The 288,358-nt window shown below is 45.1% G+C and overlaps 2 protein-coding genes across 3 annotated transcripts; one reads left to right on the forward strand and one right to left on the reverse strand.

Moving 5' to 3' along the window:
* The first annotated feature begins 52,084 nt into the window (after window positions 1-52,084).
* Window positions 52,085-167,711, forward strand: PIGG (phosphatidylinositol glycan anchor biosynthesis class G (EMM blood group)). Of its 2 annotated transcripts, XM_008172663.4 has the most exons (13): window positions 52,086-52,441; window positions 56,083-56,288; window positions 69,248-69,457; window positions 71,943-72,131; window positions 76,581-76,722; window positions 84,186-84,398; window positions 99,397-99,614; window positions 104,760-105,041; window positions 115,459-115,913; window positions 119,979-120,170; window positions 132,310-132,619; window positions 136,940-137,103; window positions 166,212-167,711. In XM_008172663.4, exons 1-13 carry the CDS (start codon window positions 52,282-52,284, stop codon window positions 166,435-166,437), a joined length of 2,967 nt encoding a protein of 988 aa, XP_008170885.2. In that variant the 5' UTR covers window positions 52,086-52,281; the 3' UTR covers window positions 166,438-167,711. The 2 variants fall into 2 exon arrangements, with proteins under 2 accessions (XP_065405876.1, XP_008170885.2); XM_065549804.1 differs by lacking the exon at window positions 136,940-137,103 and having other exon boundaries at window positions 52,085-52,441.
* Window positions 167,712-227,586: 59,875 nt separating this feature from the next.
* Window positions 227,587-233,128, reverse strand: TMEM271 (transmembrane protein 271). Its single transcript, XM_065549805.1, has one exon. It carries the CDS (start codon window positions 232,841-232,843, stop codon window positions 231,851-231,853), a length of 993 nt encoding a protein of 330 aa, XP_065405877.1. The 5' UTR covers window positions 232,844-233,128; the 3' UTR covers window positions 227,587-231,850.
* Between the last annotated feature and the right edge of the window lie 55,230 nt (window positions 233,129-288,358).

Genomic DNA, 288,358 nt, shown 5'->3' on the forward strand with positions numbered 1-288,358 from the left:
AAGGCGGGTGAGGTAATATTTTACTGGCCCAGCTTCTCTTGGTGAAAGAGACAAGCTGAAGAAGAATAGCTCTGTGGAACTTGACAGCTCGTCTCTTTCACCAAGAGAAGTTGGTCCTGTAAAAGATATGACCTCACCCACTTGTTCCTCTAATATCCTGGGACCAGCACAGTTTCAACAACACTGCAAACATGAGGTACCAAGCCAAATATCTTACAGAGGTCTAAAAATACTATATCAGGTCATCTACTAAACTTGTAATCTCGTCAAAATGCCATATCAAATTTGTCTGACAAGATGTATTTTCCAGAAAACAACATTGATTGGAATTAATTATACTACATCTATGAATTCTTTACCAATTGCATTCCGTATCCATCTTTCTGTGATTTTTGTCCAGGATCGATGTCATGCTAATCGCCTTTAGCTACCCAGGTTATCCTGTTTGCCCTTTTAAAATATGGTCATGACATTAGTTTATCCCCCAATGTCTGGAATTTCCCCAGTGTTCCAAGATTTGTTAAAAATCAACATTAATGGTTCAGATTGCTTCCTGGCTAATTCTTTTAGTACTCTTGAGTGCAAGTTATCCAGCCTTGCTGATTTAAAAAAAAATAACTTTAATAACTGCTGTTTAATGATCTCCTCGTTACTGATGGAATGGAAAGTGTTTCTTTATCAGTAAAAGATAAATCATCCTGTTTCTTTCCAAATACAGAACAGATCCATTTATGGATTACTTTTGCCTTTTCTGCATAGTGAAGTCTGTGAGAATTCTTGACTACAGGTGGTTAAAATAGGTTCCTTCTCCTCTCCAAGAAATTTTTGATGTAAACAAAACTAATTAGCCTAAATTTTCCAAAGAAAATTTTGATTTGTGCCAAAAATCCCAAACACAAAATATTTCAATTCAGAAATGCTACTGTGGTGCCTCATGGGAATTATACATCTGATGCCTCAAGCTTCTATTCCCACCTATAGGCTGGACTCCCTGGTCAAAGTACAGTCTCTCATGATGCACCATGGTCTCCCCTCTTGGACAAGGGAACAGTTGCCTAATGGGAGATAGTCCAGCCAGAGAGCACAGACCACAGAAAATGGGGCCATAAGGCAAATAAACTACATTTCCCATGAAGCACTGTGACTAAAATATTTTAGTCCATCAAAAACTCAAATCTCCATCAAATAGTTTTGGTGGACATTTTTCAACCAGCCCTGTTTTTGACATGTGTACAGTCGCCCCCCCCCAACTAACTCACTCATTTCAATTAATAGAGTTGTACCATGCAAATTAACTGGAGAAGAATAAAGGTGATTGACTGAGTTACCTTGGTCCCAATGACTATTTACCATCTGAGCTGTTGATCTGGTCCTGTCTATATTGGTGATATATATATATACACCTATCTCAGAGAGCTGGAAGGAACCCTGAAAGGTCATTGAGTCCAGCCCCCTGCCTTCACTAGCAGGACCAAGTGCTGATTTCTGCCCCAGATCCCTAAGTGGTCCCCTCAAAGATTGAGCTTACAACCCTGGGTTTAGCAGGCCAATGCTCAAACCACTGAGCTATCCCTCCCCCTGGTGCTACCACTTCCACTTCTGCTTAAGGGTGCCTGACACTTTACATTATAAGACTCAGTTCCTTACAATTTTGCCAAACTAACTGTTCAGGGTGACACTTCCCATGCTAGATGTCTGCCTCTGGCTGAATTTTTGTGTGTGGAAAATTTCAGATAAAATGGTTAAGCCTTCTGAGAACATGATTAGGGAGAAATACGTTTTGCCCATGTTTTTAAAAAAAAAATATGGTGACCTCTTCTTTGAGAAGCTTCAGGACCTCCATGCTCTGCAGCAGGGACTTGACATTTGGCCAAGAGTGGCCTTTATATCAGGGACAGTCCCTTTGCCGTCCTAGTAATAATCCACCCAAATCTGGCTAGGTTGTCACCCTTAGGAAAGAATCTGTTCGCACATGCTGTGTGGAGATTTAGAGCTTTGCAGCTAACTTCCTCTGATGATCCTGTCTGCACTAAGCATGCGCTAACCCAGGGCTGCAGGGGCTGTCCCGTTTTTTCACAGTTGCTATCTGGTCACCCTACTTCCAGTGCTCCTTCCTATTAGCACCCAGGCAACAGGAAGAAAGGGGTAAGAAGGATGGTTTGCTGGTGCTTGAGGGAGCCTGGCTTGGCGTGCTCTCTGTTGTTGGAAGTGCTTCTGCCTTGGGGGTAGTAAGACACAGAGGCCATTTACCAGGTTCAGGGCATGGTATAACTGAATCATGATTAGGGTTTTTGCCAACGTTGTGTGTTGGCAGGGGGAGGAGGCAGGGAGCGGAACCCACACCCCGGTAAGATAAAGCTATGCCAGCCAAAGTCCTCGTGGAGATGCAGTTACACTGGCAAAAAGGGCGTCTGCTCACATAGCTTCCTTTGCGTATTGAACTGTGTAGACCTGCCCTCAGCTATATCTGAATGGAATTGCATGGGAGGAGGAAAAAAGACACTTCTGTAGCCTGAGGTGTGTCCCTTTGCTGAATAGCAAAGGCCTGCCGCAAAGAGCGGGCGTGTTAAGAAAAGATCACAAGAATCCTTTCTAGTGGCAAGTGTTAGGCATTGTCACTGCCAGATCCCCCTCTAGTACGTCCAATATAACTAGCACATCCAGCTGTATTTCATTCTCTCAGCTCCTGAGGATGCGTCTATGGAAGGGCTCAGCACAGCTTTTAATTTATTAAATTGCTGCAGCTTTAGACTGGCATCCTTCACTGCCCAGTAATTGCCTCTCTAGAGTTCAGACCATTGAACGCCTGTACTTTTTGTGTAGTTCTCATTCCCACCGTGTCGTTGGTTGTCCTAAAGGGCTGGCATTTACTTGGATCAGTAATCGACATTACTGATTACCAGAGGCTTGATGTGATGTGAATTCTATTCCTTATACTTCCGTCTATGAGGTTGCATTTGGTTTATTACTTAAATTCAAACCTAGTAACATGTGCATTATGGTTCAAAAGCATCCTCAGTGCTATAGATGTGCTTGCACAGAATGAGGAAAGTAGCAAAACAATGGAAACTTTAGGGGGAGACTCAAGCAATTGTTGTATCCTAGAGAAACTAAAGCAGTGAGTTTCCACAGTGGGGGTCAGGGGAGGGTAGCCGCAAAGCAGTTACATGGTTCAGAAGAGGCTAGGGAGTACAGATTCTCTCTCTCTTTGCCTCATCCCTCAGGAAACAGACTGACTTGAGCTTTGCTTGCCATATCAAAACCTGGGATTACCTGAAACTCTCCTCTAGCTCATCCCCAATTCAGAGACAACCAGTCTGTCTCTTTCAAAGAGATCTACACGTTGTCCTCGTGCCAGGCAGACCAACCTGAAAATCAACCCCCCATTTATATTTTCACCCTTGCTGTTTATTGAACGATGAAATTAGACGCCATGAGAATGACAGATTTCAGGCCCAAGTGGAAAGGTCTGTATTGTGAACATTGTCTGTTAATGTATCAGAATCATTCTTTGGTGTCTTTATTTGAATCGAAATGATCAAGCTATGTGGAATGTTCAAATGAGGGGCAGCTGCACATTCTCATTAGCTCCCTAGCTGTATATTTCCTATGCTTCAGGGAACAGGTTGCTCAAGATCATGCAGAGAGTATGGTACAAATTATTATGCAACCCGCCTCTTTCAAATAGTTTCATTGACTTTAGTAGCACGACTTGCATGAGAAAGCATTGCTAGGTTCAGACCACAGCTGAGGAAAACAGTTTAGCTTTTAAAGCGTTAAATTTTTTCAGTATTTTAGTTTAAAAAAAAAAGAAGAGGAGGAAATCCATTGTTTTCCACTGGAAAAAAAATAAATCCTAAATCCTAATAATTAGGCTTCACATGGTAGTGAGAGGGGAGTGTTCTTATGTTAACAGACCTTGCACATTGAAGAACACAATGTAACTTTATTTTATTTTCTTGTGACTTACTCTGATGGCCTCTTAATGGGTGTATGCACCTGGGGGAAATTTGGACCAGTAATTCTCCACTTCTGGAAGCTGCAGCAGTGTCGTTATGGCTGCAGAGTGTTTTTTATCACTGACAGGTGAGAGGACAATAGTAAAAGTACCTGGGCCCTGTCTAAACTCCAGCTTCTATCAGTGCCATTGAAGAGGTGGAGAAGGTGGAGAAGGTACACATGAAAATAAATGTAAATGGTATTGCATGCTAACTGGTGCCATTCCATAGCAGTCCCCATGCAAAACTCCCACTGGGAGGCACTTTGAAGTGTTCTGTACAAGCACAGGAAAACAATGCTCTGGAGGGCTTTGTAACACACTACAGTTTAGCTTGGTATAACTTATGTTGCTTAGGGGTGTAAATAAGCCACCCCCCTGAGCGACTAAGTTACACCGGCCAAAGCTCACGTGTGGACAGTGTCGGCAGGAGAGCTTCTCCCGCTGTCATAGCTACCGCTGCTCACAGGGGCTGGAATAATTAAGTCAACAGGAGAGCTCTCTCCCGTCGGCTCAGAGCGTCTGCACTAGCAGCGCTACGGTGGTGGCACTGCAACGGTGTCGCTGTGCAGCTGTAAGCTCTGTAGTGTAGCTGTAGCCTTGTGAAGTCACTCCCTTTAGTGCTGAAGTTCCCTGTGTTCTGTACAAATATGGTGTCCCCCTGCCTTTTATTGTTGACAATTATTTCCACCAGAAGCAAAATAGAATCGCTGCTGACAGTAAGGAACATCAGCTGTGGTTAGATGCATGTTGCTTTCTTTCGGAGCCGTTTTGATTGTTAATTCAGAGCCAGATACCGCAACCTGTGTTCATGCTGATTAGTACCTTGCTCCAATAAGAACACTCACAGAATAAGGTTCTATTCAGTGTGAGTAAGAGCGGCAAAATCTGTCTGAGTTTTATTGCTCCTTTTCTGATGCCATTGTGACAGCCTTACAAGGTTTTTCTTGTGTGTTGTCTTTTTTCTTGCAACAGTGTATGGTCATTGAAGATATGCTGTATTATTCATTTGAAGATGCAGTTCTTCTTGAGGGAGCTGTTTCAAACAATAAGTGTTGGCTCACTGCGCCAAGAATTGACAAATTAGAAACATAAAGGCAGAGTTGCTTCTTGGGAACCAGGTGTAGGCATTTGGGCTGAGTTTTCTGGAAGAGGGGATTGGCTGTGTGTCATTTCTGACCATCTCTGTCCAAGGACTGATGTATATAGTGCAACTAGTTTATTTGTACAAAGATACCCACATTCTGCATCGCTTATTTCACCTGCAATGAGAAACTGACCTGCGCGGCAGGGCCCTGAATTCTGTAACTATTCAGCAGAAAGCATTTAGTGGTATTTGAATGGGTGAACTCAGATTTCACTGCTGGTTCTGTTTAATGCTATGTTAAACAAATATTGTTTTGCTTGGAACTCTGCTGCATCTATATGTCTCCCCAGTACCAGAATTCCGTGGGGCTTGAGGACACCTGTCCTGTTTCTTAATAAGACTATCCACACGTTAGTAAAGCCACTGATGAAACTGAAAGTGAGCTGTTGAAAGCAATTCCCATTTTTAACAATACACTGACTAGACGCTTCAGGTCAAAGAGAGACCTAGATTTTCCCTGCTTTGGCTCATTATTTTGAAACTGATTCTCTGCAGGAAGACAGCATAATAGCTTGATGCTTAAAGACCTAATGCAAAACCCCTTGAAGTCAATGGGAGTCTTCCCACTGATATTACTGCCTTTGGACCAGGTCCCAAGGGCACACTTCTGAAGCACTGTGTGGTATTTAGGCTGAGTAGATCCCATTAGAGTGCAAACCTCATGTGGTTCCTTAAAAACATTACGGAATTCTACACGAGTCACCAAAAATACAGTATTCATTCTGTTGCAAGTTACATTGTTTTGGACCATTACTGTTCAGTATACAGAAAATAGTACTCTAAGTAACATACTTCAAAATTCTAACCCACGATCGCTTAGCAAGACTCGGACTAGTGAAATTACTTAACCCACCGCTCTCTTGTAAAATCCCAGGATGTTGATGCTAGCATTGCTTTAACCTATGACGTTCTTTGCTTGAATGCCGTAAGACCAGCTTGGAATGTGATCTGCTAAATCAGTTAAAATAGCAGAGGTAGGTATTTTAAAGGGACTGACCTAATGAACAATGTAGTTGGGCAATCTAGCTTTTTACGCTGTGGTCGCTTTTCTCAATCTTTGACATGTTGCGGAACAGTGCGCATCAAGTGCTTGCCAACCTCCAGGGAAGGTTTTAGAGCTTGTATATGGGGCCCAAGAAACCTAGAATTCATATGCCCTTCCTTCTAAAAATAAGTTTTGCAAATGGTAAAGCTGATAAAATAGCTTAACTGGAACCCTTCAGTCCTTGTGATATTGTTAGACATATCGGTGTATTTAATGCTTGTGGAATGGGAAGACGAATCAGCAGCCTTGGAGAGGAGTGATGTGGAGAAGACCTCCTGATGCTTCTATGTCCATGTGTGTTTTGTGCATGGATATCTGCAGTGGCAGGGGTGAATCTAACTGTGGCCAGGTTGATAAATGCCTATCAGGCACCCCACCGGTTTACACAGGAATTTTTGTTCAAGTTCCACTGAAATCGGTGAGAGCCTAGGCTTTGGAATTGGCCCAGAGTGCTGCAACCCTTTGATGTACGCCGGGTAGCCCAGCTCAGCTGAGTTTTCTCTAGCTGCACTGTACTGGGGTCCTCCTTCCCCTCCTTTTTCCCTGCAGGTCCGCTCTCCGCTGGCTTGCTCATGCACTCTGCATTTGAATGAGTGCTTGCTTTTTGTTCAGGGTTAACCTTACAAATGTTTTAACATCTAGGGCTGTTCATATCAGAGAAAGAGGTGCCATTTAAATTACATTGCATAAATTATATGCTAAATAAGCAAGTTTGAATCACATGTAGATGTAAGCAGAGTCAGGATGAGCTCTACCCTGACATCTGGTGGTGAATTGTGGTGAGTTGTGGAAAAGAACTTCAGGGGCTGATCTTGTTTGCATAGGCACACCCACCCCGCCTAGCCTGAGCCCACGGCAGCCCAAATGGTCACTTTGACTGCTGTGGGATCCCCAGTTTCTCTTTTATTGGGGCAGGAAGAATAAAGTGTTGTCACCCTGATTATGTGAATCAAGGGCAGTAGAACTGTACTTGGCATTTTATGATGGAGGGACTCGCCATCAACTAAGTAGCACTTGCTAGACAAGGGACATGGGTTCCAAAACCCAGAGAATTGAGAGAGGCTGATAAGAGGTATTTGTATCTGATGGCATGGGCCCCTTTTGAGGGCCTGAGACACCAATTACACCTCCTTTTCTTTCTCTCTCTTTTCCTTTTCCTTCCCCCCCCCCACCCCCACTGTAGAATATCAGAGCTAATCTTGATTCTATTAGAAGTCTAGTTACAGGCTGCTGAGCTGAATTCATTTTAGGCCAGTGGTGCACTAGCACTGGGGCTCCCCCTACTACACGCTGAATTCACTGAGTGCTGTGTTAAGTAGTGGGGGGGCCTGAAGATATATGGCTGAGCAGCTGGCGGAGCGGTGCAGTTGGCGGGACAGCTGGTGGGGCAGAGCAGCTGGTGGATTGGCGCAGTTGGTGGGATGGCTGGAGCAGCTTATGGGACGACTGGTGGAGCGGAGCGGCTCACAGTGAAGGCGACAGCAGAACCCCACGGAGAGGTGGGGCAGTCGGCCTTGGATCACGTAAGGTGCCCCTTAACACCCCTGGGGGGGGGCATTTCCACCCAGGCTGGGAGGTAAAATTCTGCAGATAAACTTTTGAACTCTGGGGCTGCACCGACCAGGGACAGAGACTTTTGGGGTGTTGGACTTTTGGGACTTTGGGGTGATCTTTTGGGTTGTTGGACTTAAGACCCTGAGGGGAAAAGGACACTGCCAGACTTACTTGGGGGTGGGTCTTTTGCTCATGATTTGTGTTATGAATCCTGTTTGTGGTGTTTCCCCAACATAATGCTGCATTGTTTCCCTCCTTTATTAAAAGGATTTTGCTACACTCAGACTCCATGCTTGCGAGAGGGGAAGTATTGCCTCTTAGAGGCGCCCGGGGGGGTGGTGTGTAAATATCCTAGGTCACTAGGTGGGGGCTCGAGCCGGTTTTGCATTGTGTTATTGAAACGGAACCCCTAGACACTGAACCTGGCCCTTGTTGTTGCCAACTCAGACAGGCAGAAGGGTTACATAATAAAGCTCCTGATTCACAATCTATAACTGGCATCAACACTAATTTAGAAGGGTCTCAATAGGGAGCCTTAGGAGGTATTAATATAAAAGAAATTAACCGATTTAAAAAAATCCACAACAGACTAAACATGCTTCTGCTTGGTGTCCAAGAAAGTCAGTTTAATCGTACATAGTGAGAAGTTGCTGAAATATTAACACACTCAGTGATATCAGTGTGCGATGGTTCTCGAGGGACCCAGGACTGAGAGTCACCTGGTTACCCCCTGCTTCCAGTGTGAGGGAGACTTGGATGTGCTTCACTGGGTGTCAGCTCGTTAGCCACCCACGCGCTCTCCTCTGTGCTGTGCCAGCCCTTACTTTGCTTTGCAATAACAATAGGTGCACCCCGGGTCTTTTGGAGCTTCCAATCCCTTAGCCACAGAACAGTCACATAAATACCAGGTCTGCTGTCCCCAAGGGGACAGGGCACACATCAGCTCTGGATCAGCACCTTGCTCAGGGTCACAGCACTGAGATATATTTATAGTGAAAACGAGGATACATTTTTATTACCAAAGATTAAAGAGAGAATGAGTAAGGATAATGGAAATAAAAGATTACATATAAAACAAAACTGTAGCAAGCTTTCTAGAGACTAAACTCAACTAAGAAGTTACTCTTGTCTAAAGAAATTTATCTTGCCCCAAAAGTCCTCTGAAGTATCTCAACCAAGGCTGGTTGTGATCCCGTTTTCATGAATGTCAACACATTGCCCGTTTACTTCCTAGGTGCAGGATGATGGGATGTCATCTTTGTTCCCCGAATATAGCCCAGCAAACCTTTGAAGTGTTTCTCCAGATAAGAAGCAACAGAGGGTCCTGTGGCACCTTTAAGACTAACAGAAGTATTGGAGCATAAGCTTTCGTGGGTGAATGCCCACTTCATCAGACGCAAGACTTGCGTCTGATGAAGTGGGCATTCACCCATGAAAGCTTATGCTCCAATACTTCTGTTAGTCTTAAAGGTGCCACGGGACCCTCTGTTGCTTTTTACAGATTCAGACTAACATGGCTACCCCTCTGTTACTTGTCTCCAGATAAGGTTCCTTTTCTGAAATTCTTACAATCCTTCACCGGCATTCAGCTTAAACAGATGATGGGACACTCACTGTGAATGAGACAATACTTAATGTACACTTCAACAGAAAGACAGGTGAATAAACATCTCTTGGACAGAAATCCCGTTTGTCAACTCTGACATGATACAGACTTTAAGACATGTTTTCAGTGTATACACATAACTCCCTTAAATAGTATCTGTACATTCATTTCACAATGACATTAATGACCATTGTGCCTGGCTTCCATGTGAGAACTCACATGACACACTTTTTGGTGAACCGGACAGCACACACCAGAATCAGGACATTCCGATAACCCCCTGGCCAGTTGTCCTTAAAAGGTTCTCGGGTCATGTAGTGTAAACATCCTTAGAAATTTATGGAGAAATATTGAAAGAACATTGCTCTTCTGTAGCCCCCTCCCTTTCCCTTCTGTGCATGTCCCGGCACAAATTATTTAGGGAGGTTGTGGAATCCCTGTCATTGGAGGTTTTTAAGAACAGGTTGGACAAACACCTGTCAGGGATGTTCTAGATAATACTCAGTGCTGCCTCAGTGCAGGGGGCTGGACTAGATGACCTATCAAGGTCCCTTCCAGTCCTACATTTCTATGATTCTGTGCCCATGCTCCCACGAGCTTCCCTCCCTGTCAGTCCATTTTCCCCTACACACTCCCTCACCTCCCACATCACTATCTTTCCCTTTTGATTCCACTGCCCTTCATGTTCACCTACACCTCACAGTTCCTCCAGACTGTTTACGGTGCTGCCATTTTTCCAGGGGTGGACAGGCTGCCTTCATTCTTTGGGACAATGGGAGATGATGGCCATCTTTGTTAACTGTAGCCTGTAACTTCTTCCTAGATGTGCTGTAAGGGAATGGCAGCTATCTTAACTGATGGTGGTTTGTGGCCTCAGCTCCAGTGAGAACAATAGGAGATAGCAGCAGTTTTTAAGAAGGGCAATGTGTGAGTTCTTCCGTAAGGAAATTTTTGTGTGCCAGCCTCTGCTGAAGGTTGAGCTTTCATTATGAAGCATGATGGCAAAACAGATTGAATCCTAAATCTATTAAACAGCTAGTGCACCCGCTTTTCTCAAGACTCACTCCCTCTGCTAAAACTGGTGTAGCTGTCCACAGTTTTAAAGACACACATTGACAAGGAAACAGGTGAAATCCCGACAAGTTTCAGCCAGAGACTAATTTCAAACAATTCATATTAAAAATCTATTGAAAGAAACCAAATCAAAATATATAGAACGTTCAAAGGACATAAAAACGAACATTGAAGGCTCAAACTTGTAAGTCGCCTACACACAGTATTAAAACAGGAATTTATGCTCCATTTTAAGCCCATTTCGGAATGGAACAGCAACTCTGGTGTCACAGCCAGCACCTTCATACCAGTCTCAGATAATATCAGTGTCTTTTGTGACAGTTCTAACACCATAGTTTCCTGGTACCGGTATATCAGAAATGTGATTGTTTGACATTTAGAGATATAATATCACTATTCTTTTGCTAATATTCCTGAATTTGGATTATTTATCAGACATCTTACTCTCTTCCACGTGAATGTGTTTTTACATATCCACTGACTATTCTTCTTACTATTAGAATATATTGCTATATAAATTGAATATCAGATTAAAAGATTTGGTATTGCCAAAATGCCAGCCTATTACGGTTTAACAGAAAACAATTATATATCCAACAAAACTATTCTTGCTGATTAAATGATTAACAATAATTGAACACTTCATCAGTTCCGAAAGCGAAGTATTCTAGCCTTGAAGTTTGTTTTCTGCACATTTTCAACAACATAGTTCTGAATATCTCAACAATGTCCATTCCATTGCAAAATACTTAGATTAGTGGCACACTGAATGGAGAATGAGTGTGGAGCAGAAGACTGGGTAAGACAGAGAGTGGAGGGGCAGCAAAGCACAAAAAGGCTTATTTTTTGCATTTAAGGTTGAATTTTGAACCTCAAGTGAGTGCAAACTGTTTCTACCTAAAAGCTCAAAAATCCCAAAGTGGACAAACGTGATTTTTTTTTTAAATACCACAATTTTAGAGCTACTCTCATGATTCAGGAAAACTGATTCATCGCTTCTGATATACAGGTGTTTAATGAATATCACAAGAGTATTACTTCTTACTTGGACAACAAACGGAATGTTAGTGCAATTCCTAGCTTGCGCTACAGAAAAAGTAGGGGGAAAGAAGCTTTCCTGTCAGTCTCCTTTAAACAAAGCATTATGGGAAAGGGGCAGAGCTTAGAAACCCTATATAATGGAGGTGGTTCGGCCATAATCTGTATTTCTGAGAGTAGCATCGAGGCAGTAAGTGCTGTCTGAATGACTTTGAAAGACGAGCGTTCTGAGAATAAATAGGTAAAGGCTTGAAGGTCCTTATTGATGAGCAAATTAATGCTGTGATTGCCAAGTCTTTGGCTCATTAAGCATCTTAAGGAACTGGAATATAGGTAAATTACTGTCTTTTCTTGCAATGAACATTTTTGTTTTTATCCACCCCGTGTATGTTTTCCTTTCCTGAAGCAGGGCAGTAATGAGTAGGACTGCAGTTCCCAAACTTTTTGCCTGCATGACCCCATTCTGAAACATATTGAGTCCCACGACCCTATATGGGCCTTCGCAGACCCCCACCAGAAATATGTGGTCTACAAAATGGTGTCCTCCATCCAGCATGACCTTGCCCGTATACTAGAGGACCTATAGTTTGGGAACCACTGGAGTACGACCTCCTGACTCACTGCTGCAATCATTGACAAACTGCAGGAAAGAGTCTTATAGGTGTATTTCTTTTCCCTAAGTGGTGATGTGGTTATTATATGTAAAATATGATTCCCAAAGTGCATACTTTAGTTAAGAATCCTGTAAACAAGTTGCATATTTAATGTGTACTAGCCTCATTCCAATTTTCAATCTGAATACCTAAAAATAGACCAAATAAGAGAGTGTGTGTTAAGATGAATAAACTTCTTATGCTAGAAATCGTACTGTGTTTATACACAGTGAAAAAGGAGCTGAGAAAAAAACCTGTATGCTAAAAATCAATACGTTTCCTGCATTCATATCTTAGAAATACTACATGATTATGGTGTCACAGAAATCAACAGCTTCTAAGACAAGATAAGTGTCTTAATATTTTTAAGCTAGAGTTAGCCGTTTAAAGTCAGGGCTTTAAGTCAATCAAGATCAGGGTTATTGAGTACTTGGCTGTTCTTGTATCTCCTTGTGAATTTCAAAAGAAACTAGAAGTCTTAAATGAATAGTTGAGGTAAGAGAAAGGTGCACGTGTGATGGGGAAAACACTTGTCTGTGCGTTATTACCCGGGACTATAATTCTGATGAATTTCTATTTCAGTAATTCATTTATTTAAATTTCTAACTACAGCATCTTAATTGAGTTTATTATAGTAGTGCACAGGGCTCCGGGGTGTCAGGTGCTGTACAGACAGCCCCTGCCATGTAGAGCTTGCAACTGAAACAGGCAAGACAGAAAAAGGGCCGGGGAAAGGGATATAACATACCAGAAGAGTAATCGCCGAGATAGGGGCAAATATTGCCACGATTTTATTGCAGTGTGGGTGTTAGTCAGGAGGTGATTAACTAAACAGAAGAACAAAGGACGGGGGAGGGGTAACAGGTAAGGAGGACAGCAGGGGAGGGGAGGAAGCTAAGGGACAGCTGTGGACTGAGGCTTAAGCTAAGAGACTGGGGAAGGAGTAGGAAGGGGTTTGGGGCAAACCGCCAGTAGTCAGCCCAAGGCAGAGCAGGACCATGCCAACACTGTAGGAGAGGTTATCCGTGGCTATCTGTTTACTCATGTTGCCCCTGCAGCAGCTCAGCTGGCCCTCAGACTCTGGGTGGCTCTTCCCTGCAGTTTCCGTCCTAAAGGCTACATGACTGGAATAATGTTAGTAATGGATAGGAGAGCTGCTGGGTGCTCCGCACTCTTCAAAATCAGGTCACTTATTAAAGGGCTAGATGTGGATTCGGTGAATAACCTTAGGCACCCATGTTTTTAACCTGTTGTCCTAAGGGCTTTATTTGAAGTTCATTAGAGCCAATGAAAAGACTGACATTGACCTCATCTGACCTGAAACGCACTTGCTAAGATCAGGTAGAGTACAAGCATATAGATGATTCTTTCCGTTCTGCCAACGTATCTCCATGTGAACCTGCTGTACCACTGCTATTCTAACAGACAGGGACCCTCGTAAGCACAGACTGATAGTCACACCTCAGTACAATTCAGCGCGTACAAATAGGGACCAAGATGATGCTACCAAGCGACCTTTCCCTTGTCATTTTGACTCCTGTGGCAACTGATGAGTTTACCTGCCGCACCATGTAGTTCTTTCAATTTGTTTAATCTACAGGTTTGCTTTCCTTTCTTTTTAAAAAAAAAATCATTCTAAAAGCAAGCTCAGGAGCTATGTCTTTTCACCCATTAGTCTTTAGCCTGCAGGACACAAACCAAATGGCTCTCACTTCCTGCCGGTGGTTGTTAGAGGCTCTCACAGCCTTTGATTGCCTCTGAAGCACTCAATTCCAAATCCTATTACGCTTATGTGGGGCCACTCGCCTTAGTATCTGAAACTGAACGTGGGGCGTGAGGGGAACTCACCCTTTGTTTGTGGGTAAAGCTACTGTATAATTCTGCTGCCTCCTTCACTTATGGGATTAAAATGTCCCCTTTGTAGTGGGGTTTAAAATGACAAGCCATGCGCCTCGTCTTTCACCTCAATCACTACAAAGCCTTTGAGACTTCCACTGCAGTACCATGAAGTAGAGATTCGCACTTCAGTGGACTGCCTTAGATAACCCTTTTGATGCTCTGGTTCTGTTTAAACCAGCAGAGACTTGACATACATACTAAGGTACTAAAGAATGGAAAGATGGTAAAAGTTACCTTATGTCCTTTTGGATTTTCTGATGAAACAGTAATTCTTGGGGATTGTATTGTAACGGCTAAATACTGCCAAGAGTATTATTTCATAAATGTGTCTCTCAACTGATACAGTATATGCCCTGTGTATAAAAGGAGGATGGATCTCCTGTTCATACTTGATTTTATTCAGAGGCTTGTGCACAGAGCAAGTGGTCTCCTCCCTCCACCCCTATCGCCTCTCCAAGTACATTGTCTAATTTCCTAGTGACAACTTTGCAAGTAGCACTTTGGTTAGAGAGAGAGGATGTTTGTTCTACCAGCAGCATAGGAGACGTCAACTTTTCTGTTGGGACTGAAGACAGAGAATTCCTGTGGGAGTGAAATGCTATAGAGCAGATCCTCGGGTGTTCAAAGAGCAAGATGGTTTAGAGTAGATCCTGACAAGTTATTAACTCAACAGCCGGTGTAAAGATCTGAGAGGAAAACTAAACAGGAGTTTCCAAAGAGACTATGCTCTGGAAGGGAAATGCAGAGCAAGAAATTGACAAAAAGGAGAGACATCAGCAAAGCATAATATTAGGCAAGGGCATGTGAGACTAGAAGGGGAGGGCTTGTCTACATGAGGGGTTTAATTCACAGCATGAAGTGCACAGTTAATGCACAATATGTAAACCACACTAATAGTGTGCACACGGGACGGCTGTGCCCTCTTTCAGTTCACATCATTGGGTACACACAGTGGGGGCTTACTGTGTACTATGCATGGGGCATTCTTGGAGGGTATCCCATGGTCCTTTGCTTTGCTGCTGAGCTATGTGCATTTCTGTTTCTTCCCCTTCAGATTAGCCAGCCGCTCAGCCATTGGTAAAAGCCCTGTCCGGACATTGCAGGTGCCGTGGCTGTGGGACCAGGACAAAACTACAAGCGGTTATTGTTCACATTCCAGAGAGGCTACAATAGAATTTTTTTAAACAAGCATTTATGACTTCCTATCCCTGATATTCTTCCCAGCTGTGATGGGATGTACAAACCCAACACTGGACAATAAGGGGTTAAGGAATTGCTCTGGGCCCTGCCAGCCCCACCCCACTGTAGCAAATGCACAACTGGAGGAGGAGTTAAAAGGCAGGGGAGCAGGTCATTTGATGTCTGCTCAGGGAAGAGAGCAGACCTGCAACCTGCAACTCCAGAAGCGAAGAGCTGAGGAAAGGCAGAATCCCTCCCTAAACAACTGCCTAGTGGTCCCTCCCTGAGGTGAAGGGAGGACCTGCTGCAGAGACAGCCTGAGAGGGAAGCATTCTCCTCTCACTTTCATACGAACTCTGGACGTGGTTAATCCCCCTTTATTTTTGTTCAAACTACCCCAGCAGGGGAAAGCCCTTGGCCTACGCTGGCCCAGGAGGCTGGGCCATACCGCCAGAGGAGGCAGTTACTGCCCGAGAGGGGGCCTTTTGGTGAGCAGACATCCCTCACTCACACCACCTAAACCCAGACAGGTTTCAGAGTAGCAGCCGTGTTAGTCTGTATCCACAAAAAGAACAGGAATCCTTGTGGCACCTTAGAGACTAACAAATTTACTTGAGCATAAGCTTTCGTGGGCTCACCTTAAGAGATCACTCTCATTATAGTGTGTATGGTAACACCCATTGTTTCATGTTCTCTGTGTGTGTATATCTATATCTATAGCTATATCTATATCTATATCTTCCTACTGTATTTTCCACTACATGCATCCAATGAAGTGGGCTTTAGCCCACGAAAGCTTATGCTCAAATCAATTTGTTAGTCTTTAAGGTGCCACAAGTACTCCTGTTCTTTTTGCTAAACCCAGACAGTGATTTTGGGACAATCATGGGGGGTGGGGGATGTGCTAGAAAGTGGCTCAGAGTGGGCCACCTTGGGCAATCCCGGTTGTCAGAGCATTGACAGCTCTCAAAGGGCCCTGGGTCGGAGCCTGGTGGAGTGGGAGGGCCCAGGCTACCCTCCCCACAACCTCCTTGTACGTCACAGGCCGTTGTGCCTTGGAGGCTGTGGGGGTTGGGAATTATGTTCCCAGTTTGGTTTTGCTGTGCCTTGGAGATGCTTATGTGATACAGGATAGGTTAGTGGGGGGCATCTGGGGATGAACTGGATAGTAATCCCCTCTTCATTGCTTCAAGCTGCCCTGGCACTCCATGGTGTTACACGGAGGTGGGTGCCTAGGAGGCAGCCAGTGGCCTTATTCAAAAAGGCAAAGGGCAGACCAGCGAGACTTGGTGAATAACTTCACAGCCTGATGGTTCCCCCGGAAGTGCAGCAGGAGTGGAAGGGAATTGCGAGCCCTACCGAGGACAATGACCTCACAGCATCAGACCTAAATTGAGCAATTTCTCCATCTTAGATGCTGCTTTATCTCCACTGCAGATATACTGAAACTGCAGGGAGAATCATAGAATCATAGAATATCAGGGTTGGAAGGGACCTCAGGAGGTCATCTAGTCCAACCCCCTGCTCAAAGCAGGACCAATTCCCAACTAAATCATCCCAGCCAGGGTTTTGTCACGCCTGACCTTAAAAACCTCTAAGGAAGGAGATTCCACCACCTCTCTAGGTAACCCATTCCAGTGCTTCACCACCCTCCTAGTGAAATAGTTTCCTAATATCCAACCTAGACCTCCCCCACTGCAACTTGAGACCATTACTCCTTGTTCTGTCATCTGCCAACACTGAGAACAGCCGAGCTCCATCCTCTTTGGAACCCCCCCTCAGGTAGTTGAAAGCAGCTATTAAATCCCCCTCATTCTTCTCTTCTGGAGACTAAACAATCCCAGTTCCCTCAGCCTCTCCTCATAAGTCATGTGCTCCAGACCCCTAATCATTTTTGTTGCCCTCCGCTGGACTCTTTCCAATTTTTCCACATCCTTCTTGTAGTGTGGGGCCCAAAACTGGACACAGTACTCCAGATGAGGCCTCACCAATGTCGAATAGAGGGGAATGATCACGTTCCTCGATCTGCTGGCAATGCCCCTACTTATACAGCCCAAAATGCCGTTAGCCTTCTTGGCAACAAGGGCACACTGTTGACTCATATCCAGCTTCTCGTCCACTGTGACCCCTAGGTCCTTTTCTGCAGAACTGCTACCTAGCCATTCGGTCCCTAGTCTGTAACAGTGCATGGGATTCTTCCGTCCTAAGTGCAGGACTCTGCACTTGTCCTTGTTGAACCTCATCAGGTTTTTTTTGGCCCAATCCTCTAATTTGGCTAGGTCCCTCTGTATCCGATCCCTACCCTCTAGTGTATCTACCACGCCTCCCAGTTTAGTGTCATCTGCAAACTTGCTGAGAGTGCAGTCCACACCATCCTCCAGATCATTAATAAAGACATTAAACAAAACCGACCCCTGGGGCACTCCACTCGAAACCGGCTGCCAACTAGACATGGAGCCATTGATCACTACCCATTGAGCCCGACAATCTAGCCAGCTTTCTATCCACCTTACAGTCCCTTCATCCAGCCCATACTTCTTTAATTTGGCGGCAAGATTGGTTTCTGCACTGACAGTTTGATGCATGAACTGCTCCTATTCTGTCGCTATGTAAGCCTGCAAATAGCTATTCAGAGTTGTTCAGCTTGGCTATCCCTAAGGTTTTCCTGTATGAATGCCTATTACAGGCCATTTATGCCTCAAATGGCAGCTGTATGACATGCAGTGCCCATACCTACGTCCTATAAACTAAGAACACTAACCAAACTTCTTTTCCTAGAACCACTGTCTCAAACTGCTGAATTTTGCACAATTGAATGTTTTCATTATTCAAATATGCTGAGGAAGGGGAGGGGTAGTGGGGTACAAGTTGCAGCTGCTCTATACTGCTGACAGTTATTTTAAGCAGGTGAATGGGGTTTGGGGATGTTCACCAGGCTGGAGAGATGCAGGGAGAAGAAAGGAATTAGGTAGATTGGTATATGCCCTCCATGGCGTGGGCTTGAAAAGAGTCAAGAGTCAGGGCTTTAGCATGAGTCAGAAGTCAACTGCCTGGCCAGGACAGACGCCATTCTGAAAACGTGTATGGGGTGAGCATTCTGGGGGTATAGTGCATGGGCGGACTGCCAGAGAGAGGTGGGGGCTGAGGACTCAGAAAAGCTCCTAGCTTGTATGGAGCATGTGGCACCCAGAACAGAAGTTAGCACAGCAGCACAGTATAATAAATTGTAAAGATAAATACTTAATATACAGACATTCTCTCCACCCAATCTGCCTGGGTTTTGGCTGGAGATTGGACTTGCTTCCTACATGGCTACCTTCAGAGAGAGCTCTTCGCTGTCTTCCTTGTGTTCCTCCTCCTGTGCCTCTTGCTACTCATCCTCAGGGGGTTGGAAGGTAGTGAGGGGGCAACAAGGTCCATAACGCTTGGTGGCAGTGTAATTGTTCAAAATCCTGTCCATCTCCTCAAAAATAAATAAATTAATGGAGATATCCTATCTCCTAGAACTGGAAGGGACCTTGAAAGGTCATCAAGTCCAGCCCCCTGTCTTCACTAGCAGGACCAAGTACTGATTTTGCCCCAGATCCCCCCTCAAGGATTGAACTCAGAACCCTGGGTTTAACAAGCCAATGCTTAAGGGAGAGATTACACTTTCACTTCCACACCATTCCCTGGTTTTAACATAAATCCTCCTGAGTTCTTTGCTCTTTATCCAGCACTGGACAGTGTCCCAGTTGTGACCCCTGGCAGACATCTCCTTAACAATGGTCACCAAAAAGATCTTTATTCTACAGGGCTGTCCACAAGATCTTGTTGCACCCAGGGCCGGCTTTAGGCCAATTCAACCAATTCCCCTGAATTGGGCCCCGGGCCCAAGCCCCGGTACGGTGTACTGGCAAGAGCCGGTGTGCAGTACCAGGGTGGCCCGGCTTCCCCAGGGGGCAATTTAAAGGACCTAGGGCTCCCAGCAGGGGCCAGAGCCCCAGGCCCTTTAAATTGCTACCAGACCCCCACTGCTGGAGCCCTGGGGTAGGGCTGCGGGGCTCTGGGGGCTATTTAAAAAGTCCGGGGCTCCCGCTGCCTCTACCGCCCCGGCCCTTTAAATAGCCACTGGAGCCCCCCCGCTTCCCCAGGGCTCCCGCGGCTATTTAAAGGGCCGGGGCGGTAGAAGCAGGGGAGCCCTGGGCCCTTTAAATACCCCCAGAGCCCTGGGATAGCGGGGGACTCGGGGGCTATTTAAAGGGCCGGGGCTCCAGCTGCCTCTGCTGCACCCCGTCCCCGCACCCCCTGCCCGCAGCCAGCCCCGTCTCCAGCCAGCCCTGCACCCCCTGTCCGCAGCCAGCCCCTGCTGCACCCCTGCCCTACCTCCAGCCCCGCCCCCCTGTTCTGCCCGCACCAGCCCCGCACCCCCTGCCCTGCCTGCAGCCAGCCCTGCACCCCCTGCCCACAGCCAGGCTCTGCCGCACCCCCTGCCCTGTCTCCAGGCAACCCCTGCCGCACCCCCTGCGGCCCTGCCCAAAGCCAGCCAGCCCCACACACCCCTGTCTCCAGCCAGCCCCGCACCCCTTGCCCTGCCTGCAGCCAGACCCTACCTCCAGTGAGTCCCTGCCCTGCCTCCAGCCAGCCCCATGTCCACTGGTGCCCTGCAGTTCCCAGGGCAGTAACCCTGCACACCTGCTTCAATGAGGGGGGCAGGGAGCAGCTGGAACCCACACATGTGCACACCACTAGCGTGACCAGACAGCAAGTGTGAAAAATCGGGACAGGGGGTGGGGGATAAATAGGATCCTATAAGAAAAAGACCCAAAAATCGGGACTGTCCCTATAAAATCAGGACATCTGGTCACCCTAGCACACCCTCAGGGAGTGGCGGGGACCCACTCACGTGAAACGGAGCTCATTAATAACCGATCAACAGCATATATGATGCAATGTACATAATATATAATTTTATTATTTATATAGTTATGGAAAGTAAATAATACATGAAAGAAATGAAAGGCTTTTTTTTACATTATTTTTTTTGTTAGTCATCCCTGCCGGGGCCCCGCCAAAAATGTTCGAATTGGGCCCCGCCCTTCCTAAAGCCGGCCCTGCTGGAGAGAACAGGAGGATTCAGTCAGCAGGGGCTGCCGATCCGTCCCATTCACCAGGGCTGCCATCCTGCGGCTTCAGCATTAGTGGCTGGGGTGACTTGGGGAAAGGCCTCAACCTCCCCACATCCCACTTCACTGCTGCCAGAATCCCTCCTGCCCCCCAACCGCTACAGTCCCCTCCCTACCCAACCTGGGTGGGGCTGGAGAAGAGGGGTCTGAGAACTTGAGCTGTGGATTGGAGGTGGAACAGCTGTCAGGGGCACTGAGGGGGAGGTGGCAGGAGCTCCCTGTACAAGGAGGGGGGTTGCCACTGGAGGTCACTAGGAAGGACAACAAGACTCCATCCTGGGGGTCAGCAGGGGGAATCCATCCCTCAGAGGTGGGCAGGGGCTGGGTGGAAATGCTGCTGGTTCCAGGGGCCGTTAATCCCCCCTGATTCCTCGGAGGCGTCTGAGTCTCAGACAGGTTCTCGTTCCCTTGCAGCAGGAGGACGTCACGGCCAATGTGATGCGCCAGCTCCGTATCATGCGGCACTTGCGCCAGGTGCCCGAGGCGCTGCAGGGCCTGTGCCTCTGAGGCCACCAGCAACTCCTGCTCCCTGCTGCAGGTACTGCTCTGGCTCTCTGTAAATGGGGAGCTAGTGGAAGGAGAAATGGAGCCCCCTGGCACTCACAGAAAGCTGATTACAGAATGAGCCCGAACTGAGAGGCACCATATCCGCCCCCCTAAAGAGCCAGACTTCAGTGGTGATACACCCCAGCTGGGGTAGCAACAGGATTGAGAACGAGGTAGGAAGTTCAGAGCAGCAAGGAAAGCCTGGAGGGGAACTTGAGAAGAGAGGTTGGAAAAGTGCAGCAAAGAGAAAGGTGCAGACCTAGCTGTTGGGTCCAGGGCCCTGAGCTGCTATCAATGTCAGGGTGGGACTGGGTTCCCCTACCGGCCCCAGAGGAGGCGGCGTACACGCACCTGGAGAGGGTTCCCAAGCCCAGCAAGGGGGCTAGAGGCTGAGCAAGTGCCCCAGCGATGGCAGAAGGACTTCTGTCTGTGGAAAGACCTCTTTGGACTTTTAGTGTGAGGCAAGCTGGGCCCCAGAAGGGTGGACTAAAGGTGGTGACCTGGCCGGAGTTACCAGGCAGAGAAACTGCCGTGGTGCTGGAGCGACCATGGATGGGGGACGCTAGCCCAGCGAGAGGGCTGTGATGCCATGCCTGGCCGCCGGGGGGCACCTAACGATGAGTAGATTCATTTATGATTGGCATAGTTGGCAGGATTGAGTTCCCCCTGTGATCCGTGAGGGAAGTCTTGGTTGCTGAAGGAATCATAGAATATCAGGGTTGGAAGGGACCTCCGGAGGTCATCTAGTCCAACCCCCTGCTGAAAGCAGGACCAATCCCCAGACAGTTTTTTGCCCTGATCCCTAAATGGCCCCCTCAAGGATTGAGCTCACAACCCTGGGTTTAGCAGGCCAATGCTCAAACCACTGAGCTATCCCTCCCCCCAGCAGGTGTATCAAGGGACCAAGCTGGTCGCTGGATTTCCCACTTCAGTTCCAGGGACTGGCTAAGCAGCCAAAGCAGATCTAGGGGTTTCTCCAGCAGCTTCTAGAAAACCAACAGACGCAGAAGGTGGAGCTACAGACGCAGCAGCAGCAATACCTGTGAGAGATCCTGCAAAGGGAAATCAACCCAGGGTCTGCTACGCCCATGGACAAAAAGAGCAGAGAAGGATAGCATGCCTGGGCTGTGCTGAGAAGGTTAGCCCAGGGAGAAGGGCATGAGAAAGTGTACAAGCGTGGCCTAATGCCAAGATGGGAGCAAGAGTTCTTTGTTTTGGGGGCAGAGAAGCAGGCCATATCAAAAGACACGGCCTGCTTAGGAAATTGCTGAGTGGCTGAACGAGGGGCCAGGGCCCTAAGAAGTTAGAAAGAAAGGAGAAGGTGTCCTCTGACACAAACCCCCATGAGGCAGGCAAGGTGGAGGTGGCTGGGGTGGCCATGGACCTTGCAGACCCTCCACCAACACACCCTGTCGGGTGCTGCAGGGAGATGAAGGACGAAATGATTGGCCCAGAGATGAAGCAGACTGGAGGAGGGACAAACACAAGGGTGGAGCAGTCCATGGTGGGTTCTCAGACCCTGACCGAAAAGGTTTTGGCATATGCAGCGGCAGTAGCAAAAAGGCAACAGAAGACGCTAAAGGCTTCAGAACAGGCTCTGCAAGCAGCTGTTCGTGAGACTGAGGGGCTGCAGGAAGAGCGTCGGGATACTGCAGAAGAGAAGGTTTGCCCCGAGCGAGCTGGCAGTGGAGCTGCAGACACTGCGCACAGGCTGTACAAGCGCGCAGCCGGTGACAGCGATGAGATGACGAGGGATGAAGCTTGGAGAAGAATAGAACTTGCCCCCGCGTGGGCCAGGTTCTAAGGAGGAGGGTATATAACGGGGGGCTTGGCCTGTGGGCTATAAAGCCTGGAGCTAGGCCAAATGGATTACAGAGTGAGCTCCAGCTGAGGGGAAACCAGGGGAAACCGCAACAAAGGTACAGGAGCAGGCCTAGCTGTTCGGTACAGGGCCTTGGGGCAGAACCTAGAATCCAGGGTAGGACTGGTTCTCCCACGGTCTCTAAGGAAGGGGATGTACAGGGCCATAGAAAGGGCTACCAAGGCCAGCAAGGGCAGGCCGAGCCAAAGTCAGGCTGAGGAAAAGCCCCCAAGGGACAGAGGATCTTGTTTCAGTTAAAGACATTTTTTGACTTTTCGTTTGGGATGAGCGCGACCCAGGAAGGAGTGGACTAAAAGATGGTCGCCTGGCCGAAGGGCTGAGTTCCCAGCCAAAAACCTGCTGGCGGGCGTGCTAGCCCAAGAAATCTGTGACCTCAGGCCTTGAAGGAAGGGGCACCTATCGGTGAGTGAACTCTGTTACAAGCCTGCTTCCATTGTGGAAACAGCCTGGTATTGGAGAGTGGTGGGGATGGCCTGTGGGCGAGGATGGCTGGAGGGGTCATACAGGAGGGGCAGCAGCGTCCAGTGAGGAGGTCAGGGAACGGGTTGTTTGCAGTCCTGCCACTGAGCGGTAACGTGATCCTGGCCAGGTCACTCTCCCACCTGGTGCCTCACTTTCTCTATCTTTGAAATGGGGATCATCCCGACCCACATTAAGAAAGGGTTTGATCCTCTGCTCTTGCTTCCCAAATCCCTGCCCTCCTTGCCCCACACAGGCCTCTGCCCTGTTGCTCAAACTCCCATGCACATGTTAGTGCCTGTGTCACCCCCGCAACTGCAAGGTCTCATGTACAGTCTCCTGCCAGCAAACTGAAGCTGCCACTAGATCCAGAATAGGAATCGCAGTTCCTGTGCGCTGCCCTGAATGGAGTCTAGACCCTGGGCATGGGGAAGGCCAACGCTCACATCCAGGTAGATCATCAACCTACTCCTCTGTCCCAGGAGCAGGAAGGCCTCTGGTTCGTGCTCCCTTCGGTAGCTGGAGCTGCTGAGTTGGGAGTGTGGTGGGCAGAGATGGGAACAGGCCATAGGATGAATCAAGTGTCAGGGGGAGACTCCCAGTGTGTGGGAGATGATGTTGCCCCTCTATGGGGAATCCCTTCCTTGCAGATGCTGGGCTTTGGGTGCTGGACTCTGCCAGGAAGCCCAGCTCCCATCCCTAGCTGCTTGGCTGTTCCCTACACTGCTGTGCACCAGGCCCTCTGCAGAGAGCTGCTTTGGGCAAGGACTACAGGGCCTGCTGTCATCCTGGCAGGTGTCACAACAGGTTCCATAATCCTGACCCCTGGTCTCCCTCCGCTGGCAGGCTCTGAGCAAGGCCTGCCCAGAGAACATGGATGACGAGCTCTCGATCCTGCTGACAGCACCCCCCAGCACAGACAAACTCCAGCACATCTTGGAGGTGAGCAGAATGGGGAGGGGCCGCAGGGGTTTTACCTTAGCCCTGGGGACTCCTAGAAAGAAGAGACTGGAAAATCCATGTTTCTATTGGATCCTTCCGAGTATGCATTCGTGATATAAACTCACAGGGTGACCTTGGGGTAACTCACTTCCCCCTTACGGCATCAGTCTTCTCCACTATCAAATCTACACTGGGGAAGAAGGACAGAAGCCCCAACAATCACCTTCACCTCTGGGTGTCTGGTCCTGGGAGCCGAAACCAACTGGACTATCTGCCCCATCTCCTAAACTGACCTGTCTTTCCCTCCTAGGGCCTTGTCCTTAGTGCTCAGCCTGGCCCCTTCCCAGCTTGTCCCTGACCTTTAAAGGACTCTCCAAGCCCCTCCCATGCCTGCTTCCCTTGGGGTCTCTCTCCTGGCTGAGCACAGGCTGCCCTTCTATCTCTCAGCAGGCCTGGGTCCTAGTCACAGGCTGCGTCTTGTCACGTGACCCCCACACTTATTCCCATCCCCCTAGGGAGCTGCATCACCTGGGCCAGGTGCAGTTGAGCTCCAACCCCTTTCCTGGCCATCTCACCCTGGGACAGGTTGAAACTGGAAACCTGTGGGTAACAGTAACTGGTTGCTCGCAAAGGTGCTGAAGACACAATGGAAGAGGAAATCCTTTGGCCTGGATTGAAATTATTCCGACTGAAAGTGAATGAGAGAAAATAGGTCCAGAGTTCTCTTCCTAGCAGCAGAAAATGTAGCGATTGATAGAGGTTCAGGTCAGAAAGGACCATTATGTGCATCTAGTCGCCCCTCCTGTATAACTCAGGGCCTAGAATGTCACCAAGTGGTTCCTTCAGCCAACCATAGCATGGGACTGAGCCAGAGCACGTCTTTTGGAACGACGTCCACATGCAGGAGAGCCAGCTGGCTACCAGAAAATCTCTCTTCTGCAGTGACGTGGGGTTAAGGGACATGGCGGAAAAGACATGGAGGCTGTGACTAAACTTAGAGCAGGGTGGGAAACCGAGACACAGTTGGGACCTGTCTACACTACAGGTCTGTCGTGCATTTGTAAGCTGCTGACCCCCACATGTTGTTCAGAGCCTATGGACAACACAGCTCCTAAAGTGTGTTTGTTCTGTGCTTATCCGGTATGTACCAGCAGGGCTGGACAGCCTTTTTCACTGTGCTGTGGGGAGCAGGTCCTGGGTACTAAGGGTCTGAAGAAGCTCTCAAGGACGAATTTTTTAAAATAATTGTTATCAATGAATTGGGAGAAAACATACAATCACTGCGGATAAGATTGGGGGGTGACAAAATACAGGCAGAGTGGTAATTCCTGATGGCGAGAGGGCAGTGATATACAGCGATCTGGCTCATTCGGCCAGCTGGACCCATTCAAAGAAAACAAGTTTGAGCAGAGCCCAATGCAAGGTCCTATACGTAGCCACAAGGCACGCCGGCCACACCTCCAGAATGGGGACGTGTATCCAGGAAAGCAGTGACTCTGAAATGGATTTAAGGGCCATAGTGGAGAAGCCACTCAACATGAGCTCCCAGTGTGATGCTGTGGTGAACAGGGCTAAAGCCATCATTAGACGAAGGAGCAGAGCCGTGAGTAGGATAGGGAGGTGACACAGCAGCAGTGAGACTGCTATTGGAATACTGCCTCCAGTGTTGGTGTCCTCCTTTGAAAAAGATGGTCCTAGAAATTGGAGCTGGGCAGCAAAGAGCCACCAAATGTTCTGAGGGCTGGAGAAAAATGCCTTCTAGTGAGCTATTGAAAGAGCTCAACCTGTTTAGCTTATCAAAAGAAGATTGAAAGGTGACTTCACTGAAGTGTTGAAATGCCTTAATGGAGAGAAAATATTGGGTATTAAAGGGCTCTTTAATCGAGCAGAGAAAGGCAGAACAAGACCCAATGGCTGGAAAGTGAAAAGAGACAAATTCCTATGACAAATAAGGCACAAATATTCAACAGCGAGGATGATTGACCACAGGAAGAAGCTACCATGGAAAGTGGTGGATTCTCCATCTCTTGATGTCATTTAATAAAGACTAGATGCCTTTCCGGAATGTGTTTGCCCCAAAAGTAGCTATTGTGGTAGACAGGAGGCCTGTGATATGCAGGGGGTCAGATTAGATGCTCTAACGGTCTCTGCTGACCATAAAGTCTACTCATTTCTGAGAAACCGAGTGTAGCATTGGGAGCAGCCTCTGCTTATTAAACAATCAGTTTGTCAGCACCTGCAGGACAATTTGGTTCTTAGGACTAGTGAGCATGGACTTGTCAAGAACAAATCATTCCAGACCAATCCTAGCTCCTTCTTTGGCAGGGTTAGGGGCCTAGTGGAGGTGCGTAAACAGTAGATGTGATCTATCTTGGTGTTAATAAGGCTTTTGACACAGTCCCATAGGACATTCTCACAAGCAAACAGATGCTGCTTAGCACTGTCAGAGCAGCTTTTGCTGGGGGATTCTCCCAGCACTTTCCAATAGTGGGAAAGTATGAAATCCCCATTTGACTGCTGGGGACAGAGCCTAGAGGGGGCAGCAACTTACCCGAAGTCCCACAGGTCAATAGGAAACCAGCAATGGAACCCAGGAGTCCTGACTCCCAGTTCCCTGCTCCACTCCAGTGGAGCACACTCCCTCTCAAAGCAGGGGGACCGGACATGAGGGCCTGGTTGTAATTGCCAGCTGTGGGAGGGAGTGTGCAGCAGTGGTTAGTGAAAGGGTCTGGAAATAAGGATGAGGTGTCCTATCATGTTTACTCAGATCAGATTAGGACATAATAGAATGGCTGAAATAGTTTATTTTATTTGTATTGTATTATTTTGCAATTGTTAAGAGCAGCAACTACTTAGCTCAGACTGAAGCATCTTATCTAATTTTTGAGATCTAAGTGTCTCCTCTTTGAGTGCGATGAGACAATTTAACACATTGTGACAAAGAATTTTCATTGCCACTTGTTATGATTTCAAGAAACAAACTGGTTTAGTTTGAATAGGATTTTCGGTCAGAAACGGTTTCAATGAAATTTACCCACCATCTTGATTCCTGGGCTCTATCTCTGCCTTTCGGGGGGGGGGGGCGGGTTGCTGTCTGTTAGAACAGGAGTCTGATTTGGATAGGGATAGAGACCTCTTCAATGTTTTTAATGAAGTAAATACTAATGGGAATTGTGTGATCATGGGAGACTTTAACAGATATAGACTGGAGGACAAGTCCTATTAATATAATAGGGCTCAGATTTTCCTAGATGTGATAGCTGATGGATTCCTTCACCAAGTAGTTGCTGAACCAACAAGAGGGGATGTCATTTTAGATTTGGTTTTGGTGAGTAGTGAGGATCTCTTAGAAGAAATGGTTGTAGGGGACAGCCTTGGTTTGAGCGATCATGAGCTAGTTCAGTTTAAACTAAATGGAAGGGTAAACAAAAATAGATCTGTGACTAGGGTTTTTTTTTTCAAAAGGGCTAACTTAAAAAAATTAAGGAAATTAGTTAGGGAAGTGGATTGGACTGAAGGACTTGTGGAACAGATGGATCAGACTGAACAGGTTCCAAACCTCTCGGAGGCTCTTACCTTCTAAACAGGGACGTCTGTTTTCTAGTAAAATCAGGAAAAAGAAAGGAGAAAACTCAAAAGAGGTTCCTCCTGGCGCTCACGTACGTGAACCCTAATACTCTCTCAGTCCTCAAAGAGAGACCTCGAGAAGGAGACTTGCTGAAGCAAAGCTACAGGGGACTCAGAGGTTTCCCTGGCCCTGCGCCCCTGTCCTGCCTGGCTGATGTCAGCATCTCTCTGTGAGGTCACCACCTCCCCAGCACCTTTGACCAATAGGCTGAGGTCCTGCAAAAGGCCTTTGTGATGTCACTGTCACACCCACCCCTCCCCTGCAGTGCTAATGTCCTGCCGCAGGCCAGACCCTTTGGAGGTTTGAGCTACTCCCTGTGGATCACCCCACTCAATGAGTGTTCATTCTAGGAAGCAAGCCGGCTAGACAGTAAAACAGCAGAGGCTGCTCCCAATGCTACAGTCGGTTTCTCAGAAATGAGTAGACTTTATGGGCAGAAGAGACAGTTAGAGCATCTAATCTGACCCCCTGCATATCACAGGCCTTTCTGCACCATATGGGGAGCTCTGCCTGGGCGCAGGGGGAATGGGATGGGGGTAGATCAAGGAAAGGGGGGAGGGGAATGGGTGTGAGGGAAAGAGCTCCTGTCCCAGATGAAGGAATTTGGGGGCAGAGGAAAGGACTCTGCTCCACAGAGAGGGGAGAGGGTTTCTGTGAGTGCCAGGGGGCTCCATTTCCCCTTCCACTAGCTCCCCATTTACAGAGAGCCAGAGCAGTACCTGCAGCAGAGAGCGGGAGTTGCTGGTGGCCTCAGAGGCGCAGGCCCTGCAGCGCCTCGGGCACCTGGCGCAAGTGCTGCATGACACGGAGCTGGCGCATCACATTGGCCGTGACGTCCTCCTGCTGCAAGGGAACGAGAACCTGTCTGAGACTCAGATGCCTCCGAGGAATCAGGGGGGATTAACGGCCCCTGGAACCAGCAGCATTTCCACCCAGCCCCTGCCCACCTCTGAGGGATGGATTTCCCCTCCTGACCCCCAGGATGGAATCTTGTTGTCCTTCCTAGTGACCTCCAGTGGCAACCCCCCTCCTTGTACGGGGAGCTCCTGCCACGTCCCCCTCAGTGCCCCTGACAGCTGTTCCACCTCCAATCCACAGCTCAAGTTCTCAGACCCCTCTCCTCCACCCCCACCCAGGTTGGGTAGGGAGGGGACTGTAGCAGGGGGGGGCAGGAGGGATTCTGGCAGCAGTGAAGTGGGATGTGGGGAGGTTGAGACCTTTCCCCAAGTCACCCCAGCCACTAATGCTGAAGCCGCAGGATGGCAGCCCTGGTGAATGGGATGGATCGGCAGCCCCTGCTGACTAGGGTTACCATACGTCCGGTTTTTCCCGGACATGTCCTGCTTTTCGGCAATCAAACCCCCGTCCGGGGGGAATTGCCGAAAAGCCAAACATGTCCGGGAAAATGCTGGCCGGGCACTTCCCCTCCCGCGGCTGCTCTGCTCCACTCCTCCCCTCTCAGACTTTAAGAGCCGAGCTGCCCGAGCCAGCGCTACTGGCTTCGGGCAGCCCCCCCCCTGCCTCCGGACCCCCAGCCGCCAGCCAGGCACTTCCCTTCCCGGGCTCCAGCTGAGCTGCTCCGCTCCTCCCCTCTCAGACTTTAAGAGCTGAGCTGCCCGAGCCAGCGCTACCGGCTTCGGGCAGCCCCCCCCTGCCTCCGGACCCCGAGCCACGGGCCAGGCACTTCCATTCCCGGTTCCAGCTGCTCTGCTCCGGCGGCTCGGGGGAAGCACCGGCCGGGGGCGCAGGGTCTGGGGGCTGCCCGGCAAACCATGAAGCCGGTAGCGCTGGGGCAGCCCTTTCCCCATAGCTGGGAGTGGGGAGGAGGGGGCGGAGTTAGGGCGGGGGAAGGGGTGGAGTTGGGCGGGGCTAGGGGAGGGGAAATGGGCGGGGCCAGGGCCCGTGGAGGGTCCTCTTTTTTTATTTATTAGACATGGTAACCCTACTGCTGACTGAATCCTCCTGTTCTCTCCAGATCGGGTCCAGCCTTGCCAGCAGCAGGACAAGCGTCCCCTTCCCATGTGCCTCAGCCCTGCCTGGTCAGACGCCATCACCCGTCAGTCCTTGGCCTCCCAGGCTGCCAGTGATGGGAGCAACTCTGGGTGGTGGCTCGGGTGACACAGACACCAGACCACTAGGAATTGGGTGCGGCCCTGTGGGACAGGAGAGTCTCGCAGAGGGCACTTGGGGGACTCTCCTGCCCTTCCCAAGAGCAATAGCACCCTGTCCTGAGAACATAAGTCTGGGGTGAGGCAAAGCTTGTCATTAATTAGCCTGGCTAAAGAGCTGGGTGGAGCTGCTCCAGGGACAAGCTGGCTTGCTCCTGCTGCTGGCAGGTGAATTCATCTCCCTTCCCAGGAGCACCTGCTCTCCCTTTCATTCCCCACCAGGCTCCTTGTGCCAGGCCAGCGAATGGCCACAGGATGGGAATGAGGCCTGGGCCCCGCCCCAATCTCCTGAGTCTAATGCAGCTGCTCACCTTGTCCCCCATCAGCTGCTGGGTTTCCCCCAGGAGGGAGTAGGTGAGAGGGAGAGAGACACACACACATTTGTCCTTCTGGTTGCAGGGCTTGTGTCCTTCCAATCCCATTGGTGGCTGCACAGTGGGCAGAGTCCTCGCTGCGTGCCCGGCCCAACAGAATTGCAGGGCGTGGTGTGGAACACAGAAAGAGATGGAGAGACTCATCCTCCAGCCGGGGTCAGTCTGAGAGAAATTGGCTGGGGTCCCAGTCTCACTCTTCTAGCGGGTGCCATTTCCCAGCTGGGTTCCTTACCCCTCTGGTGCAGCAGCAGCTGGTAGAGCCGGTAAACCCCCTCCCTGGCCTGCCGGCTGATGTCCTTGGCTGGGTCACTGACGGACAGAGCTACTGTGCCATGTGGTGACCCATCCTGGGGAATTCCGCTGAGTTCTAATGGACGGGAGAGGGAGAGGGGACTCCATCAGCATTTTCCTGTCAGCTCCCAGTCCCCGCTGGGCCAGGACTCTCCTTCCCCTCAGCCCCTCTGCAGGAGATGCTAGAGCCAGACCCTTAATTTCCTCTGCCCCCAAGGAAGCCTGGAGCACAGGGCTGTGGGCAGGGCCCTCCATGAGGACTTGCTTCCCCAGCTGCTCCAGGATGACAGGGAGGCATGAACCTGGAGCACAGTCCCCTTAAAAGCCCAGAGTCACCACTTAACTAGGACAAGAAGAACTTGACTCAAGCCAGACTCACTCTCTGCTCTGACTCTGCCTCCCCAAGAGGAACACTCCTAACCCACAGCCCCTGCAGCAGCAGATCCTACAGCCCGTCGGAGCCAGATCACCTACACCTGGAGTCAGGAAGCTGGGGTCAGAGGTCACTTATGTCAAACTCAGGGAGGGTGATGGTGAATCTGAGCAGGGCCGTGCTGCTCTTAACGGCCCTGGCTCTCTCTCGCGGCACCCTGGACACGATCCAGTAGTTAATGTGCTGTGGGGAAAGGAGGCAGATCAGGATCAATGGGCAGGTGCACGTATTGTGGAAATGAGACACAGACACACACCCATCCCCAGGGGGCTGAGACATTGTGCGCAGGGTGGAATATCTGATTCATTGATTGCAGAGCTTTGGAAGGGGATTGTTGCCCGCAGGACGATTCTTGAATCCTGCAGGTCACAACTTGTCATTGTCTCTCTAGACTGGAACAATGTTCAGTGTCGGGGCTGGTCCCATCCTCCCTGCACTCCTGATTCCTGAACAATCCCCTCAGAAATCTCAGGGCCCGTCGGAGAGACGGGCTGATTCTCTGGGGCCCTCCTGTTTCTCTAGGAAGGAGCCTGTGACTCTTCTCTGAGGACCCTCTTCTGGATCTCCCAGGAGGGGTTCAGACTCTCACTCCCCAAGCCAGCCAGGGGCCCTGTGGTTAGTGCTCAACACAACCAGGCAGAGCTCTGGCTTGAAGTCCCAGCTCCTTCCTCTGTCCTTTAAGGAGGAAGGGCCTGACACTGCATTGCACTGACTGCCCTGACCAAGGATGCCCACTGGGGGCTCAGCTAGGAGGACAGACTGGAAAATGGATCTAAGAGTGAAGGTAAAATTGCCCCCACCCCTCTCATCGGGCTCACCTCCAAGATGTACTGGAGCCTGTCGGTGTCTGGGGACTCTGCCAGCAGGTTCCCCAGCATGGCGTCCAGGAGGTCTGGCAAGACCCTAGGCAGATCCTGAAAGCAAGGGAGAGCCATGGGTCAGAGTTAGGGAAACTGGGGCTACACCTGCCACAGGATGGGAAATGGGGTCTCTGGGAAGCACTGGTGAGACCCCCAAACACATATCCTGGCCTCTCTCATTCACATCCCACTGTAGGCAATTAGCAAGGATTCATGGCAGGATGACAGCTGGCTCTTCAATCCATGACTTTAGCTGATCTACCTGCACTTGGGTGGTGTCCTTCTCCATGCCCAGGGTGAAGACGGCGTGCAGGGCAGCTCGGAGGAGGTGGGTCTCCAGCTCTGGCTCCAGGGCAGGTGTCATGGTGCTGGCAAGAGAGAGGAGCCGGCATTAGACTGTGCAGTGCGGGGATGGGACTGGCACCAACATGCAGGTGAAACTGCAGGGAAATAGGCACAGGCTGGCGAGAATGGAAACTGAGGCACCGAGCCAGGGAATGACAAGGCCAAGGTTTCTCAGACAGACAGTGGCAGGGCAGGAATAGCACCTGTTCCCTGGACCCTGCTGCCCCTCCTGTATCTGATCCTGGGTGTGAGCCTCTCCCCAAAGCCATTGCAATGTTACTGGAGTGAAAAGAACAGCCCAGCCAGGAGAGAGTGAACCTTCCCCCCACCTCTGCCAGAGGAGCCACCCTTGGGCGGTGACCTGGGAGTGGGAGGGGCAGTGACTCCCAGCCCTGGGCCTGAGCAGCACTGGGGTTAGGGGAACCGGGCCGGAGGGTCTCGGTACCTGAGGTTGCCCACAGCAATCAGGGAGTTAGCAAGGACGGCGCCGGGTGGAGAGTTATCAGGCAGCTCCTCAATGAGCTCCTGTGAGACCCAAAGGAGACAAAGGAGCGTGTGAGATTCAGGCCACACTGACACTTCTCAGTGAGGAGATTACACAGCCAGGGCACCACACAGCCAGCAGGATCCCCCTACCTGCCCCCCGCTCCTCCGATTCCTGCCCAATAGTGACCACTCTCCGAATTTCTCCCGTCTCTTCTCCCCAGTCTTCAGCCCCAGCAATCCCTGCCCTCTGCTGCCCCTCCAGCACCAACAATCCCCCATCCATTGGCCTGGGGAGACCCCTGCCCCTCCCATGTCTCTGTCTTTCCTCCAGCTGCTGGGCACCGTGTCTCGCTCACCACAATCCTCTCCGCCACAGCCGCCTTGCAGCAGTGCGGCTCCAGTGTGTCCTGCCCTCTCTGCTGTGCAGCGAGACGCGGGGTGGATGGCGTGCAGGAACACGAGCTGCTGGGCCTCCTCCTGCACCCACCAGGAGTGGGGTTAGGGGAGAGAGAGCCAGTTAGCCAGGGACCTCCCTGCCCCCACACACAGCAGCTGCAGGACTCAGGCCTGAATGGGGGATAGTGGGGACCCGCCCATTGTCCAAATCACCCACCACTCCACCACAAGCAGGGTCAGGAACTGGGACAGTGCCTGTGGGGGGAGGAGACCCGGCTGGTGTGTGACAGACACCCCCACCTCTGGGGTCCCAGATCATGGAGGAGAAAGGTCCCCATTAGGGCTGGTGGATCATCAGGGACAAGACCCTCTGCAGGGGGTCAGGTGCTGGGAAGGGGCAGGACAGTCTCGGTTCCAGCACAGCTGGGGTACGTTTGTACCTTTTCTCCGCCTTGGAGCTGCTCTCGGCTGTTATTGAGAGTTGCCTCTTCTGTGGCCACGTCCACCCATTCCTCCTCCTCGTCTCCTGAGTCCCTGGCGGTCCCTGCACCAGGGAGAGAAGGGGACAGGGTGACGCCTGCTGCCACTTGGGGGAAGGACAGGGGCACGGTGGGGCAATGTGTCCCCTTCCCACCTCCGGGACCCAGGGCAGATCGGGCCCCACACTCCCCCCTCTGAGTGATGCCTTCAGCCCCCAACTCCTTCAGGAGCCCATAGCAAAGAGACCCCCCCACGCTGTCCTGGATACCCTGGGAGGTGCCTCCCCCCAACTGGAGCACCAAGGACCAAAGTGGCAGCATCTAGTGTCAGTGGGGTTCATGTGGCTCAAGCCAGACCCCTGGGCTGGGGACCCGCCCCCATAGCAATGATCGAGGGCCTGGGCCCAGGGTGTTCACAGCCCCGCCCTCACCTCTCCCTGAGCCCAGCCTGACTCCTCACCTAGAACAAAGCAGCGGCGCCCATCGGCCTCGCTGCTGCCCGAGTCCCAGGCACTGCTGCTGTCCCATGGGGAGCGGGCCGAGCTGCTGGTGGTGGGACAGGGATCCTCCACCTCCTGCCCTGGGGAGGCTGGAAGGTCCTCAGTGACCGGGCAGGGCGATGCCTCCTGCTGGGAATCAGGGCTGGGCTCCTGGGGCTGCTGCTGCCCACACAACATGCCCCAGAGTCACCCTGCCCGGCTCCCCTCCTGCGCTGGGTCCTGCCTGCCCAGCCGCATCCTGGCCCAGCTCCATTTCGGCCTGGCCTCTCCCACCTTGGTGCCTGCGCTGGGAGCGGGTTTTCTCCGCCAGAAGGCTGGGCACTCCCACCTCCTGGCCTGGCCGGGAGCTCCTTCCCCGCCAGTGGGGACGGAGGAGCCGCTCTGCTCCGGGGGAAGATGGCAGCTGCTTCCCTCAGGCTCTGGGGCCACCTGCAGAGCCTTCTTCCTGAACTTCCTCAGGAGCCTGGCCATCCTGGAACCGAGCGGGGAGCGGGCGTGAGTCTGGGGTCAAGGCAGCCTCTCACTAACCAGCCTGTTTGGTCCCTCCCCGTCCCTGCCCCAGCCAGAGCAGCTCTTCCTCCCCCCACAGCAGTGCACGTAATGCAATCTACACGCACTGGCAGGAGTTCATTGCATGATCTGCTTCCTGCTGTTTGGTTCTGGGCTGTTGGCTTGCAAGCATCTGTGCACACATATTATACTAATTGCATCTAGACCACATCTCCCTAGTTTGTTTGTGAGAATGTCCTTATTAACACCAAGATGGATCACATCTACTGTTTACCCACCTCCACTAGGCCCGTAACCCTGCCAAAGAAGGAGCTAGGATTGGTTTGGAATGATTTGTTCTTGACAAGTCCATGCTCACTAGTCCTAAGAACCAAATTGTCCTGTAGGTGCTGACAAACTGATTGTTTAATAAGGAGTTCCAGTATCTTTCCAGGTATGTTAATGGATGGGAAGACGTTCTTTTTCAGGGATCTCTGACGAGAACTGGGGCACAGCACTTAGTTTGTTGAGGCCATAAAATGGAGACAGGCACCTCTTCTCTCCTCCCAGCACCCCAGATACCTAAAAAGGTGGGACTCACATCCCTCAATGGGCTTTAAAAAAGACAATGGTTACAATGTGGCCCCGACCATTTCTGGTTTCTGCAGACTAGATGTTTTAGCAAAGTTTAGAATTCCTTAGTGCTCAACACCGTGAAACTCCCCTTTCTCCTTCACAAAGGGCTTTAACGCCCCTTATCTCACCCAGGCTCTCGACTGCCCAAAGTTGGAGAATTGTCCCTGTTCCCATTGCAGAGCACCCCCCACGACACACACACAGAGTCCTCCTGGTGGTGGGAGGGGAACAGAGGAAAGGACAGAAGATGTAAGAGATGAAGAGAAAGGAGGGAGGGATGGAGGAAAAGGTAAAACAAAAAGGACAAACCCTAATGTCCCCAGTGATTCTAAGGGACAAAATCCCAGGTGGGGAATAAAATTCGACCACCTTAAGCTAGTGTTTTCCATGCCTAGAATTCAGCTGGCGCCAGATGCATCAGACTGAACAGGTTCCAAACCTCTCGGAGGCTCTTACCTTCTAAACAGGGACGTCTGTTTTCTAGTAAAATCAGGAAAAACAAAAGAGAAAACTCAAAAGAGGTTCCTCCTGGCGCTCATATACGTGAACCTAAATACTCTCTCAGTCCTCAAAGAGAGAGACCTCGAGAAGGAGACTTGCTGAAGCAAAGCTACAGGGGACTCTGAGGTTTCCATGGTCCTGCGCCCCTGTCCTGCCTGGCTGATGTCAGCATCTCTCTGTGAGGTCACCACCTCCCCAGCACCTTTGACCAATAGGCTGAAGTCCTGCAAAAGGCCTTTGTGATGTCACTGCCACACCCACCCCTCCCCTGCAGTGCTAATGTTCTGCCGCAGGCCAGACACTTTGGAGGTTTGAGCTACTCCCTGTGGATCACCCCGCTCAATGAGTGTTCATTCTAGGAAGCAAGCCGGCTAGACAGTAAAACATCACAAGCTGCTCCCAATACTACACTCGGTTTCTCAGAAATGAGTAGACTTTATGGGCAGAAGAGACAGTTAGAGCATCTAATCTGACCCCCTGCATATCACAGGCCTCCTGTCTACCACAATAGCTACTGTTGGGGTAAACACATTCCAGAAAGGCATCTAGTCTTTATTAAATGACATCAAGAGACGGAGAATCCACCACTTTCCTTGGTAGCTTCTTCCTGTGTTCAATCATCCTCGCTGTTGAATATTTGTGCCTTATTTGTCATAGGAATTTGTCTCTTTTCACCTTCCAGCCATTCCCAAACCTCAGCCAGTATTTGTAGGTGACAAATCTCATGAATTGTCACAGATTGCGGTGTTACTAGAGGAGGTTTTGGAATTAACTGATAAGTCACTGGGACCAGATGGCATTCACCCAAGAGTTCTGAAAGAACTCAGATGTGAGATTGCGGAACTACTAATTATGGTTTGTAACTTGTCCTTTAAATCAGCTTCTGTATCCATGACTGGAAGATAGCTAATGTAACGCCAATATTTAAAAAGGGCACTATTGGTGATCCCGGCAATTACGGACCAGTAAGTCTAATGTCAGTACCGGGCAAATTAGTTGAAACAATTGTAAAGAATAAAATTGTCAGACACATAGAAGAACATAAATTGTTGGGCAAAAGTCAACATAGTTTAGGTAAAGGGAAATCGTGTCTTACTAATCTATTAGAGTTCTTTGAAGGGGTCAACAAACATGTGGACAAGGGGGATCCAGTGGACATAGTGTACTTAGATTTCCAGAAAGCATTTGACAAGGTCCCTCACCAAAGGGTCTTATGTAAATTAAGTTGTCATGGGATAAGAGGGAAGATCCTTTCATGGATTGAGAACTGGTTAAAAGACAGGGAACAAAGGGTAGGAATAAATGGTAAATTTTCAAAATGGAGAGGGGTAACTAGTGGTGTTCCCCAAGGGTCAGTCCTAGGACCAATGCTATTCAACTTATTCATAAATGATCTGGAGAAAGGGGTAAAAAGTGAGGTGGCAAATTTTGCAGATGATACTAAACTGCTCAAGATAGTTAAGACCAAAGCAGACTGTGAAGAACTTCAAAAAGATCTCACAAAACTAAGTGATTGGGCAACAAAATGGCAAATGAAATTTAATGTGGACAACGTAAAGTAATGCACATTGGGAAAAATAACCCCAACTATACATACAATATGATGGGGGCTAATTTAGCTACAACGAATCAGGAAAAAGATCTTGGAGTCATCGTGGATAGTTCTCTGAAGACTTCTACGCAGTGTGCAGCGGCAGTCAAAAAAGCAAACAGGATGTTAGGAATCATTAAAAAGGGGATAGAGAATGAGACGGAGAATATCTTATTGCCCTTATATAAATCCATGGTACACCCACATCTTGAATACTGTGTACAGATGTGGTCTCCTCATCTCAAAAAAGATATACTGGCATTAGAAAAGGTTCAGAGAAGGGCAATTAAAATGATTAGAGGTTTGGAAGGGGTCCCATATGAGGAGAGATTAAAGAGGCTAGGACTTTTCAGCTTGGAAAAGAGGAGACTAGGGGGGATATGATAGAGGTATATGAAATCATGAGTGATGTGGAGAAAGTGAATAAGGAAAAGTTATTTACTTGTTCCCATAATATAAGAACTCCACTAGTAACCTCCCTCCAGCCTGACAGTTCACCTTTCAGTACGACCCGTTGTAGTCTCCCCTTTAACCAGTTCCTTATCCACCTTTCAATTTTCATATTGATCCTCATCTTTTCCAATTTAGCTAATAATTCCCCATGTGGAACCGTATCAAAGAGAAAGAGTCCAGCGGAGGGCAACAAAAATGATTAGGGGTCTGGAGCACATGACTTACGAGGAGAGGCTGAGAGAACTAGGATTGTTTAGTCTCCAGAAGAGAAGAATGAGGGGGGATTTGATAGCAGCCTTCAACTACCTGAAGGGGGGTTCCAAAGAGGATGGAGCTCGGCTGTTCTCAGTGGTGGCAGATGACAGAACAAGGAGCAATGGTCTCAAGTTGCGGTGGGGGAGGTCCAGGTTGGATATCAGGAAAAACTATTTCACTAGGAGGGTGGTGAAACACTGGAATGCGTTACCTAGGGAGGTGGTGGAGTCTCCTTCCTTGGAGGTTTTTAAGGCCCGGCTTGACAAAGCCCTGGCTGGGATGATTTAGCTGGGAATTGGTCCTGCTTTGAGCAGGGGGTTGGACTAGATGACCTCTTGAGGTCCCTTCCAACTCTGATATTCTATGATTCTATGATTCTATGATTCTATGAAATGCCTTACTGAAATCGAGGTAAATTAGATCCACTGCGTTTCCTTTGTCTAAAAAATCTGTTACCTTCTCAAAGAAGGAGATCAGGTTGGTTTGGCACGATCTACCTTTTGTAAAGCCATGTTGTATTTTGTCCCAATTACCATTGACCTCAATGTCCTTAACTACTTTCTCCTTCAAAACATTTTCTGAGACCTTGCATACTACAGATGTCAAACTAACAGGCCTGTAGTTACCCGGATCACGTTTTTTCCCTTTCTTAAAGCTAGGAACTATGTTAGCAATTCTCCAGTCATACGGTACAACCCCTGAGTTTACAGATTCATTAAAAATTCTTGCTAATGGGTTTGCAATTTCATGTGCCAGTTCTTTTAATATTCTTGGATGAAGATTATCTGGGCCCCCCGATTTAGTCCCATTAAGCTGTTCGAGTTTGGCTTCTAACTCAGATGTGGTAATATCTACCTCCATATCCTCATTCCCATTTGTCATCCTACCATTATCCCTAAGCTCCTCTTTAGCCTCTGAAAGACTGAGGCAAAGTATTTGTTTAGACATTGGGCCATGCCTAGATTATCCTTAACCTCCACTCCATCCTCAGTGTTTAGTGGTCCCACTTCTTCTTTCTTTATTTTCTTCTGATTTATATGGCTATAAAACCTTTTACTATTGGTTTGAATTCCCTTTGCAAGGTCCAACTCTGCATGGCTTTCGGCCTTTCTCACTTTATCCCTACATGTTCTGACCTCAGTAAGGTAGCTTTCCTTGCTGATCACTCCCATCTTCCACTCCTTGTAGGCTTTCTGCTTTTTCTTAATCATCTCTCTGAAATGCTTGCTCATCCAACTTGGTCTACAACTCCTGCCTATGAATTTTCCCCCTTTCTTGGGATGCAGGCTTCTGATAGTTTCTGCAACTTTGACTTGAAGTAATTCCAGGCCTTCTCCGCCTTTAGATCCACAAGTCCTTCAGTCCAATCCACTTCCCTATCTAATTTCCTTAATTTTTTAAGGTTAGCCCTTTTGAAATCAAAAACCCTAGTCACAGATCTATTTTTGTTTACCCTTCCATTTAGTTTAAACTGAATTAGCTCATGATCGCTCAAACCAAGGCTGTCCCCTACAACAGGTCTCTATCCCTATCCAAATCAGACTCCTGTTCTAACAGACAGCAACCCCCCCCCCCGCCCCCCGAAAGGCAGAGATAGAGCCCAGGAATCGAGATGGTGGGGAAATTTCATTGAAACCGTTTCTGTCCGAAAATCCCATTCAAACTAAACCAGTTTCTTTCTTGAAATCATATCAAGTGGCATGAAAATTCTTTGCAAAAATATTTTGTTGCAAAACAAAAGCATCTTCTGTGTCACAAAAAGAACAGGAGTACGTGTTTGTCTCGTCGCACACAAAGAGGAGACACTTAGATCTCAAAAATTAGATAAGATGTTTCAGTCTGAGCTAAGTAGTTGCTGCTCTTAACAATTGCAACATAATAAAATACAAATAAAATAGACTATTTCAGCCATTCTATTATGTCATAATCTGATCTGAGTAAACATGATAGGACACCTCATCTTATGCACTGCTCCTAGTGACACTCTCCAATAGATCCCCATCCTCCACCTGTCGGGAGGTAGGTAGGAGCGGATTGTTATCCCTACTTGAAAGAGGGAGAAGCTAAGGCTGAGAAAGGAGAATTGACTTGTCTTAGGTCACACAGCCAGTCCGTGGCAGAGTTGGGAATAGGACCCAAGAGCCCTGATTTTCAAACTAACCATCGGATCTTGAATTTCAGACATTGAATGACCTGAATAAAGTGCTCTCAAGTGAGTTCCAGACCAGCAAGGGTTCATAGTAATTATTCAGCAAGTATTTTAGGAGAACTGGAATGGTAGAGAAAATAATGAACTGCAGAGAAGCAGCAAAATTTGTCGAACATATGACTGGTTATGACTATTTACTTGGTCTTAAAAGAAAACAACAGGGACCTGAGTCTCCTCCCTGTCAATAACGCCCTGCTCAGCCAATCAGGGTAGAGACCGAGGGGCGGGAGGATGAGGGTTCTCACCAGAGAGCCCAAAGGATGGCCCAGGTCACCGCTGGGGATCACTGTCTGAGCACTATTTCAGCCCCACATTTTTCGGTGGACCTCCCACAATGGGAGTTGTAGAGCAACCCCCACGACACACACACACCCCTCCTGGTGGTGGGAGGGGAACAGGGGAACAGACAAAAGAAGTAAGAGATGAAGAGAAAGGAGGGAGGGATGGAGGAAAAGGTAAAAGAAAAAGGACAAACCTTAATGTCCCCAGAGATTCTAAGGGACAAAATCCCAGGTGGGGAATAAAATTTGGCCCCCTTAAGCTAGTGTTTTCCATGCCTAAAATTCAGATGGTGCCAGATGCATCAGACTGAACAGGTTCCAAACCTCTCAGAGGCTCTTACCTTCTAAACAGGGACGTCAGTTTTCTAGTGAAATCAGGAAAAAGAAAGGAGAAAACTCAAAAGAGGTTCCTCCTGGTGCTCCCGTACGTGACCCCTAATACTCTCTCAGACCTCAAAGAGAGACCTCGAGAAGGAGACTTGCTGAAGCAAAGCCACAGGGGTCTCTGAGGTTTCCCTGGCCCTGCGCCCCTGTCCTGCCTGGCTGATGTCAGCATCTCTCTGTGAGGTCACCACCTCCCCTACACCTTTGGCCAATAGGCTGAGGTCCTGCAAAAGGCCTTTGTGATGTCACTGCCACACCCACCCCTCCCCTGCAGTGCTAATGTCCTGCCACAGGGCAGACACTTTGGAGGTTTGAGCTACTCCCTGTGGATCACCCCGCTCAATGAGTGTTCATTCTAGTAAGCAAGCCGGCTAGACAGTAAAACATCACAAACTGCTCCCAATGCTACACTCGGTTTCTCAGAAATGAGTAGACTTTATGGGCAGAAGAGACAGTTAGAGCATCTAATCTGACCCCCTGCATATCACAGGCCTCCTGTCTACCACAATAGCTACTTTTGGGGCAAACACATTCCAGAAAGGCATCTAGTCTTTATTAATGACATCAAGAGATGGAGAATCCACCACTTTCCTTGGTAGCTTCTTCCTGTGTTCAATCATCCTCGCTGTTGAATATCTGTGCCTTATTTGTCATAGGAATTTGTCTCTTTTCACCTTCCAGCCATTGGGTCTTGTTCTGCCTTTCTCTGCTCGATTAAAGAGCCCTTTAATACCCAATATTTTCTCTCCATTAAGGCACTTCAACACTTCAGTGAAGTCACCTTTCAATCTTCTTTTGATAAGCTAAACAGGTTGAGCTCTTTCAAAAGCTCACTAGAAGGCATTTTTCTCCAGCCCTCAGAACATTTGGTGGCTCTTTGCTGCCCAGCTCCAATTTCTAGGACCATCTTTTTCAAAGGAGGACACCAAGACTGGAGGCAGTATTCCAATAGCAGTCTCACTGCTGCTGTGTCACCTCCCTATCCTACTCACGGCTCTGCTCCTACATCTAATGATGGCTTTAGCCCTGTTCACCACAGCATCACACTGGGAGCTCATGTTGAGTGGCTTTTCCACTCTGGCCCCTAAATCCATTTCAGAGTCACTGCTTTCCTGGATACACGTCCCCATTCTGGAGGTGTGGCCGGCGTGCCTTGTTGCCACACATAGGACCTTGCATTGGGCTCTGCTCAAACTTGTTTTCTTTGAATGGGTCCAGCTGGCTGAATGAGCCAGATCGCTCTGTATCACTGCCCTCTCCCCATCAGTAATTACCACTCTGCCTGTATTTTGTCACCCCCCAATCTTATCCGCAGTGATTGTATGTTTTCTCCCAATTCATTGATAACAATTATTTTAAAAAATTCGTCCTTGAGAGCTTCTTCAGACCCTTAGTACCCAGGACCTGCTCCCCACATCACAGTGAGAAATGCTGTCGAGCCCTGCTGGTACATAGGGGATAAGCACAGAACAAACGTACCTTTAGGAGCTGTGTTGTCCATAGGCTATGAACAACATGTGGGGGTCAGCAGATTACAAACGCACGACAGACCTGTAGTGTAGACAGGTCCCAACTGTGTCTCGGTTTCCCACCCTGTAAAATGGGGAGAACAAACAAAACCTTGATTAGCTCCATTTGATAGCTGGGGAAACCGAGGCACCCAGCGGTGCAGAGACTCGTTCATGGTCCCAAAGCCAGGAATAGAAAACAGCAGATCTGATAGCCAGGCCTGGGACCTAACCCTGGTTTTCCTGGCCTTGCTGCTCTAAGTTTAGTCATAGCCTCCATGTCTTTTCCCCCGTGTCCCTTAATCCCACGTCACTGCAGAAGAGAGATTTTCTGGTAGCCAGCTGGCTCTCCTGCATGTGGACGTCGTTCCAAAAGACATGCTCTGGCTCAGTCCCATGCTATGGTTGGCTGAAGGAACCACTTGGTCACATTCTAGGCCCTGAGTTATACAGGAGGGGCGACTAGATGCACATAATGGTCCTTTCTGACCTGAACCTCTATCAATCGCTACATTTTCTGCTGCTAGGAAGAGAACTCTGGACCTATTTTCTCTCATTCACTTTCAGTCGGAATAATTTCAATCCAGGCCAAAGGATTTCCTCTTCCATTGTGTCTTCAGCACCTTTGCGAGCAACCAGTTACTGTTACCCACAGGTTTCCAGTTTCAACCTGTCCCAGGGTGAGATGGCCAGGAAAGGGGTTGGAGCTCAACTGCACCTGGCCCAGGTGATGCAGCTCCCTAGGGGGATGGGAATAAGTGTGGGGGTCACGTGACAAGACGCAGCCTGTGACTAGGACCCAGGCCTGCTGAGAGATAGAAGGGCAGCCTGTGCTCAGCCAGGAGAGAGACCCCAAGGGAAGCAGGCATGGGAGGGGCTTGGAGAGTCCTTTAAAGGTCAGGGACAAGCTGGGAAGGGGCCAGGCTGAGCACTAAGGACAAGGCCCTAGGAGGGAAAGACAGGGCAGTTTAGGAGATGGGGCAGATAGTCCAGTTGGTTTCGGCTCCCAGGACCAGACACCCAGAGGTGAAGGTGATTGTTGGGGCTTCTGTCCTTCTTCCCCAGTGTAGATTTGATAGTGGAGAAGACTGATGCCGTAAGGGGGAAGTGAGTTACCCCAAGGTCACCCAGTGAGTTTATATCACAAATGCATACTCGGAAGTATCCAATAGAAACATGGATTTTCCAGTCTCTTCTTTCTAGGAGTCCCCAGGGCTAAGGTAAAACCCCTGCTGCCCCTCCCCATTCTGCTCACCTCCAAGATGTGCTGGAGTTTGTCTGTGCTGGGGGGTGCTGTCAGCAGGATCGAGAGCTCGTCATCTATGTTCTCTGGGCAGGCCTTGCTCAGAGCCTGCCAGCGGAGGGAGACCAGGGGTCAGGAGCCTGCATTAGCACCGGTGTGCCATTGACCAGGAGCCGGCTGAGGTAAGCGCCGCCTGGCCGGAGCTCGCACCCAGAAACCCTGCCCCAGGTCGGAACCCCCTCCCACACCCAAATTCCCTCCCAGACCTCACACCCGGCACCCCAACCCCCTGCCCCAGGTCGGAACCCCCTCCTGTACCCTAATCCCTCCCAGACCCCATACCCCCCAATCCCCTACCCCAGCCCTGAGCCCCCTCCCGCACCCAAACTCCCTCCTAGAGTCCGCACCCCAACCCTCTGCCCCAGCCCGGATCCCCCTCTGGCACCCCAAACCCCTAATCTCCAGCCCAATCGCAGAGCCCACATCCCCACCGGAGCCCTCACCCCTCCCTGCACTCGAACCCCCAGCCCCAGCCCAGTGAAAGTGAGTGAGGGTGTGAGAGCGAGCGACTGAGGGAGCTGGGCTGGGCTGGAGTGAGTGGGGGTGGGGCCTTGGGGAAGGGCATGAAAGGGGTTGGGTCAAGGGCGTTTGGTTTTGTGCAAGTAGAAAGTTGACAACCCTACTTAAGGACCTTTGAAAAGCAGCCTCCTTAGCACCGCTCCTGATACCAGGGGCCAAGGCGCCCCCGGACATGAGAACCACAATAGGCCAGAGCAAAATGCTGTGTTAGAAATCGGAGTTCAAGCTGCCAAGCGAACGATAGCTGACAGACAGGAGATGCAGGAATTAAGGTTGTGCCTTCAGCCAGCAACTGGTGTTCATCCGTTTGCACCACACACACACCTGTAGGCAGGGCCACTATTTCCTTGTCTGTCTGCCTGTTTAGTGTCTCTCGGTCCTTACTGTGCCCATCACCGTGGTGTCTGAGTGGCAAACCAAGGGCTTGACGTGTGCATATGAAACTGCCTGACTGGAAGGACGTGGTTTGGTGTGGATCAGTGACTGCTGGGGCGATTGGTGGCAGAAGGCTCTGAGGGCCTGGCTCATTCCGACCTGGCTCATTCCAATGGCTTCTACAGCTGAGAGCAGCCCAGTCTCCTGCCTGGGTCTGACGCAAACCAGGAAGTACAGGACCACGGTTAATAAGAGCAGCTCAAAAGATCATTTTCGCTGAGCCCAGACCTGCACAGATTTCCAGCTTAGGTTTGCATTTTCAGCAAAGGTTCTTCTTGATTATTTTCTCCCAACCCCTTTGTGCCTCCATAATAGCCAGCATCCTGGGGCGCTTCAGGGACAGCGTGTGTGCGTGTATGTGTACGTCTGTATATATATGTATGTGTACATGTGTGTATGTATGTGTGTACGTGTATGTGCATATGAGTGTGTGCACATGTGAGTATGCGTGTGTATGTGTGTACATGTACCCCAGTCAGAGGTATACATCTGGATTTCCTTTGAAAGAATTTTCAAATTGAGCTGATCAAGTGCAATGGCAAAGCACCCAATTCCTCTGCCCCCCAACTGCCTTCGCTCCTTTAACGTTCAACCTGCTCCGCTGACACCTCTGACTCCTGAAAGCCCTAACGCTCCAGGGGAGCAGGCCGTGCCCTGCCCTGCCCTGGCTGCCCCGGGTGTTACCTCGGAGGGAATCGTTCCAGATTCCAATGAGTGGCAGGTCCAGGGAAGAGCCTTATCTGGGGGAGGCTGTACCAGACCCGCCCGACCCAGGCAGGCTCCCAGGTACTCTCTGCTCGGGGCTGATAAGGCTCCTTAGCAGTTTCTCTCCAAACAAATTCCAGTTCAAGACACCTGAGAGCTCCACAGCAGGGCAGCATCCCCAGAGCGCAGCAGGGCGGGGGTTAGGGGGAGCAGTCGGTAGCAGCACCTGCCCCTCGTACGGCAGGAGCGAGAAGTGCCAGCCACGTGCTGCCTCCATCCCCAGAGGCCAGGTGAGAGTGAATTCCCACGTCCCCGCACGATTGGTTCCGTCACTCTTCTACACTTACATGGATTTCCAGTGTCAATGTTTCTAACATCAGCTTTGCCAGCTCTCCTTACACCTTTGTCTGCTAGAGCAAAAACCTGAAATGCAGCTACCTCCTCCTGCTGGGTGACTATAGACCTTAATGACAGACCTCGGAACTGCTTAGTCAAGCTGACTAGCTGCAGCCCCTCGGGTTGCCTGCTTGAAGGTGTGCTGGCCAGGCCACAAGTCATTTCTGTGCCTCTTCCCTGCTCCTTCTCAGCATTTGAACATCATTCGACTAGTGTGAACAAGAGTCTATACTGGGGAGAGCCCAGGGTGAGAGTCACTAGACACTGGTTATACAGTGCTCTGTCACGGCTCTGAGGTGCAGTTAACTTCACTTGCTGCACAAGGAACCAGTCCCAGAATCTGAACCAATTGTCCATCAGCGAGTATTTGACTCCCTCTGTCCGGGATGGATGAATTGGGATTCTTGGCCCCTGCATTTGTGTTTCAAGCTTCACTCCGGCTCATCCCTTTTCAGCTGCCCCGTGCGCTCATCTCCTGCTCCTCACCCAGGAGCGCCGCCAGCTTTTTTGCCGCCCTAGGCGGCGGAAGGTCCCGCCCCCTAAATGCCACCCCCGACAGAGGCGGCGGAAAGTCTCGCCCCCGAAATACTGCCGACGACCGGGGCGGCCTGTAACGATGCTGGTTCTGGTGGGACCCAACTGAGAGTGCCAATTCAGGACAAATTGCTCAAACAGGGCAGTTACAGCCCAAGGCTGGGGGTTTTCCACCTCTAAGGCAAACCAAACCAGCCAGACAGTGAAGTCTTGGGTCTCACCCCACTGGCTAACCACAAGTCACACAAGCAATTCCCTTAGACACTCCAGTTTCCCAGTATCACCACCAGTGCCACTCGATATGGGGACAAATGGTTATGAAAACCAATACCCCAGTAAAAGGGAAAAGAAGGTTCTTTCGATCCCGAAGGACCAAGCCCCAGACCCAGGTCAATATACAAATTAGATCTTACCCACAAATCAAGCTGTTGCCAATCCTTTAGAATCTAAAGGTTTATTCATAAAAGGAAAAAGATATAGATGAGAGTTAGAATTGGTTAAATGGAATCAATTACATACAGTAATGGCAAAGTTCTTGGTTCAGGCTTGCAGCAGCGATAGAATAAACTGCATGTTCAAATCTGGTCTCTGGAATATCCCCAGCTGGGGTGGGTCATCAGTCCTTTGTTCAGAGCTTCAGTTTGTAGCAAAGTCCCTCCAGAGGTAAGAAGCAGGATTGAAGACAAAATGGAGATGAGGCATCGGCCCTTTTATAGTCTTTTCCAGGTGTAAGAACACCTCTTTGTTCTTACTGTGGAAAATTACAGCAAAATGGAGTCTGGAGTCACATGGGCATGTTCCTGCATACTTTGCTGAGTTACAAGGCGTAACTGCCTTCTCTCCATGGGTCAGTTGTATAGCTGATGGTCCTTAATGGGCCATCAAGCAGGCCAGGCAGAGCTAACACCAACTTGTCTGGGATGTTTCCCAGAAGCATAGCGTAAGTTTGAAATACAGACAGTACAGAGCCAATATTCATAACTTCAACTACAAAATTGATACACATGTTAGGTAAAAAAGCAAGTCCTCACTCACCTCTCCAGCACCCGAGTTCGTGCGGAGTTGGTATGGGGCTCAGAATCTGTCAGAGACCAGACACGAATTCGTTGATCAACGGGCTCACACTATCCTTAGCTTGAAAGGCTTCAGAGTAAGTGTGGCAAGTTTATTAGGGGTGAGCATCAATATTTATACACAGAAGTAAACAAAGTGATTAACAGATCATAATGGTCATGCATAATCAATCAAGATTCTACAGGATAAAACAGGTTAAAATGTAAATTCAGAAAGAGAAAAGGGGAGATGGCTACTTAAGGGGAGGGGGGTGTCATGAGTAGTTCGCAGGTCAGAGCTTTGGTTAAAAGTTCAGACAGAGACATCAAGTCTGGGTTAAGTTTAAGCTCATCAAAAGTTCAGACTCAACACACACATATAGACAACATAATCATAACTAATAAACCATAACCTTGTCATAGACACCTCATTTGACCACCTTTATAGAAGATTTGGTGTCACTACCGGACCTTGGTTGCAACCATGTTCTATATGGTCCCAGATTATATAAAAAACATCACACGGCCGAAGATCCGGCTGCCGCAGTCGCCGCCCCCCAAATGTTAGCGCCCTAGGCGACCAACTAGGTTGCCTAATGGGTTGCACCGGCCCTGTCCTCACCTGCCTGCTGGCCCTGACAGCCCCACTTCTCACCACAGACACACGAAACCCGCCCATCTGAACGGGATTCATCCATGCAATCAGGAACTTCCACCCAAAGAAACTGAAGACAGGTGTGTCGTGTATCTGCTCCTTTATCCCTCACCCCCGTCCCTGGAGCGCCCCAGGATGCGACTGACGGGGTGGCTGGCTATTATGGAGGCACAAAGGGGTTGGGAGAAAATAATCAACAAGAACTTTTGCTGAAAATGCAAACCTAAGCTGGAAATCTGTGCAGGGCTGGGCTCAGCGAAAATGATCTTTTGAGCTGCTCTTATTAACCGTGGTCCTGTATTTCCTGGTTTGTATCAGACCCAGAAGCAGCAGTAGCATGAGGCTTTCTCCCAGGATTTCCATTAAGGCCAAACCCCAGATACATCCGTAATTGGTGAGAAGGGCTGACTTTACAAGGGGAGAGGGATAGCTCAGTGGTTTGAACATTGGCCTGCTAAACCCAGGGTTGTGAGTTGAATCCTTGAGGGAGCCATTTAGGGATCTGGGGCAAAAATCTGTCTGGGGATTGGCCCTGCTTTGAGCAGGGGGTGGGACTAGATGACCTCCTGAGGTCCCTTCCAATCCTGATATTCTATGATAAGATTTCCAGACCACCCACATCCTACTTATCTTGAGACAAGTACCAACAGTTTGGACGCCTGTCCCAGCTGAACCTCTGCACTATGGAAATTCAGCACCGGTAGGGCTCCCAGCTTCCCTCCCCCTGAAAAAATCCCTCTTTCCAAACCTGCCCCCCAAACTCCCCCCTACGCACGCTCTCCATGCAGGCTCTGTCAGGAAGGCCAATTGGACAGGGCCTTGTGTCCTGGGGATGCACTGAAGGGCCATGGTCAGGAGGGGAATGGAAAGATGCAGTTTTGGGGGGGGCAACGCCCCTTCACATTCCCCCGCATCTTCACCCCTGCCAGTGGACCAGCCAGGACTACATCTTGGGAGGAGCATAGAGAGCTTTTGGGCCAGGTGCTGGCTAAAGAGGCTTGGAGCTGAGAGCAGGGAGGCTAATCCCTACTGTTGGTTCCTGCTGTGTTTGGAGAAGCAGGACTATGTATGTTCCTTGTAAATAAACAAGACATCAAAAAATTACCAGACTCCATTGCCAATTTCTGCTCCCCACTGGAACATCCCCAGGGCCCCAAACTTTGACTAGCCCCTTGGGTTGAAGAGGGACACCAATATCTTTATTGTGTGGTTTCGTTGCACGTCTATCTAATCTCAGTGGTTTATCAGCAATTAATTACTGTTGCAATGTTTTCTCATGTAATAACCATATTTATTAAAAACACAGAGGCCGGGTTTTTGAACCCAAACTCACCACTGCTAATACATGCAGGATTCAGATGTAAAGTCCTGGCTTTGAGTCATCCCCCATTTAAATGCTCAATTTCAGTTGCTAGAAATCCAGTGTCATGATTCATTGATCACTAATGCCAAGGGGCAGTGGCAGGGCTGGGAGAAGCAGAGGTAAATGTGGGTCTAAAGTTGTAGTGAGTGACATGGCTTCCAGCGAGGCAGAGTGGAAGCGGGGCTCCAGTTATACACACCAATCACACTCTTCGTGTCATTCGAACGCACCGGCGGGGTCAGCTCTCAGCATTTATTCCAGGGGATTTACCATGCAGAAGCCAACAGGAAGGGAGTGAGCAGAGTGGAGGCATTGCAGGGACTGCACTGATTAGGTGGGGGATGGCGCTCCGTGTCTGATCTAATATTGTCTCCCCTTCTCAGCGGCGCGGGCTCCCAAGGAGGATGGGCTCCTCCTGCCGGACCCAGCACACGTCTGTTGGCTTAACCAGGATGAGGGAAGACTTGCAATCCCCACTCTTACAGAACCCTGCCCAGTAGATGTAGCCTTTCCCATTGAGCAGGACGTTCTGACACTTGTCGTACCACTAGCCTCCATAGCTACTTGCGCAATTCCCACTGGTCTGGTCCTGATCCTTGTCAGTCGTGCTGAACTTCATGTTGTCGTGTATGCCCCCCAGGCCGGAGTGGTAGGTGGTGAGATAGTCCTCGCCGTCCCCAGAGTACCTGCCCAGCCTCAGCGGGTACCCGCTCGGCTCATCCTCGACACTGAAGATCAGGGCCGGCTTTAGGCCATTCAGCTGATTCGGCTGAATTGGGCCCCGCGCCAAGAGGGCCCCGCGCTGGAGCTGTCCGCCCCGCCCCCAGCTCACTTCCCCCTCCTCCCCTCCCCTGCACGCCCCGCCCCCTCCCCTGCTTCCCGCGAATCAGAGATTCGCGGGAAGTCTGAGACGAAGCAGGGGCGGGCCGGCAGCACGAGGTAAGCTGGGGTGGGGGCGGGAGAAGGGCTCCGGGGAGGCGTGGCCCGTTACTGCAGGCCCCAGCGGCTCTGGCCCGGCTTGGCTCCAGCCCGGGGCCCGGCTCCGGCCCGGTCCCAGCGGCTCGGATCCCCCCCCCCGGCGCAGCCCCCGCGGCGCGGCTCGGGTCCCCCCGTCCCCACCGCGGCGCAGCGCGGCTCGGGTCCCCCCGTCCCCATCCCCCCCGCGGCGCGGCGGGGCTCGGGTCCCCCATCCCCCCCCGTCCCCGTGGCACGGCGGGGCTCGGGTCCCCCCCCGTCCCCGCGGCTCGGCTCCCCCCCCCCCGTCCCCGCGGCGCGGCTCGGCTCCCCCCCGTCCCCGTCCCCCCCGCGGCGCGGCGGGGCTCGGGTCCCCCCCCCGTCCCTGTCCCCCCCGCGGCGCGGCTCGGGTCCCCCGTCCTGTCCCCCGGCGCGGCGCGGCTCGGGTCCCACCCCGCGGCGCGGCTCCCACCCCGCGGCGCGGCTCGGGTCCCCGTCCCCCCCCGCGGCTCGGGTCCCCCCGTCCCCGTTCCCCCCCGCGGCGCGGCTCGGGTCCTGGGGGCGGCGCGGGTCCCCCCGCCCCCCCCCCGCGGCACGGGTCCCCCCGTCCCACCCCTGCGGCGCGGCTCGGGTCCCCCCCCCCCGCGGTGCGGCTCGGGTCCCCCCGTCCCGTCCCGTCCCCCCCCGCGGCGCGGCTCGGGTCATCCCCCCCCCACCGCGGCGCGGCTCGGGTCCTGGGGGCGGGGCTTGCAGCAAGCCCCGCCCCCAGGAATCGGGCCCCGCTCTTGCTAAAGCCGGCCCTGGTTGCACCCCCACTCCTCCTCAGGTGGCAACGAGATCCAGGATCTCAGCATGACTGCAAGCAACTGCTTGATGCCTGGTGTAGGACTTTTGGAGTAATATCACAGCAATGGAGATCTAGCTAAATCCAGGAGCAAATGGGCAAATTCTGGCCTCGTGTCAGTTTTTAAATGAGCGGGGGAATATCTGGTCGACTTGATGCCAGAGCAGCAGATTCGGACAGGTCATTAACATGTGGCAGCTGGAGGACTGCTAAAGCAGTGCATGGCAGCATTGCGTGCACATGAACAATACACAAAACTAATTCAGTTCGCAGTGAGCAAAATCCCCTTTGAAAGAAGATTCCAGGGTGGTGGGCTGACACTGCTGGCTATGTCCTCTAGCCTCTTCTTTCCCAATCCCGTTCCCCGCAGGCCGGGTAGTGTCCAGGGAACTGGGTGCTGCTTGGTTCCTTTAAGGCTGGAGCGCAGCTGGGCTGTCACTTGACCAGACTCAGCTTTGCCCAGATTTCTGCCCTGGCCCCTTGCTGCTGCGGGCCCAGCACAACCCTCTCCCTCGCTTGCCCCTGTTCACTAACACATGCTGGGCACGTGCCAGGACCTACTGCCAGGCCCCGGAAGGCACGTGCGTGTAGCTGGCTGGCCCTAGCCCCAGGCTGTGCCGGCCTTAGCCTTGACACTCACACGCATGGCCAGTGCCTTTGGCCACGCAGCGCTCACTGCCCCCGGCCCCGGCGGGAGGCAAATGTCAGCCGCTGCTGCGGGGCTGCAAGGACCAGGAGGCAACATCAGTGACTCCTCCCAGCCCCTACAAGACGGCTGGGCAAGGTTGGGGGGAAGGGGCAACGCGGATTGATCCCTGCACCGCTCCATAGAGCAGGGGACGGTGGAAGGGGCTGCTGGGAGCTGTAGTTTTCTGAGGGGCTCTTCCGGGCTCGGGCCGGTTGAGCGCTGAGGTTCGGTTTGTTTTGCAGACGGAGGCTGCCGGTTGGTTAGTCGCGAGCCAATCGCAGGGCTGGCTGAGCCGAGCCGAGCCGGGGCCGCCCCGCCCCCTTCACCTGAGCCGGACGGGCCGGGAGCGCGGCTGTGCCGGGGCCGCCCCAGCGCCGAGGATGCGGCTGCGCTCGGGGGTCTTCGCCGCCGGCTGCCTCCTGCTGCAGGCGCTCGGGGTGGGGCTGTTCCTCCGGGGCTTCTTCCCGCTGCCCGCGCGATCCCTGCCCCGGAGAGAGGCCCGCGGGGCCCCGCCCGCTGAGCCGCCCCCGCCCGGCCCAGGTAACCCCGTCCCCCGCCGTCCTCTCCTTCCCCCGCCCGGCCCAGGTAACTAGCCCCGGCCCCCGCCCGGCCCGGATAACCAGTCTCGTCCCCCGCCCGGCCCAGGTAACCCCAGCCCCGTCCCCCGCCCGGCCCGGGTAACCTGTCCCTTACCCCGCCGTCCTCTCCTTCCCCCGCCCGGCCCGGGTAACCAGCCCCATCCCCCGCCGTCCTCTCCTTCCCCCGCCCGGCCCAGGTAACCAGCCCCGGCACCCGCCCGGCCCGGGTAACCAGCCCCGGCCCCGGCCCCCGCCCGGATAACCAGCCCCTTCCCCCGCCCGGCCCAGGTAACTAGCCCCGGCCCCCGCCCGGCCCGGATAACCAGCCCCGGCAACCTGCCCCTTCCCCGCCCGGCCCGGATAACCAGTCCCGTCCCCCGCCCGGCCTCTCCTTTCCCCGCCCCTTTCCTCGCCCAGGTAACCAGCCCCTTTCCTCGCCCAGGTAACCAGCCCCTTTCCTGGCCCGGGTAACCAGCCCCTTCCCTGGCCCGGGTAACCTGCCCCGTCCCCCGCCCGGCCCGGGTAACCTGCCCCCGCCGTCCTCTCCTGGCCCAGGTAATCCTCCCAGCCCACGTAATCAGCCCCCATCGTCCTCTTCTTCCCCCGCCTGGCCCAGGTAACCACCTGGCCCAGGTAACCCACTCCCGCCGTCCTCTCCTTCCCTAGCCTGGGTAATCCACCAGGCCCAGGTAACCACCCCCCACCGTTCTCTCCTTCCCCTGTCTGGGTCAGGTAATTGGCCCGCCTATCTCCCACCTGGCCCGGTTATCCAGCACGCCCCTTCCCCCGGCTGGCCTAAGTAACCAAGATCTCCCGCCCCTCCCCTATCGCCCACTTGGCCGGGGCAACCCTCGGTCCCTCCTTCTGCTGCCTGGCTCAGGTAATCGCCCCACTTAGGTATAATCATCTCTCCTGCTACCGTCCTCCCTGTTCACTCCTTCCACTGCCCTGTCTAGGTAAGCAGCCTGTCTCCCCTCCTTTCCCTGGTCTGGTCCGGTCCAAGTGACCAATTCCCCTCAACGCTTCTTTTTCCTCCTGGCCTTGCCTAGGTAGTCAGCTCCTCTTCCACTTCCCCTACCCCAGCTTGGCCCAGGTAACCAGCCCCTCTCCTGCTTCCAATCCCCTGCTTGGCCCAGGTAACCAGCCCCTCTCCTGCTTCCAATCCCCTGCTTGGCCCAGGTAACCAGCCCCTCTCCTGCTTCCAATCCCCTGCTTGGCCCAGGTAACCAGCCCCTCTCCTGCTTCCAATCCCCTGCTCGGCCCAGGTAACCTGCGTAGGTAATCGTGCCCCCATCCCCTGCCTTCCAGGGCCCTTGCTCACTGTTCCTTCTTAACCAACCTTGTCAGATCTAATTATTGAAAATCCTTGGGTACATCTTTAGCATGTGCACATGGAGAGTCTGCCCTCGCTCCTTGCACTATTTTTGTACATGGATCACACTCATCCATGTTCATTTGAGACATTAATTCCTTTCCATCACAGGTCACCTATGTTTGCCATAGTCCCCATACCTTTTATTATAACAGCTTCATTCATATTGTTCTAATTAACAGCTTGACAGCAATTCCATTATTAATCCCTTTTACAGGTGGTTAGTGTGGATTGCCACGGGCACGCAGGGGCGAAAGAAAATGCAGGCCTGTTATTTACCAGGCTGCACGTGGCAATAGACTATATTGGTAAGGGATGCAAGGAGAGTATGGGTCACGATGCAAACTGCAGACACACACAAACAACTAAAATTAATCAATTTAAAGTTTTATTGGGGATAATTACAAGGGGTAAGGGAGCAGCGTTTGATTAGCTAATAGAGTTAATGAAACAAAACACACAATGACTAAAATATCTACTAACAATATTTATAAACAAAGATGCAGCATTTAGTAATAACTGATACTTACGAATACAAACCAACGTATAACGACCGGCAAACGTAGACACTCTGTTTGAAACACGTGAGCTGAGAGAGAGGCTTCGAGGTGACCAGGCTCGGTTACGGGTGTACACAGGATACACAGGATTCGTTTTTCTTTCTCCTCTCCCTGCCTGCACATGGCAGGCAGGCCCATAAAGTACCAACTATGACATCATAGAAGTGTCCTAGGGGACGGGGCCCTAAACCTGTTTGTGTTTGTTTCTGATTGGCACAAGCAAAGTTTACACCAAGTAGGGGTGTAAGTCTCCTCACCAAGTCTGGCTTCGCCCCCAAAAGGTGAGGAAATGCATATTGTTTAGAATGCGTGCAACACTGAATGACAAAAGAAGAGGCCAGGGCAATACGGGTATGGGCAAGTTTTACAGGATGCAGACAGGAACTCATCTCAACAGTTAGAATTTGGCTTTAAAAGTTTGCTTTGGGCTGGAAGCAGGAAAACAAGATCCAGGAGCCCAAGTGTTTGGGTTTTTTTTGGTTTATGTGGTTTTATGATTCATGAGAGAGAATAAACCCAGCAGGAGCTGAGGCATTGGCAGAGGAAAGAAAATAAAGTTTAATTTGACTGGTCCTTTGTCTTCCTATCAGCTGGACAAGGAGCAGCAGTGGTAGCCTGGGCCAGAGCTGAGCATGGAGCAAACTGGGCTCTAATGTCTGCTCTGGGCCAGCTATCAGTGAGACCTCCCCACACACACCTTAGCCCATCAACCCTCCTATTCCCCAGGGGATAGGACTAGCTCACCTCCTCCCTGTGCCTCTCTGGAATGGGACTGGACCACTAGCTCCCCACAAGGAGGTGGAAGTGGGGCTGTTGCCATAGCTTTTTGCTTCTGTGAAACTTGACTGCTCTTGTTACATTGCCCCTGTCTGTGAAGTGTAAGACCATATGATTAGTACTTGTTTCAGTTGAATCCCTATCTGTTTTGTTCTTTACATAACCATATATAAAAGCACAGGCACAATAGGATTCCAGATAACCATATTTTCTAAATATACACAACATACAAGGAAGTTGTATATAAAAACTGCAAGCTGGCTTCTAAAACATGAAATGCAGTGGCAGCCACTAGAGGGCTCGCAAGGCGTTTTATCCAATTTCTACTTACTACATCTAGCACTTCCCCTCAACGATGGGCACCACTGCTGGTCAGTGCATTATTGGGACCTAAGTCAGACTAAAGACCACGTGGACTGAATCTTTTGATTTCATGAAGCCAAGGTGGATATGGATAGACATAGATTCCAGCTGCAGGTGAACTAAAAACAGTACAGTCCTGTCTTGTTTACAGTGAAAACCAGAACATGCACAGTCAAATACTGGTACACCTCTACCTCGGTATAACGCTGTCCTCGGGAGCCAAAAAATCTTACCGTGTTATAGGTGAAACCGCGTTATATTGAACTTGCTTTGGTCCCCCGGAGTGCGCAGCCCCGCCCCCCTGGAGCACTGCTTTACCGCGTTATATCTGAATCCGTGTTAAATCGAGGTAGCGGTGTACTAGACTGGAATTTCGAATCTTGAAAACGTGGGCTGACTTTCTAACTTTAAATTGCAGTCACTGGCAATTACAACTATTGCAGAAGTCTTATGTGAAGTGCTGATCATTTTTGTTGTGGACCCTTAACTTGCATTGATGCTCTACACATTTTATGTTTACATTTATTTTAGGAGTGACTTCTAATTGGACCAAGATTCCATCACCCCTTTTCAAAAAAGCGGTCATTGTGTTGATAGATGCTTTGAGAGATGATTTTGTGTTTGGATCAAAGGGTAAACAGTTCATGCCCTACACTACACAACTTGTTGAAAAAGGAACATGCCACAGTTTCATTGCTGAAGCGAAGCCACCCACTGTCACCATGCCTCGAATTAAGGTAAGCAGTCCCATTTTGGTTATCTTAATGTGTTGTAATTTCTTAGTCATTGATCCTGGTTGCTCCCAAGTATCATTGTGTCCTACCCAGCCAGGGATGCAAGTTAGCATTACCCCCAATCAACCTCAGCAGGAGAGACCTTTTGCTGCTGCTTTGACACGCCACTTCATCTAGCTTGTCAGTCCAAATCTTTCTTTGCAGGTAACAATCAACAAACTCCAATTCACAAGTTCCCCAGAGACAACTCTCTGCAGTGTCCAGTCCCTCTCACTGGCCACTGTTAGAAGTTAAGTTCACTGCCTCCAAAGAGAGAGCGCGCACAGCAGCTTACTAGTTTAGTTGAAGACTCAAAATTCACTGTAATGTACGACAGAGATTTTTTTATAATAAAACCCGTATAAGCTTATTTACAAAGAACAGAGATTTAAGTGATAAATAAGAATAAAAGAAACAAGTGTGGTTACAAGTAAAACAAAATAAGTTTTCTGGTGACTAAAACTTAATTTCAGCAAGTTACTATCTTTGTTTAAACAGATTTCTGGCCTATATTACTTGGTCTGCTTCAGACTCCCAGGATTCGATATGGATAGAGACCTTTTTAATATTTTTAATGAAATAAATACTTCTGGGAATTGTGTGATTATGGAAGATGTTAATTTCTCAGATATAGATTGGAGGACAAGTGCTACTAATAATGGTAGGGCCCAGATATTCCTGGATGTGGTAGCTGACAGATTCTTCACCAAATAGTCACCAAGCCAAGAAGAGGTAATTTTGTTTTGGTAAGTAGCATGGACCTCACAGAAGAACTTGTAGAGGACAACCTTGATTGGAGTGATCATGAGTTAGTTTAGTTTCAGCTAAATGGAAGGATAAACAAAGTAGGTCAGTAACTGGGGTCCTTGATTTCAAAAGGGCAATTTAAAAAAATTAAGGGTATTACTTAGGGAAGTGGACTGAACTGAAGAACTCGAAGATCTGAATGTGGAGCAGGCTTGGAATTACTTTAAGTCATAGCTGCAGAAACTATCTGGAGCCTACATCCCAAGCTAGGGGAAAAAAATTGTAGGGAAGGGTTGCAGATCAAAGTGGATGAACAAGCATGTCAGACAAGTTACTAAGGCTAGGTCTACACTGGGGGGGAGGAATCGATTTAAGATATGCAAATTCAGCTATGTGAATAGCATAGCTGAATTCGACGTATCCTATTCGACTCACCCCGCTGTGAGGACGGTGGCAAATCGACCGCCGCGGCTCCCCCGTCGACAGCGCTTACTCATCCTGACGAGGTGGGAGTATGCGCGTCGATTCCGGGATCGATTATCCGGCTAGATGAGATGCGATAAATTGATCCCCGAGAGCTTGATTTCTACTCACCGATCCGGGCGGGTAGTGTAGACTAGCCTTAAGAGAGAGCAAAAATCTTACAAGGATTTAAAGGGATGGTTCAGCATGGAATGCTCCCTCCTGGAGGTCAGAAAGTCCTCTTGTATGATCTTGAAAACTGGAGTAATAGAAATGGGATGAAATTTAATAGTGCAAAGTCATGCATTTAGGGACCAACAAGAATTTTTGCTATAAGCTGGGGAGATATCAGTTGGAAACAACGGAGGAGAAAGACCTGGGTGTATTGGTCGATCACAGGATAACTCTGAGCTGCCAATGTGATGCGGCTGTGAAAAAGGCTAATGTAATCCTCGGATGCATCAGTAGAGATAAGGAAGCGTTATTACCAATATACAAGACGCTGGTGAGACCTCCTGTGGAATTATGGGTGCAGTTCTGGTCTCCCATGTTTAAGAAAGACGAATTCAAACTGGAATAGGTGCAGAGAGGGGCTACTAGGATGATCAGAGGAATGGAGAACCTCTGTGCAGGAGACTTAAGGAGCTTGGCTTGTTTAGTCTAACAAAATGAAGGTTGAGGGGGAGATACGGTTGGTGTCGATTAAATAAAGAGGGATAAATACCAGGGAAGGAGAGCAATTATTTAAGTTAAGGGCCAATGTTGGCACTGGTACAAATAGCTATAAACTGGCCATCAACAAGTTTAGGCTTTAAATTAGATGAAGCTTTCTAGCCAGCAGAGGAGTGAAATTCTGGAACAGTCTTCCAAGGGTGGTAGTGGCAAAAAAATCTAACTTGTTTCAAGACTGAGCTTGATAAGTTTATGGAGGGGATGGTATGATCAAGTGCCTACAATGACCTATGGCCCATCCATGATGACTATTAGAAAATATCTCCAACCCTTGGTGATGGGACACTGGATGGGGAGGGCTCTGACTTGCATCTGAAAATTCTTTCCCAGGTGTCTGGCCCAGATGCTTGGTGTCTAACTGATCGCCATATTTGGAGTCAGATTCTCCCCCAGGTCAGATTGGCAGAAACTCTGGGTTTTTTTGCCTTCCTCTGCAACATGGGACATGGGTCACTTGCTGATTTGAACTAGAATAAATGGTGGATTCTCTGTAACTTGAAGTTTTTTTAAATCAAGATTTTAGGACTTCAGTAACTCAGCCAGAGGTTAAGGGTTTATGACTGGAGTGGGTGGGTGAGGTTCTGGGGCCTGAGATGTGCAAGATGCCAGACTAGATGATCATGATGGTCCCTTCTCACTTTAAAGTCTGGGTCAGTTTCCTGCTATTCTTTTCTTCCAGGCCAAGAGGATTCAGCTTTCATAGGCTCACAGGGCACTGAACCCTGAGTCCCTTCAATGATGGATAACTAAAACATCTCTGTTCCCACTTATATTAGTTAATTGTCTCTGTTTAAAGAGCCATGAAGATTTCCTGGGGTGCAGATTGGGTCCCATGGTGTGATTGTTAAGCGGTCTTCTCCCCTGCTTGTTTAGCTTGATGGCTTTGTTTACCTTTATATATAAAGGTGAATGCATTGTCCTCTGCCTGTGATTACACTGATTAGATAAGTGCACATTCCTTGGTCTAGGGCAGGCTGGGCTTATGTGCTTCGTGCGAAACATATATTAGGAACCTATTTCCAGTGCACGTCTCAAACTCTTTCTGTACACTTTGTACCTACACCACATAGTGATTTTTGGAACCAGCATGTTACCAGGTTGCATATGATCCTTCACGTGACACCTTTTAAATACAGATTACGACAACCGTGTGTTGGGGCAATGTGTGTCAGGCCTGATGTGAGTTATAGTATGGTGTGCCATCTGCCAGTTGTTATCTAGGGGTGCCCAGGCTCACTGTCATACTCACTGTAATTAAACTCCCAAAGTCTCAAACAGCAATTGTGAGTACTTCATGACAAATGTAATCAATTGTTTAAATATATTGTCCGAACAGTAGCTGTTAAAAGATGCAGAAATCAAGATGCTGAAATCTTTAAGTCAGAGTTCAAGCATTTCTTTGTATTAGATAAAAATGTTTGTGAGTTGTGTAAGCTTTATGTACTTAACTATTCATTTTTTTGCTTTTAGTGCTTAGATTATGTAAATAATTTGGTAAGAAACTCTATAGTCACTTAGCAACCATAACTGTCTTTTGAAACCAAGATTATTATTATTTTTTTTAATAATATGACTTTAAAATGTCTCTCCAATACTTTGGTTGCATGATTGGAATGTATGCTGTATAGAAGCTTTGTTTCAAAGAACAAAAGTTAAAATTAAACAGAATAAATATTACACGAGGAGGGAACTAACTTCTCAAGTTTCTTTTCCAGCTGGGTTGTTGAAATTACTTGTCCTCAAAATTCCATGGCAATTGTGGAATTAGGGTCTTTATTCTTCTGCAGAATCAAATGTTTGTTTAAAAAATGAAAAAGCTTGCATCCCTTCTAGTTGCATAGCTAGGTAGGTAGTTCTCATGCTGTCTATGCAGCATAGACGCCACAGAATGCATTACAGGCCTCCATTATGTTCTGTCCTGAACCAAACCTGGTGAATTACAAGGTAGAATGCTAGGGACAGGTGTCTGATGCTGTCCAACCATCATATTTTAGGTCTTCTGGGGATGCCCGTGTGTGTCTTTTCCATCCTGCTTTCATTGGATTCAAGTCAAAGATGATTCTCACAGGGAAGATTGGTAGGCATTCAGAGAAAATGACCATACTACCTTAGAGAGCATTGAGCGACTGTTTGAGAGAGCGGGACCTAATTAGTTAGAAGATGGCTCTCTTCATCTGACTTGAATTTGAACCATTTTATGTTTTCAGTCCTCAGAGATGCTTCATTTGAGTGGCGTCCAAGTGTCTCTTCAATCTAACCAGTGAGGGGCCATGTTTCAGTCCCATAGGTCAGAATTCAGGCCATCGAAGCATTGTATATCCTCGTCCCCATCTTGTCTCTACTGATCAAGATGTTTGGTTTGCAAGACGTTCTTGATGAAGCGCCCCATTACTGACAACACTTTTGCAGTGTAAGCTTCAAGTTCTTTTGCTGCCCATGTTATCCAAAACAGAGCCTAGATAGGTGAAATTGCTGACAATCTGTACTGGGTGGTCATCCACTAAATGCTAGCGCCTACAGCCTGTTCAAAGTTGCCAACTAGAATAATTTTGGTTTTGCCCCAATTAATTTTCAGGCCGACTTTTGCAAGTGAACTTTCCAGGGGTTTAGGTACTGCAGTCAGCTTGTCCATTGATTCAAGGACTAGTGCTGTGTTGCTGGCAAAATCAGCGTCAGTGAGGTTCTTTGTATTTTAGGCTGTTACGAACTGCCCTTCCCCCAGAGCAATTCATTCAAGTTCGAGAGAGACCAGGTGGCTTTAACAATTTGTTGAAGACTACAGTGAGACCTAAATACATGATCATAGGCTACAATTATAGTGAGTAAGTAAAATCTCACTTCCTGCTGGGTGGCCTGGTGAGGCATACTGGCTGCAGTCAGATGAATCTGTTTCTCTGTCTAGAGTCTGTCACCACTTCACCACACCCCACAGAGAAGTTTTTAACACACTTTATATGCTATAGGCAACACATGCGCCCTATGACAGGCATGCCCTAATCATGGCTCCCCCTATTGCTGGAAAACCTGAAACACATACTAAAAAGATAACATTAAAAACAAGAAAGGGTAAAGGTCCTCACCGCAGGGAAAAAGGAGTGTCTCAGGGTGTGGCCTGTTTCGGGGCTATTCCAGTCTCCTAACAATGCGTATGCCTGAATGACAGTTACTTAATGTGTGGTCAAGCTCATGGTCTATGATGGCATTGAAGAGTTCTGGGGCAGCGAGACATCCTTGTTGAGCATCTGACCTAATTTGCAAGAAGGCGATTCTTTTCCTGTTTACAAGAACACAGCCTGAGGAGTTGTCATTTAAGAGCTGGAATGTTCTACAATACTTGTCAGAGAGGCCTGCGAGTTTCAAGGTCAGCCAGAGTGATTCCCTGTCAGAGTCAAACTCTGCCTTGATATCCACAAATACAATGTGAATGGGGTGCTTGAATTCTCTTGTTTTCTCAACAAGCTGTCGTGCTGTGAAATTTGTTCCGTCATGGAACAGCCAAGAGTAAAGCCAGCTTGTTGTGGTCTTCTCTTGCTCCTTAATATATCAGCAGCTTGGGCCAACAAGACCAAAGTAAAAACTTTCCCAGCGACGGCTAGAAGAGTTAATGCCACAATAGTTAAAACAATCTTTCCACAGCGATAAAATAATGCCTTTTTGCCCATTGGACAGGACTGACGCTGGCCCCCAGATAACATTGGATGGCATCTGGAGGCACAAAAGAACAGCTGGCCCTGGGCTTTTTAACAGTTCCGCAGGAATTCCACAGATTCCTGCTGCCCTATTTCCATTAACCTTCGTTATGGATTGTGATGCTGTCTGATTGAAATATGACCATGTGTATCATTGATAATTGCCACCGTTAGACAATTGAAACAAAACTTTTGTACAAAGTATATCACGTGAGGCAGGGGTGGGCAAACCTTTTGGTCCAAGGGCTAGATTTGGGAATAGAAATTGTATGGCGGGCCATGAGTACTCACAAAATTGGGGTTGGGGTGTGTGAGGGGGTGAGAGCTCTGGGGTGGGACTTGGGATGAGGGGTTTAGGGTGCAGGAGGGTGCTCTGGGCTGGGATTGAGGAGTTTGGAGGGCAGGAGGGGGATCAGGGCTGGGGCAGGGGGTTGGGGCGAGGGGAGAGGCTCAGGGGTGCAGGCTCCGAGCGGTGCTTACCTCAAGTGGCTCCCGGAAGCAGCGGGATGTCCCTTCTCGGGCTCCTAGGTGAGCTGCAGCCAGGCGGCTCTGCACTCTGCCTTGTCCGCAGGCACCGCCCCTGCAGTTCCCATTGGAGCGCTGGAGGGGGCCATTGGAGCTCGTAGGAGCCGGAGCGGGGCCATGCTGCGTCTTCCGGGAGCCGTCTGGTGCAGCCCCCGACCCTGTGCCCTGGCTGGAGCACCGGAGCGGGGGAATACCCAGATCCCGCTCCCCAGCGGGAGCTCGCGGGCTGGCTTAAAATGGCTCGTGGGCCGGATTCAGCCCACAGGCCATAGTTTGCCCAGTCCTGATGTAAGGTGTCAATGGAAAAGTTATGGTGTGCTAAAAATGATTATCCTGTTTAAATCCATGTATCATCACTGTATCTGAAGTTATGAATATTGGCTATATATATCTGCATCCCAGATGTATATTTGTGGGGGTAACACTCACCAGATAAAATCTACATTGAAGCCAGACAGCTTTATGTTGATGGCCCTTCAAGGGCAATTAACTCTCACAGTGGGCCATAGAAGAAGCTCATCCCGCCTGGGGAGCGTTCCTGTGGATGCCCCAACCAGAATATGGGTAATGGCTGCCCCTGAGAGTCAGCAAGCCATGTAAGGGAATGTGACTTGCTTGCATGACTCTGGACTCCATCTTGTGCCAATAATTTACCACAAACTGAAACTGTGAGTTTTGTTTGGGACAGTAAAATTCCATCTGTGACGGGTTAGACGCCCTTGCTGGAATGTCACCTGATGTACTGGGACGTCACTGAGCCTGCCTGCTCCACTAGCCTGTGCTCCCTCTCTCTGTTTTGCTGAATTAGGCTCTCCGGCCTCTGGCAGCACACACACACAGGTAGGGACGCACCAGCTGTAGAATCTCAGAGTCTGCAAACAGCTCTCTATGAGAAGATTCAGCTAGGAAATGGCCCAGCATTCAAGTGCAGCTCCCCTCTGGAAAGTACACCCAAAATTATATTGTCTTGCACTGTAGAGAAATTTATACAACATAAGCTCATAAATTTGCCCCCTCTCTCAATGTGGAGGAAGATATGCTCAACTTCTTACCCTCTTGCCCCCCCCCCCCCCGGTTATAAATTGCACAAACTGAGTTCAATAATAAACAAAAACAAGAACACACCCAATTGTAATTGTTACATAGTCAATATTCCTAACTTTAGATACAGAAATGATACATGCATACAAATTGGATAATCACATTCAGTAAATTATAACCTTTCCAATTATACCTTACAAGACCCATCTTGTATAAAATATGTTATGCCACATTTGTATCATAAGCATATTTCCATAAGAATATGGGGTGTAACGTCCCACCATCCACATGGCAAAGGCTATGAAAGACCCTGGAAATATCTCCATCTTGCCTGTTTCATGCTCTGGCCTGTGGATTTATAACTGAAAAGAGCATATTGAGTATGACCTGAGGACCTTCCCATCTTTTAGAAGTTACCAGAGATTTTAGAAGCCAGCACTCTGTAACATCATTGCTACAAACTCTGAATGAATGACCTTTCTCATAGGTAAGGTTGTGCAAATGTTTATATAAGGAAGCAATGTTGTTCCTGGCTGAAACTTCTCGAGAGCGATAGCCTTGGCTTCCATAAAAGCTTTGCAGTCTGTGTCTGTGGCTTTGTTGCTGTGATACATAGCCAGAAAGGGTTAAACAGCTTGCAGGCTAATTGACCCAGAGTCAACTATTAGAGATGTTAGAAAAGTGTGTGAATGGTAATTAAGGCCACTCCATGTTAGATAAGCTAGAACTTTGAAATGCAACCCTGTATTGTTAGAGAATTGGAGGTGATACTAATTGTATGTGTATATATGGCGGGTTGGGTCACAGAAACCCCTTTGGGGACTGCCACCTGACGTGTTGAGACTACCTCTGAGCCCGCTTTCCCTGTCAACTTGGGACTTCAGTGCCCTGCTACAAACCCTGACCCAGGTCTGAACAATGTTCCACAAACTGCAGGCTTAACTGAAAACAGCTTAAGAAGTGTTCCTGTCTTCAACACTCAGATGCCCAACTCCCAATGGGGTCCAAACCCCAAATAAATTCTTTTTACCCTGTATAAAGCTTATACAGGGTAAACTCATAAATTGTTCACCCTCTATAACACTGATAGAGAGATATGCACAGCTGTTTGCCCCCCCCCCCCCGTATTAATGCATACTCTGGGTTAATTAATAAGTAAAAAGTGATTTTATTAAATACAAAAAGTAGGATTTAAGTGGTTCCAAGTAATAACAGACAGAACAAAGTGAATTACCAAGCAAAATAAAATAAAACACGCAAGTCTAAACCTAACATGGTAAGAAAGTGATTACAGACAAAATCTCACCCTCAGAGATGTTCCAGTAAACTTCTTTTACAGATTAGCTTCCTTCTAGTCTGGGCCAGCAGTCACTCACACCCCTCTGGTTACTGTCCTTTGTTCCAATTTCTTTCAGGTATCCTTTAGGGGTGGAGAGGCTATCTCTTGAGCCAGCTGAAGACCAAATGGAGGGGTCTCCCAGGGGATTAAATAGATTTTCTCTTGTGGGTGGAGACTCCTTCCTCTCTCCTATGCAAAAGCCAGCTCCAAGATGGAGTTTTGGAGTCACATGGGCAAGTCACATGTCCATGCATGACTCAGTTTTTACAGGCAGCAGCCATTGCTCACATGCTATCTTGAATGTCTCCAGGAAGACTTCTTATGTGGATTGGAGTCTTCCAAGATCCATTGTTCGTTAAGTGTTTCTTGATTGGGCCCTTAACTTGCAAATTCCTTTCTAAAGAAGCTGACCAAATGCCTTACTAAGGCTACTTAAAATCAAGCAAGTACACAGCTAATATTCACAACTTCGAATACAAAAATGATACATGCATACGAATAGGATGAATATATCCAGTAGATCATAACCTTTGCAGAGATATGTTACATGGCATATCTAGGATAAACCATATTCCAGTTATGTCATATTTATGTCATAAGCATATTTCCATAAAGCATTATGGGGTGTGAAGTCACAGTGTACTTATCTTATATCTTGTTAAATGTTAGCCATATAAACAGACAGTTTCTGTCTCACTATAGCTATTGATTCAGAGATCAAAAGGGAATATTGTTTAAATGAACTGTAAATCTAGGATATCGCTGTGTTCGTCTCTTTGAAATGTATAGCGAATCACCTGAGACTGATGGAAAATGGGCAATTGCTTTATGTTAATCTGTGTAGATAATTTTTGGTGATGTTTAGGAAATGGGTCCTCTTCAGAGGCCCCATGAGTGCCTATTGTTCGCCTATGGACTCCAAGCTGTGCCTTGAGTCCCAATCCTTTTTATCTCAGATCTGCTTGATGCTTCATGCAGGGGAAACTTAAACCCAAGACTGAGATCTCCAGTCCTAATCTGGAATCACCCTGAATGTGAACATTGGACTATAACCTATGGACTATTTCTGAAATAACTCTTTGCAACTACAAAGCTCACCATCTCCACTATGGATCTAATCTCAAGAACTGTACTCATGTCTGTATGTATATTGATCTTTTAACCAACACTCTTTTCTTTTTTAATACATTTTAGTTTAGTTAATAAGAACTGGGTGTCAGCGTGTATTTGGGTAAGATCTGAAATATCCATTAATCTGGGAGGTAATGTGTCTGATCCTTTGGGATTGGTAGAACTTTTTTATATGATTTGAGTTGGGTGTCTGGGTGGAGGCCTAAGGCTGGGTTACTTTAAGGGGACTGTGTTGTTGGCTTCTGGGTAACCAGTGAGGTATTATAGAAGCTGTTTTGTGCTGGCTTGGCAAATCTAAGTATTGGAATATCCACCAGCTTTGGGGATTGTCTCCTCCATTCTTTGCAGTTCACCCTAATTGAGTGACCTCAGTTGTCTCCCATGGGACTCTGGTCAAAGTTGCGAACACAGTTTGGGTTACGATATGACCATATCTCTTCTCAAAGAAACAATATGATGTTGTTCAATGATGGTTAAGTTAACAGAAATCCAGGGCTGCTTGGCTCTTTTGTTTGGAACCAGTGATGATCATAGCAGCATTAGTTATCTGGATCTGAAGCTCATACAGGTGGATTTAGCATCGGTATATTCTAGCTGGGTCTCAAACTTGTTCAGTTTCAGCTGCGTAGTGATGATTCATTTTTAGGGTAGATAATTTGACTGTTGGTAACCGTGGTGCTTTGCATACACTTTTTACTCTAAAATGGAAATTTGCAGAGAATAACTTGTGTTCGGTGTTGCTGTGCTCAGCAGACCAGTAAGTCTGCAAAACTAACCAACAATATTATAGACTGTAATATAAAGAAAATGGTAGGATCCTAGAATTTCATTCATAGTAAAACTCTTAATCACTTGAATTTTCCCCTCCTGATTCATGCTATTTGTGCACAAACCTGGAGGCTGTCTTAAATTATTTCATCTCCGATAAAAAGTTTGAGTACACTTAACATCAAAGAATCGCACTGTTTCTGCCCAGATAACTGTAGTTTTATAAAAGATGCAAACATAAAGAAAACAACATTGCAAGATACAGCAACTTCCTAGCCAAACATGCGTTGTCAATTGTAGACCATTATTTCTGTTCTCAGAATAAAAAATTAAATGCAATAAAATAATTCAGTACATAAATAGTCTTCTGTACCTATATTGGAATCCTTGGGGAGGGCTGTACTTTTCTCTGCTTTGGCTAACAGTCTGATATTTGTAGACCAGCAGAGGCATAAACAATACTTTATCACTGTAAACACTTACTTCCATGAAAACAAGGCGGCTTCTGCTTCCTTGGGCTGAAACTTTCTCACTTTGCAAATGTTTTTTGGCAGCTGTCTGTGGGCTGATGTTTGAAAACTTCTGTGCCCCCTCAAATATTTATTTTTAGACTGTTCTTTAGAAACTCTTGCCATCCATGATTAATACACCTTTCCCTTATTCCTAAATTTTGTTCCCTCTTTTGAATGTATTAGAACTTTTTTTTTTTAATTGACTCATCCTTAACATTTGGCAAGGTTCCACAAAATCGGTTAAATCAGGAATCTTTTTTGTTGCTACTCGGAGCATAGTATGTGAATATTCCTGTCCCTAATTGAGGCCGAGAGCTTAGTAGGATTTTTTTTTAAATGACATTGTTACGGATTGTAAATTTTTTTTATCCTTACGTGATGTAAGTGTAGAAACTTTTACTATGGGCTGTGTCCGTGTGGGCTTAAACACAACTATTGCTTGGGCTTTCCCCTAGGGGAAAATGATCTATTATGGGATTTCTTGTACCTTCATGTAGCTAATGTTAGAGACAGGGTACAGGACTAGATGCCCTCTGGTATGGCAATTTGTTATGATGCTGAACTAGCGGTTAAGGAACCAGGAGGCTGGTTGACCTGAAAGCAATCCTTAGGAGGACATATTAGAAGAGTATTGAAATGGTAAACAGGGCCACTGCTTGTAGGGGCCATGTTACATAGACTAGAGTCCTAGGTATGTAGGTCAGTATTGTTAGAGGTTTAAAAGTAGATAGTAATTGTATTTGTCTGTTTACCTATATCTTGTTAAAATTTTAACATGATCTAATTAGCTTGTAGGTGCTAAATTCCTGTCCCTGCCTATAATGTTGCATTGCTGTATTCCATTGATTCAGAGATCAAAAGGGGATATCATTTAAAGGATACTTGTGGTGTAATAGTATTGCCTTAATTTCTCTTTGAAATTTGTGATTCTGCATAGTAAAACTACCTGTGAACTGTTTGAATGATTAATTGCCTTATGCTAATGAATGCAACTAGTTACTAGTGTATGCCTAGGAAACAAAGGTTAGCTTCAGAGCATCAGTGTACATTACCTATTCTTCATCCAAGGAAGGCCTGCTGTGATCATTTGCTGTCAAGAGGCTTATCCACTGAGCTTCAAGCTATAAAGGAAGTTTCCGGCCTGATCCTTGCTATCTCAGATCTGCTTAACCTTTGACTTGGAAAGTCTAAACCTGTAAGACTGAGGTCTCCAGTCTGCTCTGCAATTTTCATGGAAGAATTTGAACAAACTCTGCACATGGACTGCCTATTGGACTATAACCTTTTAAATTGATTCCAAAATGATTTTTACAAATCAGCAGCCTCACCATCTCTGCTATGAAACTGACCTAAGGACTTTACTCATATCTGTATGTATAATGATCTTTAACCAGAGAAACTCTTTTTTTTCTTTATTAATAAATCTTAGATTTAGTTAATAAGGACTGGCAATAAGTGTGTATTTGGGTAAGATCTGAAATATTCACTGACCTGATGGGTAATGTGTCCGGGTCTCTTGGGGTTGGTCGATCTTTATATATAATAAGGTTTAACCCTCACTATATTAGACTTGGCTGTCTGGGTGGGAGCCAGAGGCTGGATTGCTTAAAGAGAACTGTGTCCTGGCTTCTCGGTAATCAGGAGGGCATTACAGAAGTTTTTTAGTTACTAGCTTGGTGAAACCTAATTATAGATTAAACCACCAGTTGCGGGGATCGTCTGCCCTATTCTTTGCAGTTTGCCCTGAATGAGCATTCTCAGTATAGCCCCTCCAGCAACCACAGTCAGAGACAGGATACTGGACTCTGGTATGGCAATTCATGGGTTAATTCATTTATTAGGCTTTGACATTGTAAGCCTGATTCTCCCCCCCACCCCACACCTGGCCACTGGTAATTTTACCTCATTATTTTTTCACACAAGTATCAAATGTTTCCTTAGCTTCTGCTGTTTACTTTACTTTCTTTATTTATCTAGGCCTTGATGACTGGTAGCATACCTGGCTTCATTGATGTTATCATGAACCTTAATTCTCCAGCACTCTTGGAAGACAACCTGATATGGCAGGCAAAAACAGCTGGGAAAAGAATAATCTTTTATGGTGACGACACTTGGGTTAAACTGTTTCCAAAGCATTTTGTGGAATATGATGGAACAACATCATTTTTTGTGTCAGATTATACTGAGGTAAGACGCTTTTACAAAGTCAAATTATAGATTGAGCGCACACATTTTTCAAACCTTTAGTGAATACTTTCTTCTCAAAAACCATTGGCCACGTTTTGGAGTATGCAAGACATTGGCTACTAATTGAAAACTGGACTGATATACCCTATTTTTAAAAAGTATTCACAGTATGAAACTAGGGATTTTGCTGTTCCCATGAATTTCATGTGGAAGGTGCTTGGATACTATAATCATGGGGGAGCAATAGAAAACCCTTAGTATAGCTGATGTTCATTTAAAAAAACAGTTTTTCCAGGCCTAATTAACTTGAAAAGAGTAAACATATGCCATTTCATTTGTTCATTAATGTGCAGGAGGTCTGTGAATAACTCCTCTTTAATATTCATGTGATTTACCCACAAAGCTTTGTCGTGGTGGGAGACTAGATCATTTTGTGGAATTTTAAACAAAGCTAGACATGTTCTCAGTCCACTCACCTATCCCATAGTACAAACCAATATTAAAAAGTCTGTTAGTATAGCTAGGATCTCTGATCATGCAGCTATCAAAAATATCCAGTTTTGTCTAGATTGTCATGTGCTCTAACATGGCTGTGTACTGGCATAGGAGGGATGAAGGGTTCCGTCCACTTGTGCAGTCCTGTAAAGGCTACCCATGTTGCAGCTTTGGGTGCTTAAGCAAGCCCAGGGGCTCCCTCCTCTGAGCAACTGTTTGCAGAAGGCCAGGGGTGTGGTAGCCAGCTGGCTGCATGGGGGAAGTGTACAGCTCCTACATGAGAGTGCTGCAAACTATTTTTCCCTGCACCCATTCCATTGCAATGCAGGAGCCCTGGGAGGAACTGTGGTTCTTAAACAAAGTGACTCTTTGTGCTCCTATGGGGCAGTGCAGTGGCAGATGTAAGCAGGATACTGCACCGGTTTGTTCCTTTTACATAAGCCGGTTTGTGCTAAACTCTCCATCTTGTTCTAAAGGATCATATTACAGTGGCAGGGATTGAACGATTTCGGGGTTGGAAGTCTGGGACCAGTAGGGTGACCAGACAGCAAGTGTGAAAAATCGGGACAGGTGGTGTGTGTGTGTGTGTGTGTGGGGGGGGGGGGTAATAGAAACCTATATAAGAAAAAGACCCAAAAATCGGGACTGTCCCTATAAAATCGGGACATCTGGTCACCCTAGGGACCAGTGGCAAAAGTGCAGTCACAGTGTTGAAGGTTTGATTTCTCACGAATCACCAACAACAGAAATTAATGCAGTTGAACATTAGAAAACAGGGTCTCCTGCCACACACCTATCACCTCTCCCCACACACATTGCCCTCTCCTGGCCAGTTGTCTATCTTTGCATCTTAAAAATCATGTAAGTCTAATTACTGTGTTCTGTTCCCCCACTTCATTTCTGACATGATTTTAGTGGCTTAAAGGACTACCAAAGCTAGAACCAGTGCTATATGCCATGCCAAATTTTTAATCCCATTGTATCGATAGTATTAGAAAGCATTGATTTTGTATAGCTCCTGTGGCTCGTGCGATTATTTTAGCAAAAAGGGAGGAGGGAAGTTAATCAAGTTTTGAAGTCACTTGTTTTCGTGTGTTGAATGTTACACTGGAAAAACGTCCACCATTTCAGTTAATATTTGGAAGTTGTGATTCCTTCTTCCAGTAAACCGTGAGACCGTTAGGTGGCTGCTGCCATAAGTATTTTCTATTTCCATGTTTGAAAAGCTAACTCTCTTCTTTTTTGTTAGGCCTACAGGAGTTAGTGGAAATTGTTCTTTCACCACTTAACTACATTAGATAGACATTGCTCCTCTAGAAACGTTGACATGATCTGAAGTTTTCAGTGTGTATTATTCCATTGTTACAAGGCCTTGATTGCTCAATAGACAAGTTAGTATTGAACTTTTGAAATGAGAAGAACTTAGAATGAATGTAAAACTCAAAATGGGCTGTCAAATTGAATAGAAAGTTTAAAAACTTGAAATTGTATCGAGAGTGAATAGGAAGGGAGGGGCTGGGCTCCTCCAATGAAAACCAGTAGAAGCACAAAAGAGTTAATATTAGACAGTACTCCCTACTGACCAGTAGGGAAGGAGATAGAGGTGAAAGACAGGGGAGTAAGGGAGGAAAATTAGTTAAAAGGTTAAACTGTTCTTTTTTTAAGAAAAGGAATGCCCTTTAGTGGCTTGACAGCCCTGTTTCCTTTGATTTTTATATATACATTCTTATCTGTTTTGGGGTCTCTTCAGCTGAAAGGGGTGAAGCGGGGGCCAAGACTTTTAAAACTGGGTACCTACAGTTAGGTTCCGGGCTTCAAGCTGATTGACACAGCAAATATGGTTTTCAAAATTGGTGAGCACCCTGCAGTTCTCACTTAACTTCTATGGAACTTGAACGTGTGGTGCCAAATGAAGCAACTTAATTTTCCTTTACTTGTAGTAGAATAGGAAGATGTGATTTTTCTAAAATGTTTTGCTTTCATCTACAAGGTCGATGATAACGTTACCAGGCATTTGGATAGTGTCTTAAAAAGAGAAGACTGGGATCTACTAATACTTCACTACCTAGGATTGGACCATATTGGTCATCTGACTGGACCAAACAGCCCTTTGGTGGGACCAAAGCTTTATGAAATGGATAACATCCTCAAGAAGATTCATACTTCACTCCTCTCAAAGGTGAAACACTTACTTCTGGACACAAATCTAATAGTGATAGACTAACACTGCTGTAATATTCCTGGAAGACTAAGGTGATAGTTATTTCAGTATACTTCAAATTGGAGTGTCTTACTCTCCAGGAAGTATGTAATGCTGTAGCAATATTTCCTGTTTTTAAAGATTTTACTTTCACAACTTTTATTAACAGATGTTCTTGAGTACACTGGCCAAGACTTTGAAAAGCAGATGCCTAAAGTTAGGTGCCTAAAGGCATATTTAGGCTCCTAAATATAACCTGCTTTTCAAAAGTGGTGGTGAGCACCCAGGAGCTGCTATTGAAGTCATAGGAAGAAAAGACTGTCAAAACTCTGCAGGATCAGGTCCTATTTTAAAATGTTCAAGCTATTACAATACTATACAAGCACAACCAATCAAATGTGATAAGGAGTATCGACCTAAATAACTTGAATTTAGGTGCAATGTATTTCCATTCTGCGATGCTAGCAATTGTGCGTATGTTTCAGATCAATGTTAACACACAAGAACACTCAGTTAAAGTTCAGCTATAACTAACACAGAGCTACAAAAATGAGGAAATGAAGTTAAAGCATCTAACAGAACTCCACTGAAAGCTGCTATTTTGCTACTAGAACCATCATGTGCTTGGACTCCTGGGGTTATTCTGTGCCAAAAAGTTAAAAATTCTGCGTACCATATTTTATTTGTCAAAATAACACTATCTTCATGCCAGTTTCACTCATTTTGGTAATTGATTTCAAAATCCCTGTCAGCAAGTATGTCTGTAACAATACAGACAACAAAAAAGATTCAGGAAATGTTTTTTGACAAATGGATTCCTTACTAGGCATCTTAATACAAAATTTTGAGTAATAATTCATTTAATCCACAATACAGAAATGTGTTTCCTGCACCCTTTGGAAGCAGTGAAAAGGCTTGGGGGAGTCAGGGGTAATGGAGGAGCTGAGGGAGAGGAAAATAATTGCTTGGGAAGGAGCCTGGGAGTGAACTTGGAGGGTTGTTCGGTGTGGGTGGGAGAAGTGTGGAACAGTTTGGGGTTTTTTTTGGGGGGGGAGGGGATTGTTCTAGAGTTGGGGGGCCTCCTCCATGCAGACCCTGGTTGACTCCTAGCCTCTCCCATTCAGTCAGGCACATCTGCCCCTGTCCCCATGTGTCTCTGCATCTCCACTCCCCATTCAGCCAGACATAGCTGCCTCTGCCCCCTTGTGGTCCTGCATCCTCACACCTATTTAGCCCCAGCTCAATGTTAGCCCCTCACTAGCTCCTGTGCTCCTGCCCCAGTCTGTCTCCCCACTAGCCCATCTGTGTGACCCATGCCCAGCAGCCTTGTGTGCCCTGGTCTGTCAGTCCACCCCACATGTTGTGCCTCCTCACCTGGCTCCGCAGGCAGGGCGCTGTGAGGAAGGCAGCCTCCCTCTCCACAACTGCTCTGGCCTGAGAGCCAGCTGCCTTCTCTTCTGGTGTTGCAGCAGCCCCTTGTAGGCAAAAGGTGCAACTACAGCATGATCCCTCTTGCAGCTTCCCTTTGCCTTCTTTTCAGAATCAATTATTCAGCAGGGGGAGGAGGAAATCTGTGGGGAACATTAATTCTGCGCTTGTGTAGTGGCGCAGAATTCCCCCAGTAGTACGTTACTGTAGACATACTGCAACCTTAACTCTGTCCCAGCAGGAATGCCAGTTTCCCAGCACTTCAACACCACCACCACCACAAATAGCTCTGCCTTCATCACCTCTATCCTTTCTGCACAGTTCTGGGGAATCACACTCCTTAATATATGGCGTGGGAGGGGAAAGTGGGTCCTGGAAAGCTGTTACCCTTACTGGGGCAGAGTTATGGTGGTGTATTGTCTGTGGTGAAGTTTGTTTCTAGGTGGAGGAACCGAGAGTATAAACGATTGAATGACTTGACTTCATTTCCTTGCTCTTATGCTTTTGTTGGTATGATGTGTAATGAAATTTGAACTGACAGTTTATGTATTTTCCAGTCTTAAGATTGAGAGGATCTCTAGCCAAAACAGTGTCTACTTTCACGGAGCCCAGGATTTTTGTGGAAGTGCGCAGCAAAAAAGTCAAAATCCTCAAAGCTACCTAGTTGGCTCAGGAGCTCCACTAAAATAAAAGGGACACTTTCACAAAGAATCCCTTCATCATGAAAGTAGCTGCTGCTTTGAAGATTTTCCTCTGTAACACAGCACAAATGCTCATGGACTAGAAAAACAATTTCCTTCCACTCTATAAGGCCCCTGTTTTAGGCAGAGGGCACAGCTGGAAGCATGTGACAAAAGCCAATATTATACTGCAAGCCTAATGTTCAAAAGTGCAGCTGATTTTTTTCTGAAAATGAAAGTTGTGTGTTCTACTTAGGTGTTTTTTTGTTGTTGTGTTTTTTGGTTGACTCCAAGGCTAGTAGTTTCGGAAAGGTTCTCCTCCACAGCAACGCCTCCGTTCACAAAGAACAGGACTAACTCCTGAGCTAGCTGATTACTCTGAAAATCCTCGTATTTGTTAGAGTAGCTATTGTTTTGTCTCGGATCCTTTTCTCTTTTGAAACCATTCATTTGGCTCAAGAGCTCCACACTTGATTTGGCCGACCAGTTTAATGAAATCCAGAATCATCAGCATGGTAGCTGTTGTTTTTAGGGTGACCAGACGTCCCGATATTTAGGCGTTTGTCCCACGTCCTGACGGACTTTTGGTGGGGACGCAATTTGTCCCGATATTTCGCACTCCTGGTGTGTTGGTTTTTTTTTTTTCCACCCCTCTGCCGGTGGGACTCCGTTGTTGTTTTTTTTTGCTCCACCGCCGGGACCCCGCCGCCCCCCATGTGTCCCAATATTTTCTTCTTCCCATCTGGTCACCCTAGTTGTTTTCAGGAAGATCATTATTTCCATGAAACGGAGTTTATTCAGGAATGGAGTTGCTGAACCTGAAGTATGGTTTCATGAAGAACATAACTTCTCAATGCAGTAGTTAATCCTTTGTTGAAAGTCTTCTAATGCTCACAAGTGCCCCTGAACTAGTAACATGCAGTTTGTGCGCACTGCTTTAGCCTTCAACTTTGGATGCAGGAAAAGTTACTGAGAGCATAAAATAAAGTAGTGTTACACTCTTTAATTGTTATAAAGATTTCTGCCTACAGCATCAAAGAGAAGTAGCTATTGTAAATCAAGTTTTCTGTTAGCACTTAAGGATTCAGTTATAAGGTTTTTTTTGGTAAATAGTATAACCCCAGAAAGACTCCCAAACTCCATATGTACAATTTTTCAGTTTTATGTTTATATTTTAAGCTAGAAGGACCCAAAAAATCCTGAGACTCAAAACAGACTTCTTAAGATCAATTTTTAATTGGTTAGAACTCAAGCATATTGATTTTCTCTAAGGTTTATCAAAATTCAAGCTTAGTTTAGTTTTTGGTGTGAAAGTATCTGCCCCACATTTTCATCAGAGCTTGAACTCCTATTTTCAGTGCAAGATAGAACACGACCTTCCATATGGTGTTGGAATGGCCTGGCATAATTCATTAATAGATAATCAATAGAGTTGTTAATATGCAAATATAACCCTAAAAGCTTTAGGACATTTTGAAAAATATAAAACTTATAAAACCACTTACTCAAACAGAGCAAGTATTGCATTTATCATTGGAGACTACAAATATACCATGTCTGATTTTTACATTAAAGACAAAATAACTTTTCTTCAGTTTTTATTTTAATTTATTAGCTGAACTCATTGGAGGGTTTCACTTAAACTCCCTCTGCTTCTCCCCTCCCACAACAAAAATAAATCGTGTCAGATATCTGCCTGAAGACATCTGAGTCATGAGTGAATGGAAAGAGGATATTGGAATGTAAATACCTTCTAAAAGTTCATTAGACTTCACCTTGATTTTAGGTTCTTGTCCTAATATACAATACATGATTAATATTGATGATTACTTGTTCTGCTAATTCAGTCTGAGTGTCCTTCAAATCTATTTAAATCCTGTTTTTTTTCTTACCAGGAGATACAGACTAGATTATATCATCTTTAATTCCTTTATGAACTCTTAAATCCTGATGGGGTACTCCTTGATTTTCTAGCAACATTGTCAAGAGGCTGACTAGACCTTGATCAGTTTTTCTCTTTTGGGAAAAAAAACAAACAACTTTAAGAATTGGGGTTTTTCCTCTGCTATCCTTGCTTTAAAACTTCAAAATGAAGGAGAAGAGTGGAAGCAGTGTCAAAATCCGGCATGCTGGCAGTGTACCTGTACTGCAGGCAGCAGTTGCTGAGTGCATCTCTGCTAATCTGCTCTGGAAGCAGAGCCATTTTAAAAACAAATTATTAGAGGAAATATTTTTATTAAAATGGTAAAAATAATAAAATTCTTCTGAAGCATGTGCATGTCTGATATTACTGAAGCCTTTTTTTTTCTGCGAGTTGCAGGAAGAAGAATCTTCTTTGCCCAACTTACTTATTGTGTGTGGTGATCATGGGATGTCCGAAACAGGCAGTCATGGAGGTTCCTCAGAGGAAGAAGTTCAGACACCTCTGCTATTTATCAGCTCTGCTTTTGAAAAGAGAAATGGTAAGTGTCACAGATCCAAGCGAGTCCTCCTTTCTGGCCACCCACTAGGACTGCTGTGAGTAGGGTCACCATATGTCTGGGTTTTCCCAGATATGACCTACCTCTTCTTTTGCTCCTCTGATCTCTGGCCAAGTGGATTTTTGAAATGTGAACAAGTGTCCATAATTTCTTCTTGCTCATCCTTTTTCCAACATTGATTCTGGTAGAACTGCAATTCCTGATGTGCCCTAATAGCAGCGTGCGTGTTTACTGGTTTACCACCCTTACTTCCGCGCTGCTGCTGGTGGCGGCGCTGCCTTCAGAGCTGGGCAACTGGAGAACGGCAGCTGTTGGCTGGGTGCTCAGTTTCCCCAGCTCCAGTTCATCCTCTGAGTCCCTTTATAGACTCCTGCTGGGGTCGCCTGCTTCTTTTGTTGTGCCTTTATGTAATTTTCCACAGCTCTCAAACCCCCTTCCCTTTCGACAAGGGGAAGAAGTGTCTTCCATCTAGAACAAACCCATTGTCCCAAGATGCTTTACTCTGAATAGACAATTGTTGAGTGCAGATCACTTACCATTATCTCTGGCCTAGTGAAGACATGACACAATCATGCTAATTTATGTAGGCTTTCCTTGACACGGTAACTTCATGATACAATTTCATAAAATATCCACACTTCAGAAGTGGTACAGACAGAACCCCCACTTTGTCACAGTAAGGATTGAAGAATTTCAGTCTCTTATTGTATTAAAAAAACCTATTCAGAACTGTACAATTGTAGGTGATTTTTAAACAGTCTTTTAGAATATGCTTTCATCTCTAGTTTAGTTCATAATGGCTCGAAACTTTCAGGTTCAAAGCTTTGTTATACATTGGTGTAGAGCGTTAAGTTACATAAGACACTTTCTCTTTACAGACAGTTTAACAAGGTTTTGCGTTAGTAGAGAAATAAACTGTAACACATTGGCCATGTGTGTTTACTATCCTTGGTGTGCATTGATGTCCTGCTAAAACATGACCTCTGTGTTTTAGCCTCTTAAGAAACAATCTGTTTTCCATGTGGCCATCACTTTAGGACTGGCTAACTTCCTAAAGGATTTAGGAGTCTATTAAAGGGGTCTTTTCTGAAGAGGTAGTCTGATTATTGGCCACTAGGAGACAAGATTGGAACTGAATTCCTGCTTGAAGTGAGTTCTGCCTAACCTTGCCTTTCCCTGAGAAGAACTTTTTCCTGCCCTTCTCTTGTGCCTCAGATCAGTGGTGGGGGAATAAATGTCCATTCCCGGTCTGAGTGGGAAGATTAAAGACTGGAGTGGTGGTGTTAGGGAGAGAAGTGGAGCTCTTGCTGTAGAGGGGCAAGAGGTTGAAATACTGACAATGTGGATGCTTGACTCCAATCCCCGAATGCAGAATGCTGAGCATGAGTGTAGTCATTCTATTGGTCACGTTTCTAATTGTACAGCACTAAAGGTTTTTCTGATTGACACTACATTCCATTGTGAAAAGTGCATTGATCCATAGTAAGAGGAAAAGGGAGGGAATGTCACAGTGGCTTGTTTGTGTTTATAAAGATATTTATTCTACAGTTTGCATAACTTTTAATTACCTTCAAACACTTTGTCCAAATAATCAATTAGATTAAGTTACAGTGAGATAAATTTGCTCTTCCATATCATTCTGTCCCTTGCTCCCTGGCCTCCCGCCACCCATTTGCTATGACAACTGACTTTCTTGCTTTTAAATCTTGCCCTCAGATACTTGGCTTAGTCCTCTTGCTGGAGGTTACTTCAGCACAGCTGATGCACTTCCATCTGCAGAGCTGGAGTCCAGCTGATGCACTCAACACTGTGTCAACAGGGGCAGTTAGGTTGCTTTCAGATATTGAACTAACCAAATCAAGAGCTGGTTGTTGCTCCCAGTTACATTTGATCAATGTCAGCGGCATGACACCTTGAAGAGTCTTGTGAAATTATGGCATTTTGTCCCTTGATATTTGTGTTACTAATAGTGAGCCTTGCAACTCGTATGTGGCTTTCCCTTGCTATCCGTTTTCTCTCGAGTTGGAATTTTAGTCACTCTTTTTAAATGGTCTTACTCTTGCAAACGAGCAAATAATTCAGGCTATGTTTACTTTGGTAGATCTGGTTTATGCAAATGGGGTAATCCTACTGGCAGTTATCTTTGAATTAGTGTACTGGTCAAGTATTACTTGTGTAACCTATTAGGGAGATGCAAATCCCAATTGTTACTAAATAAGTCTGGTATAATCTACATAGCAACCAGTTGTTACCAATCAAGTATACCAGTGGGTAACTTTTTGTCTTTAATGACATTCTGAAAGTTGCTGAGACTAGCGTGCAAGGATTACATGAAAGAAGATTTAAGGATTGTAGGTGGCATTTTGAATGAGCATGGGAACAAATAGGAACCGTCTGTGACATTCTGCTTAGGATTCCCAGCACTGTAAGCCACTGTTATCCCTCTGTCTCCGCAAATGAGAGCTTTGTTGCTGCTAAACTATGCATCAGGCCCCTACCCAGCAGCCTGTCTGCCTTGCCAGCAAACTCCTCAAGGCTTTGCCAGTTTAAATCTTGCCTTACAGGTAACAATCTGTGAACATGAGTTCCCCAGAGATGTCTCCCTGCAGTGTCCGTTCTCCCTTGCTGGACACCCACAGAAATTGTTTCCTGCTTCCAGACACATCAGTCTGTTAGGTTTTGCCGACGTAAGTGGAAGTGTAGACATGGCCTCTGTTCCTCATGAATAAACTTTTTTTTAGTTTTACTACAGACCATCTCAGCGCTGTTATATTGAAGTACGTGAGAGTCTTCAGCAAACCTATGTCGCTCAGGGGTGTGAGAAAAGCACCCCCCCCAGCAACATACGTTTTGCTAGCATAAGTGCTCGTATGCACAGCATTATGTTGGTTGGAGACGCTTTCCTGCCTACATAGCTACCATCTCTCATTTAGGTGGTTTTATTATGTCGACGGGAGAGCTCTCTCCTGTAGGCATAGTGCAGCTACACGAGTGGCTTTACAGTGGCACAACTGTATCATAGAATCATAGAATCATAGAATATCAGAGTTGGAAGGGACCTCAAGAGGTCATCTAGTCCAACCCCCTGCTCAAAGCAGGACCAATTCCCAGCTAAATCATCCCAGCCAGGGCTTTGTCAAGCCGGGCCTTAAAAACCTCCAAGGAAGGAGACTCCACCACCTCCCTAGGTAACGCATTCCAGTGTTTCACCACCCTCCTAGTGAAATAGTTTCTCCTGATATCCAACCTGGACCTCCCCCACCGCAACTTGAGACCATTGCTCCTTGTTCTGTCATCTGCCACCACTGAGAACAGCCGAGCTCCATCCTCTTTGGAACCCCCCTTCAGGTAGTTGAAGGCTGCTATCAAATCCCCCCTCATTCTTCTCTTCTGGAGACTAAACAATCCCAGTTCTCTCAGCCTCTCCTCATAAGTCATGTGCTCCAGACCCCTAATCATTTTTGTTGCCCTCCGCTGGACTCTTTCCAATTTTTCCACATCCTTCTTGTAGTGTGGGGACCAAAACTGGACACAGTATTCCAGATGAGGCCTCACCAATGTCGAATAAAGGGGAACGATCACGTTCCTCGATCTGCTGGCAATGCCCCTACTTATACAGCCCAAAATGCCGTTAGCCTTCTTGGCAACAAGAGCACACTGTTGACTCATATCCAGCTTCTCGTCCACTGTGACCCCTAGGTCCTTTTCAGCAGAACTGCTACCTAGCCATTCGGTCCCTAGTCTGTAGCAGTGCATGGGATTCTTCCGTCCTAAGTGCAGGACTCTGCACTTGTCCTTGTTGAACCTCATCAGGTTTTTTTCTGCCCAATCCTCTAATTTGTCTAGGTCCCTCTGTATCCGATCCCTACCCTCTAGTGTATCTACCACGCCTCCTAGTTTAGTGTCATCTGCAAACTTGCTGAGAGTGCAGTCCACACCATCCTCCAGATCATTAATAAAGATATTAAACAAAACCGGCCCCAGGACCGACCCTTGGGGCACTCCACTTGAAACCGGCTGCCAACTAGACATGGAGCCATTGATCACTACCCGTTGAGCCCGACGATCTAGCCAGCTTTCTATCCACCTTACAGTCCATTCATCCAGCCCATACTTCTTTAACTTGGTGGCAAGAATACTGTGGGAGACAGTATCAAAAGCTTTGCTAAAGTCAAGAAATAACACATCCACTGCTTTCCCCTCATCCACAGAGCCAGTTATCTCATCATAGAAGGCAATTAGGTTAGTCAGGCACGACTTCCCCTTCGTGAATCCATGCTGACTGTTCCTGATCACTTTCCTTTCCTCTAAATGTTTCATAATTGATTCCTTGAGGACCTGCTCCATAATTTTTCCAGGGACTGAGGTGAGGCTGACTGGCCTGTAGTTCCCCGGATCCTCCTTCTTCCCTTTTTTAAAGATGGGCACTACATTAGCCTTTTTCCAGTCATCTGGGACCTCCCCCGATCGCCATGAGTTTTCAAAAATAATGGCTAATGGCTCTGCAATCTCACCCGCCAACTCCTTTAGCACCCTCGGATGCAGCGCATCCGGCCCCATGGACTTGTGCACGTCCAGTTTTTCTAAATAGTCCCGAACCACTTCTTTCTCCACAGAGGGCTGGTCACCTTCTCCCCATGCTGTACTGCCCAGTGCAGCAATCTGGGAGCTGACCTTGTGCGTGAAGACAGAGGCAAAAAAATCATTGAGTACATTAGCTTTTTCCACATCCTCGGTCACTAGGTTGCCTCCCTCATTCAGTAAGGGGCCCACACTTTCCTTGATTTTCTTCTTGTTGCTAACATACCTGAAGAAACCCTTCTTGTTACTCTTAACATCTCTTGCTAACTGCAACTCCAAGTGTGATTTGGCCTTCCTGATTTCACTCCTGCACGCCTGAGCAATATCGATACAGCTGTGCTGCTGTAAACTTGCTAGTGTAGACATGACCAGAGATTTAAGTGATTCTAAGCAAGAATAAGAGACAGTTATGGTTACAAACAAAACATGTTTTCAGTCACTGAAACTTAATTTTAGCCAGTTACAATCTTTACGCAAGCAGGTTTCTCACTTAGATCAAGTTACCAGCAGCTCCTGCCTTTCAGGCCAAGAGAATCCCCTGTTCATATGCTCAGAGGGTTCGGTTCCCTATGTCTTCTAAGTCGTAGCTAACTCCAATGGCTTTTTGCTCCCTTGTATTTTCCAAAGTCCATTCTCTTTGTCTTAAGACTCAGGGTGATCTGCTGGGAAGCAGGATTCAGACTCTGGGGTCCCCAAGTGTGCGAACTAAGCTGATTTCACATCCTCCTCATAATTTGCTCCTCTTCTAGGTTTGATTACTTTGTTTACCTTCTGTGTAATTGTCCTCTCATTGTTCTCTGCCTGTAAACCCTCTGGTCAAAGTCCCTCTGTCTAGGGCAGGCTGGGTTTATGGATTGCTTTCCAAACACGTTTTAAGAACCTGTTTCCAGTGCATGCCTATGACTCTTTGTATGCAACTCACAATGATTTCCACGACCAGCGTTTCACTGGTTTACATATGATACCTTACATGGTACCCTTTAGATTAGGAGTGGGAAAACTTTTTGGCCTGAGGGCCACATCCGGGTTCTGAAATTGTATGGAGTGCCGGGTAGGGAAGGCTGTGCCTCCCCGAACAGCCTGGCCCCTGCCCCCTATCTGCCCCCTCCCATTTCCCCTCCCCGACTGCCCCCCTCAGAACCTCCGACCCATCTAACCCCCCCGTTCCTTGTCCCCTGACCGCCCTTCTGAGACCCCACCCCCATCCAACCCCTCCTGCTCCCATTTCCCCTGACTGCCGTGACCCCTATCTACACCCCTGCCCCCCCCAGGACTCCCATGCCTATCCAACCCTTGCTGTCCCCCCCACTCCTTGAACCTCCACCCCATCCAACTGCTCCCTGTCCCCTGACTGCCCCCTGGGACCTTCTGCCCCTTATCCAATCCCCCCGCTCCCTGCCCCCCTTACCATGCCGCTCAGAGCCCGGCCGTAGTAGGGTGACCAGACGTCCCGATATTTAGCCGTTTGTCCCACGTCCCGGCGGGATTCTTCCCACTCTCCCCCTCCCCCCCATGTGTCCCGATATTTTCTTCATCCCATCTGGTCACCCTGGGCCGGAGCCAGCCTCATCGCCATGCTGCTCGGCGGGAGCTCGCAGCCCCAGCACCCAGAGCGCTGGCAGCACAGCGAGCTGAGGCTGTGAGGGAGAGGAGACGGGAGGGGCTGGGGGCTAGCCTCCCCGGCTGGGAGCTCAAGGGCCGGGGAGGACGGTCCTGTGGGCCGTAGTTTGCCCTCCTCTGCTTTAGATACATACTATGGCAACAGTGTGTTGGGGACACTGTGTGTGTCAGGCCTGATATAAGTTGCAGTATGGTGGACCCTCTGCCAGTTGGCGTTAAGGGGCTCTTAGGGTCACGCCATCAAAGCAAGACTAAAAATGAGATGAGAACTTCTAATGCTCTTACAAGGAGCTATCAGAGTAATAGATACTGTAGTGATCTTTTTTCAGGAAGTGTATTTATTTATAGCAAGACCCATCTTGGCTATTCTTGTATACACAAGCACTTCAGGTATCTTTTAAAATGCTGTCGTGTAGCTTGCAAGGCGCACACAAGGAAACACTGCTAGTTTTCCAAAAAGTCAGAGCCTGACACAGCAAGCGTTTAAGCTCATATGTACGCACACAGTAGCACTTACGTGAGTGAAGTTATTCATGTGTTGAAAGGTCTATGGGATTGGCCTTGAGGCCCTAATCCTGCAAGCTGCAGCACGTGATGGTCCCCTGTGCAAAGCCTCATTGAAATCATTAGGCCTGCTTATGTGGAATAGCAGAATTGCAGCCTTAGTTCCTCCTGTTTAAATCTCTTGTGCTTTTTGCCTAGCATGTTAGAGTCCAGATATTAAGTCAGTCTTTGGGTGTCATCTCAATACAGATAAGTTTCAAGAAAACGATGAATATACATTATTTCAAATTATTAGTCACAGAATTTTTTAAATCAGAGAATAGTTCACAGTGTACACGTCAGTGAATGTCACCTCCAACTTCGTTAGTGTTTTATATAGTACAGGGATTGTCATGCACTTTCATAATGTGGACCACAACTTAGTTCAAAGACGGTTTCATGGACCACCCTGTCCTATTCATAATTACATGCATGCTTGCTAAAACTACAATAATTACTAATGTGGAAGAGTAACGTTACGTAAGAATTTAATAACACGTTTGCTGTCCTCTGTTGCGGTGCAGTAGCTGGAAAGGAAGAGGAGCTAGACTGTGACCAACGTCTTTTTTTTTTAAGCAGACCCTGGTTTGGGAACACATCTGATCTAGTACATGAGCACATTCGAAGACTACCCAAGCTTGCAGCTCCACCTTCCAAATCAGAATAATTTTGTAATATAAGTATTCTCCTTCTTCTTCTAGGCCCTTTAAAACAGCCAGAACTTGTGCAACAGACGGACTTAGCTGCTACGTTGGCAATAGGTCTTGGCCTGCCAATTTCAAGAAACAGTGTTGGGAATATTATACTCTCCATTATAGAAGGGAAAACAATGAGAGAACAACTAAGGTTCTTGCATTTAAATGGGTTCCAGCTTAGTAGACTACTTCAGGAGAACATGCCTACATATGAAAAAGGTAAGTCAATTAAAGTTATTTTTCTGGTATCCAGCAGTGTCCTGTTTCTCTGTCAGCAGGAGACACTTAAACTTCAATTTGGGGTTTTTAGGAACAAGAACACAACTCACCAGTACAAACTGATAGGTCAGTCCAGGTGAGTTCTGAGAACAGTACCTGCTAAATTAAGCATATTAGTCTTTGTTATTGCATGCCGTTTTAAATTAAGGTTCATAGATATGGGGTCAAGCTGCTAACCCAAGGGCAAGAGACATGATCAAATAAAGTAGGCATCTCACATAAATTCAGATGTGACTGAAGTTCTATATGTAAATCCACGAATGAGGCACTCTGTGCGGGGGCTACTTACTTCCATGTAGTTAAAGAAATAATACCAAACTTTACTATGTTAGTGTTATGAGAGCACATGTTTCTCAATGGAGAAACATTAAATAAATTAGTAGCTCAGAATATATAGAGGCCTCATTCATCACTGTCAAAGCCAGCATAGAAATCTGTTGCTTGCTACCAGCACCTAGGGTTATTTAAGAAGAGACTGTTCTCCTAGCAGAAGGGAGAAAACTAAAGCTGTCAAAGAAATTTAGATTTCCACTCCTCCCACCAACAAAATCCCCAGCATATCAAAGGCAAAGGGAGCATTTGTGTAAGAGACATTATAATTTTTGAACAAGATGCCTCCTTTTGGTCTACCCTCTGCACTCAGTCTTAAGAAATGGCAGATGGTCACAAGTTATGTGTATATATACTCGTTCATGGACAAAAAGGTAGTCAGTGCCCAGTACAGAGAAACAGACCCCATGCATAACTCGCTAGCTATTGGAAAGGATTCAAACACAGCAGTTCAAAATCCAGAACTTTTTGAATCTACTGCAGAGAATTGCTGACTTGGGGTCAAAACAGGCATGACTCTGGCCATAATTATACCATCATGGTAAAGATTTGCAAAGAACAAAAACCTCTTAGTATCAATGATCATCTGTAACCAGTTATCCCCAGTGAATAGCTGGTGCTATGCAATCTCCTGAATGGGATTTCTCAATGTGCTTGCAGAAATTCCTCCAGAGGCAATGCAAAATTAAGTGTCATTCGTGGATCACATCCAAACGGGTCTTTGTGGGCAGGCAAGTACAAATGTGCTGAAAGCCAGTCCAGTTTTCACTCTCAGCCAATCATGCACACTCACTATGGAAACATCCTGAAGGGAGGAGAGCATACCTAGAGGGTGAATTCCCCAAATCGAAGTACTTATCCCTTCAGCTTACTTGGACAGCTCTATCAATTGCATGTTTTGGAAAAAGAAAACATAGACATGGCCATGTGGGGTCAGACCAGTGGTTCATAGTCCAGTATCGTGTCTGACAGTGGCCAATAAAGGTGCAAGAGACCCTGTAGTGAGCAGTTATGACATAACATTCCCTTTGGGCAAGTTTCCTCCTACCTCCTGTTAGAGGTTGGCTTCCGAGCTGAAGCACAAGTATCTCTTCCTCCCAAACCTGGGAGTAACCAGGGGTCAAAGCTTCTCTGTGGCAATGGATATTATGCCCCAGGCAGAGAAAGAGATAATGTGTTTCAGGACCATTCGTACAGGATATAGAAAAGAATTAGTCTTTCTCCTACTTCTCCACTGGTCCAGAAGGCATTTCTGTGAACTTCATAGACAGCCCGTGACATCTCCAGGAAAGACTAGACTTTTTATAGCAGGGACCCCATTTCATTAGGACCTGGACCACCTATAATTAACAGCCTGTATCTTTGTACAGTGCTGTTTGTTGTACAGCAATGGGTCCTACAACTAAGCACCATAACAAAGTGGGTAGCTGCCCTTGCTGCTATTAGAGCTTGAGAAACCTTTATGCTCAAGGTAAATTCTTCTTTCCATAATTCCTGGAAAACAGTTATCCCATTTTGTTTCACTCCTTAGCACACCTTTAGAAGCGGTGGCATAAATGGGCACTCCAAGAGCAATAAAAAATCTCAAGCATATGAAGTGAACACACCAATTGTTCCTTGTTCATCTCATTCCAACCAAAATGCCAGGCCTTAAGGCCTCAAAGTTGCACCAGGCAAGATGTAAAATCTTGCACCAGTTTACATGCTAAGTATCTGGGATACCATTCATGGAGGTTTTCAAGATACCTGACAGTGTAGGAGACAAATCTGAAGCTCATCAGAGGAAGTCTTGCAATTTAGGCTTCCATTCCTCTATACAAGCCTCCTTTGGTAGAAAAAGGTGTGACTGTATTGGATCTCACATACTTGTTTAAAATTACAAGGATTTGCTTTTTAGTGGCAACTTCTGTTTCTGCTGATAATTCTACCATAATAACGAAGTCTGCTTTATCCTTTATCCCTATGTCTGTGAATCACTGCTCACTACTTCCCACTTGTGATGATGAATGAGAAGAGAAGCTGTGCAGCAGAATGAGAAATTTCTTGCCTGCTAATTTCCTTTCTCTTAGCAGATTCTCTTCTCATTCAGCCCACTATGGTAGTCTGGTAAATGACTGGAATACAAAATAATTTTTTTTCTCTAAAGAGAGACTTGAAGGCAATTTATATATTTAGGTTAGTTAATGTAATTTCAAGTTGTCTGAATGCTAATAGGTTGCTGGAGGGCTTCTACAGGTTTTAAAAAATTCTTCTAGTGGCCTGAGTTGAACAGCAGGGCTTAGATCATAAGAACGGCCCTACTGGGTCAGACCCAGGGTCCATCTAGCCCAATATCCTGTCTTCCGACAGTGGTCAGTGCAAGGTGCCCCAGAGGGAATGAACAGAACAGATAATCATCAAGGGATCCATTCCCTGTCGCCCATTCCCAGCTTCTGGCAACTGGAGCCTTGAGTACCAGTTGGATCGCGTCTGAATTCTACAGAGGAGATGCATTACTTATTTGTGATGGAGAAGCTGCTAACCAAAAATTAATAGGGATAAGAAACTTTTTATTCAAGGAGGAGATTGGTTGTGAGTTGAAGTTTGCAAACACTGTGTTTTGGCCAGTTAAAAACTATGATGCCTTGAGTAATTTCAGATGATGGATATAAATATAAAGTAACACATTTTTCTAAAAGTAGTCTGAACTTTTCTTGTCCCTTGAGTCCAAAAGCAGTAGGATCTTTTGAAGGGGAAAATGATCAAGGAGTAACTGAGGCTAAGGTGGTGAACTGAAAAAAAAATCTGTCCAGTGTGTAGCGTCAGCAATAAATGTATTAAATATGATGCTTGGGTGCCTGAAAAAAGGTAGGTGTGTGTGTATATATGTACGTATATCATCGGGAATCCCTCGAAGTTGAGGATGATTGTCTTTCATGGATTGTCCATTTCAAATGATGTGTGGACCCGTTGATGACTGATAAGGCCTATTCTGGAGCTGTAGACTCTGCCACATTGCAGACGTGTTTCCGAGCAGGGCGGGTGACCTTGGGGTATTAGTTCGGGCCATACCACGCACTTTCTCACTTCTGTTCTTCCGTTACATGTAGTCACATCTGATTTTCAAAGTGCTGAGTTCCCTGTCTCAAGCAGTTCCTCCATTGTTGTTGGTCCTGGGTTATAAATTCCCACAAGTTGACGTTAATGTTGAATTTCCTCCTATTAGCCTTGAGGACATCCCTGTAACATTTTTTCTGCCCTCCTCTGAGGTTTTTCTGCCTTGGCTGAGTTGAGAGTAGAAGACTTGTTTTGGCAGTCTGGAATCAGGCATCCTGACAATGTAGCTTGCACAGTGAAGTTGATAATAAATAATAATGGCCTCAATGCTCGTAATATTAGCTTGCGAGAGGACGCTGATGTTAGTGTGTCTATCATCCCATTTGATTGCAGAATGTTATGCATACAGCATTGATACTTCTCCAGCGCCTTAAGATGTGTCATGTATGTTGTTCACCTTTCAGCCCCATACTGTAGGGTGGAGATCACAACCATTTTACAGACCACGAGTTTGGCTTTGGTTCTGATGTCGCAATCTTCAAACACCTTCTTTCTCAAATGACCAAGAGCTTGGCTTGCACATTTGAGATGATACTGGATTTCTTCATCAATATCATACCAATGTCTGTGAGAGATGGATTCCAAGATATGGGAAGTGTGCAACATTCCCTAGAGGGTTGTTGTGGATCTGTATTGCTGGTGCTGGGAATTGTGCACCGGAAGCTTGCTGATGGAGGACCTTTATCTTCTGGATGTTAAGTGCCAGTCCCATTTTCTGATATGCTTCAGCAAAGATGTTGATGATGGCTTGAAGATCTGTTTCCGAGTGAGCACGCACTACAGTGTTGTCAGCATACCGAAGCTCGATGACTGAAGTTGGTGATGTTTTGATTCTGGATTGGAAGCGGCCAAAGTTCAACAGTTTTCCATCCATTCAGTAGATTAGCTGCAGTCCTACCAGTATCTTATGAGTGATCAAATAAAGCATTGCAGCAAGGAAGATGGAGAAGAACGTCGGGGCAGTGACACAGCCCTGATAAACGCCTGTCTTAATCTTAAAAGGAAGCCGTAGTAGATGCATTACAGAGGATGACCGTTTGTGTGTCATCATGAAGGAGTCGAAGAATGGTGACAAATTTTGGTGGACATCCATACCTCAGAAGGCTTTTCCACAACACTTCTCTGTTAATGGAGTCAAGGCTTTTGTCAGGTCAATGAACGCCTGGATAGTGGTCTGTGGTGGTCTCTACATTTTTCCTGCAGCTGGCAAGCTATGAGGATCATGTCAATAATGCCTCTAGATGGTCTAAACCCACACTGAGATTCAGGAAGAATGTCTTCTGCAAGAGAGAAGAGGCCGGTTCAGGAGAAGTCTTGCAAGTCTTTCCTGCAGTTGCTAACAGAGAAATTCATCTATAATTTCCACAGTCAGATTCATCTCCTTTTTTGAAAATTGTCACAATCATAGCATCTCTAAATGCAAATGGGATTTTCTCATGGTTCCAGATTTTCAAAGCAAGATTGTGTAGCTGTGAGGTGAGTTCCTCTCCCCCCGCTTGTAAATTTCTGTAGCGATTCTATCAACTCCAGGTGCCTTGTTGTTCTTCATCTGATTAATAGCTCTGCACACTTCTTCCAGGGTTGGAGGTATTCCAAATTCATCTCTGATCGGGTGTTGTGGGATGAAGGAGAAGACACTTTCATCAACAGCAGAATCCTGATTGAGGAGATCTTTGAAGTGTTGCTTCCAGTGTGCGTTGATGGCTTCCATTTTTTTGATCAACTCCCTTCCATCTTTAGATCTCGGGGGGGGTTGGCCTCGGATGCATGGGCCATAAATGGTTTAAACAGCATTAAAGAAGCCATGCATATCATGGGTTTCAGCGAGAAGTTGAAGCTCATTTGATTTATCCAGCTACCATCTGTTCTTCATGTCATTAATTTTTTTGGAACTCTACCTTTGCTTGTTGGTGAACTGACTTCTTTTGCACAGAGTTGCTGCTGTTCTGCCAGACACAAAAGGTCTTGTTTATGATCTGTTTGTAGAATAATATGCCGTCAGCTGCAGTACTGTGTTCTACGTTGGTTATTTCATCTTAAAGACAAATGAAAACGAAAAGTGTGTCATCTTCACATTTTCTTTGGAAGAAGCCATAGTGAGATGGCTGTGGGGGGTAGGGGTACAGAGACATAGTCAGTCTTGCACTAACAGGAAGAGTACATAAGTGTTCTCTATCTTCATCTATATTACATCATACAAATTTAATGCACAATATAGGGAAAGTAGATTAGGAACTTACTTTGCTCATAAAATTATATTGAAAGGTGGCACAAAAAACATTCTGACAGCTCTACTTTGTTGTAAGAGCATAGGTATCTGAATAACTTGTTGAAGGACAAAGGAGTCTTCAAGCTAAAAATCAATTTTCTGGTACATTAAAGTTAAACGTTAAATGAAAATTCTGAAACTGAACTGGGGAGTTCATCACTTTGAGGGGAAGAGTTAATAGAAACTGACATAGGAGCAATGGAGTGGCTTCTTTTGGAAGAGGGGAGCCCAGACAGTTGATAGAGAGGACTCTGAAAATGCAGTGTCAAGATGGGAAGAAAGAGGAGAGCCTGGAAGGAGTTTAGCTAGACATAAACATGTGGTTTGGAGTGAGTGAGTTCCTGAACTGAAAGATGACAGCTGTGGGTTGATGGTACACATGAATGCTCACTTCCCAAAGTGTGCATGTTACGAATGACATGCAAGTTGGTTGTTTCTGTACAATGTAAATAACTGTGGGGGAGTGAACTATTTTGCAAAAATACTAGCTTGCTTAAAGCACGATTGCATTTGCTGCAGTGATGAGTTACATTTTAGGCCTAAAACTAAAAGGAAACTCTTCAGTTAATGTCTAATATTGACTTTGTTTTAGGAATGTGGATTAAATGAAAACACAAGGGGGGGGGGAGGGATAGCTCAGTGTTTGAGCATTGGCCTGCGAAACCCAGGGTTGTGAGTTCAGTCCTTGAGGGGGCCACTTAAGGATCTGGGGCAAAAATCTGTCTGGGGATTGGTCCTGCTTTGAGCAGGGGGTTGGACTAGATGATCTCCTGAGGTCCCTTCCAACCCTGATATTCTATGATTTTACGATTCCTAATGGAGTCAAACAATGGTGAAATTGAAGCCACTTTTTATTCTCCGATCCCCTTCTTAGATCTGTCCGGTTTACAATTGGTGCTGGTTGTCACTGGGCCCAAGGAGGAGTTTTGGTAGTTTGATATCAGCCAGATGCCAGGGAAGCCCAGCCATTCTTGTGTCGTAGTCTGAGCGGAAGCCAGGTGTAAAGGATGCTAACATAGCTCTGTGCCGACAAAATATTCCCCTGTGCTTGGGGAATCCATAGAATCAAGAGACTGGAAGGGACCCCGAGAGGTCATCTAGTCCAATCCCCTGCACTCATGGCAGACTAAGTATTGTCTAGACCATCCCTGACAGGTGTTTGTCTAACGTGCTCTTAAAAATCTCCAATGACAGAGATTCCACAACCTCCCTAGGCAATTTATCCCAATGCTTAACCACCCTGACAGTTAGGAAGTTTTTCCTAATGTCCAGCCTAAACCTTCCTTCCTGCAATTTAAACACATCGCTTCTTGTCCTGTCCTCAGAGGTTAACAAGAACAATTTACCTCCCTCCTCCTTGTAACAACCTTTCATGTACTTAAAAACTGTTATCGTGTCCCCTCTTGATCTTCTCTTCTCCAGACAAACCAAACCCAGTTTTTTCAGTCTTCTCTCAGAGGTCATGTTTTCTAGCCCTTTAATCATTTTTGTTGCTCTTTTCTGGATTTTCTCCAATTTGTTTACATCTTTCCTGAAATTTGGCACCCAGAATTGACACACTACTCCAGTTGAGGGGCCTAATCAGCATGAAGTAGAGCGGATGAATTACCTCTGGTGTCTTTGCTTTCAACACTCCTGCTAATACATCCCAGAATGTTTGCTTTTTTTGCAACACTGTTACACTGCTGACTCCTATTTAGCTTGTGATCTACTATGACTCCCAGATCCCTTTCCGCAGTACTCCTTCCTAGGCAGTCCTTTCCCATTTTGTATGAAGACTCTTGTCACTGGGGCAGCTGGTTTTGAGGCAGCTTTTGACCATTGGAGCAGTACAAAGCCACCTAATGTAATGGAAGATGTGGTCATTGAGTGGCCACATGCACCCGGTATGCACAGATCATCTTGGCCTAGATTCCAGGAAGACTTTGTTCCTCCCTGAATCAAAAGGCCTCTTTTCTTCAACTCAGAGGCTAAAAGGCTTGTGTCCTTAATGAGGCCCAGCTGTCAGCCCCTCCCTCCCAACTGACAGCTTATGAACTTCCCTGGAGGACAGATAATTCAAGTTTTGTCCAGGGAAATTCACTAGCCCCTTCCTCCCATTTTTGGCTGAGGTTTTACATGGATTTCCATTAGTGTGTGTCACTGAAGTGAGTTTTAAGTGTGGATTTGTGTTGAGTGAGCAGGCCTCACTCCAGGGGCAGGATGGATCTAAAGACATAAGCAATAACATGGAAAAGGAAGAGGAGAATGGAAGAAAAGAGCATGATGAGAAAGGACTCTCAGGGTGGAGAGAGTGGGAAGAAATGAGAGCTAAAGATTAATCCTCCCCCTTTTTAAGTTAAATAACACTTTGAAATTCTTTCCTATGATTTATACCATAAAATAGTGTTACATAATTATCTCATGGAACTTGGTCAAAAGCTTGTTTTATATTATTCTTTGAGGTCCTTGATGTTTCAATGGAAATACAAATGCATTACGTAATGTTACTTCAGTTACTGTAGGAGAGCAATCTTCCTACTGTCAGAAAATGAAATGTCCTAGGGAGCTTGTATGGTGTGTGTGAATGGAAGTACATAATTCTGAATTAACATGCATAATTACAGCCACATTAAAGAGCTACCTATTGCTTGAATCCTGCTCTTAACCAGGGGATCTGCAAGACATTGAGACAGCATAAGCTGCACATTGGGAGTGCATGTTACAAAATCTAGTAAAATAGAACTCGACATGCTCAGTGATCTACAACAAACTGAATTCAGCAGGAGGACCTAAAAGATAAGTGATTAAGTGACGTGGAAAAAATAACTTCATCTGAAGAAAAGTTAGCCCAGAGTTTTTTAAGGTTATAACCGTACCATGATTGCAAATGTAAATGTTTGAATTACCTCAAAAAAGTGAAATGAACAAATTGTCTTATGTTTGGTAATCATTTTTTTCTTGTAAATCTGCTGTATCCAATCCATTATATAGCCGTCAGGAATAAAATCCAACCAGAATTCTTAAGTCTCCATGACCCAGATATGTCCACCATAGTGCTGTTACTAATGCATTGAATTTAAGCATTTTCTTCTATCTTTGCTTGAGAAGGTAGGAGTTACAGGGCCACAAGGACATTAACCTATATATTAGTTTCTTATATAGCTTCCTTAGAACTGGATTATTTGCAGTTGTCAAATTGTGGTTAGATTCAACTGTTTTTAAAAATAAATGTATTTGGAATAACAAAGATGGAGAATTAATGTTGACATGTTAAAAAAATCCAGTGCAAAAATATAAACAATATTGCTCTTAAGCATTGTGACGTTCCCCTCTGGTGTTGGCTGGACCGGTGATGTGCTAGGTCATTCCAATCCTTCACTCTGGGAGCCAGACTTACCTTGCTCTGCCGTGAGAATCCCCACTCCTGGGCTGCTCACGCACAATGGTTCATGGCATTGCTGATAAGACACATTTGGGCCGCAATGCAACGGTGAAGAATCACGTCAATTTCCTGCTGATGCCGTTTTGGAACGGTGTGGGCAGAGATTCAGTAGAGGGAGAGAGGAGGTTCCAAAGAAGGAGGCTGGTGAAGGAATAGAATGGAATCTTTTCCTCGTTATGTGTATGTGCTTGGACCCCTGGTCACCTTTACTCAACTCTTCTCCCATCTTCTTTCTGCATCTAGAAGGCTTGGGGTGAGAGGTAAAGTAGGGAGTCCTTGGAGCAGCCAGCACTCCTCTGGGTTCATAAGGAGGAAAGAGAAAGTTTCTTCTCCTTTTCAGCAGCCAGAAGTGAGTGCAGGTTCAGACTGATCATGTATACTAGACAGGGGCTGATATGAAAGACGTAGCTGTGGTTACAACATTTAGGTATCTTGCCAAGCCTCACACTTAACTAATCCATAAGTCAGCGGTTCTCAAACTTTAGTAACCCGAGGACCTCCATTTTGATTTAAAAATTTGCCATGGACTCCGCTCAGCCCCAGACCCTGCCCCCACTCCACCCCTTCCCCCAAGTCCCACCCCTACCCCTCCTCTTCCCTGCCTCTTCCCTCCCCCCATGCCAGCATGCAGGAGGTGCTGGGAAGGAGGAGGAGGAGTTGATCAGTGGGGCCAGCAGCCCCGGACATGATTCCGCCCCCTTCCCCGAGCGCGCCCCGTTCCTTCCCCTCCCTCCCAGTGCCTCCTGCACGCCAGGGAATAGCTGTTCCCCGGCGTGCAGGAGGCGCTGGGAAGGAGTGGGAGGAGTTGATCAGCAGGGCCTGCGGACCCCCAGGGGTCCCTGGACCCCAGTCTGCGAAATGCTGCCATAAGTGAAAATGGTACAGAAGGAAAAATTAGCAGAGGAAAAGTTTAATATCGTTGTAGAATTAAGTCTCAAACCAGGCAATGTATATAAATGGAGATTTGTTTCAGGGTAGAAGTGGCTGTACACCCCACATAATAAAATGGCTGACAGTGATCACAACAATAAGGGGATTTTGGATGGCAAAATAAAGTCTCAGTAGTCTACACTGAAAAATGACTGTAAAAAGAGCATCGTGATGTTCCATTTGTCATTCAAGATTCAATATTAAGTAAAGTTTCTAAGTTCAGCCAGTCATGTAAATTGAATCTGGGCTCTTCTGTTCTCATGTATTATTCCTCAAACGATTCTGCAGGCCAAATGAGTGCAGTCAGTTACACTTGTGCAACATTGTCTTCAATAGGATTGCACAGCTGTAACTGACAAACTCACTAAAGAGTTTTGTTGCTGCAGAAGAAAAAGAATTTGGCTCACTCTTCTAGCTGCGGCTCTGCCGGGCTAATGGGAGTAAAAGGTTGTATTAAAAAAAGCAAAGAATCCCTGTCCCTAAAGTAAGCAGCTGTAACTGAATATATACAAGGAGCAGATGGGCCCGAGTGAGTGAGTGCCATTTTTACCCAGTCACTCTTCAGAGTTGAAAAGCCCTTTGATTCCAGTGACTTCAATCTTTGTGCTGGAAGTACTGGTTTGAATTGTAACTGCTGGAATAAATGTAGCTGAAATCGTCTGTAATCTTAGAAGATTATGCACGAAAAATTCATGGATGGAATTCTTAATTTCATAACTGTTGGAGGCTACTTTAGAAGGTAGTTGGTGAGAGTAAGGAAAATACCTTCAAGTCTAACAGTCATTATTGCAAACTTTGCAGGAACTCTGCTTTGAAATGGGAATCTATCCGAGAGTACCAGGCAACTTTGGTGCTTGGTAGCAGGGGCCATGTGGACAGTTAGTTTAGGGCAGGCTAGCATGAAATAGACTTGCACTCCAGGTTGCCGTACACTAATTGTTTGTATAGAGGAGCCCTTATTCATTTACTATTAATGCAACAAATACTTCTGCTGCTTATCTCAACTGAAATATTGAGTGGATGTTTCTTTGATGCCATGTTGTGTCTGTAACTTTCTTGAAACAAAATTTGATGTAACTTAATAAACTAGATGCTTTCCATCCTAGAGTGTGGAGAAAAACTGAATTTGTAGGGAGTTGGTTAAAATCCAGCGGTAAAGATGGTGGCACTCGTGTCTCGGGGGGGAGAGTACTAAAACTCTTATTCAGATGTTTATAGAGGGTAAATGAGTTTCTACAATGGAAAAACTAGCAGTTATCTTCTGAGTCTCAAATCTTCCTGAGAGCACCGAGGAAGATGGGTCTTGGAATAACAGATCTCCCATTCTCTCTGAGAAAGTCCATTTTGTCTTTGCAAATATCAAATATTTCTTCTTTCAGTCACATTAGCCTTTGCAGTATTGGTAGGTAGTTCAACTCTGTTTTATTTTAAATTATGGTTTGAGATAGCTATTGTTAGGCTTAAAAGCACAGTCTGTTTGAAGAGAAGAAACTACAGGGAACTTGAAAACCATACACTTAACAGCCTGAAGATTAAAGTGTTACTAGCCAGTATGGAAAAAATTGTCTTGCCACACAATTCAAAACTCCCCGCGAATGGCTAAGATGTATTTTCCTTGTGTACTGCTCACCCTGTACTGAACTTATTGTCAATCAACTTTATATTATAAATACTCTGAAAGCATAACAGAAATAAGAAAAGTAGTAACTTTTTACTCTTCCTGTCTTTACTTCACTTTATATTTTCCTGTAACAGAAAATGTGTTTTACAATAGTGTCTGGAGGTTCCAACAGATTATACAGTTCTGTCCCAAATAGCTCCAGGCCCAAGTGCTTACAAACCAAATGAACAAGACGGGATGGAGGATCACCCCCATTTTATAGATGGGGTTTTGAAGCACAGATTAAGTGACTTGCCCAAGGTTACACATCAAGTCTGTGGATCCAGGAATTAAACCCAGGTCTCTTGTGTTCCAGTTCAGTGTCCTACCCTACAAGAACATGGCATATCGTTCCTGTTTTGTCTTCAGTGTTAGTTTTTTCTTTCTCTGCCCTTTATGTCCCTCTTCCTACATAGTTTCAGAGCTGCTGTATTTTCTGGATCATATTGATGGCCTGCGAAAGGCTGCTTTGTGCGACTCTGGCCAAAGGAAAAAAGTACCTTTTTAGCTTGACTTACAGGGTCAGTGGAGTATTCTCCCAGCATGAGATGAATCCTGTGGTCTAGGGTTGCTGTAGCTCTTAAGTCACTCCCCCACCTGGCCCAGGGGTAAAGGGCTGGGCTAGAGGAAAGGGGGCATGGCCAGGGTATTCCGACACGTTGCTGGCCATGGGCACTGATAGAAAATATGGGATGGCCTCTATCCAGAGACAATGACCAGTTGAAAAACAATCTTTTGCAGGCTGCTGGAAGGGACAGCGTGCATAGTTTCCTACCAAAATGTTTAAGGCCTCCATCTTCCATATCCGACTTTCACTAATTAGTGCGTGACACCCTTAAAGCAACACCCTCTGACTTCTTGAAGGAAGAGGGCACATTCTTTTCCTTCAACAGCTTGGCAGCTGTGTAGGTGCATCTCTGTCACCCTCCTTGTTCCTGAAATTTCTACCTTCTGAGCGGGGTGGCAGTTTCTCTGATAGGATTTTTCCTGCAGCTTCAGTTTGAGTCTTTCACTCCAGCTCTTGCATTTGCTACTGCTCCTAGATTAGCAGTCACTTTTACGTTTGCTTACAGGTTTCTGAATAGCAGCAGTTTTCACTTCTGCAGCTTGACAAACCAGCAGGAGCAGGGGCACCAGCTCTGTGTGCAGCCTTGGGAGGATTTCAGTTCCTCAATTCACATTTGGAAACTTATCTTTGCAACCATAAGCGTTAGAAACTTCATTTTTAAAATGAAAACTTAGATTCTACGGAAGATGTTGGTACTTGCCTGATAAAGCCTCCTACTTTCCCGAGGGTACGTTAACTCTTTAAGGCCTTGAAAATGCATGTTTTCATGGCCATCGCTTGGGCAAAGCCAGTGACTCTGAAAACCGCCCCTAAAACAATTTTGTTGGGGGTTGTTTCTCAAGTTGTTCCTTTCAAAACTTTGATTTGCTGAAATTTGTTTTTCTTGATATTAGAAATTCGATTGACCCTAGCTAAGAGACTAAAGAAGTTTAGCTTATTTAGTTTATCCAAGAGACATTTAGGAGATAACTTGACTACAGATTGCAAGTACCTACAGGGATAGAAGACTTGATAGAGGGTTCTTTAATTTATCAGACAGACATAAGATTCAGTTGCTGGAAGCTGAAGCTAAGAAAACTGAGACTAAAATAAGGTAATGAACCATTGGAGCAATTTACCTAGGGATGTGGTAGCTTCTGTCACTTGAAGTCTTTAAATCCAGATGAAATCTCTCTCCAAAAGATATGCCCTAGCTCAACAAGACGTGATGGATTGGATGCAGGAACCAAACCATTTAGTGAAATTCTATGGCCTGTGTTGCACACAAGGTCGGACTAGCTGATCATCATCCCTTCACTTTTCACACACGCAGTTTTAAAAGGCTTGACGATCAGGCTGAAGTCTCCATGTCTTGGAAAGATCTTGGCTATCATAGCTTCCTTAATAGTATGCTCCTAGAAACAGGACTTTTCTGTGAAACTATAACCTTTAAAAGGGATTAATTCCAGTAGAGAACCTTGGGAACTTGCAAACATACAGTACCAAGATTGTCAGAAGTCTAGGATTTTGGGAATCTGTCTTGAAAGGGACCTGATTTGCAGATGGTAGGTAATCTGACAAATCAGGCCACTTGCAGTGTTTCAGGTTGGACACCGTAAAAGTGAGGCATGCAAAATCACTTCTGAAATTATTGACTGCATGATGTAACAATTCATGTTTCTACTAATTTTATATGGCTCTATCAGGTGAAATTACAGAAATGTGTATGTTGGGGACTTGATTGCAAAGATCAGGGAATGATACTCAGTGAAAAAAGATTGAATGGTTGTGTGTTCCTGTATTGCTGGCAAATCTGAGTCTATTGAATTCAACAATTTCATGTTTTTATTGATACTAATAAAAAGTGTTTGAAAAAAACATTTTAAAAGGATTTCTTTTCAGGGATGCAGTCTAATATTAGTCTCACAGTACCTATGTCCACTTCTAAATGAAAGAGATTGGGTTTACCTGTATGCTTTATGCTTAGCCACTGGTTAGAGCTCTAACAAACTCGTTCTTTACCATCAATAGTGTAAGTTACATGCTCCATATTGCAAAAAAACATTTCGAATATGCTGCATAGAACCCAGAAAACAAACCGTGTCTTATTGGACAGTGAGACAAATATGGAAAACTTCACATTTGAATCAGAAAAGGCATTGTTGGCAGTGTTACTGTTTAAAACTAAACTAAAATAGTCCATATCACATTATATACAAATTCCTGCTGCTTTGCCCACACAAGTTGAAGGAAGAAACTGAGGTTCCCTCTAGAGAACCACCAACAGATGATATCCAGCTTGGCCTACACTGATTATGGATAACTAGTGATCCTAATGGAAAACATATGAGTTCTGACAGGGCTTAAATACATTAGTATATAAGTGAGTGTCAGTTTGGAAAGTTCTTCTAATTTTTTGTAGGTTTTTTATTTTCAGTAGGTTTATTTATTTTCAACTTTGATGGCTTTACTGTTTCATTGTTTGGGGATTAATCAGTCTTATTCTAGGGTAACTATCTCATTATAGACTTGATTGCCTATTTAGGATTTATATCTTGGTGTGAAATTACAATTGTTTTAGGTCCTGAAGCAAGGTTTTCCTGGGAAGTGTAAAAATATAATCAAGACTCTGATAATTACTAATTTACTTACTGATCCTTTTACCTGTTTGTTTCTTACTAGATCCTGGATTTGAGCATTTTAAGATAGCAGAAAAATCCCATGGGAATTGGATCAAGCTTTATCTAGAGGGAAATAATTCAGAAGTCCTCTTAAACCTTGGCAAAAAGGTCCTTAAGCAATATTTAGAGGCTCTGAAGATCCTGAGTTCTTCACTAAGCAAGCAAGTGGCACAATACGACATGTATTCAATGACGGTGGGGACTGTGATAGTCCTGGAGGTATGAATTGATAAGTTTAGGAAGGAGGTTATATGATGACATTGCCTGTGCTAGGGGAGAATGGACTTGACCCAGGAGGTCCCTTCCCAATTTATGTTCTTGTGAATTCACATCTCGTTATGAAGCGGCTAAGAACAGAAACTTTCAATTTGCTCTTTTGACTACATAGTATGGTCTTAGTAATGATTACTGCCGGAAACTGGGAACTGTTTCACAGTGTTAACTCTTTCCAATTGAAAGATGAAGTATAACTTTTTAACACACCAAAATTATTTTATGGGATAAGTGTAGGAAGCTTTTGATATAATCTCTTCGGTTTACTCTTTCTGTGCTTTGATATTTCCAGTAAGTGTGCAGATGTGCTCCAACTTTAACTGCTCTTGTAGCCACTAGCCTATATTGCTTCATGAACAGAGCTGCTCTCTATAAAAGCATAGAGCAGCTATTCCAACGTTCTGTTTGTGCCTAATGATGATGTAAAGTTCACATTTCAGGAGTCAGGGTCAAATTCTCAGATGTAGGAACATTTATTCTTTGTACTTAAAGGTGTAATTTTGGGAAAGGAGTGCTTCCTGCAAGGAGCTCACTGCCCTCAACTCCTGCTTAAGAGCTTCTGTAGGAGCTGAGAGTACTCAGCAGCTCACAGGACTGGGCCCTAAAAATAGCAAATACCATCTTTGGTATGGAGCCTGGAACAGGCTATTTGTAGGTGGTTTTTTTAATGTGGATAATTATTAGGGCTGTCGATTAATTGCAGTTAACTCACACGATTAACTCAAAGAATTAATTGCGATTAAAAAAATGTATTGCAGTTTTAATCACACTGTTAAACAATAGAATACCAACTGAAATTTATTAAATATTTTTGGATGGTTTTCTACATTTTCAAATACATTGATTTCAGTTGCAACACACAATACAAAGTGTACAGTGCTCACTTCATACTATTTTTTATTACAGATATTTGCACTGTAAAAATGATAAACAAGAAATAGTTTTTTTTCAATTTGCCTCATACAAGTACTGAAGTGCAATCTCTTTATCGTGAAAGTGCAACTTACAAATGCAGATTTTTTTGTTGCATAACTGCATTAAAAAACAAAACAGTGTAAAACTTCAAAGCCTACAAGTCCTCCTCCTTGTTCAGCCAATTGCTAAGACAAACAAGTTTGTTTACATTTATGGGAGATAATGCTGCCTGCTTCTTATTTACAACGTCTCCTGAAAGTGAGAACAGGCATTCTCGTGGCACTTTTGTAGCCAGCATTGCAAGGTATTTACATGCCAGATATTCTAAACAGTCATATGCCCCTTCATGCTTCGGCCACCATTCCAGAGGACATGCTTCTATGGTGGTGACGCTCATTAAAAAAATGTGTCAATTAAATTTTGACTGAACTCATCGGGGGAGAATTGTATGTCTCCTGCTCTGTTTTACCCGCATTCTGCCATATATTTCATGTTATAGCAGTCTCAGATGGTGACCCAGCACATGTTGTTCATTTTAAGAATGATTTCACTGCACATTTGACAAAATGCAAAGAAGGTACCGATGTGAAATTTCTAAAGATAGCTACAGCACTTGACCCAAGGTTTAAGAATCTGAAGTGCCTTCCAAAATCTGAGAGGGACGAGGTATGGAGCATGCTTTCAGAGGTCTTAAAAGAGCAACACTCCGATGTGGAAACTACAGAATCCGAACCACCATAAAAGAAAATAAGCCTTCTGCTGGTGGCGTCTGACTCAGATGATGAAAATGAGCATGTGTCGATCCGCACTGCTGGAGATAGTTATCGAGCAAAACTCAACATCAGTGTATAGATGCATGTCCTCTGAAATGGTGGCCAAAGCAAGAAGGGATATATGAATCCTCAGCGCATTTGGCACGTAAATATCTTGCGACTCCGGCTACAACAGTGCCATGTGAATGCCTGTTCTTACTTTTAGGTGATGTTGTCAACAAGGAGCAGGCAGCATTGTCTTAGGCAAATGTAAACAAACTTGTTTGAGCGATTGGCTGAACAGGAGGTACAGCTCTACCCTGATATAACACTGTCCTCGGGAGCTAAAAAATCTCAGCGCCTTATAGGTGAGACCGCGTTATATCGGGTTTGGTCCGGTAGGGCGTACTAGCAAGAGCCGGTACGCCGTGCCGGACTGGACCAGCTTCCCCGGAGGTGATTTAAAGGGCCCAGTGCTCCAGCTGCTGTGGGGAGCCCTGGGCCCTTTAAATTACCGCCAGAGCTACAGCAGTGGGGCTCGGGTGGCGCTTTAAAGGGCCCGGGGCTCCCCGCTGCTTTACCACGTTATATCCGAATTCGTGTTCTATCGGGTCGCGTTCTATCGGGGTAGAGGTGTAGTACTGAGTGGACTTGTAGGCTCTAAAGTTTTACATTTTATTTTTGAGTGCAGTTATTTTTTTGTACATAATTCTACATTTGTAATTCAACTTTCACGATAAAGGGATAGCACTACAGTATTTGTGTTAGGTGAATTGAAAAATACTGTTTTTCTTTTTTACAGTGCAAATATTTGTAATCAAAAATAAATATAAAGTGAGCAGTGTACACTTTGTATTTTGTGTTGTAATTGAAATCAATATATTTGAAATGTATAAAAAATCCAAAAATATGTAAATCAATGGTATTCTATTATTATTTAACGGCACGATTAATCTTTTTAATTGAGCGACAGCCCTACCTCCTAGGTTTAAAAAAATTCCATCATGTCGGATCACATAGGTCATCACAGTGTTTAAAACCCGTAGATCCACAGCACTTGAGTTAATGGAACGACTGGTGGTAATGGTATTGGATTAGCCACTATAGGGAGATGAGGCAACATTTGGGTTTCACACTATTTGCTGACAGAGGAATGCGGAGGCTCAGGAAATACTAGATTTTATGCCAGGTTCCATAGTGGCACATAATCTAATGTTTATACAGACCCTTGTGCCCCTGGCCTCCCCTGCCCCTTCCAGCCTGTCCTTGTCCGTCTCCCTCCTCAGCGCTTCATGCCTCTGTATTAGTCAGGTGGCTTCCTCTTCTGTTACCAGTACTGGGGAGTATTGAGAGCCCAGGATAGAGTCTCCCTGCTTTTAGTTCTTCTGCTTGGTGCTACAACAGTCCCTGATTGCCAAGAGGACCAATTGCAAAGATAGTCCTGCTTAGCCCCTGCAGTCCTGAGATGAAGTCTGTGCACTGTTGATCTGTGGGGTAGCACATGCGTTGTGCGGTCAGCATGTAGGAACTGTGAGGGGTTGGAGCATGCTCAGTACAGATGAAATCTTCCGAGAATGTAGCTGTTGTACTCTACTAAATCTCTACTGAGCATGTGTGAACTGAGGTTTTGAGGATTGGAACTTGTCCAAATATGAATGAATTTTCACGAAGATGGCGAAAAGCACATCCCTGTCCCTAGGGGGACCCTGGCCAAATTTCAAGTTTCTGATCCAAAGTATGGAGGCACTAGAGCTTCTCAACAAAATGGTTAAGAAGTTTTTTAACATGGGCAAAATATCAATATGAGAAACAGCTGTGATTTTGCTGAGACTTTAAAAAAAGAAAATTCATCCTGGGGCAAACAGCAAACATGGAAAATTTCAGCCTAAACCATTAGTTTGGTGAGGTTATAAGAAACTGAAAATAGGGCATTAGAATGGAAAGGGCTGGGTAAAACAAGGTCTTAGAATGGAAAACACCAGGCAAGTAGTTGATTGTGCGATTAACTACATAGGCACTTTATAACCACTTTATAATAACCTGCCCTCTATAAATCTGCTCCTCTCTAACTATAGAGGAGAAAATGGAGGGTCACTGTGGCGTTACAGGTTTGGGTCAATTTCTGCAGATATCTTAGTTCTTTTGTCCCTAATGGCAGTTTTAGCTCATAACTAGATGAGGGATATATTTTCCAAGCGTTAATTTCAGAAGAGCCGATGGATCATACATTTCTCCCCACCTTTGTCGGGCTACATTATAAACCCTTTGTTGCAGACTCTCTCTGTTTATGTGTATGTCCAGCACCCACCACCCTGGAGCCCTGATCTTAGTTGGGGACTCTAGGCACTAAACAACAATTGTAATATTAAATAATGTGGAAGTCTATGTGTTAGTGCATGCTAGAGGTGTACACATGAATACATGTGTATATCTGCATGTAGGTGTGGGAGTCCCTTTCTATAGATTTATTTATACAGGTATCTGGACAGGTGCATTTCTGTGGTTTTGCTCTATGGATTTGTATTTGGGCTTCAGGAGTGGGTCTTTTAATAGACCCATTGCAGCTGTGTTAATGTGTGATCCTAATTCCACACATAAAATTACAATAACTTTAGTGAACAAAAAACATGGAGCTGGTTACAAAAAATGAGAAGAGGGCAGGGAAAGAATCATGAAAACCTTTGTGAAATTTGATTTTTTTTTTTTAAATTACCCTTTTTGACTATTTTGCTGCCAGCTCTAGTGTTCTTTAACAATTAAAAGATGAACTTAGCATAACACACACGTCAAAACAGTAATATGCCTGTTTGGTCCTTGCAGTGAAAATGAGCATGTGAGAGAGGGTGGGGGAGAGCAAGCAACAGAGGGAGAGAGGATGGAGTGAGCAGGGAAGTGGGGCCTCAGGAAGGGGTGGGGCAAGGGCGGGGCCTTGGAAGGGGTGGGGCAAGGGTGTTTGGTTTTCTGGAATTAGAAAGTTGGCAACCCAACAGAGGGTGCGCCAATGCACCTGGAGTGGCGCTCCCATAGGCGGACACATCTCAAAAAACTGCAGTTACTGCATAGGGTGAGCAATCATTTCTTCATACTAGAAACCATATTCTGCAAGCCCTCCCTGTTCAGGGATGCCATTGAAATCAGTGGGAGTTTTGTATATTGAGGGACTTGCAGGATTTCTGTGCAACAGTTTGTATATCACTTTAAAAACACTATAATATGTAAGTGTATTCTTCAGTTACAATTGGCATAAAGCTGCCCAGTCTGGCATGTACCTTCCATCACACACAACCCTGTTGCAAAATCTATTTACTAGCAGTGCAGTATGGAAAACAACATTATTGTTTTCCTTTGAATGTTTGCTCTATACTCTATCTGTAGTTTTGAATCTATCTGGTGACCATCCCAATATTTTTGCTCTCTTTTCTAGGTTCTGCTTCTGCTTTTGCTCAGCATGCCAAAAGCACTGAGCAGCAGGGCTGAATTTGAAGTGCCACTCTCCCCTCCGCTGTTTTCTCTGCTGTTTTACTTGATGTGCCTGATGCTCTGTGCAGTTCATGTAATTGTATGCACATCAGCGGAGAGCTTGTGCTATTTCTGCAGTATATCATGGTTAATGGCAGTTGGAGTGATGATGCTGATTTCTGCACTTATGTGTGTAATTTTATCCGCCTTTGGAAAGATGCTTGAGAATCCCAAACTTCCAGCTAAGGTGAGACCACTCCTTAAGAAATCTAGTTGAAGCCTTTTGCTGTTTATGATGTATCCTCGAGCAAAGCCTTATCTGAAGTTCCTGGTGAATGCTAAGGGTATAGTATAATTTGAACCCACTTAAAGAGAGTAACATTGAAATGTGATCCAGTCACTATGGCATCATACTGATTACTATAATGAAGATTGTAAAAAGTGTTCATTTTCACATTACTTTAAGAAATGTTCTAATGAGTGTAATTTTGCATTTGATTTACTAGATTAGAAACAATTTATGCAGCACACTAGTTACGTGCCTCGTACGCTATGACACTTGCATATCCAACTAAAGCAGTTTGGGTGATGTCAAAATACTGCACACTGAAGATAACTGGTTGTATTTTCCAGATACTTGGAACATGACAACATTTTGAGTAAGACAACAGGCATCGTTAGCTTTTTAGTTTCATAAAACAAATTCAGAGGTTTTAAAACCACATCAGCTATATGAAACTGACTGCCCCCCCTCAGCAGGTGGTAATAATGGAAAAATCAATTAATATTTAAATACAGACGCTGTATGGTTTCCCTTACTGTCTTGATTGTAAAAAGAATCATTGGTTTTGTGGTCTGATAGCTGGCTGGCAGCAAATACTTGGTAAAGTAATGAACTAATCAACGAATGGACAGATCTGCTGAGCGAGACCCCCGATTGTACAGTCTCCTCTTGAAAAGGAATGTTGATCTCAAAATGGCCTATACACACTTCAGTCATCTCTGAATTTTCTTACTTAAGCTTTGACTTTTAGCTTTTATTTTATTTACTATGAAATAAGGAAATGTATTGCTTAGATGAATGTTGCTTTAACTAAAAGTAGTCTGACCTTGACACTGCTAACATTTCATAGTGCCTTAATAGTCTCTGCTGAGATGGAAACATTTACTCATGGTGAGCAGTGCTGGGTACTCTTTTTCTTTTTACAGTTTTCCACATTTTTTCATAGTCCCAATTCCTCCTCCTTCCCCCCTCCCCCAATTTTATAAATAGCAACAAGCCAAAAAATAATGGTTAGTACTTGGAGAAAGTTGCTTACCTGTAACTTGAGTTCGTATAGATTATCAGTGAAGATCCCCACACTCCAACAGGTGGAAGGGGCTGAGGATAAGCAGAGCGCCATGTTCCTTTATATAGCATTGCATTAAGCGTTCCGTTACTCAAGGCAAGAATGCCTCTCCCATCCCTAAAAAGCAACAGAGAGTCCTGTGGCGTCTTTAAGACTAACAGATGTATTGGAGCATAAGCTTTCATGGGTGAATACCCACTTCGTCAGATGCATGTCTTGCATCTGATGAAGTGGGTATTCACCCACGAAAGCTTATGCTCCAATACATCTGTTAGTCTTAAAGGTGCCACAGGACTCTCTGTTGCTTTTTACAGATCCAGACTAACACGGCCACCTCTCTGATACTTCTCCCATCCCTGTGGTTGGTTTGCCGGAAGGTTCTTGGGAGGATTAGATTTGTATTGGTAAATGTTGGTGTACACACACAGACACACAATTTCCGCTGATGATGATCAAAATTTATAATAGGCAAAGTAAGAAAAATGCTGCTTGAGAACTTTAAATTAGAGTCCCACCTTACTGTATGTACAATGTGTTATAATGCTGGCATTAGTGGAGCAGGAGCAGTGGCACATTTAGGTAGGTTTAACTTTTCGAATCTCAGCATCTACTGTCAATGAATTTATTAAAAGAAATCAAATTCTGCCAAGCCTAGGCATATACTCAAAAGTGTGCATTTGTACTGATCTGCTCAAAGTCAGGTTAAAGGGAACTTTTTTTTTTCTTGAGCCAGTGAGTCACTTCACTTACAAGCACAACACAAATTTATGTAGCTTTAGGGCTGCAGAAGTTCTTCTTTTTGCTGTCTCGAGTTTTATGTGTGACTGAAGATGTTTCCTTGAAAATATCCTAAAATGCATAGCAAAGAAATTAGGCAATAAGGTTAAGATGTTAATCCTATGATAACCAGAAAATTGAGTTAAGCTTCGTGTGAGAGTCCTTACTCCTTGCACAAAAGCATTGTGACAAATCTGTCAACACTTAATCAGGAAACACTGGTCATGCTAGTCTGCTCCTAATCTTCCCTCGCCGATTTTCTTGATTGCTACGGACAACACCACCATTCCTACCTGTCATTCAGGCCATAACCTGGGTGACATTGACATGTTCAACTTGGGCATTTCTGTAGGTCCTCATACCCAGGAACATCTCAATCTTGCAGATTCTTTCAGCATAATATAAGTTACAGCTTAAAATTATTGTCCAAGCTCTGTCCTCTTGTGTCTCGATTGCTGCAACATCCCTTTCTCTGGCTTTGACAAATCTTGTGCTGCTCATATCCATTCAGAATGCTGCTTCAAATATCATTTTACTAGCCTGTTGCTTTGTCCATGTCATCCCTCCACATGCTTGCTCTTTTCTATAGCATCGAACATAAGCAGTTCGTCTTCACTTTCCGGGTCCATCACAGTCAGTCCATGCCGTACCTATCATTTCTCATTCTCTATTGGGATGTCAACCCCCATCGCTGAATGGTCCATGATGCCAGCCTTCCTTGGTGGTTCTTAGAGGATGCTAATAACTTTGGAGGTGTATGTCTACACCAGTGGTGGCTTATGTATGTATAGAGGGCACTGGGGCACCGCCCCTCCTGTAAAAGTCCACACAAATACGTTTGTGTCACTAAATATGAATTGAGAACACAGCAACTGTTATCAATTTGTATTTAATAAGAGCCTCCAGGTGTCCTTCTCCATCGCCCCTGTGGTACGTGTGCAGACTGTGTGGTGAAAGTCTGACAGGAGGCGAGCCACCGGGATTTTGAATGGGGGCAATTTGAGTGTAACGTTTTACAGTGCTGTATAATCACTGCAGCCTGTGGGTTGGGCAGTGAATCCAACATCTCGGACCCCACTCAAAATCCTTCACTGCGCAATCTGGGGGGGGGGGGGGGGAGGGGGAGAAGAAGCTGGAGGAGAAGTTGACCAGGAGCTAAGGAATCGGGAAGAAAGGCCAAATGGGCAGAAGAGCCACCCTTCCGAGCTGGTAAATCTGTTGCTCCTGGCCTAGGGAAGAGGGAGCCCGAAGGACTTGTGGCTAATGGTGAACTTTTGGGGGGCAGGCAGGGCAGTGAGTAAGCACCAGGGTCTGGTGAGAAGGGAGGAATTAGGGTAAAGAGAGGAGGGAGACTTCAGGGGCTAGGGCCAAGCGGGGTGAGAATTGGGGTGAAGAGCTCCTAGAGAGCTGGGGTTAAGGGGAGAGTTATGGTGTGGAGAGTCCCAGGCGTTTCTACTATACCTCACTTGTGCCAAGGTTGACCAGCTGCCACTTGTCAACACTTGAGCTGGAAGTGAGCCTTCCAGCCCGGGTAGACAGGCTCTCACGCTAGCCAGGCGAGCATTGTGGCTTGGGCAGCAGTTTGGGCTCTCAAACCTCCCCCGCTTCTCCCCTCTAACTGGGTCTGAGCTTGGGTGGCTAGACAAAGTCTCTGCTGGAGCCACAACGTCCACACTGCTGTTTTTAGAGTGCTAGCTGGATCCCCGCTTGCATGAGTCTGCGTCTTTTGGGAGGCTTTCTCCCTGCTGCAGTGTAGTCCTACCACGAAAAACTGAAAAATAAACATTAAAATGGAATACGTCTGACGAAGTGGGTATTCACCCACGAAAGCTTATGCTCCAATACATCTGTTAGTCTATAAGGTGCCACAGGACTCTTTGTCGCATTAAAATGGAAGTTGTTCAACAGTTTCCAGATGTTTGACTTTCAAGTCATGCTGGAAGACTTGCATGTTTTCCCACGCGTTGCCTAAGGGCCTGGGTTAAATGGGGGAGTGGATTTCGCAGGTTGAGGTGCAGCAGTGTCTGTTGGATAGGGACGTTTTTGAGACTGTCAATCCAAGGGAAATTTTTGTATATCATGTTTTGTAAAGAAATGCCGAAGGTTTGTCTACACTGCACTTGGAGGTGTGATTGACGCATATGTACATCTACCTGAGCTGGCTTTCATTTAGCTAGCGTGAGCTCAATAGCAGTGACGCTGTGGCAGCACAAACTTCAGCACAGGCTGGCTCCCCGTGTAATAGCACCCAGGGGACTGGGTGGGCTTGCAGCAGCTTTGGCGCTATTGATAGTCACGCTGCATTAAAGCTAGCTCAGGTATGTCTACACATGCTTCATTACCATCTCCAGTTACAGATGCTTTTAATTGAAATATATAAAACTGGATTGCTAGAGGTGTACACGAGTAGACATGAATTACAAATAGTACTATAAAATCATTTCCTTTCTTCCTTGCATTACGGTATCACAGAGGTTCTCAAACTAGGGAGCAGGGTGCAGAGTATATTCGGGGGGGGGGCATGAGAAGCTTTTTTGGGGGAAAATAAAGCTTACTGCCCCCATTTTATCCACAGCAATGAATAACTAGCAAAGTTGATTCCTCCACACACATCAATAGGGGTCTACTTAAATCACAGTGAAATCACACATTTTTTGTGGGTTGGTTAGGGCATAAAGAGCAAATTTCTTGGATGAGTTCATACAGTTATATATTCCATGCCACTCTTACTTCTGTGCTGAGGGCTGTACTGCCTTCAGAGCTGGGCGCCTGGCCAGCAGCTGCCTGTCTCCACTCTGCCTTCAGAGCGGGGTGGCTGGAGAGCGGCAGCTGCTGGCTGGGCGCCCATATCTGAGGGAAGCACTGCCACCAGCAGCACAGAAGTAGGGGTGTGGCAGTACCTTACTGTTTTTAATATTTAGTGAAACTTGCATGGTTTTTTTAATTGGTATATGTACTTGTGTGCCGGGAGTGAGGGGCATCCATACTACAGACACACACAAGTGTGGGGCGTGATCAAGTAAGTTTGAGATCCACTGCAATATCTGATCTCAGGATTCTGCAGGAACTGAGATGACGTCTCAAATACCGGGAAGGCAAGGAAGGCTGTTCTTTTCCGGTTTCAGAGTTTGATGTTGCCAGTGTTGAGCCTAGAACATGCATCTTGTTAGGTTGAACAAATCCCTCTTCCAAATGTATGCTTTACAATACAAATATATACTTCAAAAATGTATTCAAGACCATCTGTTAATGGCTTCAGATCTTTTATTTATTTATTTATTTATATATTTTTTTAAATAAAGCATTTTAGTTCATATCTCTGAAGACAGTCTCTGAAGTACATGTCCTTCAGTGTGGCTTTTTTCCTGTGCTTGAATGTAGGAATCAGGTCATGAATTTTCTGGAGACCATAATGCGCTAGGCAGTGTTAACATCTGCTTCCTGGATGCTATAAATAACTTTTGATTAGTACATCTTTTCACAATCACTTGCTCCCTCAGTGACATGTAAAGCTTTAAATACTGCTGCGGTCCTTTATAAATCCTAACAAATCTTCAAAATGTTAACTTATTTGTGTAGTGCCTCAATTCAAAGTTACTGGATTGTCTTGAAGTATAATACACCGGACCCTCTCTAGAACGCGGGGTTTAGGATCCATGCGCAGACCCACATTAACGCGGGGACCGCGTTACTATGGATTCCAATGAAGGTAATTAAATTTGGGATCCATGCGCAGTCCCGCGCTATAAGCGAATTTGTGCTTTATAGAGGTGCGTTCTAGCGAGGGTCCGCTGTATGTAGTTTTCCTGTTTGTAGTCATGTTTTGCTAGCTCTCTTAAAAATTGGGGCCAGCCTAAGTAAGGGACATTTTGAAAGTGCCGAGAATGCAACAGCTCTGGAGTATTACTTCCATTAATAAAATGCAATTCAAATAAATTCTATTTCATTGAATTTTTGCCTTCTGCTTAATTTTTATTGGTTTCCCCCATATAGTATTTTTTTATCTCCTGTTTAATTACCAAAGCACCAAACTGCAGTTCACGTTAAGACCTTTTCTTTCATTCTTACTACCTTTAAAAAAAAAAGTATGAATGAGATGGTGCAGTGATTTGGTAGCTTTGAAATGTGATCCCAGCATTCCTGAAAACCTTATTGGGAACAGTTGTAATCAGTGCTGTTCCATGGAAGGTAGCACAGTTGGAAATACAGATTAGCTCACTTTGTGTCCAAATGAGCAGAATCCAAGAACATGCCTTCCGGAATGTTAGACTCTTTACTAACATCCCCCAAACCTTATAATTTCTAGTCTGAAAAGTGACTGTATAAAAATTACTTACTCATTTAGTCACTGATATTTACTTTAGTAAAAAATAACTCTCTATTGTACTATCAGCCCTCCAGAAGCTGCACAGCTTTGTGAGTGAACTGTATTTTTCTGCCCCACGTTAACAGAAATGTTAATTTCACTTGCAAGGGCCTGTGCATTCCCATTGTCTAATTATGTCCTAGTTACACTGATTAACCCAGTGGTGCAAGAGAATTGCACCGATAACTTATTTGGGCTGCAAAATTTTTACTACTCGTGGTGACGCACAAACTAGAAAGAACCCAACTTGACTTGCAGATACTAGGTTGGCTTTGCAAGCCTGCTGCTTAGAAAATCCATATTTATAAATTAAGGATTCCATATACAGTTTGCTTGATTTAATGAGGGTGTCAGACCTTTATGGTGGTGTGTACCAGCAATGACTAGAAAATTAATGGGGGTTGAAGATGCTCAAGAGTTTGAAGGATTGAGCCCTAATCGTGGTACCCCACAATGCTTTTACAAAATCCATTTCAGGGTAGTTTTTATTGTCAGCTACTGACACAGAAATCTAAATTTAGTATTCCATGAGTCAAGGCATAGCTAACCTTTAATGATGACATTCAGTAATGAGGCAGAGATTTATTTTGTACGTGCTTTCTGTGTGAGGGAGTGTGGGGTTGATCACTGAATGTGTCCCTCTCTCAGGAACAGTAGAGTTGTATGTGTATGGGGGAACTGTTTGCGGGAGCAGAAGGAGAAAACAGGGTTATTGTTATGTAGGACAGGAGGATATGCCCTTAGGGGAACAGATACATTTGATAGTGATGTGTAAAGAACCCTATTTGCTGATCCTGGTGAGGTAGGTGAACTTCTGTTGTACTCAGTGCCATTAGCTTCCCATTTAACCATTCCTGCCATTTAAACAACAAAACATATACCAAAGCTTTGTTAATTCACCATATTTATTTATATATTATGTTCCTATCCTCTACCCCATTTTGACTTCTAGGTTGTAAGCCTTCGAGAACAGGAATTCTTACCTAAATCTGTACAGTGCCCAGCGCAATGGGGCTCCAGTCCTGATTGGCGTCTTAAAGCACTACCATAATGTTTATTAATAGTCAGAAAAGCCACAACAGTGCAATCAGGATTAATATCAGTCCTGATTAATCTATTTTTCTTACTGTTTCCTAGACCTTGAGAGTGCATGAGACGTGCTGATGTGCAGGGGGATTGTTTGGTTACTAGTGTAATTCTGCTGAAGCAATTGACGCTGCAACAGGAGTATTTTGTCACACTAAGCTGCTGCACTGAAACTGTATTCACATGGGCATAGAAATGGAGCAAGTTTGGAGAAACACCAGAAACTTTCCCATTAATTTGATTGCTCCCATAAAGTTGTTTCATGATTCCGCAGTGACTTTCATAAATTGGAAGCAACTGAAATGTAGCTTACTGTTGTGTCAAGGGCACCTGGGTTGGTGCTGATAACCATAAGGTACGAGACATAAATACATATATATATATTTCTGTAAAAGGAGTGTTAAATCTATAAAAGAAGACACACAAATTGTCTGATAGGAGGGTGAAGGGATCTGAGATTCCTGTAGCTTCTGGGGGCACGGGTTGGCGACATTGGTCCCTTAAATACAGAACTGAATGCATTGGCGTTGCTGTGACTTAAATCTCCTGTGGTCTAATGACATGCTTACGCACAATTTGGTCTCAAAGCATTTTCACTCTTTGGGTCTCTCTGCTGAGACTGTTAAACAAGAGGTTAGTGCTAATGCTGGTGGTTGCTGTGACATAACCTAGTCTGTTAACTGGAATGAGTAAGTATTGTACATAATCCACCAAACAGGCTTCAGATGATAGTAAGTTTAGATCACTGACTTGGGATGTATTTCAGCTGGAAAATCTCATTCAGTTGAAATTTGAATTCTGTATCATCATCTGTAATTTTAATTTGTAAATGCAGAAGTTTTGGTGTAATGTGCTCCCTTACCCCCCAACCATACACACACTTGGTCCATGCTGTTAGTATGAATTAATAATGTCTAATACGTACTTCAGGTACATCACCTGCCCTGTTCACTCCGCTCATGAACTCCAGGCGGTGAATAACAAAGACTACATTTAGACTTTGCACAGCTTGGTTCCCACAAATCAAAACTCCAGATTAGTCTTAATTAGATGCTGAGGCTAAACTTGTTTATTACCTGCTACCTCATTAGATATAGGTTTAATTTTTGGGTGAAAATTCATAACTTGTTAGCAAATCTTACAAAGTAAGCCAACATTTTGGAGTCTGTATTGGAAAACATGGAGATAGTCAACATTATGAGAGTTAAAAATCTGATATACATGGTCTACTTCTGAAGTCAGTACTTAATGGCACATAAACAATAACTATGTCCAATAGTTACCACACAGCAGTATCTGAGATAATGAAGATACTTTGTGAGTACAGGAAAAAATTGTGATCTCTCACATACAGTACTAATGTTTAATTGTTGGCAAATGTTTTTCTGATAGAGATTAAACCCTGCAGTGGTTACTAGGACAAGCTATTTAAGGTGAAATCACTGACCATGCAAAACCAAACGTGCTGAGCACAAACTAGTTTTCTTGTAAGCATCTCAGGGTTGAACTGTGTGTCCTCCATGTAATCAGAACTGTCAAATTAACTGTTGGAGGTGCTTGTTCCTGGGCGAACACTTTTTAAATTTAATAACAGCTGCTTAGAGTAGAAAAACTTGATTGCTTAGCTAGGCTGACATGTAACTCTCTTCACAGGGTGCCCGGTTTTCCACACACCACAGCCAGTGCTTTTAGCAAGGTACTCTATGCAACAAAATATTACGTCCTGGGCCACTGCAGCTAGTCACCATCTTTAGATACAATGACTTGACCATTATGTTAATTTTCAACCATGTCAAATAGCACAGTAAACTGGAGTGTGTGCTTTCCATACATACTGCCTTTCTCTTACCCTCACAGCTGTGGCCTGTTGCTTAGGAAATTAAATCCATTCTGAAGTGAGCTACACCAGTGGTCTTCAGACTTCATGATTTTATATGTTTAATAGAATATCACTTTACTTTCCTTGGTTGTCTGTTGTAAGGGAGAGAGGTCTAAAAAAGAACTAAAGCTTAGAAATCATAGTGCAGTATACACAGTTTTGGGGAAAGCTCATTTGACGAGTCTGTATAAAGTTCCTGCATATTCAGTGCCTTTTTAAAGTCCGCTCACAAGATCAAGTGTAGGAACACATAGCTAAGAAAATGAATCTACAGAATATACATTGAGAGAACTTGGTTTTTAAATATAAATAATTTACCATGTTTGGGATTTGGCTTTAAAATGGTCTCTGTACTGAAAAGTATCAATAGTTCTTATTCGCGATGTATTGTTTCTTTAGTGTATTTCCCAACCGAGAAAATTACTTAAAATGAAAATAAAGGATTGTTCGGGCAGCACTTCTCCCAAAGTGCTCATTGGCATGCTTCGCGAGTATATAGCCCTCTCTTCCCAGCCGTGGGCATTGAGGATGGTTCCGTGTAGCTGCAGTGAGCAGAAAATTGAAATAATGAAGAAATCAGGCCAAGAGTATTATTGTAGCCACATAGAACACGTGAAATACATATTTAAACACCCACTATTTAACCGACTCTTTATCATGAAATAAATACACACTCCCGTTTGCAAGGTAACAATAGGCGGTAAGATGTCTGAAATAGCTGCTGGTAATTTGAGATGATTTTTTTCACTTTATCAAGCCAAGAATGGCTAGAGCACTAGAGCGGTGCTTGTTAGTGGTATCTCGACTCAGTTTTTGATTGCTGCAAGAGTTCTATTTTTAGATCTATTGATGTGCAACAAGAAAGGGCTGCTCCACGCCTTCTGTCACAAGATTGTAGAGAACCTGAAGCTGAAGTGTGCATTGGTGATTATTCAGAGAGACGTTTGTTACCTTGAGGAGATATAAAATGATTTAAAATAGTACAATTAAATGTGTTATGATGCTTACTCAGTGGGTTACACTAAAATGAACCTTATTTAAGAGTAAAAAGTGCAGAAAATGCCATTGAGAAAAATTACATAATTTGTCTTTTTTGCTTAGGATTTGTTGTCACTGAACAAGTCGCTGTAAGCACGTTTTAAACACACACTGAAGTAATGATATGTTTTCCAGATTATTTCACCAATGACACATTTTCTGTTCACAGAACCCAGCTGTCTCCAATTCCAGCTGGTCAGAACTAGATGTACTCATGTTGGCAGGAACGGTTGGCCATGCTGTGAGCCTGGGAGCAAGCAGCTTCGTTGAAGAGGAGCACCAAACCTGGTATTTTCTTATCAATACTCTTTGCCTGGCACTGTGCCAGGAAATTTGTAGACACTACTTTCTTGTGAAAGAATGTGATCTTCAGCTTAGTACTGCTGTGAAGCAAAATTTTGACGATATTGAGGAAACCGCCCAGTGCAGGAATGTTGATATACCATCGTGTGACTCAAAATTGGGCAAAGTCACCTCTTCAGGTGAATTTCTAAAAGGCTCAGAAAAGTGGATGGGTTTAGCGAGTCCATGGATCATCCTTATTTGCTGTCGGTTACTTCGTTCATTAAATCAGACGGGAGTTCAGTGGGCTCATCGACCCGACTTTGGACATTGGTTGACAAGGTGGGTATCTGAGTTGGATAATAGTTACTACATTAAAATGTCATGTCTGTCTTTGTGTTTAGCTAAGGGGATAATGATTTAATATTCTGTTGGAGTAGTTGTCCTGTGTAATGTATTTACCACCACTAGGCTACTGTCCTTAGCAGTAATCAAAATTTATAATCTAATCCTTGAAACATGTTTTTTTATCAGTGATTTAATGTTCTTCAATAACTAAGTCAACAGTGGCTGGCATAGTATATAGAGACTTGTGTAGTAGAATTAATGTATATTAAAGCAGAACATTCAATGCGTAATTCCTAACTTTACTAAGTTAGTAAAGTGGTACATGTAGGTACCAATGACATAGGGAAGTATAAGAGAGAGGTCCTGGAAGCCAAATTTAGGCTGCTAGGTAAGAGATTGAAGTCCAGGACCTCCATGGTAGCATTCTCTGAGATGCTCCAAGTTCCATGTGCAGGGCCAGGCAGAACTGCAGAGTCTCAATGCGTGGATGAGACGATGGTGTAGGGAAGAGGGGTTTAGATTTATTAGGAACTGGGGAAACTTTTGGGAAAGGGGGAGCCTATACAGGAAGGATGGGCTCCACCTAAACCAAAATGGAACCAGATTGCTGGCACTTAACATTAAAAAGGTCGTAGAGCATTTTTTAAACTAAGGGTTGGGGGAAAGCCGACAGGTGCGGAGGAGCACGTGGTTTGGACATTCCTTAGGGGAGGATCTATTAATAGAGAATCTCTAGGTCCTAGTGAGGATGAAAGGATGGAAAATGATAAAATAATAGGAAATAAGCAGTGAGAGGCAAAAAGGCATCCTTTAAAAAGTGGAAGTTAAATCCTGGTGAGGAAAAGAGAAAGGAGCATAAACACTGGCAAATAAAGCATAAAAATACAATTAGGAAGGCCAAAAAAGAATTTGAGGAACAGTTAGCCAAAGACTCAAAGTAATAGTAACTTTTTTTTTAAGTAAATCAGAAGCAGGAAGCTGCTAAACAACCAATGGGGCCACTGGATGATTGAGGTGCTAAAGGAGCACTCAAAGACAATAAAGCCATAGCGGAGAAACTGAATGAATTCTTTGCATAGGTCTTCACAGCTGAGGATGAGGGAGATTCCCAGACCTGAGCCATTCTTTTTAGGTGACAGATCTGAAGAACTGTCCCAGATTGAGGTATCATTAGAGGAGGTTTGGGAACAAATTGATAAATTAAACCTCAATAAGTCACCAGGACCAGATGGTATTCACCCAAGAGTTCTGAAGGAACTCAAATGTGAAATTGCAGAACTACTAACTGTAGTCTGTAACCTATCATTTATATCAGCTTCTGTACCAGATGACTGGAGGATAGTTAATGTGATGCCAATCTTTAAAAAGGGCTCGAGAGGTGATCCCGGCAATAACAGGCCTGTAATCCTGACTTCAGTACCGGGCAAACTGGTTGAAACTATAATAAAGAACAATATTGTCAGATATATAGATGAACATAATTTGTTGAGGAAGAGTCAACATGGTTTTAGTAAAGGGAAATCATGCCTCACCAATCTACTAGAATTCTTTGAGGGGTCAACAAGCATGTGGACCAAGGGGATCCAGTGGATATAGCATACTTAGATTTTCAGAAAGCATTTGACAAGGTCCCTCACCAAAGGCTCTTTCGCAAAGTAAGCTGCCATGGGATAAGAGGGAAGATGATCTCATGGATTGGTAACTGATTAAAAGATAGGAAACAAAGGGTAGGTATAAATGGTCGGTTCTTAGAATGGAGAGAGGTAAATAGTGGTGTTCCTCAGGGGTCTATTCTGGGACCAGTCCTATTCAACATATTCATAAATGATCTGGAGAAAGGGATAAAAAGTGAGGTGGCAAATTTTGCAGATGATACAAAATTACTAAAGATAGTTAAGACCCAGGCAGACTGCGAAGAGCTACAAAAGGGTCTCTCAAAACTGGGTGACTGGGCTACAAAATGGCAGATGAAATTTAATGTTGATAAATGCAAAGTAATGCACATTGGAAAGCATAATCCCAACTATACATATAAAATGATGGGGTCGAAATTAGCTGTTACCACTCTTGGAATCATTGTGGATAGTTCGCTGAAAACATCCACTCAGTGTGCAGCAGCAGTCAAAAAAGTGAACAGAATGCTGGGAATAATTAAGAAAGGGATAGATAATAGGACAGAAATATCATGTTGCCTCTATATAAATCCATGGTAGGCCCACATCTTGAATACTGTGTGCAGATGTGGTCACCCCTCTCAAAAAAGATATATTGGAATTGGAAAAGGTTCAGAAAAGGGCAACAAAAATGATTAGTGGTATGGAACAGCTTCCATATGAGGAGAGATTACTAAGACTGGGACTTTTCATCTTGGAAAAGAGATGGCTAAGGGGAGATATGATTGAGGTCTTTAAAATCATGACTGGTGTAGAGAAAGTAGATAAGGAAGTGTTTACTACTTCTCATAACACAAGAACGAGGGGTCACCAAATGAAATTAATAGACAGCAGGTTTAAAACAAATAAAAGGAATTATTTCTTCAAACAACACATAGTCAACCTGTGGAACTCCTTACCAGAGAATGTTGTGAAGGCCAAGCCCATAACAGGGTTCAAAAAAAGAACTAGATAAATTCATGGAGGATAGGTCCGTCAATGGCTATTAGCCAGGATGGGCAGGAATGGGTGTCCCTAGCCTCTGGAATGAGCGACAGGGGATGGATCACTTGATGATTGCCTGTTTTGTTCATTCCCTCTGGGGCACCTGGCATTGGTCACTGTCGGTAGACAGGATACTGGGCTAGATGGACCTTTGGTCTGACCCAATAGGGCCATTTTTATGTTCTTATAATGGAGAATAATGGTGCTTGGAGTGCTTTCTGATTGGTCACATGGGCTATGGGTGTGGGGGGGAAGGGGAGAGAATTTTTCTTCAATCTAACACAATAGGGCATTACATTAGAAATTTGAGGTCATTTATTGGTAATGCCTTTAGGTAATGACTGGCCTGTGCAATCAAAGTCATGGCATTTGGAACAAATAAAAAATATTAACATACATTAACATATGGAGATAGACATTCAGCTGCTGGTTTCCTGCTTGGCTTTTGGGTTCAGTTGCAGATGTCGAGTTTCCTATTTAAAAAAAAAAAAAAAAGCCTAGATCCCAGTACTGGAAACTTCATATCTCCCCATTTACTATCAGGGTAGCTGAGGTCAGATGAAGTACTCTATCTAATGTGATTTAGGTTTTTCTATAGTGTCTGTGTGCCAGCACTCCCTATGTTTCAGTATTTGGCAATGGGCAGGGTATTCAGTGTATAGCACTTGCCTATGGAATGCACTCCACCTGCTGGTCTAAAAGAGAGAACTTCTGTGCACCTTTAGGGCATGATGCAAGGCCCACGTCTGTCTTGTTTTCTATTTATTGTATTACCATAACACTAGGATTCATAGTCATGGACCAAGACCCCCTTTGTACTAATAGGTTTGTTTTGTTTTGGTGATTGTTCTTATTTTGCTATTGGAGGAAAACGTGTGTTCTACAGTGTTTGTGTGTCCTTAGACATGATGGCTAGGGAACATTTTATACACTTTATACATCTAAAATTAAGTAAAATGGATATATATGCTGAGTTATCGTTTAAAGAGATGCTTGTGAAGTACTGTAACAATCCTTGTTGCCTTATATTAGTTGGAGAAACTAGAATGCTGTAGTAGAAGTGATAGTGAATTTTCCACATGTATATAATGTATATAACTATAAAATTTTGGTTTTAAATCATTAGAATTTTTTATTATATCATATGAAACTTTGTTTTATCCAGTTAAAACAGACCAGCTAACATATGGTGAGACATGATTACTTTTAAACATGCATGCTTGAATAGAAAACCTCATTAAGAAAATAGTTTTTCTAAAGATACTAAAATATTTGACCACATCTCTGAGAGAGCTAGTAACAGATGTCAGTGCAGTGATTAATTTGGAAATTCAGTACAGTAGCTGGAGCGATGTTAAATGTATTTTAGCAGTAATTATAGATTTTTTTTTTTCTTTTACAGTTCTGAACATAAAGCTGTACTGTCCCTTCTGGTAGCTATCTCCTTAGTTATGATCTTTATTCTGGTTCAGAGGAGATGCTCCCTGGTTTCGAAAATAGCGATGGCACTTGGGCTCTTGGGAGTCTACAGTTACCGGGCAGCCATTGGAAATGTTGTATTTCCATGGCAACAAGACAGCAAAGATATCTCAAAGTAAGTTCATCAGCAGATATGTAAATCAACTTCTAGAACAGTCGTAACACTTTGGATACTGAAAAATAGCACAGTTATCTCTGTTAGAATCAGGCTGTTATGAGCGAAGGGATGGTTCTTTTAAGGATGTGCACTAACAAGTTTCGTGTTATGTCTTTAGATAATTTTTGAGTACAATAAAGTGGTATGTTACTGTACTATATCTCAAATTGGAAACCTGTCAAAGGCTGACACACACACTGACTACCTTGAGGCATAGCTTATTGATCTAGCCAGTTACCATTTTTTTCTATTTCCATTATTGAATCTGTCTTATAAAGATTACTACCTTTGCTGTTTTATTTACTATTGTGTTGATTTGCTACATTTAGTACAGAACAATGCCAAGCTGACTTATTTATAACAATGAAATGGTTTACTATTCAACTACAAGGCTAAAAATGCATTTAGGAAATGGTTTCCCTGTGCCTTTCTGTTTCTTACAGCTGAGAGTTGTATAACCTATCCTTTCAAGCTGTAATAGATGTCTGCTTTTGGGGTCTAAAGCTTGCAGCATTATACAGACTGAGAACTTTCGAAGCTAAGAGTTTTGAGTCTCCTTTCCCACCACGACTGTCAGCAGGTGATATGTTGTTTACCATGTGAGAGGAAACAACCCAATGATGCTTCTAATTCATGAGTGCTTTTTTTCTCATACTCCGCATTAGCTGCTTTTGGAGGGCATGAGAGCATCTTTGATTCTTTTATAGCCTGTCTGATATTTTTCACTTTTTGTTGTGATATAGCTGGATCTGCAGCTCCAATATGCTCTAAAGGGAGCATCAGAATGATGGGAAATCCCCAGGATGCATTCCTGTAGTCGTTCGGGGGACATTCTAGAAAGATGATTGGCTTGTGGCTAGAATAAATTGTGCAGAGATCACTTAGGCTTGGTCTACACTAAACCCCCAAATCGAACTAAGGTACGCAACTTCAGCTACATGAATAACGTAGCTGAAGTCGATGTACCTTAGTTCGAACTTACCGCGGTCCAGACACGGCAGGCAGGCTCCCCCGTCGACTCCGCGTACTCCTCGCGGTGAGCAGGATTACCGGAGTCGACGGGGATCACTTCTGAGTTCAATTTATCGCGTCCAGACAAGACGCGATAAATCGAACCCAGAAGTTCGATTGCCTGCCGCCGAACCAGCGCGTAAGTATAGACAAGCCCTTAGAATTTGACCTGAGTCTGGGTAGCTTGGGTTCAGGATTTGGGATCAGAGGCCACACCCTCTGTAAGAAGTAGAGATTGGGAATTACCTTGGAAAGCATCCTAGGAAAAGATTTTCAGACGAACGAAGGCCAAATGTACCAGTGGTACATATATTTATTTTATATGCAGTAGAGATATTTGAAGAGAACTTCACTTCCTTAATTAGTATTAAGGTATTTGATCTTCTGCATACAAAAATCTCCATTGGCTTTTACTTGGACTACAGAATCTGGCTACGTGCTTGAATGTGTGTGTCTGGAAATTCATCTGATTGCTAAATATGATTTTTAGTTTTATGTTTGACTACAATTCCTTAGGGGAGAATGCGATTCCTTCAGTGAGAGGAAAAATACTGCAATGTGGAACAGAATGTTAACTGCATCAGCTGAGCTGCAAATTAAAAGAATAGTTACAGTAATAAGTTCTTAAATTTACAAAGTGACCAAAGCTTTCACTGACAGTTGATTTACACTATAGTCAGCATCTTAATTGCAATTAGAATTGACTAAGAAAATACAGGGCTTTTATACTCTCTCAGCTTAATTTTAAATGTGAATATGGTGATTTGCTTAAACTGCTATGTCAGACTTTTCATTTATAGCTTTGATTATGCAGTGGCTTAAAAGTTCTTTGGATTAATAAAACCAAACTTCACGATCAGTTACAGTGGTGGCTGACTGAGTCTCACATTTAAGAGTGAGACTCGCATGTTAACATTAAATGACTATTTAGATGTAGAAATGGCACAAGGCTTTTTAAATTGGAGAATTTTAGTGCTTTTTGAAAATGAGAGCAGGTACACTACAAGCTTTGGTGCACAACTCTGCCAATACACTTCAACCTTGTCTTTACGCCATCCTTAGCATTATGTATCAGGGCTTCCCTGTTACTTGCTTTGACAGGACAGCTACTTTAAAACTGTCTACTACCTTTACCTTTTAAGATAAAAAGACTGCCATAGAGACTGAAGTGCAGAATACATACAGTATGGGCTGCAGTAATATAGATCTTTCTACCTTGCCTTGCAAATGTGCCTGAACTCTGATTCAGTCTGGTAGAAATATCTGGAAAGGCAACATAGTCCAATACTGGACTGCAGATCAGGAAATCTGGGTATTTTATTTGTAATTCATTATGTGATCTTCGCGAGTTATGCTTTTCCTCATTTTGTAACTTGACCATAATGTGAGAAATATATGTTGTGTATTAGGTTACATATAAAAGCTACATTAAAAGGTTGCAAAGTCAAGCACCTAAACTTCATGTAACTTCATGATCACTTACTATTTTTACATCAGGACTCCCTGCATCATTCAGTGCACCAAATGAATGGTGGTCACTGAACGGGGTAGCTGTTGAATATTTCTCTTTACTTGTGCCTTATTTACTGCACACCATCCAAACCCTGAATTCCATACAGAATTATTTCCTCATGGGATTTTCTCAGGAGCTCCTCACTATAGCTGCTGAGTGCTACACAGACATTAATGAATTGATTCAGAGGATCCCTTGTGAGATGATGATATTCCCATTTTACAGATGAGGAACTAAGATGCACAGAGATTAAAGCCAATATTGAAAATTGGGCCCTAGTGGATGCTCTTGACAGAGATGTTACTTTTTATAGCACATACATTAATAGCACAGCTTCCATTGACTTCAGTTGCACTTGAGTGCCCAGTGTGTCTGCAAATGAAGCCCCAAGTTTCTCAAGCTGAGCACTAAGAAAGTGAGAAACAGAGTGGCCACTTGTGAAAAGTTTGATTTGTGACTTGCCCAGCATCAGTTAGGAGCTTGGTGGCAGAGGCATGAATAGAACTCTTCACGGTGTCAATGTATTTCCTGAATCATGAGGTCATCCTTTCAGTTCCTGCAGTCCCCTACATTACAGGCAGTCCTCGACTTTACGATGTTCGAGTTACGACGAACGGCACTTATGACACTTCTACATTGACACCCTGATTCAACTTATGACTATAGGTTTTGAGTTTACGACGCTCGGTCCAACATGGAGTAGATTGCAGTTCCGACTTACGATACAATGTAAGGAACCAATTGTGTCATAAGTCTGAGGACTGCCTGTATTTACCTCACACTTCCCAGTTTCTGCAACAAATGACACAGGTCCCTCCAGACAAAAGCCTCATCCACTATACAACCTTTGAATTTATGCTAAATGAAGCAGAGGTTCTGTGAGAAAAGTGTGCGATCATGCAATTACGGATTGTATCGTGTACATGCACAAGGAGGATGAATTAGGATTGCACGGGAATCCTTAATTCTGGCATTTCCTAAAGTTTAAGTGCTTGACTTTGCAATCCTAATATTATTTGAACATAGCTTTTTGTGTGTAATTTCCTCATTTTTAAAAAGCAAACTTAAAAAAAAATCTGCTATTTGGAACCATATTAAGCCCACATGTGGTTTGTCAACAGGGTAGGAACCTTTAGATCTGCAGCCCAGACCTCTGCTATTTGAGGTAATGGGATAATTGGTAGAAAGCATAGGCTCTTAAACTCTCTATTGGCCAGTCACTAAAGAGAGACACATTTTGCCAGTGAGTTTCAGACACTGGCTGAAAACAGAAGAATGTTGACTCAGGACTCTTGGCTTCAATCCATGGTCTGGAAAGGAATGTCCTCAAGTGGTTTCAGACCCTTCTGCCTCCTGTCCCCAAGCATGTCACTGTGTCCTTGCTGCATGTCATCCATCTGCATTCCAGTCAGGTGGATTCTTCCTTCTCCAATTTAGCCTGGGCACCACCAAGGGGGAGCACTGAAGGTATAGGAGAGACTGTCCCTGCCCTGTTCTAGTACCCAGCACTAAAGCATCCCCCAGCAACTGCTCCTCCTGGATGCTGTTTCTCTCTTTCAGCCCCTTGAACTTGATCTGTGGGATTGAGCATGCCCAGTACAAATGGAATCTTTGGAGAAATTTGCTGCCAAACTTTCTCTGTTGAACATGGACAAATGACAGTTGTCAGAAATTTAACATTCAGACAAGTTGGAATACATTTTTCACAAGGACGACAAAAGGCATCCCTCTGATCCAAGTACCACCACCTTGCTGAATTTCAAAGCTGCTTCAAAGTATGGAAATGCTAGAGCTTCTCAATGAAATGTTAGGAGAATGTTTTCACATTGGAAAAAAATATTTCCCTAACCTAATCCTTGAAAATCCTTAGCTGAGCTGTTTGCTGCGTCTCTCTCTCTCAAAAAAAATTAGCCAAAGGCAGAGACTAGCATGGAAATTTGGCAGAGTTGTAAACCACTGAAATTAAGTGTTAGGCAACGTTAGTTAAAGCCATTGCTGCCAGTTTTGCCTATAATAGAAATATTTTTGGAAGCTTTTTAAGAAATCCCACAGTTAATCCTTGCTTACATGAAGAAAAATAGAATTCATATCTAGATTCTGACGTGCACTACTTAGAACATATTTGACACTGGAGGCAGTAATGGTCTGATCTCACTTCTTATGTGATCAGTGGAAGAAAAATAGCTCTATTAAAAACAGCAGCAACAAAATCTTGCACTTTCTGCCTCTGCACTTCTCAAATATCCCACTGGACAGCAGAGGTGGCCCCAATGTGTCCAGGCATGGATCAGAGGCAGTCTCCTCTATGCTTGACTGCAAAGTGCAGGTGCCTCATTTGATGACAGTTATTACAAGAGGAAGAAGAATAAACAGCCCAGTAGCTTTCTCCTGCCCTTGGACTCTCTGCGGGAAAGAGAATCTCTGGTCTGAAATTTCCCTCTCTCCCCCTCCACTGAAGATAAAACTAGTTTGTTTCCAGTTGTGGCTGCTGCTCAAGGTGGATGAGGAAAAAGGTAATTAAAATAGGCACACTCTTCCATGGCTTGTGCTAAGATAGTCTTTACATTAAAAACCATTGAAGAATAATTCGGCCCTTCTCTTTCCCTCTAATTGCCTATTTAAAAAGATAAAATGTGGACAGTGGAAAAAATAATTTTAAAAATAGTAGTGTGAAGAAAGTAAGATGATGTTCCATCATCTTAATGTATGTGGTTGTTTGGGAGAATTTCAAGTTTGAAACTTCATTGGCCAAATAAGTCAGAGCTTTTATCTAAGATGTTAATTAAGGGAAACACCTGGTTGCTGTTCTCTAAAGATTTTTTTTTCTTGTAACTTGTCTCAATATATTTAAATGACTCCTGTGAGGATAATTAGCGAAATAACTTGATACAGTAAAAGCTGTTTTATCCGGCATGTTGGGGGAATGGGGGTTGCTGGTAAGTGAAAAATGCCGGTTAACTAAGAGGGAGGGAGTTTGGGTGAGGGAGAGGGCTTGTGGCAGGAGGTTAGGGTGCGGGAGGGAGTTTGGGGTGCTGGATCTGGGGGGTGCTTACCTCGGGCAGCTCCCAGGAAGCGGCAACCTGTCCCTGCTGCTCCTAGGTAGAGGCGTGGTTAGGTGGCTCGGTGCGCTGCCTCCACTCATAGGCGCCACCCCTTCTGCTCCTATTGGCCGTGGTTCCTAGCCAATGGGAGCTGCGGAGCCAGCACTTGAGGCGGGGACAGGGCGCAGAGCTGCCTGCTGCACCTCTGCCTAGGAGCAGCCGGGATTGGTTGCTGCTTGCAGGGAGCCGCCCAAGGTAAGCGCCCCCCAGATCCAGCACCCGGAGCCCCCTCTTGTGCCCTAACCCCCTGCCTTGAGCCCCTCCCGTGCCCCAAGCTCCCTCACAGAGCCTGCTGTCTGCACCTTGTCCCATATCTCCAGCCCCACGCCCTCTCCCACACCCAAACTTCCTCCCTCTTAATTAACCGGCATTTTTCACTTACTGGCAACCCCCATTTCCCTGACATGCTGGATAAAAAAGCTTTTACTGTACTGTCAAGCCATGGGTGAACTAGTCAATATCAGCACGATGTGAGACTGGAGCGCTTTTAAAGAGGATTAAGCTTTCTGGAAAGTAATTTGGGATAGATTCTGCTGGATCCGGTTTTTGCTGAACAGGGTTGCCACACCTCTGATTCTTTCCTTTCATGAGGCATCATGAATGAAATAAGGTTCTCTGTCCAGAAACAATATGGAGTTTGCAAGATGCCTTTTTCCCTATCCTGTACATTTTACCGTGGAAAGGGAGCCAGTTGGCCTGAGTAATCTGTGACAAACTTGACACATTATCTACCTTTTAGGCCATATTTTTTAATTTGAAGATTTTAAATATAATTTCCAAAAACATCCTAGCCTTATTTTTAATGTACAGTTATGAAAGGTGTTTATAATACTGGACACGGTGTTTTCAGATGTTTGGAAGTACCTGGGTAAATTCATGATTTGTGCTAAAATTGCCTCATAGCCCTGCCTATTGCTTGATTTGACTCGGTTAATGTGATATCGTCATCTTGAATGTTTGCTCTTAAGGTGGTGCTTCTGTGATGCTGAATTACATATGCTCCTTGATCTAGTTCCACACAGTACTTTGTATTAGATTTTCGCTTCTAATTAAGAGTGAAATTCTTTTACTTCAGACGTACTATTTTCCAGTTAATTTTCAGTTGGTCGCTTTTTAAGACTTTTTTTAATTGGACATTTGCATGGAACATGTATTGCACAGTAACAATTGGTTTTCTTACTGAGACTATTCAACCCAGTTGATGTTTGTATAAGTGCTTCCAAGCTGAAAAATTATTTGAAAATTGTGTCAAAAAGATGCAATTCCTTGCCTTAAAAAGGGTACTGTCAATTTGAAAAGACCGTTTTCTTCCAGGGTGGATAAAAATGGATGATTTAAAAAAAAAAAAAAAAAATGGATTTTTTTGATAAAATGCTTTTTGAGGAAAAAACCTATCTAAAGATAGTTTTAATTAAGATACATTATAGGTCAAAGATATCTCATCATGGAATAGGGATTATAAATTCTAATTCTATAGTATGAGACAATATGTTTATATAATGTTTAAGAAAAGTTTTGTAAATGAATTCCAATAGTTAAGGGGTTAGGGATCCAATTTTATGGGGTTCCAGGGGCTTCTGTATAGGTTAATCTTTCTATCTACCCAATGGGTAGTACCCAGTGCTCAGTCTAGAAGATACCATCAGAGATGCTTAGTTTTTCAGTTCTCAAACTATGGATTTGTCTCTCCAGAGATAACATGCTTTTTAACAGCAAAAATGTTTTTTAAATAAATAAATAATATATAGAGGAGAGAAATAATAGACCTCAACCCTATTGTCCCTCTGCAAATTTGTGTACACAGAGTCAATCCCTGACCCCTCTCTAAAAGTGCAAAGTTTCAAAAAGTTCAATGAATAGAAGATTTTGGGGGCGGAATAGATCTGGACAAGGAGAAGAAGTTTGGAGATAAATGTGAGAAGAGAGGGACAGGCAGTAGAAACAAAAGTGAAATTGTTTGAACAGCATATTCCAGAAGTCTTGAGATCTTTCTGACTGTAGCCTTCATTGATTTGAGATCTACCATAGCATTCTCTCACTAGAAGGAAAACCTATAATGGCAGCAAGCTATAAAAGAGACCCAGTTTGGGAATATTTTAATGAAGTTCCTCTACCTGTGGGTAAGACAGGCATGCATGCAAAATGCAAACAGTGCAACAAAGAAATGCAAGGTCTGGTTGCGCAAAACAACATCATGAGAAGTGTTTCTTTTCAGGAGGAAGCTGCATTGAAGATGATGAAAGGAACCTCACTTTAAAAATGTGTAGTGTGTACCTTTTAAAAATGAAACCTACATCTATCTCTGAGTTGTGAAGAATATGCATTAAGGTTATAAGAACCAACAAGAATGCACTTTTATGTAGAAATCCATGATTAAATAGTCTTCCTGACTAGTGATTTAAATCAAATCCACCCTGTTTTCTTCTCCAACTTTGTGCCCTATTTGAACTCAGGTCAGTCCAAAACACTCTCCTTCAAATCCTTTAAGACACTCTGCCATGATGCCTGTAGATACCTGCCAGGTGGTGAGCTATGTTGTGAAGACAGCTTTCTTGTACAAATACATGCACATATTGTTAATTTACCTTTCCCCGCCTGTTGCATCTTGTCATTAAACTAGATTTTAAATTCTGAGGCAAGGACTGTATATTTACTACATAAGCAAGGGAGAGAAAAAGCCTTTAAAGGACAACAGACATTTTCAGCTGAATTTTTAGGGGGTGGGGAAGTGGAGTGGAGAGAACTCATTTCCAAAAATAGAAATTGTCGGTAGGGTATATATCATGATCACATGGAAAAAAATCTCTTGGCGGGCAACACTGTTTAATAGCTACTGGCTAATTGCTTTGCAGACAAGGAAAAAATCAATGCAAGGAAGTTCTGACTTTCATATGAACAGAACGTTAAGTGGAAAACACTTAAATACGGTACACCAATGTGCAAGCGAACACTAGCTTGTAGTGTTAGGTTTCATTTGTGTCTCAGCCTTCTAAAAAATTGCTTTGAAGGCTTAATGGTAGCTGTGGGTTTTTTTGTCTTTATATTTAGGAAGTCCACATTATTAGTGTCAGGTTTCTTCAGCCTTTATTGGCTTAATAGAACAACATAGGACCACAAATTATTAATGTTGGTGCTACTGAAAAGAACTGGAGCCCCAGATAATCTGCCCAATTCCCCACCCCTCACCCTTTTACATTTCTAGTCTCTCTGATATGAAAATGTAGTTTTTTGGTCAAGGTTGCCTGCTAAGAGTTGTTCGGGATGCTAGTGCAAATTGGTTTCACAAAGAGTTGAAACATATGCATTTGAAAGGGAAAAGTTTTGCTTTGACTTTTTCCAGGAGATTCTGGCTAAGCTTGTGAATGCTTTCCTGGCTGAAATCAGATTTGTCCAAAGTTGGGTCCAGACTACCACATCTTGAGTACCTGAGAGCTCCTGAATCAGTTTACTTTAAGCTCTGAATTGATTTTGGTATCTATAGAGCAGGGCATGTTTGCACTCCACTCAGAACATATAAAGTAATTAATTGTGGCAATGGGGAAACTCTATTGTATTTGGTTTCCTAAAAATATTATTTTTGAGCATTTTTCATGTATTTGTATTACATAGCACAGAGGAGCCCTGGTTGTGGACTAGGACCCCATTGTACTATTGAGTGGCTGAGTAGTCCACAGTGAATGTTGACTTTGGTCCAGTTGCCCAATGAACAGAGATGCACCCATTAATTTTTAGTGTGCATCTAGACACCTTCTCTTCCTCCCAGTTCTGCTTTGCCTTGTCTCATGCTCTCTTCTTCTAGAACAGCAGTTCTCAAAATTCTGGAGCCCAGTGATCACTTCAGGTTTTTTCAAAAACTTTTGCTCCCCTCTCAAATGCTTTCAAGCATGATACTGTGGCTGTGATGGAAATGGAGAACAAAGATCAATTTATGGGTGTACTAAAATATCAGTTGTAGGAAGTGCTTAGCATACATTAGCTAAAATACTGGTTTTGCTTGAGAAGCGGTGAAATGTGGTGTGTTCTGATATTCTAAAACAGAAAATTGGTAAAATGTTTTTAGTACTAGCAACGGTAAAACCAAGAGAATGGCTGCAATCTTAAAGAAGAATGTTGATAAATTGGAGAAGGTTCAGAGAAGAACCCCAAGAATAATTAACAGATTAGAAAACATGCCTTATAGTATTAGACTTAATGAGCTTAATTAATTTAGCTTAATGAAGAGAAGGTTAATGGGTGACTTGATTACAATCTATAAGTACCAACACGGGGAACAAATATTTAATAATAGGCTCTTCAATCTATCAGAAAAAAGTATAACATGATCCAATGGCTGGAAGTTGAAGCTAGACAAATTGAAAGCATAATTTTTGAATGGTGAGAGTAATTAACCATAGGAACAACTTACCAAGGCTCATGGTGGATTCTCCATCACTGACCATCTTTAAATCAAGATTGGATGTTTTTCCAAAATATATACTCTAGGAATCATTTTGGGGAAGTTCATCATGAGCAGAAATAACATTTGGGCTGCCACCTACTTTGTTGATTCCGATGTCCTGTTGTATTTATGCCTCCTTCCCCTGGACACACTCACATGTCTGGTGACCATATCTGACTGAATCCTGACCCCCATCCATGTCTGGCTGTCTGGAAAACCATAGCTGGAGTTCCAATTGCTAACATAGCTGTTTGCATCAATACTGCATTAATACACTTTCCATTGTTTCCAATATGGGAGTGAGGTTAATCTCATGGTTCCACATACTAAAAATCTCCCCAATATTAAATTTGGTTTGTTCTTTTGTTGTTAACTTGTTTATTATAAATTGCTAAATTGTATAACTCTAGGTTAAGCACTTACTCTTATGCTAAATGTTAGGCCTTCTGCTAACTGTCTGCTGCTTAAGCTAACAATACTTAAACTAACAAACAGACTTTACTAGGCCTCAACTTATTGCAAAGCCTATCTCAAATATTAATTTTTTGTTTTCCTACTACTGTTACAGCTCTAACTTCTGTTTTACTATCTTAAAGCATGTTAATATGCCTTAGCACATGATATACATTTTAATATTGCTCCCTAAAATCAGGTCAGGTGTTACAGGTCAGCAACATTTATTCATGAACTTTATGATGATTTTGAAAAAGTTAGTTTTTCCTGGTTTTCTTAATTCTTTTCCTTTTCTACCATTTGTACCCACCAGTATCCCGTCCTCGACAGCAGATGGTATTGTATGCTTCAGAGGATGGTACAGGAAACCCTATATCAGAAAGTTACATAAAAACCTGACCAGAGAAGCTTCCTAGCCTCATTTTTAGTGGTTTCCTTGTGCCTTGAAACATGAAAATTGATAAGTCATGCGACTTTGTGCCTAAATACAAATTTCAGAACCTGATTTTAAATAACCATTTTTTAAAATCTTAACCACTCTTTGCACATGTACTTTATTTTCAGTAAGGTATCACATGCAGAAATGTATACGCAAGCAGAGGTGAATTTGTACAATAGTACTTGGGGGGAGGGGGGGAAGAAAAATTACATGTTAACAAAAAACACCACCCAAATTCTCTTAATGAAATATGAAGGTTGAGAAATTAAATACACAAGTTAATATTCATAAAACAGTAAGCCATATTGCTGCTTTCGTGCATATTCAAGGTTGATTATACATTTAACTGAATAAAGTGATCTAATTACTTTGTCAAAAGTATAACCCAGTCAAGTTCCTGTTGTATGAACTTTTCACTTTTCAGTTTCCTAAATCCGATGTGCTTAAAATCTCAAGCTTAATGTTAACCTCTCTTCACCTGCTACTAATTTGCAGTTTGCACATGTTACCAGAGTTGAAGGTGATGTAGTACTATGCATCCAGTGATTCTAGTCAGGTGTATACTGTTTAAAATTGAGAGGTTATTGTGAAAAGTCCATCCATGCCCACTGTGCTGGATTTTCTAAGGGAACTAGAGATCCCGGTTCTCTGTTTGGCTGAAATAAAAACATGGTTGAGTAATATTTTGATATACCCTTAATGCCTGTCACTTGAAAGAGCTGACACAACCCAAACAATTATTTGTTGAAAGAAACTTTCAACATCTTTTCAGATTTAGGATTTTAAATTTCAAGATAAAATTCATGATGTGTTAAACTGACAAACCATCTGGACACTAATAAGTTTAGATGGAACTGGATAGGAGTAACAAATCATTGCAGTGACTTTAGCTGACTTAGCAATTAAAAAAACTAACGTGTTCTTTGCCGAAGCTATTGCATTGGGGTAGCATGGTTTAAATTTGAAATATTTTAAAGCTATTCTATTTGAAATACATTTTATGACACACTTGGCCAGGGATCACACTTGAATTTTGATGCATTTCTCAGAATCATCTTTGTCTCATACCTCTCTTTAATTTTTTTTTTTTGACTTGTGAAAATAGATACTAATTAATTTATCTTTCTGGTTTTCCTTTTTAGGGGAATTATTGAAGCTCGTTTTGTTTATGTCTTTGTTCTTGGCATAATCTTCACTGGAACCAAAGATTTACTCAAATCACAGGTTATATCTGCAGACTGCAAGACCAAGAGTATCGGTTTATGGGAAGTATATAGTGGATTGGTTCTGCTAGCAGCCCTGCTATTTAGACCCCATAACCTGCCAGTTTTGGTGTTTTGCCTGCTGATTCAAATGATAATGACACGATGTATCTGGAAGCCACTACAATTTGATGCAGCTCAAATTACTATTATGCATTATTGGTTTGGCCAAGCTTTCTTCTATTTTCAGGTAAGCTCATAATATGGCATCAATGAAAATAATGTGTGTAGTTATTCTACCATGTGTTGTGTTACATTGCACCATAAGGCCTGATCCTGCAAAGACTCAAGTCAGTGGAACTACTCATGCAGGATGAGGCTCTAGGTTTCAGTTAACTTTATTCTCCACCAACCTAGTATGGAATAATATTTGCACATACATACAGAAAACAAATAAATAGTGCTAACTTGCGTGTATATATAATATGTACAGTGCTATTGGCAAGAACATGAACTAAGCTAATATAAAATTGCAGTCAATTTATAACTTTTCTGGTCTATTTTAGTCTCTCTCTAAAGGTTACTACTAATAAAATATAATATGGTAAAATCTATCCTGGCACATATGGGGAAGGATAGCTTCTGAAAATAGTGTGAAAACTTTCAGAATGTTTTATTCTTAATATTAGAACATCAACTAATTTCTTGAAGGAATAGAGCTTCAGAAATAAAATATATACAAAAGGAAATATGTAAAGTTCATTTGTGGAGCAGGAGGTATTAATAGTGGTAATTTCAGTGGGCAATGGGAAAACTCAAGGGTTAAGTGGACTAGCATGAAAATTTTAAAAGCTTTTGAAAAACGTCTATGGTCCATGTTAATTAAGGTATTTAATAAATAATTTGAGATGGTGTTTCACCAAATTCTCAGAAGTGCTTTGATTTCCTGCCATAGTATAAATATTTACCGCCACTGATTTTTCTCAAAATGGAAAAAGATCAGGTAACTCCAGTAAATGTCTTCATTGTGGACGGTAACATTGGCAAAAACACTGGCATGTCAAATCATGTTCATTCACCCTGCTTGGATCATGCTGGTTTGTATAAAATATTCCCCTTTAATATGGAGTCCTAGGTGCTACTGAAATACAAATAATTAATATAAGAATGTTAACTGACTTGATTAATATTTAAAATAGCAACAGACAAATCTAGTTCTGTCCCTGACATGAGGTATACAAAGCCTCTGAACTGGAACTGTATGAAACTTGGATGTAGTTTAGGTGAGATGAAAACTATTTTAAGTGTAATTTCAGTCGAGAATCTGAAGAAGGGCCAAATTCTGCCATCCTCAATCAATACATTGAACTGTACCTTACTCCCTGAGGAGTCTCATTGATTTCAATGAGTAGAGCTGCTCCATTGTGAGTAAGGGTGGCAAATCTAACTCTCAGGGTAATATTGGGGATATAGAATATAAGGATACATTATACACCTCTACCTCGATATAACGCGACCCAAAATAACACGAATTCGAATATAACGCAGTAAAGCAGTGCTCCGGGGGGCGGGAGGGGGGGAGGGAGGCTGTGCACTCCGGCGGATCAAAGCAAGTTTGATATAACGCGGTTTCACCTATAACGCGGTAAGATTTTTTGGCTCCCGAGGACAGCGTTATATCGGGGTAGAGGTGTATATAGATATTGATTTAGGAGGGTGACATTTTTCCCTCTTTTTCCTTTTTGTGCTGGTCCCTGGCTACCTCAACCAGCATTTCCATCCCTGTGGAAGGGAGATGTGGATTGGATTGGCTTCCTTCTGAATGAGAGAGACACTCTGGGGTGGCGGGCGGTCAGTCATAAGGAATTGCTGTGGCTTTTTCTCCTGCTATATGGGAATATATTCTATATGAGGTGTGAAGGTTGCTGGCCGTGCTTTTTGTCAGGGAAATTCTCATGGACACTCTTTCTTAACTTTTATACATGGTATTTTTATTGTAAAATTGGGGAAATCGTTGTCTTTAGAGGAAAGATGTTAATTTGCCAGTGGGTGGATCCGTATAATTAAGGGGTGTTATTGAGACGAAGATGCGAAAGCCGGCTTAATTTGACTCGTGTTGCTTTTTCGCTTTAATTGCTACATTGTGTTAGAAGATGAAGAAAAAATAAATAAAAAAATCAAGCTTATTAATCAACTGTAACAAATTTAATGCGGTTAAATCAGCATCTTTTTTATGTGTCAGGTTGTTACTGTAAGTCAATAGCTTATGAACCTCAATGAATTTTCAGCAACCTTGACTGATTATCATTATTTTCCTGAGCCTCAAGCCGTCCACTCCTTCCATCGGATCATTAATTCCCTGGAAGTGCCCTGTGGCTTTATCATTGCTGTTTAATTCAGAGCATACAGTGACAATAAAAGTAAAGGTTACTTTAGTCTTCATTAATTATAGAGAGCCCTAAAAAGTGTAGACCATTGTCTTCATGCTGAAACCTGATGTTTACAAGCAGTGACAGCTTAAAGTAAATAATGTCTTTAAAAAGTCTCCAAAACCAGTTCAAAAGTTGAGGTTTCAGTTAGTATTCCACGGTCGGCTTCATAATTAAGAAAATAGCAATTGAAAATATCTGGAGAGGTTCATATTAGTAAAACTTTATTCAAAAGCACTTACAATGTAAAATTGTCAGGAATGGATGACCATTGGCAGATGAGGCTTCCATTTGATTGCATTGGTCAGACTTGGCTATTTTAACTGTCTTTGAAACAATGTGCCCACAAGAAGGAGGAAGGAAATTGTAGGCTAAAACCTTGAATATTGTTCTTGCCTTTCTTCTTTTATTTCATATTAAATTAATGATTGGATTCAAATAATTATTTAAAATAACTCTTGAGATTTTTCTTGCACAACCTGCTTGTACAGTTATTTAGTCTGCAGGACGCTTTAGTTACTAAAGCGAGGCATGCGTTTAAGGCAGGTCTTGAGGAAAAGCAAACAGAAGAACACTAACATTCTGTGTCATTAAATTAGTGTTAAAGCAGATTGGAAACTCGTTAGTCTGACATACTGCCAGTGTCACAAAATGTCATCAAGGCAATGCAACTGATAGCTTCCAAATAGTGAGAGGTGCTTCTGACCATATGAAATTTCATGTTTTGAGCAAAATGAGTGCTGCTTTCAGAGGCATATGGTTGCCTCCCTTCCGTCAGACTTTTGAACATAAAGGAGTTATTCTCCACAGCATATATGCTATATTAATGTAGTTTTGCATTTGCCAAAGATTTGTTTTAATTCTTGCTTGTGAGCAAAGCTTCATGCTTCAAGGGTTCCAGGGCATGATGGATTACCACTGAATGTTTTCCTGCAACAATGAATTGTCTCTAGCCATTTCTACCATATTGCCATGCCATAATAATCTAGTAAACTAATAGTGTTTGAAAGATTTCAGTAATATTTTTGAATAAAAGCTGACATGCTGTGAATTGTCAAGTTATTTATGTATTCTGTAGAGAATTAGAAATTGTAAGCTTTGGAAATCCAATTCAGTACCATGAAATAATATAATATATATGGTATGAAGTATTTTATCTTCTACTGTTCCTCCTCCCTCCCCCCTATCTTATCTCGTTGGCATCAGAGTACAGGCAGAATGTTTCCTTCATTACTACTTATTTGTAGTCCATCCTTTACTGTTCTTCCCCTTCCCCCTCATCTTATTGCCGACCATTAATGTTACACCTCTCCCAAGACTGGGAGATTAGAGTATGCATGTCCTTCTTTGTGGTGCTATGAGAAATTACACTGTAATGGACCCTAATTCAGACCATTGACTACTATTTCTTATGCATGTCTCTATTCATAAACATAGACAACTTACGGTAAGTTGCACCCTGTCAACAAAAGTGGTATGAAGTTATAGCACCCTCACCTAGTCTCTTACACTCCCTTAAAGAATTACTACAGTGGTGTACAATAGTGATCAAACGGCTGACTGTGACTTATTCAACAATGAGGAAACATGTAAGACTTCATGAATAATTTAACAAAGGTATTTGTGACAGTCCAGTTAGATAGATGTGGTAAGTTGCATATATTGTTCCTTCGTCCACTAGAACTCTAAATTGGAAGCACCATCTTCTCTTGGGGAAAGAGGAAAAATCTCTCTGTGAATTTAGTCCTGAGAATGCTGTCGGACTTTCTTTCTTTTTGAATTATGCATGATGGCAGTTTGATATGGATGACCTTCTCCTCAGGACTAAGACTAAAATCACCAGATACAGTTCACTGTGTTGCTTGGGTAAAGTTTTTTTTGTGTTGATTCATTAAACGAGAGGTAGATGTATTTGAAGAAAATAAAATAGGACAAGCAAATAGTTTTTATTTGTTTGTGTTCCTCATTCATGTGCTTAAAGTAGAACCTCTTTCTCGTAAGTTTTAGTTAAATCCAGAATAGTGATTGAGGGCTCAAAGACCTATTAAGCCTTTAAACCTACATGTTAATTAAACTCTTTGATATGTACTGTTTCATTTTGCCTTTCAGACATCTAAGTGATATCTTTGTTTTATTTTCAGGGAAACTCAAATAGTATCGCTTCAGTGGATATTTCAGCTGGTTTTGTGGGATTAGACAACTATGTGGAAATACCAGCAATTTTTCTTACAGGGTTTGCAACGTATGCAGGACCTTTGCTTTGGGCCATTCACTTGCTGTGCTACTTGAGTTCTGAAGTTAGCAGGTACTAAAATCTGATAAAATTAAAAGTAATAAATGATTATCACAGATACAGAAAAGCATCCACATGATGTAAACCCGTTTAAGAAACTGGAGATCATATGCCTTTCCCCCGCTAACCTTAGCCCTTTGTCGCTCTTCCCGCCTTTTTATCGTTCACTACTCTTACGGACTCCCTTATTCCTCACCCTATTTTTATTCCCATGTTTTCAAAAAGAAAAAAATGGATCTGGCACAGGTTTGTTAATCATCTCCATGTTCGTATGTGTGGTCTTATATCCCCATCCCCATTCGTTCACCTGTCACTTAGATTGTGAGCTCCCTGGAGCAGAGACTCCCTCTCTTCATCTGTGTCAATCTATACAGTGCCCAGCACAGTGAGGTAAAACAGCGTTTGGGTCACTGTAGTACCGTGACAGAGAGAAGTAAGACAACGCTCCTGTAATTTTTTTACTTCAGTTTCAAGTTTAAAATTTGAGGTTTTAAGAATATTTTGAAAACTTTACATTTGGCCATGTACAGTATTCATGCAGATGGGTATCCATCTTCTAGTGATTTTCCAAAGGGAGAATGGCTTGTACAGCATGTTTTTATAACAAAGACGAAAACTAAAATTTTGTAACAATGTTTTTGAGGTGGCCTCTTAAATGGAAGCTCGTATTGAATTGGTTGAATAATGTGCCTCTGCAGCAGCATAAATATTTCTCAGTTTTAGGTTAGATTTTTGGAGACTGAACAAATTTTTCCTTCCTTTATCAGTGTAACCATAGCAATGGCCCACTGAGTAATCCATTCAGAGTTTAAAGAATTCATTAAAGAAAATGTTGCATGTTTTCTGTAACTATTTATTTTTAGAAATTTTAAATTCTGTCAAAGGGATTGATGTTTTAGGCCTAATGATTTTGTATAAATTAGGAACACTTTACACTCAGAAGTTAGCAAAGCATTTAACATAATCATTTTTGGACTGTTGAAAATTTGGAAAGGATAAATCTCCAATTCTGGAATATATTTATACATTTAAAATGCAAATACATTTTAAAATAAAATATTTGAAAATCAACTTCATTTACTTGCCAAGGCCCAGATGCAAAGTTCAGTTTGCTTCTGTAGCAGCTGATATCACACATGTACAAACAGTGTGGGAAACACACTTAAAGTTTCTGCTATAGGAAACTGAGATCTCCTTTACTGTTGTCACAGAAACCAGAATCCTAACCTCAGCACATAAGAGATGTCTTGATGTTTAGCACTTCCAAGTCAAACGTCTCTAAGTGTTTCTTCTAATGTCTGTGTTTTGCGGATGAAAGTTAGATTAATAGCATTGGTTTGAGCCAGGCGTTGTGCTGGCTTACGCGTCTGTCAAACAGCTCTGCCAATGCTTAGTTCTGAACTGTGACATCACTTGGTTGAGCTGTTTTCCCTTTGGACAGCTCTATAGCTCACTTAGATATATGGCCATTGTTTGTTGTCATTGATTGGTTAAGGTCAAATGCAGCAGACCAATGTTTCAGCTGAATATATTAGGTAGAACTTGCAGCATCTTTAGCCTTTCAGGGTTTGTTTGAATCTGGGTGCTGCAGATACTGTCAGGTTGGGTCTGTCTGCACTACAGGTAGACACCTGCAGCTGACCTATGCCAGCAGACTTGTGCTTGTGGGGCTTAGGCTGTGGGGCTGTTTAATTGTGATGTAGACATTCGGGCTTGGGCTGCAGCCCGAGCTCTGGGACCCTCCCACCTTGCAGGGTCCTGGAGCCTTAGCTCCAACCCGAGCCCGAACGTCTGCATTGCAATTAAAGAGCCACTTAGCCCAAGTCAGCTGGCATGGGCCTGCTGCAGGTTTTTAATTACAATGTGGACATACCCTGTATTTTTTCCTTTTAACCCAGGGTTTTGTAATTTAGCAATTCAATGGCTATGTCCTTTGCTCAGTCCTTGGAATTAAGGCTGGAACACTGGAGAGGGGAAAGGGGTCAACGGGTTTGAATCGCCACTTAAACATATTGCAACTCTAGCTGTTAAAAATCTTTTTATGTTCTAAACATTCTTTATATAGACCTCTCGTTAAACATTTTGTGAGGCATTTTTAAATATGCCTAGAGGAGCAGTAAAGTTGCTACTGCCTTTCCAATTTCCTGTGGTGCCACTCACTGATTTTCAAATTCTTTAAAAAGTTTGAATCAATATTTTAATTGGCCTGATGAGCTTGATTTCAGTGTGTACTGCTGGATATCTCCTGGAACCCGGAAATGAAAAAATGGTTTTACAACCTTCATCATCTTAGATTTTAATAAATCTTTTGTACTCCTATTGGCACAGTAGACATTTAGTTGAACATGAGTGCCTTTTCAGATATTGTAAATGGAAATTGCACAGAACAATAGCATGCTAATAACTATAAAATGTTTAATGTTTTTAACAGTAATGTCATTCAATAAACTAAGTTTGTTGCTAGTCTAATAGACATGCCAAAATAAATTAAGGGACTTATTACTTAAGTTACTGTAAAAGTATTACAGTGCTGACAAAATAAAACTAGGGTATATTGGCTAGAGGAAATACAGTAGCACAAGACAGCTCCTTCCCCATTTAACCTTCTGACAGTTTTATCCCTAGCTTGCACCTTATCTAAAGTAATCCTTTTACCCCCTGTATAAATTCAATGGCATGCAATGCTCATACAACCCATTTCAAAGTCAATTTTTCTTAGCTATAAAGAGGCAAAGCAAGAATTTGCTCTGAATTGCAGTAATGATACTGCTTTTTAAAATGCGGTTACCGCTGCTCATGTCCATCAGCCTCGGGAGGAAGAATCTAAAGAATTGTTCCCACCATGTTAATGTAATAACGTTATAGCGAAGGAGGAATCCATGGGGCTCATCCAGGTCCTGCCTCCTGCAGTAAGCCTGGCAAGTTCTAAAACCTACACCAGAAACATCTACATGTCTCTCTTGTATAGTGCATATGCATGCCTGGAAATAGCTTGAGACTAGGAATAAGTGTTAACAATATGGGAAAGAACTACAAAATATCTTGTTTTCTTTGATCTCTCACAACTATAGGAGAGGCAGGTGAATTTCCTTTGAAGCTAACATTGCACAAGTGACAGACACCCTTTTGGTCATTCCAGTGAGCTGCGATTTTGACATTTCCAATGAAGTCTCCTAGGGTGTGTCTACACTGTGTTTTGGAACTCATGGGAACGAGCCTTCCAGCCAGAGTCGAAAGACTTGGACTAGCAAAGTTCCTGCTAGTCACCTGTTTGAAGTTGTGGCTTGGGCTAGAGCTCGGGCTCTGAAGCCTAGGGAGCGGTTTGGGCTTCAGAGCCTGAGCTCTAGCCTGGGCTGCACCTTAAAAGTGCTGGCTATACAGCACTACCCTGAGTCTGTTGACCGCGGCTGGAAGGCTCACTACTGTGGGCTCCAAAACACTGCGTAGACATACCCCTACGAGCCTAGTTCTGCCCTCGCTCTTGGCCCATGTGACCCATTGCTACCAATATTATTACACAGTCTGTATGTTAAGGCAGGATTTGGTCATCTGTTTCTAAGTGAGAACTATGCAGCCAACCAGGGTTGCCTACTATCACTTGTGTCACAAATACGTGACAAGTTGCTTCAAAGTTGACTGAAACATAAATGTCATCTTCTCCCCCTGTGGGCCAACTATGCAGCCAAACTTCAGGAGATGAAACACTCTGCAATTGGCAGTGGGTAGAAGTGAGCCCTGAATTTATAAATATCCGTTTTAAAAGTTTTACTAACAGATACAGAATGTGCATATTCTAAGGGGATTGGGATTTAAAATATTCAAGAAATGTAGTCCTGCGTGTCAGAAATAAGTTTTGTACTGTGTAGTGTCTAAGGACTCAATTGTAAGACAGGTCCTCCTTGTGCTAGATCCCTGTACTAACGCATAACAGATGGTCACTGCCTTAAATACTTGGGTCCGGAGTGCCACTCCCAATCATGCTGAGTAGCACCTTATTATCTGAATATTTCCACCGGAACCAAGAGAACTATTTGTTGAGAGAGGTACTACTTGACAGGAATAAGGGTGGCAGAAGCTGGTGTTCAATATTTGACTGTTGTAGCTGTTCTTTCGTTGCATGTGATTTTCAGTCAAAAGCAGAGTACCTATGGATTACTGGCTTCTGATCTTAGACTTTACAGTATCTCGTCTCCTGGTTTTTTTCCTCTTATAGGAAGTATGTTCAGTAGTAAATGGTTTATTTTGCCAAGCAGTTTCCACCATCTCTGCAGACCTACTGCCTGTTGTTTACTGTGCTTGCCTGTGTAGTGTGGTTCTATTACAAAAACATCAGTATCTGATCCTTTATTAAATTTCATAAGCTATTTTATGTGACCAGCATTTCCAACTCCAGTTGCAAAGGCTGCAGAAATTAATTCTCATAGGATGAAGTGGTTCTGTTCAAGAATAAATACAGGTACTGACGAGGTCCCATAGCGGAGCCAACTGCAATACTAACAGTTTATAGTCATAAAAACAAGCATCAGAGGGGTCGCCATGTTAGTCTGTATCCACAAAAACAACGAGGAGTCTGGTGGCACCTTAAAGACTAACAGATTTATTTGGGCATAAGCTTTTGTGGGTAAAAAACCCACTTCTTCAGATGCCTGGAGTGAAAATTACAGATACAGGCATAAATATACTGGCACCTGAAGAGAAGGGAGTTACCTTACAAGTGGAGAACCAGTGTTGACAAGGCCAATTCAATCAGGGTGGATGTGGTCCATTGATGAGGAGGTGTCAGTACCAAGAGAGGGAAAATTGCTTTTGTAGTGAGCCAGCTACTCAGTCTCTATTCAAGCCCAAGTTGATGGTGTTAAGTTTGCAAATGAATTGTAGCTCTGCAGTTTCTCTTTGAAGTCTGTTTTTGAAGTTTTTTTTTTTTGTTGAAGAATGGCTACTTTTAAATCTGTTATTGAGTGTCCAGGGAGATTGAAGTGTTCTCCTACTGGCTTTTGTATGTTACTATTCCTGATGTCTGATTTGTGTCCATTTATCTTTTTACGTAGAGACTGTCTGCTTTGACCAATGTACATGGCAGGGGGCATTGCTAGCACAGGATGGCATATCACATTAGTAGATGTGCAGGTGAATGAGCCTCTGATGGTGTGGTTGGGTCCTAAGATGGTGTCGCTAGAGTAGATATGGGGAACAGAGAAGACAACGTGGTTTGTTACAGGGATCGGTTCCTGAGTTAGTGTTTCTGTGGTGTGGTGTGTAGTTGCTGGTGAGTATTTGCTTCAGGTTGCGGGGCTGTCTGTAAGCGAGAATTGGCCTGCCTCCCAAGGCCTGTGAGAGTGAGGGATCATTTTCCAGGATAGGTTGTAGATTGTGGATAATGCGCTGGAGAGGTTTTAGCTGGGGTCTGTACGTGATGCCCAGTGGTGTTCTGTTGTTTTCCTTGTTGGGCCTGTCCTGTAGTAGGTGACTTCTGGGTACCTGTCTTGCTCCGTCAATTTGTTTCCTCACTTCCCCAGCTGGGTTATTGTAGTTTTAAGAATGCTTGATAGAGATCTTGTAGGTGTTTGTCTCTGTCTGAGGGATTGGAGCAAATGCAATTGTATCTTAGGGCTTGGCTGTAGACAATGGATCATGTGATTGTCCTGGATCGAAGCTGGAGGCATGTAGGTAAGTATAGCGGTCAGTAGGTTTCCAGTATAGGGTGGTGTTTGTGACCATCACTTATTTGCACTGTAGAGTCCAGGAAGTGGATCTCTTGTGTGGACTGGTCCAGGCTGAGGTTGATGGTGGGGTGGAAATTGTTGACATCCAGGTGGAATTCTTCAAGGGCCTCCTTCCCGTGGGTCCATATGATGAAGATGTCATCAATGTAGCGCAAGTAGAGGAGGGGCGCTAGGGGACAAGAGCTGAGGAAGTGTTGTTCTAAGTCAGCCATAAAATGTTGGCATACTGTGGGGCCATGCAGGTACCCATAGCAGTGCCACTGACTTAAAGGTATAAGGTGTCCCCAAATCTGAAATGGTTGTGGGTGAGGACAAAGTAACAAAGCCCAGCTACCAGGTGTGCTGTGGCCTCATCAGGGATACTGTTCCCGACAGGTTGTAGTCCAACCTCGTGTGGAATATTGGTGTAAAGAGCTTCTACATCCATGGTGGCCAGAATGGTGTTTTCAGGAAGAACACCAATGCATTGTAGTTTCCTCAGGAAGTTGGTGGTGTCTCGAAGATAGCTAGGAGTGCTGGTAGCGTAGGGTCTAGGAGAGAGTCCATTTAGCCAGATAATTCTGCTGTAAGAGTGCCAATGCCTGAGATGATGGGGCGTCCAGGATTTCCAGGTTTATGAATCTTGGGTAGCAGATAGAATACCCCTAGTCAGGGCTCTAGGGGTGTGTCTGTGTAGATTTGTTCCTGTGCTATAGCAGGGAGTTTCTTGAGCAGATGGTGTAGTTTCTTTTGGTACTCCTCAGTGGAATCAGAGGATAGTGGCCTGAAGAATGTGGTGTTGGAGAGTTCCCTGGGAGCCTCCTGTTCTTAATCCGACCTGTTCATGATGACTACAGCAACTCCTTTGTCAGCCCCTTTGATTATAATGTCAGAGTTGTTTCTGAGGCTGTGGATGGCATTGTGTTCTGTACGGCTGAGGTTATGGAGCAAGTGATGCTGTTTGTTCACAATTTCAGCCTGTGCATGTCTGTGGAAGCACTCTATGTAGAAGTCCAGTCTGTCATTCGACCGTCAGGAGGAGTCCACCCAGTTATTATTGGGAGTGGACCACATATACCCTGCCTTAATTGGCCTTGTCAACACCTGTTCTCCACTTGTAAGGTAACTCCCTTCTCTTCATGTGCTAGTATATTTATTCATGTATCTGTAATTTTCACTCCATGCATCTGAAGAAGTGGGTTTTTTTACCCACAAAATCTTATGCCCAAATAAATGTTAGTCTTTACGGTGCCAACGGACTCCTCGTTGTTTTTGTGGATACAGACTAACACGGCGACCCCTCTGATACTTGGCACCAGTTTATAGTCATAATACTGTTAACTGACATTAGGCATGGGTAGGAAGGAGCTGCTTCCTTCACTGACTTTGGTTCTAATGTTCAGTATTTTTCCAAGGAAAATTAAGACTTTGGACAGGAACTGTTAGCAGAACTCTAGGGAGACTTGAAAGGCCTCCCAGAAAAGCCCTAGAAAAGATTACTTATGATAGTTCTAAGTTATTTCTATCGTTAGTGGAACAGGCTGTGTAAACTACATAATGAAAAAACAAACCCAGGGTTGTAGAACAGATTAACAAAAATTAATGAATTATGTAGAATGTTTTCTAAAAGTTGCATAGTGTTAAGGGACAGCAGTGACAGCTGGGAGCCTGAAACTTTAAGTGGGTGCCCTTGAGGTAGAAGGGGGAGGCGGGGGTCAAAGTTACAGTTAACCCTGAAACTGTGATAGTTATACCATCAGAAGGTGACCTTCCCGCCCAGGATGCAAAGGACAGAAAGGTGGAAGCCACCCTATGGAGAAACTTTGAGGCTTCTTTAGCAGCTGTAAGAGACTCTTTGGCCCTACCTGCTTCCCCAGAGCTATTGAGGTCTGGCTAGAATACCTAAAGTCTCTAGACAGGAAGGACCATCCTGACTACCTGTCCATCTTTAAGGTAATATCCCTAGCATTCACTTCTGTTACAGATGCCTGCTTGAACGTTATGTGACTTGCAGCCCAAGCCATGACGTCTAACTTAGTAGCCAGGTGCCAAATCTATTTACGTCCCTGGGTAGCAGAGACCATTTCAATAAATCCCGGGGACCTCAAAGTTCCCAGGCGCTCTCCTTTTGTGAGGAAAATTGGATGAGATAGTTGGAGATAATGCATCTAAACTAAAGCTGGCCCTTTGTTCATCAAACAGAACTCGGACTAGAAGGCCAACAGACCGAAACATTCCCTTCGCTCATTCTCTGGCTAGAACTGCAAAAGAAGGGATAAAAGTTATTCCAGAAGGAAACCTTGGAACTCCTACTTGGATAGCAAGGCCAGTGGTACCAGCAATGTATCAAAAAGCTGGATAATAAAATATTGGTTCATTTTAGCCCAGTTTAAGATTAGTGGACAAAATATCCCATTGCTCAGAGGAATGATCTCTCGACCACAGACAAGTGGGTACAAGAGAGAGAGAAGCATTGGTTACTCGAAGTCAGGGCTCCAGCTCATCCATTCACTCCTCTCAGGAAATCCTGTCAGGAAGGAACTTAACCTGTGGAACTCATTGCCAGGGGATGTGAAAGCCAAAACTATAATTGGGCTCAAAAAAGAACTAGATAAATTCATGGAAGATAAGTCCATCATTGGCTATTAGCCAAGATGGTCAGGGATGCAACCCTATGTTCTGGGTGTCCCTAACTCTGATTGCCAGGAGTAGGAGTAGAAGATAGGGGATGTTTGCCTGTTCTGTTCATTCCCTCTGAAGCACCTGGCATTGGCCACTGTGACAAGACAGGATTCTGGGCTAGATGGACCATTAGTCTGACCCAGTATAGCCGTTCTTATGTAAGCAATTCATCACATACTGCAACACAGAATTAAGCTGTCAGAAAAGCGGAAAACAATTCACCACAATGGAGAGCATTGAAAAACAGGTATACTCCTGTAATTACTTCCCCCTTGGCTCTTTATCACTTTGCACATTCCTTCTTGCCATTCTTCATTCCTTGTAATTGTCCTGTATCTTCTCCCCCTAGGAAGCAGAAAAACCTTTGGCAAAATGAAATCGAGCAGCAACTTTGCCCTTCCTTTCTCTCTCTCCTTTGTGCACAGTAAAAGCTACATGCTGATACTGAGCTCTTACCAGTGTGGGTTCCTGCGCTATTAGAGAAGCATGCTAGAGCCCTGCGTGGAACTAGTCTTGAATCCCACTCCCACTATTATGGCAGCGGGTCCTGCGGGACCCACGGGGTCCCAGTCCCGCTGCAGGGCTCTACAGCATATTGTACTGTGTGTGTCTCTGCACGGCTTTGGATCAGACATCCTCTGACTTTAGAAATGTTGTTTAATCAGAATCTTCTGTGATTACAATTTCTAGATGGCTTTTGTGCCTCTTTCTCTAGGTCACATTGGTAATATTCAAATCCCCTTAAGTACCCTTTTGGGAAATGCTGAATGAAGAATGCAAGCCACAGCCTAGCTAATTATCAAGGAAAGATTGTGAAGTTTTGTGTGTATCAAATGAACGAGTCTTTTGAAAATGCCCTCCGGCTATCAGCTCACACCGTATCCCTCCAGTGAGGCTCACAGCATACACCCCTAGTTTTCAACCTGTGCTCCCCAGACCCCTAGAGGTCTGCAGATTCTATCTAAGATTTCCAGAGTGGTCTGCACCTCCATTCAAAACTTTTTAGGAGTCCACAAATGAAAATAGGATGAAAACCACTGGCATACACAATTCACTTCTGGTATTGAATGACATCATGCCGTGAAAAGGTTGATACATTGCTTCCCCTTCCACAGAAGACCCACTTCTGGCCAAACATCATTTGTGCATTGCCTCGTTCACATAATGGTATGGATGGGCTACTGACACCTGCATGATTGGTGCAGTCTTTTCCCACTTGGTTCAGTTTCCTGACCGTCAATATGCTTTTGCTCACCTACCTGCTGCCCAGTGCATGGGTACCAAAATAAGTAGGCACAAAGCAATGACTTTCTAGACAACAGACTGGACCAAAGGACAAGAGCAGTTATTAAAACTCCAGCACTTGCAAGGTTTTACAGGGGATTAAAGCATGATTTAGAAGTAGATTTAGAGGCTATTTGGCATGTCTGAATATAATAAAGGTATTTTAGAAAAGTTAATAAAAATGATAGTTGTGGGTAACTGGCCATAAAGGTGAACGGAACATTGCATTGATACATACTAGTTTCAGAGGTTGGGACACGGGGGAGATTAGCTAGTGGGTACCCAAGGCTTCATCTCAATTTAAAGGATACCATTTGGTCCAGTCTGTTTCTAATTTTGACTGTAACAAGATTCCAATGATTCTACTATAAAATGTAGTATAGATGGTACTTCATTGTCTTCCCCTGACTTTTTTCTCCTATTAGGTCGTCACCTTAATTTTAAGAAAAAAGAACAGGAGTACTTGTGGCACCTTAGAGACTAACAAATGTATTTGACCATAGTCTCTAAGGTGCCACAAGTACTCCTGTTCTTTTTGCGGATACTGTACAGACTAACGGCTGCTACTCTGAGACCTTAATTTTAAGGGCTTCTTTTGTATTTAGTGTATCTAATGTGCTGAGAAATTATTTATCTTCATTGCAAGGAGCAATGGTGGTCTCAAATTGCAGTGGGGGAGGTCTAGGTTGGATATTAGGAAACACTATTTCACTAGGAGGGTGGTGAAGCACTGGAATGGGTTACCCAGGGAAGTGATGGAATCTCCAGCCTTAGAGGTTTTTAAGGCCAGGCTTGACAAAGCCCTGGCTGGGATGATTTAGTTGGTGTTGGTCCTATTTTGAACAGGGGGCTGGACTAGATGACCTCCTGAGTTCTCTTCCAACCCTACTCTTCTGTGATAACTGAACCACTTTGTTCTCAAATCTGTTTTTATTGATTCTCAAATATACAGGATAAAATGCTACATATTAATAAAAAGAGGCAAAAGATAAAATATGGAAAAAGATGGGTTCATCTTTTAAGCAAGTACATTGGCCAGCACCTTGTTCAGAAAGAACTTTCAAACCTAATGCTGTGAAACAAATTTCAATATACAAAGGTGAGATTTAAAACTTAACTTGATAAACCCAAGATAAAATCAAATATAGAAAACATAGCTTAAAACTATAATCACTGGTGTGTATTACTAGTTATGGCTAGAGTTCATCAAAGTTTAGATGAAAGTGAAATGTGTTGGGAACCAAATGGGAGCATTCCCATGTGCCTGGCCTGGTTGTGCAGTTACGTGTGTTATAAGTAGTACAGGAAGTGGCATGTAAGAGCCAATAAGTCTGGATCCAGCAATGCAAGGTTTTGGGAGCTGGGGGATTGTGTGGGTAGGCTCAGCTTGGTTCCTCTCTGGTGGGGTTTGGATGTCCCATCTGGGTCCACTCCTCTTCTTTGGCTTGTTGGCAGCATCACTCATTGAGAAGTGGGTGGAAGAGATAACAACGAGGAGTCCGGTGGCACCTTAAAGACTAACAGATTTATTTAGGCATAAGCTTTCGTGGGTAAAAAACCCACTTCTTCAAATGCATGGACTGAAAATTACAGATACAGGCATAAATATATATTGGCACATGAAGAGAAGGGGGTTACCTTACAAGTGGAGAACCAATGCTGAAGGCCAATTCAGTCAGGGTGGATGTGGTCCACTCCCAATTGATGAGGAGGTGTCAATACCAAGAGAGGGAAAACTGCTTTTGTAGTGAGCCAGCCAGTCCCTATTCAAGCCCAAATTGATGGTGCTAAGTTTGCAAATGAATTGTAGCTCTGCAGTTTCTCTTTGAAGTCTGTTTTTGAAGCTTTTTGGTGAAGAATGGCTACTTTTAAATCTCAGAGGGGTAACTGTGTTAGTCTGTATTCACAAAAACAATGAGGAGTCCGGTGGCACCTTAAAGACTAACAGATTTATTTGGGCATAAGGTGCCACCGGACTCCTTGTTACTTTTAAATCTGTTACTGAATATCCAGGGAGACTGAAGTGTTCTTCTACTGGCTTTTGTATGTTACCATTCCTGATATCTGATTTGTGTCCATTTATCCTTTTACATAGAGACTGTCTGGTTATAGGAGATTGTGCAGGTCTTTTTTTATTATTATTCCTTTCTTTTAATGCTCTGATCAGCAATAAAATAGGTGAAATTTAAGTTACTGGAATTGAGTTAACACCTCATCGAGATGAGTGGGGGTAATTCATACCTTTACATTGTCTGCAAACAGGTAGTTGTCCCTGCATTAGTTCGCACTCTGTTCACATTTTGAAGGTTTTCTTTACAACCCTAATAGCTAGAGGTTTACGTTTTTTTTTTTTTTTTTTTTTTTTTTTTTTTTTTGTTTTTTAATGAAAACTCAAATTCTGGAATGCCAAATAGCAGCTTTGGGAGAGGAGGGGAGTACCAGCTTGCCAGTCTGGTCCAATGCAGCACACACTGCTTGTTAGTGTGATCTTTAGTTCTCTTTTAATCTTGCATGGCTAGCCATAAGCAGTGTTTTCTTTAGCTTCCTGATGACATGTTCAGCCATGCAAACAGGTGAAAAGGGTTAACAGTCCACAAATCTAGGCAAGAATCCTTTTAAGTTCAAACATCTCTGGTTTCTTGTTTTTCACCTTTGAATGAACTTTAATCTTTCTCTGAACTGTACCAAGATAAACTGACATTTTTAATCACTTAGCTGTATATAAGATTAAATACTGTATTGGGATACCGTCCATTGTTATGTAAGGCTTGGGTATCTTCCTTCCCCATGCTATTCTGGCAAGCTATCGCTTGGAGTGCGTAACTTTGAAACTACTGTTTATTGTCATATTTTGGGAAGGCAAGAGTGGTCCTTAATTAAAATAAATCAGTATTCAAAGTAATTGGTGCCTGAAAGTAGACTGAACAGCTTGTGTTGGAGGGAATCAGATGTACACGAAATGAGTTTTTCCCAGCCCAAAGGGGAAAGCACTACCTAAAAATCTGCCGGCTATGTGAACTAATTTAACAGTATCTCCATGGAAGATCCTCATTCTCTTGCTGGCTTGTCCTGTTACCTTCTTTATTGTTACATTATAGGCTGGTCAATCTCATTTTAACAACTAAGTAACAAGTAAACCACTATTTTTTAAAGTCTCTTCAAGGTCACCTTGCACAAAATGATCTTCAGCTGCAATTTTTCTTTAACATCCTTAGAATTTCTCAACATTATAAATGACAATTTCCTAACTCAAAAAGTGTTGCAGCCAGCAAGGGGGAATTCTTTATTAGACCTTGTCCTGAAGGATAAAGAGAAGCTGATCACAGAACTAAAAATGGATAGCTTAGGTAAAAGTGGTCATGACTTGATCACATTTATAATGTGCAAGAAGAATAAAGCCAAAAACAGTTTATATATAGTGCTTTAATAGGGCCAATTTCACAAAGCTGAAAACAACTATGAGCTTCAGCTGGGAGGAGGAATTTAATCAGAAAAATGTGAATGATAATTAGAAATCATTTAAGAACACCTTACTAGATGCCCTAAAAACCACAATTGAGGAAAAAGGCTGTGCTGGTTAAAAAACTGACCTGGTTAAGAGGGAAAGTGAAGGCAGCTATAAAAAACAATTTAACAAGTGGAAGAAAGGAGAATTTGATATTCATGAATGTAAATCAGAAGATGGGAATTGTAGAAAATTGGTAAGAGAAGTAAAGGGACACCAGGAAAAATCCATGGCCAGCCGAGTTAAGGACAATAAGGAGGAGTTTTTAAAAATATATTAGGAACAAAAAGAATCCTGACAATGGTATTGGTCCATTACTAGATGGAAATGGTAGAATGATCAATAATGATGCAGAAAAGGAAGAAGTGTTCAATAAATATTTCTGTTCTGTATTTAGGGAAAAAAACAGATGATATCGTCTTATTGTGGAAATAACACTTCCTCCATTCCACTAATCTCTCTGGAGTAGTTAAACAGAAGCTACTGAAATTAGCCACTTTTAAATCAGCAGGTCCAGATAACTTGTCTCCAAGAGTTTTAAAATGTAGGCTATAATTACAGTCCTGGGAAGCAGTGACTCTGAAAAAGATTGGGGGGTCATAGTGAATAATTAACTGAAGATGGGCTCCCAGTGTGATTCTGTTGCCAAAAGGGCGAATGCAATCCTGAGTTGCATAAGCAGGGGAAGTAGAGCGGTTATTTTACCTCTGTATTTGACACAGGTGTGACTGATGCTGTAATACTGTGTCCAGTTCTGGTGTCCACAATTCAAGAAAGAGGTCCATGAATTGGAGAGGGTTCAGAGAAGAGCTACAAGAATGATTAAAGGATTAGCAAACATGCCTCAGTGGTACACTCAAGGAGCTATTTAGCTTAACGAAGAGAAGATTAAAGGGTGACTTGATTACAGTCTATAAGTACCTACCATGGGGAACAAATATTTAATAATGGGCTCTGCAGTCTAGCAAAGAAAGGTATAACATGATATAATGGCTGGAAGTTGAAGCTAGACAAATTCAGACTGGAAATAAGGTATAAATTTTTAACGGCGAGAATAATTAACCACTGGAAAAATTTACCAAGGATTGTGGAGGATTCTCCATCACTGATACTTTTAAAATCAGTGTTGGATATTTGTCTAAAAAGTGTGCTCTGGGAATTATTTTGGGAAAGTTCTAGGGCAGGGGTTCTCAACTTTTATACTGGTGACCCCTTTCACATAGCAAGCCTCTGAGTGCGACCCCCCCCCCCCCCTTATCAATTAAAAACACTTTTTAATGTATTTAATACCATTATAAATGCTGGAGGCAAAGCAGGGCTTGGGGTGGAGGCTGACAGCTCGCGACCCCCCATGCAATAGCCTCATGACCTCCTGAGGAGTCCTGACCCCCAGTTTGAGAACCCATGCTCTAGGGCCTGTGCGATACAGAAGGTCAGACTATATGATCACAATGGTTCTTTCTGTCTTGGAATCTGTGAATCTCTGGTTAAGAGGATGTAAAATAGTCATTCATTCAGAAAAGGGGAGAGGAGAAACACACACACACACACTCTCTCTCTCTCTCTCTCTCTCTCTCTCGACTAATTCCTACCTGTGCTGCTGATGTGAAATGCCTTAGGCTTTTATTCTAGTGAAATTCTTTAGAATTTCTAACTGGATTTTGGAAGAGGAGTTAGACGTTTTACTAATGCTGTAGTGTGAAATATTTTGTGTTTCACTCGGGAACTTCAATGATTTTGGTGGTTATATCTTAGTGATTTAAACTCTGGGCCAGTTCGTCAGTTGGTGTAAACTGGCATAATTATATTGATTTAATTGGAGATAAGCCGATTTCCACCAAGCTGTGGATCTGGCCCGTTGTGTTGCATTCACAAAATTAATGTGAAAAGTATTTTATAGTACATGTTTGAAGCAATGGTAACATCTTAATTTGTATAAATTATATTAAAGACAAAAGAATGGCAAACAGTGCGCAAATGCACGTTGACCTCCACCGAAGTAAAGGGTAGGTATGTAACAAAATTATAACAAGAATAGTGCCTCTATTCAAGTACCGCTTGGTTTGAAACACGTAGACATAGCTGTTAATATGTGTACTGAAACTACTGCCACTGGATAAGTGAAAGAGCTGAAGGCCAAGTGAGTTCAGATGGGCATTGGGATCATTTTTTATTTCTGATCTGTCTGTCACCTAGCCATAAAACATGGACATATAAATCTGGGAATGAGAACTCTATTATATTGTATGCATTTAGTTTATTCATACAAAGTTATTTTCTCAAGCCTTAAAAGGAGAGAATTAATGCATTGGTTGAACTTTGGTGTCACTTTTGCTTTCCATCTTGTTAAAATTAGCCATTTTGCTGCTATCGCGGCCCCTAAAAAAACACTTGTCCCAGAAGAGAGGATTGTATAAACAGGAATCTGTTGTAACACAAGATGCACAGAGCTCTGTGTAAGCTTGAAAGTTTGTGTCTTTCGCCAAGAGAAATTGATCCAGTAAAAGATATTATCTCACTGACCTTGTCTACCACAAGATAAATCAATTATAAACAAAATTAACTATCATTAGGACCTCGTTCCAGAACAGGGTTTCTATAGGTTATTCCCATAACATGTGGTTTCATAGGGCTGTGACAGCTATATACACCAATGTGTGGGAGGAGGTATCGTAGCAAAGCTATTTTTCACCTTGTAGGTGTTGGGTAAAGTCTTGTATTCATGCATGGTATAGCATATGTACGGTATATAAAGCTGTATGTGACATTTCAGTTTGCACTATTTTATTTGAAAAATACACCCTTGCTAAATACTACCTCGTTTGAATAAGTCATCTTGTTTTATCATTCGTTTTTATGCTACCTGTCAATCCTCATGGTAAAGGCTAGGCAGGTAGATTCTGCACCAGCACTGCTACGTTTGCATGACAGTTTTGCAAGGCAGTAATACTATGTACGTTGAATAGAGACAGTATTGTAAGGCATATAAATATGTGGAAATTTTTGAGAGCATGACATGTTCGTGTTACAATTAAGCTAGGGTGTTTTGGCATGGAGCTTCCTTTAACAGTAAGACAAAAATGAAGAACAATTGGAGGGAATCCTACAGAAGTCTGTTTTTTTTCCTCCCAAAAGTCTTTCCATAAGGTGTCCTAAAAGGGCGCGATGGGCAGTATTGACCATTCTATGGGCATTATCTAACTTCTGACACCAATTTTAGTCAATTATTTTCAGGTTCCAATCTCTCTCTCTTTCAATTTGCAACCACAACTTAGTCTCTGGGTCATATCTTTAGCCCTTTTGCTTATACCAATCAAGTCTGTCACCTTTTTGTCAACATTCATTGTTATTGGTATTGTAACAGTGTGAACTTTCATCTGCTTTCCAGCATTTGAGCTCACAGTTGTGGTGGGCCTGCTAGACCCCCATATTTACACAGTTCACTACTATTGGCTGCTTTAGAAAATTATTTGTTTGATGCACCTACATGTTCAGAGGCTTTCCCACTTTGTTTATTTGGCAAATGTCTTAAAGACATAATAAAGAGAACTGGGATAAGCAGTCTGCTTCTTCAAGTGCCCTCTGCGTATTCCCACTGTTGGATGTGCCAGCCTGGTGCAGCTAGGATGGTGGAATTTTCTAGTAGCAGTGCCTGTTAAAAGCATCTCATATCTCCCCTCCTCTGCCCCAAGCCTGCATCAGTCTAGGGATGGTATTGGCACCACTGCTGCCTTAGTTCCTTCCAACTGTCACTGAGTTAAGATGTGAACCACCTTAGTTCTGTTTCTGTCTGTAGTTAGTTCCATTGCCTACCTGCCTGACTATAAAGAAATAGTAACAGTTGTAGCATTTTAGTAGTTAGACAGTATATTTTATAACTTGTTGGTAAAAAGATTAAAATTAGATTAAAAATTAAATTAAAATAACGTAGTGAACTTGACGATCATGATGGGTGACACGAAGAAGCTCAACTTCAAAAAATGTGCATTGTGCCTGTCTGTCTTTCCTTCCTCCGACATGTACTCTGGTGCTTAAAATGTTTAGGCAAAAATCACTTGCCAGAACGGTGTCAGATATACAGCACGTTCACCCCCTGAGCCAGGAAGGACAGACAAAATAGATTTCACATTCTTCTGTTAAAGGAGGTGCTGTCTGCTAAGCCTGCAGGATCTGAAAGCTCAAAAGGATCTGGCTATAAAAGCAGGTGACCAGAGTCAGCTTCATCTACTTCTAGATCCAAAAAGTCATCCAGATCAATGACAAGATCTTCAGTGTCAGGTTCCTGTTCAAAGTCAGCTGAGGGCCCCAGTGATCAGGTCGTCTGAACCATCCTCGACAGTAGTGCAGTCTGCATCAGTCCTGAATCCGGACAAGCATCATAGAGATCCACATGACACACCTGGAACATTTGCCTTGGTTTTGAGGAAGTGATTAAGCTTGCCTCCAGCAGCTCCTCCAATCGGCTAAATTCCTTGGCTTTATTTCCACTTCCACCCCAGGCCCTGACAGGGTCACCAGGGAAGATCTTTTTCCTGTCTTCTATTTTTAGAATTCCTACATCATGGGCTTCACCAATGGCTTCAGTGTTGGATCCGGGATTGGATCTGAGGTTGGAGTCAGCCAATATGGCCACAGCATCTAAGAAGGCATAGGGTTTGCTGCCAGCTTGCCAAGTCAGGTGTCAATCACCAAAGGATATCCAGGGAATTATCTACTTGAACAGCTAGTCAGAATCTCACAGCAAACTGAAAATCGCCTTAGGGAATCCCTTATGGAATTCCTTTAGGAAGCCATGTGGAACAGCTTTTTGCCTTCCAGTGCCAAATTTGAATGAAAAGTCAGGAAGCCAGTCGTTACATGCACAAATGGTACAGAGAGGGGTATATGGGATTCACAGAGCATTAAAATGCCTTCTGGAAGCAATTACTTGTACTAGATGGACCTTGGGTTCAAAATTGGATTGTTTCAAGGCAGCTTTGCTAATGGCAGGGACAGATATCTAAATTTTTTTGACCAGTGCGTGAAACTTTATTAAATCCACAGCAAGGTAGCTTCTCAGGGCCACCTGTCCTGCCTACGGTGAAAATGGACCAGGCCCTCTCTGCTCTGCTCTCACTTGCCTTCCCTCTTTTGATGCTGAAATCCTTAGCAATGAAGTCCCAAGACTTAACAGCCCCTTAAAACCATATCAGAGACTGCATTACTCCAAGCACTATCATAGCCTGGGACAGCCTTTGAACTTGTAAAATGGCTAAAGCTCCCCCAAAAGCTAACCCATTTTCCTGAGAAACATATGAGGCCTAATGCACTGGGGAAAGCCTTCCCCAAAACCTTCTGACCTCTGTGGTTTGGGGAGAGGGCTTGAAACCCCTGCTGCCAGGACCTACTATGATCCTGTGACATGAATTCAAAATAAATTATACAAAATCTGGGCTGATTCATCACCAGTACCCAAGTATCCACACCAGCAGTTTGGAGATGGAAAAGACCTAATGAAGGCATCCAGTCCATCTGCCCGTCAATGCAGGATTATTCCTTACAATTACTATACAAATAGTGGATGAAAGGCATGCAGTAGAGGTAAATCAGCTGAGGTTTAGATACCAGATAGTGTTTCTCAGTATTTCTCATTGTAAAATTAACTGTGGTTAGTCGAATCTGAACAATGTCATATGGATTGCAGGAATGTCATGTGTGTTACAGGAGGGAGGCCACAGGGATTGGTCCAGGCTTTCACTAATCTGTGAGGGACAGGTTAACAGTACACTGACTGTTTTCAGATAGTACTGACTGGAAGGCGTTGTAGACAAATACAACTGGACCTATCCAGAGAAGAGCAGGAAATGAAATAAGACTCAGTTTTGAAAAATGCAGTTCAGCACACCAAGGAAAAAGTAATCTCGTAAACACTGATATTCGGTGCGGAGAGAAACCAGGAGAACAGAAATGTCAAAAGAGAACCAGTGATGAAAGGAAGATGATAAAATAGACACAAACTAGCAATTGTTGTTTTCCGTTAGTTGTTTGCCTTGCATCCTCTATTTCACAGTAAAATCGTTCAGAGGAGAAGTGCATGTTCTTGCTTCAGTAAGTTTACATTGTTCTACAGCATCTTTTTATCTTGTGATCAAGACCTACATTAATGCAAACTATGAATTTTTACAATTCATATGGCAATATGTGTAGTGCCAGCTGTCTTTTATTTTAAAGAATGAAATGTGACCTAGGGTCTGCCAAGTTGTGATACTGACAGACTGGTCAATTTGGGAATGGCTCATTACATTTCAATGCCTCTTCTTGAGTCATCAAGACAATCTACATGTATGTGAATTTCAAAGAGCTGTCCTAGACCAGCAATCATTAACCCATTTATTTGTAGGAATAGAAATCAAGGGTAGGTGCTAAGGGTATTTGTCTGTGTTCACCTGAATCTTGTTTTAAGTTTAACAGTGTGATCTAATTAGCTTGTAGATACTATTCCTGCTCCTGTCTCATAATGCTTCATTACTCTATTCTATTAGAGATCAAAAGGGGATATTCTCATTTAGATGCGACTTGTGGTATAATAATATTATTGTCCTAATCTCTTTTTGAAAGTTGTAATTCCACATAGTAAACCACCCGGGAACTATCTCGATAGTTTGCAAGGCTGATTGCCTTATGTGAATGGATGCAGGTAGTCTACCTGTGTATGCATAGGAAACAGATTAGTTTCAAAACAATCTGCACTGTTCATTCTTCATCCGTGGTGGGGGGAAGGTCCTGCTGTGACAATTGTTGTCAAAAGACTTATCAGCTGGCTAGGGGAACTATAAAGAAAGCTTCAGGACTGATCCTTTTTATCTCCCGTCTGCTTAAACTTTAACAGGGAAGGTCTAAGCCTTAAAGACTGAGGTTTCCAGGTTTAACCTGGATTACCCTGAAATTCTCACGGAAGAACTTGAACAGACTCTATACCTGAACTGTTTATTGGACTATAACCTTTAAAATTGATTCCAAAAAGACTTTTACAAATCAGCAGCCTCACCATCTCTGCTGTGAAACTGACCTAAGGCCTTTACACTTATCTGTATGTATATTGATCTTTTAACTACAGCAACTTTCTTCTTTCTTTTTCTTTTTTATTATTAAACTTTTAGTGTTTTAGTTACTAAAGGATTGGCATCTGCGTGATTATTGGGTAAGATCTGAGACTCGTATTGACCTGGTGATCAGTGTCTGGTCCTTTGGGACTGGTGAACCTCATATGTGGCGAATCAGGTTTTCAATAACCTCTCACTATATTAGACTTGTCTGTCTAGATGGGAGTCGCGGGCTGGAATGCTTAAAGGAGACTGTATTTGGCTTCTTGGTAACTGGTGTGGTATTACAGAAGCTGTTTTTTTTTACTGGCTTGGTGAATCTAATTATAGAATAAACCACCAGTTTTGGGATTTGTCTGCCCTATTCCTTGCAGTCTGCCCTGAATATAGCATTCTCAGTGTGGTGCATCCAGGCACCTGGTCACACAAGTATTCAGTGTAAATGGTTTATATGAAAAAAGTGGTTTTCTTTTCATATTTTTTGCCAGCAAAATGTTTTTATTTTTTAAAAGAAGAACAGGAGTACTTGTGGCACCTTAGAGACTAACAAATTTATTGGAGCATAAGCTTTCGTGGGCTACAGCCCACTTCCCTGTCTTTATTTTTTAAGTTCACCTCCATACTACATACCCTATTTTCAGTGGAAATAGACGAGCGAGGCATTGTAGGGTGAAAGATTTGGTGAAGAATGTTAACTGTTGGGATTTGTAAGAGCAAGGCGAGCAGAAAATCCATAAATAGTGTGGGAGTTCCTGACTTTGCCTCCTTGTATGTCATTAAATATTAATTTAGCAGAAAGATTTCTTTTTAAAGCCCCTGCCTGAGCTGGACTATATTTAGTACTCAGAATAGGGAATTTGCAGTAATTGCATCATTCAGTGCACCAATTTACTGCGCGAGAGTCTGATAAGCCTTTGATTTTTCTGGTTCTAGTTATCTTCGGCATACATTTAAGTGAGCAAATTCTGATTTGTATTTCTCCACTTAATGCACTTTGAGTACTCAGTAGAGTCGGAAGTTAATCTAGGAAATGAGCTGAACTTTTAAATGGATGCAACCTCCTGAACAACACTAAAACATGAATAAATATCAACAGACGTGTTTCTCGTGGGACTTTATCCACAGTATGTTGACTACTTCTCCCTCTTTCTGTCCCTTACCCCTTACCTCACCAACAAAGGAGGAAATTGTTGCAGAGTCCGTATGCTAGGAAAGCAGCCATAGAGCAGAACTTTAGATGGGGCCTATAACTTGCCTTAGTCCTGCATATGCTCATTTTTAAGGGCACTCTGTGGCTGCCAGGCTGTTAATGAACACAACTGGCTGATGCTTTAAAATCCCTACCAAAATGTGCGCTATCTAGACGAGGGCAGTGGAATCCTTCACCTAGCTGAACTCATCTGTCAAGTTAAAAGTTTTAAATGGGATGATGGTAAATCACACAATTGGGATGATGGTAAATCTCATTTACTGAGTCAAGGGGGTGTTCTCATGGTAGTGCCTCTGAGTGATCAAATACTGTAGCAGCCCCACTGAAGGGTTTGCTGGTATTAGTATTAAATGCTGAAATGGAAGGTGTATTTTTTTTATTACTCAAAAACTTTAACCCAACTACCCAAAGATTGTGATTTCATCAGTTAAGCCAACTGGGTCTGAGTTCTATTGGGTTTGGAGACATTCAAAGAAAATCAATCTACTATGGAATAGTCTCCATGCTTTACTAAGGACAGTAGTTGTTCTTGAAGCCATTAGCAGACCAGAAACCCAGCATTTTTATGGACTGTTGTGCTGCTGAAGGAGCTTTTTAGGAATATGATATTAAAACCATTGTAATCACTTATGCCCACTACACATTTCATGACCCTTTCTTCATGAGTTAGGGTATAAGAGCTAATCCCCTATCTAAAATCTATTAAAGATAACTACGTTCTGCTTATTGAAATCCCTTCCTGTCAGCACTAAACTACCTCAGCCTGGATTCCTCGCTGCAAACAGTCTTCTTACACTCCTGCATAGGTTCAACACTGTGTGCTTTATTTACAATGTGCTATACAAGGGTTTGAAACCTTTGGGTGGGCTAGAGTTTACTTTACCACCCTTCTCCTAGTGCTTCTACCCAACTCCTAGCAAAGCACATGGAGATTCAGAATTCAATCACTGAGGATTGTCAGCAAGGATTGCAGAGGGTCAGTCTCCTGACAGTCAAGTCCAAAAAGAACAAGAGGAATTAACTTAGTATTTAGGTGCCAACTTCATAAAATTTTAGAATGATAAAGAAACATAATAAAATAACTTAATTTCTACTAAATAACAAGGCTTCTTCATAATCCACATACATTAGCTTCACAATTGTACATAAATATAAAAACCCACGTTAAATCTAAATAAGGTAGTCCCCACAGAAACAGAAGAAGTAGTAACTCAGAGTTCCAAAAGCTTTAGGTTTAGCTCACTCAAGTCTTTTTCTCAGCTCTATACAGTCTGAGAGTCAATTTCCCCTTTATGTAACTAACACTGCCCCTGCTTCCCCGTCAGAAAGCTAACAATATCACTGACCTGCTGCACAATGCTTCAGAGTTAGATGGAAGCAGCCTGTTTCCCGGCAGAGCTGTTGGGGAGCAGGGACTGCAGGTGGGGGCCCTCCCGGAATACAGCCCTAGCTACCTCCTCCTTGTAGCCTGAGCTACCCCCCTGCCTGCACACAGCCCTTAGCTACCCTATGTCTGCACCCTGAACGGTTTTCAAACTTTTTGAGATGAGCACCCTGCCCCTTTGAGTGATGATTTTTGGTTGTGCCCCCACCCCACAACCCAGACAGGCTGGGTGCCTGCTGAGGTGAGTCACGGGGTGGAGTGGCGTTCCCTCCCTGGATCCCGCTGGGCAGTGTTGGCCTGAGCCCCACTGGCCCCTGATCCCCCAAAATAGAAGTCAGACTACGCCTATGCCTGAGGGACCCACTGGCCCATAGCCCCGAGTGCCCCTCGCCCCCGCTAGGCCCTGGAGTTTTTATGGCACGTAGGAGGAGCCTCAGAAAGAAAAGGTTGTGAACCCCTGCTAAACAGCATGCCCAAAACTACCACACCCAATTCCAGACATTTCTAGGGGTTAAATGTTAATTGTGCATCTGCAGAGCAGTGACCCAGACACAACTCATTCCTCCCCCATTCTTCCCTTTAGATTCTTAAAGATCTCTCCCTATTAGGTTTGTGGGTTACACTTGTCCCCCACAACAGGATGGGGACGGGGAATCTCATCTCTTAGACCTTGGGCTTCTCTGGCCCAGCTTCCCCTCCCTCCCCTGGGCTGTCGAGAGCGGGTTCGGGCCCCGGTGAAAAAATTTTTTCAGGCCCCCCAGCAAGGGCAGACTGGCTAAACAGGGCCGGCGTGGGGAAGCAGGGCCCCCTTCCGGACTGCACTGGCTAAACAGGGCCGACGAGGTTGGGGAAAGCTGGGCCCTGGGCCCCCTTCTGGACCGCCGGGCCCCGGTAATTTGTACAGGCTTCCCCCCCCTTATTGGCCCTGTCCCTCCCCCTCATCTTTTAAGTGTCCCCAGCTGATAAGCTGAATCACCTTGTTAGTAGTTTAATCATCCAGTCCTTAACCATTTCTCTCTTCTGTTTGGCCCATGTGGGATGCTTGCAAGTTGCACAGAGTGGTGAGTCAGCTCTAGGCTACTCACATTCTGTCATACTTCCATAAAGTGTAGTGCAGTGTTGCTATGAGCGATGAAACAGTTCTCGTTTCTCCCCCACATTGGCTGTATTTCATGTAGAGGCAAGGTGAATCCTACTTTGAAATTGTGGTGAGATCTTCTTGAATTTTAAGTATTATACAAATAGAAGGCAATCTGATATTACTGTGTCTGAGTAGTTCTGTGCTTTCTATATTACTATTTAGCTTAGACACTGTTTTTCTAGTCTTGATGGAAAAAGTATTGGAAAGGTTCATCTTTATTTGATAGAAAACTCTATTTTCCTACGTTTTTCAGTTTATAGTATGGGATATCAAAATCAGCATTTGTCTATTTTTGTCAGTCAGTACATGCATAAATACCACCCCGTCCATTAAAAGTTGCTCTCAATCAATTTATTTCTAATCAAGGGAAATGCCATTTTTAGCCCTTCCAACTGATTAATTTTTGAGTGTGTGAAAACTTTCACTTAACATAAGGCTATATCAAATCTATTGGCAGGAGAACATTGGGAACAGAAAATGCCTCTGTTTTAAAAAATAACGGCTGGGCTTTTTCAAAGGGGCCTAAAGCAGTTAAATGCATAATTACCATTGAGTTGGTCACCTAACTCATGTAGATTCCTTTGACAATCTCATTCATACCTTTTAGTGTTTAACAGACATCAGAAGCATTCAGCCATAAATAATCTTCACCCGGTCACATCCGGCCTCAAAGTGTGTGACTCTGAGAATTGACTGTAAAACAAAACCAATAAACAAGAAACAACAATTATCTTCTTACTGAACAGGTTTTGTCTTTTGTTTATTCAGTCAGATTAGCTAACGCCTTGTCTACGCTGTGGGGGTAAATCTACCTAATTTACGCAACTCCAGCTATGTGAATAACGTAGCTTAGGTCGACTTACTGTGGGTCTACACCGCACTGGGTCGATGGGAGACACTCTCCTGTCGACTTACCTTATGCTTTTCATTCCGGTGGAGTTCCTGGAGTCGACGGGAGGGTGATCTGGAGTCGATTTAGCAGGTCTTCACTAGACCTGCTAAATTGATCCCCAGTGCATCGATTGGCGCTTCGATCCCCAGTAAGTGTAGACATGCCATATGTTTAGTGACAAATTTCTGCTACTTTTTACTTCAATTAGCACAAACAGCTAGGATTGAGTGAGCTGCAGATTCTGTTCAGTCTATGTATTAACAAAATACCATATTAAATTAGAATCCGTTACATTTGCACAAGCCAGTGAAGACAGTAGAAATGTACTGGTGTAACTGAGGTCTAATTTTGCCTACAGAATATTCTATTGGTTATGTGTAAGAAGGGAGAAACCTAGCTTATTCTTCTATCTTAGCTGAGTTTCCTTGGCTTGGCAGTTAGGGAATGACATTTATTTATAAACTGAGCATATTTGTTCTGGAGTTGCTGAGTAACAATGAATACGGCACCTGTCATTTTTAATCAATTGCCAGAGTGGAAATACGTTTCAGTGGCCCATTCTTTTCCCCCCTGAAATCAGTAGGAGTTTTGCTGTTGATTTCAATGGGAGCAGGACATGGTCTGAAGTTACTAACTGGACTTAAAGAATAGTACATTCATGTATTTAGTGGCCCATATAAACCATGAAAATTTGAGGGCTTGATATTTTGTCACCAATATAAAAAGACTGCGTATCTTAGAGCTACCTAGCCATCTTAAATGATTTTCTGTTCAGAAGAATAATAAGATCCATGTAATTAAAAACTGAGAGGAATGTCATTCACTGTCCACTCAGAATCTGAGTCAATACAAACTATAATCTATGGATTCTGTTGATGGGCTTGGTTACTAACAAAATAAAAATATCGTTGTGGAAAGAAACTTTCTTATGCATGTTATTCCCCCCATTCACTGAGCTTTGTTCCATGTACCAACCTGACCAGGTGCCCATAATTTGGAGTGGTTGAGCAATCTCTGCTGAGATAAGTCAAGACACACCCATGTGGAAGGCAAGGAGGGTATGCAACACCGTGGCATCACTACTATAGAGGAAGTGCCTCTGAGTAGTAGAAGCAGTGAGTCTGCATAACTTGCAGACTTGGGTACTTTCTACAGAGCCTTCCATCTCCACACTGCCTCATTTGGGTGTCTTCTGACTCCTATCATGTGGGTACCTGGATTCGGACCACACAGATTGAGTTGGGAAGAAGCTTGTTGTGACACATTGGGCAAAACACCTAGGCTAGACCACTCTGTCAGAGGAACATCTAGCTGAGCTCTCCAGTGAGGCAGGATCCTGCTAGCTAAAGGGAGGGGAGAAAAGGGGGCAAATGAGAATTCGGGGGGAGAGGGGGATAAAAGTTGCAGAAGTTCAGAGTTGCAGAAGAGAAGGAAAAGGGATAGTTGCAGTTTTACCAATGGATTTGGGTCATGAGGGAGATCTCATTTTTCGAAATAGTTTTGAACAGAATATACTACTTCCATCAGACTCCTAATATTTCACTGGATTGACAGGTCTGTATTTTATGAGAAGACTAATTTATGGTTAGGATCATGCTAAGCTGTCAGCCTTTATGACATGGATTTAATTGACTGCTCTCTCACACTTTGAAATACAATATTTTTCTGGAGGGCATATATAAAACCATGCTTGTTAACTTTTCTAATACTCTAATTTTTACATTGCTTTAATACAGTATCATCGCTTCTTGGCAGCAGTTCATTTTGAGAGTGCCAAGTTTTGTGCACTGCCCAATTACCCTTTACTAATGTTAGAGAGCGCTCACTAAGACATAAATAATCCTTTTCTGTTCTGTACCATCCAGCAAAGAGGGGAAAACTAGTCCTGGGAAAATTGTCATCACCTCTTCATATAGAATGGTTCTGCAGAGAGGTGGGACTTGTGCATCAGAAGGTGAACAGTGCAAAAGACACACCCTTTTTTGTTAAAAGTTGCCAACATAACTCTTTTATGGAGTCTTTACATAGAAAAAATACTGAAAGTAGACATCGGGATATCTATCTCTGTACACAGATGACTCCCATCACCATAGTATCAGGCACCTTTATTGTGGCGTTCAGCTGCTACAGTGACAGATGCTTCAGAGGCTGTCCAGAAGAGGACAGGGATATATAAGGCAATAGAGAAACCTTTTTTTAGTTACATTATTGCCGTTGAATAATAAATATGACATTAGTCTTCTAAATAAAGATGATCATGTAAGAGGTGCCTTTATAATAAAGCAATGTTAGATGAAGATATGAAAAGTTGAGAGATCTAGATAACAGGTGTTTGTTCATTTTGGGGGGGGGGGGGGGGAGAATCCTGACATTGGTACTGGGCTGTTACTAGATGGAAATGATGGAATTATCAATAATAATGCAGCAAAGGCAGAAGTGTTCAGTAAATATTTCAGTTCTGTATTTGGGGGAAAACCAGATGACCTCTCATTGCATGGTGATAACACTTTCCATTCCACTAGTATCTCTGAAGGATGTTAAACAGAAGCTGCTCAGGTTCAACATTTTTAAAATCAGCAGGTTCAGATAACTTGCATCCCAGAGTTTTAAAAGAGCTGGCTGAGGTGCTTGCTAGACCATTCATGTTTATTTTCAATAAGTTTTGAAGCAATGGGGAAGTTCCAGAAGAAAGCTAATGTTCTGCCAGTTTTTAAAAAGGGTAACTGGGATTACCTGAATAATTATAGGCCTGTCAGCCTGGCATTGATCCCGGGCAAGATAATGGGGTGGCTGATATGAGACTCAATCAAGAATTAAAGGAGGGTAATGTAATCAATGCAAATCAACATGGGTTTATGGAAAACAGACCCTGTCAAACTAACTTAGATATCTTTTTGTTTGATGAGATTACAAGTTTGGTTGGTAAAAGTAATAGCGTTGACATCTGTTACTAAGACTTTTGTAAGGCATTTGACTTGGGCCACGATATTTTTATTAAAGAGTAGAATGATATGGATTAAAATCTGGTTCACTGATAGGTCTCAAAACACAATTGTAAATAGGGACTCCTCAGGGTGGGTGGATGGGTGGGTGGGGGATAGCTCAGTGGTTTGAGCATTGGCCTGCTAAACCCAGGGTTGTGAGTTCAATCCTTGAGGGGGCCACTTAGGGATCTGGGGCAAAATCAGTACTTGGTCCTGCTAGTGAAGGCAGGGGGCTGGACTCATGACCTTTCAAGGTCCCTTCCAGTTCTAGGAGATAGGGTATCTCCATTAATTAATAAATAATAAAAAAATTCAGCAGGTGTGTTTTCAGGGGGGTCCTGCAGGGATAAGTTCTTGACCCTACGCTATTTAACACTTTTAGCAGTGACCTGGAAAATAACCATAAAATCATCACTGATAAAGTTTGCAACTGACACACAACTTGGTAAGCTGGGCACAAGCAAACAATCTGTGTTTTAATACGACTAAATGTAAATGTATACGTCAAGGAATAAAGACTCTGGGCCATACTTACAGGATGGAGGACTCTGAAAAAGATTTGTGGGTCATGATGGATAATCAGAGAACATGAGCTCCCAATGTGATGCTGTGGCCAAAAGAGCTAATATGATACTTGGATGTATAAACAGGATCTGAAATAGCAGTAAAGAGGTTATTTTACTTCTGTATTTGGCACTGGTACAACCGCTGCTGGTATACTATTTCTAGTTCTGGTGCCTGCAATTCAAGAAGGATGTTGATAAATTGGAGGGGGTTCAGAGAAGAGCCACAAGAATGATTAAAGAATTAGAAAACATGCCTTATAGTGATAGATTCAAGGAGCTCAATCTATTCAGATTAACAAAGAGAAGGTTATGGGGTGACTTGAGTACAGTCCAAGTATATATGGGGAACAGATATTTAATAATGGTCTCTTCTGTCCAACAGAGAGAGGTATAACATGATCCAGTGGCTGGAAGTTGAAGCTAGGCCAATTCAGACAGGAAATAAGGTGTAAATTTTTGACAGTGACGGTAATTAACCATTGGAACAGTTTACCAAAGGTCATGGTGGACTCTCCATCACTGACAATTTTTAAATCACTAAAGGATATGCTCTATGAGTTTGCAGTTGGAGCGGGGATGTTCTATGGCTTGTGTCATACAAGGAGGTCATACCAGATGGCTAAAATGATCCCTCCAACCTTGGAATCTATAATACGTGAACATTAACTTTTTTTTTTTCTTTTAACAGGAATTCGGCAGCAATGGGTCATGGCTGTTTCTGCTATGCACTGATATGTTCGGTTCCAGTCACAGTCTACATCATTTTGGTAACAGGTCTACGGTACCACTTGTTCATATGGAGTGTGTTCTCACCTAAACTTCTTTATGAGGGAGTGCGTGTGTTCATCACAGCTGCTGTTTGCATGTTCTTTACAGCCATGGATCAGAACCCGTCTCAGAAAATCCATGACTGAAAGTGAATGTATTGTTCCAAAGGCTGTCATCACAGTACCAGTTGACTAGACTGGAGTCGTATAATGAAAATAATGGTTTTAAATTATCCTGTGAAACGTAATTCTTTTGTTTGTTGGAAAACATGTATGTTATAAAAGGCTTGTTTTATTTAAATGGGTTTGTGTTTCAGAATGTTTAATCAGAGTAAACCCATTTTTTCATCATTAGTTACAGCTCCCTTATTCTGTATCGGTTATTTCAGAACTCAGAACTTTATCATCTTCACCATGGCAGCCATTACCATCATTACCATTAACGAGGCATCAAATATTAAAAACTTCCTTAGTAATGAAGTCTTATTGGTGTTTTGTCACTGTTACTCATGGACTTGCAACTTATTGCCTTCAATGTTAAGGGCCTGGTCCCGATCAATGGGAGATGTATCGGGCCTTAAACGAGGATGTGCTTGACTGTCCTCATTCAACTAGGTAAAAACTGTGCTCATTAAGTTTAAATTTCTTCAGTTATTCTAAAATTGCTGGTTTGGGGCACAATCTTTATATAGCTACTTTTAGCTAGACAATAAAATATTAAAGGTAATTCATTAAAAAACACAGTCCCAAAAGCCATTATAAATTGGAATAACATTATTTTGAAGTAACCTTGTGGTTTTTAGTCATAAGATTAAGGTGTGTTTGTAAATTGAAGAATATTATTTTTCTATTGTGTGGAACAAATAATGGTCAAATCTTACTTGTTTATGTATATTTGAGGTTGTTAATGAGAAGGTTACTAGGTAACGGCAATATGTAATGTCAAGCCTACATTGGTAGATATTTTGATAGTTGAAACCTGACAAATCACTGTGATATTAAATATTTTCAATTCTATTAAAACATATGTAATTCTATAAACATGAGATGGTTGAAATTGCAGATTTGTGTAAATATGTATGCCAGTGCCTAACAGGCTTTTATAAAACGAGAAATATGTATCTTACATGCTGTAAATTTATGGTATTAACTTGGCAGTCACCATAATGTGTAATGACAGTTTCCTTCTTTTTAGATTGTCATTGCAAGATAATGCAGGATTTCTTGGTGAAACTTACAAGATCTTATATTCTTTAACTGATATTGTGTTTTCCCCCATATATATTTAACCTTTTCATCAAAATAGTGGATGGGTTATGTATAGTAATTCAGTGTCAGTTTTTCTAGCAGTTTTCTTAATGTGTGCATTTTTCCCTATAAATGCAGTATTCCCTCCCGTAGAGGAATGCCATGATTAAGTGTGTGAGACTTCTGTATTCCTTTCTCCTGAGCGTCACACAATGAATAAGAAGCATTAAGGGCTGACAAAGTAATGAATCTTTTACAGAGTCTGAATGCTCAGTTCTAGAACGTGTTGCTGCTTATTACTAAGTATGTATAATTAGATTTTAACCTGTTTGATTTTCACACATTACAGAAGCATTAGAGCTTTGAGCATTGGAAGGGCTAATAGATTCAGTTTCAAGCACTAAGGTGTGTTATGATGTCAGATTCCCTACTTATGCTCTGGATGCACTTGTCTGATAGCCTGAAACCTCACAATGTGCCCCCAGGGAATGCACATCTTGCCATTTTCCAAGCTATCATCAAGAAAACAAATCAGTCTTAACTATACTAGATTTAAATATTCTTTTCATATATTTTTTTTTAACTCTCACTCTGGCCTGTGTAGTAACATAAGCACAATCAGTATTGCAGTTAAATGTATTAGAGGTATATTGATGGGTTTAACAGATGATGTACCCTCTTGTACTGCATCAGTTTGAAAATAAATGCTTTTGAGACCTCTAATTCACTCCTGAGGCTGTTAGGGTTGCTTATAAACTTCATCTCAACTTTCAGACACAGTGAGTTTCAGAAAGAGGCCACGTCTATTCTGGTATATGGCATCTCTGTTACCAGAAGGAGCCAACAACCTATTTTAATCACTATAATGCGAATTCTGTGAATGGGCAATCTCAAAATGTTGGCCTTCTATAGCTGGTGTTCAGCTGGAGAAAACTACATAAGAGACTGATGGCTCTTGAACATCATTAATTGTGACCTGTGTTAGAGTATCTAGAAAATGAAAGTTTGCCCTTTCTTAAATAAAAACGCTTTAACTACGAAGTGTTGAATATTGGAAATATTTTGTATTTGCTAAAATGTCTCTCTCACAGCACAATGAGAATTCTCCTTATACTCAGGTCGAATATTTTTCTGGTTATTTGTTGCTTGGCAACAGCGTAGGGATTATTGCCATCTTCTATACTTGGTAAATTCCTGAGCAACACTTCCTAATTTTAGTATAGAATGTAATTACAGGGGCCTAGAGTCTGATGGGTTGAGGGAGAAATGCTAACACATAAAGATATGGGAAGAGAACTAGAGGGGAAGCTGCCTCTGGGGTCCAGCAAATCAATTTAAAATCCTCCGCTACAGGAATTATTGGTTGAAATTGTATGGATTGTTCTGCAGGAGGTCAGATTGAACGATCGTAGTAGTCCCTTCTGGCCTGAAGATACTAATCTAAGCAATTTATCCTCATATGTTGGGAACTCTTCATTTGGCCTTGTGGGAGGAGAGATGAGAGATGACACTGCTGTAATATAGCATGCTCGGCTTGGAAGGATCTGATAGTCAACAGCAGTTTGCAAATAGAAATTTTGATTGGACCAGCACTAACGCCCACAGTTGCATTACTTCCGCACAACATAGGAGTGTGTGCAGATCACATTGAGGGGAAGCAGATGGACAACTATTCTACATGTTGCAGTAGGGTGTTTGGGCTTGTCAGGCCTGAGCTGTGAAAGAAGGCATTTTGATTACCCATCCACAGGCCCGAACTCTTCATTTTTGGCTGTATGGCAAGAAAACGTGGTGGCTTCAGTTTTTGAGCTGTGGTTCTCACTCTCTCAATGTTTTTAAAATGAAATATTGTTGCTGCTGTGCTTGGAATTGAATTCCACCCGCATGGAGCTGGTGTGGTGAAATGGGGAGTTAGGCCCAAAGCTTGAGGCCTGGTCCACACTAACCCCCCATTTTGAACTAAGGTACGCAAATTCAGCTACGTTAATAACGTAGCTGAATTCGAAATACCTTAGTTCGAACCTACCGTGGGTCCAGATGCAGCAGGCAGGCTCCCCCGTCGATGCCACGTACTCCTCTTGCCGAGCTGGAGTACCGGCGTCGACGGCAAGCACTTCCGGGGTCGATCTGGGATCGATTTATTGCGTCTAGACAAGACACGATAAATCGATCCCAGAAGATCAATTGCTTACCGCCGGACCCGGAGGTAAGTGTAGACCTACCCTGAGTTTAAACAAGGGGAAGAGGTGCTGCAAAGGAATTCAGAAAGGATCAAACATAGGTAAATGGTGGTACCCTTCTTTTTCCTGAGTTCTGGTACTATGGCTTCTAGCTGGTAAGGAAAAAACTGGGCTCCAGAAGTAGATTCATTCTATAGGAGAGATGAATGGGCAGACTCAGAGTGCATACAGCTTTATGTATACTTTTCCTATCTCAAATCTACTTTATAATGAATGTTTTTCCAGCTCCACCACTTTTTGCTGCACTTGTTCAGAAGGGTCTGAACAAGAATAATAGCAGCACTTCAGCGAGAGAAGGTGAGGTTCTTTTAAAGAAAAAGCAGCTTGAAAAATGACATGAGATGCTTTTGAACTGGCACCTTGAAGTTCATGAGATTTGTTGCAGTTCAAAGGCACAGTACTCACAGAGGTTTGGAGAGCAACTGTCAGGATATCAGTGGAGCAGCCTGGAATCCTTTTCTCGTCGTTTTACAGAGAAATGCCTTTGGAGAGTGGAAAATAGCACAGCTGCTTGTTCAGATATACTGAGGCAAATGTATTGGAATGATTATTAAGCAGACTTTGTTGAACCAACTTCAGGAAATCTAATAGTGTTCTGACCACAAGACTTTTTTTTTTTTTCTTTTTGCCAGTACTATAATCAAATAGCTGATTTTTGTCAAGCTTTTCTCGGTTCCCATTGGAGATGTGGCACATTAGGTCAATACTCCTTTTTAGTTTGACAGTTCTTGATACTTGCTAGATAAATTTTAAAAACAATGTTGTGCAATGTCCTCTTTCATTTTACTTGCTTGTGTGTACTCTAAGGCAAATCAGGCTATCAGTTTTTAAAACCAAATTCCCCCTTCATTTCAGTGGGGAGTTGTACTTAATATCATATGACATCTGGCTCATTGATTGACATTGAAACGGCATGAGACATTGACACAGGAATCCTAATTTCGACATGCTACCACTGAAGATGGGTAATCACTAAGTGACAATTTTGTAAAATGGGGTGTGACCCTAAGAATCCCTCAGTGCCACCTGGCAAGGGGGTTACAAAAATATCCTGATCTTAGTACGTACATTCTGGTTACCAAAGAATGTCATGGGAGGTCTTAAATGAAAGCCAGGCTCAGACTGGTCGTTAATATTCTTGTGAAATGTATGTTCAGATACCAGTAAGGCGTTATGTATGTACACAGAAAACGTGTTCCTAAAGTCCGTATCAGGGTGGAGTTGACCCAGTGGAAGCCATATATAGAAAGCTAACTAGGGGATGTGAATTTCCTCTGGAACTGGGTTTTAGATCGTAATTGGAGATTAGGCAATTGGGTCTAAAACCTGTGACCATTGCCACCTGCACTTTGGGGTTGGGGTCTGTTTCTCCATTCAGTGTGAAGGACCTATGTTGATGGTCCACCCTCAAAGAAAAGGTTCCACTAACAGGATGTTTCTTCGGTGGTTTGGGAGGACTTGAGAGAGACTTTTGCCCTCCCCCATTAAGGAGGTGGCCACCGGGTGCTCTCTTCAGAGGCTTTGCTGCCACAGGTCCCCCTGGCTTACAGATGATACGTGACTTCTGGAGCAAGAGGAAGATGGCTAGAGGGGTAGGGGCTGGAAATCTCACGCTGCGGCTGATTGGTTGAGGCATAGAAAGTTATTGTAATTGGCATCGTGGTTATGCAGGAAGCCAAAAAAGAGTGTGTCTTACCCTCATAATATTCACAAAATCTTGGCCAGCGGGTGTTTTAGGTTATAGAGAGTCTGGTCAATCTGGATTTTCTCCCCTCGGTAGCTGGACAGAGTCCTCACCATCCCCAAGGAAATGTCATATTTTACAGACAAGGTCAACCTGATTAAGGTGAGTTGTCTGCTTCTATTGTGGCAGAACAAGGTCTTGAGGGGAGAAAGGCCTTAACGAGTCTGCTACACTTTCAGCCAGCTTCCTGAGGTACTGTAGGTGTGAGAACTTCATCCCACAACCAGTGCTTTGGATCTACCTCCTCTCCTAGCTGGTGAAAGCAAGTGGGGAAGTGATGGGTCCTTAGCTGGTGGAGAGTGTCAAAATCAAGCAATGTCTTCTTGAGCACAGACTGCACTAAATCTTCGCTATCCGTAGGCAAGCCTGCCCTTCGTTAGAGGGGGAATGGATGTGATTGTAGAGAAACTGTAACAGGACAACTCACTGTTTCTAGATGCTTCTGATGTCCTTGACCCTTGTCAATGTGAATATAAGTCTAGCGTCAGTAGAGAGTCTCAATTGGCCCATGTAGCGAGGCGGTGAGATACCCCACAGCCACGCTGAGGGCCGAACCTCCCCTAATACCAACGTGGGCGGAGCCACCGGGTCCGGCCCCCACCCCTCCGAGGTCACGGCCCTGACCTGAAAGTATAAAAGCCCGCCTACAGAGCTCAGTGGAGCCCATGCCGGCGGAGAGAGCAGATGTCCGTGGCCGAGCTCCCGCGTGGGAGACAACCGCAGGCCGCGACCGGCCTGCTGACTTACCAGGCCTGTCGAGCCTACCTCTTGCCCGGTACCCTGAGGAGGACTGGCCAAGCCTGCCCCATGCCAGGTACCCCAAGGAGGACTGGCCAAGCCTGTCCCGTGCCAGCTATCCCAAGGAGGAGCCGAGCCTGCCCCGTGCCAGGTACCCCGAGGAGCCGATGCTGGTGGAGAGCCCCGACGACACTCGGACGGCCCAGGTACCATATGAGGGGGAGTGTGGAAGTAGCCCGGGGGCAGCCGACCCCAGTCTGGCTGCTGCACTGCCAGAGCCAATGTCAGTGTGTTGTTGCCAGGATCCCCACTGACAGCAGCGAGTTTCCGCCGCTGCTAGGGCCCCGGACTGGGACGCAGTGGAGTGGGAGGGCCTGCGTCCCCCCTGCCACCCACTCCTTGAGTGGCAGACTCCCCCCTTTTTCCCTGGCCTAGAGAGGCTGAGCTGCTACAAACTGACCCAGCCCCTGCTTAAGGGCCTGGGCCTCTGATTAACTATTTGCTACTGATCCAGCCCCTGACCTAGGGCCTGGGCTGCTATAGACTTTGCCTCAGCCCTTGCTTAAGGGCCTGTGTTCGGACCTCTTGGCTCAGCCCCTGCTTACGGGCCTGAGCCCCTAACTGTGGGTCTGCGGTCCCCGACTGCCGCCGGACCAGAGCAAGGCGGTGGGATACCCCACAGCCCCGCTGAGGGCCGAACCTCGGCCCAAAACTATTACAGCCCATTTATACTGGTATAAGATCTGTTGGATCCCTTTAATATTGTTGATCACGAAGTTTTGTTGACTCACCTGCTGACCTTGACTGCTTTTGGGTGGCTTTGTTCTTTCCTTTGAGAGAACACTGGGTAGCTGTGTGCAATAGCTTCTCTTCCTGAAAAGCTCTCTGGTGTGGGACATAACGGTGTTATTCTGTTACTCTCCTGTTCAACATGCACATGGGGTCCTGAGGAGGATTCGTAAGGAGCTATTGGTTACGGTGTGTTTCAGTATGCTGACGACACCCAAATGTGTGCGTCTCATCCGCTCATCCAGCTTGGAGAAGGATGCACCTCAGCCAATCTCAAATTGAGATTGGGGCCTGGATGCGAGTGTGCTGGCTAGAGCTCCACCCAGACAAGATGGAGGGGATGTTGGGGAAAACAGCCTGAGGAGATAGCCAAGATAATCTCACTTGTTCTGAAGGAGTGTCTGCCATTGGTCACCAGAGTTTGCAACTTAGAGCAGGTCTACACTACAGCTGAGATTGATGCTCTGAGATCAATCCACCAGCGGTCGATTTAGCGGGTCTAGTAAAGACCCACCAAATCGACTGCAGATCGCTCTCCAGTCGACCCCTGTACTCTACCTCCCCTCCTCCGATGAGAAGAGTAAGGTAAGTCAATGGGAGATTTTCTCCCGTTGCCCCCCTGCGCTGTAGATCCCGCGGTAACCTGACCTAAGGTATGTCGAGTTGCATCGTGTAGGTCAACTTACCGTGATAGTGTAGACATAGCCATTGTAGTGCTTTTTGGACCTCAGCTGTGCTACTGGATGATATTACAGCTGTAACCCTGTCATCCTTTTTATCATCTGCACTTGGCCCCGAGGTTGTGACCTTCTGTTCAGATGTGACCTTGCCACTGTTGTTCACCCCTTTAGCGCCTCAAGGTTAAACTATTGCAATATGGTCTACCTGGGGTGAACCTGACTGCCATTTTTGGAGACAAAAGCTGGTGCAGAAAGTGGCGCAGCTCTTAGTGAGTAGAGCATCTCCCCGACAACACATGATGCTAGGGTCTGTGCTGGCTCCTTATTGGTCTCCAGGTGGAATTTAAGGGGATGTTTTCCCTAAGAAGCTCTAAACAGCATGGCACTGCCAACTTGAGAGCACTTTCCCTGCCATACTGCAACAGCTGAGGTGAGTGGGAGTGCTCAAAGTGGACCCCCTTTTTAATTAAAAAAAGGGAGGGGGCTGCTGGCAGGATACTCACTGAGGGTCTTGGGTCCCCTCTTTGATCGGAAGTAGACCAAACTTGATAACCTAGGCATGCTGCAAAAGCCATTTATTTGGTAGGGTGTTTGGAGAAGGTTGAGGGTCTGTTCCCAGATGTGGTAATGGGATGGGAAGGCATTAGACTTACTGGTTTGGCAAATCTGATTTGTTACCCTTAGTTCAATGCTGTTAGTGAGCTCAGTTTACTCACAACTTGATAATGTGGCTGGATTAAGGCACGGACACAGCAGGCTCGTGCCTATCTCCGCCTGCCTTAAAAACAAAGTTCCTACCTCGTATGCTTTTGAGTAATGCTTGAAAATGTGACTCAAGTGTAACCAACACAGTGAAGAGTAACCAAGTCTGCAGAGAACCTGGAACCGTAGACTGGAGATGTGTGAACAGCCCCATGCACCTTGATGGATTGTTAAGTCCATGACGCACTGCGGTGGGGTCTTTGCTAGCCCTGCCCAGCACAGGTCTCTGCAAGGCAGGAAGGGCAGAGCCCTGTGCTCCTGCGTCCCCATCCAAGCAGAGACACCCTGGCTGCTGAGGTATGTAAAGGGCCTGAATGTCTGCCAACCCTGCTGCTCCAGTGGAGAAAGGGACCTCCGCTGCTGCTCCTGATCAATGGGAGTTCCTACTGCCAATCCTGTCGGGGTGGACGGGGCCCATACAGCTGCCCTTGTCTCTCTGGGAAGGAACGGGGGGACCCAGGATATTGCCACTTCAAGTACCAACTGGGGCCATGGTGCAAGGGTTGAAACCCTGTGGTGTGCCTGGGGACCCCAGATTGCCTTCATTGGGCTCTGCTGCTGGGTGGCCATTACGATGTTCAGGTGACTAGAGGTGTCGGTGTCGGTGGGTTCAAAATTAAACCAATACCATGAATTGACTGAAGTAACTGAATTCTGTTATAAATTAAAACTTCTTGTGTAACTTCATACTGCTGGTAGAATTATTCTGGTTACTAAATGTCATCCGTGTGTTGTTGCAATCAGGCAGCCTTTATGCAGGGGTGGGAGGGGTTATTGTCCCCCGGCTATTCATGTCCTCATTAAATCAAATACTGGACAAGGGTATTGAAGACGTCCCAGCAAGAGATTCGATTGTAGGCAGTATTCTTCTGCTCGTGCCTCTAATGATGACATTCTGAAATTGGCTAGTTTATTTCCACCTTCTTTTGTACGTGTGTTTAAAAAAAAAAATCCCTTCCACGGTTTCCCAATCCAGTTCCTACCAATACCCATGAGACTGCAGGCAAAGAAGACAAACCTTAAGTTTCCCACTGGCTCAGAACCTATCAAGTGGCAGAGCACCAGTGCTAGCAAATATGAACATACCAGCAGGGAGAGTGCAGTATAGTGCACTTTATCGGAACGTAGTTGAGGTAATGTGTCTTTCCTGACTATGAGCAATGGTAGATGGGTACAGAATTGTGTGGCTTACAAAAAACATGCAGCAGGTGAGTTAAGTGTGATAACAGGACTACACTGTAAATGAAGCAATACTGTCCTCTATACGGCTATTCAGCCAGCAAGAAGAATATTTCAAGGGATGTCCCTTTAAGAGGATGGAATGTGTAAGCCAGAAGGTTCTATGCAGTCTGGGCAGATGGAGAGCTGAGGAAAGTGCTGTGAGAGGCATGATGACCCTTCAGAAGGGTGTCAGGTGTTATACATGTTAAGAACCGTCAGAGGAGCAACAGGGGAAAGCAAATTATAGAAGGTGAAAGTGAGGTGAAGAACAGGGACAGAGTGAAACAAGAAAACAATAGCAGTAGGGAGGGAAGTGGCTGCTGTTCAGGAAGGTTTTCATCTTGGTTCTCGTAGTGGGCAGGGCCTGGAGAAGAGAGCTCTTAAAAACCATTGCTGCATGTAGGCAAAAATTAAGTTTGAACAAAATGGCAGCATTTTGTGATGCTCTAGTATGAGACATAAGTTATCTAGACTGGATGTCCTCATCAGATACAGGTAAACCAAAACCAGTGACTACCAGGTTGATTTTCTTCAAGATAGGCTCAACGAGACCGACAACGAGCATTAGCTTTAAAGTGAATGCTGAGATCTGGCAGGCTTACTCATGTGGATTGATGTTTTCATCTGAATGATTTTATTAACTTTTCTAGAAGAACCTATTCAAGGAGTACCCTACACGGTAGTGCTACTTCCAGCAGACCATCTACTTTCCGAACAGGGGGCCCAATCGATTGTATCGGAGGTGTGTATGTATGAAGCAAACTACAAAACCAATATTGCGTGGTGCACATTTTCAGTGTTCTGCACGTAAAGAAGGGATGATTGTTGGCTGTCACAGGAAGGAAAGAAGTTATTAAAGTGCCATGTTTGAGAGATGAAATATTAACCTATTTTTCCTGAATTTTTCATTTTCTAGCTCTCGCACTCAAACCACTGGCAGTGTCTGCAACCTTAACTTTGCCTTAATGTCTTTTGTTGTGCAGTTGTATTGGTGTGGTCTCCAAGTATCATTGTGAGTCTACTTTACCCTTCTCTGCTTAACAGCATACAGCAATACTACATGATTGTGTAATCCCCATCACTAGAGGTTTGTAAGAACAGGTTAGACAAACTGCTGTCAGATATAGTCTAGGTTTACCTGAATCTGCCTCAGGGGATGGAATAGAGAACCTCTTGAGGTCCCTTCCAGCCCTACATTTCTACATGTAATTATTCTGCTGCCTTCCCCTTCTGGTTTCAGCCTGACACAGTGTATTTCACTGGTGCCTGTCCCAAGCAATCTTGATTGAAAACCTATTCCAGAGTTTAACTACACTTATAGTTAGAGAGTTTTTCCTAATATCTAACATAAATCTCCTTTGCTGAAGATTAAGCCGATTACTTCTTGATCTACCTTCAGTGGTCATGAAGAACAATCAATCAATTTCCTTTTTATAACTTCCCTTAACATATTTGAAGACTGTTACCAGGTCCTCCCTCAGTCTTTCTTTTGAAGACTAAACAGTTTCTTTAATCTTTCCCTGAAAGGTCTGTTTTTTCAAACCTTTTATCATTTTTGTTGCTCTCCTTTGGACTGTCTCCAATTGTCCACATATTTCCTAAAGTGTAGCGCCCAAAACCGAACACATGACTCCAACTGAGGCCTCCCCAATGCTGAATAGAGTGGAATAATTACCTTCCCTTCTACATGCAACACTCCTGTTACTCCAGGAGGAGTTAATCCTTTTAATACACCTCAGAATATGTGTCTTTTTTGCAACTGCATCATGTTGTTGACTCGTATTCAATTAGCGATCCACTCTAACCCCCAGATCCTTTTCAGCGGTACTGCCACCTCGCCAGCTGTTCCCTATTTTGTATTTGTGCATTTGATTTTTCATACCTAAGTGACGTACTTAGCACTTCTCTTTATTGAATTTCATGTTGTTGATTTTTAGACTAATTATCAAGGTTGTTTTGAATTCTAATCCTGTCCTCCAAAGTGCTTACAACCCCTCCTAGCTTGATTTGTACTGGACCAAGGACTGACCCCTAAAGGACTCCAGTAGATATGCCCTCTCTGTTTGAAAGTGAAGCATTGATGATTACTCTGAGTATGATCTTTCTACCAGTTGTGCCACCTACCTTATAGTAATTTCAGTTAGACCACAGTTCCCTAGTTTGCTTGTGAGAATGTCATGTGGGACTGTCAAAAGCCTTACTAAAATCAAGATGTATCCACATCTACAGCTTCCCCCATCCACTAGGCCAGTAATCCTGTCAAAGGAGGAAATTAGGTTGGTTTGGCATGATTTGTTCTTGACAAAACCATGTTAGCTATTATATATTACACCTCTACCCTGATATAATGCTGTCCTTGGGAGCCAAAAAATCTTACCGCGTTATAGGTGAAACCGCGTTATATCGAACTTGCTTTGATCCACCAGAGTGCGCAGCCCCTCCCCCCCCCGGAGCACTGCTTTACCGTGTTATATTCAAATTAGTGTTCTATCGGGTCGCGTTATATTGAGGTAGAGATGTAGCATATTATCCTCTAAGAGGTGCTTATAAACTTATTATTTAATAATTTGTTCTAGTACAGGGGTAGGCAACCTATGGCACGCGTGCCGAAGGCGGCATGCAACCTGATTTTCAGTGGCACTCAGACTGCCCGGCTCCTGGCCACCGGTCCGGGGGGCTCTGCATTTTAATTTAATTTTAAAAGAAGCTTCTTAAACATTTTAAAAACCTTATTTACTTTACATACAACAATAGTTTAGTTGTATATTATAGACTTGTAGAAAGAGACCACCTAAAAACGTTAAAATGTATTACTGGCATGTGAAACCTTAAATTGGAGTGAATAAATGAAGACTCAGCACACCACTTCTGAAAGGTTACCGACCCCTAGGGTGTTCTAGATATTGAATTTAGGTTGAATCTGGATCTTTTTTGTTCCCCTTTTTAAAGATAGGTACTATGTTTGCCCTTTTCTAGTCTTCAGGGACCTCACCCAACCTCCATGAGTTCTTGAAGATAATCGCTAACAATTCAGAGATTGCTTCAGCCAGTTCCTTAAGTAGCTAGGATGAATTTCATCAGAAAATGCCAAATTGAATATGTGTCACTGACTTAAATATTCTTTAAACTGCTCTTTCCAGATTTTGGCTTATGTTCCTTCACCTTTGTTGATTTTAGATGTTGAGTATCTGGTCACAATTAACCTTTTGAATGAAGGTTGAAGCAAAATAGGCATTAAACATCTCAGACTTCTTGATGTCATCAGCTATTAGCTCCTTTTCCCCACTAAGTAGAGGACTTACACTTTTCTTTGGCTTTCTCTTGCTCCTAATGTATTTAAAGAACCTCGTATTGCCTTGTATATCCCTTGCTAGGTGTAACTCATTTTGTGCCTTAGCCTGTCTGATTTTGTCCCTTCATGCTTGTGCTATTCTTTTATACTCATCCTTGCCAGTTTGTCCATGTTTCCACTTTTTTTGATTTTCAGGTTACTAAAGAGCTCCTAGTGGAGCCATATTGGCCTCTTACTATCTTTCCTTTGCATTGGGATACTCTGTTGTTGTGCCTTTAATATTGTCTCTGAGAAACTAACATTAGTTTAGGGATAGTTACACACCCCGTAACATTTTTACTCTTACACTGTCTCTGAGAAACAGCACTCTCAAACTTTTTTCCCCTTAGATTTTCTTCCCTTGGGACCATATCTACCAGTTCTGAGTTTGTTGGAGACTGCTTTTTCGAAGTCCATTGTCCTTATTCTGTAGCTCTCACTCCTTCCTTTCAGTAACTGGATTCAGAAAAGTATTAGATAAGTTCATGGAAGATAGGTCCATCAATGGCTATTAGCCAAGATAGTCAGGGACGCAACCACATGCTCTTGGTGTCTGTGATCCCAACTGAGTCATAATTTCCTGTTTTTCCCCATACTTCTTGCATTTGCATATAGACAACTATGTTGAGCAGATTTCTCCAATGATTTCCTTTTTGTTGCTCCTATGACCCTATTGTAGTTTTCCGTTCCTCCACAACAGAAAGTCCTCTATTAATATCACCTTTTTTTATACATACCTATTGGCTTTTGTCACCTACCCCTTTGGAACCTAGTTTAAAGCCCTCTTCACTAATTTGGTGAGTTTGTGTCCAAAGATACTCTTCCTGTTCTTGGTCACATGGACCCCATCTCTTCCCTGCAGTACTCCTTCCTAGAACAGCATCCCATAGTCAAGGAAGCCAAAGCCTTCCCATAGACACCATCTAGAGAGGGTCCAGACTTTTCATCCACCTTCAGCAGCAGAGTGCCCTGCCACTACCTTTCAGAGAGATGGGATCAGGACAGATACAGGAAGAGCAATGCCAACTGGTGAACTGCCAGCATTTCTTCTTGAAGTACTTGGAAATCTTCAACGTAAGTGCTAACCCACCTTGACGCTGGAGTGTTTGGAAGAACTGATGTGGTCCCAGCACAAGATGGTATAGCTAGAGAACATGCGTAGTGTACACGAGTTATTTAAAGACTACAATTTTGATAATACAATTGTAGATTAGCAATGTGAAATCACTTAGTTTCCAGTAAATGTGCTCATTTGTATGGAGTGCAGCAAATGTAAATTATCTAAAACAAAGGCACTGAGATCACATAGTGTTCCTATTTGTTTGATGCAAAGCATTATATAATTCATTTCTGTAGGCAACTGAAAAATGCTCTTGTTAAGTATAAAGGAAACTTGGCTTCTCTGTTAATGTTTTACATGTTGCTGAATGTTTAAATTAAAATACTCTTCATTGGTTCAGTTAATTTTCTTGAAACATGTTAATTTATTCTGAAACACACCATTCAAATAAAATACAAATACCAAACATTTGTGTATTTTTAGAGTGGAGTGTTCTAAAGCACTGCGTGCTGGCCTAATTCCACTCCCAGCGAGGTCCAAAGGAGTTTTACCAGTGATGTCAGTTGGAGCGGCGAGACACCAAGCACTCTTCTTAACCCTCTCCTTAAAGTCCTTTTCTTGTCTGATACTGTGTTGCGTAAAACTTCTTTAAGCCCTTGCAGTAAAGGCTGCAGCAATTTGCTGGTGTATCTGATCATGTGACTGCTGGGCTCATTTATGTGAGCTTATAAATGTTGAATAACAATAGAATTAGAGCACAATTGTTCTAAGTAGTGGTGAACATACAAAGTAGAAAACAGGTTCACTGTCCCAAGGATCCCAAAATCAAAGGCCCCAGCCCTGCAAACCCTTAGGCACATGGTGAAACCCCAGTGAAGGATCTACAGGCATGCATTCACAGGGTTGGGGCCTCAGTTAGGCAGACTGAATCCAGCTGCAGCATATTGGAAGGTCTAATCCCTGATGGCACACACACACACAGAGAGAGAGAGAGTCTTTGCAAAGACAAATGAGTTCCCAAGAGGAATAAGAACAGTATTGTAAACATAAGGGGCAGTATGGAGAAGGGCAGCAGGAATCTGCATGGGCTTGTTGGACACACTTCGGGTTTGAGTCATCCAGTCCGGGGACATAAACATGTGACCAGGGGAAGCACAGAGCAAATAGCCACTCAAGAGCAGTTAATGCTTGAAGCAATGATCAAAGCCCATAGGCGCATTTCAGCCTGTTGCTTGCTTGCAGAAAGCAGTCATTGACTAATGACCAAATTAGTAGACGGTTGACGTCTGTTCACAGATAACTTGCAAATAGGTTTCCTGTGCTTGATTTGCCCAGTTCTACTATGAGTAAGAGCATTAAGATAACAAGGGAGAAGGATACAAAGGGTACGTCTTCACTACCCGCCGGATCGGCGGGTAGTAATCGATCTATCGGGAATCAATTTATCACGTCTTGTCTAGACATGATAAATCGATCCCCGAACGCGCTCCCCGTCGATTCCAGAACTCCACCAGAGCGAGAGGTGGAAGCGGAGTCGACGGGGGAGCCGCGGCCGTTGATCCTGTACCGTGAGGACCTGAGGTAAATCGATCTAAGATATGTCGACTTCAGCTACACTATTCTCGTAGCTGAAGTTGCGTATCTTAGATTGATTTCCCCCCCCCCCCCCCCAGTGTAGACCAGCCCAAAGGGTGTGATTGGGAGGCTGGCTTGGGCAGAGAAAAAGAAGCAGGCTGGTGGTGGTTCAGGAAAGGAGATCAATGTAACAGCAATACTGATCAAAGTGGATTTTTTACTGTGTTATCAATTCAGGCTTTCATGCTTTTAGCAAACTGCCCTTTACTTTCTGCTCTTTAGGGACCCCTCACTGTGTCCTCTTATGATGTGCTTTCTATGAACAGTCCCCCTGAAGACAAACCGTGTTAGTATGGCAAGACCTGAGAACAGTTAATACTTCACACTGATCAGTGCCACAGCAGAGAGCAATTGAAGAGCTAGAATAATGGGAAGAACTGTGAATCCAGTATGTGCATATGCCTAGAATTCACACCACTTTAGTAAATATTACAGAACAGTTTCCATAATCCCCTGTTTTCACATACACAAGATTATGAAACTTTCATCTTTGGGGCTGTAATTTTCCATACTTGTTCTCTGTAAATTTTGAGCAAAATTCTTTCAGATGTTTGTGAATGAAGAGAAAATAACTTTTTTCTTTAAATATTTTTTCAATGGATAACTCAAAAGGCCTGAACATGACAGGGAACTAATCCTTTTTGAAGAGACTGGCTAAATTTGGGGGAGGGGGAATTGTCTTAAGGGAATAGTAATGGAAAAAAACCACCCTCTTTGAAAATGTAGCTACTATTGCTAGAACTAACATCATTACTGTAACCGGTTATTACTGTAACTGGAAGATTAGAGGGTTCTTCCCCCCCATCTTTCCAATTTACTATATGCATTTGACAGTATTTCTTGCTCCAAAGTAATTTTACCTACACACCTTCCAAGCTCTCTTGCGTTTCCTCTCAGGTTATAAATTCCTTCCATCACCTAGCTGCATGTAAGTCAGCTGTATGTAGATAAATGCTGCATATATTTTCAAGGGTGCACACAACTTTTTATAAAGCATACACTCAAGCCTCTATTTTCATACACTGCCTTTATTTCAGACGACTAATGTCAAACTGAAACCTAGCCGCAGCCGGTTCTAAGAGGTTTCAGGTCCTACTCCCGGCCTTGAAGCCCCTTGTCAATTTCTGTGGCACATGTTCGTTCACATGTTCCTTTTTTAACACATTTTTGCAATCCTGTTGCTATGTAAAACACCCACATAAGCAGGAAAAAAACAACTACTTTAGGATCCAGTCCAGCTCCCATTGAATTAATGAAAGCTAGATTAGGCCCAAACTAGCTATAAAAGGCACTAAGTGAAAATGACTCAAAAGCAGCCTGTGTTTCATAATAAAACTTTTAAAATTACAACTGGTTTGGTGAGCAGTTCTAGTGCCCCCATACTTAGGAGCAGGAACTTTAAATTTGACAAGAGGTTGCCCTGGTGTCAGGTGTGTGCCTTTTGCTGACCCCATGAAAATCTGCGCAAATTCAGACAAGTTCTAAGCCTTAGGAAAGTTGGGATTTGGATGTGCTCAGTAGAGATTGGTTAGAAGTTGGCAGCATTTTTCTCTGAATATTTCACCCACACTGGGCATACCCCAGTGGCTCCCAGCTCCGACGTGTGACCAGCCTGTGCATGTGCCCTCCCAACAGAATAATTGAGCGTGCTCCATCCCAGGATTGCAGGGGCTGGAACCGGACACTTTCTGCAATTACTTCTCCTGGCTGCTAGGGGTTACACTGACCCAAGGCACCAGAACTGAGAGCAGGGAAACAGGCTCTCTCCTGTGCTATCAGTGCCCCCTCATTAGTGCCCATGGAGCAGGAGGAAGGAAGAGACCTGACTCCAATCCAGAGGGGATGGGGAGAGGGGACTGCCTGATATATATATGTTTAGGGTTGCACAGACTTGTATGGGCAAGTTTTAATTCTGGCACTGAACTTTTGAGTGCTTAACCTTGCAGTCTTAGTGTTCTTTTAATGTGGCTGTGATGTTACACCCCATATTCTTCATAGAAATAGGTTATGATATGAATATGGTATAACTAAGATATACTTTATGCAAGTTGGGTCTTGTAAGGTATCATTGGAAAGGTTATGATTTACTGAATGTGTTTATCCACTTTGTCTGCATGTATCACTTTTATATCTGAAGCTGGGAACATTGACCATGTCTCTGTATTCCAAATGTGCTACATTAGATGAGACCAAACAATGTTAGTGACTTATTGAAGAAATGCACATGAGCATAAAGATGACCCCAGGAACTGTGTGCCATAGAAACCGCTCAGAGAGAACACTACACAGTGGAACAGAGGGTCCTGTGTTGATTTGTTCCTGTGTTAGTGTTGGGAGTGTCCTGAGTAGATGGTGCAGCTTCTTAGTGTATTCCTCAGTGGGATCTGAGGAAAGTGGCCTGTAGAATTTGGTATTGGAGAGTTGTCTGGCAGCCTCCTTCTGGTAGTCAGACCTGTTCATGATGACAACAGCACCTCCTTTATCAGCCTCTTTGATGATAATGTCAGGGTGGTTTCTGAGGCTGTGGATGGCATTGCGTTCTGCACGACTTAGGTTATGAGGCAAGCCATGTTGTTTTTCCACAATTTCTGCCTGTGCACGTTGGCGGAAGCATTCTATGTATAGGTCCAAACTGTCATTTCGACCCTCAGGAGGAGTCCATGTGGAGTTCTTCTTCCTGTGTTGTTGGTGGGAGGGTATCTGTGTATCAGTGCGCTGTTCAGTGTTATCTTGAAAGTATTCTTTGAGTCGGAGGCGGCAAAAGTAGGCTTCCAGATCACCGCAGAATTGTATCATGTTCGTGGGGGTGCTGGGGCAAAAAGATTTTTGCTTTTTACCGATTCAGACTAACATGGCTACCCCTCTGATACTACACAATGGGAAATCTCTGACCCAGGTCAGATAGCTCTAAACAAGGGGAACTATTTGACCCAGGTCAGATAGCTCTAAACAAGGGGAACTATTTGACCCAGGTCACAGCAAAAAAGCTTTCCAGCAAGTGGGGGGACGATACAGAAGAGGGACAATGACAACATGACTGGACCTCACTCTTCCTACAACACCACACCTGAAATCACCTGAGGAACAAAGACTGACCTGTGGGAAGTGATGGTCCCAGGCTGGAAGGATTTTTAGCCTGTGTAAGAAAACCTGGGAAAGCCAAGGCAACATGTGCTTTAAGACTCTGCCAGCCTGTTTATCACTCAGGGTGAGAATTTGCTAATTTGTATCCTACCTATCTAGTGGGTTAAGATCAGTCTGTGGCTTTTGTTTATTTACTAAGGTAATCTGCTTTGTTCTGTTTGCTATCCTTTGAACCACTTAATCTACCTTTTGTAGTTAATACATTTATTTTGTTTATTAAACCCAGTTTATGTAATTTCTAAGAGGAGGGAGGAAGTCATGCACATCTCTCTTCACACTGAGGAAGAGGGTGGATTTTTATGAGCGTGTGCTGTGCAGATTTTTCTATACAGTGCAAGACAGTATTATTTGGGGTTTATCTCCCAAAAGGGGTGGGCACCTGAGTGCTGGGGGAGTCCTCTCACACAGAGCTGATTTCGGTCTGTGGCTGCAGGTGGGTGTGGCCCTACCTGTGTGTGGGTGCTGCAAGAGGCAGGAGAGCCTAATTCAGAAAAACAGAGTGGGGACCCAGGCTGGTGGAGCAGGAGAGGCTCAGTGACATCCCAGTACATCAGGTGGCCTCCCAGAAGGGGGATCCAACCTGTCACAATGGCTCTTGTACATAATTCAAAATTATAATACCTGATACTGCCCACTTGACTGATAGTCCTTTAAGAGGATCGTTCGATACTGAATTCAAGGTAACCATTCATTTTTTAAAAACTCTACCAGCCTATGATGAAATGTGTTGTAATGGAGCATGCTTTTGTTGTTACTGATAAGAATGTCAAGTTGGCAGCGTAAGAGTTCTTGTACTTAACTATTAATAACTATTAATTTTTAAGTGCTTGAATTCCGTAAACCACGTAACAGGTAAGTAAACTCTTATCTAGTGGCCTTGGCTGGTTTTGGAAACAGTTTTTTGTTTGTTTGGGATATAGAAAGCAGTAGTGCTGGAAGAGACATGGGTTTCATAGTGGCCAATAAATGAGCAATGATTTTGCGATGCGATATTGCTAGAAAAAGTCACTCTGGTTTTTGGACTGCCTAGGGTGAGCATGGCTACTCTCAGAAGTGTGGTGTAGTGACAAGAATAGGGGTGTGTGACGGGGTTCACTCACCACTCTGGCGCCTCCTGTGGGCTGTCATGGGAATTAGCTCTGCTCGCCAGGGCGCCCTCTTCTGGTGGTGTCTCGCCCCTGGCACTTTTGTTCCAGAACCTGCGCCACTCCCAGGACTGTGGCGTCCTCTTCAGTGACACGGACCTCCAGCTGTGCCACGCTCTGTGTTTCCCCCCTTCTGGGGGACCTGCAATCTCTGTCCAGCCACTCCCTCCGTGGCAACTGCCGTCCATTGTCCCGGGGCCACTTCCCACGCAGCTCCAGCGCCCTCCTCTGCCCTTACCCCAGGACCTCGGCCTGCAGGCCTGAGCAGCCATCCAGGAGCTGTAGCTCCCTCAGTCGCTGCTGGCAGCACTGCTCTGTCCAAGGTGCTGACGCTCCTTCCTCCTGCTAGGAGCCTGGTCTTCTCCCCTGGAGCTCCAGTCAGCTCTGAGTTTGCTCTGTCCTGCAGCTCTTCTGAGATGGGCCTGCCTGGCCCTGATTGGCTGCTCCTCTCAGCCCATCTCTGATTGGCTGCATCCTGCACAACCTCTCTAGGGCTCTATTAACCCCTTAGAGCCCAGTATTGGGCAGGCGCCCCATCACAGGGGGGAAAAACATCTTAAAAATTACTTTAACCTGGAACAAAATCACTAAAACATCTTAACCATAATGGCACGGTGTCACTGATGTGGGTGTCTTAACTGTGCATCTCCATACCTTATCATGGTTGATTCATTTTAAGTGTAACCTTAGCCCTGAATTTCTTGAGGCTGTAATGCTTGTTTTAGGGATAGTTACACACCCCTGTAACATTTTTACTCTTACGCCAGCAATATGGACTCTCAACGGCAACTCCATTTTAATATAGTTTTTTTTGTCTTGCGATAGGCTACTCTGTTGAGGTCTGCCCACAGCAACAGCATTGTGTTGACAAGCTGGAAAGAATTCTGACTAGACCGATGTTTAAAGGGCTGAAGATGCTAACTTGTAAGACCCCTGTTCTGCAAAGAGCTGCATGCAGGCAGACCCCAATGCCAGCACGGAACCCCACTGACTTCTGCAGAGCTTTATGTGGGGTGTGGGGGGCCTCATGGGTATGTCTTTGCAGGGTGTGTAACTCCGCTAAATGGTGATTCAATGGGATGACCAGTAAGAAGCATTTTAAAGGTATTTCTGACACAGGAGTGGGATGGTTCAGCATGTTTGGTGTGTGTATAATGAAGAGCAATGGAATATAATTGTGCTAAGGAAAACCGAATATCTTGTTAAGGAGAAATTCCTACTAGTGATGTGTGCCATTTTGTAGGTGGGGAATATTGTCTCCACAGGAAAGTGGTGGAAGCCCAGTTGCTCAAATTATTTAAAAACAGACTGGACAAAACTCAAAATACCACTTTAGGGACCAATTCTGCATTGACTGGAGCTTGGACTGTTAAACCTAACAGGTTATTCCGTCTTCAGGGGCCGTCATTCTGTAGTGAACGGTGTCAAGCTATGAAAGCAGCAGTCCCACAGGACACACAGAGGTGCACTACGCAGGACGTCCTGGCCTTGAATAAGGGCTAGTTCAGATTCAGGGAATAGTTAGAGCCGGACGTCCTAACGAGCTGAGCACCCAGCAGCTCCAGTTCAGAGTTGGGTACTGAGCGTTTTTGGAAATCCGGCAGTGTCCTGTAAATGCCTAAAGGGGAGCTGAGCTCTTAGGGAAAATGTTGCCCCTTGTCATATATTCCAGGGGTTCTCAACCTTTATCTTTGAGTCCCCGCCTTCCCCCCAACATGCTATAAAAACTCCACGGCCCACCTGTGCCACAAGAACTGGTTTTCTGCATATAAAAACCAAGGGGTAGCAAGAAGGGCAATTGCCTGGGGCCCCATGCCACAGCCCCCCCCCCCCCCCCGCTACACTGCTCAGGCTTCGGTTTCAGCCCTGGGTGGCGGGGATCAGGGTCCTGGGCTTCAGCCCCATGCGGTGGGGCTTCGGCTTTCTGCCCTGGGCCCCAGTGAGTCTAATGCTGGCCCTGCTTGGTGGATCCCCTGAAACCTGCTCGCGGCCTCCCAGGGGCCCTCAGATCCCTGGTTGAGAACCACGGCTATATGCTATGTCAACACTGCACTGTATAGTGAGTGATTTGGAGCCTTTTACTGAATTCAAACCAAGAGTCTTTTATGAGACATTAAAGGGAACACAAAAATCTTTCCTTAGCTGTGACTTTAGAGTCAGCCGGGAGATGTCTGTTCCAGCAGCAAAGGCCTAAAAGAGGAGTAGGATGGAGCTGTAATTGGATGTACTTGTATTCGAAGACACAAGATGATCAAAAACTCAGGCACGTGATCTAACCGTGAGGAAACAGCCTAAATTAGGAGCTCTGGGGGAAGGGTTTTACCAAGAGGGTTCTAAGGAGATGAATAAGTTACTTGGGAAAGCAATCGGAGCTGACGATAAATGTAAGGAATTGAAGGACTAGGGAATGAAAAGGCAGGACCACAAAATAAAAATAAATCATAAGAACACCCTTGCCCTGTTGGGTCAGGGAGCTCAGAAGTTCTTTGGTTGATTTTTGCTGCAGAGGCAATACAAGGGGGGAAACTGTCAATGATTTTTCAAGCTGTAAAAGCTCCAATTTGATCACAGGCATTTCATTGTCAATATTTTAAGACATCAGTGCGCTAACTGATTCTGAAATCAAACTGCAACGGTAAAAGCCAGGTGACAGGATCCTCATCGGCATTTTGGCTTTTTCTCACAAACATCAATTTTCAAACTTATCTCATAGATTTTGAATCATCACCTGGAACCAGAACATACAGTAACCGAGCAGCCTGTTTATAAGTGTCTGGAAAAAAGAATTCAACTTCTCCACAACTGGGAACCTGAAGTTAAGTTTCGGAGTCCATATTTACATACCTAAATAACAACGATGGGACTTTCCAAGATGCGGAACCACCCACAAATCTCATGGAAATGTGGGCCTAGGAGCTGAATCTATGCACTCAGGCCCTGATTCAGAAAGGTGCTTCCCCACAGGAGTAAGTGGGTTGATCTCAGTAGAACTGCTCGTGGTCTTAAAGTTAGACACGTGTTTAAGTACCTTGCTGACTTGGGGCCCCAGCTTTCTTGATCAGTGATCTTTGTAGCTATAGTAAAAGATGATTTAGGTATAGAGATTCAAATTCCCTGTGTGGGACCTGTCTTGAGATGTGTTGTCAAACACGAAACCTTCCCAAACAGTTTTTATACTCCATCGACTGTATCTGTCACTATTAATCCACTTAAAATAATTTGACAGCCATGATCAGAATGAATTAATTTGGGATTTAGAGGTTATCACAAGCTTTCCTCCTTGTGTTTCACTGTTGAGTTCGTGGACTAGTGGGAATAACTGCTATTTCAAACAGCAATGTTTGAACAGGCACCATGGTTAATGCTCTCTCTCTGAGGAGAAAACAGAGGCAGTAGCAATCTATTCTGGTGTATGCATGTACATCCCTGGTCTTTCATTGTCAGGCTGCTCTGCTGTGATTCAACAAACCCTGCTGGATTTTCCTTGCTTATCTGATGGCGTTAAGGTCTCCATGTGTGCTAGATTCTGTGCTCTGTGGACAGGCAATGCTGTAGAGCACTTGGGAGCCTGTATTCCCCCAGGGAGGGAGCAGGATGGGCATCTCAGGGCTGGAACTGGTATCAGGCCTCTGCTTCCCTGTAGATACAGAGCCAGTCTTAAAGATGGGTGAGTATTGTAGCCATGTGCGGCACGCTCGGCCGGCCAAAGCTTTGGGGCTGGGATTGGTGGAAGATAGAGGCAGTGGTTGGGCATCGTGTAGAGAGGGGAGCAGTGGACATCTCCTGCTAGGGGGGAGAAATGGCGCCTTGTAAGCTTTGTTGGGCAGACATGGTCTTTTACTCTTATTTACCGCACAGGATGTAACGGAGCCCTGAGCTTTGCTAGAAGCCTCTAGGCACTACTGCAAATATAAATAAGTGATAAGGTCGGAGGGGCTGGGCGGGGGGAAAAGGAACAAATATGATCTTGTGATTTCTTGTTTGTCCACCTAGGCATCATGTTTCCTTCTATTTTAGTACTTAATTACATGGTGGCTTTGGCAGCAAGGTTGGATTTCCACGTTCTTTTTAATACACTATGGGGCATTGGAGGACAAAGTGGGCAAGAGGCCGAGTGAAACAAAGCGGACAGGGGAAAGGTGTGGGGGAGGGGACCGCTCCGTGAGAGCAAGGACGCTGAGCCTGGCAGAAGCCGGTGAGTAGGAAAGGCAATGTTAGAGCAGTTGCTGAGTTTGTATTAAGTAGCAGCAAGAAGGAGAGAGCTAGCGATGAATTTACAGGCAGCAGCAAACATTCAGCCAGTTGGAAGGGCTACATTAAGGAGCAAGTTAATTGCAGCCGAACAGTCAAAGAAGACCGGGAGCGAATGGATTGAGAAAGTCAAGGTTAGTTAAGCAGCATCTCCCGGAGTAATTGCAAGCGGTCCACGAAAGGGCAGCAATCCCGCAAGCTGACACACTCATTTAACGGCAGGCGGAATGCCGGGTCAGCTCAACAGCGGCACTTTCACCACTGACAAAGACGTGTGCGGGAGCAGTGGTGGAGCCTGAGGGTCGATGGGTCATTGGCGGGGCCACATTCAGTTATACCCATTGGCTCCAAACGGCACCACAGATACACCTAAAGCCTGCCAGGGGAGGGGGCAGTTGCTTCCCTGGTCCCTCATTAGCTCCACCACTGTGCAGGAGGCTGTGAGGGCTTCCGCAGCCTAGTAGGTGACTCAGGCTGTGGGTAAGACTCAGGCTGTGTTACTGAGAGTGTGGCCAGCTCATGTGCCTTTATTGAGACTCAAGATATTTGCTGTTTCTCTTATGGCCCTAGCTCCTGGAGTCAAGTGATTACATGAGAATCTCAGCTTTTGTTGAAAAACTGACCATTCTAGCTCTCATGGTTGTGGAGGAAAGCTTTACAATGTGACCTGCCTCGGTCCTGAAGGCTCAGAAACCAGAAGGCAAATGAAAAGCCCCCACGTTGTATTTTTTTTTTAAATAACCCCCTGAACTCATTATTTTTGGAGGTCTGATTCGTGATTTTTGAAAGGACGGGGTTGGCCATGCTGCTGACAGCTTTCAGTGAACTACAAAGGCAGTGGCCTTGTGTCAAGAGCTGAGCTGCAGCCGGTATTTTCAGAAGTAGCTGCCTGGTGCGAGGTGCATAAATATGTCATCTGACTTTCCAGCATGTTGAGAACACTGCTGTCCCCAAAGGCATCAACAGGGGCTGTTGGGTGTTCAGCACTCTTGAAAACCAGCCGTCTGCTTTGGGCACCTAACTTTAGGCTCTTGTGTTTTTAAAATCTTGGCCCAAATTCTGTATCTTCTCTTACTGAAATGGAATCTCAAAAAAAAAAAAATCAATAGTTGAGACGTGTGACTTTAAGAGCCTGCAGCAGGCTGCCTGGGATTTGCAGTCTGAGCCATTGAAATCCAAGGGAAATTTTGCGTGGACATCTATGGGCCCTGCTCCTGCAGTCTGAACCAAGAGGGATCCTGGCCAGCAAATGCTAGCCCAGGCATTGCAGTTCTATTGCTTATTAATTTCCTCTAGTTTCTGATTATTGGTGCCTTACCCCAGGGAAGTATTAGTTTGGTTTTGGTGGGTAATTTACTTTTCTTTACAACCTTCCCAATAAGTTGTGACCTACTGTAACTTTATTAAAATATTTGCAATGAAACCCAACCCCGCCTGCCCATTTTTCTATATTGTAGTGTTGGCTTGTGATGGAAAGATACACTACCTAGGAGTGTGCTGGAGATGGTTGTTTTTGCATTCACAAGTTGCTATAGAAAACTTTTCAACCTAGAAGCATTTTGGTTGGTGCTTATTTAAATTGGATCCTCTTAAAATAGTATGTGTTCTTTTAGAAGCCTTTTCTGTCTTCAATTTCTTAGTAGCTACTGGAAAATATTAAGTATGCATTCACAGTGCTAAAAAGAATAGAGATCTTAGAGCAATCAGTTCTGTGTGGGATGCTTAGAGCTTTATCATCTTTTGAAGTGATTATTTCCACATTAAGATACCTAGGGTTTGAAGTGATCATAATGGGATTTCTGCAGTTGAAAGATATCTAGTACGAAAGGATAGGATTGGCCGTGTATGTGCAAAGAATGGTTAGCACCAGTGTTTCTCTGTGCATTCTCACAGCAGATTGCTGAAGTGTTAATTCCCAGCCCTATATAACTGGTTTTAAAGCTATTGATTCTGGGAACTTGCTTCTGTCGTCTGCGAACTTGTCTGCGGATTAAACCGATTTCAAAGAAAATAAGGTTTGGTACTGTACAGCTGTTTGGTTTTATTGTCTCTCTCTGTTGTTCGTAGCAGGAGACTTCGCCTCAACTGGAGAAATAGTGAGTGCTACCACACGCAGCTGGGCAAGTAATCGTGTCTCACGTCTTGCTTTGCGAAGGGGACAGCACAGGACTCGGAGCCGTCCAGTGCTAAAAGAAAGCTGAGCACAAACACGATTCTACTGAAGGCAGCGTTGCCAGCTCCGCGCAGGAGTCTTGTGATTTTTTTGGGAGCACTTTTTACTTGCTTCTCCTGGCAACTCGGGGATTTGTAACTCAGCTGGAGCTGGTGTTTCTCTTCCCGCTTCAGCCAGCAGATGCCTGTCAGGGCAGCCTAGGCTGTGGCCTGCCCCTTCAGGCTGAGGGCCTGGGGAAAGGGACAGGTGCTGAGCGAGGGCAGGGCAGCTGGACAGGGACATGAGCCGAGGGGTGGGGGCAGAGTCCCCGGGAGGGAGCTGGGCAGAGTTTCGAATGCAGCAGGGAGAGCGCTGGCGGACAGGGGCCAGTCAAATGTAAAAGGGATGTGTCCACTTCCTCAGACTAGTGGCCGTGTTTTTGTGTGTGGCTGGGGGACGTATTAAATGGGCTATGATGGAAGGGGGAAGGCCCATAGGCTACAATAGAGACCATTCCCATTTTCCCATCACGTCTACGGACCTTCTCTTTTCTGTTGTTGCTTTTAGTGTGGTCCCAGTCCTGGCTGAGTTTCCTGAAACACGCACCAACAGAACAATTTATTCCCGCAGCAGCTCAAACGTCCTAAAACAGAGAGAAAAAAAGTTTGGCTTAAAATCATGATTTCTTTCTTTTTGTCTGCCTCATGATTTTTGAACTTGCGAGGTTGGCAAAACTCTAAATAAATTATTCCAAAAGACAAGAATCAATGGGAAGCCAAATTGTCCTCACGCTGCCATTTTGTGACTGCTGCTTGCACAAAATTAGCGTTCTATAGTAGCAACTGGAGTAAATAGCTACATGAATTATGCCATCTAGTAGCTCTGGCTGGCTGTTCAAACCCATATGGATCTCACACCACAATTTCAGTCGTAGTTTAAGAACGGACCCTAAGACCATAGAGTTTAGTGATTTCCCACCCCACCCCCGCCTTATGCAGTATACTAGAGAAGGTGGGTGAGGTAATACCTTTTATTGGACCTTCTGTTGGTGAGAGTGACAAACTTTTGAGCTTACACGGAGCTCTTCTTCTGCTCTGGGAAATGTACTCAGAGTGTTACACTCTGTGTAAGCTTCAAAACTTGTCATTCTCCACAAAAGATGATGGTCCATCACTCACTTTCTCTCTCAAATCCAACATGGCTACACTAACACTGCTTACAACATTATGCAGTATGCTAATACTGTAGTTCAATTGATTTAGAAGCTGCAGCAACATCTTGGTTTGGGGTTTTATGTTGACACAAGATTACTAAGTGTTATCAGTTGCTTCATGTTCTAATCTTCCCTGTGTGCTGCAACAAAGCGTCTCAACAATGCTTCTTAAAGAATTAAGTTATCAAATGTAAACACTCTTCACATGTTTATAGTAGTACATTAGGTGGAGGTATTAGATTTTTTTAATGTCTGCAATTAACTTATTGTAGAGCTATACAGCCTTTGAGATATGTTAGAATAAATTATATATTGTGTTAAAGGTCAAGTTGGCAGCCATATTAATAAAAAAAAATCTTATCATTAACACCTATTTGAATGGCGCTTAAAAATAAAGAAACCTGGAAACATTTGTGCTCCAGACTGTCACCTGGAACGTGCTGGGGGCCTTTCTCCAAGGAGAAGAAGTAGAATCGCTGACTGGAATTTTTTCATCAAAACACTTTTTTGACGAAAAAATAGAAAGTAAAAATTTGGTTAAGAAAGAAAAAGTCCATCTCTTTGGTTTTTGCAAATGAATAACTGTTCCTGAAAACCAGTTATTTTTATCAAAAATGGTCTTCAAAAATAAAAAAAAGAATGCTGCAGAACATTTAGAAAAACTTACAATTTCCCACAAAAATAATTGGCTTTTTGGCCCAGATCTACAAATGTATTTGAGAGAACTTTCTATTCACTAATGAGTCAAGCAGAATGTAACCTCTATAACTGCTCAGGTGAGGAAGTCAAGAAGAAACACTGGAAATAAGAGTTATAGTTCAAATACTAGATGAGCAAGAGAAACTTAGTGCAAGAAGCTAGTGTAAGATCTTCGAGGCAGGTACCTTCCCTTCCTGTTTGTGCAGTGCCTAGCGCATTGAGGCCTTGATACTCCCTGGGGCCTCTGGGTGCTAGCAGCAATATAAATATTAAAGTGATTAAAATCCTTTAGTAGTTTCAAGTGTTCAGCTCAGTTTTTCAGATGTAGCCCCAGGGGTGCTGGAGCTAGGAGTACGGCAGCACCCCCTGGCTTGAAGTGGTTTTACAGTTTGGTTCAATGGCTCTCAGCACCTCCACTATACAAATTGTTCCAACACCCTGTGTAACACTGTCACATGTGGGTCCTGCTTCTTGCATCCAGCCATGCTGTATTAAACACAGAACCCGAAGGGGAGGCAATTTGGCTTCCTCCCAGTTTTGGGTGGGCAGAGGTCAGGTCAGGTCAACCGTCCCAGTGTCAGTGGCATCAGCCTTAGGGTTGTTCTGACCTATGTATGGCTGAAAACAGCACCAAGGGACAATGCCAACAGCCAAGACTAGCCAGAGCATAATATCCCTTTCCCCCACACCAGGGACTGCACGTGGAGTGGCATACCGCTGCTTTGTTCACTCTTCCCCCTAAATCGGAGCCATTCATGGACAGTTGGTTAATTTGGCCTTTACCGTCCCTTTGTGCCACTGAACTCGCACAATCCAAGAGATAAGAGAGGAGAGGTAGATTAGTAGGGTGGGTCCTGCTACTGATTCATCACATAGCCTGGGCATGTTGCCTAATCCCTATGTCCTATTGCTGTTCTCTCACCATTCCCTGCCCCACAAAAAAAAAAAAAAAAAATGAAGCGGGGCCCTCTGGAACAGACAGTATGTGATCATGTAATTAGAGATGGCATCATAAAGCAAGGGCACAAATGGGCTAAATTAGGCCTGCACAGGCTACCTTAATTCTGGCATTTCCTAATAGCCGAGTGCTCGACTTTGCAACCTTAACTTTCTATGAACATCCAGGTTTGGATGCATTATTAATACAGAGGGGAAGCCACTGCTTTGCTGTGATCTTTGTTCCCATCCCTTTCACAGCTGTTCCAATCAGTCTCTGCTTCTAGCTCAATGCTTCCCCTTCCTGCTACCTAGATGCTGCTCCTCTAATCTGCCTGTCTATTCCTGGCACAGCGAGCCCACGGTTGCTGCTTTATTCTCTTGCCACAGCAGTACAGGACCTGGCTGAAGGATTCAGCAGTGCTTTTCGGTTCGTTTGCTAGCCTGACAGATTTTAATTGTACCCTGGAGAGGTAACTCAGGCCCTCTAACCTCTGTCAGTCCCTCTTGCTGCTCACATCCTAGCCCAGCAGCCAATCTCTTCTCCCAGGGGCTCGTATGACTCCCTAATCAAAGGACCCAGCTTTTAATCTTAGTTGGCAACAATAAGCATCATCGTTTTCTGTAGGCTGCTGTATTTTGCAGGGACGCATATGGCACATGGATCATCCTGTCCACCTAGAGCTTCTCTTCTCTGCAGATGGCGGTGGATAGCCTGCTCTGCAGTGAAGTATCAGAGGGGTAGCCGTGTTAGTCTGAATCTGTAAAAAGCAACAGAGGGTCCTGTGGCACCTTTAAGACTAACAGAAGTATTGGGAGCATAAGCTTTCGTGGGTAAGAACCTCACTTCTTCAGATGCATCTGAAGAAGTGAGGTTCTTACCCACAAAAACTTATGCTCCCAATACTTCTGTTAGTCTTAAAGGTGCCACAGGACCTTCTGTTGCTCTGCAGTGCGCGCTCCAGGGAGAAACATTGAATTCCCATATGGGAGACACACCCTGCATGCTGGGAAGGAGGGTAAGTCAACTGGACCATGCCACCTTTCTGCTCCTTTATAGGGAGGAGAATAGGGTGACCAGACAGCAAATGTGAAAAATCGGGACAGGGGGTGGGGGGTAATAGGAGCCTATATAAGAAAAAGACCCCAAAATCGGGACTGTCCCTATAAAATCAGGACATCTGGTCACCCTAGAGGAGAACAGCATGCATCAGACGTGCCCTCTGTCACAGCCAATTTCTCTCCCGCATCTTTGCTAAGGTACCTGATACAGTTCACAGTAAAGGAACCCTTGCCTGTCTAAAGATTTGATGGTGTTGTGCTGCTCCTGTGTTATCTAACTCTGGCTTCCTCCTGGCCACACCCAGCCTGGGCTAGAAGCTGCATCCAAGACAGTAGAGCCTGAAAACAACACCCTCTGTTGAGAGTGCTGTCCAGAGCGGTCACAATGGAGCACTCTGGGATAGTTCCCGGAGGCCAATACCGTCAAATTGCATCCACACTACCCCAAATTCGACCCAGCAGGGTCGATTTCAGCGCTAATCCCCTCGTCGGGGAGGAGTACAGAAATTGATTTTAAGAGCCCTTTAAGTCAACAAAAATGGCTTCGTCGTGTGGACGGGTGCAGGATTAAATCCATCTAACGCTGCTAAATTCGACCTAAACTCGTAGTGTAGACCAGGGTTGTGTGTGTATGTCCAGTTGTCCCCAAGATATACAGTGTAGCCTCTAGGGCTAGCCTACTTGCTTGCCTATATATCTTTTCGTATAGGTTTCTTATTTTCTTATGGTTTTGATTGTTTGTTTTATTATAATAGGTTTATAGGGTTATATTAAAATAGTTTGGCTATAACGCAAGGGACCTACAGGCCATATCCTGTGTGTTAACCTAAGGCAAAGTTAGCATACATATATCTGGGACCTTTCACCCAGATAGATAGTGATAAGTTAAAGCATAAGGTCCATAGATGGCAGTGACCCCTAACTTGGATAGATAAAGGATGCATTGAAGCAGGTTGGCTTAGGGGGCTTTCCGAAGCTCATGTCCTTTGTAAACAGGTACAACACAAGGAAAGAATCGGGAGGACAAAAATAACAAATGTGAGAATGATCTAATGCTGCGGTTCTCAAACTGTGGGTCGGGACCCCATTTTAATGGGGTCGCCAGGGCTGGCTTAGACTTGCTGGGGCCCAGGGACAAAGCCCAAGCCCCACTGCCCGGGCCAATGCCGAAGCCAGAGGGCTTCACTCCTGGGCACCAGGGCTCATGTTACAGGCCCCCCTGCATGGGGCTGGATCCCTTGGGCTTTGGTTTGACCGTCCCCGTCTGGGGCAGTGGGACTTGGGCTTTGGCTTTGCCTCTCACCCCACCTGGGGCAGCGGGGCTCAGGCATCAGTCCCCCCCTTTTTGGGTAGTGTTGTAATTTTTGTTGTCAGAAGGAGGTCGCGGTGCAATGAAGTTTGAGAACCCCGATCTAATGTCATGAACATGTGTATGTATATCATCAATACGTACAAACCTACCAGCCTATGGAGTAAGTGAACCCCAACATTTTGGTGGGTGAGGAAACTAAGTTGGGACATAGAGGGAGGGCTCAAGCACCAATGCCCTATAAGAGGGGTGACCCACCATATCAAGGATGCGTCTAAGCATCTAAGCACCTAAAAAAGGTAGGCGTCGACGTTTCTAAGCTCCAAGCGTCTTTCTTAGTTTTAGTCTGTTAGTTAACTGAAATGCTAAATTAGCTATCTTGCTTCTTCGAAGCTCTGCACCTCCCACTCAAGAACTGAGGAACCCAAGGCAAGGCCGGTCCTTTCTCTCTTATTGCCAGGTCATCAAGGAAGGGTGTGAGTATATTAATCAAAGGCTTTATAGTATATAATATCATATGTATCTTTAGAATAATAATATTGCATTTGTAACTCTGATTATTTTACTAGTTGATTATAATTCCATTTATCTCAATAAAAGTCTTTAAGACTCTATTGGTATCAGTGTGAGCATCCTATCATACCCCCCGGGGACCTTTTGCATGTTCTTTATAGCTTGATTCTGGGACAAGAATCTTCTTATCTTCTGATCAAATTGATTGGTGAGCCTATAACCCATACTATCCAAATTCATAAATATTAACCTCCTAAATCAGGCAACAACAGTGACAGACTTCTGTCTTCTGATGGTTTTTAAGGACAGTGAAAATGTCCGTTCGCATATTTTCCACGTTCCTGAAGTCCAGGGCTTTGGGGAGCTTAGTCATATCCGTTGTGTTCTCCTTTTTCCTTTTATCTTCTGGCCTTGGGCATTCTCTGTGGAACAGTTTCCTTTCCCTCTGGGTTCGTGCCCCCCTTCCGCCCCCTGCATTGTGTAATGAGCAGTCAAGGAGTGATTTAATAAAGTGAGTCCCCAGGAACGTGTAGCGCTTTCCTTTATTGATTTCACAGGCCCTCTAGGCAATGCAGAGCCCACGCTAGTTCAGACTAGCAATAATGGCAAATCCGTCTCCTAGGAATATGAGGCAGCAGGAGCGCTGAGGGCTTGAGCCAATGGAGAAGATTTTTTTCTGGCTGATTTCCAAGGGGTTTGGATCATGCCCTGAGAGGAGTGATAGGGGGTGGATGGTTAGGGGGAGCACATAGCTGATCTCTTAGTAGGAAAGAAATAGGAGAGATTCCATCTCTCTTCCTTTCTTCTTCACACGGCACCCTCTATTAATGGGCAAGGAGACTTGATTTCTGGTGTAATGGATGGCCAGAGCGGGAGACTTCCCATCTGATTGGATGGGCTGGGTCAAGGCGTGTGCAGCAGAGAGAATAATAATTAAAATGTTTCCACCAGTAAAACTTATTGGGAGCCAGTTCGTCTTTACAATGTTGATCCAGCTAAGATCCCTCACAAGCCACACCAGAAGGTTTTTTTAACAGCTCAACTTTAGGCTCAACTATATAAAGTCAGACAAAACCAGTACCTCCCTCTTCCCTGCACCTGCCCCCATCCCCAAATCATAATGGCATTGGACAGGTCTATAGTAACAGATACACCCATGTATCGAAAATGAATGGATCCAAACTACAAAGCAACCGAGTGTTCTGGTATAAAGGTTGTGAGCTCTAAGGCCTTATGCCTAATGTTTTCCAGCTCTCTGATGATGCTAAAAATTTCAAGTGAGTGAATTGTTTTGGAACAACCAGATTTATTAGCCCTTAGCTGATCAATGTTGAGCAGAACGTGAGTAGGATGAATTTCTAGAGTAAGGTAAATGAACTGGTATTTTGTCAAGCAGTGTCCGGTAAGTGTTGAATGCACACTGGCTGGTCACCTGCTTGTTCGGGCCCTTTGCCTAGCCAGATTTGCTACTATTATATCTCCCTTATCTGGCTCTTCAAAGCATTGCCTCCAAAATCATTGCAGCGTAGGCCTCCGCCTCATGGACCTACTCGTTATTATGGCCGTGAATAGCAGCCAGGGTTAGAATTCAGGGACTTCTGGGTCCCAGCCCCACCCTCAGGAGATGAACTGACCTTTCAAACAATTCTGCTTTTCAGGAAAAAAATTGTGCTTTAAAGGGTGGGATTTTCCGAAGTGCTCTGCATGCCCATTGACACCGATGCCACTGATTTCAGTGGGAGGAGAGGGAAGCTGACACTTAGTGTTTCTGAAAATCCCACTGAATTTCTATGAAGTTTAAAGTAACTTTCCTTTCCTGGAAGTCAAATGATTTATTAGCTTCACTGTAGCAGCAAAATATGGCATAAAAATGCACACAGAATTGTGTTTTATAACATGTTTGCAAAATTAAAAAGGAAACTCTCTCTCGCTGTTACTGGGGGGATTAATTTAGGAATAGAGTGGAATAGTTAAATTGAGACAATTTTCTCCAATTGATGTTTTCAGGCTAATTTAAATGTTCTGGTATCTTTCATTGTAGAGAATCTTTACTAGCCCAGACTATCACCATCTGATGTAAGTTTTAGTGTTACCAGCAAATATAGCTGAGGGTATTTTTAGGAAAACAGTTTTTAGGAAATTGCCAATCGTAAGTGTTCAAATATGAACCAGCTCCCTCTGCCCCAAATCATGAGATTGGCATGAAAAAGCATGACATAAATGTAATAAGTTTGATTCTCCATTGTTTTAGTAGAGTTTCACTGTCTGTCTTAGATAGACTTTTGAAATGTGTGAAATTCATCTGGTCAAATCCAGTTTCTGTTCAGGTGATGTTTAAAAAAGGAGACAAATTACATCAGCTTCCCCAAGAGGGTTTCTCATATTTCCACACACACCTGGCCCCAAACTCCCTGGTGGGTGTTCAAAGATCTAAAGGAGGATAGGTGCATTCTACTCATTCAGATAGGGATAGAAAGGAAATGGATGTTTTTGGAAGAGGAAACTCATCTCCTCAACTCTAGGCTAGAGTGTCACAAATTATCAAGTCAGAGTGGCACACTACCAATGCCAGCTCTGGGAGAAAAGGTTGGTGTTTTGCCAAGTCTTTGCCAGATGACCAGACAAAGGTTGCAAATGCCCTCATTGCAGCAGGTAGCAAAATATGCTGTAAGAGCAACATTTGTTTCTTCAGGTGCTTCTGTTTGAGCCATTGCTTCTGTGATCTCCATCAGAAGATATGCTAGGCTGAGGTTTCTGGAGGGAGCTCTGAAGTTCTAAATCCAAGTTTGAGGATCTCTCCTTTGCGGGAGAAGGAGGGTATAGCACTATGATGGAAGATGTCCTCAAAAAGAGGAGATGAGACACACTGGGTGTTCCTCAGCAGTCCACGAAAAGACCTGGAATATCTGGTTTTCAAGTCCTAGAGATGGCAAAATCCATCATCTTCCTCCATTTCTCACTTGATAAAGAAGATAATGATAACTTCTGCAAATCCTCCTTTAATAGCTTTCTCAGCAAAGGAGAAGGTGTTTCAAATTGTGAAAAAGAGGTAAATCATCTTCAACATCTGTGTTGGGCCTTACGTCCCAAGTTTGATATAATGCCTGAGAACTGCAGTCCAATTTTAATCCATTTGCCCTCCTTACCCCTCATGGACTGTGTGTATCACTTCTTCCAGTACTGAGTATCTATAACCAGAGACAAGTGGATTTTAGAAAGCATTCACATGGGTCTCTGATACAATTTGAACCATTCCTCCTTCCAGCTTTCTCTCCCATCCCTATTCGGGGTCCCCTCTCATGACAGCCTGTTGAGATCAGAGGTTCTTGCTCCTCTGAAGATAGGGGCTATAGCAGAGGTACAGAGGCAGAGAATCTTATTAAAAATGCTTCCTGGTTCCAAAGAAGGATGGAGATCTGTGCTGTATACTGGACCTCAAAAAGCTCTGTACTTGCATCAGAAGATTCTGTTTTGGAATGCTAATCCTAGCCTCTATCATACTCATCCTTTCTCCAAAAGGTTTGTTTCCAACTGTCGAGTTAGGACACCTATTTCCATAAGATGCTCTCATCGCAAATACCTCCACTTCACTAGGAAGAAGGATCATTTTCAGTACAAGGTCCTCCCTTTTGGCCTTTCTACTTCCCCAGGAGTGTTTACAAAATATACATCTGCAGTAGGTGCTCACTTAAGGGGCTGATGAAGTGAGTATTCACCCATGAAAGCTTATGCTCCAATACATCTGTTAGTCTTTAAGGTGCCACAGGACTCAGTCTGGATCTATAAAAAGCAACAAACACGGCTACCCCTCTGATACTTAAGGGTTACACATTTACTCTTATTTGGACGATTCGTTAATGAAGGTACCATCAGAGGAAGACCTTTACTGCACCATCTCCTGCACATGCACTCTCTTTGAGAGGCTAGGTCTTGTGATAAATTGAAAAAATTAACTCTTTTGCGACCCTTTCAGGGTGTTCCCTTCATATGCGCTATCTTAAACTCTCACATGGGCAGAGTGCTTTGTCCTCGAGAGATTTCTGAAGAGCCGGGCAGCAATAGACACTCTGCACCTTATCGCCTTGCCAAAGGGTCAGACTTAGCACCCTACCAAATTCATGGTCCATTTTGGGCAATTTCACGGTCATAGGATTGTAAAAATTGTAAATTTCATTATTTCAACTATTTAAATATGACATTTCATGGTGTTGTAATTGTAGGGGTCCTGACCCAAAAAGGAGTCATGGGCGGGTTGCAAGGTTATTGTAGGGGTGGGGGGGGTTGCGGTACTGCTACCTTACTTCTGCACTGCTACGGTTGGCAGCTCAGTCTTCAGCTGGAGAGCAGCGGCTGCTGGCCGGGAGCCCAGCTCTGAAGGCAGAGTTGCCACCAGCAGAAGGATGGCCTGGTACGGTATTGCCCCCTTACTTCTGTGCTGCAGCCTGCAGAGCTGGGCCCTCAGTCAGCAGCTGCCGCTCTCCGGCCGCCCAGCTCTGAAGGCAACAGAGCAGAAGTAAGGATGGCCTGGTATGGTATTGCCACCTTTGCTTCTGCACTGCTGCTGGCGGTGGTTCTGCCTTCAGAGCTGGGTGGCCGGCCAACAGCCGCCGCTCTCTGGCTGCCCCCCCTAAAATAACCTTGTGACCCCCATGCAACTCCCTTTTGGGTCTAGACCCTGAATTTGAGAAACCCTGATTTCCCCTCTGAAATCCGTATAGTATAGGGTAAAAGCACACAAAAGTCCAGATTTCATGGACCGTGACGTGTTTTTCATGGCCGTGAATTTGGTAGTGCCTCAGTCATACTCTACGTCAGATTGATGGGATTTACAGTTCAGCAACTTACTTCATTCCTTATGCACATCTCAAAATGAGACCCCTTCAACACTGACTGGCAGGCAACTACAGACACGGTACAGACAGCATGTGTCAAAAGCTGATCATGCTGAAAACGGTACTTCTGTCTCTGAAGTATTGGACTCAGCCTTACGACAGTCTCAAAGGATATCTTTCCACCATCCAGCTTGGTTTACAGCTGTGACCACAGATGCGTCCAGCACAGGCTGGGGAACTCACCACAACAATTTGACAGTGCAGGGACTTGGGACTCCCCTAATAATGAAGTTATAGATCAGCCTTCGCATGGTTAGTGCAACGTGTTGGCCATTAAAAGCTTTTCTGCCTCCTCTCCAGCACCAAGTTGTTCAGGGCAACACCACAGCGATGTTTTGTATAATCAAACAGGGAGGTGCCCACTCCATACAGCTTTGGAGGGAGGCAATAGAGCTGTGGGAATGGTGCATTCTCCACAATATGTATCCAATAGCCTTGAACCTGGCAGGGAAAGAGAGCAATCTGGTAGGCCAATTAAGGAGAAATATGATGGACATTCATGAGTGGTCACTGAAAACGTCAGTACTAAAGGAGATCTTCGGCTGCTGGAGCCACCCGGACAAGGACCTCTTCACAACCAAACAGAATGTGAAATTTGTTCAAGAGCAGGGAGGGACAATCATTCTATTTCAGATGCATTCCTCCTAACCTGGGAGCCAAGGGCTTCTTGATGCTTTTCCTCCCTTTCCCTCATATAGGAGGTCAGAAGAAAGAAAAAACAGGACAAGATTTTAAGCACACAGCAATGGTTCCCAAACTTGCTTCACCTCTCGGCAGGGATCCACCAACCACTCAAAATGATCAAGTTTATTATCCAAGCCTGGACTCCTTTCACTCCACTGTGGGGTGATAGCTCATTAATGGAGTTGGAACTATCTTGTTCAAAATGTCTTAGAAGTGTTACAATTTAAAATGGAAAAGATTCATAAGTGGGCAGATCCCAGCAGTATACACCCGACCACGGCTCCAATCCATTCCATATTTGAGGATTTGTTGCAGTATAAACTTTTGGGCCTGTTGCCATCATTGATTAAAGTTCATCTATCAGCAATATCTGCTTTCCATTCGTTCATTAACAATAAATCAATGTGTGCCCATGACATGATTAAAACATTTCATTAAACATTAAAACAAGAAGGATTCAGTATCTACTCTCCTATCAGAAGCCTTATACCAGGGGTCTCAAAGTCCCGGCCCACGGGCCATCTGCGGCCTGAGAACCTCCCCACTGCGGCCCGCGGAGGAGACACAGGCAGCCCCGCTGTCGGCAGGCAATGTCTGCTGCAGGCGCCGCCCCCAGCAGCTCCCATTGGCTGGGGGAGAGGGTCAGAGATATCATCATTAGTTGCCAGGCAGAGTCAGCCATGGAGGCAGCAAGTAAGATAACTTTCCTTTCTTTTTTTGTTTTGTTTGGTTGGAGGGGGTTTTTTTGTAGCTTTTACGTTTCACTCTTTCAAGTTTTCTAGCCTTCATGTTTATGGAGAAACTTTTTTAAAACAAAAGCTGAAATTTTATCACATGATTCCGGAAGCTGGGGCTTCAAGAGAAACACTAGTGAGAGCCCTGTGATAAAATCACAGGCATTGTTACAGTGTTGCCAATAAAAGTATGGCTTCTCTACAGTGCCTTTTATACTGAGGGATCCCAAAATGCTTTACATACTTAAACTATTATATTAAAAATCTACACAGCTATGCAGCAGCCACCACTGAACTTACATTAGCCTATTTCCCAGACCTATGTTTGTAAGTGACTAGAATTTGTATATAACATCTCTTTATTTAAACTGTTTCCAGGGCACTCACATTAGACACAAGGGATCTTCAGGATTTTAGATCCACAGTCTTGGGGCGTGGGGGAGAGTGGCTGAGTCACATCTGAAGCAGAAGAGGCTGCTGTCAGCTCTTCGCTCATGTGAAATCATAAATGTGTCACACATCTCATCACAAAGCGGAGCCCTTTAGTGAACACCACAAATATTCTTAGATTTGCTGTGTTCAGACAATGGAGCAATCGTGAGTTCTCTTCCCGATCACGGGATAGGTCCCTAGAAATACAATAGCTTGACCAAAAAAAAACCAAAACAAAACCAGACTGCCAATTTCCTTTGTTTTGGAGGGGGTTGTCTTTCTTTCCCTCCCCGTCGGTTTGCTTTCCAGTGAGCTAGGGGTGATGGATGTGATATTTTTCTGGGTGCAAGGACTTCTCTTCCATGTCATCTCTGTGCATGGCTGCCCACTGAGCTGTACCTACCATCCAGGAGAAACCCCATTATTTTGGCCTTTTGATTTCGCTGCTGGAAACTGGATTCTCAGGATTTCTCTCCTTTGTGAATCCCCTCTGGGTTACCATGTGAATTCAATTCAGCAGTGGCCAAAAGTGATTCCATCTGTTACCTGTTTAATCTTAGTCCTGTTGCCAATGGACAGTTACCCATATCACAAAAAACACCATCACAACTGGCACTAATTGGCAGTCTCAGTAGTGACGCAAAAAAGTGAATTATCTTATTCCTAAGGGCATTTCCTTCAGTCAGGGATGAGGCAATGTTGGGACACGCATCTGCCACTATCCATGGTGCACCTGTTCTGCATCTAACGGGGGCACTGGACTCCATGATTTTGGTTACTGGCTCTTTTCACCATCACTAAATTAACACAGAAAAATCCTTCCTCATTGAGTAGGGAAGAAACTACTCCATATTATTTGTCACATGCTGTATATGGCCATCAGACTGCATGGAGATCCTGGAAAGGGATGAGAATTGCTCAGCCACCTGTAAGATAACACTTCCATCTCAGCTCTGTGGCTATGTACTGAGTGGTCCATGGGGCTTTTGGTATCTGAAGCTGGGGAGATTCATTGCTTTGCACTCTCCAGAATGGCTATTCTCCGTAATGGGCCTGATTTACCTCTCGCTTAGACCAGAATAACTCCTGGTTCTCATTGGATTTTCAGTGATTTCTGACTATGGCTATTGGCTGGAGTCTGATCTCTGTTGCACCACTTTAATTACAGAGGAACTCAACTGATTTCAGAAGAATTACCTGGGGTGTAACGAACATAAGAACCTGCCATTTGTCTTCACATAGCATTGCTTTGACAAGCATTCGGTTGTTCATCAACTTTTAAAGACTTCATTCCTCTCCCTGAAAGTAATCAATAGATTAGAGTCTCCATTTCTGCTTCTAGAAACTGCCTGCCAGCTTTGGAACCTGACTCCTTGCATCACTAAAAATGGCTCCTGAAGGTATGAATTAACCTACAAATCTCCACCTACAGAATGCTAAAGACAATGAAACCTCCGTATGGCTTTCCCTGGCATTTTCTAGTTAGGACTGATGGATAGTACAGGCGCTCAGATACTGTAGCGACAGGGACCATGTAAGTACACAGATAATCATTATAGGTGAGCCCATGAAATAATCACTCTTTTAATGAGGGCCAAAAAGTGCATATCAGTTTAGTTACATAAAATGCTTAATTGTACTGAAATAGTAATGGCTTTTTTCAGTGTTGTGCATGCCTTGAGGCATAAGCCAACCACCAATTAATGGAGGTTCAGAAGAAATTTCCTCTGAGGGCAGGTTATTTCATAACCGTCTAATGCGCAGGGTTTCTTGCTTCTTCCTCTGCAATAGCTGCCACTGGCCACTGTTGAGGACAGGATGCTGGCCTGGATCACCACTGGGCTAATCCACTGTAACAACTCCTATAGTTATGTGCGTTATCGTTGCAAATAAAAAGGAACCATTTAAATACAGACGTGGTGAAAAATGAAGCTAAATCTGATCTCATTTACGTTGGTCTCAATCCCCTGAGTACCTCCATGGATTTAAGTGAAGTAACTCCAGATGTACACCAGTATAAATGAGAAAAGAATCTGTCCCAAGACATCACAGTGCCTCTGCAAATCTGTATTTGCTTGTGAGGGGTGCTCCTTTTCAGAGAATCGCCCAATTGGCAGAGGAGGACCAGGCTGTGACCTTACTTCTTTCAATGTCCGTGAATATATGCTAAAAATGGTGGTAATTGTTTTCATATGTATTACGTTTGAAACAGATAAAGTGGCAAAGTCAATCACTCAGATGTCAGAAAATACCAGAATTAGGTGCCTGTGCCCAGCGGCAGCAGAAGCTTCCTAAAAGAGGGGGTGCCACCAGCACCTGAACCGTGGCCCCGACCCCCGCTCACATGGGTCTCTTCTCCCGTTCCAGTGCTCCTGCCTGTGCCTGGTGACCATGGCTGGGGCCATCATCTTCTCGGAGGGCAGCCTGGCTTCAGCTTCCTTAGAAACAATGGGAGCTGGCGACCATCTTTATTGGCAACCTCCTCATTTGCACCTGCAAAGGTTGTAGGGAAAGAGTGACTCTCTTGGCTGACGGCAGCCTGTGGCTTCAGTCCCATTGATAGTAGGAACAGGAGTTAGTGTTGCCTTTATCCGAAAAGGCTACATTTTAAACTCCCCAAAAATGAAAGCTATGAGATGCCTTGAAAAAAGCACTCCAAATATCACGAGAGTTGGCAACCAGTCAGGACAAGCTTGTGAAGAGTTGCTCTTTTTCAAAATGGCTAATTTCCCCTCCCCCCTGCTCTTAGGGGAATGAAAGCCAGATTCCTCTCTGTTAAATTAACACCATCATTTTTCTAATGTTTGCAGGTGACTAGGAGCAAAGATGGCTGTTACTTGCCTGGACTGAACTGAAACCAGGCTGCCCTCAGTGAAAATGGCTGAACACTGAGCGGTCGTTAGGCAAAAAGTGTGACTGAGGAGCAGATGAATATCGGGGTGGGGGGCGAGGAGCTGGGGGTGGGAATGGGTACTGGAGGGGGGAATGTGGTTGAGGAGGCAGGAAGGGTTCAGTGTGCAATGACAACAGACTGCAGCAAAAGGGAAGACTGTAGGAGGGGTGGGCTGGGGCAGAAAGGAGCAGATGGAGGCAGGAGACTGAGGGGAGAGGGTGGGAAGTTGTGGATGGAAGATGGGCAGAGAGGGGCATTAACAGCACTCTCTGCAGGAGCTAAGGGAGACAGTTTGAAACAGAACGGGGAGCTCTCACTTCACCTCCCAACGAGGACGGGGGAGGGGGGCTGTGGGGTAAAGTGCTGCTTACCTAAGCCAGGGGCGGGGGAGGAGCTCACTCTGCTCTTAGCGGAGCAGGGGTGCTGTACTCCTTACTGTAACCCCTGAGAAGAGGGTAAGTGGAGAACCCCACTGAACAGCCATGGGGAAGGCCAGGCATCTGCGTATGCGTTTAAGGTTGAATGTTCAGCCTGATGTGATCTTGCACACTGTGCAACAGGGTAAGCAATCAGAAGACTGAACACATTACAGAAGTTGTGGGGGGTTGTTATCTCATGATTTTACTGGGGCTGGTGGGAAAGGGGGACAGCTTTCCTGATGAGCCGGGAGAGCAGGGCCAGACCTGTGCGGTCAGTAGGCAAAGAATGTGACTGAGGAGCAGATGAATATGGGGGGTGAGGAAGTGGGAAGCTGGAGGTAGGAATGGAGAGTCTGTGAGGAGAGCAGGTGGGGCCCCTCAGTAGCTTCCCCATGGAGATGGGTCTGGTAGGAAGTTAGTCATTCCCTTGACAGAACCAGATCTTGTCCTGTTCTTTACAGACAGGGACACTTGGGCCTGATTCTCCCCTCCCTCACCAACTGGGCGTAAAAGGCCACTGTCATTTCACACCCACTTTGTATATGCTGCAAGGCTATGGATAACCTTGGAGTTCATTCTTCCATTGAGCTTGGATTTCAGATGCGAGAGGATATATTGAGATTTTTTTCTGTTGTAAATGTATTCATTAAATCCACCAGAAGAGAGGTCAGAAGTCTTCTGGTCTCCACCTCCCAGATGTGTGGCCACTCATACAAAGTAGAGCATTGGCAAGAAATAAATTCTATTCCATTTTCTATAGGTTCTTATGCTGCCCGCATCACTAGAGTATTGCAGCACTTTCCAGATGCGCATTAAGCAATATGGCCGACATCTGTCATGCGTGGTTTGTTATCTTCTGTCCAGGGGGAGAATTGTGTGTGCAATATACTGGTTTGTTTTTTGTGTGGGGGGGAAGTTTATATTGGAAAAAGCAGGTCAAAGAATTGCACCTTGCACTTGGAGCAGAAGGTGAGGAAGTTTGCGATGACTCTTAGTTCCTGTAGGAGTTTGTTCTGCGGTCCTCAACCTGGAGCTTTGGGCGATCTATTTCTGTCCCATGTCCTGATCTGAATCTGGACAGTGCTGGCCTAGGATATTATTTCAATTAGATGAGCTTGTTTGTCAGCTTTTGACTAGCTTCTCTATGAGCTTCCTCAGGAACAGGAGGCTTGATACTGGGTGATAGTGGGCTAGAACCAAAGCATCCCGAGTAGATTTGATCAGACAATTGTGTGCCTGAAGAAGGAAAGAAAGATTCCGTCTCTGAATGAGGCATTGGCTAGTTTAGTCATTAGTGGCCCCCCAGTTACTCATGACTCTTTCACCAGCCAGGAAAGGAATGGGTCAGATTCACAGGTCTTGAACTGAGATTCCGAGAAGGCGTCACATACTTCTCCCAGGATGACAAATCTCTGGTGTATTTTGCCACCATAGCCGACAAGACACATGTGAGTTCCTTTATGTACCCTTGAGTATGTGGTAGTCTGAAGATAAGCGTAAAGTCTGTCAGCATTGGCTCTGGTTTCTATTAGATGAATGAATTCAAATTAACTTTTCTTACCCGAGGCACCTCTCTAGGACACGATGATTGATGAGCAGGTGAATGCAGTGCTGTCTGCTGCCTTGTCCTGTCTGGGTCTGTGATGGACAGAGGAGCCCGAGGAGAGAAGCGGGCTAGCACAGGGGTTTTGGTAGCATCCAGCCAGGTCTCTGTGATGCAAGCTGTATTGGGTGCTTCATAACTGATAAGGGAATGTATAGTGTGTGGGCAATTAATCTTGCATTGATCAGCACCAGTTTTCGTTTGTGTAGCTTTACAGCTGCCTGCTTCAGGCTTGGGCCCAGGTAATAATCCGGTGCAGTGCATACACAATAGGTGTCTGGTATCTGGCTTCCTATGTCTGCAGTTTCCTTGGACAGTCCCTCCCCATTTGGACTGTGTTAGGTGAAGTAGGGGTTTGTGTCATGGGATCATCTAAGTAGAGGAACGGTTGTCTGGTTTGCCAAATGCAATGGGCAAGACTGGTCGGTTGGGCCCCTTTTTAGCACTATACCTGGTTGAATCCCAGGAATGGGCGGAGTGTAATTGTGGGTGTACTGTAAGTACAGTGGCATAACAGTGGAAATAACAGTGACAATAACAATAGGTAGGATTGAGCACAACAAAAAAGGAGGCTGTTCATGGCGCCAGGCAGGTTTATTTCATGGAAATACTTTGTCATGGCACCCCTGCTGCCCTCCCTTGCTCTGGGGGAGAGGAAAGGAGTTAGGACTTAGTATTCAGCAGTGTGTGTTATGGCTGTAAAATGTCCTCCAGATGGTGGGGAAGACTGGAGAAGCCGGGCTGCTTCCTCACGAGAGGCAGAGCCTGTGGGCGCCTTGCCCCAGTGGGATGTTCCTGGGAGAGGAGGTGCAACCTGCCTTCCAAACTTTAGAAAAACTAACTCTCTCTCTCTCTCGTTTTCTCATTCCTAAATCTCCAAAAGTGACTTGATGATCCTCCCTGGCTGCTTCTGGTGGAGGCATGGGTGTGTGGGGAGGCCAACTGGCACAGGTTTCTTCTGCTGCTATGTCCCCACTGGGGAAAGAGAGCGAGTATAATAAGATTAAGCTTGTTGCAAAGGCCTTCATGGGTAAAATTCTTATGCTACCAGTGGAATTCTACTACTTACTCTTCTTTGCACACGATAACGTAGGGCATGTGAAGGTGTAACTAGAGGTAGTATTTTAATGCAGGGTCTGTGCACCAGAGAGGCCAATGCCTGGGCTCCTGGGAAGTGTGTAATGCAGGGGGGCAATTGGGAAGGAGGATTGTCAGGGAGGCTGTGGGACTGGGACTGTGGAAGGAGTGTAGTGCTGGGGGAACCACTGGGTGGTGGCGATGTCAAGGGAGCTGGGTCTATGGGAGGAGCATGGTGCTGGGGTGTGCAGATGGGTTTTGGGGGGTGGTCAGCGAAGACAGAGTGGGTGGGGAGCTGGGACACCATTGACTCTTGGGCCCATGTATTCCATCTACATGAACATGGGAGGCCACGGGGGAGTGTGGTGTGGTGGCAGTTGGGAAGCGTATTGGGACTCTGGGACTAACAGGCGAGTGGTTTCTCACAGCTGTGGAGAACGTGAGGTAATGTGTTCCGTTGACGTTATTTTACATGTGGGCTTGATGGGAAACAAAAGCTATGGTTGGACAGGGAACGGGGACATTACAATTGAGGACAGTGCAAATCCTTTCAGGTTGCTAAGAGTCACCATGGAGTGTTAGTTCAAATTCCAGCAGCACGCAAGGACCCGGGGGAGGGGATTTGAGGCTGGCCAGCTGGAGGTGAGTTTTTCTGGGGCAAGGCTGGAGGTGCCCAGAAGAGACTCTAAATTAGTTTATTCGTGGGTTTACTTGTAATTAATAAGGTACGCGTTTGTTAATCCAGTCTGGAGTGGAGCTGTGGTGCCTGTGTTTTCCTGCAGTCTCCCTTGAAGAGCGCCTACCGTATTTATCAATGAGCACCTGCTCCTGGGACCAGCGCCTTTGCAATAAGGGAGCAGAGAGAGGGGTGAGACAGTATAAAATTTCCAAATGCAAAATTTGGTGGCGGCAGGAGTTACCCAAGCCTCGGCCATGGGAAATCCAAGGTTGTGACAAGCGCCTAAGCAGGTGAAGCACCTACAGTGCTTGCCTCAGTCATTGTGCATTTGGCGTGCTACCACAGGTTGTGTCAATACAGAGTGGTACCACAGCACTCCAGGACACCACAAGGGGAAACATCTACACTTCTAGAACAGTGATTCTCACTCAAGGGTGCACGTACCCCTGGGGGTACACAGAGATCTTCCAGGGGGTATTGTGATGGGTTGGATCACAGAAATCCCCTTTGGGACTGCCACCTGATGTGCTTTGACTACCTCTGAATCTGTTTTCCCTGCCAGCTTGGGACTTCAGTGCCCTGCCTGGTTTGAGCCAGACACGCTAGCCTGCTGCAAACACAGACCCAGGTCTGAACCACGTCCCACACAAGCTGCAGGCTTAACTGAAAACAGCTTAAGAAGTGTTCCTGTCTCCAACACTCAGATGCCCAACTCCCAATGGGGTCCAAACCCCAAATAAATCCGTTTTACCCTGTATAAAATGTATACATAGGTCATGTTCTCATCTAGATATTTGCCTAGTTTTACAACAGGCTACATAAAATTCACTAGCGAAGTCAGTACAAACTAAAATTTCATACAGACAATGACTTGTTTATACTGCTCTGTGTACTATACACTGAAATGTAAGCACAATATTTATATACCAATTGATTTATTTTATAGTTACATGGTAAAAATGAGAAAGGCAGCAATTTTTCAGTAATAGTGTGGCTGTGACACTTTTGTGTTTTTATGCCTGATTTGTAAGTTTTGAAGTGAGGTGAAACTTGGGGGTACACAAGACAAATCACACTCCTGAAAGGGGTACAGTAGTCTGGAAAGGTTGAGAGACTCTGATCTAGAAGAGGGGAAATCCCGTGGTGCAACCTGGACTGTGGAACCGCTGTGCTCTCCAAACCCACCAACCTGGGTTGCCTCTCACACTGTCATGCTGATGTCAAGCTACAAACCTCTGATAGGCACTGCACTTACACAGCCATCCACAGGCAGGGACACACCCAGCAGTGTTACATGAATGATCTCCCAGCCACTCATGAACCATAACTAGAGAGGCTCCTGCCAGTTCCCCCCAGCTCCTCAGTCTTGCACCCCAGAACTGTACCGTCTTGCACTGGTCAGAAGCCTGTCCAGGGTACTTTCATTACTTAGTTCGCGACTTCTCCATATGGACATGCACCAGCCTCTGTAACCTGACCAGAGATTTCCCAAACACTTTAGACAAACTCGCTGGGAAGGATAAAATGTTAAAATAACTTTATTAACTGCAGAAAAATAGATTTTAAGTAATTATAAGTAGGAGACATAAAGGTCAGAGATACTTACCTTAAGAAATAAAAATAGAAACACACATTCTAAAGCCTAAACTTTTAGTCTAAGCAAATGTTGAATCAAACAGCTTTTCTCACCCTGACTGAGGGAACAAGCAGGTTACAGTTCCTCAGTAGACAGGCTGGCACTACCTTGCAGCCTGGGACCAAACTTCCCCAGTTCCAAGTCTTTGTCCTCCAGACGTTCCTCCAGGTATTGAGTTTGAGGGGAGAGAGGCCAAGCGATGATGTCACTGTCTCTCGTTTATACTTTCTGCCTGCTTGCTGGAAAGATGTTTGCTGTGACGTGAGTTAGTCTGCCCCCAGGTGTACGTGCCTTCTCTGAGAAGTCTCTGGGATAGTGGATGGTGTGTTGATGAGCCATTAACACTGTCTGGCTACTGATGACTACTCCTTTGTTGTAACTGAACGGCTGGTTGTGGGCATTCCCAACCTCACAACGTGTTTCAGTAACACATAGAGTAATACTTCATAACTTCACATACTATGATAGTACATACAATCCAACAGGTTATTATTGTTCAACAGATCAAGACTTACACAATGATATCTCACAAGGCATACTTTGTTCAAAACGTATCACAGTGGTGAACATAAGGGTTCCAGGGTGCTGTTTTGAGGTACAGAGTGTCACACCTCCCCAGTGGTGGGAGGAGGATCCCAAGTGGCTAATTTGGCTGGGTGAAGTTCAGTCAGTGCAGTGCGAGAGGGCTCATGGTGGGCGAAATAAGTAATGCTGACAATCCAAGTCAATTTAGGAAGGGTGATGAGACCGAGGGATGTGTGCAGAGGAATGTAGGGAGCAAAAAGGGACAAGGTAGCCTCCACTACCAACTCAAAAACCAGATGGCAGGCAAAAAATGTGACACAACTTCCATACCCCTAATCATTTTTGTTGTCCTTCTCTGTACCTTCTCTAATTCTAATGTATCTTTTTTAAGATGGGGCGACCAGAACTGCACGCAGTATTCAAGGTGTGGGTGTACTGTGGTTTTATATAGTGCCATTATGATATTTTCTGTTTTATCGATCCCTTTCCTAATGGTCCCTAAAGTTCTGTTCGCGTTTTTGACCGCTGCTGAATATTGAGCGGATGTTCTCAGAGAACTCTCCACAATGACTCAAAAATATTTCTTGAGTGGGAACCGCTAGCATAGACCCCATCATTTTGTCTATATAGCTGGAATTATATTTTCCAATGTGCATTACTGTGCATTTATCAGCATTGAATTTCATCTGCCATTTTGTTGCCCAGTCACCCAGTTTTGTGAGATCCCTTTAACTCTCCGCAGAGGGAGTCCCTGATGGACCTTTCAATTCTAGAATGGTTTTTCACTCTTCTCATTATTACTATTAACTAATGATTACTATTGTTGATTTGTAAGGACACTGTTTTTGTTAATGTTGTCATTATGATTAGCTGTTGAGAATTGCTGCTGTTAGCATTGTTAAGCGATAACCATTAACTGCTTGTTACCGCTATGAGCATTAGCTGTTTAGTGTTGTTTTTATTAAAGGGATGGGGTCAGTGTGAAGGTTTGGAAACCGTCTTATTTCACACTTGTCCCATCTCTAAATGGGGCCATGGCCAGAGCAGGCCCAGGAGGAATTGTTTTTTAATAACTCCTAAAAGGTTGGATTCAGATGCTTTGGCCTAGCTGCTGCTGTGTGTCCGAGTCGTGCTGTGAGGCAGTGACTGGGCTCAAGTGTTAATCCCAGCCAACATACTGGGTCAGTTCCTCGGCTGCATGTGCTGGGAGTGGAGACTCTCAGGGGACTTTCCTGTGAAGGTCACAGATTTTTGCAAGTACATGCAGATGAGGAGGTGCTAATATGCTCATTTGCATGCTGAGCCCCTCCTACTTGGCACTCTTCCATTTTTTGGATGCACAGTTTGGGCCTGCATGTTCTCCAACTCTGACTGTGCAAGAGAGGCCGGGGGCGGCCAGTACAGGAGGTGTCATGCTGTCCCTCTCCAGAAGGAGGAGGAGTTCCAACAGCAGCTCAGCTCCCCTGGTTGGGAGACTCAGTTCCACAGTGGGGATCTGCCCCAGGGATAAGCAATGTGTCTCCCATCATCTAGTGGGATGTCTACTTGCTTGGTGTTTGGAGAGGGTGGTGGGTGTGCTCCAGGAACAAGGAAAGGGCACAAAGGTGGGCAGCTGGCTGAGTTCCTGTTGGAAATGATTATTTTAATGCTGCTGGGATTGTGTGGTGTTAATGATACGATAGCTAGTGCCTCTAGAGCTTTGGGTTTGAGTCTTTGTATTGTTGTTGAAATCGAATTAAATAATGAATTGCTGTTAGGGTGTCTTCCTCTCAACTGGATCTGATACAGTGAGTGGGACCGTGGGCTTACTCTGTGTTCTGATCTTACAAAGCTGCCTGGTGTCCCACTGAGCCCCCTTTAAGATCTGTGAGTTTATACATCCCTGGTGCCTGTGCGGTATCCCAGGAGTGCTGCATGCCGATAGACGGCAGCCACATCCCGTTCCCATAGGAGCCTCTATCTCTCGGGGGAGGCTTGAGGGGAACTTGGATGCTCTGTGAGGCAGCCAGGACTGGCTGCTTTGTGCATGGGCAACTTACCGTCTAAGAACTTGGAGGAGTTAGTGTCCACAGGACAGGGGGCAACAGCGACACGTCCCTGCCCTGGCATCTGCGGAACGGCCCTATGCATCGAGCAGCAGCACAGCAGGGAGACCCCAGCAGTACCTGTGCTAATCCCCTCCAAGGGTTGGGCCTTGTCACTGCCTACATACGGGTGGCTGTCCCCCACTCACTGCTGGCTATTGGTCCCACATGTATGTGAGCCTTCCCCGATTGCCAGGGAACTCTAAATGAGCTGGGGGTGGAGTTGGTCAGCTCACCTACTTGGGGTGATTGGCTGGACTCTGCTCCATCCATGGACCCCTGTGAGTCCTCTCCTCCCACTGCTGTTCCCTAACCCCACCCTGATTTGCCTGGGTTGGCCCAGATGGAAGCTGTGAGGATGTTGCTGGCACTGCCTCCACGGGCTAAAACCTGCTTTTGAGGGGCTGGCAGCATGCGTGTGTGAATGGGCTCGTATAAACTGCCCTCACCTTTCAGGGGCACAGGCCCTTGGCAGGGGATGCCCCTTTTCTTGCTTTCTTAGGGTATGTCTACACTACCCGCCGGATCGGTGGGCAGCGATCGATCCAGCGGGGGTCGATTTAGCACATCTAGTCTAGACGCGATAAATCGACCCCCGAGCGCTCTCATGTCGACTTGCGTACTCCAGCGCCACGAGAGGTGCAGGCGGAGTCGATGGGGGAGCGGCAGCAGTCGACTCACCGCAGTGACTAGGTCTAAGTACGTCAACTTCAGCTACTCTACATTATTCACGTAGCTGAAGTTGTGTAACTTAGATCGACACCCCCCCCCCCCCCACCCCAGTGTAGACCAGGCCTTATTCTCCACTCTCTGTCCTAGGCCTGGTCTACACTGGGGGGGATCGATCTAAGTTACGCAACTTCAGCTACATGAATAACATAGCTGAAGTCGACGTACTTAGACCTACTCACCGTGGTGTCTTCGCTGTGTAGGAATGAAGGGGGTGGCCAGCCATGGAAACCAGTGCCTCTGCAAGGGGAAGCGGAACCCAGGGCTGCTTGGCTGCGCTTTTTTCCCCAAGAGATTTTTTTTTTTAAAGGTGGAAATGAAAATGCTACCTAAAAACATGCCCGGCCTTAGATTATAGCTAGCAGGGAACCTCTGGTGCCAGGATTGTGTAAGGAGGAGGGTCTACTGTGACCAGATGTCCCAATTTTATAGGGACAGTCCCAATATTTGGGGCTTTTTCTTATATAGGAGCCTATTATCCCTCACTCCCAGTAAATGGTGCAGCCCTACAGCCCCTCCCTCGCTTTCTTACATGAGGGATGAAGTAGTTAACAGTGATACTTTAAACTATCCTCACTGGGCATCTGAGTTAACCCCTCAGTGAGATGCATGGGGGAAGTTGACACGTCTCCGAGCGATTGTGCCAGGCTCGCCGCTGACTTCTCTCTGCTTTGATTACTCGATTCACATTTTTGTGCTTTTCATTTTTTGTTAATGAAAACTTGAGCTTCTGGAGAACAAGATAGTAGCTTCAGAGAAGCGCTGGTATCCCATATGGGAGCATACTAGGTGTTTCTGAGCTGTTTTGTGGAGCTTTTTGCAGTGATGCTGGCTTTTTGCATATCATCTTGGGCTGTTCCTGTGTGGAACTGATGGGAAGCTTTGTGGGTCTTTAAGGTCGTGGCTTCGTTTTGCGGCATTTTACAGGAGGAAATTTTTGCAAAGAGGCAAGTTATTCACTTAGATAAACACCAGGGGGTTCACTTTTGGCTTGCAATTTTTAAAAAAGTCTTAGGGTGGGATTTCCAAGGAGCCTAAGGGAACTGAGAACTGAATTTAAATAGGATTTGGCTGCCTAACTCCCATGGGATCCTTGAAACAAACTATCCAGGAAATGCACCATCTTTTCCAAATTGTTCTGCGGGAGGAGACTCAAACCCAGTTTCTTTCAAAGTTTCCACACAGTTTTCTCCATTCTCTCCTATTTTGGCTGGCAATGGGCCTGCTCCGTGCCTTTAGAGATTCTTCCAGAATAACGTCCTCCCGGTTTTGTTGGGTGCCTGAAAATCTGTAATAGATAGGCCTTCAAAGCTGTGTCTATGCATAACTGCTCTGGGAAATCGCTCTCCATTGCACTTCCATTACTGTAGCTCCTCTGGTGGTAGCCATGGTGGGAGGGCTTTTGCCACTGTTTTTAGCTAATCCTGCTCAAAACAGGTCTAGAAATGGTGGTAAAAAGCCTTGCCTGCTAACACCCATACCGTGGCTACCATCAGGGAAGCTGCAACTGATGCTGGTACATTGGTGGAAGATTTCTCAGTCAGCTGTGGACAAGGCCTAGAGCACAGGTCATGCTTCTGATATCTGATTCAGGGAAATGTTGCAAGCCTGTCTCGCGTAAGGTTGAGGAAGTTTGCAGAAGTATTGACTCAGTCTTTAACATGAGGATATGTTAATCAATAAGGTTTGATTAGAGCCTTGAAACCCATCTGTAGCAGGATGAAGTTGAGGTTCTAATGTGACTGCACCTAGCTCAGCTCTGATACACAAGGTTGGTTGTGCCTGGTATAATGCCGTTACCGCGGATAGGGTTGCCAAGTGTTCGGTCATAAAGGGGACCTGGCAGTTACCAGAGTAACCGCCATCAGGCTCCCTGCCAAGAGGGCAGGAAGAGCAGCAGTTGCTGCTCGAGCCTGGAGGAGCTGCTTTCTGCTCAGTTGCTGAGGGAGAGAAGTGGCTGTCTGGCTACCAGACCCAGCTTCAGCGTCTCCGGCAGAGAGGTAGGCCCCAGCGCTACCTCTGCCTGGGAGGGGGGGATCCTGTCCACCCCACCCCTGCCCCACTGTGTTCCTGTCCCTGCCCCTTGCTCCGGGGACCAGCCCCCCGCCCACTACTGTGCCCCTGCCTCAGCCCCTCGCTCCAGGAGCCGACTCCCTCCTCCACCCTGCTGTGCCCCGATTGGGGAGGCAGGCAGGCTCCCCGTCAGCTCCTCCCCACCCAGCTCTGCAGGCAGCAAGGTGAGTCCTGGGACAGGAGGGTGCGAGTGACAGGGTGGAGGGGGAGCGAATGATGGAGGGCGATGGGGAGAGGAGTGAATGGGGGGCAGGGCCTGGAGAAGAGGTGGGGGGAACCTCTGGGGGGAGGGGTTGGACAGGGGGTGTCTGGTTTTCAGCCATTAGAAAGTTGGCAACCCTATTACCGCAGCGTACATCTCAGGTCCCTCTTCCCCCCAGAAGCTCCTGTAATGCCTAGAGATCCCCTAACTAACCTGTGTTAAAGGAAGTCCAGAGGCTCCCTCATCCTGTTGCTTTGGGATGGGCTTTAAGTGAGGGCCATCACCTTCTAATCCATCAGGGTCTCCAGGAGGCAAGAGCAGCGTGAGCCCTCATAGAGGAGCATAAGAGAGGAAATATTCCCCCTCTGGCTGCAGCCACTGTTCCACATAGGGAGAGGTAGGTAGGGCCACGTTATCCCTTTCATGGTATCCAGAGAAACCTCAGCAGCTCTCTAGCAACCCTGCACCAGGGAAACGAAGCCCCTTAATTCCTAGAGTGTAGCTGCGATGGCCTATGTTGATGCTATCTACCTGTGTCTCGGTCTAGCAGTGACTGTCATCAGACAGAAGGTGTTTTCTCCATCTGCAGCAATGTGTGTGTGTGTGTGTGTGGGGGGGGGCGCTAAGGTCCCTGGTTCCCAAGAAGAAATGGGGAGTAGCAGTGGACTGAGGACTGTGAATGTTCCATCTGGATGTTCATCTCAGTCTCCAGGTGAACTTACAGGCGTTCGCCTACTGAAGATGACTGCGAAGGGAGCTTATGAGTGAAGTTCATGCAACCCCCATGAATCAAACGCTGCAGGGTTCTTTCCCCCTCTTTGATGTTCCTTTAATTATTCCATCAGCTGAATTTTGTATTCTGTTTTGAAGATCACAGGCTAAATCTCACTCCATTTGCTTCTAAATGGATCTCTTGCTGCTCTCCGGTAAGAGGGTCACTCTGAGAAAATGGAAAAGGATGACCTGTCTGCCCCATGAGGATTGGCTTTCTTAAATGGCCAACACTTTCTTGATGGAAAAGCTTTCATTTGCAGACAGCAATAATGACAAAATGTGGCCCTTCTGTGACAAGCTAATTGCAGGTACTAAATGCATTTGTCTTTTTATATTTAAGGGCCCTCAGGGATTGGCACACCACTAACCTCAGAGACAACTGGCTCCATATGTAATGCTGCCTTGCGATTCTGATGTGAGGTTTATAATGTTTATATTTTTATTTATGTACATCTCCCCATCGCTTGATTTTAATGTGACCTTCGCAAATCACTGATTTCCTCTTGATCTGAAATTAGTTCAGCTGTTCACCTAATACACGTTTTCTGAAAATGCACTGTAACAGAATGGACTTTACATCTCATGTTCCATTTAAAGAACAATTGTGGTACCGAATATCTAAGAGCTGGGTTCTGCCACCCTTACTACACAAGAAGTCTCATTGGTCTGGATTGTGACTTTGGTGATATCCCTGTGTAGCAGTATTGAGTGCTGTGCATCTACTACTCCCCAGTAGAGCATATAGATGGGGAGTGAGCAGAGCCTTAAATCTGTGCCCAACATATTAGCATAAACTAACAGCAAATTACCACACACACACACACACACACACACCCCAGGAGCAAGGGAGAAGCAGAGAAGGGAATGTGAGGCCTAAATTCCTAGGGGTTACTGTAATTTACAATATTATTTTTATGTGCGATTAGCAATGCCTGAAAAAAGGTTTAGGCCCTTGGATTCAGCTTCATAAACCTCAGCAAGTCAGAAGTTGATTGGAATTTTCCCAAACTTTAAGACCTGGCCCCACCAAACCCTGAAACCCTTACCCTAGAACCACTATCTCCCCACAGGCCCTCGCTCTACCTTACTTCTGATGCCATCAGCCTGGCAATCTGCTAACCCTCCAGAAGTGGGATATGATCTCCAGAGAAACCTGGGAAGGTTCCTTTCCTCATCTGGTTCTTGATGTCTTCAGCCCATTCCAGGCATCATCTTCTGGGAATGTCCAGGCATCCTGCTCACTTGTTCTGGTAAGACCAAGTAACACCTTTGCTGGATGTTGCCTCTTTAGAATGTGTAAATCACTGTGAACTTAACTCTATGGATTATGCTCCAGAGTGCACCATAAGATTGTAAAACGTTGGAATATGCACGGTTGCCCTTTCCTTCAGCTGAGATTAGTGGTTCTCCTGGGAATAAAGGAAGGAAGGATCTTCCATACTCAGGGATTTCACAGTTCCTCAGTGCGTTCTAGCCAAGTGAGAAGAAAATTCTTATCACCGACGCATCTCCCAGTGGGGTGAATGTACAGACGCTCATCTCGAACAGCTGCAGTCCCTGGTAAGTAACCTTCATTTTTTCATTTTCATTAAGAAATGTGAAGCATGTAGCTCATTAACTTCAATATTAACTGTTTAAGGAGCAAGTTAATTTCACCCTGATCAAAGCATCCCCGCTTCTTGTGCTCAGTCATTTAGAGATGAGTCAGTGTTTCCCCAATTTATGACTATTGTGTAGTTCGCATCCATTATAAAACGCGAGCAAAATTTAGCATAATGATTCATTATTAGGCTACTGGGATAGGAATGAATCCTGTACAAGGAAAGAATATTGCTACATTGGTCTGTGATTGGATTGAGTGGAGCAAATTGAGAATCCAACTAAAAGGTTTTTTGCATAACATCTGTCACCAAGAAACTTTGCTGGGATTTTCTGTTTAGCATTGGGCAGAGCTAGTGGTCAATAACATACACATTCCTTTCATGGGCTGCTCTCTTTTTGGTACAATGGGACGGTTTCTGGTTTCTTTCCGATTCTCATCACAGAGGTCAGAATCAGTCCCCCTGCTCTGCCATCTCTCAGGACTCAGTTATACACTTCTGACCTAAAGATGATTGTTGTTCCATGCACTGGTTTTTATAAGAGTTCCATAGGGAAAAAGCTTGCTTCAGTTGAGCGGTGTTGGCCAGGGGCTAGATAGCCGCTTGCATCTCAACATTAGTTATTTCAGTTTTGAGGGCCTGAATGTGTTTTTAAATTAAAGTCGGAAAATGTTTGTTTTGGAGATGCACTTTGATGGCTTCTTCCTCTGAGCAATACAATTGCACATAAATGAGGACATTCAGTGTGCTTTTGCTCGAGGGAGCTGGCTTTTCCCCATTTAGAGCCCTAATTAGAGTAATTAATCATTTCTGCTTTTGCTTTCTAAGCTTGCAGGCTAGAATATGGTCCACACTTGTTCAGAGCAGAAATGTAAAAACGGTTCTCCTTTACCGGATGCTTTGCTGGTGTTACTTCTACCCGCTTTTATACTCGTTGAGAGCTAGCACTGAAAACATGAACAAGTTGAAATGACTGTCAAGGATGAAAAAAGAGGAAATGGTCAAAGATCTCTGTTTTGTGGCTCTCGGTTGGATTTACTTCCCTTCTGATTTTAACTATCTCCGCTAGTTGGCTTGGGTATCCCGATTTTTCTTTTAAGATGACCTTCTTTGGAAGTGGCACACCATTCATTGTGGTGTCAGAGGCTTTCTTTTATCTACCAAGTGTCAACTGAGACATTTCCACCAGAGAAGCATCATTTACCCAGGCCTTATCTGCGGAGTGTCATTTTGAAGACTGCAGTTAATTCTGGCCTCGTACTTTATGACATTATCAAGGGCTACATAGGCACCTTGCAATCCAGGCCATGTTAGGGACGGCACAGAGCTGTGCTGCCCCCAGAGGAGGATAGGGACTGAGTTGTGACTCACTCATGAATCAGTCCCTGATAGCCCTGGCGAGAAGCTGCACAAGCTCTTTGTCTTGTGTAATTTATTCCCGCTTTCCCACACTGATACAACTGCATTGCGGTGAGTGGAGCCAAACCTCTGCCCAGTCCTTGCTCCAGATTGCACAGGTGGTGACAATGTGGGGAGCCCATTCATTGAAGAGGATTCCTTGTAACCCCTTATTCCCCTGCACTGGCCGCACAGTTACACCCTCCATAGAGCCTAAAGGGATCCCGAGGCAACATTCCACTGACCCGTCTAACAAATAGCCTGGCTTACCTTTAGGGAACAAGAGTCTGGTCAGAGATGACAATAGAGCTTACGACCCTTCTTTTACCATGGCCTAGATTGGGATACTCTTGCTCATGTTTGGTAAGCCCTTACTCCGTGAACAGCTGGGTTGATTTCACAGGGACATCACTTGGAACAACGTACTACACCATATGACTGAGAGTACTGTAGGTTAGCCCTGAATATGTTTTAAAAAAATGTGTGTGCATGAATATGATATCTGCCAGGAAAAAATTGCAAGTTTAGAGTCAATCAGACATCAGGTGAAGTCCTGAATACATTGTACAACAGAAAACCAGTTCTGGTAGTACATGTGACAGTGAGTTGAAATCCCCTGCTGCTGTTAGCTTTCCGCATATGTTCCCAATAGTTGTCAGGAAAATATTGTGGAAGAAAAGATCCATTTTCCTGTGGTGCATAGATGCCTTGCCAAAGCCATTCTCACTCTGGCCAGGTCCATGTTCCCTGTAATGAAGCATTTTTGAATCTGAGATGTTGCTACTTTAAATAGTGTTTTTATCTATTTTACTGCTGTTGTCAAAAGAATAATGGACTCCCGTAGTCTCAGCCCTGTTTGTGCTTTTCATGCATGGATGCATTTGTTGGAACAAGGCCAGCACTGCTTTTGAGGTAAACCAGCATGTGGGACTTTTCAACAGCATTATTCAGACTGAGAACGTCTGATCTTGCAGACCTGATGCAGGTAAACCTCCTACTGACTTCAGGGGGATACATGAGACAATGGATGTTTGTAGATAGGTTTTTTGTTTAAAAAACAAAACAAAAAACCCCTGTATAACTGCAGGATACTAGCAAGGCTTTCTCATGTCTCCTTCCTCTTTTCTATTTATTGTACCCCCGATTGATCTAATAATTTAATATACCATAGCATTCTCCCCCCTGAGCACAGGAGAGGCAATGCACAAGCACCGTGTCGTCTTGACTCCATATGTGTAGGGAATTCCGCTCTGGCAGTCACTTGGCTGGGGGAGATTGAATAGACATTGTGGATCAAGACAGGTCTCCTGACTAATAACTCTCAAAGAGAGCAGTCCGTTTGGAAGGAACACAGGGGTTAGAATACCTGGCTCTTATCAAGAGGTGATGAAATCACTTCCGTAGTGTTCACAGGGAGATGAGGACAGTATCCTACCCCCTCATCCTATCCACCGTTCATTGGGCTTGGGGTGGGCCTTTCCTCACTCCCACATGGTAGTTTTGTAGAAATCTCCATGGCCCCAGTACAAGGAAGAAGGACCAGTTTCCCTTCTTTACCAGGTCTACCTGTCCTCAAGATTGATGAGTCAAGTGTAGAACCTTGGCAGTAAGGGGATAACACTCTTCTTACTGTTACATAAAGCAGGGCCAGGATCTGATCCAATTTGCAGTGCTATTTCCTGGCCCACCACCACTTACTAAATACGCAAAACCAAACCATCATGGGCATAGCAGCAGGCAGTCCCTACGCTTGGCCTGCTCAATGTACTTACATACCAGATGCGAGCATATAAATGTCATGAGTATGTATGCGATCTCCTGGGCAAGCCACGGCAATATGTTATACAGTACGTATAGGAACATGAAATCATTGTACATTAAAGCAATGTTCAGGATAAAACTTAGTGCAAACTATCTCTTGACAGCTCAGGGTAATGATCCGGGATTTCTTGGTGATGTAGAAGGGGAAGATGCCATTCCAGTCAAACTCTTTTAAATGAAATAATCCAGTTTCACAGTGTTAGCAGAAACCCCTTTCTGTTCCCTTCAGATGGCAACATACCATGTCAGAGGCAGAATGTGATTTCTCAGCAACAATCAGAAGTCATGTCTCAGAGTTAGTTTCAATGTTAGTATCAGGATTGGTGCAAATCTGTTGATCAATGTCCACCAAAGTTGCAGTTCTGGGATTTCTTGCAAAATCACTTCTGCTGGTGAAGTGCAAGAACTTTTATCTGGTCTTCGGCCTGGGCCTAAGAACAACAAGTGTGCTTTCTATTTCTGGGCCCGGACCTTTTCTACTGTCAGTTGCAAGAGCTATCATAGAAAAACCATCATCTCAACAGCCTTCTCTTCGTTTTGAATGCCCACGAAACACAGATTGGAAAATCACCTCTGGTTCTCTCTAAATCTTCTAGTTTTGTCTTTTAGAAAAGTTGTCCCATTTAGCACCTGTATATCTTCATTTGCAAATATTTCCCCTCCTCAGCATCATAAAAGTAGATCTTCCAACCGCTTGATCTGTTTCTGAAAATTACGGAATTTGCTGTTCCTAGCACCTATGCAGCTCGTGAGAGCACTCATGGATAATCAAAACATCCTGGAAACATTGAACAGCTTTCAACATATTTGCACTTCAGTTTCATCCCTTCTGCAGGACTTTAGCTAGAGCATCCTTGGTCTGTTCCAGCAACTTCATGGTAATCCAGGAACTGTCAGATATTTGGAGCGGCAGCAGCATGGCAGAAATTCCATATGGATTTTTTTTTTTTTGTGGGAGCACAATCCCCTTTTTGCAGTATTTTCTCTCTCTCTCTCTCTTTTTTTTTTTAGTAGTAGTTTGGTTCAAAATATATGTATAAATGAGCTGAAAATACATGCATCTACTCAAATCTTACATTCCCCTATGGACATCTTTGTAAGGTTATAAATTTTAATCATGAATATATGATTAAATGCACCTCAGACATGCCTGCAGGGACCCCGTGCTGCTTTGGAAAGAACTGTCTCTTGCACCACGTGGTGCAGCTCGGCACTACTCCCTTCCCAGGGAGTGACTGACTGCCACAATTTGGGCCACATCAGGCCTGATCCTGCAAGGTGCTGAGTTCCTCCTATGACCTCTGTAGGAATTAAGTGCACTCAGTATCTGGCGGGATTACGCTAATATTTTCCCTAAATTTAAATACTTTCCCCTAAATTTAATAATTTAAACTCCTGGGGATTTAATTAGGCTTTAGTGAACTGAACTAGGATTTAAAGGTGGCTAAGGGGAAAATGCAAAGACTTCTAGCACCTTCTCTGAAATAAAGTATTGTGGTTTTTTAAAAGATTTCGAAAGTGTGTGCTGAAAATCTCTCTCTTGGATATATTTCCCTATATCTAATGCAGATTCTCACTTAAACACCATGATGGATCTAGGGCATGAAGTCCTTTTTATCCAGAAATATCAGTACAAGTTCCCCTCTTCACCCCACCCTTATGCCTTAACTGTGTTCTAGAGGGACCACATATAAGACTATTTCAGCCTTCATGCCTTTCAAACCTTGACCTCCGATAAGAATAGCAACAAGATTGACAACGGTGGTGACTTTTATGGTGTTCAGTAGACATCTGTCCCCTAGGAACAGGACTGAGACCACTGACTTATTCACAAAGACCGTCAGACATAAAAAAACCAACTACTAGACATTACCAGACTGGATCACCATAGAATCAAATCTGGAAGTGAAACACCAGCTATTTCTATGATCAATCCCTTGAGACAATCCGGTCTTTTGGGCCATCTACACCATCATACATATAAGCTTACAAATAGGCAGCATGCCGCCAGTGATACTTTAACAGAAACATATTTTTCTTCTATAAATCTGGTGAGATCTTTCAAATATCTGAAACTCAGCATAGGACTTTGGGCCAAATCTTTAAGTCTTTAATCATTATTCCAGGATAAACCCATTGAAGTCAATGGGGATTTGGCCTGAAGAAGGGAATGAAAAGGGGACTTCAGGATTTGGTCTGTTGTAAATGAGAGATGCACCCATTACAGGGCACTTACAGCATCCAAAACCCTCATGCTTCAGTCTCAGGGTTATCACATCATTAGAACTCTGTATATAGCCTCTTAGTTCACCATTACATGATTTGCTCTGTCTGAACACAGAGTGAAATGTATCCCTGCGCAGAGGACCACAGGCACCACTTAAACCCTATTTTGAGAACATAAGTTGTGCATAGGTTCTTGCGTTTGTCCCTCTGCACTTTGGTCAATTTCATCCGTAGATGGTTAGGCAGCACATCAGTTTACACCTTGATACCAAAGCAATGCAAGCGAATGAAGTGCTCTTATTCCTCTCGGTGACAGTGTGTTGGTTCGGGGGCTCTTTCTGAACTCAGTGCAATTTAAACTGAATTGTTGCAACATATTCATTAGATGGGGAATTTTACATAACACTGCACTGGTCTTTCTGTACCCCATTTTATAGCTGCTAAACTATGAGTTTCAGTACCACAGTGATTCTGTAGATTGTGTTTAGTCAGGTACAATAGCAGCTTTTTGAGGTTAAATGGCCATTTAGAAAAACAAAGTTTTAAAATGGCGAGTCTACAAGTAAGGATTCAATCTTATTCTCCCATACTAAATTTAAAAGGATTTAATAGCCTGAATTAAGGAGAGAGACCTCAATTGTGCTTGAAGAATTTCATTAGATAAAATTAAAACAAAACAAAACTCGATTGGGTATTTAAATAACTAAAAAGGCATCCAAAAACCTCCGAATGCTCTATAACTAAAAATATTGCTTAACTTACTTAAGTAGATTTTAATTCACAGCTGGGCTAATAAATTTAATGCCAATTTTCCACCTCATGCTTAGTATAAATCCCTGAAAACATTTTTGTCCTGGAAATTGCAACTAAATCTTATTTTGAGTAGCACTGTTAGGTATAACTATAAGACAAGAAGGAAAGATGAAATGAAGAGCATTAGGCTTTTCTCATAGGATATGCTGTGCTTTGAAACATATTTTATTGATCCTAAAATTACAATATCAATTATTGACATTTTTGTTGAGGATCAATCTCAGATTAAATGGCAAAATGGAGAAAAGGTTTTCATATGTACTAAGTCCAAACGCAGAAACAGATTGCCCTCATCACATTAACTTTTTTTTTTTTTTAAGAAACCTTTTCTGATGATTAAACATGACATTTGAAATATATCTAAGTTATACCAGTCACCACAGTGCTTTTTGGTGAACCAAAGAAGTCCTATAGTGAAATCAAACTTAGAGTATGAACTGTACTAGTTTAATACAATTTTCTTTTAGCATCAAATGCTCTTTTTTAATTTACATTTATCCTGTCTGTCAATTACAATGCAAAATATAGTAACTTAATTAAGCAAGATGTTGGAGTGTGTGAAAATCACTCATCTGAATTGCTAATAGGCTGGTGGCATTTTTTCCCCCCACATAGAGGTCCAATTCTGCTCTGGCCGAAGACAATGGGCCTGATTCTCCACTGTCTTGTCACTTACAGCTGTGAAAAGGCATTGGAAAATGGAGGTGAAATGCTGCAAGGTCGGTAACCCACTTTATAGTACCTTTGCACAGATGTGACTAAACAAAGTGCAAAGCGGTGGCTGATCAGGCCCAATGGGAGTGTTGCCATGGTCTTCAATTAAAGCAAGACACAGACCTAAATGAGTGTGTATGTAGGGATACACATCTTAACAATATTTTCGTTGTTTTCCCCCCTTGTTTTATTATGTTTATGGAATAAAATCCTGTAAGGTAGTTTAGGCCCTCCCCCTTCCCCCCGTGACCTATATCAAATTTGCTTTTGCATTTACTCACATGACATATAATTTAAAAAAGATCAGAGGGCTCATGCTATCCAATGTAATTAACCTAAAATTCTAATACTACACCAGCCTATTTTCAATTTGGGCATAGTACCATATATACACTCTAACATTATTGCTCAATCTATGTAGTAACGATTTTCAAAATGACTAAAAATGGCTCCATGACACTTGGATCACGCTTGTGAAGCTTCTTCTTGTACTTTGTATTTGTAAGTTTCTTCTCACTGAGAAATAAATACACTTGCGTTTTACCGTAAAAGTTAGTCACCTGATACCTGAAACATTTGTATACCATCTTTAAGAAAACATGGCTTGTTTGGTCAATTTGCCTGCCTAATGTTATATCAATTAAAAAGTGTGTGACACCATGTTACCTTCTTCACACTTCTGGTGATACAAATAATACATATCTGAGCGCTAATATTTCATGCTGCATCTTATCTGTTGTGCCAGAAGACTAATATATTGTTTTACACATGTATTATGTATAGTAGCTAGAATCATTTGTGCTGACTCCTACTCCCACTGAGGTCAATGACAAAACGCCCATTAACTTCAGTAGTAGTTGGATTTAGATTGTTTTTCCGGCATGTTTTCCATCACTAAATTAAACTGTTAGTAGGGAAAAAAAGCCCAAGTGAAGATATGAATTTAGGAATTAGCTGATCCACAAACAATGTTTAAACATAATGGCATTCTGAAAAGATATTTAAATAACACAACAAAAAAGTGCTATGAATTTAACAATCTTTTAAAATGTTGACTTTAAAGTTATTTTATATTTAAACTTGAGTGTAATAGGTAGCTTTCTTGACTTTCCATTTATTTCCCTGAGCACTGGTCTTTGGAACAACTGGAGTTTCAGACTTATCTAATTTTATGAATCCTAAAATATTGGTATTTCCTGTTAAAAATCAATTTCTTTAATAAAGTTTTTAAAAAATTCCATTGTATAGCCAAGATTTTAAAAATAGACACCTGTCGTTAGCCTTCTAAATCTCTATTTAGCCATTTCAAGTAATGGCCTAACTTTTAAAAGTACTCAGCACCCAACAATTCCCCTTTAAATTCAGTGAGTGGCTGGGGGCTCAGCATTTTTGCTAATCAAGCCACTTATTCAGGAGCCTAAATAAGGATTTAGCATCCTTCCTTCAGTTACCCATTTTGAGAAAAAAAAAATTAAAAATAAACCACCACCAAAAGCAAAAAACCAAATCCACCAACCTTGGCTCTCTCTATTATATAAAATATGAATTTTTTGCCTAACTCAGCACTGTATGTAAAGACTACAGGATTGGGTTTAAAGAGGGTGAAATTTTCCCCTTGTGCAGAAGGCCAGCATAAAGCCTATTTTGAAGACTTAAGTAGGACTTAAACAGGGCTTTCTGCTGGCCTTCTCCATAGGATAAAATCTCAGGCAAATAAACAGCACTGTATCTCTAGACTTCCACAATTTGGAACTACTTGGCAAACTTGGAATAACTGCATTTGATCCCATATCTAGATTAAAGATTTGTTATGTGTTTCATAGATAAAGTTTATTTTAAAAAGACTTCTAAGGCATTCTGCATTTTAGGCTATACAAAGTGTGCAAATCAAAACACTTTAGAAAACAAAATAGTGCAGAGAGGCAGCAACGTTTTTAGGCTAAAATGTTCTTTTACTGATTCTAAGGCTGTAAATTACTTTTCTCCTGGCGCCTTAAAATTTAAAAATAATTTTCTGTCCCCCACAAAAATATGCCATAATTCTGATTTCCCATAACTACCTCTTCCTCCTCCTATCTAATACACTGACATTACACAGTAGGTTCCAAAATGAGGATTAACAGAAGGGTTCCTATTTGTATAGGATTCCATTTTAATACATGCTAATTGAAGAAAGAGGTGGACCACCACCCTCTGAAGTGTGGCTTTTTTGCTCTTTGGGCAACATTACTTAAACCTTCACCTTTTCTGTGCAGCATAAAAATACACTGTAGTTGTTTCCCTTAATTATTACTTTCTCACGCTATCTGATAAACTGACATCCCACAGCAGGCTGCTAAATGAAGATTAATAGTTTCTTGCTTTGGGCTGGAATCCTTTTTAATATGTCTAATTTACAAAAGTTAGCAAATACAGTCTGATTTTTTTCTTTGTTTTCTGTGCATTAAATTACGCTTTCAACTTTTTTATTCTCCTGGTTTAGTGGGAATTTTAAGTATGGTTCTGAAAACATGTTTGGAAGGTGTGTTTGTACAACTTCTCCTTTAGAACTGTGACAATTACATCAATTAAGGCTGTTTAAAGTATATATTTTAAAATAAACTTTAATATTCAAGCTTACCAGATTGATGAATTGATAACAATAAGATGAGATTCTTTACAAGAGAAACTATAGAGTTGTACAAAATTAAACTTGTGTAAAACAAAAATGAGCCCTGCCTTGCATTAAAAACACAGAACCTCTTTACAAAAAGGAATGTAGGTGACATTTGGACTGCCTTTTAATTGCTATATCCCAATAACAACTCAGTTATTTTAGTAAAGGAACTGGTGATTAATTTTAGATTGCAATGAATCTACCAAACCTTTTCATTATAGACGTTCCAAAGCTTTTACAGTAAGAAGTTAACAAAAGCAGGCACATTAGTGTACAAAAATGTTGCTGTTTCCTTTTCCTTTTTTCTCTGAAAGTGCAGGGGGGTTTTAATGTGCATCCTACCAGACCCAACACAGGTTTTAACTCTCACTAAATTTTAAATAGAATTTAAATCTTCAAGAAAGTGTAAACATAAGAATTTCCCCAAACAGCTGTGGTAAACACTCTAGGAACGTCTTTTCGTTGTTAAAAATTTCTCTGCTTGAGAGGTAAAGAAGCTTTATTACGCTTTTCCCCTTCCCCGGGCTGGTTATCATAAATGGTTACTTTTGTACCGTTAAAGCTGAAGAAAAGACTATGATGATGATTCACTTAAAAAAAAATTGGCCCAAGAGACATCAGGGCGGGAAGAACCAACTCCTAAACGGCTCTGGTCCAGCCTTTTAAAACTCAATCTTGATATTTAACAGACACGACAGATGAAAAACTCCATCAGACAGAACCATGATCGTGAAAAATGTCCTAGTGGGCTCACTCAGTCACCCCCCGTGGGGCTGTGGCGGGGGTCTCACCATGGGCGGTGATGGAGCCAGAGGTTGATCTTTTGCAAGCGTTTTGCCTCGGCCTCGCTCCAGCGGGCGCTAGCGCGGCGAGACGAGGGCTGCGCGCTTTTTGCGCGGGCCGGTGCGGTGAGCCGAAGGGATGCTGCTGCCGGCGGGTATGTCCCCCCAGCTAGGGCAGGGGCCGCCTGGTGCCAGCGGCTGATTGTCAGCGCAGGTGCGGGTCCCCGGGGCCGGCCCCTCGCTAGCTGCTGTTGGCGCTGGGCTCCCCCGGGTAGATCTCCTCGTAGGCCGGGGGCTGCTCGTGGGGCAGCGGGTAGCAGTAGGGGTAGGACGGGTTGAGCTCGGGGTCCATGGGCGAGTAGCCGGGCAGCTCCAGCGAGGGGTGCCCGCCGCAGTGCACCTCCACGCCGGCCTCGTCGAACACGTGGAAGACGCCCACGTTGATGTAGGAGACGGCCTGGAAGGGGCAGTCGGCGGGGGACAGCTCGGGCTCCTCGCTGGAGAAGATGGAGCCCTGGCTCGGCCGCGGCGCCCGCCGCCCGCCCGCTCCTCCGCCGCCGCCCCGCCGCCGCCTCCGCCGCCTCCCGCCCGGGGCCGGCCGCTGCTGGCGGCGGCGCTGCCGGCGGAGCCCGCGCTGCTGGGCCGCCTTGTAGTTGCGCACGAGCAGCAGGCTGAGCAGGCCCAGCAGGCACTCGAGCGCGTTGAAGACGGTGGAGAGCACCAAGCCCCGCTGGTAGTCCCGCAGCTTCTCGCAGCGCAGCGCCGCGCCCGCCGCCGCCCGCGGGCCCCCGCCGCCGCCCGGGGCCGGGCCGCAGTAGTGCGAGTACTTCCTCTCCACCAGCGACACCGTGTCGCCGTCGATGACGGCCCCGGCGAAGGCGCTCAGCACGCCCAGCATGAAGACCAGCACGCCCAGCAGCAGGAAGTTCTGCCGGCCCCCCGGCGGCGCCTCGCCGCCCCCCGCCGCGGGCTGCTGCCCCCCGGCCGCGGCCGCCGCCGCCTCCCCCTCCGGCGGGCGGCAGCAGAGCAGCGCCGAGCCCAGCAGCGAGAGGCCGGCGGCCAGCAGCAGCCCCGAGTAGAAGGCGCCGGCGGCGGTGCCCAGGCGGAAGGGCTCCCCCTTGAGCTCCGAGCCCAGCGAGAAGCACTTGAGGCCCACGGCGGCGGCGCTGAGCGCGCAGGCGAGCAGGAGGCAGCTGGAGAGCGCGGCGCAGGCTCCCCGGACACTCCACTTCATCCTCCGCTGCCCCTCCGCCTCCTCCGGCCTCCCCCTGCCTGCCTCGCCGCCGCCTCCTCCTCCTCCTCCTCCCGGCGCCGCCTCCGCCTCATCCTCCCGTGTCCTCCGGGGCGGCGGCCCTTCCCGGCGAGGCGGCCGCCGCGCAGCGCGGGGACATGGTGGCGAGGGGGACCCGCAGCTCTCCAAACGCGCCGCCGCTGCCGGGCTCCGCTCCGCAGGCAGCCGCCGGCCTCAGTGAGCCAGGCGCAGCTCGCACACACTCTCCCCTCCTCCTGCCCGCCCTCCCTGCCGCCCTCCCTTATCGCGGCTGCTCCCGCTCCCCGCCGCGGCTGCTGGGAGCCGATTAATAATTGATGGCAACAGCCCGGCTGCCGGAGCAGGGGCGAGGAGCGCAGCCGGGGTCGGGCGGGTGACCTCTTGCTGCTCAGCCGGGCGAGCTGCGAGCCCCGGCCCGGCGGGCACAGGGCACCGGCAGCAGGGGGACGGGGGAAGGACTGGCCAGGGACAATGGCAGGACTCGGAGGGATGAGATGGGGAGGGGGGGTTAGTCTTCAACTCCCTCTGCCGCCGAGGCCACCTGCAGAGGGGAAGGAACGGGGCATCACCCCCGCAGTGGCACTGCTCTGCCCTGGCGGCTCCCGCTGCAGTGCCCCGACTACCTCCCCCCATGGTGGTGCCAAGGCTGCCCTGCCCCAGAGGGCGGCCCTACGGGTCCTTGCAGCAAAGCGGAGAGAAGGGGAAAAACCCAAGAGCTTTATCATCCCTCTCGCCTTGCTGCTAATATTGGCAGGTTCCTTAAATTCCTTCCTCTTACCTGCTCGTGGAGGGGAAGGAGGGATTAGCTCCCCGGGATGGTTTCAGGGGATCTCACTGCATGGTGCACGTTATTTTCATACATGCAGTTATCATTTTTTAGTACAGAATCCACGACCAGGGGAAGGGGGTTTCACGAGCGAGGTTGGCTCATGGAAGCCTCTCCGAAGAGTAGTTAAAGGGATGGAGTGGGGTGGAGAGAGACTCCAGGTGGGTTTGCATTATTGGAAAGTTTAGCACAGGGGTACCATGACTTAACTGTGCCCGTGCTGGCGCATCCTATCTCCGGCCTCTGACAGGCTTCGGGGACGAAGGCATGAACTCAAACCCAGCCCCGAGGGAAAGGGAATGCAGAGCGGGGAGCCGCTCTCATGCGCCGGCCATTGACATGAAGCGGTGGGGTGTAGCTCTGTGAGTCAAGGTGGGTGAGGTTTTGCTTGGACCCAGCTTGTACTGGACCAACGTCTGCGGGGGCGAGAGACACGCTTTCCAGCGGCACCCAGCTCCCGTCTGTAATTGCTGCGGACCCCCCTCCGCATCAGAGGAACTGAGCGCCTGGGACCCAGCTGGGAGTTAGACACCCGGATTGCCTGCGCTGCAGGGTCCGCTCGGCGTGATGTGGTGTGTTTGGTCCTTTGGCTGGACGCGCCTTTGCTCTGCTGCCAGCGAAATACGCGCAGACCTGTTTTATAACCAGCGCGGGTTATTTTAGGCGGTCCTCCAGTATAGGGGCCCGGCTACACGACTCGCCCCTCCCCGCGACATAGTCAAGCGATCCGCTCCCCGAAGAGCTGGCCACAGCCGGTCCGGCACAGCCCGGGAGCGCTGGCTTGGAGACGTGCCGAGCGGGTGGGTGGAGGGCTGAGGAGCTGCGGAGAATAGCAATGTGTGCTGCTTGCACGCCTCTTGCTCCAGCCGCTCCCGACCTGCCTGCCCGCTCCCAGCAGCGCCTGTGGGACTCGGGCCCCAAGGGAGGAGGCGTGGGAGAGGAGCTGAGTGGGTGTGGGAGCGGGGCCGGGGCCGGACCGGCGCTTGGGACGATTGCACCGAAGTGTGTTTCCGCCGGGGGTGGGAGGCTGCCCTGGTGTTCACACGCGCACGCCTGGGAAGCCAAAATTCTGTCCGCCGACAGCTCCGGCCCGCTGCGCTCCGCATCGCGCTGCGGATTAACCAGCTCCAGCCCCCGCCGCCGGCCGAGGCACCTGCTGCGCTCACTGGACAGCGGGCGATGCGCAAACCATCTGTGTGCCCATTCTCCGCCGGGCACACTCACGGCCTCGCCCCCTGGCTCCCCAGCAGCCCCGGGTGTGTTGGGGGCGGTGCTGCCCCCCAGCTGAGCCGGAGGCTGCATTTTGCCAGCCCCGTGGCAGTGAAACACGTCGCTCCATGCAGCGTTCCCAGGCGCAGACAGACTGCCCAGCCCGGTGTGATCAGAGGCAGGGGGTGGCGATGCGCCTCTCCTTTCCAGTGAGACGCACCAGAGAGAGGGGAGGAGGTCGAAGTCAGCCGTTCTGCAGGCAACCTCAGGCCCCTCATGTGAGCCCCAAAAGATTGGTGTGATTTTTTTTTAAATGTGTGTGTGTTCCCCAGCACGGTGCGAGCTGCTAAAACACACCGCTTTGCCTGGCTGATGGGTGCCCTCAGCTAGCCTGGTCTGCTGTCTTGCGTTTTGTTTTTCATTTTGGTGACTTTCCAGGAATAGCGATTGTGCAAGGTTTGGGTTTGGGTTTGTTCTCATGGCACTTTGAGAGCGCCCCCTACCTTTAAAATATTAACAACACTTGAGTGGGGGCGGGGGAAGGGGTGGTCCAAGAGCCCCTAATTAATTTTCAGTGGGACTTGTACTCCTAAATTACTTAGGGCCAGATTTCCAAAGGGGTTTTGGCACCTAAAAGCAGCAAGGTACCTAGTGGGGTTTGCAAAAGCGGGAGGGGGGTGTCTAAAACCCACTGAAATCCCTCTAGGCACCTGCTGCATCCTTAGGCATGTAAATACCTTGGGAAAGCGCACCCTATATCTTCCCATCTCCTAAAATGGCAAAGCACGCTACCTTCACAATATTACACAACTGCTAAGGTCCCTACCCAGATTGTCAAAGGGATTTGAGTGCCTACCACCCATTGAAATCAACAGGAGTGAGGGACCTAAATACTTTTCAAGAGCTGGGCCCTTGTGTCCGGTGAAGCCTTAACTCCCCGTCCATCCAGCAGACAGGCCCTTGGAACTGGTCTCTCTCTGTGTGGGAAAGGAACTGCATCTAGTAGGAATTCATCACCCAATGAACTAATTACACTTAGAATGGACAAATATTCCTATTTAAATAGGACAGAAATATAGAATTTGTATCTTAACCAGATTCAGTAAAGGGTCAGCTGTTTATATTAATCCAGTTACAGTAGATAGAATACAAAAATTATGCTTAGGGAAGAACCTGCCACAAGAGACACATTGGCGTTTCTTGTACCTTCTAAAGCATCTGGTTCTAGCCACGGTCAGAGACAAGATAAGGGGCAGTTGATCTGGTAATTCCTGTGTTTCTCGGGCCATCCCACCCTTTCTGTCGTGTTGGTTTAGACTGTAAACTTTTCCGGGAAGGGACAATCACTCGCTATGTGTTTGTGCTGCGCCTAGCACACTGGGGCCCCAATCTCCACTGGCACCCATTCCACATTGCATATTTCAGAATCATAATTGGGCATGAGGCAGGACTGACAAGCACAAGTTTAAGATGGGCATTAATAACGTTGGTAATGCATCTATTTCCCGCTGGGCAATCGGCTACTACTGACCTTCTCCCACATGGTCCCTGTCGAATCCTCTCCGAAATGTCTGGGGACCTTCCAAGCACCAGACTCAATAGGCAAGGCTAGGAATTCCCCTACCAAAAGAACAAATGCTTACTTTATTCTTCACCAGTCTCTAGGGTTTCAGCGTCACTCTGTGTTAGCAGAGTTTCCCTTCTAGTTATTTAGCACTCTACAGTTTAACACACATGCAGCTAGAGGAGATAATACATACAGTAAGGTCATTAATAGGTACTCCCCATCTTCTATTCAACTCTCTTTGGGTTAAATCTCTGGAAATGCAGTAATAATATTATTCAATTAATACTAGCAATAAGACCTAGTACTTTACTTTTTCAAAGCACTGCACAAATAGCCCCCAAATCGGTACCTTACATTGGCCCATTGCCCCCTCTTACTCCTGGGCGTCACTAGGAAAGCAAACAAACCCTGGGATGCTACTAACCTAGGAGGAGGTGGATTAGTTACAGACTGCTTTGGGACTGAAGGACCACAGTTGGATCATCTAGGCCTGGTACCTAGATGGTACACGAAAGTAAATGGAAAAACTCTCATTGACTTTATTGGGCTTAGATCAGGTCCATTGGTGAAAGGATGGTCTTGTGGTTAGAAATAGGACTTGGAGATAGGAAATATGGGTGCTGGTCCAGCTACGCAACAGGTTTTCTATGTACTCATAGGGCACGTTATTTAGGGTCAAATTCTGCCCCTACCTTTCCCTTCATGTCCAGTTCCTGGCAGCAGAATCAGTATTCAGTTTTGCAAAGGAAGGATGCCTTGCTCACAAAATTGGGGTTGGGGTGCGGGTGGAGGTGGGGGCTTGGGTTGGGGGTGGGGCCAGAAATGAGGAGTTCAGGATGTGGGAGGGGCTCCGGATTGGGGCAGGGGAATGTGTGTGTGTGTGTGGGGGGGTGAGGGCACCGACTGGGGGTGCAGGCTCTGGGTGGGGCTGGGGATGAGGGGTTTGGGGTGCAGGTGGGTGCTCTGGGTGGGATTCGGAGGGCGGGAGGGGGATCAGGGCTGGGGTGTGGGGAGAGGCTCAGGGGTGCAGGCTCTGGGCGGCGCTTACCTCAAGCGGCTCCTGGAAGCAGCAGCCATGTCCCTTCTCCAGGTCCTACGTGGAGGCGCGGCCAGGTGGCTCTGCACGCTGCCCTGTCTGCAGGCACCGCCCCTGCAGTTCCCAGGGGAGCGCCGGAGGGGGCCATTGGAATGGGGCCATTGGAGCGCGTAGGAGCTGGATGGGGGCCATGTCGCTGCTTCTGGAAGTCGCATGAAGCGGCCCCTGACCTTGCTCCCCGGCTGGAGGGGGGCCATGTCGCGGCTTCCCGGAGCCGCGTGGAGCGACCCCTGACCCTGCTCCCCGGCTGGAGCGCCAGAGCGGGGCAAGCTCCAGACCACGCTCCCCAGCGGGAGCTTGAGGGATGGCTTAAAATGTTTGCTCACCCCTGGTGTAGATCAAAGAGCACAAGGAAACTTTTAGTGCACAGCAGTAGGGTCCATACGGCCAATTAGTGCACAGCACACTAGTGCACACCCTGGCTTGCTGCACACTAACTCTCCATCTAGGCAAACCCTAAGTTTCTCTGTGACTCAGCTGCAGAAAGGACGTGACAATGCTCTTTCACGTCAATGTGGTGAGACTAACCTCATTGATGTTTGTAATGCATCTTGAGAGCCCCAGACTATGCCATCTAAGTGCGACGCATTACATTATTTTATCGTCTGCCTCTCCACACACACTGCATTATAGCAAGATGTATCTCATTATTTCTAAGCCATCTCCGATAAATGGGTGTCAGCTTTGAATACCTCCAGTCATGATGGATATATAACTGCCCTTAGCTTACTCTATCTCCTGGTTCTTATTTTCTGGTTCCAAAAGGGACATTGTTAACTGTAAAACCTTCTATTTAAAAACAATTTGTATGTCCTATGACTAAGCACACCTTAGAAACATTAAACGTTTTATGATGTCCCATTTGTATCCATCAATGATACAGCTCATTTTGTTCTTTAAACTCTGCAAATGGAACCCACTGCTTCTCATTCTGGGCCTCTCTCCCTTACATGTTACAGCCTCCTGGGTAGAAGCCTGCCTGCTCTTCCACCCTTTAAAAACATGGTTATATGCACGGAATCCCAGGCAAAAATGATTCCTAATTCGAGGTATGCTATCGCAGCCCTGAGTTATAAAAATGAACCAGTCATATTTATGGCTGTGATGTCATTATGCGCTTTAGCTGATCTTCATTAATCTAGGGACTGTGCCCTGATTGTTGTTGAAGTGCTGAACATCAGGTAATACTCACAGGGATGTATTCCTGTCCTGTGGAAAATGACTTAATACCACACTTTCTTGGGGATTCTGTACATTATTAGGACAACAGATTTTATCCTGTATTCTACCCTCTACCTTTTGTGGTTATTTTGGTCCAGGTTCAGACCTATTCATGAAAACACGTAAGCACATGGCTAAATCCTATTGGCTGCAGTGGGACTTCACAACATGCTTGAAGATAAGCACGTGTTTAAGCACTTTGAAGGCCTGGGAACTTAAATTCATAATTCTGCTAGACATCAGAAATCATGGACTTAATAAAGACACTTGTAATAAATTACAACAATCTGTAACTCCAGGAGCTATCCCAGAGTGCTCCAATGCAGGGCCGGCTTTAGGCCGATTCAGCCGATTCAGCCGATTCGGCTGAATTGGGCCCCGCGCTAAGAGGGCCCCATGCCGCAGCTCTCCACTCCCCTCCCCTGAATGCTCCGCCCCCTGCTCCTCCCCCTCCCCTGCTTCCCGCGAATCAGAGGTTCGTGGGAAGTCTGAAAAGAAGCAGGGGTGGGCAGGCAGCACCAGATAACCCGGGGTGGTGGGGGGCGCGAGAAGGGCTCCGGGGAGGCACGGCCTAGTCCGGCCCCGGTTCCGGCCCCAGTTCCGGCCGAGTGCGCCGACCCGCGGTGTGGCTTCGGCTCCGGCCCCTGCGGCGCGGCTTTGCCCCCCCGGCCCGACCCCCACGGCGCGGCTTTGGCTCCGGCCCCCCGGCCCGGCCCCCACAGCGCAGCTTCGGCTCCGGCCCCCCTGCCCAGCCCCCGTGGCACGGCTTCGGCTCCGGCCCCCCGGTCCGGCCCCCGCGGTGCAGCTTCGGGTCCGGCCGCCAAGGGGCTCTGGGCCGGACCCAAGCCCGGCGAACACGGCCGGAGTGCGGCTCGATTCCTGGGGGCGGGGCTTGCAGCAAGCCCCGCCCCCAGGAATCGGGCCCCGCTCTTGCTAAAGCCGGCCCTGCTCCAATGTGACTGCTCTGGACAACACTTTCAACTCCGATGCACTAGCCAGGTGCACAGGAAAAGCCCCAGGAACTTTTGAATTTCATTTCCTGTTTGGTCAGCGTGGCGCGCTCAGCAGCACAGGTGACCATGCAGTCCCCTCAGAATCACAAACGAGCTCCAGCATGGAGCGAACGGGAGACACTGGATCTGATTGCTGTATCGGGAGAAGAATCTGTGCAGGCAGAACTCTGATCCAGCAGAAAAAAATGCTGATATAGATGCCAAAATCGCACAGGGCATGGTGGACAGAGGCTACACCAGGGACACACAGCAGTGCCACATGAAAATTAAGGAGCTCAGGCAAGCCTACTACAAGACAAAGGAGGCAAACGGTCACTCTGGGTCAGAGCCCCAGACATGCCATTTCTATGATCAGCTGGATGCGATTCTAAGGAGCGGGGGGACCCTACCAATACCCCAACACTCTCCATGGACACCTGCAAGGTGGCAGCCTCATGCAACACGGATGGGGATTTTGTGGAAGAGGAAGAGGAGGAGAATGTGCAGCAGGCAGGTGGAGAATCCGTTCTCCCCGGCAGCCAGGACCTTTTCCTCACCCTGGAGCCAATACTCTCCCAGGGCATATTGTTCCCAGACCATGAAGGCGGAGAAGGCACCTCTGGTGAGTGCACATTTGTAACGACACTACAGGGGTTAAAAGCAATTGTGTTTAATGTTTGATTTGCCCTGAACAATTGGGATGCATTCGTGGCCAGTACAGCTACTGGAAAAGTCTTTTTATGTGTCTGGGGATGGAGCAGGAATCCTCCAGGAACATCTCCATGAAGCTCTCCTGGAGGTACTCTGAAAGCCTTTGCAGAAGGTTTCTGGGGAGGGCTGCCTTATTTTGTCCTCCATGGTAGGACACTTTACCACGCCAAGCCAGTAGCGAGTGGTCTGGAATCATTGCAGCATAAAGCATGGCAGTGAATGGTCCTGGGTTTTGGTTGCATTCATGCAACATTTGGTCTTTATCTTTCTGTGTCAGCCTCAGGAGAGTGATATCATTCATGGTCACCTGGTTGAAATAGGGGAATTTTTGTAAGGGAACAGTAATCCCCTCTATTTGGTGATCCACGACACATTAGACCCCGGTCATGCTGGGCTGTTTGCACTTGGCTAAAAGGGATCATCCCAAAGAATAGCCACGTGGTGGGTGAGGGTGGGGTGTGCTGCACATCCACCCTAAAACCGCAGTCCCTCCTTTTAAATGGCAAACCCAACTGGCATTGGTTGCTATGGGAAAGGAGGGCGCTGCAGTTTGAAATCATTCCCACATGTTATGAATGCGGAAGAAGCCAATCCCACGTACCCTTTGGCTTACCATGGCTGCCTGGAAACTAAATTTTGTTGCCCAGCCATGTGTGATGTGTCACCATACCAGCAGGCGCTCAATATAAAAGGCAAAATGCGACCTTGTACCTAAAACACATGTGCTGTCTGCTGTGAATTGCTTGATTCACTGTGAAAGAGTCTCCCTTTTGTTCACAGAAATATATCTTAAAATCTACTCTCCCTTTCCCTGCCCCCGCCCCCGCAACTGCAAATATTTCTATGCTCCCCACATCAACTCCGTCCCTGAGGTTATCGCAGATTAGAAGGTGAAAAAAACGCACTTGCAATGACATGTTTTCAGAGCTCATGCAGTCCTCCCGCACTGATAGGGCACAGCTGAATGCATGGAGGCATTAGGTGGCAGAGGCAAGGAAAGCATACACTGAGCATGATCGGAACACACAGGAGGAGATGCTGAGGCTAATGGGGGAGCAAACGGACATGATGAAGCGTCTGGTGGAGCTGCAGGAAAGGCAAGTAGAGTACAGACCCCCGCTGCATCCATTGTGTAACCGCCTGCCCTCCTCACCAAGTTCCACATCCTCCTCACCCAGACGCCCAAGAATGCAGGGGGGGAGGCTCCGGGCACCCTGCCACTCAATTTCAGGGGATGGCCCAAGCAACAGAAGGCTGTCATTCAAACATCTTTGATTTGTAGTGTGGCTACAATAAGCAATGTGGCCTTGTCCTTCCCTCCTCCCCCACCCCACCCCGTTATCAAACCCTTTGTACACCTGGGCTACCTTTTACTAGTCAGCGTTGTCAGTGATCTCAAGTTTTTTTTTAATAAATAAAGAATGAATGGATTCAGAACAATAGGAACTTTATTTCCTGTGCCAGCTCTGGTCGAAGGGGGGCAGGGGGATTGGCTTACAGGGAAGTACATTTACCAAGGGGGTGGCTTTGCCTCAAGGATAAACACACACAACTGTCACACTGTAGCCTGGTCAGTCATGAAACTGTTTTTCAAAGCCTCTCTAATGTGCAGTGAACCTCGGTGTGTTCTTCTAATTGCCCTGGTGTCTGGCTGTTCTAAATTGGCCACCAGGCGATTTGCCTCAACCTCCCATCCCGCCATAAACGTCTCCCCCTTACTCTCATAGATATTATGGAGCACACAGCAAGCAGCAATAACAATGGGAATATTGCTTTCACTGAGGTCTAACCTAGTCAGCAAACTGTGCCAGCGCCCTTTTAAACATCCAAAGGCACATTCTACCACCATTCTGCACTTGCTCAGCCTATAGTTGAACTGCTCCTTACTGATGTTCAGGCTGCCTGTGTACGGCTTCATGAGACATGAGAGCAAGGGGTAGGCTGGGTCCCCAAGGATAACTATTGGCATTTCAACATCCCCAATGGTAATTTTCTGGTCTGGGAAGAAAGTCCCTTCTTGCAGCTTTCCGAACAGCCCAGAGTTCCGAAAGATGCGAGCATCATATACCTTTCCCGACCATCCCACGCTGATGTTGGTGAAACGGCCCTTGTGATCCACCAGTGGTTGCAACACCATTGAGAAGTACCCTTTGCGGTTTATGTACTGGTTGGCAAGGTGGTCTTGTGCCAACCAGGGATATGCATTCCGTCTATCACCCCATCACAGTTAGGGAATCCCATTGCAGCAAAGCCATCCAGTATGACCTGCACATTTCCCAGAGTCACTACCCTTCTTAGCAGAAGGGTATTGATTGTCTTGGCTTCTTGAATCACAGAAGCCCCCACGGTAGATTTCCCCACTCTGAAGTGATTCCCGACTGACTGGTAGCAGTCAGGCATTGCAAGCTTCCACAGGACTATCGCCACTCGCTTCTCAACTGTCAGGGCAGCTCTCATCTTGGTATTCCTGTGCTTCAGGACGGGGGAAAGTAACTCAGAAAGTTCAAGGAAAGTGGCCTTATGCATGCGAAAGTTTCGCAGCCACTGGGAATCATCCATACCTGCCACACTATGCGGTCCCACCAGTCTGTACTAGTTTGCCAGGCCCAGAATCGGCATTCCACTGTATCAACCAGCCCCAATGACACCATAATATCCCAATTGCCACATCCCGTGCTTTCAGGAACGTCTGTGTCCATGTCCTCCTCACAATCTCCTCGTGCTGGCGTCTCCTAGCCAGGCTCTGCACATACTGCGGGATAATGTGTGAGGTGTTTACAATGCTCACAAAAGCAGTGTGCAGCTGACCGGGCCCCATGCTTGCCGCCGTGCTATGGCGTCTGCACGGATAACTCAGGAAAAAAGGTGGAAAATGATTGTTTGCCGTTGCTTTCAAGGAGGGAGGGAGGGGAGACTGACGACATGAACCCCAAACCGCCTGCGACAATATTTTTGCCCCATCAGGCATTGGGAGCTTAACCCAGAATTCCAATGAGCAGCTGGGACTGTGGGATAGCTACCCACAGTACACCACTCTGTGAATCGATGCTAGCCACGGTAGTGAGGATGCACTCCGCCGACCTACTGCACTTAGTGGGGACATGTGAGATCGACTGTATCAAATTGCTTATTAGAGATCGACTGCTATAAAATCAACCTAATTTCGTAGTGTAGCCATGCCCTTATTTATCTATATTTATCAGCCTCAGAGCTATGCTGCCATTGGCTGTCTCAGGCACTCGTCAGCTACTCTCCTTCCACGGCGAGGCCACAGCCTGCAGCAAGAGTTTAATGCCGTTTGTAGCAGCAGCAGATTTCACTCTTTGGTTGATCGTACCGGCATTTTCACCAGCTTCCCTCGCTCTCCCCATTGCTAACATGCACTCCCCAAGGAGTGAGGAGTTGTGGAGGGACCTGTGAACAGAATTTTAAAGAACGATTTCGGATTAGAATAAAAAAGGATGTCTTCTCTGTTCAGTTCAGCTTATAAATGTATCACTAATTATATAAGAATTTATTTTACATTACAAGACTATAAAGTATGATACAGACTCTCATGGGGAAAGATCGGATATTTGCTTTTGTGTTTAACATTAGTTACTTGATATTATTTGATACATTATGTAAAAGACATGACATCTTTCTTGTACTTGTCACCCAGAAAGCCAGTCAAAAATGATCAGATTTCATAAATGTGCCTGATGCTATCCTAATGGTGGAACTGGACAATGGTTGATTCTACACATTCTGGCAAAGTACCAAGTTAATGAATAAATGTCTAATGAATCCTCCTACCAAGCCCATAAAACTCTCAATATCCTTTCTTTCAGGGCTTCGGGTTTTCACAATGTGTCTGTTTGCACTAATATTTGATTTAATGCATTAACCTTGAACATCACCCCTGTGCAGAGGCTTATGCACCACTTAAATTCCACTTAGCCCTTCAAAGGAGGCCTTGAGTGGCACTTAAGTAATATATGGGCTTTGTGCCTGGGCTCTGCACACGGTGAATTAGTAGGAGTCCTGTGTGATGATTCCAAGTTGCTGCAACGCTTAAAGAGAGGTCAACAAACGTCGCTCCTATATGAAAGGCATGGAACCCGTTTCTCATTCTTTAGGAGGGAAATCAGTTCTTTCTGTGCCCATGCCATCAGAGCCTGTGGGCTAGGGTGGGTCCAGTGTATACAGCCTCTTTGGTTCGGAGGGACTGGTACGTGGAGTTCCTGCCTGTCTGTTTGGGGTAGGGGGCAGTCAGCTCGGAGGCAACCTTTTGTTTCCATTATTAAGGCACCCAGACAGATCTCTGCTTCCAGAGCTGCTGTGACAATTTGGGGAATCTCTCTATATACAACTTATGAATTACAGTTTGATCTTATGAACTGTCTCTATTAAGTCTTATGAAGCTCTTTTAATGTGTGTTGCCCCATGCTCTTTGTGCTAAGGAGACAGGGGATAGCACTGACATTTCTGTCCGCCAACAGGCTGATTGTTAAGGACTAGCAGTAGCCTGCACAGATCTTACCTGGGGAGAACAAAAGGGTAATTTCATCCTAAGGGAAACCAGTTCTCTCCAACTTCCCTGTCTGGGGCTGGGGTTTGGAGAGTGGATAATCTCCAGCGGCAGAACCAAGAAACCAAGGTGTTGATGCTAGCCTTCCAAAACCACAGAGATGGATGACTCGGGAAGGACTCTCGGAGAGATATAGAAAGCTTTGGGCAGGAGAGAGGAAGAGAGGGGCATGCTTCCATAGCAGTGGGTCTTGTTTAACTGAGGGACCAGCTGAGGAAGAAGGAATCTGACTCATCTACAGGATTGCACAGAATTACTCTGTAGTTGCATTCTGCTCTTGAGGACAGTCAGGCCATCCAGGAGATGGCTGGACACTAAGCTCTGGCCTTTCACATTCCAGTTGCTATACTTCATGAAAAGATGCACAAGATATTTGATGTCATGGAGACAAAGGATTAAGGAGAGATGGCCCTACCAATAAAGGAGGGGATAATGGATCCAGCTGAGGAGATCTGGCAACACACTGCCCTTGATTCCTCTGCAGCTTAGAAAACAATCCTTGTGTATCACGTCCATATCTATTGTCCGGGATCCTTCCTTGGTGTTTTCTGCTGCCTCTGAAAGGTGTAGGATGGGTTGGTCTTCCAAGATGATTCTCCAACCTAAAAACCATAGAAGTTATGGTATATTACATGAGAAATAGATCTTACTCCTTGGCCACCTTGTCTGTGAAAATTGCCAACTAGGCGGTATTGATGAGGTGGTGCAACTTCCATCTGTACAATAAGATCCTCCAAATTATAGCTGATTTTCTCCCTTATTTTCACTTTTAGGCTACAAAGACTGCCATTTCAGAGGGATAAGACTTACCCAGGCATGCAGTAAGAATGCTTTCCATACTCTAGCTAATTCTGTTTCTTCAGTCATTACCTTCAGGAGGCATTCTGGGCTTAGAACTTTTGTGTCATTCAAGGAAATCCATAAAAAAAGAGCCAGAAATACCCTTTCGAAAGACCGGACTTGTTCAGGGGTAAAATGTATGCTGCTTTGAATTGGTGCTTCTGTGAATTTAGTGACTGGACTCTCCGGCCAAGCCAGACTCCCCTTCCTCCAGGGAAAACAAGCCACAAATAATAACAAACTGCACAGTCCTTCACCATCAGTAAAGGTGCTTCCCAGGGCTACCACTTATGGTGCTGGCCTGCGTTTATGCCTTCTCCTTGGCTTAAGGACGGCCATACTGGGACAGACCAATGGTCCATCTAGCCCAGTATCTTGTCTTCCGACAGTGGCCAGTGCCAGGTGCTTCAGAGGGAATGAACAGAACAGGGAATCATCAAGTGATCCATCCCCTGTCGCCCATTCCCAGCTTTTGGTCTCTTCCAAGCACTCCCTTACCAAGCTCCTCCATGGCTCCTTCCCTGACACCCTCTCCACAGACACAGGGTACTCAAGAGTTTTCAATAGCAAGCTGCTGCTGCTTTTTCAGCTTTCCCTCAGTGGAGTGCCCTGCATCAGGCCCCACTTCTTTCCTGGTCTGACTCTTGTTGACAGCCTGCCCCACCTTGCCCAGATGGCCTTGCGGTAGCCTGCAGTCACACGATCCTTTTGGGGGAGACTACAATTCCCAGAATGCCTATCCTTGAAAGACCAGAACTTGTATCAGGGATGTATTGGACAAGGGCCTGACCTTAAAGGGGCAGCAGCCTCTGTGACAGATGGCTGAGACGGAAGTAGAAAGACAAGTACACACACACACACAGAGAAAATCAAGGTCTCCTGTGGCCCATAGCAAGAGTTGACTTAGAGGTCTCACAAGACAGTGCTGCTTTTCAGCAGTTGGCACCGTTTTTGCTTTTGTGCGTATTTGAATATATTTTGCATCTAAAGTTTCATCATAGAGCTCAATATTATACTTACTGTTTGTAGCTAGTAAACACACTTGTTTCTAGATAACTCTGCAATATGGCACATGTATAATTAGGCATAATTAACTCAAATTAACCATATTAAATTTTGCAACACTTCCATTGCCATATTTTGAAGCTGGATTAAATAGGCTTTGTGATTAACAAGCTCATGTTTGAAGGGTAGTGATATACGGACTCATGCCGTTTCCAGGTTTCCCCTTGTGTATTTAAATAGTGCTGTACATTTGAATGAAATCACTTGGTGCTCAGTTATTTGCCTAATTAACTCACCTTCTGTAGGGTTCCCTCCTACTGAGAATGTAGAATCCATGTGCTCCGTCCTCTGCACAACAAACTTGATGTGAAGGAGTCATACGAGCACCGTGGGGTCAAAACAACCCGGTTTGCTAATTACTCAACAGGCAGGACCAAGCAGGTCTCTAAACACAGGGCACAGTAAGTGCCACTACACTCAGGTCATTTAAGATCCTAGCTAATGCTTTTTTTAAAAAAAATCCTCTTTTAGTATTTGTTTTAATTTTTTTGTTATTGAAAAGTACTCTGAGGGCCACACGTTACAGGATTTATCTACAACACGATTGATTGAAAGATAAACTGGATCTAGCAGCAAGGAAAAGATTCGAATACAGCTTGGCTGGAATGGGTGACTGATTGAACACTAACTAGTCACATGGAAGTCTTTAGGGCCAGGCATTACAGATCTCCTTGAAAAGAATCCGGTTTCTCTTCTCAGCTTAGCCTAGAGCTTGACAGTTCTTTTTGGTCCTGTTGAACCTGGCCACCTCATCTCTCAAATCACTGTCTCACAGTTTATGTTGTAAGCTTTACCCTGGAACAACAATTAGTTTTGTCCAGTTAATGAACAATGGAGAGTAGAATCATAATAAGCAGCAGAAATGCTGATGTTTACAAAGCGGTAGTCATCATCATCATGTTCCTATTATGCCGCTGGCGTTTAGGGCAGTGACGAAGCTCCTTCACTCCTGTCTGTTTCTGGCGAGTCTTTCAATGGTTCCCCAGATGTGCCCCAGGTTTTTCAGCTCGGCTTCCACAGCTCTTCGCCATGTTGTTTTCGGGAGGCCTCGTTTTCGCTTGCCTTCAGGCATCCATCTTATTGCTACTCCGGTGATGGAATCAATTTCCCTCCGAAGCACATGACCGATCCATCTCCGATGCCTCCTGGCAGCGATGGTGCTCAGATCCTCTTGGCTGCACTGTGTCAATAGATCTCGGTTTGAGATTGTTCTGGGCCAAAAGATAGGGAGGATTTTTCTGAGGGAGGTTGTAGGGAATGAAGACAGTTTGGACGTGTCAGACTTTCTCATTCCCCAGCATTCTGCACTATAAAGTGGTGTTGAAAGTACACTGCTCCTGAATTTGGTTTTGGTGTTGTATTTTGAGGATTTCAACAAAGCGGTAGTGCTCAGTGCAAAAGAGCTTTTGGACACTGTGACAGGGTTGGGACTCACCACCACAGCGTCTCCTACTGGTCGTCTCGGGGAATCGGTTTGATCCAGTAGAGCGCCTCCTTCTGGTGGTGTCCCGTCTGTTGTCCCGCCAGTGGTTGGCGTGTGGACCTGCTGTGCTCCCGACGCACAGGGTCCTCTTTCTGGAACACTGCCCTCCGACAGTGTCCTTCTGTCTATTCGCGCCCCCTTCCGGGGGAGGGAGGTGATCAATAGTCACACACCTTTAAGTCCGATCCCTACAGTCCAGGATCTGGCGTGGTTCCGGCTGGCTGCTCCCTGCGGCCTATGGCTGAGTGTGTGGCCAAAGGGAATGAAAAGGGGGGAAGGGGGGGGGGGACCCAGGCCCGCCCACTACTCTGAGTCCCGGTCCAGAGGCCCTCTAGCGACAGCCTTGCTGTCCTCCTCCTTCCTCCTCTGACTACTCCTCTGGACCGCTTCCCCAACGGCCCTTCTCCTCGCTAGGCCTTTTCCTTCCAGGCCTGCCGCCTGGCAGGCTACGGAGTAGGACCTTCTCCCGCTCTCTAAGGGCAGGTCTTCACTACGGGGGGGGAGGGGGTCGATTTAAGATACGCAAATTCAGCTACGCGAATAGCGTAGCTGAATTCGACGTATTGCAGCCGACTTACCTCGCTGTAGGGACGGCGGCAAAATCAACCTCTGCGGCTTCCCATCGACGGCGCTTACTCCCACCTCTGCTGGTGGAGTAAGAGCGTCGATTCGGGGATCGATTGTCGCATCCCGTCGGGACACGATAAATCGATCCCCGAGAGGTCAATTTCTACCCGCCGATTCAGGCTGGTCTGCACGGCACTGTCCGTGGTGCTGGCCTCCCAGCTCTGGAGACAGACCTTCCCCTCTGAAGGCTGGGACAGACTGACTGCTCTCGCCCTGAGCAGTCTTTTATATGGCTGAGCTTGGCCCTGATTGGCCGTCCCCAATCTGGGCCCTGATTGGCCGTCCCCAACCTGGGCTCTGATTGGCTCGCAGCAAGCCTTTCCCTTATTGGTTGCTGGGACATGCAGGCACCCGGGCCTGCCCCAGCCCACACTCTCCGTGCGTGGGGCAGCCGCCCCACCACAGACACCTATGGAACAGTTATATCACACCTTCATTTTACAAGGCTGCATGGAGGTAGTCTCTCTCAGGGACTAATCAAAGACTCTCATTGACTTTAATGGGCCTTGGCTCAGACAGGCCCTAGGTTTTTTATTGTGCTCATTAGTGTTCATGCATTCAGTATTCAGTTATGAAGCTTAGAGATTTCTTTTAGCTTTTATAGTTTGTTTAAATAAGAAATTCTGCCCGGTTAATATTGACTCAGCACTACTCACCTGTCAGAAAGGGGCTCACTTGCCTAAGTGTTCAAGGCTTAACGCCTACGTAAGGCAGGATTTTTCAGAAGTGCTCAGCCTGGCCTAACTCTGCATCTCCTGAAGGCAATGGGAATTGTACCTTTGACTTCAGTAGGAGCAGAGGTGGGCTAAAGCCGAGTGCTTTGGAAAATGCTGCCTGTAATTGAGATCACATGAAATCCCGCTCCATTTGCTAACTGTACCCTTGACTTTCATGGGCAAGTATGTGACAATTGAGTAGCCTTGGGTCATGAAAACTGCTAGCACAGGGGCTATTCCTGGGGGACATAGGGGTAGGCAGGGCCTTTTCACTGCTGACAAATGCCACAGAGGCCTTGGGCAACTGGCTCCCAAATTAGGGCAGCACTGAGGGCTGCCCTAAATATTACTAGAGTCCAGACTGGTCCCTAGCAGCCCCTCCTCTCCCCATCCCTGTGCCAGGCTCTGCACTGATGTAGGGAGGAATTTGGGGCTCAAAGTGCCAGTCTGAGACTGCTGTTGGCTGTTCACGTCACTTCAGCTGGGCTCACACAGTTGTTCCAGAAAATTTCATTTCCATGTTCTTCTAACACACAAATATCTGTTTTATCTGCTACTGGGCAGACAGCTCCACTGAGTTATCCCCATTGACCCAAAGGTCTTTCCCTCCGGGAGTCCTCAAAGTTCATTCACAGCCAATCTGCTTATATAAAAGTTTGGACTATTTTTGGCCATTGCCTTGCCTTTTTCCTAATTAAATGTAATCCGTACTCACTTTGCTAAATACCCCAGTTTGCTTAGATCTACTGGGAGTGTCTCAAAATCCTCAACAGCTGTCAGAAAGTAAAACACCTTGTGTCATCAGCAGTTTTAGCCAATCTGCTGTGTACATGTTCATCCAAATCCTGGAAAAACATGTGTCCAGTATTCCTCCCATGTTGTCTATATAGCTGGTAGCTTTAATATCAGATAATGGGGGGGAGGGATAGCTCAGTGGTTTGAGCATTGGCCTGCTAAACCCAGGGTTGTGAGTTCAATCCTTGAGGGGGCCACTTGGGGATCTGGGGAAAATCAGTACTTGGTCCTGCTAGTGAAGGCAGGGGGCTGGACTCGATGACCTTTTAAGGTCCCTTCCAGTTCTAGGAGATGGGATGGGATATTGTCTGCCTTCAGTATATGCTGTAATGGGTTCTATTCAGCGCATAAAGTCATCTTCCGTGCCTCTTGATTTGATCACATCACTCCTGTCTTTGAAACCCTTACTCCCTATCTGCCAGCACATCTCTGCCCCTTCCTGGTTATCCTCCTTGCCAAGATTCACATTATTCTGTGCCCTTCGCTCTGCTAACATTCCTGGGTCTTGTCTGTCTTTGTCAGCTTCTTGAAAAGTCCGCTCTGTGCCTTCTTCCATAGAGTCTCCTAAACATGGTACAACCTTGCCCCCCTTCCCCAAGCCCATCTGCAGGGCCCCGTTTCTCAGTTAGGCTGCCTATAATGAAGCTAGCTAAGCAGTATGGAAATTCCCTATCTGTTGTTCCCCTCCATTTAGGTGTCTTTAAATTGTGCCTTAAATTCATAGCCTTGAATGCATGGAAAATACCTTGCCCATCGCGGGCACAGCAAAAAAATAATATTAATAATAATTTCCCTCTGAAATAAAATGAATGCCAACCAGTGCGAGGACTTTTTGAACTGGGCGTGTTAAGAGTGAAGCCCTGTTCTTCAAATGTTTTCTAAATGTCAAGTTTTTATGAATGAATTTGTTTGTTGTTTCCTGCTGTGTCCCAGGACACTTTTGAAAACGAGACTTGTTTTTTCAAGAGTCTTATCCTGTGGGGAATATTTATATAAATCATCTTACCATAAAAACAAACAATTTTCTCATTAGCAGTGCAATCTGCAAAAGTCACCTCTCTTGTGACTTTGCCGGGGAGAATGTACAGCTGAAGGGTAAGGAAGACTTCCTAAAGGGGAGTCAAGAGTAACATTAGGCACGTTAATAAAAGTGGCGAAATTAGTCCTTTTATCATTTTTTATTTATTGTTTTAATTTACTTGTATGTCGTAGAGCCTCCGAGTGTGATGGATGAATGCACTCACGTGCCGTGTGCAGATCAGAGTGAGAAAAACGTAATATACTAACTATGGCAGGCGTAATTGGGCCAGGTCGTGGGCCCAAATCAGGCTGCTCTGTGTTAGTGGCCCACAGCAGCCGTAAAGCCATAATGGGGGGAAAGAATGTCCACCTAGGTGGTGTGTCGTGGGATGGGCTGCGGGGGGAAGAATACAACTTCACTCCAGCCATCTTTAGGGGCCATTACATCTGTGGGTCCAAGTTTTGCTGGGGGTAAAGTCAGCCCTAGTCAGTTCTGGGGGTTGAGGACAGCGAACGTGGCTTAAAGCCCCCTTCGCCTCCCTTTCAGGGTAAGTCATAGAATCATAGAATATCAGGGTTGGAAGGGACCTCAGGAGATCATCTAGTCCAACCCCCTGCTCAAAACAGGACCAATTCCCAACTAAATCATCCCAGCCAGGGCTTTGTCAAGCTGGGCCTTAAAAACCTCCAAGGAAGGAGATTCCACCACCTCCCTAGGTAACGCATTCCAGTGCTTCACCACCCTCCTAGTGAAATAGTGTTTCCTAATATCCAATCTAGACCTCCCGCACGGCAACTTGAGACCATTACTCCTTGTTCTGTCATCTGCCACCACTGAGAACAGCCGAGCTCCATCCTCTTTGGAACCCCCCTTCAGGTAGTTGAAAGCAGCTATCAAATCCCCCCTCATTCTTCTCTTCTGGACACTAAACAATCCCAGTTCCCTCAGCCTCTCCTCATAAGTCATGTGCTCCAGATCCCTAATCATTTTTGTTGCCCTCCGCTGGACTCTTTCCAATTTTTCCACATCCTTCTTGTAGTGTGGGGCCCAAAACTGGACACAGTACTTTAGATGAGGCCTCACCTATGTCGAATAAAGGGGAACAATCATGTTCCTCGATCTGCTGGCAGTGCCCCTACTTATACAGCCCAAAATGCCGTTAGCCTTCTTGGCAACAAGAGCACACTGTTGACTCATGTCCAGCTTCTCGTCCACTGTGACCCCTAGGTCCTTTTCTGCAGAACTGCTACCTAGCCATTCGGTCCCTAGTCTGTAGCAGTGCATAGAATTCTTCCGTCCTAAGTTCAGGACTCTGCACTTGTCCTTGTTGAACCTCATCAGGTTTTTTTTGGCCCAATACTCTAATTTGTCTAGGTCCCTCTGTATCCAATCCCTACCCTCCAGTGTATCTACCACGCCTCCGAGTTTAGTGTCATCTGCAAACTTGCTGAAAGTGCAGTCCACACCATCCTCCAGATCATTAATAAAGATATTAAACAAAACCGGCCCCAGGACCGACCCTTGGGGCACTCCGCTTGAAACCGGCTGCCAACTAGACATGGAGCCCTTGATCACTACCCGTTGAGCCCGATGATCTAACCAGCTTTCTATCCACCTTATAGTCCATTCATCCAGCCCATACTTCTTTAACTTGCTGGCAAGAATACTGTGGGAGACCATATCAAAAGCTTTGCTAAAGTCAAGCAATAACACGTCCACTGCATTCCCCTCATCCACAGAGCCAGTTATCTCCTCATAGAAGGCAATTAAGTTAGTCAGGCATGACTTGCCCTTGGTGAATCCATGCCGACTGTTCCTGATCACTTTCCTCTCCTCTAAGTGTTTCATAATTGATTCCTTGAGGACCTGCTCCATGATTTTTCCAGGGATTGAGGTGAGGCTGACTGGCCTGTAGTTCCCCGGATCCTCCTTCTTCCCTTTTTTAAAGATGGACACTACATTAGCCTTTTTCCAGTCATCCGGGACCTCCCCCGATCGCCATGAGTTTTCAAAGATGATGGCTCCGCAATCACAACCGCCAACTCCTTTAGCACCCTTGGATGCAGCGCATCCGGCCCCATGGATTTGTGCTCATCCAGTTTTTCTAAATAGTCCCAAACCACTTCTTTCTCCACAGAGGGCTGGTCACCTCCTCCCCATACTGTGCCGCCCAGTGCAGCAGTCTGGGAGCTGACCTTGTTTGTAAAGACAGAGGCAAAAAAAGCATTGAGTACATTAGCTTTTTCCACATCCTCTGTCACTAGGTTGCCTCCCTCATTCAGTAAGGGTCCCACACTTTCCTTGACTTTCTTCTTGTTGCTAACATACCTGAAGAAACCCTTCTTGTTACTCTTAACATCTCTTGCTAGCTGCAACTCCAAGTGCGATTTGGCCTTCCTGATTTCACTCCTGCACGCCTGAGCAATATTTTTATACTCCTCCCTGGTCAGTTGTCCGGTCTTCCACTTCTGGTAAGCTTCTTTTTTGCGTTTAAGGTCAGCAAGGATTTCACTGTTTAGCCAAACTGGTTGCCTGCCATATTTACTGTTCTTTCTGCACATCGGGATGGTTTGTTCCTGCAACCGTAATAAGGATTCTTTGAAATACAGCCAGCTCTCCTGGACTCCTTTCCCCCTCATGTTATTCTCCCAGGGGATCCTGCCCATCTGTTCCCTGAGGGAGTCAAAGTCTGCTTTTCTGAAGTCCAGGGTCCGTATTCTGCTGCTCTCCTTTCTTCCTTGTGTCAGGATCCTGAACTCGACCATCTCATGGTCACTGCCTCCCAGGTTCCCATCCACTTTTGCTTCCCCTACTAATTCTTCCCAGTTTGTGAGCAGCAGGTCTAGAAGAGCTCTGCCCCTAGTTGGTTCCTCCAGCACTTGCACCAGGAAATTGTCCCTTACACTTTCCAAAAACTTCCTGGGTTGTCTGTGCACCGCTGTATTGCTCTCACAGCAGATATCAGGCTGATTAAAGTCTCCCATGAGAACCAGGGCCTGCGATCTAGTAACTTCTGCTAGTTGCCGGAAGAAAGCCTTGTCCACCTCATCCCCCTGGTCTGGTGGTCTATAGCAGACTCCGACCACGACATCACCCTTGTTGCTCACACTTCTCAACTTTATCCAGAGACTCTCAGGTTTTTCTGCAGTTTCATACCGGAGCTCTGAGCAGTCATACTCCTCTCTTACATACAACGCAACTCCCCCACCTTTTCTGCCCTGCCTGTCCTTCCTGAACAGCCCATATCTTGTCTGTGCTGCAGGCGAAGGTGTGAAGGACAAGCCTGCTGGGGAGCCTGGGTCTGTAGTTTGGGGTAAAGCCTGTGCCACCAGGTGTCCACTACCTGTGCCTACAGGTGCACTTTCACTTGCAATGCAGACGGACCCTCCGCTGTGTCAAGCAGAGCTCTGGTACACGCGAGGATCTGATCTTTTAACAGATAGTCAAGTTTATGTGGGCAAAAAGAGAAAGAGCTTCTAGAATGAAAATCTCTGTGGTCTCTGCCCTGACCAGGCAAAAATAGATTCTGTTTGGGTCCAAAGCTCTGCTAAACTTCAGTCATAATCCTTATGTGCCATGCTATGGCAAGAGCTGAGCATCCAGCCTGGTGTGGGGAACTGCCCAGCCACAGAAATATGTTCCCAAGGAACGATGGCCTTTGGGGGTTTGCTGGTGTGATCACCCCTGTACCGGCAGGACGGCTCGGTTCCCCCGGGCCCTGTGACGTCACTGGGACGATCGCCCCTGGACCGGCAGGAGGGCTCGGTTCCCCCGGGCCCTGTGACGTCACTGGGGCGATCTCCCCTGGACCGGCAGGAGGGCTCGGTTCCCCCGGGCCCTGTGACGTCACTGGGGCGATCGCCCCTGGACCGGCAGGAGGGCTCGGTACCCCCGGGCCCTGTGACGTCACTGGGGCGATCGCCCCTGGACCGGCAGGAGGGCTCGGTTCCCCCGGGCCCTGTGACGTCACTGGGGCGATCGCCCCTGGACCGGCAGGAGGGCTCGGTTCCCCCGGGCCCTGTGAAGTCACTGGGGCGATCGCCCCTGGACCGGCAGGAGGGCTCGGTTCCCCCGGGCCCTGTGACGTCACTGGGGCGATCGCCCCTGGACCGGCAGGACGGCTCGGTTCCCCCGGGCCCTGTGACGTCACTGGGGCGATCGCCCCTGGACCAGCAGGAGGGCTCGGTTCCCCCGGGCCCTGTGACGTCACTGGGGCGATCGCCCCTGTACCAGCAGGATGGCTCACCTGTTTACTTAGGTCTGTGCAGACATGGGGTAACTGGATTTTTGGAGCCATTTTGAGGCGGGGGGTGTCTATGTAACTCCATCCATGGATGGAGTAGAAGCAGAAGTGCCATCCCAAGGGATACCTGGAACAGGTAATATAGGTATTATTTGTGATGGTGATTGTGTAGGGTTTCAACTTTCTAATTGCACAAAACTGAACACCCTTTCCACCCCACTGCCCTGCCCTTTCCCCAAGGCCTCGCCCCTTCGCTGAGGCCCCGCTCCCACTCACTCCAGCCCCCCTCCCTCTGTCACTCGCTCTCCACAGCCCTCACTCACTTTCACTGGGCTGGCGCAGGGGGGTGGGGTACGGGAGGGGGCGAGGGCTCTGGCTGGGGGAGCGGGCTCTGGGTTGGGGCTGGGGGATTTGGGGTGCAGGAGGGGACTCCAGGATGGGGCTGAGGGGTTTGGAGTATGGGAGGCGGCTCAGGGCTGGAGCAGGGATTGGAGTGCAGAGGCGGGTGCAGGATGTGGGCTTCAGGAGGGAGTTCGGGTGCGGGAGGGGGTGTGAGGTCTGGGAGGGGGTTGAGTGCGGGGCGGGGTGTTCTGACCTGGGGCAGGGGGTTGGGGTATGGGTCAGGGTGCAGTTCCCGGCTAATGGGAGCTGCGGAGCCGGCGCTGTGGGCAGGAGCAGCACGTGGAGCTTCCCTGGTCGCCCCTGTGCCTAGGGGCCGCAGGGACATGTTGGCCACTTCCGGGGAGCTGCACAGAACCAGGACAGCCAGGGAGCCTGCCTTAGCCCCACTGTGCTGCTGACTGGACTTTTAACTGGCCCAGACAGCCATGCTGACCGGAGCCGCCAGGGTCCCATTTCGATTGGGCGTTCTGGTCGAAAACCGGACGCCTGGCAACCCTATGATCGTGGCAGAGAGGCCCAACTTGAAAAAACTGTTGCTCGTGACTGTTGGCAGAACTGAGCCCACCCCTGTGACCTAAGCAGCGAAAGAGGAGAAAACACTCTGAGAGTCAGACATCTCCTCTGAACGCTCGCGTGAGAAGTACTTCATAGTAATCCTCCAAATCGCTCTCTCAGGCCTGGGTGCATATTGAGCCAAAGGAGATAATCGTGGTCAGCTTTGGCACGTTTCACCTGCCGCGATAGATCTTCTTCTCATGCAGCTAACGTGCTCCTACATTTTAGCACTGCTGGTGATGTGGCATCCACACACTCTTCAGATCATGTGTGCATCTGTTGGTGTTCCTAGAGCCAGACTGACCATCTCTTGAGCAAAAATACAGACGTGTACATATGCCCTCTGTTCTCTTTCTAAAACCGTCCGTTGAAGATAACGGATGATCATTACTTTAGCTTTGATATAAGCCTTGCTCTGGAGACTTTTCCCCCTCCCCAGACGGGTTTGTGTTTCTAGCCTGCGCTGGTTCTTTTAATACATCCATCACTGTAGCACCAGATCACATTGCAGCCGTGAATAAACCCCGTAGAAGTAGCATCTGTCACATGTGGTTACTTTCCCCATTCCTCTCACCAGCTGGGCAATCTACACGCGGGCTTTTAAATAGCGGATGTTATATGTGCTGTTGTTTCCTCTCCAATGATTCCTAACAATGGAAGTGTAGATTTTTTTTGTTTTAAAGGAGAGTATTTTCTCCCCATGGTTTGTCATGTAGTGTACCCATGTGTAAGCAGTCAAGCACTACAGACATGCCATTGGTTTCTCCGAGACGGCATCAACTAGTTGCATAAAGGTCAAATCCACACATTTTCTCTCTGTAGACTGGAAGAGCTTTCTTCCATAGCAAGGCCACATCCCACCTACTCAACTGCCCTGCCCTCAAAAATCGGAAACAAACCAAACTATCTTACCCCAAGCGGTTGTGACTCTGAAAAGGGGGAGAGAAACTAGAGACCCCATGAAGTCTACTAGGGGCTATTTCTATTGATTTTGCCTGGCAGGCAGCCAGATCCTATGGTAATGGGCGGCAGTATTATAAAACCCGACGATAAATAAGAGGGGGCTGAACTGACGCGTGAAACACTGTCTCTTTGAGGGGCTGATCAAACAGTGACCTGATCAAAAGCCATGTTTTCATTCAGTCCGATGGGCTTTGGCTCAGACCCTGAGTCTTTCTCACAACACTTGTTTCCTAATTATTTATGATATTATTTTATGTCAGTGGTGACACCGGCTGCTACTCACGGTATAAACAGGCAGAATTCTGCCCTGAGAAGCTTGCCATCTAAAAAGGCAAAAACCCAGAGAGGGAGCAGAGGAAAGAAATATGAGATCTGAGCAGTGCTTAGGGTGCTGAGTACGTGGTTGGTTGGATCCATTGAAATAAAGGGGATTGTGTATTTGTCGGAGTTAAAGGATAAACATGCAGCGTTCATTTCTCCAAGGGCTGGGGTTGAAATGGGGGCGGAGGCAGGGCAGTGGATACAAAGAGAGAGAACTTACAAAGGAGGGAGGCGGAAAGGGGAGCGTGAAGCCACCATAGGCAGGGAGAGTGGGATTGGCAGCTGAGGGGTTGCTGGGGTAGGAGGAAGGGCCAGAAATCAGGGGTGTACCAGCCTTTGAGAAAATGTTCAGGGTGAAGTGAATGGAAGTTTTGCCACTGCCTTCAGTGGGGCCAGGATTTCGTTCCCAGAGTCCTGGTTTTGGTGATGAACGAATGGTGTCAGGAGGCTGGGAAAGCTGCTCCTCGCAGCTGCTGCTGTTCCCATGCGGAGAACGGCGGGGAAGGCTACAGGGCCAAGTAACTTGGGGGTGGGTCCCCCTGGATCCAGTGGTGGGGGTACGCTGCCCCCTGTGTCCTTGGTTGGATTTGGTGCTGAGAGCTTTGGCCAAGGAACGGTGAAGGTTGGAGGATTTATATCATTGGTCCCTGCAAGCTCCCTCTGATTCCTGTTGTGTTCTCCATGTGGAGAAGAGGAAGGGGCATTGGTGGGCCTGGTGCCAGCTCTCTCTGGGTCAGTGGTTGTGGGGCAGGTTGTGGGTAGAAGGCCTTGACTTACCTCCTGGCAAGCAGCTACAGCTGGTGGTGGCTGGTTTGAGGCTGGAGCCCTCTAGAAAAGGAATTCGGAGGCAGGGAATTTCCTTTCCTACCCGTCTCACTCCATTCGATGATTCTTTGTTCTGTACACAAGCTCCATAAGAAGTAGTTACGTGCACTGATACCCAGCCTGATCCTGAGCGCAGTGTGGAACCACAAGCCAACGTACCCTCAGGATCAGGCCCACAGCCTAGGGGAAAGCTGTCTTGAGCATAATAGGACAATGCAGGATGTGGGGGTCAAAGTGGGAAATAACTGGAACATGAACTGACAATGCTGCAAAACAGACAGATGGGGCTTTAGGAGGTATCAACAGGAGGATGACATGAACAAATCCCCCACACAGGTCAAACCTCAGCTGGAGTTCTGTATTGGGCACCACTTGTTAGGAAAGAGAGACAATTGAAGCCAGTTCAGAAGGGAGCTGTAACATGACAGACGTTTGGCAAATAAGACCAATGGGGAAAGGTTAGAAGCGCTGGATGTGTTCAGTCTGCTGAAAAGGAAAGGGAGGGGAGAAGTCCCTGTTTACAGATATCTAAAAGGCCGTTACAAAGATGAAAGAAAGGGACCAATTATTTTCAGGAGTCAGCGAGGGCAGCGCAAGAAATAAAGGATTTATAGTGTAACAAGAAAAAAATAAGGAAAATAATATGACAAAACTTGCAACATTCGGAGCATTCCGGGCCTGATTTAGCACTTATTAAAACGGATGGAAAAGACTCTTCTCAACTGCAATGGGAATTAGATCAGGTTCTTAATTAACGCTGTAACCAGCAGCCAAGGTGGGTTGTGGAATGGTCAGCTGGGTCCTAGCTGAGATTAGAGCATGCCGGGAAGAGCTGAAGTTGAACTCTGCTCCATACCGAGGATGCACATTTCCTGCACAGACCTCATCCACCCTGTCCTCTTCCTATGCAGCAAAACGGCACAGTGCGGAGAGGTAGGATTTGCTTCTAATTGTGCAATCACACACTACTTCATAAATAATGCAATGCAGTCGGTTTTCTGCAACCTTAGCTACTCGTGTGCAGCATCTTTTCATATATTTGTGTCGTCGTTGTATGCTTCCACTAAGTCTATTGTCGTAATGGTACAGTATAGCTTTAGGATCGGATTCTGCCACCCCTTACTCATGTTGAATGGTAGTTTTACTTTGCCAGTAGTCCTACTGAAATCAGTGAGTCCCGCTAACAGGATAAGGTATCACCCACTAGGAGTATGGATGACAGCGTTGGGACTTCAGTGAATTAGACTTAGTTTTTAAAAATATATATTGTTAATTGTACATCTAAACCTGACCCCACTTTGGATACATATCTCTGAACAATGAACATTATTCATTATTATATTAGTTCATAAAATGTTTCTCATCCTTCCAAGATTCATTGAGTATGAATTTTTTCTAATATTCTTTTTTTGACTCTATCTTTGTTCTGCCCCCAAATTTCTTACCCCCATGTGACCTCTTCCAAGCTTTTAATAAAAATCAACAATTAATTCACTGAGTATTGGTGATACTTTCTTTGAACCTGTTTCTTTAATATCCCAGGAGAACTTGTTGAATCTAGAATAGAAACCTCCACAGTAATAATTTGAAAGTTAAATATATTTCCACCTTCAGCCAGTGCATGAAAGTCAAAAGTGATTTTTTTTTTGATAATCTAACCTAAAAGTGCATGGGCCTCCACTCACGTACATGGTGTAACTGGATTTACTCCAAGTTACTCTTAATTTACACGGGGGCCAGCGAGAGGCGGATCAGGTCCCCATGGGGATTTCCCAGTGGCACAGTAAAGTTGTAAGAAATAAATAGTGATATGTCTACAGTGTGACTCATCCAGCCGTCCTTTATAAGGCGACATTCCCTTTGAAATTAATAGGATTTTTTTTATGAAACTAGGGATACTGAATAGCTTAGGCTAAATAGGAAAATGTGCAATTAAAGAGAAGTTTCTGACATGCCTCATTTACATGAAAACTGGATTAAACTGGCCTGAGGGGTGAGGCTGTGCCTACCTTCTGTGAAATAAGGAGAATGGAAATCCTAATAGGAACTAAGCGTGACTGGGTACTAAAGGGCTCTTTGATGTAGTGGAGAAAGGCATAACGTGTGTCTGGAAGTTCAAGCCAGACAAATTAAAATCAGAAATAAGACACTTTTTTTTGTAGTAACGGGGAGAGTGATTAACTACTGGAAATGAACTACCAGGGGAAGTGGTGGATTCTCCATCTCTTGATGTCTTCACATCCTATGCAGCAAAACGGCACTGTGCGGAGAGGTAGGATTTGCTTCTAATTGTGCAATCACACACTACTTCATAAAGAATGCAACCATGGCACAGCCTGGCAGGGTTGCTCTTTGGTGGCTTTGTTTGGATCTCAGCGGGCAGTTGTGGGCAACTGCTCTTCCTCCCGCAGAGTTCTTGAGTGTAGGATGCCGCGAGGCACCCTCCGGTCACATCTCTTTTGCAAGAGATGTATGGGCCGATAGGGTTAGTAAGGTGGCCTTGGGTGTGGTGTCTTCAGTAGGCTGATGGCACCAAGAGCTATGTCTCTGTCTTGTCTGATTCCGGTGATGGGCTTCAATGGCTCCTTCAGACTGGGGAATGGGTGAGAGCCAACTGGCAGAGGCTCAACGCAGATGAGGCTGACAGGATGATGGGCTGGGGAAAGAAGCCAGAGGAGGTGGCAGAGGTAATATCAGCCCCTTTGACTGTGGGGAGTATATCTGCCATCAGTTACTAGGGTTCACAACTAGAGCCCCAGGTGCTTTGTACCATCTGCCTCTGGCTAGGAGGCTGCAGCCTTTCCTTTCGGGTGCAGACCCTGACGCTGCTGTCCATGCTTTTGGCACTTGGAGATGAGACTATAGCAGTGTGCTCTACCAGAGGCTACCACTTAAAACCATTTGGAGCTGGGGCAGAAGGCAGTGACTAACTTACTGAACAAAGCATCGCACCGGGAGCACGTGACACGCATTATGGGGGAAAGCCGACTGCTGCAGAGGAGCATGTGGATTGGACAGAGACTTCTCTTAGGGGAGAGTCTAATGATAGAGAATCTCCAGGTTATAGTCAGGAGCAGAGGATGGAAGAGTAGGGGCTAGATCAGATGATAAACATTCACATAAAAAAGAATCTGACACATCAGAAAAGGGCAGACAAATAAACAGTGACAAGTTTTTAAAGTGCTTGGACACAAATGCTAGAAGTCTAAATAATAAGATGGGTGAACTAGAGTGGCACTATATGTGAAAGAAAATGTAGAATCAAATGAAGTAAAAATCTTAAGTGAATCCACATGTTCCATAGAATCTCTATGGATAGAAATTTCATGCTCTAATAAGAATATAACATTAGGGATCTATTATAGACCCTCTGACCAAGACAGTGATCGTGATGATGAAATGCTAAGGGAAATTAGAGAGGCTATCAAAATTAAGAACCCAATAATAGTGGGGGATTTCAATTATCCCCATATTGACTGGGAACATTTCACTTCAGGACAAAATGCAGAGATAAAATTTCTCGATACTTGAAATGACTGCTTCATGGAGCAGCTGGTACGGGAACCCACAAGGGGAGAGGCAACTCTAGATTTAGTCCTGAGTGGAGCGCAGGAGCTGGTCCAAGAGATAACTATAACAGGACCGCTTGGAAATAGTGACCATAATACAATAGCATTCAACATCCCTGTGGTGGGAAGAACATCTCAACAGCCCAACACCGTGGCATTTAATTTCAAAAGGGGGAACTATGCAAAAATGAGGGGGTTAGTTAAACAGAAGTTAAAAAGTACAGTGACTAAAGTGAAATCCCTGCAAGCTGCATGGGCGCTTTTTAAAGACACCATAATAGAGGCCCAACTTCAATGTATAGCCCAAATTAAGAAACATAGTAAAAGAACTAAAAAAGAGCCACCGTGGCTTAACAACCATGTAAAAGAAGCAGTGAGAGATAAAAAGACTTCCTTTAAAAAGTGCAAGTCAGATCCTAGTGAGGCAAATAGAAAGGAGCATAAACGCTGCCAAATTAAGTGCAAGAATGTAATAAGAAAAGGCAAAGAGGAGTTTGAAGAACGGCTAGCCAAAAACTCCAAAGGTAATAATAAAATGTTTTTTAAGTATATCAGAAGCAGGAAGCCTGCTAAACAACCAGTGGGGCCCCTTGATGATGGAGATACAAAAGGAGCGCTTAAAGACGATAAAGTCATTGCGGAGAAACTAAATGGATTCTTTGCTTCAGTCTTCACGGCTGAGGATGTTAGGGAGATTCCCAAACCTGAGCCGGCTTTTGTAGGTGACAAATCTGAGGAACTGTCACAGATTGAAGTGTCACTAGAGGAGGTTTTGGAATTAATTGATAAACTTAACAGTAACAAGTCACCGGGACCAGATGGCATTCACCCAAGAGTTCTGAAAGAACTCAAATGTGAAGTTGCAGAACTATTAACTAAGGTTTGTAACCTGTCCTTTAAATCGGCTTCAGTACCCAATGACTGGAAGTTAGCTAATGTAACGCCAATATTTAAAAAGGGCTCTAGAGGTGATCCCAGCAATTACAGACCGGTAAGTCTAACATCGGTACCGGGCAAATTAGTCGAAACAATAGTTAAGAATAAAATTGTCAGACACATAGAAAAACATGAACTGTTGAGCAATAGTCAATATGGTTTCTGTAAAGGGAAATCGTGTCTTACTAATCTATTAGAGTTCTTTGAAGGGGTCAACAAACATGTGGACAAGGGGGATCCAGTGGACATAGTGTACTTAGATTTCCAGAAAGCCTTTGACAAGGTCCCTCACCAAAGGCTCTTACGTAAATTAAGTTGCCGTGGGATAAAAGGGAAGATCCTTTCATGGATTGAGAACTGGTTAAAAGACCGGGAACAAAGGGTAGGAATTAATGGTAAATTCTCAAAATGGAGAGGGGTAACTAGTGGTATTCCCCAAGGGTCAGTCTTCGGACCAATCCTATTCAACTTATGCAGATGATACTAAACTGCTCAAGATAGTTAAGACCAAAGCAGACTGTGATGAACTTCAAAAAGATCTCACAAAACAAAGTGATTGGGCAACAAAATGGCAAATGAAATGTAATGTGGATAAATGTAAAGTAATGCACATTGGAAAAAATAACCCCAACTATACATACAATATGATGGGGGCTAATTTAGCTACAACAAATCAGGAAAAAGATCTTGGAGTCATAGTGGATAGTTCTCTGAAGATGTCCACACAGTGTGCACAGGCAGTCAAAAAAGCAAACAGGATGTTAGGGATCATTAAAAAGGGGATAGAGAATAAGACTGAGAATATCTTATTGCCCTTATATAAATCGATGGTACGCCCACATCTTGAATACTGTGTACAGATGTGGTCTCCTCATCTAAAAAAAGATATATTGGCACTAGAAAAGGTTCAGGAAAGGGCAACTAAAATGATTAGGGGTTTGGAACAGGTCCCATATGAGGAGAGATTAAAGAGGCTAGGACTCTTCAGCTTGGAAAAGAGGAGACTAAGGGGGGATATGATAGAGGTATATAAAATCATGAGTGATGTGGAGAAAGTGGATAAGGAAAAGTTATTTACTTATTCCCATAATACAAGAACTAGGAGTCACCAAATGAAATTAATAGGCAGCAGGTTTAAAACAAATACCAGGAAGTTCTTCTTCACGCAGCACACAGTCAACTTGTGGAACTCTTTGCCTGAGGAGGTTGTGAAGGCTAGGACTATAACAGCGTTTAAAAGAGAACTGGATAAATTCATGGAGGTTAAGTCCATTAATGGCTATTAGCCAGGATGGGTAAGGAATGGTGTCCCTAGCCTCTGTTTGTCAGAGGATGGAGATGGATGGCAGGAGAGAGATCACTTGATCATTGCCTGTTGGTCCACTCCCTCTGGGGCACCTGGCATTGGCTACTGTTGGTAGACAGGATACTGGGCTAGATGAACCTTTGGTCTGACCCGGTATGGCCGTTCTTATGTTCTTACTAGGGTTCAGAACTAGAGCCCCAGGTGCTTTGTACCATCTGCCTCTGGCTAGGAGGCTGCAGCCTTTCCTTTCAGGTGCAGACCCTGCCACTGCTGTCCATGCTTTTGGCACTTGGAGATGAGACTATAGCACTGTGCTCTACCAGGGGCTACCACTTAAAACCATTTGGAGCTGGGGCAGAAGGCAGTGACTAACTTACTGAACAAAGCATCGCACCGGGAGCACGTGACACGCGTGCTCTGGCTGTCCTGTGGTCTGCTGGTGAAGTTTGAGGTGCTGATTATGACCATTAAATTCCTAAATGGCCTGGCACCAGTCTACCTAAGAGATTTCCTTTCTCTCTCCAGGCCATGCTAACACAGCTGGAGCTAGAAGGGGTGATTAAGCTGGAACCCCTTCATTATTATGGTCTCTCAGCAGCAAGACCATAGTTAAGGTTGCATCAACATGTTCTGTGTTATGGGGTCTGTACATCAATGGCTCACCTTTTTTGGAACCCTTTTAAGTAACCAGGTCATGGGGAATTTGAACCAAATTTCAGCCATTGATTAATACCTATGTGGAATGATCTCTAATGTGTACTTTGGGTTTGTATGTTGAGGTCTGTTCTGGAAAATTTGGGAAAACCAGAACATTGGACAAACCTGATTTTTATTTTGTCCACACAGAGCCCCATGCAGCTATTTGCACAGTAACATTGTGACACCAGAGATAATCAGCCACTTGGCTCTCCCTCCCTCCAGTTCATCTGCATACTTGGGGAGAGTCACTAGGGCCCTGGTTGTCATAGCAATGTCTGCCTTCGATAACTGGTCTCCCTCAGACGACCATCACATTAGTACAAAGCAGGTCCCAGGAGGAGCTGGGACGGAGCAGACTGGGTTTGGATCAACTCCAGCTGTGCTCCTTTGGGCTTGTACTGTGGTATGTCCCATGGTTTCTTTGGTAATTGTTTGTTATTTTCCTCAAAAGGGGGATATGAAAAGAAGATGCAAAACTCCAGCTCCTTTTCATGTAGATTCTTTTAAAAAGTGGAAGATTCTAGCTTTGAATCCCAACCCAGTTTCCTGTTACAAAGTTTTAAAAACTGTCATTTAGATGTTGCAGTAAAATCGAAGTTGCATTAAAACTTGGTTTGTTTTGAATACAATTTAATTTCATGACTTTCAATATTGGTTAACATATCACTGAGTGATGAAATATGGAGCCTCACAAAGTAGCTTATGGCAATGAAGTGTATGCATTGAAGACAACAAATGTGTAAGTGGTTTGTTATTTAAATAGCACATATATAAAATATTTTCTTCCTTTTAAAAAACTAAGGAAATTAACGAATCAGAAACTTTATTTAACGTTTGTTAAGGTTGCTCTCACAATAAACGAAACCAGAAAGAATTAGGAAATACAAAGTTAAGGATTAATAAAGATTTAAAGGTTGCAAAATCAAGCACTCAAGTTCAGAAATTCCATACTGAAAGTTGTCTATGGAACCTTCATTTGTCCCCCTTTCACATGTGCATTATGATACAGTCTTTAATTTCATGAACCTATACTATGTGTAACACAGGTTCAGGTTCATTCAGTGCCCTGGGGATGAATCAGGGAAGTACAGTAAAGGAGGCTGTTGTCTGTAGGATCCCTGCCTCGTGTGTTGCAGACGTTGGAAGATTTGTAGTGAATGAGGCAGGGGACTGCAGGAAGAAAAAGGATGGCCTTGTGGTTAGGACAGTTGCATGCCACTTTGCAAACATGGATTTTATCCTTGCCTCTGCCACTAAATTCCTATGGGATGATGAGCATGACACTCACACCAAACTTTGCACAATCATTTCTACAGGTGATTAAAGGCTGTATCATAGGGCACACACAGAAGGGGGCTGCATTCAGGCTGCTGCGGGAACGTTCATTAGGGCCTTTCCTAACCTGAGAGCATCTGTCTCTGCAGTCTTTTAATCCTTAACTTTGTATTTCCTAATTTTTATGGTTTAGTTTAGTAACTAACGCTAAATGAAGTTTTTTGTTGGTGAACGAAAGAGGGGGTGACTGGCTGGGCAATGTGTGTATGAGCTCTGGAACGTCATCTCCTTGTGGTCCAAAATAGCCCAAATTTGTTGACTTTCCAGGCATGTGAAAAGGCATCTATTTGAGAGGGCTGAGGGTATGTTTCCTCGTTGATGAAGGGGGTGAGTGGCTGGCTGGCTGAGTTTCTGTGGCACTGATGATTTTAATGTTGATCAGAGTTAATGTGATGGTATTTATTGTATTATCAAGACTCTTAGGGCACCTAAAGCAGAGGTGGGCAAACTACGGCCCGTGGGCCAGATCCGGCCCGCGGGACCCTCCTGTCCGGCCCCTCAGCTCCTGCCCTGGGAGGCTAGCCCCCGGCCTCTTCCCTGCTGTTCTCCTTCCCCAGCAGCCTCATCTCACTGCGCCGCCGGTGCAATGCTCTGGATGGTGGGACTGCGAGCTCCTGGGACAACGCAGCTGCAGAGCCCGGCCTGACCTGGTCTCTGTGCTGTGCAGCATGGCTGTAGTGCCGCCAGCCACCAGTGCTCCAGGCAGCGCAGTAAGGGGGCCGGGGGCGAGGGGGGGTTGGATAGAGGGCAGGGGATTTCAGGGTGGTGGTCAGGGGGCAGGGGTGTGGATAGGGGGTGGGGCGGTCAGGGGTCCCGGGGGGGGGCAGTCAGGAAGAAGGGGGGGTTGGTTGGGGCGGCAGAGGGCAGTCAGGGGCAGGAGTTCCAGGGGCAGTCCGGGGACAGGGAGCGGGAGGGGTGGACCGTCAGGGGGTGAGAAGCCGGGGCAGCGGATAGGGGGTGGGGGCCGGGCCACGCCCCCCTCACCTAACTGGCCCTCCCCTAACTGGCCTGCCATACAATTTCCAAAACCCGATGCAGCCCTCAGGCCAAAAAGTTTGCCCGCCCCTGATCTAAAGCCTTTGATTGGCATCTTTATTATTTTAAATCTAAATACCGCCCCCATCCTCCCCAAAAAGCACTAATTCAAGATGCTTTGTGTGTGTATTCAAGGTTGCAGGAAAATTGTTATTAGACTGAATTATTTGAGAAACAGTATAGTTTCATAATGCATATGCACAAAGGGGTCAGAGTTAAGGTTGCCTCTCCAACTATAGTTTTTGTGTTGTCTGACTTTTGAGTGCTAGTGTGCAACCTTAACGTTGCATTTATATAGATTTTTGTATTTAATTTCCCAGTTTTTTTTGAAGGGTGCAACATTTCAGGCTTTAATGTTTGCAAGTTCCTCTGTCTAAGGTAACATTGTTAATGGGTCTTGTAAATTCCATAATCCTGAACTATTTGGTTTGATGCTTCCTGAATGCTGCTCTCCTTAACGAGGGCCACCAGACCTCACCTCCCTTGAGCGAAGCCCCTGAACCCCAGGTTAGTAAATAATTATTATATTGCCCATTTCATCCATGGGGTACCTGACCTGTAGAAAGGTTATTTACCCAAAGTCACACATCAAGTAAATGTCAGTAGGAGAATAAATACATCGGTTTCCTAATAGCTAATTCACTCCCTAACTGATGATGGTACCTCCCGTGTCCGAGATGACATAGCAAATCAGTGTCAGTTCACGTGCTGAGACGTACGTGCAGTACAAATGGAATGCGTTGCATGATAGTCATTCACAGCCCACTGAGCACTCTGGAGCACAGATTATGTGAAAGAAATCGCAATTCTCAACGGAGTCCCTCTGGTATCTCATTGCCGTGGTGTGCTCCCTTGCCAATTAAGGCAATTAGGCTGGGAAGCGCCACCGTTTCTGTACTGGTATGTATATGTGTGGGGGAGGGGGCTGGGGAAGAGGATGCTTAGAGAGGGAAGAAGGGGATTACGGTGGAACACTAAAACTGCCAGGATTTTTCAGATTGTCCACAGGACTGAGGAGAAACTTTGGACTCCTGAGAATCCCATAGAGCTGAAATCTTCTAGTTGTAGTTCTGCAGCACAGAGGCTGGATGGCAAGACCATATGCAGGGAATGCACATTCCCTGTGTGCCACCTGGCTGAAATATTGTGTAGCTGGGGCCAGGCCAGTGGAGGAATAGCGGGAGAGGACCAGTGTGGAGACTGCTACAGCCTCGGCTCTGGCACTACAACATGGGAGGACACTTTCACCCCCTGCCCGCCCTGCCATTCCTCTGGACTGAGACTTGGAGCAGGGCACAGGGCTTGCCTCTCTCTCAATGTGCTAGGCTGCTGTTGCCATAACATAGGGGATGAGGTACAATAACTTCCCAATGGGACAGTCGATCAATCCTCTTAAAGCCTCGTGTATTGGGCGGGAAGGTGAGTGAGGTAATAGCTTTTATGGGACCAACTTCTGTTATATATGAGCTTAAAATAGCTGAAACTTCCCTCTGACTCACCACCTTTTCCTATAAAGTACATTAAAGAAACTGGGAATTCAAACGGAGCCTTAGTGACACCTGGATGACTGATGAATGGCCAGTTTGATTAAAACGCGGAGCTGAGGTGCCCATGAAGACAATTCGCTAAAGCAAATCTAACTCGAGTTAAACATTTGGTTTGATTATGAATTCGCTAGAGGAAGTTACAAAAAGACCCCGTGTGCACTGGAGACTGCATGTGTCTATGTGGTAATCAGGCTGATCTTTACTGGCTTTGCAAAGAGTTTAAAACTGGTCAGTTATGGATTTAATTTCCAGCTGTGCCATTCTTGCCTCCAAGGTTTTCCTGGAGAGCAGGCGTGTGTCCCCCTTTTCAGTTTTGTCTAGATTAAAGCCTCGCAGATGGACTGACTGTGTCATTGCAGACACGTTGGGGAATAGATCCTGACTTTGCTCGGCACCTGTAGGAGGCTCTATGCATCTTTCCTTTTTCCTCCTTAGATTATTTCTCATGTGGGTTTTGTCGGCCCTAGAAGATTTAGGCATTGCCAGCACCAGTGTAGGTCCCAAACGGTGCTGCAACACGACACGAGCATTACCAGCATCATTGCAGTTGAGCTTGATGGGCAAGAAGTTGCCAATCTTGTATCCTCCCTTGGGATCCCTCTGTACCATTGCGGGTGTGACAAAGTTCCTCCTCTGCCTTGGTGAATCCTGCGCTTTTGGGCGGATTGGCTCAACTCAGAGGTTCCCGGCAGCCCTCAGTTTGGCCACTTTTGTTAGTGGCACAAACCTGCTGTTCACTCAGTTAACCTCATCACTGGCCAGCATGGGGAAAGGAAAACAATCTCCGCAGTCTCTGTGTCCCACCTAGTGGGTCGGGGACAGGCCAGATCCCTTTCCAAATGAGACCTTCCCCTCTGGTGTGTCTCACAGACCAGGTAAACTCCTCCTGTCTCTGATCAGGGGATGGGGGGAACCCGGGCCCGCCCTCTACACCGGGTTCCAGCCCAGGGCCTTGTGGCTAGCAGCTGTCTACAGTGTCCCCTGTATCAGCTGCACGACAGCTACAACTCCCTGGGCTACTTCCCCAGGGCCTCCCCCCAGCACCTTCTTTATTCTCACCACAGGACCTTCCTCCTGAAGCCTGATCATGCTTGTACTCCTCAGTCCTCCAGCAGCACACCCTCTCACTCCTTGCATGCCCTCCACTAACTGATGGGCGGTCCGTTTTAAGCCAGATGTCCTGATTAGCCTGCCTGCCATAATTGATTCTACTAAATTCTTAATTGGCTCCAGTTGTCTTAATTAGCTTGCCTGTCTTAATTGGTTCTAGCAGGTTCCTGATTGCTCTAGGAAAGCCCCTGCTCTGGTCACTCAGGGAGCAGAAAACTATTCATTCAGTGGCCAGTATATTTGCCCTCTACCAGACTCCTGCACCCAACTGGTCTGGGTCTGTCACAAGTGCTAGTGTGGACTGAAAATGCCGTTGCTATGGATATGCCATTGCAGCTGGCCATTCCACTACCATGTCCTGTAACCTCTTCAGTGACAGCTTTATGGAACGCCTCTTATGTCCTGGGGTAAAATTTTCCAAAGCTTCTAAGTTCCATCCTCAAAGTGACTAAGGAGCCACGGTCTCACTGAAAGTCATCATGTCCTAAGTGCCTGACTTGCTTTTGAAAATAGAATGTAGGCACATTTGAAAATTTGATACCTGCTTACTTTGTTTATTTGAGTTACAGAGGCCTGTGATCTTATGCAGGCAATGGTTTCTGTTTTACAAGGTGTGGTGCACGAAGTCTTAAGTCTTTTTTTTGTTTAAATATTTGTATGCAACTTTGATGCCATTTAATTTCCTAATATACGCTATTTTATACACTGAAAAATGCTAATCTCTATGGTTCATTTAGAATGAGGGCAGCCTCTATGCACATGAGCATTTTGTCTGCCCTAGAAGATTTAGGCATTGCCAGCACCAATGCGGGTCCCTGCCATACGAGGACTAGATCTCGTGTCCGCACCCAAACGGTGCTGCAACACCACATGAGTGTTACCAGGAGCTGCTGCCCCTACACCTCTCAGTCCTGGGGAGCTTTGCATAGCACTGTGAGGATGTACCCAGTGCCTTTTGAAGTCGCTGTTGACTTTCACCATCAGTTTCCAACTTACCCATATCTGGATGCCTGGCTGAGCAGATCCCTGTCTCATCCACCTGACATCTTGCTCTCTAATTGTCTCCATAGAGCTTCTGCTCAGGAGGGAGAAATTGACCCATCAGTCAGCAGAAAGTCTCCAATTGTACAGTGGTGGTCATAGCCTCTGACACGTGTTTAACATTTCCTAGGAGTTTTTTGTAGATCTGGAGAAAGCAATTACATTGCGTAGTCAGTGGTAATGTTCTACTTGCTCCCTCGTCTCTTGGGTTTCAGGGCATCATTCTACTTGCCAGATCCAACGGTCTAGACAAAATGTTGCTTCTCTTTAGAGCTGTCTGGAAAAACGTAAACAGGACAGTTTTCTATCCGAAAAAGCAGTTCAGTTGTAATCAAAAACTTTATGAAATTGTGTCACTCTCACCAACATTTGGTGTGGGGGAAGCTCTGACAGTGTAGAAAAGTCCCGTTTTGACATTTTGTGGAATGAAGCGTTTTGACGTTTCCTTTTGACATGACTTTTTGTTTCAAATGTTAAAAAAACGTATTCCAATATCCAATTTTTAAAAAGTTGAAATTGAAACACAACATTTTGATCGAGCCAAAGCAATTTTTAATTGTTTGTCTTGCATAGAGAACGTCAACGTTTTTGTGCTTTGCTCCAAATCAGAATGAAAACACAATTTCAAATCTCAAAATCGTCTGTGAAATGGCATTTCCATTCTCCACGCAGCTCTAGTCTTGATACTTGGATGGGAGACCTTGCTATGGTGGACTCATATTCTCAATAGCCTGAGTTGGTTTCTCTAGCTTTGATAACATCCCCCATCATCTTGGGATGAGGAGATCACTCAGGAGATTTTAGCAGAGAGCACATTTTTGCCTCTGTTTATTTCATGCATGTCCATATTTGCATGTATTTGTTTTTGTGCCTGGCCAGCCCCTGCGGGAAGCAATGACTCCTGTCTGTTGCTTGGCAGCATTACTGTGACGGCTTTCACACAATCAGAGCCGAGCTGCAAGGGGAATTCTTGTGCTCCTGTTGTTTGGTGTTAGGAAGTGAGCCCCCGCAGGCTTGCCAATTGATGTGAGAGTGTTTGTGGGAGCACACCATAGTCACAACTGGCAAATGGCGAGGCAGAGCTGGCCAGCAGAAATGTAGCTGTCAATTACTTTCAGTGGAATTTTTTTTTTAAACCTACAAATAGTGCATAGGGAGAGTTAATTGACAGCTACAATTCTCAGCTCTGTAATACATCTGCCAGGAACGGCTTTCTATCTAGCTGTTAAAGGGTGAGTTGGGCAGCTGTGAATAGGCAATCACCAGTGATGAGTCACTATAGAAGGGGGCTCAAGTGGGGGAACGGATTAAAATATAAAGACACTGGAGTGTTGCAACCGCTTTGCACTGCACGGCTGGCAGGACCGGGCCTTAGATCCAGCACAACCAGCCCCAGTGTAAAGGCGACCTTCCAGATGTGCAGAGCTGACACAGAGGCTTCTGTGTGCTCCCAACCCTCACCCTCCCTGGTGACAGCTCAGGGCCCAAGGCTGAAGGAAAGGAGGCTCTCTGATGCACGGATCTCTGGCCTCCATTTTGATCCCTTTGGTAATTAGAAACTGGCAGAAATTAGAACAGCTAGAAGGGTGCTCTAAATTATCCCTGGGGACTGGCCTTGTACATAGCAGTGACCTTAATGCCATCTTTGCGTGACCCGCAGCCCTGACCTACACAGTGTACACTTCGGCCTTAGCTGAGAATCTGGCCCAAACTATTTACAAGGATTATTATTGTGTTACTTAACTGCTGTTTAACTTGCCAGAATCTTCTGAAGAGTATAATGAGAGGGTGAAGTTACCCTTCAATTCAGTCTCATCAGCATTCTGCTGATCCTATGGAATGTGTTCCGTTCAGGAGCTCATCAGGTCTTTGTCATGTGAGGCTGAGCTGACGGGAGTTCTCGTCCGACTGTTTGCTCAGTAACATTGGCTGTCAGGATATTAAGCACTTACACAGACTCTGAGTGTCCAATCATTGATCTAAAATTACAAAATCACATCCATTTCAGACAGCTCAGTTTGGACTATATCGAGTGCATGTATCCTTTTTTCCAGAGTAGTAGTATTACTAATTATTTGTGTGATGGGTTCGGTCCCCCTTGGGACTGTCACCTGATGTGCTGAGACTACCTCTGAGCCCGTTTTCCCTGCCAGCTTGGGACTCCAGAACCCTGCCATGTTGAGCCAGACACACCGGCCAGCTGCAAACACAGGTCTGGTCCACGCCCCCAAAGCTGCAGACTTTAACGAAAAGCTCAGCGGGTCACCTATCTCCAGCACCCAGACAAACCCCAAATAAACCTGTTTTACTCTGTATAAAGCTTATACAGGGTAAACTCATAAATTGTCCACCCTCTATAACACTGATAGAGAGATATGCACAGCTGTTTGTTCCCCCAGGAATTAATCACTTACTCTGGGTTAATTAATTAACAAAAGTGAGTTTATTAAGTATAAACAGTAGGATTTAAGTGGTTTCAAGTAATAACAGACAGAACAAAGTAAGTTACCAAGCAATATAAAACAAAACACGCAAGTCTAAGCCTAATACATTAAGAAACTGAATACGGGTAAATCTCACCCCCAGAGATGTTCCAATAAGCTTCTTTCACAGACTAGAATTCTTCCTAGTCTGGGCCCAATCCTGTCCCCTGGTACAGTCCTTGTTAGTTCCAGCTCAGATGGTAACTAGGGGATTTCTCATGACTGGCAGCCCTCTTTGTTCTGTTCCACCCCCTTATATATCTTTGGCACAAGGCGGGAATCCTTTGTCTCTCTCTCTGGGTTCCCACCCCTCCTTCTAAATGGAAAAGCACCAGGTTAAAGATGGATTCCAGTATCATGTGACATGTTCACATGTCCTGTGAGACTTCATTACCCACTCGCTGGCACACAGGTATACAGGAAGGCTTACAAGTAAACGAAGCCATTTACAACCAATTGTCCTAGTTAATGGGAGCCATCAAGATTCCAAACCACCACTAATGGCCCCCACTTTTCATAATTACAATAGGCCCTCAGAGTTACAGTTCATATTCCTAGTTTCAGATACAAGAATGATACATACATACAAATAGGATGACCACACTCAGTAGATTATAAGCTTTGTAATGATCCCTTACAAGAGTCCTTTTGCATAAAGCATATTCCAGTTACATCATATCCACACTTATAAACATATTTTTATAAAACATATGGAGTGCAATGTCACAATTTACATTATGGTGTCAGAGATTGGGGCCCCACTATGCTAGGTGCTGTACAAACTCATAGTATGATATACCTCCTGCCCTGAAGAGTCCATCGTCTAAACAGGGTGGGAAGACTGCTTACAACTCTTATGCCTGTAATGGCAAGCCTACCAAATTTAGTTCAGTAACATTTGAGGATTTGAGGATTTATGAATTAACTGAATTGGAACCACCAACTATTTGCATTTTAAATAGCCAGCTCCTCATAAATTCGGGTAGACTCACTGGCATCACTAGAGGTGTGCTTATTTGCACCATTTGAGAATCTGGCACATAGCTTCTACAGAGATTGGGAGAGGACAGTGTATTGAACATTTATAATATGAAAAATAACAGTAATAAACAATGGGCATAGAGCTTGCGTGGCATTTAATATGTGCACTATTTTTAAAAATTGTAATATTAAATATTCCACTAAAGTATAGATCATTCTATTCCACATCAAACGTTGCAGATTTTTTTTAACCACTTCTGATGCAGTCCCTTGAAACTTAAAAAATATTTTAAGAATTGCATGTGGGGAAATTTGAATCTTCAAAGGAAATTTTTTTTCAAGTGGTGTAGAGAGCCTAGAGTGAGAAAACAAAGTGCTTTCATATATATTGAAATAGGCGCATCAAAACCAGTTAAGCTGTCAGAATTAAATCAGCAAAAATCTTAGCTTATGAAGACAAAGATGAAATGTAATTTTATTTCTGTCCAGAAAACCAAATACCAAGAATCTTTAAACCAAATCTAAAGATGAATGAAACCCAGCACAAATGTTCTTGATATGGAAATAAAAGAATATAGAAATATCTGAGCTAGTTTCTCCCCCAAGTTACTTTTGTGGGACTTCATTGAAGGCAGTGGTATTGCACAGCAATAACTTGTCAAAATTTCAAAAATTAAAAGTAATCATTTCCTTAGTTTTATATCAACTGTAATCTCCTATTGATGATAATCATTAATATTCTATTTAATTCTAACCTACTGCATGCAAATGATTGCTTTCACCTGGATTCCAGATTAGTGTAGAGCAAATATAGCAAACTCTCCCCCCCCAAAACAACAACAACAAAAATCAATATGTTTGTGAATCAAACTTTCCAATTGGAAACATTTGGGTGAGTGAGTTTTTATGCACAATGATGAGCGTGGGAAGGCAAAAATGTCATGAATAAATAGTGTGAGAATTTGCTGTGAATGCAAATGTGACCTTAAGAGCCAAGCCCCTCAATACCAGCTGCCAGAGGGCCCATCATTCTGTAACTCATATCAGGCCTGATACACTCAGTATCCCCAACACGCTGTTGTCATAAGTATCTAAAAGGTGTCATGTAAGGTATCATATGTAAAGTGGTGACACACTGGTCTTGAAAGTCATTGTGTGATTTATGTATGGGTTACGTACAAAGAGTTGTGTGCGTGTTGGAAATATGTTCTTAAAATGTGTTTGGGAGGCAGTACATACACCATGCCTGACAAAGGAATGTGGATTTATCTGTCTTGATTACAGGTAGAGGACAATGAAAGTACATTTATGTCAAAGGTAAACAAAGCCATCAAACTAATAAGTGGCAGAGGAGACAACTTAGTAAGCATTCTGGGGGACAGAATTTGTATGCCAGGACACCTTCCTGGCTCTCGTGGCAGAGACAATGGACTTTGGGTATTATAAGGGGAGTGTGACAGGGTGTACCAGGCCCTTTGAGGCCCCCTGCTGGAGGGCTTGCAGTCCTACCACACCCCATCCCACAAAAGGAGCAGTGAAGGTGGGTCCTCCAGGCCTGCCTAGAAAGTCTGCAGGGAAGGAGCCAATCAGAGTTCAGCAGGCTCAGTTAAAAGGAGCTGCAGGGCTTGAGCAGTTCAGTGGCAGGCTGGGACCAGAAGGGTGAGGAAGAACTGGAAGGCTGTGAGACTCTCCAGGTGAGGAGGCCTGGGAGAGACCCTGTTCTGCCACTGGCATGGTGGCCTAAGCCCTGAGAAGGAGATAAGACTTGTTTAAAGGCCCAGGTAAAGGGCAGGACTTGAAGCATCTCCAGGGGGAAAGCTCTGGGGGCACTGTTCTATACCAGGGCAGACACGGATTTAAAGCTATCCCAGAAGGAGCTGAGAATTGAGCCCAGAAACAGGGCTGCAGATACCAACCAGGGCACAGTGACAGCCCCTGTTGGACTTTTGTAACCCTGGAAGGGGTTTGTTTCTTTGTTTGTGCATATTGACTGTGTGTGACTTGGCCAACGGGCTGGGCCACTGAAGACCCAACTGATGAAGTTAACAGCTGATGAGGGCACTGGGAGCAGAGTGAGAGAGAGTGCAGGTTCGCACCCGGCCGACAGGAGGCGCTCATGAGAGGTGAGTGCACACTGTCACAGGGAACAAAAAGACATTTTAGTGATCCATCACTTAAGGGACAAAAAGAGGCCAGAGCTCTTGAGATCTGTGAAAGGTGGATCCTACAACCATGTGGGTGGAAACTGACTATAGGTGAGAATTTGCCTGAAAGCAAGACTGTAATCTGTTAAGCCTTAGACACTGGAAAACTTTTTTTATTTTTGTTTTGTTTGTAACCATACCTGCCTCTCCTTTTGCTTAGTATCACTATCTATCTATCATCTATCATCTATCTATCTAATCTCACTTGATATATCATCTTTGTTTAATAAACTTATTCTTAGTTTTACTAATAACCATCTTGATGCTGTTATACTGAAGTAAAGTGTGCAATTTTAGCTAACCGACAGGTTGGTGTGTGCTCTATCTCTTTGAAGCAGCAAATTTAATTTCTGTGAGTTCAGTGAGAGGGACTGGACACTACAGAGAGAGATCTCTGGGGAACTTGGAATTCACTGATTGTTGTTTGCAAGGCAAGGATAAGACTGGCAGAGTCTCGAGGAGATTGCCATCGAGGAGGGCAGACTGGTGTGGCAGGGAGCTGACACACGATCCGATCTCCAGCAATGCTCACTCTTGCTGAGGCAAAGGGTGTCCTGAGCAGTACATCACAGTAAGTACTCTCCAAATCACTGAAAATCTTTTTGTTAGTCATGCAGTAGGTGTCTGAACAGTTACAAATGATCATGGATAATTTGGAGATAGAAAAAGGGACTCTTCTCGTTTATGAAGAGTAGGTCATTGGCCTAACCAGAGGGACAGAAATGCTCCCATGAATCTTACCTGGCCAGTCATGCAGAACAAAATTAATATTCAATGTGACCATTTCCTGGGTGAAGATTTGTTTGCAGAAATTATCTGTTGAACGAGTTTGCATGACAAACACACGTGCAAAAACTGCAGCTCGTTCATGAGCAGGAAAGGGGGAGGCTCAGTTCTGTAGAATAAACAATAGAACCAGGTCTGTCCCTAGGGCTGGTTAAACATTTGGGATGGGATTTTCAGTAGGGCTCTCAGCCTAACTCTGTTCCCATTGACGCTAATGAGACAGCTGACTTCAATGGGAGCAGAGTTAAGCTGAGTGCATTTGGAAAAACCTCACCCTTGAGTTTTAACTAGGGATTCTCAAAGTTGGCTTCATTAGAATATATTCGAGTATAATTTGAGATTTTTATTAAGAAGGGGCACATTGTATAGCCCAACACTAGAGTTTCTTGCCCTTTGGTCTCCATACGGGGATTTAGGAGGGACTAAGCCTCCCCCTATGTAGCCCACATTAGGGCCAGACACTGTTTCAGCCTTGACACTTGGACTGTGTCTTAGATAATTCTTCCACCAGAACAACTGGGTGGAGGGAAGGTGGGGCAGGGCCGTAATTAGGGTGGGGTGAGCAGGGCAGCCGCCCAGGGTGCAAAGCTCTCAAGACAGAAAAATGGCAGCCAGACAGGGATCAGCTCCAGGGGCCATCACCGGCCAGTGCTGGGCTCCTTCAGGGGAGAGGCAAGGGTGCATTTGGGGCACAGCTCGGAGCCGTGCTGCCCGCCTTGCCCAGCTCGGGGATTAAGGCAGGGATGGCTGCCAGGCAGCCAGCCAGTGTGTGCCCTGGCTCCCACAGCACAGAGAGCCAGGGGTTTGAGCAGGCTGGGCAGTTCCCACCAGCTTCTAATCTGCTGGCTCCCTACAGTTCGAAAACTTCTGTGCTAAATGGAAGGCAGAAACTTGGGGGGGGGGGCACACATCGCCTCTAGGGGGTGCAAATATGCTTGCTCATCCTGGGTGCTAAAATGCCTAGTTATGGCTCTGAGGTGGGGATAGATGCAGTCATCACACCATCTAAGTGATTACCAGAGCTGGCTGGCCATGTGTTTTGTGCGGGGGTGTGATGTTCTGCAGCACTGAGATATATTTATAGTGAAAACAAGAGTATGTTTATTATGAAAAACCAGAGATTCAAGTAATAGTGAGTCTGATTATTGGAATCAGATGGTTACATAAAATAAAATCATAACATGCTTTCTAGAGAGTAAACTTAACTAACAGGTTAAGCTTCTATCTAAAGACATTTATCTCACCTAAAGTTCTCTTCAGCGTTTTCAACCAAGCCTGGTTAAGACCCCTTTTTCATGAAGCAAAATCACTGTCCTTTTTACTTCCTCAGTTTAAGAGTGCCCGGGTGTCTTCTCTGCCCCCAAATATAGTCAAAGAAACCTTTGAAATGTACCTCAAGATAAGGTTCTCTTCCCCCTGCTGTTTTTCTCTTCCTGTTAGTTTCTTTCTGAAGTCCCCACAACCCTTCATTGATATTCAGCTCAGACTGGTGATGGGAGCCCCAGTGTGAATGAGACAATACTCTGTTTACATGTAAACAGGTCGATGGATATACATCTCGTCTGACAGGAAACCTGTGTTTCACCCAGGGGCGGCTCTGTTTTTTGCCGCCCCAAGCACAGTAGTCAGGCAGGCTTCGGCAGCATGCCTGCGGGCGGTCCGTGGTCATGCGGATTACGCGGCGTTTCTGCGGGTGATCTGTTGGTCCCGCGGCTTCAGCGTACTTGCTGCCGAATTGCCGGCGAAACCACGGGACCGGCGGACCTCCCGCAGGCACGCTGCCGAAGGCTGCCTGACTGCCGCCCTCACATCGACCGGCAGGCCGCCCTGCACGGCTTGCCGCCCAAGGCATGCGCTTACTGCACTGGTGCCTGGAGCTGCCCCTGGTTTCACCTTTGCTGGTGAGTAATCCCCCAGACAAAGACTTTAAGAACGTATTTTCAGTGTATATACTTAACTCCTTACACAGTATCTGTACAATACTTGATGACCAGTGTGACATGGGCTTTCATGCACAATGTGATCTAGAATGTACACGAAGGCCAAAGGTGTAAGTGGGCTCAGAAAAGAATTAGATGAGTTTGTGGAGGATCGCTCCATCAATGGCTATTAGTCAAGATGCCCAGGGATGCAACTGGGAATCCCTAGCCTCTGACTGCTAGAAGCTGGGACTGGCCAACAGGGGACGGATCACTCAATAACTGCCCTGTTCTGTTTATTCCCTCTGAAGCACCTGGCACCAGCCATTGTCAGCAGACAAGTATCAGGGGGTAGCTGTGTTAGTCTGCATCCACAAAAACAACAAGGGGACTGGTGGCACCTTAAAGAGTAACAGATTTATTTGGGCATAAGCTTTCGTGGGTAAAAACCCTCACTTCTTCAGATGCATGGAGAAGTGAGGTGTTTTTTACCCATGAAAGCTTATGCCCAAATAAATCTGTTACTCTTTAAGGTGCCACCAGTCCCCTTGTTTTTTGTCAGCAGACAGGATACTGGGCTAGATGGATCATTGGGCTGACCCAGTATGGTCATTCTTATGTTCATGCCAGTCCCAAGAGATCTCTGTAACCCCTCTGCACCTTCTTGCCAGTTGGCATTAAGAGGGTCTTGGGTCACAGGAGAGATGACTGTTATTGTTCTCCTCACCCCTTCAAAGGATTTACCAATGTAGCATGTATTAAATGTATTGTTCCTCATGCTCCCCTGAGTCAGTGCACTTCTATGGGCTCTGTGCTAGAAGTACGACATAGCACTAAATATATAAATACGTTTGCTTCTGTAGTAAGCTTTAATATTTTCTAATGCCGCTCTGCAGTGCAGTCCACTTTTGTTCTGCATTTGGGGGCCTTTGTCTTCATTCAGGAGTCTTATTCTATAGCACCCGCTTCTGATTCCCATTTTGACTGCATTAGAAGCTCAATTGGGTAATAATACATTCTTATATTTTTATACAAAAACATTTCGTCCAGTTCAGACTAATGTATGTTGCCCCGGCCGCCTGATTCACTGCTGTGAGGCCATCTATAGTTCTAATATGCAGCCAGGTATTTTAGAAAAGAGGTTCTGAAATAGACTAATGCACATGCCATCAGGTGGACTGTGGTGATTAATGTGAATGGCAGACTATTCTGAAACAGTTTCCTGAAAATTGCAGCTAAACCTCGAGCTCTGTGGCTAAATACAGTGGCACTTTGTGTTTCACACCCTCTACATTTTTTGACTGATGACCTCCAGCCTTCAATGAAGAATGCGTTAAAAAAAAAAAAATTGCCCAGGAAAGGCAAATGTGTAAAGAAAGGGAACGTTGCCTAAGAGACCCGAGGACTAGGAATCTGGGTAGAAGTGAATGAATCCTGAATTGAAGGTGTATGATTCATGTCAGCTGCATCAGCCACACCTTTCAGGGACTGGGAATGGGCCAAAATCTGCAGGTGCACTTGACAATTCAGACACCCCAGGACAACCCCCTACTCTTCTTCCAGCTATCCCTCTTTCCTCAGCTCCTCAACATCCCTGTCCTCTCACTGGATCCAAATGGTGTTAGCTCCAAGTTCTTTCCAGAGGATGCTGGGACATGGAATGCCAGATAGTGGTCATTGCCCTTTGTCACTTTGCTTTTAAACATGGTTCTCATTTGCAGCCATTAGGTGTTTCCTATGCAGCTCAGAGATTGGTAGGCCTGACCACAACATCCCTTGAGAGAGGGCCCCTTAGACCTTTCACCTGAGAATCCCAAGCAAGGTCAGCTGCCATTCCCTTCCCTTCCAAGCCTCGCCTAGAGGATGAAGGCTGGTGGAACCCTTCAGGGTCGTCTGTGTGAAATCCCATAAATAATAGTCCAAAACCAGATCTATTAAGGGTAGAGAGAAATTCTATTAATATGCAAGAATGGGCTGCCTAGTTATGATAAATGAAGGGGGGGGTAGCTCCCTGTTATGGACCCCCAGCCAGCCAGTAGCTATAAAATCCCTCTTAATAGCTGTTCTCTAATTGCTCTACCTGTAAAGGGTTAAAAAGTCGGACTGCTACGCATAGGCAAAAGGAAGTGAGTGGGCACCTGACCAAAAGAGCCAATGGGAAGGCTAGAACTTTTAAAAATTGAAACAAGACTCTCCTTTTGTCTGTCTGTTGTTGTTCTCGGGGAGAGGTAGACAAACAGCAACTATGCTGTAAGAAGCTTGGGGCCAGGTATGAAAAATCATTGGATTTTATACCTAGAAACTATTCATTTGAAACCCCAGATATGTAAGTAGATCAGGATATGTCTAGGAATATGCAATTAGGTTTGTCTTTATGGCTTGTGGACTCCTCTGTGCTAACCCCAGATGTTTTTTGTTTTGCTTGTAATGTTTAAGCTGGACCTCAAGAAAGCTATTCTTGATGCTTAATTCTTGTATTTGCTCTTTTAAATCTGGCAATAGCCTGAGTTTTTAGATGTATTTTCTTTCTTTCTTTTTTAATAAAATTTACGGTTTTGAAAAGTGACTTAGGCTCCCAAGTCATTCAGGAGCTTTTGAAAAATGTCTGCCTCATCTAGAATGCCGTGGCCAACATTTTCCAAACATTTAGAAAGCTCTGTTTGAAAATTTTGGCCTGTTTACTGGCCTCTGCACCACAAGGAATAGAACATTTTACTGAGACTGGTTGTAGAACAGCAGCAGCAACAGACAGAAATCACCTTCAGTTTATTTAGGATGAAATCAGCTTTATTTTAGTTGTCAAGGAGAAGACTTTGAAGTGGCTTAAAAAAAAGATTATGATTGGAACTGGTAAAAGGTGCAAAACCTATAGGAAATGATCTAATAGTTAAGAAACTGAGCTGCAAGAGAGGTGTCAAGCAATGATGTAGCATGACAAACCCCCAGTCATGGCCCTGGAGCACTAGGTTCGCTAAATAATGGACCTGACATCAGTTCCTGAGGTCTCTCGTTTAGTAGCCTTAGCTTATTAAAAAATATTCCCACAGTCTGGATGGGCATTTTTGGAACTTGGGATGAAAAAAATGAATTCAAACAGAACAAAAACCAGGCCTAATTAGGCTCTGCCTTGCCCCTTGTGATGTCATTTCCGACTCATAATGGTTGCATTTTATATCCGCTATGCACTAGTGTAAGTAAACTACACCATGTACAAGGAAGTGGAGAATCCAACTTGTATCAATGTAGCGCTCCACTCTACGTGTGACTAGTGGCATTGCGTGTTGTATCATTTAGACTGACACCAGCCCATTAGTTAAATGTCACATTGGTAGCAGTGAATATTTCTACGTTTTATTTTAAATGCGTGAATGATTTAGACATTGTTCTCTGTCACTTTTTTCGGGAGGATTACCTTTGTTTTCCTTATAATAAAAACAAAACACCCAACCCATTGTTTTCATCAATAGACTAACAGAAAGAACTAGAATTATTCATTCAGGAAGCATAATAAAACTGGGACAGCATTTGAGGCATTAATAATTTATCTTATGGGATTTTCTACTTTTTTGCATGCTCCTGGATGACTCAATGGATTTTTTTTACTTCATTTTACTTTCATATGATTCTATACGCAAGTTGGTAATGCTGAGAACTGGAGACGTGATTTTAAAATGCAGTTATGGTATGTAAAGAAAAGATTGCTCTCTTTTTGGACTAAGCTAAGTTCTCCACTCATTCCCTTAGTGCAGGGAATCTGTATAAACATCTTCAGGTCTTTAAACCATGATTTGAGGACTTCAATAACTCAGACATAGGTTAGGGGTTTGTTACAGGGGTGGGTGGGTGAGATTCTGTGGCCTGTGTTGTGCAGGAGGTCAGACTAGTTCCTTCTGACCTTAAAGTCTATGAGTCTAAGTGATTTCTGTTCTATGTTTGCAAACCTCAGTATGCAGCTCCATCATCAACCATGTGCTTCATAGACGCTCAGTCTAACTGGCCCAGAAACTGAGACTTCTGCTTTTTAAAAATTTTTTCCTACACAGCCTTTTGTTTTAACACATTTCTGCTGAAAGAGGGATACAAAACACTCCTGCTATAGTTTGAGGGTGTGTTTGCTTTGGAGTATTACCCCTTTTGCTATGTCCTAACCTCAGCCAGTGTCTTATGTAGACTTTTTGAAATTAGCAGAAAACAATGTAACCGCTCTTCACGAGCATATCTATGAATGTCACGGCTACGGGCCCAACCTGCAAATGTAACATGGGCATTACCAAGTAATGAATTAGTGTCTCATAGGTTTGGCTCTTTGTCTACCAAAGTTTGAGCTAACACAAAATACAATTCAGTACAGACTCCTTTAGTGGTTGTACAGTAACTCAGATTTCACTTGCTGAATATGGTACAAGTTATCCGATGTGTGCACTTGCTTGGTCAGGTTATGAGCCCACTCCCTGTGGAAATATTCCTATTTACTTCAATGGGAGTTGGGTAGGGCCCATGACCTTTATGATGATGCTTGATTCTTAGCATTACTGAATATGTGTAGGAATGAAGGTACAACCTGCCTGGGCTAATAGTAGGATCACACCAAAGGCCACTGAAAAGTACATAGTACTTTTGTGATGAGCGAGAGAGAGAGAGAGTCCCACTATGAGACCTCAGTGAAAGGACTATTACTTGGAGCAATAACTGATCAAGTTTGTGTGTATTCTTACAGTAACATTCAGATACATTTGGTGCATTGTGGGTAGAGAGACCTGAGCAGTGAATTTGAATCTGGATGTGGCTCTACTTGGGTCTGGGATTTTTAATCAAAAATCTGTTCATAGAAAAATTGTGAATAAGAAAAATGGCTAATTTGTTAGTCATTTGTTGCAGACAATATCCAGCTCTTGTGTACAGTCTCAAGTAGCCGAAGGATATCTGATTGCTCTATTTATCCTTTGTTGTGATACTTTTCAAATGAGAATCACTTTTTAATGAGATCTTCCACTTTATTCCTATGAAATGTGATTATTTATTTATTTATTTTATTTTAAATAAAATGCAACCTCCTGGAGATCTAAAATGCTGGACCATTTCTACTGGTCCTGTTCTATCTTTCTGTTACACACACACACACACACACACACTCTCTCTCTCTTACTTGCCAGTATTTGAACCCTTTGAAACCCATTTGCCTGTGCACATTTGATGTTTAATAATATTGCATATTGTACCGGGACATATAGAGTTGAAGACATAGGAATATTATCTTTAGTTATTTTGCTAATTTTATTATCCCACAATTGCTTCAATCCTGTGTCTGTTATCTGCTATTTTCTTTGAGTAATTCCAACATAAATTATCTCTTTAACCTAGTCTGTGCAGATGTAGTAGGGTATAATTGATTCAATACATAACATTAAACTGCATCCGTTTAAAGCTCACAGCCCTGGTATCCACATAATTTCTCTCACAATATTTGATACATCCGTCATCTGAGAATCCAGGTATTTTCCCATCTTAAATAACACCTGGATACTGCTCCCATTTCCAACTGACTTCTAACAGAGCTGTATTGGGCCCTAGAAAGTGGGTTCGGAGTCAAAGCCCATGAAGGTCAGCTGGGAGGTAGACCTACTGAGGCAGCTATCTCAATTTTTCCAACAATTCATTAATTCTGTAGGCCGTTGTCCTGGGCACGTGAACTCATGAACCAAGATTTTGTACATCCATTGCTGGAACTTTAGTTGCTGCTCCAGTCATCTTTTCTTGACCCACAAGTCCTGCCTCTTTTTAATTCCTTTCTGTATTTATTTGTGCAAAACTATGAGCTGCTCATTCAACGATTTTACGGAATTAACCCATATATTGTATATGGACTCAAGTCTCTTTTGAGGTTGCAGGTTTGCTTTTATGGTCTAATCCTTTCATATTTCTCATATATAGGTTATATTATAATGAAATTCTCCTCTCTTTAGCTAATAGCGATTCACAAGATTTAAATAAATATTCTCCTTCATGTACAGCATTAATATAACTAGTGATATTCCCCTTAGGGTGTCCTACCTTGCAGCTGTAAAGAATTTATTTGGGTCATATTAAATGTTATTGAACTCAATTTTAAAATTGGCAGTTTAAACTTTCTTTTGTTTATACCAGTAGATAGTTCTCATTCGTTTTTTCAAAACTTTGTCACAAAAATGTTGAACATTTCCTTTTCCTATTTGCAGTGAAGGTTTTTGGCCTGCCCACTGGCAATGTCTGGAAGCAATAAATACATTGTGGTGATGAAATAAGTCCCCTTCATCTAACTGGGATGGCAATTTAACACCAGCTTTTAAAAATCCGATCTTTTGCCTGGTTTAAATGAAAACGTTTTAAAGGCCTATTGTATAATTGCTTGTTCAGGTGCAAATGCAAAAACCCACTGTTCCCAGATCTGACAAATAATTTGCACTAGATATTTTTATGTAGAGGTTCCTTATTTCTTAAAAGGACTTCATTGAAATTCAGTCCATTGTGTCTACCTCGTTCCCTTTAGTCCATCAAATTTGTAACTGCCAGAGATAAAACTGACCTAAAATGAATGCAAATGCTTGCTGATTATGAGTTCTACCCAGCAGATACATAGACCTTCCAAAGTGCATGAGCCCCGTGATGATGGATGCACAGCAGGATGGCTGCCTAAGGCCCCTAAAATGACAACACATCTATGTGTGAGATGTAAATGAGCTGTGTGGGGGTTGAACTACTCACCTCAACAAGTTTCTCATTTTCCCAGGACTCTGTGAACCTTTCCCATTGCTCCCTCACCAAGGATGCACAACCCGCAGGAGCTGGTACAGCCGAGGGCTGTAATAGTAGCATCCCTCAGAGATTGCCCAGTGCAAGGTGAGACACATGTCCTGGACAGTCTATTTAAAAACAATTACATAGTTTCCTGATTCTGGGAGTAGAGGGCTTTTCCCAGACTACCTCCAGATACTAGTACAATGGACGGAAGGCTTCCCACTGCTGTTTTATTAAGACAACCTCTGACAACCATAAGGAACAGTTCCCTTGTTCCCATCACAATTATCCCGAGGTAAAGCAGTACTATGAAATCTTTAGCCAAATAAACCTTCTCTTCTCTGCAGCCAAATAGCGCTAAATGTGCCACCCTTACCATGAGTAGTCCTTCACTCCTCAACTTCTTCCATTTGTTACGATCTGGGAGTAAGATGCTACTCACAACGGCAGTAAGGATGGCAAAACCTTCCTCTTCCTAGGTAAAGGTAAGGCTTTGTTGAAGTGTGTCGCATGTGTTTCATGAGGACAGGATGACAATCTAGAACACGAAAGTATCCTTTCTCATCCTGTCAGTAACAAAGGCACATTGGGGCTTTTGACCAGGAAACTTCAATTTCAGGTCTGTGATCTCTTGAAAATAGGGTGACCAGATAGCAAATGTGAAAAATCGGGATGGGGGTGGGGGGGTAATAGGAGCCTATATAAGAAAAAAGACCCAAAAATCGGGACTGTCCCTATAAAATCGGGACATCTGGTCACCCTACTTGAAAATTCCTTCCTGTTGGCCTGACATTTATTCAGTCAGGGAAGTCCACCTGAAGGATAGTGGAACTATGTTGTAGGATTAGCTGAATATGCTTCACAGCTGGAGAGTGGTAGCTGACCATCCTTATAAGCTCAAATTGGGTTTGCAACAGTATTGCCAAGCCTAGATGCTCAGAAATCGTGACGCAGCTCCCCATCATTAATGAGATTGGCTTAAAATATCACCGGTTTTAAAAAATCCTCATGTTTTTCAACTGCCTTTTGATTTTTCTCACCTTTAGGGAGCAATCCCTCACCCTCAATCTGTGTGTGATCACTTCAGGGTCAAAAGGCCTCTGCGTGCTCAGCTAGGCTCATTTCAAATGGAAGGTTCTTTCCGTTCACCTGCTAATAAAAACGACTGTTTACTTCTGTGAATCTTTCCCCCACTCCCACATGTGACATGAGCAGCATTGCCAATCCTAGAGATATTTTCAGAGTTAACAAGTAATGAGGGGTTCCCCTCCCCTTGGCGAGGGAAGGAAATCACGGGTCCGTGAGTCAGGCATTAGTATAGTTATGATTCAGAGGAACACGGCCTTCTAAGGTTCTAGCGTGTGTAACTGAAGCAGAAAACACAAGCAGGTTTTTGTTGTTGTACTGTCATTTTTACATAGATTTATGCTTCTAACATCTCTTACAAAAGGCTTGAACGCCACATAGAGCGTGATCGATTTTCCCCCCCCCCCCCATCCACTATCACCACCAGCTCTCTGAGAAGTGAGGAGAGATGATTAAAGTCAAAAACTTAAAAGTAACGACTTTGATATTTGTTTAAATTATGCCCCACTTCTAAGCAACTGGTATGACTGACACAAGAGCCATTTGATCACAGAGTAGCTTTCCTTCCTACTAAAGGCTGTTGTTCAGAAATATCGTATCTGTTTAACCAAAACAAACAG

Source organism: Chrysemys picta, chromosome 6 (assembly GCF_011386835.1).
Source record: "Chrysemys picta bellii isolate R12L10 chromosome 6, ASM1138683v2, whole genome shotgun sequence".
NCBI classification, from domain to species: domain Eukaryota; kingdom Metazoa; phylum Chordata; order Testudines; family Emydidae; genus Chrysemys; species Chrysemys picta.

Bases quoted from the DNA above. Each gene is read 5' to 3' on its own strand.
- PIGG (XM_008172663.4), top strand. From the start codon at position 52,282: ATGCGGCTGCGCTCGGGGGTCTTCGCCGCCGGCTGCCTCCTGCTGCAG. The intron at 120,171-132,309 runs GTAAGTTCATCA...TTTCCTTTTTAG, and splicing joins GACAGCAAAGATATCTCAAA to GGGAATTATTGAAGCTCGTT. The intron at 132,620-136,939 runs GTAAGCTCATAA...TTTTATTTTCAG, and splicing joins AAGCTTTCTTCTATTTTCAG to GGAAACTCAAATAGTATCGC.
- TMEM271 (XM_065549805.1), bottom strand. From the start codon at position 232,843: ATGAAGTGGAGTGTCCGGGGAGCCTGCGCCGCGCTCTCCAGCTGCCTC.